The sequence below is a fragment of the Anastrepha obliqua genome, chromosome 2 (genome assembly GCF_027943255.1).
Source record: "Anastrepha obliqua isolate idAnaObli1 chromosome 2, idAnaObli1_1.0, whole genome shotgun sequence".
Lineage (NCBI taxonomy): Eukaryota > Metazoa > Arthropoda > Insecta > Diptera > Tephritidae > Anastrepha > Anastrepha obliqua.
In genome coordinates this window covers 49,599,764-49,888,121 of record NC_072893.1, presented here as the reverse complement: position 1 = coordinate 49,888,121, position 288,358 = coordinate 49,599,764, and the positions used below count along the sequence as shown (strand labels likewise).

General features: G+C 36.8%; 1 protein-coding gene across 2 annotated transcripts; it reads left to right on the top strand.

The window, feature by feature from the left end:
- Positions 1-84,909: 84,909 nt before the first annotated feature.
- On the top strand, positions 84,910-259,300 carry LOC129236893 (furin-like protease 2). 2 transcript variants are annotated; one of them, XM_054871182.1, is made up of 15 exons: positions 84,910-86,301; positions 119,098-119,202; positions 121,974-122,237; positions 134,724-134,858; positions 151,291-151,450; positions 153,058-153,361; positions 164,209-165,372; positions 165,455-165,642; positions 167,153-167,309; positions 200,506-200,780; positions 217,995-218,271; positions 224,589-224,788; positions 225,047-225,325; positions 225,484-225,737; positions 258,285-259,300. In XM_054871182.1, the coding sequence occupies exons 1-15, from the start codon at positions 85,246-85,248 to the stop codon at positions 259,077-259,079; spliced, it is 5,613 nt and encodes a 1,870-aa protein (XP_054727157.1). In that variant the 5' UTR covers positions 84,910-85,245; the 3' UTR covers positions 259,080-259,300. The 2 variants fall into 2 exon arrangements, with proteins under 2 accessions (XP_054727157.1, XP_054727156.1); XM_054871181.1 differs by having other exon boundaries at positions 121,974-122,246.
- Positions 259,301-288,358: the final 29,058 nt, after the last annotated feature.

The following is a 288,358-nucleotide window of genomic DNA, read 5'->3' as shown; positions in this document are numbered from 1 at the left end:
TTTCGATATACGAATAGGTGGGGCATTTCATCAGCTACTCTATGCTAAGCGCTGTAAGGTTGATAACAGAATTGTCCTGTATTAATGCTATCACTTTTTTATAACTTCTTTTTTGTTTTTTCTTGTATTTTTGTGCATTTTACCTTTTCTTCTTTCAATTTTTAATTGCCCAATATTTCAATGGTTTTTCTGAAATCCATTTCCTTAATAATTTGCATGCCCTAGGCTGACTGCGTTAGAATTAGCATACTCATAACTTACTTACCTTTTTGTTGTTAGATACTGTTAAAACCTTGTCTCCATTATTATAAAATAAACACGCACGCACACCTTTGCGTTATTATCTTTAGCGTTAGCGGTATTTTAATAGCATACCTTTAGCTGCAGTTGGCCATAAAACGCCTGAATCTCTATCTGGGCGCATTTTAAAGCATTTAAATCCGTACAAACGACTTTTAATTAAAATTTCTTCCCTTTTCTTCAGTGTTAATCTCAGTTGGGTAACACATTCTACTAATCACATACAAATCCGGTCAAGGATCAAGTAACACAAAATTACACCTAAAGGCATAGCAACTAGCCACTGTAAGGAAATTAGATTAACAAAACCACAGGCATCGTAATTTAATTACCATTTGTGTTTTAATTAAATCTTGGTACATGAAACTATGAGACTTTTTATGAACCTATTAAAAGGGTAATGTACTTAGCGCGCAGTCGCCTGTAAGTATGCCATGTTTTTTAAGCACACACATCCGTGCAAATATACCTAAGCGTACAGAACTTAAAGTATTACAGGAGGATTCTGCATAGTTTATGACAAAGTGACCTTAATATGAAATTGAAAGATGAGCGGGGTTACTGCGTAGATATTAGATCACAGCTCAAGTTTCTCACACTTGCAGGGGTCACAAAAAATAAATGGTGCGTGCTTGGTATATAAATATATATGCTATTTATAAAGAAATCTGTATAGAGCAATTGCCTTAGCTATTTTTTTGTAGTCACGAGTTTGCTTACGAGTATTACCCATACAGGGTCAGCGAAGTAAATCCGCAAAGAACTATAAAATAAAACTATTGGACATGCATTCCATTGGCAAGCATCTGAGCATATATCGACGTGCCATAGTTGAAATTTAAAGTCGCTTGTATGTGACTAACAATCGGTTGCCTTGAGCTCGAAGCCAATTGTGGGCATTAAATATCAAATCGCAAAAAGTTGTTTCTAATACCCATCGCCCCCAGTTGACTCAAGACTCTGAGTATCTTTTTTTTAATAAGTATCGACCATTTGGGGGTGGCAACAATAAAAGCTTGCCCTGCTTGAGACTTCCTACCTGGTCATCGGTATCTCGCTGATTGTTGTTAAACGGAAGTTGCACAACTTATTTCTCAGAATAGCGCAGACAAGATGGAGCTTCTTTCTTCGTGTGCTATTTCGAAAACCCTTTGGCCCTGATACAATATACGGAGGACTCAGAAAGTCTTGGGGACTCCACGATATTCAATTTCCAAACTCGTAGCTGTGTTCACGATCATTGGACAATCGGCACACACGCGGAAAAGCTAGGCTTATCATTTAACTCTTATTGCAGAAGCTGTGTTGACCTTTCAGAGAAGGAGACTGTTGAGCTTTTTCTCTCTAAATGTCCGCGCTTGGCAGCTAGGCGATTATAGTGACTGCGTCCTCTTTTCTTTGACACTTTGGGGCAGTGCGCCAACCTAAATCCCATCCATCTTCACCATTACATCAACAGCTCTGGCTGGCTGTCGACATCTGTCTCTTGGAGGTCTCATAAATATCTCAAAATGGCGCTTTAGTGCTACTTGAGGAGTGCCAGAGTGGTACTTTAACCATTTCACTTACCTATCTACCCACAACAATTAAGATGTACGCCACACATTGGTGGAGAAGCTCGGTCAGACACCAAACGTGGGATGTATGAGCTTAAGGCGCCTTCACATAAGAGCCAACTTGTCTCTGTTTATTATCTTAATCACTTCCACGATGGCGGTTTTCAGATCATATTTGCTATCAAGAAATTGTGTGCTCACTTTTGCTTCTTCTACACCCGCAACAAGGGTTTTCTGAAAGTTATTGACCATAAATTTGGGATAGTTGCTGTGGAGCTACAGTTAAGGCTTCGCGGCTTTGTGAGTAGGTACGAAAATCTGTTGAAACAAGTCTGCTCAACGGCCGGGGGTACATTTAGGGTTTATCAACTGCTTGTAGAATCTTTATGTGAATGTCCGCGGTAATCCAGAGATCCTGCTGGATGAAACAATAGGACTTTATATCACCATTTCTGCTCTGCTCAGTTAACATGCGGGAAATTGCGTGTAGATTTTCTGGAGTGCTCGGAAAATAACTTGAGTGAGTCAACTGGTCTTTTGTCACTTCGTTGGCTGGGTCATGTCTTCCGAATGGATACAGGCGCTCCGGCTCTGAAGTATTCGATGCGGTAACAGCTGGTGGTAGCAGAGGAAGAGGAAGACCTCCTCTGCATTGGAATATCAGGTGTTTTCAACTGGCGCTGGTTGGCAGGAGAAAGAAACGACTGGCGCGCTTAGTTAAACTCGGCCAAAATCGCGTGAGGGGTTATCGCGGCAGTTAAGAGTAAAAAGAAGTCACGCAATTATATACTCAGAGTATTTTCCGGCGTGAATCGATTTCAAAGACGCAGCTCGTCTATTCTACTCTCGACTAATCGTCTTGCGGTACACTACAAATGGGTCCGATTATCAGCAAATTTTGGCCTAGCAGCATTGCTACTGTGCCGGGCCCCTCATAAATGTGTTCCGGATTTAGCTCAACGGCTCTGTAATTGCACAAACATCAGTTTGTTTCTGAATTTGCTTCGCCCCCGCCTTAGCGACATCTATGTACACTTGTGTTCACAATAATAGCTGCGCAACATATTGCAAAGCTTGGAGTTATTTATTTATTTGTTTACTTAATTTTTTTTTTAGTTTTACGACTATTTATTTTTATTAATTTTTTTACAAATATGAATTTTTTTTATTGCTTTATTTTTTACGAAAATATTGTTTATGTTATAAAAAACTTTATTCATTTTTTTAATTAATTTTTTTTAGTTTTTTGACTATTCATCTATTTGTTTTTTTTTTAATGTTTTTATAAATTTGTATTTTTTTGTTTTATTTTTTACGAAAATATTGTTTGTTACAAAAAAACTTTATTTATTTTTTTATTTTTTATTTTTTGACTATATTTTTTTATTAATTTTTTTATAAATTTGTCTTTTGTTGTTTTAGTTTTTACATAAATATTGTTTATGTTATAAACAACTTCATTTATTTTTTACTTAATTTTTTTTTGTAGTTCTTTGACTATTTATATATTTTTTTTTATTCATTTTTTTATAAATTTGTATTTTATTGTTTTATTTTTTACGAAAATATTTTTTATGTTATAAAAAACTTTATTTATTTTTTTAATTAATTTTTTTTTTAGTTTTTGACTATTTATCTATTTGTTTTTTTTTTTTTTTAATTAATTTTTTTTAAATTTGTATTTTATTGTTTTATTTTTTACGAAAATATTCTTTATGTTACAAAAAACGTTATTTATTTTTTAAATTTTTTAGTGTTTTGACTATTTTTTTTTGTTATTAATTTTTTTTATAAATTTGTATTTTTTACGAAAATATTGTTTATGTTACAAAAACACTTAATGTATGTTTTTAGTTCATTTTTTTTTTAGTTTTTTGACTATCTATTTTTTTATTAATTTTTTTATAAATCTTTATTTTTTTATTGTTGTATATTTTACGAAAATATTGTTTATGTTAAAAAAAAGCTTTATTTATTTTTTTGTTTAATTTTTTTTTAGTTTTTTGACTATTTATTTACTTAAGTTTTTTTTCAAATTTTTTGATAAACTTTTATTTTTTTATTTGAAAATATTGTTTATGCTCCATGTAACTAAGAGTTTCAAACTTTGCACAACATTTAGTTAGAGTTTTTAAAAAAATGCTGGGTATGCAGTTTTATAGCCCGTTCAATTTTGAAATAATGAAGTGCAAGTTTAAAGTGACCCAAAATCGAAGTTAATTTTTGACACTATTTTTTTTTTAATTTTATTTATTTTTATTTTTTTTATTTCTTTTATTTTAGTTTTTATGGGAAGTAAAATGGCCAAATCCGTCAGAAAAAATGAAAAAAAAAATCCACGCTATTTCTTGTGTCACTTTAAATGTACACCTTATTATACCCGAATTAAATGGGCTATAAAACTGTTTACTGGAAATTTCCTGAAGATTCTTCAATTGGAATTTCTTTTTTTTTAATTTTTTCGTACAAATTATGTAAAAAGTTTGAAAATTGACGTTATGTGGTGCTTGTTGTAGTATTTTGAAACAATCTTTTTTTTTATAAAACTAAATAAATTATTTACGAGTAAAATCTTTGCAAAATGCCGCACTGCTATTATTGCGCACACAGATGCATATAAATATAACTGCGTGATTTGGGATCACTGTGAAAGCTTTTAAAAAATCACATATCTCGTATTTCCCAAATTATTTCTATGCACGACTGCATGCAGCATACCCTTCTGCTCTTTTGCGCTTCTACATTCGCACTACTTCTACTACTCCACTGCCTCTGTTTGCCGCTTGCTGGTAATAGAGCCAACATCGCAGCCAACGCGTGCATACGAAGCCAACATGATGTGCTCAATTTGAGTGCAGCTCTTGTTAATACTCTCCCCATCCACCTCGTCACTTGGCACAGTCACCACGGCCAGCTACCCCAGCGCACCACTCTACCATCACTTCCTCACTGTCTGCATTTGCTCGCTATTTTCTCGCTTTGCATCCCGTAGTCTGCCATGCACTTTTTTTGTTGCTGCTATTCCTTCTGCTACTGGTAGCTCGCATTTTTGTTCGACTCGCAACGAAAATTTTTCAACCTTCAACTTCCTCTTCAGTTCACTAGCACATTAATTTTTCGAAACTTTTTTTTTTTTTGTTTTTTTGTGCTTATTTTCGTTGTTTTTTTTTTTTGCTTTTTTCGTTTGTCTTTTTTTTTTTGTTTTTGCCTTCGCACTCATTTCCTTGGCTTAAAGCTTTTCATGCTTACTTTTGCTTGCCTTGGCTTTAGTTGTTGCCAATTTTTTTAAGTTATTTGCATAGCGTACGCTAAATTTAATTCGTTCTCGGAGTTTGCTGCAGCCTCTTCGCTACTTCTCGTTCCTTTGGCATACTCGCACTTAGTCGTTAAACGCTCTTTGCCTCTCTCTTTTCCACTCTCATGAATTTGTTTGCTTTCCTAGTTGTCGAACATAAATTTTTTCCAAATTCTCAGCCGCCAAGTCAGATTTCGCTTCGTTTTGGTTTTTTTTTCCTTATCTTTGTTGTTTTTATTTTTCATAGTTGTTGTTTGCTGTACGTGTTTTCAGTCGCCAAAATGTGTAGAAAAAAATGTGAAATATTCGCGCAATAAAGACTTTCACATGCCGTAAAGTACACAGGCAGTGAAATAATACAAACATGCATATGCACGCACACACACACAAATTATTGTTTGTATGCTGGGGAAAAGCAACACGCACGAGCCTTATCCCTGTTTTATACTTACACGCGCCTGATGTCATCCTTTCTTCTTGGCTTCTTTGCCACTATTGGGCTTCTTTATCTGCGCTTTCTCTCTCTCTCTGTCTGTGCACTCTCCGCTTCCCTCCTCGTCCTTGCAATGAAAATAAATTTCCACTTGGCACGCTTGCCTTGCCACTGATTTGAACGTGTTGTTTGCAAGATTCACCGCCATTACCGCCACCGTCACCGCTAGCTTGATGATATTCTTGCTTTTCCACCAAATCATCTTGTTGTTGTTGTTGTTGTTGCTGTTGTCGTCGTGCACGAAGGAGTTAAGTAGATGAGTTTGTGCTTGTATGTGCACACATTCATATGTTCAACGGTGATTGCTAGCAACTAACTGTACCCGTGCTTGTGCAAGCAATCGCATATCGTTTGTTATTTTCGCAAAATGAAGGCAATAATGTTTCTGCGCCTTCTTCCATACTTGAGCGCCTCTCATTCATGCACTCTTTGGCATCTACTGGCGGCAGCATTAGCTTGGCTGCACTTGCGCTACCCTTTCCCTTTACCATTTTTGCTTCTTCACTTCCAACCGAAATTTACCTTACTCCACCTTTTGCGTTTTTACTTGCTTCCACTCCAACTTACTTTTTCACACTTTTAAAATCGCATTTGATTCACTTTGTTTGGAAAATTGTGCCTTACTGTGACGCAAGGATCTTTCGTACCAAAAAAATAGAACAAAAACGAAAAAGATTAACTGATTTAAAGAAAATATAAAATTTGAAATACTGCAAATGCAAATGCATACTTAAAAATATCTCTGAGAGATAAGGAAATTTATTGCAAGCACCTCTTTTGCATATAATGAAGTGGTGCAAATGAAAGTTCCTAGCTGAAAATTTAATAAAGTGAACATAAATTCTGCGGTAAATTATTTGGCAAATATTTTTGCTATTTCTGTAGAAATGGAAAAGTGCTTAAGAAGATTTAAGCTAAACCTGAGATAAGAATGTCGCAGTGAGGGCTCATCAGCGAGCTGAATTGAATTAAAATTTTGAATTCGAACTTTAATGTACCTTTGGTGGAAAAGTGGTGAGAAAGGAAAAAGTGGTAGGCAAGTGCGAAATCAGCAAACGCTGCCTGGGTACGACATTGCTAATTCCCTGCATATTAAAAGTAGTTCGGGGAAAATTTAATTTGCGGGTGTAAAGATGATTTTATACAGTAGTAATGCTGACTCATATTTGTTTGAAGAACTTTGCACTTTTAAAATTATTTAGTTTTCACAAAATGGCTTTTAATACTTCTACTACCTCTATGATATTCCTATGAATATCAAACGAAAGAGGATATATTCAGCTACTAAACAACTGCTTCTTTACTTCTCGCTGGGAAAAAATAGTATATTAATGAGCTTCAAAAATGTGACCTTAAATATTCTTGAAATTTCCTAATGAATGGCAAACATATATTTATGTCTCACCAAACAACAACGATGGTCCGGTCTCGAACGCTGCAGAACTGCAAAGTGTTTTCGGAAAAGTCCGAACAGAAAATTTGCAAACTTTCTGCTAAAACTTGGAAGGAAAGACGTTCGGTTGATGGTCGGTATTATTACAGGACACAACCCACGGGATCAGCATATGACCACCATTGAAAACATTGAGGACCCGATGTGCCTGTCTTGTTTAGAGGAGGTGGATAGCACTGAGCACTTTATCTGTGAGTGTCCTGCCTTTGCTAAATCAAGGCTACGAATTTTGGGTTCCGATGCCATGAGAATGAGTATATTCGTTCCCTTAAACTGGAAGATATTTGCCAAAGAATCTGAAAAACTCTCACAGGACTAACTTCATTTATCTCTGTCTTTTGGGCTTGGGCTATTTGCTTTTTAGCCTGGGTGTTTTAGGAGCCACCAAATCTCTTGATGCTCCTTCACTTATTCAAATTTCAATTCCAAGCAACACCACACACAGATATCTCTTGAAATAAAAGAAACATGGAAACGAGGCAGACTCCCCGAGGACAAGAAAACACTTAACTCGCAAGAAAACTCTTAACTCAGCAAACTTGATGCAACCTCTGCCACTGGTTGCTCTCTATGGAAAGCAACAAAAATTTATAACAACCAGCTCTAGCACAACCGTCCATTAAAAAGGAAACTAAAAAATTGGCAGATCTCGAGAAGGCAAACACATTCGCTCGTCGCTTAAACGGAGTGTACTGTACCCACGAAATCAAACCCTCTTCAAGTATTGCTCAAAAAGTAAAAGATACCCTAGAATAAACGTGCCAAATAGACTCAAATACTCCAAGAATGAAGTCAAGGAAGTGATAAAAAAACTGGCAAAAAAGAAAGCTTCTGGATATGGCTTCATAACAGGAGAACTACTGAAATAACTCCCAGAAGAAGTACTCACTTTTCTTACGTAAACATCTATATATGTAATTCCATTATATTATCTGGGTTTGTTCCCTTTCAATGGTAGATAGCTCAAATAAAAATGATCCTCAAACCAGGGAAAAGAGTTGAATAAGTTGTGTCATATCGGCACATCAGCCTGTTGCCTATTGCCTCTAAAATAATGGAATTCCTTTTTCTCAAAAGAATGATGCCTACAATTGAAGACCGAAATATAATTCCAAATCACCGATTCGGTTCCAGTAAAAAACACAGTCAGAGAAGTCCATAGATTCATAAACCCCGCACACAAAGTACTTGAGCAAAAAAAATATTGCACAGTGGCTTTTCTAAATACATCTCAAGCCTTTGACCACGCTTGGCTCGTTGACTGACTTTATAAAATAAAATACGCTTATTACATATTTATTAAGTTCTACTTCGAAAATCGATATTTCTTTGTTCAAAAAAGGCCCTGGAACAGTCTAAACTATGTGAAAGGTCAGCTGGTGTACCCAAGGCAGTATTATAGCAAGCAGCAACAAGTCAGACTTGAGAGAGCGAAGGAGTTGCTTCGCTTTGCCGAAAGCGGCCAATTTCCGAACATTGTGTTTTCTGATGAGAAAAATTTTTAAATTGCGTAATTCATAAACTCCCAAAACGATAAGTCTTTATTTGACCGATTGTTCATACAATAATTTTAGTCCTCGATTGGCCAGAAGGAGGCAGCACCCGCCACAGGTAATGGTTTGGGCCGCTGTAACCGCAGATGGACGCTCTCCAATCGTTTTCATCGCGCCTGGCGTCAAGGTAAAGACGAAATATTATCGGAAAAGTATTCTGGAGGTTGCTTTGAAGCAGACAAACATTTCTGTGGCACACCATGGACGTTTCCACAGGACTCGGTACCATCTCACAAAATCCGAGTGAACCAAGAATGGCTAAAAAACAACGTTCCGAAACTCATAACGTCCACACAATGGCTCTCAAATTCATTAGACGCAAAACCAATGAATTATTCTCTTTAAGCCATTTTGGATAGCAAGGTCCGAGCTAAGAGAGTCACCAGTCTCGAGGCGCTGAAAAAAAATAGTCCGCAAGTGGGTTAAAATACCTAAAAGTCACATTCGGGCAGCTGGCGATTCGTTTCTGGAGCATCTCAAGGCCATAGACAAGGCAAAAGGTGGTCATTTCGAGCAAAAGTAAATTGATTCTTAATTTTGTATTATTTTCCCACATTTTTTACTTTGAATTGATTAAAAGTAATTTTCAAAACTAATGACCTTTTTAATTGGTAAACTTCGAGTGCCGCACCCTGTAATGTCACAAAATATCTCGGCGTGTATTTTGAAACCGATGTGGACAAATAACCTCCGACTTTGGGGCACTGAAGCTAACTCCAACATCGAAATACTTCAAACAATCCAAACGCCCCCTATTATATCACAAATGCAAAAATCCATCAGGATCTTAAAGTAACCAGAAGAAATGAAGAAATAAGAAAATATGCCACATCATACAATGCACGACTCCAATCGCACTTAAACCCTCATGTCACATAAATCCCATAACCTTCAATCAACTCAAGAGCAATTCTACTTTTTTGAAATAATGTATTTATATAACCCTCTCATTTTTTATGAATGTAGTAAAAAATACCTTGACTTCGTCCTTCTTGCTGTTTTATAAAAACGTAAAAAAAGGTTGTTTTTCTTCCTATGAAATAAAGTATACGCAATGGATATTCTAAAAAATCTATGTTTGTCTTAGCGAAAAGTCAAAAAAAATATTTTTTTTTAATAATCTTTCGTTTGATATCCATTTTAACAGCAAGCAGGGAATATAAATATTTAAAACCATTTTTTTATGTATTCCTTTAAACACTAAATCCTTTAGAAAATTACATTGATGTCAACATGAAAACCTGAGCCTGCAGTTTTACCACATGAAATCAATAGCTTCACGTACATACTATATAAAATTTTTCTTGGATAACAAATAGGTAAAACGGATTTTCGTCGACTTGGTGTAGTCGCTTCGTAGTAATGATAAAATCCGTCAGGCGGCTAATATCGATACCTACTATTTATGCAGGTGTACCTAAACAATGACAGCCTGAATCTTATTCTCTCGCGAAAGCAGGGTACCTCAGAACTAGTCGCTGAGATGATTCCACTTCACATTCTTTATTCTTCAGACAGGTTTCATAAATGGTATTCTAAGTAATGCCAAGTCTAACCGCCTGAATGCCTTGGAGAATGCGCACTTAGGGTACCCACTGCCATCGAATCTCTGTAATGGCAAAGGTATCAGGCACAATTTTTAGTATTTTACAAAAATTTTCCCGAAGTGGCGTCTGTATGTTCTTCCTCTTTTTTTTGTTGATTCATCTGTGCCAACTGCCTAAGTGACGCTAAGCACCGCGAATAAAAAATAGTACAATAAGTGAAGACAAATTTGTTTTAACTTGTCGTTAAAAAAGAATGTCCTCTTTCTCAGCCCATAAAATACATAATTTCAGTGCTGATACGTGCGTGTCTTATGTAAGAACCAATAGAGCGAAGTCTCGTGGCTCTGCATAATTTTTCCGTACTCTACGTGCCGCCGTAGCCGAATGTGTTGGGGCGTGACTATCATTCGAATGCGACAGGTTCGAAATCCCGGACACGAAACACCAACTGATTGAAAAAGTTGTTTCTAATAGCGGTCGCCCTCGGCAGACAATGGCAAGCCTCCGAGTGCATTCTGCCATGGAAAAGTTTCTCATGAAAACCATCTGCTGTTCGAAGCTATAGGAAAAAATCAACAAATGGTGTAAACATCAATATATAGGGTTTTCCAAACAGAGTTGATATTTTGATATTCAAAGAAAAATGCTATTTTGTAGTATAAATGATCGGATGTTCATTTCATTATAAAGAGGAAGGTATGCCGTTAATAGTGGAAAATACCATCAGGCAAATGACCACCACTACTACGCTTACAAGACAATATCCTTTTCATGAAATTTTCCATAACCGAATTGCAAAGTGGCTGCTCTATGTCCTCGATAGCCTCACGAATTCCATCTTTGAGGTTTTGAATTGACCCTGAGCTGTTGGCGTAGACCTTCTCTTTCACGTGGTCGCAAAGAAAAAAGTCACAAGGTGTTAAATGACAAGATCTTGGTGGCCAATTGTGAGCACCTCTTCGAGAGAAGACCCTTTTTGTATTCATATAGAGGTGTTCTTATTCGAGAACTACCAGTTTTTTTCGTCTGTCATCTGTCAACAATATTCAGTTCATTGTTTGTTACGTTTCATACAACAATGCATTTTTGTCGCTCTTAAAAATGTCGAATTTCGTACCTTCAAACTACGATTTGCGAACATCGTTGATTTTCTGTTATCAATTGAGGAAAAACGCTGCTCAAGCTCATCAAATGCTTATGGAAGCTTATGGTGGGCATGCTCTAAGTAGAGCACAGTGCTTCAGGTGGTTTGAAAAATTCCGAAGTGGTGATTTTAGCGTGGAGAACGAGAACCGTGACCGGCCACTGAAAAAGTTTGAGGACGCCGAATTGCAAGCATTGCTGAATGAAGATGATGGTCAAACGCAAGAAATAATGGCAGAGCCATTGTGAGTGACCCAAAAAACCATTTCCAAACGTTTGAAACACATGGGCAATGATTTTAAAGGTCGAAAGATGGGTGCCGCATGAACTGACAATGTGACAATGCACCGCCACATCGAACAAGAGCAACCCGGGAATTGGTGGAGTCGTACGATTGGGAACCGCTGGTGCATGCGGCTTACTCACCAGACTTGGCTCCTTCCGACTATCATTTTTTTGCATCGATGGACCACGCACTTTCCGAGCAGCGCTTCAATTCCCACGAAGAAGCCAAAAATGGCTCGATGATTGGTTTGCGGCCAAAGACGGCCAATTGTTTTGGCGCGGCATCCACAAATTGCCTGAGAGATGGAAAAAATATGTCGCTAGCGATGGCTATTATTTTGAAGATGAAATTTGTAACCATTTTTTTGTTAATAAACGCTTGAAATTGAAAAAAAATCTCATTTCATAGGTATGTGTTGTTAATATACAGTTTTTTATTTATAAAAAAAAAAACCCCCTTTAAAAACGTTGCCCTATAAAAGTACTAAGTGCAATCATTTTCGACAAATACGGTTTGATAAATATTATAAAAATTTAGTAGAAAATATAATTCAGTAGAAGATGATTGGCGATGGTTCTAAACTCATACTGGCTTCTTTAGCAAACTTTTAGGGTCATAGTATTAAAACTAATATCTACCTGATATATAGGGCGTTTTGTTACCGACCAGAGATACTTCATGGCGAAAGAAACCTAAAAACTGGAGCTCAACTCGAACGCCCTAGGAATGCAGGCATTTGTATTATGTGTCTTGCCCCACTGTGAAGGTGTGTCTAAAAGTTACTATATCTTGTTGTTGTAGTCTTATGCTCACGGAAAGCCAATAAGATTATCTGCTATTTGCATTCAAAATTAGTAAGATTATATTTTATTAACAACTAAAAACGAACGAGCAAAGTTAAAAAAAAATTAAAAAAAAAAAATTAAAAGTTTTTTTTAATTTGTTTTTCCAATTGCGCTGTTTATTGAAAAAAACTTAAGTCTTAGCCAAGAATTATGTTGACATATATTGGCAGTCGGTTATCTAGTCATAAGAATCACAATACATTTTTACTATTTCAAATGCGAACTATTGTCGTGGGAAACTCGTCACAGAATATGTAAAACTATTTTTTGAATAGATAAAAATTCAATTATTCTGTTGCATAAAACTTATTTGGAAAAATGCCATCACCAATTTCAGTTTATGTTGCATTTTTTATTTTCATTATATTTTTTTGCTAACAGTATTCCTCCTCAAACTTAATTCCTCATAATATTTCTATGTCGCTATTATCAGTAGCGTAGCTTTTTCAAGAATTAGCAACCCATTCAGAATATTTATCTCATTCAATTACTGCCTTGGCAGCCGCTATTCCGCATTATCTCCTTCGGCTTGCATTATCACAACCATTACCAGCTCGACATTATCGTTATTATTTGACGAGTGTGGAAAAATTCATATGAAACTCAAATGATTTTGCTCGTTTAAATGCTTATTTCGCTGACTCCACTCCATACGCTCATTCAAATTCATTCATATATGCACAAACCTATGTATACAAACATACGTACATATGTGCTTTGTTTATACGCGTATATGGGTATGTGGCGACACAAACACCCGCCTTTGCACACGCACACATATTAATGAATATTTGACGCATAAAGCGAAATAAAGTGCATCGTAAATATTTACGATAATTTTTACGATTTTCAAATTCTTTTGCCGAATGGAGTTTTTTTTTTGTTTTTCGCTCTTTGCTTAAAACAAAACTTTTTTGTGCTAACTTTGACCATACATAGTAGGTAAGTATGTGAATGTGTTGTATACCCCGCAGGTAATTGCACAATACCCAGCTGATGAGAGTCTAATGACCACGCAGAGGAATCCACTACTACCGAAATTGCGAACTTCTGGTGAATTTATTGCGTGAACTACGAAGAGAGGACCTTTGGCTGCTAAAGCTAGAAATTAAAATTTAAAATTTGCGATTTATATATTCTTTAAATAAATAATAATATCTCGAAATAACAATAAGAATTTCGAACGAATCGATGACTGCGCTAGAAAAATGAGATTAAGATAGGCCGTGGAGCATTGAGTTCAAGTACGTAAGCGCCTCTGATTTTCTTATTTTCGTAAGTTGTGTTGAGGATTAGGCCAAGGATTATCATTCCAGCTGTGTTTGCAAAACATTTGTGAATTGTTCTGAGCTTCTGAATACCTGTAGAATATTTCGTTAACTTTGACCAACTCTCAGTGAACGTAAAATAAGACCCTCAAAAACGATTATATCGCTGCTCATGGGAACACCGACGCTGCACCGGGCTCTTAGATATATGTTGCGGTTAGAAATAACCATCCAAAAATAATTCGATCCGTCCAATCGTCCAATTTGTGACTACTTTTCCACCACTACTTTCCGTATGGCAACAATGGGGGCTTGAATACTACAATAAATCGAGTATTAAGCGCGCTGTGTGGCAAGTTGCGCCGCTTTGTTGGAACCAAATGTCGACGATATTTAGCTGATTAATTTTTTGAAACGAAATTTCAGTCAGCATTGCTCGATAGCGTCATCCATTCACCGTAAGGGCAGTTTCTTCCTCATTTCGAAAGAAATACTGACCGAACCAAGTACTTTATGAATTTCGCGAACAGATTTATTTTATTTTACTTCAAAGTAAATTTCCAACATTTGGAAGCGTTGTTCTGGCGTTAAACGATTCATGAACTGAAATGTTAACACAGTTTGCCACTCTCAGCTGTCAAACCATATTTATCGATATACATAGTTTTCATGCGGCTTTAAAAACACCCGATACATTTTTTCTGTTGAAAATAAATTTCAGTGCAGAAATAAAAACCCAAACAACAAAAGTATTTCTATGACATAAACAAAAATAATTTAAATTCTTGTCTTTCAGTGAGTGTTTGAAAAATTCTCGTAGGTTAAACACCTTTGAAAATGTTGGTGAATTATTTTGTGAAACTTTGTACGAGTATAACGATTTTTGCAGGAACTGTAAAGACGAACAAGAGAAAATAGTTTTATACTTCCTATTCGCATGCCCTGCACTTCGATGAGTAGGCTTCAGATTTCTGGATAATTACTTCTTCGCGAACTTGAACAATTTAGGCTCCACCTCACTGTAAAGGCTGATTAGGATCGCCAAAAGAACAGGATAGTTTAAAAACATGTAGGAATAGCACAGGAAAAATCTTTCCTGGGAAACGTAATGTGCCTTTGTGGATATCGGGCTTTGTGGCTAACAGCAGGACCTCTAACCTAGGTTTGGTTAACTTAACTTAGCCCATGAATTATACCGGGTGGTGTGGTAAGTAGTGCCAATTGTTTTCCACTACATACCTTTTCGATAGTTCGGAACTAGTACTACATAAATTCAGCAATTTACTACTAGTCTATTCTCTGTGCTATTTTCGATAGTGCCGAACCAGTGTTAAATTCGACAAATTATATCAATAAGAAACTCGACTCTGGTGCAGTTTGCACTGCTGCCGTGGTCACAATGGTTGATAGCTTATTCCTCAGGGTATGCCAGGTTAGACTCTGAGGGCTGCCAAAACAATATATTTAATTCATATTGAACGGTCTTTCTGTTCGACTCGACGTAGGAATTTATTGCAACAGATATCACACGACGTCACTTTCACCCTGTAGCACTGCAGTGATAAGCCGAACTACTTAGCGAACGCTCTAGTGTACTGAACTGGTATTATATGGGTGAATTTGAACTAGTACTAAAATTACTATAATTGGACTAGTCCTAAACTGACTACAATTAGACTAGTCGAAAAATGGCTAGATTTGAAATGGTCGCAAAATGACCTTAACACTTAAACTCTCCTACAAAAATTAAAGTTTTTGCCTTTCGAGTCATGAAATGTTTATATTTCTTAACAGCACAAAAAATTTTAAATAAAACTTGAGAACTATTAATTTTGTTGGACAATTTTATAAATATAAAAGAAACAAAATACTGTTCATTTCTTATCAAAAAATAAGATTCTTAAAAAATTATTATTTTTATCGAAAAAATAACAGCTCACCAAAATAATCATTATTTCGGAGCAGAAAATACCACCCGAAAATTGAGTTTTATTTTTGATTAAGAAACCATAATTCGATATATGGTTGCATTTTCTGAGCGATTAACTAAAAATCGAAAGGTTATCCTTAATAATACTTTTTAAAGTTATCGTTACATGGAATTTTATTAAATACTGTGTTTTTTCTTTTTCAATGAGAATTTTTTTCTCAGTTTTTATTTGGCTGCGCTGTGAGCAAATAAAAATGTTGCTGACTGAGTAATAATTGAAAGTTTTACGTTCGCTTCCTGGTGAACAGATACTGTACTGTTTGTGATCAGAAGTTAGTTCGCCAATGACGATGAGAACTCAGCAATGGTTTCACCTTCTCTAGTGTTTCGCACTTATTTTAATTTAATTTTACTTTTTTTAATTTAATTTTATTTTTTTAATTTAATTTTATTTTTTTTGTTCAGTCACAAATGGCCCGAAGGGCAATTAATATGTATAGAAAGTTTCTGCTGAAAAAAATCTGCTAGTCAAAATCATCCACAAATCTTTTTAAAATATCATTGAAACTCATGCACTGGAAAAAAGTTTGGAAATTGTGTTTAAAACAAAGACTAAAAATTGTGGTCGCTTTGGTTAACAAAATGCCTCGAAGAGAGTTTGAGCATAAAAAATGACCACAGTGAGGCTTAAACGATTCTAAATATTGACGAACTCCTTCAGCTGCTCAGTGAATCGTAAAAAATGTGGTCTGTGTAAGCAAAATCAAAAGGCAAAATATCAAATTTTAATAAATAAATAAATAAATAGCGAATTTTAATAAATAAATAAATAAATAGCGAATTTTAATAAATAAATAAATGAATATCAAATTTTAATAAATAAATAAATAAATATCAAATTTTAATAAATAAATAAAAAAATATCAAATTTTAATAAATAAATAAATAAATATCAAATTTTAATAAATAAATATCAAATTTTAATACATAAATTAATAACTATCAAATTTAGCATTCAATTGAGTATCAGAATTTAAGCGTAAATTCCATAAAATGTGCAATTTTTAAAAGAAAAATCATAATATAAAATTTAAAGTTAAAAAATTGTAATAAAAAAGTTTTGAAATTTTCATTTAACAGTTTTCATTTATATAATTTCTCAAATAATCCCAAACTGGTGATTTTCGCCCCAAATTGGACCAGTACATTTCGTGCCTCTAATGAACTAGTTTAGTAACATACTATATATAATTCTGATGTATGCGCTACTAAGTTCCTTAACCGGCCTAATCCTGGTGCATCGTCATGTCATTGAAATACCAGTTGCTAGCATCGAAAAATTATTGCAAAAAAACTATTCAAATATTGCAAAGGAAATTGGCCGTTCAGAAATAGTAAGTTTACCTACAGGGATACAATATACATATATATGTGCATATCTATACACATGTGCGCGTGTCAGAGTATGGGTCAATGTGCTTACGTTGTCAGTACTTAACGGTCTAATATCGTTCCGGTCTGCTTGTCTTATGGTTGCCTGTGTCTTCAAAATCTCCTATTTAGTTTCATGAGCTGGTATTAAATTGCCGCGAGTGTGTGTGTGTGTGTGGCAGATTGAGTGGACAAACGAAAAGAGTATTAAAATTAATGACGTGAGGATATTTCGCCTCTTTAAATTTCAACAAAAGTTATTGGGTGCGCATTCTTGGAAAGTCATTGTCCATTTAATGCCGCTGTCTGTCACTCCATCGTATCATCACAAACAGGACATTATTATTTAAGTCATTTCTGATTAATTTGGTTATATGAGTTGGTATTTAAGACTTATACGATTTCGAGATATTCGATTTGGAAGATTTATTTTTTTTTTTATTTATTTATTTTTTTTAATTATTATTTTTTTTTTAATATTTTTTTGAAATATTTTTGTTTTTATTTGCTTAAATATTTGCATTTTGATATTTTTTAAAATATTTTTTTTTTTAATTTTTTAAAATTTTTTTTTCTAATTTATTTTTTTATTGCTTCTGCGCCCACTTTTGCCGCATGTTGGTTAAAGAGTCCGATTTTTTTCTGTTTTTAGTTTAAAGGCTGCCTGTTGACAGTTAAAAGCAGTGACAAAGTTTTGATTCAGTCCAATTTTTCACTAATTCCTACTTCATATTATCGAAAAACAAGTTTTTGTAAAGAAACTATGCTGCAAATTATAATAATTCAAAAATTAGTATGTCTCTTTAGCTATCCAAGAAGTAAAACTTGGAAATAAATTCAAATTTTAAAGTAAGCCAAAAGGGTAATAAAGCGGCGAGTGAAAAATGACACATTCCAACAATCTGTCAATCATTTGTTACGCCGCCTGTGAATGCCATTTACAATTTAATAATAAAGCAATGCGTCGAAAATTCTCATGCAGTGGCACCTGTTGGGCGCTATTGGCAGTTGTAAAGCTTTTGTAAACGTCAAGAAATACCAATAAAAATCCCCGGGATAAAAAACTAATACCGCACATTGACTGAGGATTTCAAAAATTATTTGAATGTCTTTATAAATACATAATACAGATTTTGGAGCAGAACTTGGTGATTTAGTGAAAAGAACTTTGTTAAATCAACCGTCCGCCTGCCATGCCTGCACATTTTTGCTGCTTGCCGAATTGTGGCTGTCTCATCTGTTCGTAACTTGATTGCCTTCACCGCTTTATATTTTTTGCTTAGTCTCTTTTTTTCGGAGCTCATTGGCTTGTTCTGTACTATTTATTTATTGTGTTTAGGCTTTATTTATCCCAAGCGGCTTAAATGCTTTTTTGCAGTCACTTGACGAAGGTTATTTTCGTTGAGCTGAAGATGGGTGAAAGGCTAAAGGAGAGTTTTTCAATGTGGGCGGGCTAATGGAGAAATGATTTAACATGAGTTGTGTGGGGGAAACTAAAGAAGTTGCGAGATACGTATGAAATCTGACATCGTTGAAATGTTCGCCACAACTTCGCATTCGACAGCGGTCCAAAAGGTTAAATTTTCAGTCGATCAGCTGCATAGATGCGGCTAAATTCGAGCTTAAGTTATATTGCCCCTGAGAGCATGCGGCATATGTGCATAGAGCTGCGACTTTGGAAGCAATCAAAAAAGGGCTAGAAGGGTCAAGCTACACAATGCAGTCTAGTGGGGTCAAACCCCACGACTTTGTTGGCTCATTCGCGTCTACTTCAGCAAAGATAACCAGAAACTCAAATCATTGTTGCTGAATTTGTCCACTGTGCACCTCGTTATGTGGCGTTTAGCGCTATCCAGATGGAATCTATAGATTATTCAGGTTTACACCTTTCGATCCAGCGCAAAAGAAATAAGTCATTGATATCGTACGGGCCAATGACGTCAGTGGCTCAAAACCCGTGTCAAACAGATTCATTTTGGTGAAGTCATTGTCACTGAACGAGCTGCGTTTGAGTTAAGGTCGTCCTATGCCCATAGTCATCCATATTTCTTTATCCTCAAAAGCGTCTAGTAGGTCAATTGAAGTCGTCTTTCAAATTCTCCGAAGTCCAATAAGCGAATAAATGATGTTTCTTATGGTCTCCACCATTGAGTTCGTGGCTCAATCGGCTCTTGTACTGCTTTCTAGTTTGTTGATCCCTTCCGAATAATATAATCCAAGTCTGTCCAAGTCTGAAAAATAGCCATTCGTTTCTGCAATCACCTCCACATTTCATCGAATTGGTGAACAAATAGTAGTCTAAAGAAGCCAAGGAAGCCAAGTCTGGAGAATAGGGGGGATGTGAAACGAGTTGTACCCATATTTCCATTAATTTGTTGTTGTAGCAGTAATACAAGCCCTGTCAGTGTAGTGTATATCACCGGTCGTCTTCGTTTAGCTCATCTAAAGGTAGGTCCAGGAAACAGGCCGTTTCGACAGGTTGGGTCTAAAGGGAGAAGCGTGCTAGATGAGTGGGTCCATTAAGTTTGTGACCTCAACTGCTGAGACTCGAGTTGGAAAGGAAAAATCACTCAACTTTCTCGATTCAAACGAATGCCAAATACAAAGCGAGAGACCGATTTGACTGAAACTTTCTGTGTGTTCTTCCAAGCGTTTCCACTAACTAAACATAATATCGATATGCGCCAGTAGTGCCATTATCTAGCCTTGAACGCACTTTTCAAAAAGCTCTCGTATCAAAATAAACTGACAATCAAGATTTCATACCCGAGCGAAATTGAATGTCGAAAAGAAGCTTGTCTGTCATCTCCCTGTATAACCCTAATTTCATATATTGGATAGTCGAAAAAGTCTTTTCGTATTTCTAATCAAACTTCAACTCATTTTTTTTATATTTATAATGAACTTTATTAAACCAAATATGTACCATTTTGGTCGACCACCTTTTGCCATTTTTGTGGTTTCTCGGCGAAAAACTGCGACAAGTAATTTTCACAGGCTTCTCTTGAAGCCAACTAACTTTACTCCATTAAGGGAGTTCTGCATTGACCGAAACAAATGATAGTCCGATGGGGGAAGGTCAGGGCTATATGGTGGATGCATTAAAACTTCCCAGCCAAGCTGTCCCAGTTTTTGCCGAGTCATCAAAGATGTGTGTGGCCTAGCGTTGTCCTGATGGAAGGCGACACCCTTTCTGCTGATCAGTTCTGGCCGTTTTTTCGATTGCTTGCTTCAATCTCATCAGTTGTTGACAGTAAAGTGTAGAACCAATCGTTCGAGCAGGATGGAGCAGCTCATAGTGGATGTTTCCTTTCCAATCCCACCAAACACACAGCATAACCTTCCGAGGCATCAATCCTGGCTTTGCGACCATTTGTTGAGTTTCACCACCCTTGCACCATGATCTTTTTCACACATTATTTTCCTATTTGATCCACTTTTCGTCTCCTGTTACCATTCGCTTCAGAAATGGTTCGATTTCATTTCGTTTCAGCAAAGAATCACAGATGTTAATTCGGTCCATTAAATTTTTCACAGCAATTCTTGTGGTACCCAAACATCGAGCTTCTTTTTGTAACCAGCCTTTTTTAAATGGTTCAAAACCGTTCGTGGTACCCAAACATCGAGCTTCTTTTTGTAACCAGCCTTTTTTAAATGGTTCAAAACCGTTTGATGATGAATGTTTAGAGCCTTGGCGATGTCACGGCAGCTTATGTGACGGTCCTGGTCAATCTTTTCCATAATTTCATCGACTTTTTCAACGATAGGTCGACCGGAGCGAGGTGCGTCTTTCACATCGAAATTTCCAGAACGGAAGCGAGCGAACCATTTTTGTGCTACACGAACTGATACAGCATCGTCTCCGTAAACTTCACAAATTTCATTGGTGGCTTGCGTGGCAAAAATTTAAAAATATAGCGAATTTCTTCATTATTTTCACTCATTTTTGAACAGCTATAACTTTTTTTTAACTTCACCTTTCTAACACCATATGATATGACACAATGTGATTGGTAGCACTGGAGATAGATGACTCCAACGACATCTATTGACAAAATACGAAAAGACTTTTTCGACTACCAATATTACCAGTTAGTTAGACTATTATAATATATTAAGTATTTTTGTATTATTTGGTGCAACTGGCGCGGATCATCATTCTCTTGGGGATGGACTGGGAGTAAAATTACGGCCCATATATAAAAAAAAAATGTTGTTCGAATACTCAATCACGCTCAAAATATCAGTGAAACCATATTAGAAATAAAGGGTTTTTTAATACAAGGTGTTATTTTGATATTCAAAGAAAAATGTTATATTTTATTACAAATGATTGGATGTGTATTTCATTATAAAGAGGAAGATATGCCGTTAATAGTGGAAAATAACATCAGGCAAATGACCACCTCGACCACGCTTACAGGACAATATCCTTTTCATGAAATTTTCCATAACCGAACTGCAAAGGGGCTGCCCTATGTCCTCGATAGCCTCACGAATTCCATCTTTGAGGTTTTGAATTGACCCTGGGCTGTTGGCGTAGACCTTCTGTTTCATGTGGCCCCAAAAAAAAAAGTCACAAGGTGTTAAATCACAAGACCTCGGTGGCCAATTGTGATCACCTCTTCGAGAATTAACACGGCCCGGAAACTTTTCCCGTAAAAGATCAATGGTTTCGTTTGCTTGTGTGGCACGTAGCGCCGTCTTGTTGAAAATAAACTTTGGCCAAATCAATACCATCCAATTCCGGCCATAAAAAGTCGTTAATCAAATCTCGATAGCGCAATCCATTCGGCTGTTATTGGAAAACCCTATATTTAATACCTTTTAACAAATCTAAAATACCCAATAAGTTTCTTTTTATTGATAAATTAATCTTTTACCGTAGAAAAAATCTCAAAAAAAAAAAATCGTATGCATAAAGAAAGTTTGCTACCCCGCCAATCAAAGTGAAAATATTACACAAGAAAAGTTTTTAAAATATTGATTACCGCCATGACAACATTTGTAAAAGTTCAAAAACGCGCTTCCACACACATACACACTTTTGTGGCAAAAAAAGCGCCAGCGCCGAGCAATAAATTCTGCCCTTTCGTTGTATCGCCAAATTGTTTAGAATTTCAGTCACAGATTCAACATTTATCTTCAATGCTTAACTCTTTCGCTAATACATGAAAAAAGAGCCCACAAACAACAACATGGGTACAAAAAATTTTAGACTCAGCCCAGGCAGGACTTCTCGCTCATACGCACAATTTCCGCTACTCAAACTAGAAGTCAGACACTCACACAGTGGCTCATTTTTCCCACATTTAGCCAGCCAGCTAAAGCTAGCATAAATTGCTGAAGTTTTCTGCAAAAAAAAAAAAACAACAACAATTGCAAAAAGTACAACTACATACAATATTTTAAATGCAAAAATTTAAAAAAGTTCAAAAAATGTAAAAAGCACGCAAATCAGTCGACAAGCGTGGCGGGTAATGTAAAAAAGTTAAAATGTTAAAAAATGTGCGACATAAAAAATGTGCTTGTGTGTGTGTTTGTGGCATTTGTTGGCGTAAAATAAATTTTCGAAATCATTATGTATGCAGAGAGCGCGAAGGCAATAAATTCATATAAAATGACAGCTGTATTAGAAAATGAAAGTAGCGGATGGAGTGAGGTAAGAGTAAGGAGGAAAGTGTGACACGATAAAAGAAGCATCTATGTGCATGTATGTGTATACCTTGTAGTCAAACCTTAAATTAGGCAGAAAAAATATTGCTTTTCCTAACTAAAATCGAACTAGTCTGAAAGGAACCAGATTTAGGACGATACAAAACGATTTATTGATGTCAATTTTATTTGACTTCGGAGTTTTAATGAACTTTTATTTGTGTAGGTTGCAAGTCAACAAGACGAGTACTTATTCAATTATATATTAATTAAGTTCTTCTGCTTCTTGATTGACGCGATAAGCGCTTACGCGATTTTGGCCGAGTTGAACAAAGCGCACGACGCGTTTCTTGCTCGCGCTAACCGGCGCCAGCTGCATACACCAAGTGAGGTCAAGTTCTTCTACACCTGATCTTACCAACGCAGAGCCGGTCTTTCTTTTTCGCTGGTACAGCAGCGAATACTTTGGGAGCCGGTGCATTTGTATTCATTCGCACGACATGACCCTACGAGCGTAGCCGCGGCCTCTTTATTCGCTGCACTATGTCTATGCCGTCGTATAGCTCATTCAAATCAATGTTGCATCACCAGCAATACTTGCCGCTGTCAATGTGCAAAAGTCCAAAAATCTGGCACAGAGTATTTTTCCGAAACACTCCAAGTGACGCCTCATCGGATATTGTCTTCCTCCAAGCTTCTGTGCCTTACGTTAGGACGGACATGATGAGAGCTTTGTAGAGTGTTAGTTTTGTTCGTTGAGAGGGGACTCGACTATTCAATTGCCTATTTAGTGCAAAGTAGCACATGTTGGCAAAAGAGATTCTGCGATAGATTTTAAGGCAGCCATTATTATCGGCGTTAATTCTGGTTCAGAAATAAACGAAGTCTCTTACAACTTCGAAATCATAACTGTGAACAGTGACGTGAGTGCAGCTGCGCGTGTGCGCCGACTGTTTGTTTGCTCGTCTCCTCGTTCCACACCAGACCCACTCCGCCGGACCATAAACCGCATCAAACAGTCACAGGTTGATGATAGAGAGGCTATTCAACAATAACTCTTGGATTTTCTGAGCCCAAGATCTGACAAGTTTGCTTGTTGACGAAGCCACCGAGGTGGAAATGGGCCTCATCACTCAAGATGATTTTTCGATGGAATTCCGGATCATTTTCATGCATTTTAACAAGCCAATCAGTAAAAACACGACTTTGTTGATGATCGGCCGGCTTGAGTTCTTGTGTTAACTGGACTTTATAAGCCTTAAGACACAAATCTGTATGCAAAATACGGTGTTATGACGTTTGTGGAATGCCTAATTCCGAACAACGACGAGGAATGGACAAACCTGGGTTTTCTTCAGCACTTTCGGCTACAACAGCAATATTTTCGGCTGTTCTTTATTATTTACGTTATATTTATACGTTATTGGAAAGCCCTTTACTTAAAAAAAGATTTTCTTGTGTATTTCTCAATGTATTTTATTTTTTAATTGCCCTTTTTAATTAGTGTGGTTTTTTTTGGTCCATAATAGGACTAGTATTTTTTTTTTGTCTATTTGGAACTAGTTTGAGACTGGTATATTTCTGATAGCAATCCGACAATTGAAGTTATTGAGCTTGCAATCTAACATATTGGCTTTCAGACACCAGAAAAGCACCCGACTTGATTCACTTTTTTGTCTTCAGAAACACTCGGCAAAAGTTCTTTCTTTTTCCGAATGTTTTGACCTGAACTCTGTCCACTCGCCGATCCTTTTAGAAATATCTGAAAATGCAGCACTAAATTAAACGCCTCCCTGAAATGGTAGACACCGACTGTATCTCAACCATTGATCGTCTTGATGATGCAGTGCTTCAATTTGCGCAAATAATTAAAAATGCAGCATGGAACAGTACGCCCCGGCAAGATTTCACAATAAAAAAGAAAAAATACCCCCCACATGTGAAGAAGCCCATAAATGACAAGCGAAAACTTGGACGTCGTTGGCAGCAAACCAGATATTCTGCGGACAAATTGAAACTCAATCAAACAAAAAAATAGCTGCAGGTTCAAATCTAGACCTTCAAAAATGAAAATTTCAAACAATTTCTAAATGGTCTTGCATTTGATAAGCCTACTGACTACTTACTTAAGAACGGCAGCAAAGTCATTGAATCTTACAATAAAGATTTAGTACTATCAAAGCAATCGATAAGATATGAAAAACCAATGAACAAAAACAAATTTATTCTCTGCAAATCTTCGCAAAACCTTCTTCATGACAACCTCATTTCACCAACTTATGCTTTTTTTTCAAATACGTTCCTGTGTACTGGAAGAGGGTGCAAGTAATTATGATTCTGAAGCCGGAAAATCGCCAAATGGCGACCGATCTATATAAATATCTCTGCTGCCGATGCTCTTCAAACAGTTCGAACGACTGCTGCTGACTCGAATGTTGACAACGATGTTCCAAAGCTCCATACTATTTGAGAAACCTCGACCTACTTACATCGTGATCTTGGTATGCTACTCGTAACTCAGGTGGCAAAAAAGAGTGCCATGGCTCACAGAATTCTTTTACGTACGCATATCAACACTGAAGCATTGGCTCCAGTCAAGTATTCGTCGTCGGCGGCTCAAGCGTAAAACAGTTCAGATCAGATGGGCATCCCGTAGAAGATATACCTCAAATATTTCTACATTCATTCTGAACTTACAAATATTGAGACATCTTAGGTTTCCATTCTTTTACTTGTTCCATGACAAAATGAAAATTCACATTTCTCTGGGCAACGCCATTTAAAAAAATACTAGTTGCTTGTATGGAAAAAAGACAGTTTCCTGACTAGTTGCGTCTGCGCCTTTTACTAGTTGTAAAGTAGTTTAGAACTAGTTCATTTCACTACAGGGTACTTGTACAATATATATCTATGTATGTATGTATATATGTATGTATGTATGTATATATGTATGTATATAAAAGTTCGTAGGTATGTATGCGTGTCTATAAATTTAACAAATATTTTATAGTAGGCCTGCATTATTGTGCTCGTAGTAGAGAAAAGGTGTTGCTGCCTAATAAGTAGGAGCAACTAACAAAGTACTCTTACACACTTCAATACTAATGCACTTATCTGCTAAAGTACCTACATATGTACATGTGCACTTAAACATCGTGCTTAAGTCGAAGTTTGAATTATTTCAAAATTTATATAAATTTCACACTATAGGAATGACCATTTCGATAACTTTAACCCATTACTGCCTAATGCGCATTTAAATATCCATAAAACAATGTTTGCGCTAAAGACCATACTTTGGAAATAGTAAATGGAATTCATCTAGTTTGTTATTGGGGTCTTTGAACAAAGCTAATGTAATTTACGTTTCTGAGAAGGTGAGACAGGACTTCGATTATTTGGGGTTCTTTATTAGGAACAGAGATCAGGGATTTTCAAAAACTGAAAAATGTTTATACATATAAAATTTGGTAGAACGGAAGAATTGTAACGGTCTGCCCTTTGTGCCGTCTGTTTATGCAGCGAAAAACAGATTATCGCATGCTTACCTTTAAGGCTTAACCTATATTCGCCCGCTACTGAGTGTTAACCGCATTTTTTCAATTTATTTAAAGCGTAGTTTGAGAACTCTCCATAAGAAAAAAATACAAAAAACTACTTATCCAAAGAGTCGTTTTCTTTATTTAAACTGATCGAAAAATCGGCCTTAGGCCAAACATCAACCTTTAGTAGACACACAGTGCGTTGTAGTCTCGATAATGTCCTCCTGGTTCTCACGAGAGAGAGTCTACTCATCCAGACCACTGATGCATAGGTGATAATAGGCCTAATCATAGCCGTGTAGATCCATAGGACCTTGCTAGGAGAAAGACTCAACGTTTTCTCAAAAACACCTTTGCACTGCCAGAAAGCTGTCAGTGTTTTGGATGTCTTTCTTTCAACGTGTGACTTCCGAACATGTCGACTATCGAGGATTACTCCAAGATATTTGATTTCTTTGCATTTCTGGATTGTGACTCCTTTTAGCTTAGGCAGAATCATCAAGCTTTCTTTCTCGCTTTCTTTTAGACGAAGCCATTTTTTTTTTCAAGTTATGCCTCAAAGAACTCAAAGAAGAATAGCCATTTAGCTGGTTTGAAAGTAACCCTTAACCCTTTCGCTAGAGGACTTAAAGCGTAGCTTTAAAAATAGGAATCTCAATCCCTATTCTATTTTTAAAAAAATTTACACAAATTTTTGTATTGGAAAGTATCCGGACGGATATGTATTTTTTATGTATGGTAAAGAAAAATATTTAAATTTTTATTTGTTTTATACTAAAATTTGTATTTGTTTCCATGGTTAAAATACAACAAAAATTAACCTTTTTCAATAAATAAGACGTAACTATATACGAAAAGTTATACACTTCAAATTCTTATATGCCCTACACGCCTAAATGTCTTTCGCTTAAATGCCTTACTTGCCTAAATGGCTTTCGCTTAAATGCCTTACTCGCCTAAATGGCTTTCGCTTAAATGCCTTACTCGCCTAAATGGCTTTCGCTTAACTAGCTTCTTCGCCTTAGTCTCTTTCGCTGAAATGCCTTACTCGCCTAAATGGCTTTCGCTTAAATGCCTTACTCGACTGAGTGTCTTTCGCTTAAATGCCTTACTCGCCTAAGTGTCTTTCGCTTAAATGCCTTACTCGACTGAGTGTCTTCGGTTAAATGCCTTACGCGCCTGAGTGTCTTTCGCTTAAATGGCTTATTCGCTTAAGTTTCTTTCGCTTAAATTCCTTACTCGCCTAAATGTCTTTCGCTTAAATGCCTTACTCGCCTGAGTGTCTTTCGCTTAAATGACTTATTCGCTTAAGTGTCCTTCGTTTAAATACCTTATTCACCTAAGTGTCTTTCGCTTAAATGCCTTACTCACCTAAATGTCTTTCGCTTAAATGCCTTACTCGCCTGAGTGTCTTTCGCTTAAATGGCTTATTCGCTTAAGTTTCTTTCGCTTAAATGCCTTACTTACCTAAATGTTTTTCGCTTAAATGCCTTACTCGCCTGAGTGTCTTTCGCTTAAATGGCTTATTCGCTTAAGTGTTTTTCGCTTAAATGGCTTATTCGCCTAAGTGTCTTTCGCTTAAATGCCTTACTCGCCTGAGTGTCTTTCGCTTAAATGGCTTATTCGCTTAAGTGTCTGTCGCTTAAATGCCTTACTCCCCTAAATGTCTTTCGCTTGAATGCCTTACTTGTTTAAGTACCATATTTTGATATCATTTTAATGCATTCCACTGAGTTTAAACTGACTAAAGGAACTTCGGTGATGAGCACTGAAAATAATACTAATAACAATTTTCAAAAGACCAATCTGTATAGTCAAACATTAATTGACGTAATTTGAAGTTCAATTCGTAGTAGACAAGCACAATTCATTATTACTTTTTCACACTCACATACACATGCACATTTGTAGGAACTTAGTATCCAATTTTGCATGCGCCGCATGCAGAAGCAAATGTCATGCGATTTTATTGCAACTTAAATTTTATTGACTCACTATTTGAGCAAATTGTCGACATATTTGCCAATTCAGAGAGACAAAAGTGTGAAAGAAAAGGAAATCAAAGATTGAAATTTACAAAAACCAAAAAAAAAAAAAAAACAAAACGAATATGAAACCATTCAAACAAGTTTTGCTTGAGCCAACGCCACGAAGCACAAACTCTAATGAGGAAGAAAGGGTAGAGAGCATGGCGCAAAAGATCTAAGTTGCTACCAATTCCAATATACCGTCGTCACACTGATTTCCGGCTACAACGCGGAGCCACAGAAGCGGTTCAAAGTGCGGAGAAAGGCTTGAAAACGCGTGCGCACGTTGGCAAATGCCATCATCAACGACGACATTGACGCTGCATTTCAAATTACCAAAGTACGTGTTGCGCCAGAGAATGGCTTCCAAGAAAAAAAAAACAACACGAAAAAAAAATTCAAAAATAAAAACAAACACCAAATGAGGATAAAAATCCAAAGAAAAGTCAATGCGGTAAAAGCGAAAAACTTTGCTGGAAAAGACAAATGCGGCTGCTGGTAGAGCCCAGTAGACTAAAAAACTCATTTGGCGCAGTGGAGCGCAACGACGACTTCAATGGCAGCACCGAGAAGAGAAAAACAAATCGACAGTCATACAAACCGGCAGTCAAGCAGACAAGCAATAGGACAAGCAGCAGCTAGACAAAATATGAAACAGACAATGTGTGAGACAAAAAATGGGATTTGAAGGCTGAGCCTGCCTATTCAACAACGGTGTGGATGCAATGAAGTGAAAAAGACACAGATTCTACTTTTATATCCACATTGTCATAAAGAGAGGAAAAAATGGAAAATTCACCACACAACCTAAAACAAAACGACCCTGAATAGGAAAAGGATTGCACATAAGAGGATATCGCAGAAATACAAAAGTGTCACTGATGAGTTGCGCTGCAGGACGTGCGAGACCTGCTAGATGTGATGCGAACTTGTGAAAAACTATAATTTTCTTTCGAAAAAACAAAAAATCACAAGCAAAACCAAGTGAAAAATACACACGAAGCAAATGAATATAAAAAGTATTGAGAGGATATAGAAAAAAGGTGTGAAGAAAATAGTTGTGCGAGCTGCATGCGAAATGTAAACGCGCGTGCTTGGAAGGAGGGCGTTGAAGGAAAATCGCATAAGAGGCGACAACGACAACGAAATCTTAACAGCATAATCTGCGGGATATGTCGACAGCTACGGTGCAACAGTTATGTCATTGAAGAGCGCGCACTGAAGGCCATTACGATACGGTTTGATACTCGCACTCCTGCGAATGCGCGTTCAATCTTAAAGCGATATTTCCCTATGTTGAAATTTTAATTAATTTAAAAGTGAGCGAATGTACAGTCTGTTACATAAGAGCGTGGCCACTGTTAAATATATAATAACAACAATTGATTTTTTGAAAATTCGCAAATTTGTTGATAATTTGGTCGTCAATACAAAATACACAATACAAATACCCCAGTAGCAAGTCCAATCTCCTGTATTGTCAATTATGGCCTGGCACCGTCGGGGCACACATTCCACTAGTTTTTCTGCATATTCTACCGGAGAACACCTCCAAATTTTCCGAATTTGTCGAGAAAGTTGATCTAAATTACATGGCTTGCGTCTGCGAAACTGCATTTTCATCAGAGCCCACACATTTTCTATGGGATTTGCATCCGATGACTGAGATGGCCCATCTAAAGTGACAACTGACAACTCCGTTTTGCGCCTTCCACTCGCTACACGCTCGACTCCGACGTTTCGAATCGTTGGCCTCTTGAAGCATTCAGCTTTCATTTTTCTTGATATGACATTGCTTAGCAGATGGTAACAAAGCCTTTTGATATATTTTATTAATTTTGTCGGCATTTAAATTCTGGGTAAATAAGAACAAAGTACCGAAACCTTTGTTTGAGAAGCACCCCTAAACATGGGCCATGACGGGGTGTTTAACAGTCCGTTGAAGCATACTATTGGTGGAAGTTGTCCAGACGTGTTTGATGCTCGGAAATGCCCAGAAGGAGGATTCCTCGGAAAAAATTATTTTGCTCCAATCGCGGTCCAAGTTTTCCTTCGCCCATTCCACTCGTTTTTCAACGTGTTTTACACTCAACATTGGTTTTTCCAAAGTACTGCGATATTTCAGTTTATTGGCAAACAAGTGCCTGCGAATCGTTCCGTAAGATATGTCAACAACACCTTTTGCTTTCAATTTCACAGCAGCTCCACGTAAAGCCAAAGTTTGATCTTTCGAAAACAATGCGAGAATCTTTTTTTCGTCTTTTTTTGAGACTTTGCTTGCACTTCCGCGATCAGGAACATCATCAAAGTTACCGACCTTTTTATAGCGATTTATCCACTTGCTAACGAACTGCTTCGACTTTCCCATATACTCGTATTTCGCAGCAGCAGTTTGCGTAAATTTGGGTCCTTTTTCATGCAAACATAGAAAAATTGCCTCCAAGCGAGATTCGTAAACAGCACTCATTTCGAAAAACCACTCAATTGAAGACTAAATTTGACAACAGCTGACTTTTTACAAAAAGCATGAAGCACTGAGGTGCCCTCTATGTCATAGAAAAAAAACAGGACGCTCTGATTTTTTATCCACGTGTAACAGTGACCACGCTCTTATATAACAGACTGTATGGAAGTATATTTAACAGCGAAATTTTCGCTATCTGCTGAGCTTAGAGAAAATTCGCAGTAGGAGAATTGAATTTTCAGCCTGAAGGGAAGCAGAAAAAAGTGAGTGGTATTAACATAATTCTTCAAGAATTCTACTCCCGTTTTTTTTTCAATATTTCAAGGGAACATCGGAGACATCCATTTACAGAAGCGTTCAAAATAATAGGAGCGCTTCATATTGCCAAGTTCTGATTTTTAATTTTTTTTATTAAATATTTTTTTATAAAATGTAGCCCATACTTTAATACTCAAAAAAAAAAAACATGCAACTCACAGTTGCGAGCCCTGTAAAAAATGGAAAATTTTCATCAAAATTACTAACTTGTTGAGTAAAAATACGAATATTTATGTCAAAAAAAAAAAAAAAAAAAATTCCTATAGAGTTTGAAGTGGCTCAAAAATCGCATTGATTTTTAACTTCTTTTTTGCTGATGGTGTTAGATGTTTTCGAGCGTTCGTGTACGGAGAAAATTATAAAAAAAAAATTACAAAAAAATGAACTTGATTTTTCAGCTACTTACAGCTTGTAATTGATTGTACAATCACTAAAATTCAACAAGCTGTAAATCTGCATACCACAAATTTTCTAAAAACTGTAATTCAAAACCATGGAATTTGGACGAAAAGTTGGTGGAATTTTTCTAATTTTTTTCGGGAGCTTAAAACTTGGATTTACATGGTTTTTGTAAGGTCATGAGCTTTAACTTTATAAAAAACAAGAAAATTAAAAAAAAAATATTAAAAAATAATGAAAATTCAAGGAAAAAAGTTAAAATTGGTGAAAATGTAGCTATGCCCCCATTCTGCCGCATGGTGTACACACTTCACATGCGTATATACACATACAGGCAGGCATAAGTAATCAGAGAAGCTCACAGAGTTTTTATGGAAAAATTTCGTTTCACCGACATGCGAATCCAATACTTTGAAAAAAAAGCTACACAGATTGCAAAAAAATTGCACACCATTTTCTATTTCTCTACATATTTTATAACCCACTCTTCTCCACTTACATATGCACAAACAGGCACACACATACATATACATAAACAAATGTACATTTGTAAGCAATTTTTCATAGCTATTCAATAGGAAACAATAGTAAAAACTCAAGTAACAAACAACAGCAGTAACCCTCAAGCGACAGAACAATTTCATAGTTCAAACAAAGCACATAAAATATTACCAACACCTACGCATACATCCTTGAATATACATCGATAAAGTTACGCGTGTGATGTTGTAAGTTTGTTGTGGCCAAAACTCGCGCGAAAAATTGCTTCACTACTAAAAACAAAGTAAAATAAAAAATAAAAAAAGATGCGGCTACATGAAGAATGGCTAGAATTAATGTTGCCACACAACTGGAAAATAGGACAAAAAGTAAAACACTCCAAAAAAAAAACAAAAAGAAAAAAAAACATCTAACCACCATGGGCACACACACGGAACAGTGCGAAAACTAAAAAACATGATTTATGATGATAACCGACGGAGCTGCCAACGCCACAGCCACGACTACCAGCACCAACACCAGCGCCAGCTCCGACGCTATCATCAGCAGTAGCACGCAAGTGTGCGAAACGTGCAATTTTCCATTTTCACACCAATTTTTCTGCGGCAATATTGCATGCGAAATGTGAATCCGTCGTTGCAGCTCAGCAACACATTGCGCCCATAACTCTACACACATTTGCTTATGCGATATGCAATGCTCAGTTCTCTATACGAAATTCTAGCCTTTGCACGACTGTGTGTGCGTGTGAATGCATACACTCGTATTTTGCGCACACATCTTTGCTGTGATGCAGCTGTCAGCGAAGTTAGGAAGTTGCGGCCTCACAACGTCGGGAAGCGCATAATCTTAGCTGATAAACCAATCGTGAAAGGGTTAAATTCACCTGAATCACTCTGCCGATGACTTATGTTGGCCACAAAGTGCAATTGTTCGCGCTTACCAGATGGAGTATGTGTGTGTGTGTTTGAGAGTGTACTCTTGGCAAAGTTTCTACTTCTTCACTTATGACCACAAATGCTTGCACTTTTTTGTCGTGCATTTAATAATATTTTTTATTTATATGCGTTTGATGACTTTGTTAGTGGAAATAATTTCGGGTAAATGGCCTCCATGGCTCCGCTGTAGGCGGAGCATCCTAGTGAACCACTTTTGAATGACTTCTTCGCCTAAATGAGACCCAATTTATTTTGAATTTGGATAAGGCAAGGAATTTTTATACCTTTAGACGAAAAATCATAACGAAAAGTGACTTTTTCGGGGTGTGGAGGCAGATAATGAATCTCACTCGCATTTTAAAAAGCCGACTAAAATCGATAATGAAAATAAAATAAACTGTTAATCGAATTAGAAAAACTATTAATTTGTGATAATTGAAAATTATCAAAAAATCGATACCATACATACTCACAGTTTCATTGATAAATAAATCGATACTTATCTATAAAAAAATCGATATTTTTCTTTAACAAAATCGATATATATCTACAAGTAAATCGATACTTAACTATTAATAAACCGATATTTATGTATAAATAAATCGATATTTATCGGTAAATAAACCGATATTTGTCGACAAAGAAATCGATTTTTATTTTTGAAGAAATCGGTATTTAGCTATAAGTATATCGGTAAATAAATCGATACTTAGCTATTAAAAGATAGATATTTAGCTATGAAGAAATCGATATATATATACATACCTTTAAGAAATTAATATTTATCTGTAAACCAGTATTTATCTATAAACTATTTATCGGCAAATAAATCGATATTTATCGGTAAATAAATTGATATTTATAGGTAAATAAATTTCATATTTATCAATAAATAAATCGACATTTGTTGATAAATAAGTCGATATTTATCTTTGAATAAATCGATATTTATCTTTGAATAAATCGATATTTATCTTTGAATAAATCGATATTTATCCATAAATAAATCTATAATGAATCGATATTTTTTATATAAAGAAATCGATATATTCCTATAAAAAATCAATATTTATCTGCAAAAAGCAGTATTCATCTATAGACTATTTATTGGTAAATAAATCGATATTTATAGGTAAATAAATAGATATTTGTTGATAAATAAATCAATATTTATCTATAAATAAATCTATAATAAATCGATATTTATCTATAGATAAATCGATATCTATCTATAAAAAATCAGTATTTATCTATATATAAAAACCGATATTTATCTATAAACAATTTATATTTATCTAAAAAAAATCAATATTTCTATGAACAAATCGATATTTATCTATAAATAAATCTATGCTATCAATAAATTCATCGATAAATCGATTAAAACTTGATGTAAAATTCGACATTCAAAATAATGTTTAATAAATGTGCATGGGGGTATAAAAATTATGAGTAATAAATCGACAAAATAAAAAATTATGAATAGAACCAACAAATGGCGAACCGATAAAATTTTATGACCGATTACAAATATATTTGAAAATAAACCGGCAAACATCAGTTTCAAGCATCATCTAAACTTTAAGCTTCCCATATTAAACAACCACGTTTTTCCGTTTTCATCGAAAGTTAAGTGGCTTGGAGTGATACTTGACTCCAAAATCCACGTTGAAAATCGGGTAGAAAAGGGCCGCATAACTTTCTACTTTCGCACATCCACAGGTCATGCTTTGGATATATAACGTAGTGGTTCTGCCAATTTTAACGTATGGATGCCAGGTTTGGTGGAAGCTCACTAAACTGGGGAAGGTGCAAAAGACTACTTGTATTGGCATCATCGGAGCATGTAGTTAGAACTTTCCCAAACGAAGTTAAAGGTGGTTGTCCTGTGAAGACAATTTCTCAAGAGGCATGGTAGCATATTTAGGCAATTAATATCGCATTTCTCTGAACTTCGATCCATCTATTCGCAAACTGCGGTTTGAGAGTTTTGCCAGCGCAATCTTTCCAAGTAGGCAATATTGGAGCTTGGGGGAAATCTACACCGAAGCTGATACCTCTGTCATCACTAACGGCTGCAAGATGGTATCGGGAGTCGCAGCAGGGATTTTCGCTAAATCAGCACATTATTCGATTTGCTTAAAATTGCCAAATACCGTTAGTGTTTTTCAAAATGCTTAGGGAACGTGGCAGCAAGAGAGATGTTAAAATTTTTTCCGATAGTCAAACCGCGATTAAGGCTCTGATGACGCCATGGTGCAGATCGAAACTAGTCAACTCCTGTAAGAGGCAGATCAAATCTCTTGGGTGTGCAGGTAAAATTTCTCTGATCTGGGTTTCAGAACACAGGAACATAAAAGAAAATGAAATTGCTGATGAACTTTCCAGGAAAGCGGCAACTGAGTTGTTCTCAGATACCTCCTATCGGTCATTGGCATCTCTCTGACTGTTGTTCAAGGTAAATTACAAAACTTATTTCTCAGGAAAGCGCACAAAAGATGGAGCTCCATTTCTTTATGAGCGATTTTGAAAATTTAAAATTAATAATCGGTACTAATTTTTTAATTATTTTTTTTTTTTAATTTTAATTAATTTTTTTTTTCAAAGCTAAACATATTTGTATTAAGTTTATAATAATCGTAAAACTGACTTACGCTTAGAAACTTAGATTTAGAAAATTTTTGGTGTTAGAAATACACCCGAAAACTTACATAGCGGCTTTTGAGATCATCGCTGTGGACATTTTTTTAAAGAATGGTCGAGTGTAGAAGCTACTAGGCTTAAATGCGCTATGATTTTTCTTTACTTTGCCTTAGAATTCATTCTCATTTTACATCGATAGGCGAGTTCCTATTGATGCTAATTTTTTCGCCTAACTACATTCCATGCATTCTGTGCCCTCCATATACGTATATCGGTATATATGTATGTGACCAGTTCAAATGTCAATTACGACATAGTAGTTTGTTTTTTGTTCGCTACACCATCTTCAGTTATTCTTTGTCCTTTGGCTCAGGGCCTTTAATGCAATTGAAAAAGTCCAGTTGCCATTGCTACTCTAAAAAATTGTCTACTTTCACACTTTAATATTTGTTTTTTCTCTTTCGACTGCATACTTTTATTTTCATTTTTTAATCCAATTCTTAATATTCTTCATTGCTCGTTCATTCACTGGCGCACTGTTACAGTTACATTCTTTAACGTAATTGCTTTTCAGCATAATTGCATTCTTTCAACTAGTCAACCGATCACTACCACCTCTGACCCCCTGACCCACTAAACTCTACTATCTCTAACCGACAGCAATGACCACGCGCTGGACCTTTTAACGCTGTACAAAGCTCAAGCTCAAGCTCGAGCTCAAGCTCATATTTCAAACTTCAGATGCCATTTTTTTTTTGCTTCTTTACATATTTTCATTTCTTTCCTCGTTTCTTCGTTTGCAACTATTTAAGTGAAAAATTGTCGGTAATAACTGCCGACGCAGCAACAAAAACAATATTGAATGAAACAATGTAGAAGGGTAACAATATGCGACAACAACAACTCCCGTTTCTTCATATTTGCCAGTACATTTTTATCCACTTATCCTTCCTGCTATCTCATTTTCTTCCTTTTTTACTCTTTCCCTTTAAATAGTATTCATACTCACAACATCCTTTTGCAATTAGTCAATAATTTTTAATTGCATGGAAAATTCTAGAATTAATAAAATTCAGTAGGGCACAATGGCTTGAGGAAGAGCAAAATGTGCCAAAGTAATAGGATAACTACATTTCTATAGTTGTGGACATACATACGCGCAGAGGTTTGGTGGAAGCAACTAAAATCTTCCAATTCTATGCTATGCCATGCAATGCAATGCTTCTTCTTTTTTACTAACATTTCATTATATTTTTTCAATCAATCTTTTTTACTACTTTTCTCACTTTGAATTTATCGAGTGTCGCCGACGTTAGTTTGCGCCCGTAAAAAGAAGAACGGGAAATTAATGGCATGGCGTCTGAAAGTAGGTGAATGACGTTTTTAGTTATTTTGTTTGTTTCTCGATGCACTTCCATTTATTTTTTGCCCTTACTTTTATTTCCAATTTGGTTTTTCTATGTTTTTTATTTTTTTGTCTACTTTCAATGTTTTATTTATTTGTATATGCATCTGTTTTTTATTTACTTTTCGCGTTTGTAATTAATTTAATTTCTTTCTTTCTTTTTATTTTGTATTTTTTCAGCAGCCACCAACTCCATTGTGTCGCCATCATTGTCACAGTCGTTGCCGACACTGTCGCCATTGTCACGCTGTGTGAAAAGTGTCCCTTCCAAATACACTTTTTCCTACATTTAGCGATTGCTTTGTTAGTTCGTTTACATCGAAAGGTACTTGGCCTCTCGCTCTTACTAAAAGGTGAGTTTGTTTTTGAAATTAAATTATTTTATTGGTGGTTGCATGCATTTGAAAATTTAAGAGTAGCAGTTAAGGGGTAAATATGGCTTTGAAAATAGAATATTTCTGCATTTGTTTTCAAATTCTTTGTGAATTTAATGTGTCTGTTCTGTCTATTTTATAGTATTCAGGGTATTAACGTTTGCATGAGTCTTTAGAAAAATTTCCGACTTGCAGTTTTATAGCCCATTGAATGTTGGTGTTATAAGGTGCAAGTCTCTTCCCTTAAAACTTGCCGAAATTCAATGTGCTCTGCAACTACAGACTCGAAATTTTTCTACAAATTTAGATTAAAAATTTCAAACCTGAATGAAAATTGATTTAATTTTTCTAAATCTTATTATATATATAAAAGAAAGTCATGTTAGTTACACCATTTATAACTCGAGAACGGCTGAACCGATTTGGCTAAAAATTGGTGGAGAGGTAGCTTAGAACCAGGAGACTGACATAGGATACTTTTTATCCCATTCGAACGCATTTCCATGAAGTCTCTATAAAATTTGGTATAACAAAAACGCATCTGATATGGAATAACAAAACGCAAATGACAGCTAAACGTAATTTTGTCTATGGTTAAGTAGAAAATTTGATATATAATATAAATTTTGTCAGAAATATATAATCACAGACATCTAGAGCATTCTTAAATTATGGAGAGAACACTTCTCGAACCTACTTATTAGTGATAGCCGCGCATGTCACAGAGAATGTGAAGATCCCGATACCCCAATCGTTGACGACGGAATTGTCGTTCCGTTACCCGATCATGACGAGCTGAGAATAGCGATAACGCGGCTAAAGAACAATAAAGCCGCGGGCGCTGACGGACTGCCAGCTGAGCTATTCAAACATGGTGGCAAGGAGCTGGTAAGGTGCATGCATCAGCTCCTATGCAAAATATGGTCGGATGAAAGCATGCCTGCCGACTGGAATTTAAGTGTGCTCTGCCCAATCCATAAGAAGGGCGATCCTGCAATTTGTGCCAATTACCGCGGGATTAGTCTACTAAATATCGCCTATAAGGTTCTAGCGAGCGTATTGTGTGAAAGGCTGAAGCCCACCGTCAACCAACTGATTGGACCTTATCAGTGTGGCTTTAGACCTGGAAATTCTACCATCGACCAAATATTCACAATACGCCAAATCTTGGAAAAAACCCATGAAAGGAGAATCGACACACACCATCTTTTCGTCGACTTCAAAGCTGCATTCGACAGGAGTTCCCTGTATGCAGCGATGTCTGAATTTGGTATCCCCGCAAAACTAATACGGCTATGCAAGATGACATTGCTCAACACCAGCAGCGCCATCAGAATTGGAAAGGACCTCTCCGAGCCTTTTGATATCAAACGAGGTTTCATACAGGGTGACTCGCTGTCGTGTGACTTCCTTAACCTGATGTTGGAGAGCATCGTACGAGCCGCAGAACTTAATCGCTCAGGCACAATTTTTTATAAGAGCGTACAATTGCTGGCGTATGCCGATGATATTGACATCATCGCCCTTAGCAACCGAGCTGTTAGTTCTGCCTTCTCCAAACTGGATAAGGAAGCAAAGCGAATGGGTCTGACCGTGAACGAGGACAACACGAAAAGCAAACCTCTTTTCATCAAACAAAAAGTCGGCGCACTCGCATATCGGCACCCACGCCACTGTTCACAGTTATGATTTCGAGGTTTAAGAGACTTCATTTATTTAGGAACCAACATTAACACCGATAAAAATGTTAATGTTAAGGGCGGAGACTGTTACTGGCAACGATCGTTATCCACTTTATCGGCGTCGATCACCCGATGATAACGGTCGAACTATCACAACAAAAGTGAAAAGAATGGATTTCGTTGTCGACAACAGTTGGATTGTCGCCACTTATTTCCAAAACGGTCAAGACACATTGCAACGTTGAGTATTGCAATTCAGTAAGGTCCATAAAATACATTTGCAAATATGTCACGAAAGGCAGCGATATGGTGCTTTTTGGCATCCAATCCTCCAATACCAACGATGAAATTGCGCGCTATCACGTTTCACGAACGTCATCCTACTGTTGTGCATTTGTGCCCCTAGGGCGGAACAAAGTTCGCCGGGTCAGCTAGTTTTGTATAAACGATCGTTGGATTCCATCATATGATCTCATCATGTGATATGTTCTAATGATGTGATATAATCATATGGCCTTATCACATCATCTAATCATATATCCGATATATTTTCTAATGAGTGAAATTTTGTGCAGAAAAAATTATTTCTGAGCGATTTACGATCATATCATTTCAATATTATCAAATATGTACATCACACGTATCAACCGCAGAGGTGGCTGAACGACCATAATGTGATAAATCACCAACCAGAGGCCGAGCAGCCTTAAATTTTTCATAACACTCGAATGATTGTGCCTTCGATTTTTTAGAAATTGTCGAGTTCCGGTAGGTTAAAGTTAATATTTTCGAGACCTCACCGTTATTTCAGCCACATGATGATTTATTTTAGAAAAACCACTATCTGACAAAATTACGACATAAGTAAATTCGATATTTACATAGAAAAAAATTTCGAATATATCTTTAGCTGCTACTTTTTGAAAGGAAGGTATGAGCAATTTGGAACTTATGAACATTCGGTACAAAAATTAGATTCACTGTGTTAACATACATACATATGTATGTGCATATGTAAAGCTTAAAATATTTGATGAATAAAAATGCAACATTCCGTTGACGCGCCGGTATGTGAAATCAAAAAAAAGTTCGCAAAGCTCGAGAATGTATGCGAGGTACGCAAACAAAGCTGCTTTCGTGCAAACTTGCATATGTCGGTATGTATGTAAGTATGCAGTAGCAGAATAATTTACTCTCAAATGTCTACATGCAGTAAAATAGAAGTGTAAAAAATTTAAGAAATGCGCATTGAAGCAGGGAAGAACTATTTTGTTGCATATACACTTGTGTGCACAATAACAGCAGCGTGGCGTATTCTAAAGTTTTGACTGTTTACAATTTTTTTTTTTTGTTTTGCAAAACATGGTTCATACAACATAACATATAACTGAAAATATTCAATTTTGTAAAAAATTAAAAAAAAAAATCGAAAAATTGTATCCAAATTTCCATTTTTTAGTCGAAATTTAAAAAAAATTCGGAATATGCAGTTTTGTAGCCCATTGAATTTTGGAGTATTATTATGTAAGTTTAAAGTGTCCCAAATCTTGCATTGATTTGTGATAATTTTTTTCAATGGCGGTGTTGCGCATTTTCCCCATAAGAAAAAAAATCGTGCATTCCTTATATGGTGAAAATGGGCAACATCGGTTGGGAAAATAATTGTCAGAAGTCAACGCGATTTTTAAGCCACTTCAGATATGTACCTTTGCACTATTCAGACTATAAAACTGCCTAGTCGAATTTTGTTAAAAAATTTTCAATTTTTTTAATTTTTCCTGCAAAGTTTGAAACTTTAGGTTATATGTCTTATATTGTAAAAATAAAAAACTAAAAAATAACTAAATACACAAAACCTTGCAATATGCTGCGCTGCTATTATTATGCACATAGGTGTACGTACGATGCATGAGCGTAGCTATCATTATGGCAATTCCGCTATAAATCATGAACTTAAACATAAGTATACTCGAAGTAAAAATCGTAAAAGTATGAAAATAAATGATTGAAATTTTTATTGTAAAATATTGCACAGCCAACAATATTTAATTCCAGGAGAAGTAAATGAAAAATGCAACCGTTGGTTGTAGTTGTGTGTAGGTATGAAAATCCATTGACTATGGAGTTGAGTCTTTTTCGTGAGTTCGTATGCAGTGTCATGCAGGTAGCTGGCGAATTTGACTTGCCGTTGGCATAAAGCTCAAGTAGTGCAAGTTGATATTCGATCATCCCCCACAACGAATTCTACAAGATGAAATATACAATTACTCTGCTTCCTATATTAATTAGAATTGGTCAGTGCTGGCTGGGCATAAAAAGTTGTATATCTTTGCGAGAGTAGCGAAGAACATTTCACTTGAAAAAACTTCTGAGATAAGTTGAAATACGTCGCCAGCTTCGTGGTAAGCCAATCGAAGCTCAATGTAAATTTGAGTACAGATCATGACCAGAAGGTGTAGGTAAAATTATTGAAAAGAAATTTGGCAACAAGGCATAACTGTGAGACATTCGGCAAAGAGGAAAACAGGAGAAAGCACATACAGTTGATGAGAACAAATTCAACGTTAACAAATTCTTAACCTACAAAGTCATTGGATTAGATTAGATTACTTCGAGATTTTCACTTCGACCTCATGGTCTCTTGTGCCCTCTACTCATCACAGCACCTCATCCGGACCCAGTTTCCTTATTGAACTAATGACACATTTAGCGTATATGCCTTTTTTCTTTGAGATGTCTCAACCTTCTCCGCGCTAGAACGCCACACTCAGGGAGAAGGTGTATTCTAATCCTTTGGGATTGGTCGCAGAAATGACAAATATCAGTGGACTATATCCCGATCATGGCTACGCAATCTGCAGTGACCTGTTAGAATGCCCGTTAGCATTCTCAGTTTATCCTTGGGGAGGATTATGAGTTTTTTAAACCTCCTTTGGCTGTACCCTCCCGTTAGAGAATTAGCCTGGGTCTCGCCCCACAGTTTGGTGCCAGTTAATCTCCCTTAGCTCTTAACTCCTAAGCTTGTTGTTGATGGTGTGTTATCCCATAGCATGGATAATGAATGAAGGGTCCCATTAATAGCGAGGCCGCAGTCTCTCTCGACAATGCGTCCGCTACTTGCTTCCCAATTATACCGCTGTGTCCTGGGACCCAAATTAGTTGGCACACTCAAGACGCAGTGAGGACTTAATCTCACAGGATAACAGAGTCCTGAGTTTCTCAGATTGGCAATTCACTCATTCCGGAAATTTCTGTCTAAGACTCAGTGTTTTCAAAACGCCACCGAAATTCGAAAAAGAGACAAATTATATCTGGTCTTAATAGAAAAAGGCCTGAAATTGATTGCCAATTATTGTATGAGTAGCTGATTTCATCAATAATTATTTGCGACCAACTTCTTTCCTTGATCTAATGAAACCTTTCGGACTATTGGCTTTCATGTTGCTGAGGTTAGGAACCGAATTTAATGAATCAAAAATCTGAACGAAATCAAAGTTCTTCATACTAAGTCAGTTAGTCCTGAAAGGAATATTAACAGTTGAGTGAAACCCAACGTACAAAATGTATCTTTGAACTGAGAGTAAAACTTGGTATAAAAAATATGTATTAGAATATGAATTTGCGTTTCAAAGAAAACGCAGTAAATAATGAAATTTCAATAATTTCTCTTAAAAAATAGGGTACGTGGGTGTTCTTGGTGCATACACAACGTTTCTACGAAGTAACTCAATAAGAACGACAGAAGACATCACATAAGCGTTGTCACGAGGCAAAGCAAAAAAAAAACACGTAAACTGTGCAAAATGCAGTGAAAACTGAGACTAAAAGACAAACAAGACATAAATTTCAGCCGTCTCGTCGGCCTACTTTGAAAAACCTAAAAATAGGCGGCACTGAAAATGCAGCGAAAAGCATGCAAATTACGAGTGGCTTTTCAGGTGCTCTAACAAAACAGCTACCCTAATGGTGCCACTTAAGCGTTGCAAGCCTACATTAAAAAAAATGAATATCGACAGAATGGCAGAGTAAGTCTGCCTGAATTTACATACATTTTTTTTATAGATGTGCATGTATGCGTGAAAGTGCAGTATGCCGCATATGTATGCAATTACATCCGCTGTGTGGCTTCAACAAAACGCCAACAACGCTGGATTACGTGTGCATAATGTATGCAACCAAACTACTCATCATGGCATCAAGCTCCAGCACATAGAATACAAAATGCAAGCTTTGAAGTGAAAAAATAAAATTCAAAAATACGCTGTTTGCTAGCCTAAAATTAGGCGCGTCGACGTGCGTGCCAAACATAATCTTACAAATATATATGCAAATAGATATGTATGCGTGTGTAAAATTAGGTGGTTTGTGCAAATAAAATAGCATAGAGTTTTTTCGCAGCACTTCAGCATAAAAGCCACATAAATTGTGGCAATTTGTGCACGCACACAAACATCACTCACACTTTTTTCGAGCCGCTTTACATAGGAAATATTTTTCAGAACCACATGAATGAGCGCAATTTATGTGCTACGGTAATTTTGTAGGAGCGTGACGTTAAATAATGATGCAACTTTTTAAATGCTCTAAAAAAAAACTGGTGTGGAATACGTATATGAGTGGATGGATATGGGTATGCAAGGGAATGTGAGTATTTATGTGAATATGAGTAAGTAAATGAGTATATGTACGAGTAGGACTATGATTTTTAATATTGAATTCGCATAGTAATATAATATGAGAATATTAATATGTATGTGAGTATGAGTATGAGTATGAGTATGAGTATGAGTATGAGTATGAGTATGAGTATGAGTATGGGTATGAGTATGAGTATGAGTTTGCGTATGAGTATAAATACGATTATGAATAAAAATTTGAATATGAGAAAGAAAATTAGTATGAGTATGAATATGAATATGATTATAAATAACATCATAAATTTGTATCCGAATATGAATATGAGTATGCGTATGAGAATGAGTGTGAATAAGAAAATAATGTAAATATGAATATAAGTTTCAATATTAATATAAATATAAATATGAATAACAGTATGGGTATGAATATGAGTATGAGTATAAATATGATTACGAATAAAATTTGAATATGAATATGAATATGAATATGAATATAAATATGAATATGAATATGAATATGAATATGAATATGAATATGAATATGAATATGAATATGAATATGAATAGGAATATGAATATGAATATGAATATGAATATGAATATGAATATGAATATGAATATGAATATGAATATGAATATGAATATGAATATGAATATGAATATGAATATGAATATGAATATGAATATGAATATGAATATGAGTGCGAATATGAATATGAGTATGAATATGAATATGAAAAATCAATTGCGCCATAGCTGTGTGCCCACTGTTGACGTGAAGCATCAAATGATAAAAACATTTTCTTTAAGTAAAGCGGTATCTCTTCGAAATGAAAGTGGCAAATAGAGTATTTCAGTTAACACCATCTTTTTCATACGAATCATCTGCCATTCAACGTAAAGTGTAGACTTAATGCTGCTCAACTGTAGTGGCATATTTTAAGGCGCTTCTCCGCTAATTTATACATCACTTCCCTGCTCCGGGTTTCCATTGAAAAATTTGAAAACAAATGCTAATTTTGCTGCTTTGCTTTGCAACGCCACTTCCGCTTACTTTCCACGCACTATTTGTGTCACAAATTGCGGTAAAATGGCACACTTTTGCCACTCGGAATGCATTTTCCCCACTTAACATACTTAGCTAACGCTTTTGATTTGCCTTTTGTGTTTGTGTGCGTGAGCTGCTATTTGTAAAACAAATCTGAAGCATTGCGCAATATTTTCGTTCAAACTTTCTCCTTTATACACACAAAGCCATCCTTGAGCAATTTTTTTCCAGACAAATTCGCATATTAATTTCACGTAATTACTAAATAAGAAACGCTTACGCACAAACCCACACGCAAATAATTTTAAAGGCAATTGAACAATGTTTTTTTTTGTTTTTTGCATACATTTTTGCGATTTTATACAACATTTACGATGTTTCGTTTGTTTCTTTGTTTTTCAAAGTATGGCTTAACTCGTGCCATTTCCAAATTGTTGTTGTTATTGAAACCAGTTTTGCATCTTTGGGAAATAAATATGTACTTACACCTATATATTTCTACTTGTAACTATGTGGCATGTGGCACGTGGTATGCGATACACGGCCATCATTATATGTGTCATTAGGTAGTGCAGCGCATTTTATGTCTTCATTTGGTATTCGTTGCAGTCTGCCGCTCTTTGCATTGCTTTCCAAATGTACAAATGCACTCACAGCGGGGTACACACCTATAATTGTTTGTTTGTTTGCTCACATTTTCGCACCGCTAAACGTTGGTAATTTTGGTGTCGGTATGACACTTGTTGACATTTAGTAATGCTGGCATTTTTTCCACTTGCCTCTACTTGATTGCACCTTTGCCTTTTGGTTCGTATCCGTTGTTGGTATTTGGCTCAAGTGTTGCATAATTTTCGCTCAAATCGAGAAAATATTTTGAATTTGAAAGTAAAATATTTGAATTAAAATTTCGTAATCAGCAGCTTATTAAAAATTTGCGGAAATATTGTGCGAATGAATTTAGATAAGTGTTGATCGTATATTATAATGTGAGTGTAAGGTATGTGTACTCATATATTTACAAGTATGTCTGCAGGTAGAGAATGTGCAAAAATGAAAAATTATATGACAATTTTCATATGCTTACCTCGTAAAAAAGCATTCTTTTTGAAATGATGCTCTCGAAGAGGTTACTTCTATAGGGCATAGAAGCATTTATACACTACTTGGAATTTAAGGCTGCACCTTCATGCTGGTTGCTCTATCCATACTCAAGAGCCCCGAGCCAATAAAAAATATGCATATAAATATTTATTAATAATTTTAAATTAAATTCTTGTATCGCCTTCAAAGCACTTTTCCCAGTGAACATCGAATTTTCATTAGAATTGGTGAAATCGTACAGAGAAAAAACTGTTGGCTGCTTTTTTAATAAACCCATTATGAATCAGTAGCAATATGACGTCCATAAGTTAAGTTTTTCTATACTTACTTAAAAAAAAAATACAAAAAAAAATCTGTTTTGGAAAAACTAAGTTTTTATGTACCTTTTTGATCTAATTTAAATATGCCGATATCTGGTCGAATTTTACTGATTTAAAAAGCATAACGACGCATAATTTATAAGCTATTTGATTTCTTAGAAGGTCCAGCAAAACCCTAAATATTTGATTTAAGAAAACAAAGATTAAGAAATTTACCAAAAAATGTAAGAAAACCCATTTACTTTTTTTGAGGCTATAAAAATTTGTTTTCTCCATGCAAGAAAGATCGAAAAAAATCTTTTCAATCGCCAATGCCGTTTTTTAAATTTTTAGGAGCAGCGAAATCAAACAGGATACGGCAAAAAGTGTATGATAATGTCTAGTGCCGCTATCAGCAAAGGGCATATGAAAAATGTAAACAAGTTCAGTATATGCAACAACTTCTTTTTTCAGCAAATCTGGCCCTTTTCGACGAATTCGATCCCTCAAGTGGCTCATATGTTCAGACAACTTGCACAAAGTTTCAAATGAGGATTCATATGATTTTTTTTAGACTGAACTGTACCTTTGTAAACAATTAATGAAAAAAGGTGTATTATGGGGAAAGCATCTTCCACCATTTGTTTCCACAGAACAATAATTGGCCGCCTGATATCAGATTCATAACTTGAATCCTTAAGGGGACCATATTTTTCCTGATTTTCATTAAAATTATTTAAAATGAAGAAGTCAATATATTTTTTTCAAAATTAGCATACAATTTATTTATCCATTAAAATAATATAAGCATTTTTTTTTATTTTAATCATTTAAAATGGCGAATGTACACTCAATTCTTTCAGGAAGGTCACAGTGGGGCTTCTCAATCGGCGGGCATTGTGGCATCGCCGTCAGTGACCTGAATGCAAAAAACCAAAAATCTTTTTTTTTATTAATGTCATAATTTTTATATGAATTAAAAAAAAAATGGGGAAAAAATTCGCGGAATAAAATGCTTCAAAAAGAATGAGTTTTGGGGCGAATTTTCCTACTATTTTTGCTTCGAAAAAATTATTTTTCGAAAAATTTTCGAAAACTTGTAAATTCACATAGAAAGTCATAAAAAATATGTGTGCAAAATTTCAGGGAGACCGGTCAATAACTTTTCGCGTTATCGTGTACGCCAATTCGGAAGAAAATATATATATAATTGGCGCGTACATCCTTTTTGGGTGTTTGGCCGAGCTCCTCTTCCTATTTGTGGCGTGAATCTTGATGTTGCTCCACAAATGGAGGGACCTACAGTTTCAAGCCGACTCCGAACGGCAGATATTTTTTATAAGGAGCTTTTTCATGGCAGAAATACACTCGGAGGTTTTCCATTGCCTGCTCAGGGGCGACCGCTTTTAGAAAAAAACTTTTTCTTAATTTTGGTGTTTCACCGAGATTCGAACCTATGTTCTCTCTGTGAATTCCGAGTGGTAGTCACGCACCAATCCATTCAGCTACGGCGGCCGCATTCGAAAAATATAGTTTTGAGCAAAACGCGTCTAAAGTTTGAATACAACGTAGCTATACCTCTCGTCACGGTTGACGATCTGTAATATAAGAAATACTTAAATTTACGTTGTAAAAATTTGTTGACATGTTCTTAAAAGATTATATTAACATTTTTTGGGAAAAGAAATTTTTTTTTACAAGTTTTTTTTAAAGTTTCTGTGCCTTTAACATATCTGTCCACTTTGAAACTCTTTGAAATCACTGCATTCGCTACCACCAAGTCAATTCCCTTGATATTTTCAGGATGCTTGTTAAAATTTTAAATAAGGTTGGTAGACGAACTCAGGTACTTTTGAGTGTTCCTGAGTATACAAGTGGTTATAGCCAGTTATGTAACCAGTGAGCGCATCCAATTTCATAGCAGAAAGATTGAAAGATTCGTTCACAGATTAGGCTGTGGGAAAACACCGGATTCGGGTAACCATATTTCCAGCGTTCGATATTCTTTTTAAGATTTTAACTGGTGTTGGTTAAAATATCAGCTTAGATAACCGATTTACTTAAATTTTATCAAAACATAGATGCTAAGTCTGGAAGAAAAGTTTTACCTTGTGAAGTCGTCTAGTTCCAAACTACTTATAAAAAAATAGAAACACGCACGTCCTCACAAAAAATTGCTGCAAATTCACTTGACTTGTGTAGCTTTACTTGCAATTTTGTCAAGGTGACAGTCACAACATAGGCTACAACTAAGAATGATAGAAAGAAGACTGCGCTCGGAGTCCGTGACGTCACGATTTTCCGAGTTGTGCAGTGTTGCCAACCATTTGCTCTTCACAATAAATTTAGTACTTTTTTATACCCAAAATGTGAAAATTTTGAAGTTTCTTGTTGGTTTAAAGCTACCGAAACTTTAAGTTAAAAAAAACTATATTATTAAACGAAAAAAGGTTAAAAAAGGTCACTCTGATTTGATAATTTGAAAGTGCAAATTCAATTTTTCGCTCCATTTAAGGTTATGCAAGAATATTAAATTTTCTTCTCTCAACTCTTCTTAAGATTGAAAACCTTTTTACACATTTTAAAAAGCGTTTGAACTTACCTTAATTAGAGGAGGCTAGAAAAATGTCATGAAGAAAGAACTAAAACTCCGAGACTAAATGACAAAACAAAGTGCTAAATCAAGTTACGCAAATGGTAATCTGGCCATACTGGAGCTAGAACCACGTAACTCATTGTAAAATTCGCTGAGCGCAAAGTACCACGATAGGCGCCATCTTATTATTCTTTCCATCATGGGTTACAACAACATTGAACAATCATTGAAAACAGCGTAGAACGGAGTCCTTTAAAAACATACCCACAATATCTGCATTATGACATTTCTGACAACCGAATATGTGAATGTCGTGTAAATTTTGCTATTAATTTGTGTTTAAAACAAAGCTTTGACATGTAATTAATATATTTTAATTAAATCGTAATAATTATGCAATTCGTTTGCAGCAGCTGCATTGACTAAACACAGGTGAAATTTACATACACCTGCATATACAAACTTGAGGGACGTAGTTACAAAGTCAAATGCAAAATTACATGTACATAATTACAGAGATAACGAAATTAGAGATATTTCTTTTTTTGTCTCTACATAAAACAACTGGACACGATTGAATTATTAAATAGGCTAATTAGGCCTCATGAATGTAAAGGTAGATTCTTTGGACATCTGTATACGCATATGAATTCATACACACACAGTCAGTGAAGATGTAATTTAAGAGAGTGAACAACTAATTGACTTCTAAGTGTACTACTATGAGGCGGATTAACTGCTTGTTTTAGTTTAGTAGAGTTTATTCTAAATTTTCTTGTTTTTGTATAATATTTTGCACAGACAGCCTATTACACTGCGATGGGTATAAATCTCTTATAATTACCGATAACTCGGTGGGGAATAAACCCATGGCGAAGTTAAATATTTCTTTATTCAAGCTGAGTACTACTACTAAATAGCAGAGGAATGAGTGATAAACTCTGCAGTTCCCTCCAATGGAAATGGTTGTTTCTCGTGAAATACTAGGAATTTATATATGGTTCAAGAGAAATTACCATATATTGCCTTTAGTGTCTATGATTCCCAGTACCGAAATTTCGGGGTTATTATTAAGTTGTTCCGCTATCAGGGTATTTACCTTTTAACTGGAATTTCTGAAAGCTTACCAAAAAGCCAACAAAAAAAAAAATATTGCCTGGAGTACAGAGATTTCCGGACTTATGTTTTAAATCAAATATCTAAAAACTTTGCCAAAAATTTAAAAAAAATTTTATTTTCTCATTTCTAAAATTTCTGAAACTTTTTCAGAACGCCCACAAAAACAAATTATTCCTATAGCACCAAAAACTCAGGATTTATCTCTAAACTCAAATCTCTAAAAGTTTGCCAAAAATGTCTAAAATAAAAATATAAAAATCTTTCAACTCAAGTTTGCAAAAAAGTCCAAATAAAAAAATTATTTCCTATAGTACCAAAAATTCGGGATTTGTCTCTTAGCTGAAATTCCTGAAAATTTAATGAAAAGTCAAGCAAAAAATTAGTTCCAATAGTACCGAAAGTTCGGGATTTATCTCTTAGCTGAAATTTCGGAAAAGAGGTCAAGAGTCAAACAACTCTACCTTTCAACACTATTTTTAAACTCAAAACTCTACAATTTTGCCAAAAATATACAAAACAAAATTATTTTCTATAGCACCGAAAATTCGTGATTTATTTTTAAACTGAAATCTATGAAAGTTTGCCAAAAATGTCGAAAATAAAAATATTTCGTCTGTTACCGAAATTTCGGTATTTATTTTTTAACTCAAATTTCTGACAGTTTGTCAAAAAGTAAAAAAAATAATTATTTTCTTAGTACCAAAAATTCAGGATTTATTTTTCAACTCAAATTTCTCAAAGTTAACCAAAAAGTAAAACAAAAAAATTTATTTCCTATAGGCCCGAAATTGCGGGATTTAGTTTTTAACCCAAAAAGTCAAACAAAAAATTACTTCCTGTAGTACCGAAAAATAATTATTTCCTATAGTGCTGAGAATTCGGGATTTATCTTTTACCTAAAATCTCTGAGACTGCCAAAAAAGTCCAAAAAAAAAAACAAATGGTTTGTTATAATACCAAAAATTCGATTATCTCTTAACTCAAATTTCTAAAACTTTGCCCAAAATGTTCACAAAACATAATTTTCTATAATACCGAAAATTCGAGATTTATTTTTTAACTCAAAACTCTAAAAGTTTGCCAAAAATGTCCACTAAAAAATAATTTTCTATACTACCGAAATTTCGAGATTTATCTCTCAGCTCAAATATCTAAAATTTTTTTTATGTCTAAATTCCTTAAAGCTCGCAAAAACTTCCACAAATAAAGTTTTATTTATAAGACCAAAAAAAAGTTAACATATCCTACTATGACAGAGGATCAGCCGGCATTCAAAAGTTTTTGAAGAGAAACTTCTTAGGCGTCGATGGACGAGCGAGAATGGAGAGTAAAATTTCAAGGCCATGCAACGTTTTGGGCATTTTCGTTCCACGAGAGAGAAAAAAGATATAACGTAGAAGAAAAGGAGAGGGGAGCTATACCTTATATATATCTTAGATACACTTTATGCTATTTTTCCTGAGTTTTTCCTTGTGGTTGCTAATTTCTAGTGAGAAATAACACTCGCTACTTTTTGGCGCTTATTTGTTGGTGCAAACTTGTAGGGAATATATTTTTGGTGCCTACTTTTTAACGTTATATTTCCTTGGTGCCTACTGTTTGGGGCGTTGTTTGGTCACAGTTTTTTTTACGTGTTTTGTTTTTGGTGCCTACCTTTTGGCGCTTATTTTCGTTTCCTGGCTAGTGCTTGTGCGTACTATAAAGTGCTATCCATTCCAGCGTCTGATTTATTGGTATTGCCTTGCGGTCATTTGTGCCGTTGCTGCGGTCCTGGAATCGATGCGTTTATGTGGGCGATAAACGCTTGGAGTAGTGCACGTTCTTGCCACGGTTTGTGTCTGGCGTTTACGTACACCGTTCGACCCTTCTCCGTTCTTTGTAAATTTTGTCTATTTGTATTCTCTGCAAATGTTGTGAGTTTATTTATATATGTGTTTTTTTCTCTCTCTCCCTCTCTCTTTCCCCTCTTATTCTCTCTCCATCTCTCCCTCTTTCTTTGTCTGCCTTGAAAGATTCACTGCACTTTTTTTTCTGTTCTTCCATTTTTGTATGAGAGTTTGATTCTTGCAGCTTACCTTTCTAGGGGCCAAGGTCTTTTCACGTTTGCTCCAATTCTAAACACACCTGTTCTCGCGATGTTTAACAGATCCGTTCGTTTCATGCAGCTCTTCAAAAGCTGTCTTACTTTAGTATTTAAGATGATTTAAAATGTACTTTCGTCTTCCAAGATCAAACAAGTACGATGGAAATTCTCTTTGCATTCGTCCATGAGAGCAATCCAGCGTAAATGCGATAGATTCGAGAGGTTACTATAAGATGAGATGACTCTTCAGGTTAATTCCATTTTCCATTTACTAAGTTGCTTGGGTTTGGTAAACTACTTCTGGAAAAGTGCTTTATACGTGGAAGAAATTGCTCAATATTGTGCGCAAGGAAATGGTCAAAAATCAATACGATTTTGAGTGATTTCGAAATTTTACATTATTGTAATAATTAAATGAGCTCTTAAACTGCACGCACAGAAGTTTGTTTGAAAATTCCGATTAAAAAGTTGAAAATTTTCATGGGACTTTTTTAAATTTTTTGAACTTTCAACAGAGTTTGGAACTCTGATTTATAAAGTTTCTGTTATATAATGACATATTTTTATAAAAAAATTAAAAAAATGTGCCTTACTTATGTGAGCACGAGTGTACGCACATTTCAAATTAAAAAGATAAGGCAAAGCATGTAAGCCATCACAAATGTAATCAAACAGTAATTATTGTGGCATATCTTGTAATGATAAAGAAGACAGGTAAATCACCTAATGTGTGCATGTAGTCATTATGTTGTACAGAAAACATGTCAGAAAGCAACAACAAAAACTAAAATGTATATTTAACATCAACCACAGCAATTTTGCCTATTTTCGTAAAATTTTAATTAGTTCCACTTAATTATATTACTTTTGTGTACCAACACGACTTATAAATCAGAATTACAGGCAGCGAAATTAATTTGAATTTACCCAAACATATGTACACTGCGTTGAATAACTGTAGTACTTGGACTTTTTGACAATTTTTTAATTTTAATACGTTTTTTATGAAAATACAGTTCATTCTCTCAGTTCAGTTCTCTCACATATAACTCCAAGTTTCAGACGTTGTGTTGGTTGGTTGGTTAGAGTGGTGATTCATCCAGAATCCAACTAGCGCTTCCGCACCATTTTGTTGCCACATCCTCGTTACCAAATTGTTTAACAGTTATTTGCAGCAGGAACCTTATTAGGTTGTTGACGTCTAAGCCAGACAGCTGCTCGAGACTCTCGAACAGCGGTTTGCCCAGGGTTGACATTCTGTCCTTCCATAGGGCAGGGCATTCACAGAGAAAATGGAAGATTGTTTCTTTTATCTCCGGTTGTTTACAACTATGACAGTATGTGTTGTGAGGGATGCCCATTTTGGCGGCTTGTTCTCCGATAGACCAGAAGCCAGTTATGACTGCCGTAGTCTACAGGTGTCCCGTCGTTTCATGTTTATTAATGTCGACGATTGCTTGAGGTTGTAGGTGGGCCATAACGTTCTGCTGATTTTGCATTTCGTCTGGACGTTGTGTAAATTGAAATAAAATTTAATAAATTTTCTTCAAAATTTAACATTTTTTAATAAGAATTTATTGAAAAATTTCGAGTACGCAGTTTTATAACCCTTTGAATTTCAATACAGTGATAGGCTTAAGTGTCTCAAAAATCGCATTCATTTTTAACAATTTTTTTGCAGATGGTGTTGAGTATTTCCCTCCATATAAAAAAATTTGCGAGCATTCGTCCCATGAAGAAAATGCACAAAATACACAAAAAAAAAATGTAAAAAAATCAACAGGTTTGTGTTGGCAATTCAATGTTCTACTTAATATCAAATTCCATAGGCAAATACGAGTACCAAATAGAAAAATTCAATTCTATAATATAAAAATAAGTCGGGTTTTCCTTCCTGACGCTATAACTCCAGAACGCACGAACCGATTTCCACGGTTTTGCATCCGTTGGAAAGGTCTCGGGCTCTTTGAGGCTTATAGCATATACTCTGCTCAGCTAATTTCATGTGACATTTATTACGCGCACGTTCTTTCAAACGCTAATTTAAAACCGGTATTGTGTTCACTGTGAAATTCTGAAATTGAGGTTAAAGTTATTCGTTTCCTAACAGTTCAATTGCAATATTTTCCGATCCAGCGGCACATAAGAAATCACTTGAAGCACTTAACTTCACACTGAAGGATCTTCGGCGAAATAACAACATCTTTGGCGGCTTGATTATATTGTTGGCAGGCGATTTAGGCAGACGTTGCCAGTAATTCCCCGGGGAGCGCCTGCAGTTAACTTGAACGCTTTCCTGAAGGCATCACCTTTGTGGAATAACGTAAAAATATTATCGCTAACCACTAATATGAAAGTTCAACTTCAAAATGATCACGGTGCTGCAAAATTTTCCAAACAATTGTTAGCTGTTGTATCATTGTAAACGCACTGAATTTCACCATTCAATCAAAAATCGATGGCGATTTGGTGACGCACAAATCCGTTGATTCCATAACAAATCCCGATGATGTAGTAAATTTTCCAACGTAGTTTTTCAACTCTCTGGAGTTACCAGAATTTCCACCACATAACGTGCAACTCGAAGTTGGTTCAGTTATTATAATATTGCGTAATTTGAATCCAGCGCGACTTTGCAACGGTACTCGACTTGCGGTGAAAGGAGTTATGCCGAATTTGATTAGGCAACCATTATTAACGGAAAGTACGCAGGTGAAAATGTATATATTCCTCGAATACCAATGATTCTGACTGATCACGATTGCAATATCCGGTTCGCCTTGCGTTTGCAATGAGAATGATCAAGTTGCAAGGCCAATAGCTTAGTGTTCGCGCGATAAATTTAGAAAATCATTGTTTTTCACATGGGCAGCTATACGTTGCGTGTTCACGAGTTGGAAAACCATCCGCTTTGTTTGTGTTAACGTCAGACCAAAGAACATAAAATGTGGTTTACCAAAGAGCTCTTCAATAAAACGGATAATTTGCGCATACAACGCTTCGATTCAGTATTTAATTTCATTTTTTACTTAGAGAAGTTGAACTAAATTACACTTCATTTTTGTAATCGAAATGAATTCATTACTATTGTGAAATGAAATAAAATGTTTCCTTTTCAAATATAAAACAAAAACATAATTTTTCTTCATCTTTTAATCCCCAAACAAAATGTTACAAAAAACGAAGCCATCTGGTGACGAAACGGAGTTCGCCGGGTTTGCTAGTAGGCTATAAAATTGCATATTCAAATTTTTTCCAAAAATTCTGATTAAAAAGTTCGAAAAGTTTGTATGAAAATTTGTTAAAGTTTTCAAAGTTTTTACAAAATTTCAAGCCTAAATTTACATGGTTTTAATAGGAGAATGAACTACATTTTTATAAACAATTATTAAAATGCAATAAAAAAGATAGAATATCAAAACTTGTATATAAATCCCACTGTTATAGTTAAAGGCCAGGAACTGGCCATGGAGGTGTTCTACAAAACTACTTTTAACCACTAAAAGGGTACATTATTCTCTAAGAAATGTACTGAATTTATAAATAACACAACCTTTTGAATTCAGGTTCTCTGCCTCGAATTGCAAAACGGCCTTATAAGCCTGCGAGCGCATTATGAGTGGATCATTTCTATAGAACAAAGTTCGGGCACAGCTCGTCCTAGTTTTTTTTATAAGAAATAATTTTATATTGACTGTACAGTGAAAGAAAAAAAATTTTTTTTTCCTTTTTCACTCCACTCTGGAGCATAGGGCCTCGACAAGATTCAGTATTACGTTGGTTTCGTTAATCTGTTTTTGAATTCTGACAGGGTAGGTGATTAGCCTGCCGCTACCAGTGGGAATGCCCACCTGTCGTTGCTTAGAAACAACGCTTTCTTACTGCTTGAAGCGCCATCTGTATGTCACATTTTTCTGACAGAAGGATCACACAGATGGTAGAGGACTTCGCTAAATTTGATGTATCTGCGCTATTACTGCGATTGCCCTCTTCCTCTTGCTGGCGCCATTGATGTGTAACTGTGTCTTTTTCTTTGTTTTTTGCTTGTTTTAGTAGCCATAATACTACATAGTAATGCGCTGACTTTTGTGCGGGAGTTAGGATTGGAAGGATAAGGTTGTTGGGTTGTTTTTTTTATTATTTATATTAGAGAAACTACGAAAGTAGGTAAGTTGGAAAAGTGCGAGGACCGTGTTTTACGTGGGATTCGAACCCACAACCTCTGGGATGGCAGGCTAGTGTACTTACGTTAGACTACCGAGGCCGCCGAAAGAAAATTACAATATTGTTTTTAGTTTTAGTGCAATATTGAGCCACAACCAGAAACAAACATCAACACTGATAAGCAAAATAAAAGAAGGGATGCCTACAGACTCACGACGCTGAGAACTGGTTTCTGGTCCATAGCAGAGCAAGCAGCCAAAATGGGTATCCCCCTACAATATATGTATGTATACTGCAAGAGTTGTAATCAACCTCTCTGAAGACTCTGCCCTATGGAAGGCGTGAATGCTAACGCTTGGCAAACTGCTTTTTTAAAAACTTCGAAGAACTGACTTCGTAAGGCTTCTTAATCGCACAAACTAGATATAATCGAGCAGAAATCACAGTATAACTTGTTGGCATTGAGAATGTGGCAATAAAATGGTGCGGAAGCACTAAACGGAATCTTGGAAAATCACCACTTTAACCAGCCAACCAACCATCAGCATTGAGCTAATTTGAGCGCAGGTATTTACATACAAGGTGAAGTCCAAAAGAAATAAGACTAGCGTCATAAAAATGTATTTGATGGCGCCATCTTGTTAATGAGATAGTGCGTTGGAAGTTATATCCCTAGCTGATTTCTAGTGAAAGCTTGGTGGCATTTGGTTATTGGAAGCGAAGCTATTCCGTCTCAAGTGCAGTATGTTTGTGTCATCAGTATAAAAATGAGTTTCGATCAAAGAGCTAATACCAAATTTTGTTTTAAAATCGGTAAAACGTTTACGGAAACATTTGAATTGATGAAAAAAGTTTAGGCGATGATTGTCGATGTCGTGCCAGAGTTCATGAGTGGTATACACGTTTCAGAGATGGTTGTCAGGACATAAATGACAGCGGAAATACGGGCCGCCCAAAATCAGTAATCACGGAAAACTCCATCGAAATTGTTTGTCAATTCACCAAACATGAACCGAAATCATCGTTGAAATTCATGGAATCGCAGTAAAATATCTACAAAACAATCTATTTATTAGGTCCCTCCATTTGTGGAACAACATCAAGACGCACACCACAAATAGGAGGAGGAGCTCGGCCAAACACCTAACAGAAGTGTATGCGCCAATTATTATAATTTTTTTTTTTAATCTATTTATTGCATTTTAGCTGATCATTTAGGCTTACGAAAGCTCTGTGCAAGTTTCATTCCGCACAAGTTAATTGAGAACCAAAAATTGGTCAGAATTCAAAATTCGAAAACCTCATTAAAAAGGCGAGAAAAGACGAGAACTTCCTGTACGACACTTCGGCTGGTGATGAGAGTAATGCTTCCAACATGAACCTGAAACTAAGCGTCAAAGTGCCGAATGGAAGGCCCCAGACGAGCCACCACCCAAAAAATCGCGTTTGGAGAAGTCAAAAATCAATTCGATGCTTTTACGAGGGTTGATTCCTAGGGAATTGTCCACAAGGAGTTTATGCCAATGGGTCAAACCGTCAATGCGATTTTCTATCTTGGCGTTTTGAAGCGTTTGTTGCATCGCATTCGTTGCATTCGCCCTGAATATCGCAAAGAAGAAAGCTGGTGCTTATTGCATGATAATGCACTATCTCATCGACCCACTCTTGTGACTGATTTTTGACTAGAAATTGCATTTTAATCATCAACCACTCACCGTTTGCGCCTGTTATGGCTCCCTGTGACTTCGACCTATTCGGAAAATTGCATTGGGCCATCAAAGGAAATCGTTTCGCGTCGTAGAGGAAGGAAATTTCGCTCAATGATCTGAAACACTCTTTCGAAACGCTTTTAGACCGCACAAAACAGTGTCTCGAGGCCAGAGAAGACTATTTTGAATAAGTAAACTCGTAGTTGTCAGAAGAAAGCTCCTGTCGTTACGGCTTTTGTGGCTTCAATAACCCCCACTTCAATTTTCTGACTTATATTTTCATAGAATATTTTAGACCACAAATATCCTGCTTAAAAGCACTTTTAGGCGCTTCTTTGAAAAAGCGACCCAATTTACCTGTAAGAAGGGAATCTAGGGCGTGAAAATATTATTACATAAAAATTATTTTCTTTAAATTTAGTAATATTTCTATCACAAACTGATTTATAACACTTTTTACACGCAATAGAAAGACTTCTAAAAATAGAAATTTTCGAACTACTTCATTGAGACGTGCTGGACTTTCCTCTACAAAAATAGTCTACTCAGTGTTATTAAAAAAGTTAAATGATTAAAAAAGTTTAAATATTCTGTACTATTCACTTTAACGCAATTTAATGTTGAAAGTTGATGCTGGACTTGAGTTTGAACTCACAGCAAAAATTTAAATAGTTGTTCAAAAAAGAAAATATATATCCGCATACACATTTTCATTAACTTAGCTCCATTAGTAAAATTTGTTTCACATTTCACTTCATAATTGCAATAGTTTGTGAAATTCCTGTGCTTTCATTTCCATCTTCCTTGTTGCTTTTTTTTCTGTTCCTTGCCGTTGGCTTCGTTCTGCCTTCATGCAAAAGTAGTTTCTAATTTCCTAACGCATCTATCATTTAACTTCTCGACCCAGCAGAACAAGAAAATAAGCAATGGCTCTCGAGCCATTCAACACACAGCCCAGTAAACAAGTGATGGAATAACAAAAAAAGCAGCAAAAAAGCAAGAAAAAAAGTACCATTCACAAACAAAAAATACAGCAAACAACAAATAATAATAGGACGACAACAACAAGGTTGCCAAACACACAATAGCCAACAAAATGATAGCCAAGAAAAAATGCTTTTGCCTTGTTGGCTGTCGCTCTATTCGTCCTGTTCATCGGCCTGTCACACCATTCATTCGTCAAATACAAAAGTTCATTTTGAAAAGAGAGAAACGTGTTTTAGAAAAAATAAATTGCATTGAATATGCGCTGGAATGGAAGTTTTAAGTGATTTTTGTGCGAGCTGTTTGTTGTAGGTAGTTGTGATTGCATGTACGAATATGTGTTGTTGAATGTTTAACGGTGCTTTATCAATTTGTATTCCTTAATCAGAAGTAGACGATTTCTAATTTAGTGAACGCTTTATCAAACTTTTAATTTTTTTATTTGCTTAGTTACAACTTAGCTTCGACGATTTTGAATTCCATTTACATCTTTCAACGATGTTTCGACGAAGTTTGCCCTTCCGTTTGTCTTGCAGTTTTTCTACAAATGGTGGGCCTTAGGTTTTTTAAAGATTGGATAGGGGACTTCTTTTGTTTGCAACTGCCCCACATATTAGTAAAAAACCAAATATTTCACGAAAATGATTTTTAAAATATTTTAATATTAGGTTCAGTCGGTTTGGGAATGTACTAAAAATAGTTCCCAGTTATTTCTTATACAAGGTCAAGTCCAAATAAACACGGCTGAGCTAAAGTAGTAGAAACGACATTAGCTTTGCTCTGATAACTTCGACTTTATTTATTTCAAATAGTCCCAGAGGCCTCAATACACTGATTTGCGCGATCTAAAAGCTTTTCGAAAGAGTGTTTCAGGTCATTGACCAAAATGTCTTTCAGGATGTCGGTGCAAGCCTTTTGGATGGCATCTACCGTCGCAAAACGTTTTCTTTTCATGGCCAAATGCAATTTTCCGAAGGTAGCAGTCACAGGGAGCCATAGCAGGCGAATACGGTGAGTGATTGATGGTTAAAATAAGATTTCTAGTCAAAAAATCAGTCACAAGAGCTGAGTTGGTGCATTATCATGCAATAGGCGTCAGCTTCCTCCTTCGCGGTATTCAGGGCGAATGCAACGAATGTGAGGCAACAAACGCTTCAAAACGCCAAGATAGAAAATTGCATTGACGGTTTGGCCCATTGGCATGAACTCCTTGTGGACAATTCCCTCGAAATCGTAAGAACAAATGAGCATCGACTTGATTTTTGACTTCTCCAAACGCGATTTTTTGGGTGATGGCTAGTCTGGGGCCATTCGGCACTTTGACGCTTACTTTCAGGTTCATGTTGGAAACACCACGTTTCATGACCAGCTACAATGTTGTAATGGAAATTCTCGTTTTTTCTCTCCTCTTTTATGAGGTCTTTCGAATGTTGAATTCTGGGCAATTTTGGGTCCTCGTTAGGCCATGGAATGAAACGTGCACAGATCTTTCGTAAGCCCAAATGTTCAGTTAAAATGCGAAAATCGATGTTTTAGAGATATTCAACTCTGATTCCATGAATTTCAACTATGATTTCGGTTCATGTTTTGGTAAATTTAAGAACAATTTCGATGTAGTGGTCGTTGATTACTGATTTTGAGTTGTCGTTGATTACTGATTTGGAGTTGTCGTTGATTACTGATCATTGTCATTTATGTCCTCACAACCATCTCTGAACTCTGGCACGAGATAGACAATCATCGGCATAAACTTTTTTCATCGATTCAAGTGTTTCGGTAAACGTTTTACCGATTTTAAAAGAAAATTTGATATTACCTCTTTGTTTGAAACTCATTTTACTCCCGATGACACAAGCTATCATTTCCCAGAGACTACAGTGTCTACAAGGTTGCCCATATTCAACGGACCCGACGGACTTCGATGACTCTTTGGACCCATTCCAATCGACGAGGTTTGTCCGCAGGCAACAATCTTTGCCCCAATTGAATCTTATACCGGAATAAATGCAATCAATGCGGATAATTCGTTGTAAAGTGGTCCGAGCAATGCCCAACTACTGAGAACGGCGATTTTGGGATGTACTTGGCGACGCCTTGGTCGGTTTTGATTTGGCCCCTTTGGATTAGAAAGAGCATCACCAGTCGAAAACCTTTCGTACACACGTTTAATGGTGTTCTTAGAAGGCGCACTTTTCACATTATTTAATTTTTTATGCGCACGTTGAGTTTTCACAATTGACTTCTTGTACTGTTCCATGGTAAAAATCTGCTTGGACTGACGCTTCCAACGCGGTATGTCATTAAGCGATCTGATGTCTCTGTCGAAAGATACAGGGTTGTCAGATAGCTCCCTCGAATATTGGCAACCCTGTAGAAATCAATGCAGATTGACACCGTGCCAGTCGAACACGATTGTGGTGATCTTCGAAATTCTTGGACACTTTTCAAGTTTGTCATTACCGGCATTATGACCTTCATCAAATCTTGATTATCTACAAGGGAGTTAGATTTTAAAGAGCGTGAGGCCCAATATGCTTACTAGCTTTACGGTCATAGATCTCGGCCGAAAAAATTATGCAATATTCTGCATGGGTGTAAGCTTTTATCAATAAAAATCACTGGAAAATGATATCCTATTTCACTGTCCAGTTTTGGACCATCCCATTATCGATTATAACGACAGCAGATTCTCAGTCACTTCTATTCAGGACTTTTAATGTCGAAAATGTGTCCAAATCGTTCGTCGTCATCTTTGTAATGGGAGGTTTTGCGTTTCATCTTTTCTGTTTAAGATATAGACAAATCTTGTGTGAAATTGCGGATGTTCGTATACCATCTCCAGCACTGCTCCACCAAAACGTTTGCAGTGGAAGGCGCCATATTCTGCGCTCTTAACAGTATTCGAGGGTCATATAGCCTAAAGGGTCACATGCGAATATTCAAATGAGTACTATGAATGACTATGAGACTATATAAGTGAAGCCACGCCCAATAAGAGCCATGTAAGACTCATTCGATGAATGAATTGAGGCCCTTTTAAGTGGGCTTTTTTAATAAAGGAAATACCTTCATTGCGCACTCTTAAACTTGCTTATTATCCGAGTTTTGACTTCGCAATGATTCCTTTATGATTCTAAGTAGTTATAAACTGGGTATGTATGTATGTATGTTTATTAGGCCGGGTCGATTTGTGGGGAGGCAAAAAAATCGCCCATTGCTCTGTGAAAATCATATTCTAGGGATCAAAATAAGAAACTTTGCCGAAGGAACCATACCTCTAAAACGAATTCTGATGTCCCCCAATTTGGGTCGAACTTTTTAGTTTCTTTTCTCATGTAAAGGCCAAAAATGGTGATATTTTGAAATTATTGTATGGGGAATCCCCCAGGGGAGTTCCAGGGGGTGTGCCACTGGCATGGGTGGATCGGCCGTCCAAAGTTAGTGGGGGTCGGTCATACATTCGTACTCGATTGGAGCACTCTAAATGGGTCAAAGTGAGATTTTTCATTCGACCCAAAATGGGGTGACATCAGAATTCGTTTTAGAGGTATGGTTCCTTCGGCAAAGTTTCTTATTTTGATCCCTAGAATACGATTTTCACAGAGCAATGAGCGATTTTTGAATCGACCCGCCCTAATGTTTATATGCATGTATGAGTCCAGTTATGTATGTATGTATGTATATATCTATGCATTTATGTATGTATAAATGCACAAGTTTTGTTCTACATTTTTGTTCCTTATTTTTGCAGAACATTTTTTCACTAAGCAAACACACATTGACAGTAACAACAAGTTTTACAACATGAAATGTAAAACAGCGAAAAACTATTTTGTTTAAAAATAAAAAAATATTAAAGGATTTAGTCAGAAAAATTCATTTTAAAATTGCTGTAATTTGTAGTTGTCTGCATATTTTTGGCAAAATAGACGTACATAATTTTTTTTGTGTTTTTTTTTTTTGTTTTGTTTTGCTATTTATATGTATATGTGTCCCAGTATGATGGCTGTGCACTGTGTAGCTGGCATGAAAAATGTTGAAAGTTGTTATATGGAATTTTAGTTTGTTTCTGACATTCTTCTTGTTTATATTTCATTGCTGCTGTTCAAATATGCAAGAACCTAATATGCACACATGCTTAACATATCTACAGTGGCTCACAGCTTATTTCATGCAGTTTCAGTTTATGAATTTAAATTATTGCAGAATGAAAAATTGTCGCAATTTAAAAAAAAAATTTAATGTAAATATTTAGTTAAATGATTTGCTAACACAATGAGTAGAGTAGAATTCGTGGAAATATGATCCCACTCACACTACGCGATGAAATGCATCCACAATGCGGTATCTTTGCTCACAGTTTATTTCATGCAAGCACTTGTTTATGTTGTGGCAGCGGCTAGTCGCTTGGTTAACGGTATTTTGAATTTCTAGTCTATGTAACTAGAGCACAGTTATTGTTTTCTGCAATTTTTAGTATGTTTGTGATCGCCAAGTGGACAAAATATACCTATAAAAAATGGGCCGACGTACTACGATTGAACAGCGAAAACTGGTCTTCAAGCATTTTCAAAGCGGAAAGTACAAAGTATCATTGAACACTTCGTTCATGAAAATCGGGCGTAAAATAAAGGCTGATTGGCCCAAATAAAATGTTTGACGAACGTGATGAGCGTTTAATTGTTCGAAAAATAAAAGAAAATCTAATGCTATCGGCTCCAAAAATGCAAAACGAAACTCAGCAGGAATTGGACAAATCATGTTGCGGCGAAACAGTGCGACGGGTACTAAGTGAAAAGGACTTTAATGACCGAGTAGCACGAAAGAAGCCATTCATAAATAAACAATTGAGCCGAGTTGCCTTCGCCAGAGAGCTCGAAATTGAAGATTATGATTTCTGGAAAACGGTAATATTTTCTGACGAGTCCAAATTCAACCTATTCGGTTGAGATGGAATGTCTTACATCTGGCGGAAACCCACTACAGAACTTCACAAAAGCAACATAAAACCGATTGTGAAACATGGTGGGGGCAGTGTAATGGTATGGGCATGTATGTCAGCAGCCGGAGCTGGAAATTTAGTGTTTGTCGAGGGTATTATGGACAAAACAATTTACCTCAATATTCTAAAAGATAATCTACTCCAAAGTGCTGCGAAACTTGGAATACCTCAAGCTTTCCGTTTCTACCACGACAATGACCCTAAACATAAGGCGGCAATCGTGCAGACATGGCTCATATGGCACTGTCCATATTTAATGCAACCACCGGCTAAATCACCTGAAATGAACGTCATCGAGAATTTATGGTCATTACTGGAAACAAAAATCCGTAATTTTGGAGAGTGAAACAAAATCGGACCGGAAGTAACAAAAATGCTACTGGAGTCAATTCCAGAAAGGTTAAAAGCTGTTAATAAAGCCAAAGGAAAGAAAAAATGAATACTGCATGAAATAAGCTGTGACATAAAATTTTGAACTGTTCTGTGTTTTTGTTTTTTATATTTTTTATTTAAAACTTAAAAAAATATATGAAGAACCTTTTTTATACTGCAATTGCGTATAAATTATTTTATATTTAAATTTTTTCAAAAAAAGTTTTAGCTTTCAAAATACAGCATTCGAAGCTTTGGTAGTTCGCCTGCATGAAATAAACTGTGAGCCACTTTATACGTATGTATGTAGGTAAATATGTATTTATGTAAATATCGGGTGGTCCAAGTATACAATTTTTTTATGAAGGCATCATTAGAAAACATATAAATTATTGTTACTTATGGTGAAGGATTTCAATTTTATCGCAGCCGCGCTTTTCTTCTATCAGGCGAATATTCTAAGGTATTTCAATGGTGTTTGGCTCTTTCTTATGAATAGCACGGTGCTACACGGAAAGTGAACTTCTTAAGCGACCTATTAAAGATTGTAAATTTAGTTGAGAATATTTATCTAACGTATCAGCGTAGAATTGCGTAAATGCTAAGGACAAATTATTATTTATATTTACTAGCGCACTGGCTGGGGGCACAAAGTGCCGAAACAAATAAATTACATTGTTACCTTCAAGCTTTCTTTGAGGCTATGTCAGCGAATCGTCAGCTATCGTGAATTCATCGTACAGGCTGCGTCTACAAAATCCTTTGGCTTAAACCTTGTGGATTCCACTCTAACTAACGGCTGATGTGAGTCCGAAATCTTCTGAGAAATCTTCTTGGTGTCCTAACAGGGCATTGTCTGATTGGCAGGCATGCCAGTAGACTGCGAGTACCCTGACTAATGACTATTACAGAAGCTGTAACGACATGAAGAAGAAGAAGAGACTATAGAACACTTTCTATGCGGGTGCATGGCTCTAGATAGAAGGAAGTTTAATATTTTAGGAGAAAGTTCCCTGAATAACTTGGCAGAAGTAGCCCATATAAAAATAACAAGCCTTGGAAGATATATTAAAGCCACAGGTTGGTTCAACGAGGACAATTGTAGAGTGAGGAGAGGGGACACCCCTGGTGTTATCACAATGCGCCTACAGCAGGCCTAGGTGTGTCAACTGACAATCACTATACCTACCTACCTATGACCAAACCATCTCTATTTACGCTCGCGAACCTCAGTTTCAACTAGCTTTTGCCTACCTCGGCTGAAGAGCTCAACGTTTGACACCCAGTTATTTTATACCCACCAATGCGCAGTTTGACTCTAAGGGAGCGATTTATGAAGGTCTGAAACGTTTTTGTTGTTGCAACGGGCACAGATCTGAAACATGGCGACCATATAGGAGCACTGATTTTACGTTGGAGTTAAAAATCTTTAACAATGTTTTCGTTGTTGGCTGTTTGGAATTCCATAAACTTTTGAGCGAGGGAAAAGTTGTTCTGGCTTTAATTATTCCGCTTTCAATATCAGCTGCAGTGCCACCGTCAGAGATTATTTGGCTACGCAAGTAGGTAACTTAACTTTCAATTGCTCATTTTGTTTTTGGCCTTTATTTTATTATTAAGATTAAGATAAAATAAATTATTTTATCTTCGATATTTCTGAACATTGGTTTATTAGTAGGCTTGAAGGAAATTGGAACAATTTTGAAATTAAAAATTAATTAAAATTAAAAAAAAATTTTTTTTTGGGTGGGGGAAAAATAATTTTTTGTTGAAAATTTTTTAAAACATAGTTGAAAATATTGCTAAGGAATATTGTTAAGAAAAAAAATCTGAATGAAGAGCGTATGTCTCAATATGATGTCCCCCAAAAAATTTTTTTGGAAAAAAACTAAATTAATAAAATTAAAAAAAAGATCTGAGGGACGATATTTTTCACATATGAAAAATGATTTTTTGCCCAAATTAAATTAAGGAAATTTTTTACAATAAAATTAAGTGAGTTTCTTAAATATAACTTAAAGTTTACAACTTAAGTTTAAGAGAAAAACAAAATTCATTTGTAAAAATTTTATGTAAATTATTCTTCGTAGTTGAAAGAAAAATTGCTTACAAAAAAATTAATATTTTTCCGAAAAAATGATTTAGAAAGCATAATTATTTGCCTTTCAAAAAAGAAAGAAAAAAATTTTAAGGCGTATATGTTTCAAAATGAAAAATAAAACTTTTTTCTCTTAAAATTTAAAAAAAAAATGAATATTTCTGTACAATTTTTTTTGGAAATTTTTGTTTTTGGAAAAATATCTATATTTGTGAAAATTTTTTTGCTAAAATTAAATTATTAAATCTCATTTTTAAGCAAAAAATTATTTTTAATCTTTTAACTTAACTTAACTTAACTTAACTTAACTTGCAAACAACATTTTTTTACAAACACTAAACAAAATGTTGAAAGAACCGAAAATATTTTTCTTAAAAAAACAAAAAAGATAAAAATCTGTAGGTGTATATGTCTCAAAATGAAAAATATTTTTTTTCTCTCAAACATTTTTTGGAAAAAAATGAATATTTTTACAAATTTTTTTTTCAAAAATTTTTTTTTTGGAAAAAATTCAATATTTGTGTAAAAAAATGTTGGTGGAATAAAATTATTATTTCTCATAGTTGGAACAAAACTTTATTTTTAATATATTTAATTTATTTTTAGTTAAAAAAAAAAAATAAAATGAGTTAAAAAATTAAAGTTAAACTAAAAACAAAAAATGTATGTAAATGTTCAAGAACCTCCTATTTGTGGTGTGCGTCTTGATGTTATTCCACAAAATGGAGGGACCTACAGTCTCAAGCCGACTCCGAACTGCAGACAGTTTTGTGAGGAGCTTTTTCATGGCTTGCCATTGCCTGCCGAGGGGCGACCGCCCACCGTTTTTCTTTTTCTTTCAATTTTGGTGTTTCACCGAGATTCGAACCTACGTTCTCTCTGTGAATTCCGAATGGTAGTCACGCACCAATCCATTCGGCGACGGCGCCAACCGAAAATTCTTCTCTTTAAAAATCTCTACCAAAATTATCAACATTGATTGAATTTATTATTTTTTTGAGTTTTCTCAAGCCTATGAATAAGTCAATTAAAAAAAAAACCTCTCTGACAACTTGAATCACTTGACGTTGAATCGCTTCTAAGATTTAAAGTATAAATATAATTTTTATTTCTTACTAGAGCGTTGAGTATTTGTAGCTATTTTAACTTTTCGAAATACCTGGCTGCCAGCGCCACATGGTGAACTAAGCTTTGCACAAGGATTTCTTCCGATTTAACTAATATGTTTTCTGAGTTTGAATCAAATCGGATCAGTAATCCACACATTTCACAAGAACTCCATTGACTCCATTGCAATTGTATGAACGCTTCATAAGTGCATACATTTATTTTTACATGTTTGATGAAAATAAAGTAGGTGAAAACTCTACTGAAAATATTTCTGGGATAAAGCATTTCTCCAGCCTTCGTTTCATATCCATATTCTAGTACCTTAGTCTCATTTTAGAGGAGAGCATTGGTGTAAGGCTTCCCTAGTTCACTCACTCGGAAATTGGCATATAGAAAAATTGTAGCTTTCCATCAGTGAAAGAAGTTTTAGATTGGTTCAATAGTTTCAGAAATTACCGCCTATGTTCTGAGAGATTTCTGCTAGACGTAGCCATGTCCCATGATATATACATTGCATCGAGTCATACTATAGGACATTGGACAAGTTATAAAAGATAAAGGATAAAGTTCTTAGACAAATTTGGTGAAGTCAGTTGTGTGTTGCAGTATTCCATAGCAAAGGTAGTAAAGGAAAAAGTGCGATACAATCATCAGTTTCACTACGACCTAGACGGCAATTCGTAGCAGGAAGCTAAAAAATGTGTGCTCTTTATAGCCCAAATACACTGAGAAACGCAACAGAAAAGTGGTATTCCCAATGATGCGTTGTTGTTGATCGAAGTTGATGAACGTTTTGTAGGACTAATTGTAGAAAATGTGAATAAAAATATGAAAATCGTGCAGTCGGACCAGTATATGGAGGCTTATCCCATCGCCTAGGAATTACTAAACAGACACTCACCGTAAAATTGTTGCACAGGAAGGAATTGTTATAAAGGATATTAAATTATTTGTATAAAGATGGTCTCTGATAGGGATTTGATTAAGTAAATATAGTAAATATATCTAAAGGAAAATTATCATCCCTTTTTACTTCTCCTGATAGCTTGGAAACCGACAGAGATGCTTGGTAGGAAAAGTGAAGCAGATCTTCTCAAATACGCTTTTTTATTTGTTAATGAAGTCTCCCCTATGTACGGCTACATTAAGATATGTTACATTTATTTTACTTTTACAATAATAAACAAAGAAATGTTTGCAACAAAAAGAAAATGGCACTCACGCACTCAGTCAGTCAGTCACCGAATGAATTGCTTGAAAGCTTTTTTATTTTCTTTTCTTATATACTCATGTAAACAGTTGGGGGGAAAATAATAGCAGCGCTTCATTTAACGAAGTTTTGACTATTTATGAGGGTTGCTTTAACATTTTCGGACTTATAAAAAAATATAATGAAAATATAACAAAATATAATAAAAATAAAAATAAAATATAATAAAAATATACAAATATATAACAAAAATATAAAAAAATATAAAAAATATAATAAAAATATAGTAAAAACATAAAAATATATTAAAAGTATAATAAAAATATGAAAAAAACATAATAAAAATATAAGTAAATAAAAAAACATATAATATAAAAAAATGTTCATAAAAACATAATAAAAAATTAATAAATAGTATAAGAATAATATAAAAAAAAAAAACAAATAAAAAAGTTTTAATAAAAATATAAAAAAAATTAATAACAGAAATACACTCATGCCAGAAATACACTCGGACGTTTGCCATTGCTTAACTTTTGCTTAATTTTGGTGTTTCACGGCTTGTGTTATATACTTTTTATTGCAGTAGGAACTATTTTTTATAAAAATAAAAAATTAAAAAATAAATAGTCAAAGTTTGTCAACATGTTACGCTGCTATTATTTTGCCCGCCACTGTGCATATATTCACTTACACTGCCTTTAGAGTTTATGAGTACGCCATATTTAGCTGCAGAAAATTAAAAGGATATGCATGTCGTCGGCATACTTCAATTGCATTCTTACGCAAAAAACAAAATGCTTTTGCTTTTTGCTTTTGTTGTGCAAAGTCGAAAAAGAAAAGAACTCAGGTTTACATTAAATCTTGAAATACCTGTGGCACTAGAAAGCATTTCGAAACACAATGAAATACTCTACAGCACAGGTTCATTTACACTTTTAAAATAATGCACGTAAATGAGTATATTGCGTGTGTATGTATTAGTAAATGCGTTGTGTGTGTGCTTCCGCATTGTTTTGAATAGTTTTCAATGACTGAGTAAGCGTGCATCCACCTTTTTTATCCTCCCCTGCAGCACATTTAAAAAGGTGCGTAATAAAAAAAAAAGTACTTTTACATCCAATTGTTCATTCCCTTCTCATTCATATGCGCGAAAACTTTTATCTGAGCGAGAAAATTTTAAAGTAAGCGCAACCTGAATGTCTGCACATATTTGATTTGGACAGCTGCATTCCAAACAATTGCCAAATAGTTATTAAATTCTTGCTTGCCTGCTTGCCAATTCGCTTTATTAGCACTTTGCCAAATTAACATCCAGTCAGCATGACTTGCCTCAGTGCATTCACCTTTCGCTGTGCCAATAGACACAATAGCAACAACAGAGCAGACATCGATGTTAGTGGTGTACTGTTATTTGCATACATACGTGTGTATGAGTTTGAGTGTGTGTGCTGGTGCTGGTGGGCGCAATTGTACCTGCCGCCATTGACGCATACAAATGTTCTTCGTGTCGACAGAAAGAAACAGCATCGAGGCTGATTGCGAATATTTGAAAAAAGTGAGAGAAAAAAAAGCGAATATTGATGCGAGAATAAGGTAGCATCTAGCGATTGAAAATATATTTGAATAACTCCATCATGACCTTTCACTAGCTCATTTGACCAGCAGCAACGGCAGCAGCAGCTGTGGCAGCACCTTAGAACAAACAAAATGCGACAGCAATGACGCTGTCACAATCAGTAATGCACAGCTGATGTGCGCTGAAGAGCTGATTGCCGCCAAACTCCTGCACATCAGTCAATGTCCCGCAATTGCTATCGCCGGTCACTACGCCTTTGTCCCTCATCATCGCCATCGTTTTCCTGCCATTGTGCCAATATTGCCGCTCGAATCAGCATAGTTGCAGCAAACCGACTTGGCAAAAGCAAATTTTCATCAACTTGGCATCGGCGCGAGCTTATGCTCGTTTAGACGAGTATGTAGAGGAGACCATAGCTGTTGAATGGTTGATGATGGGTGGTGGTAGATGGCTGAGGTGGCGGCTTAGGCAAGTGACGGCAGCATAAATCCAATTCAATTAGCTGTGTCCTGGCGAATATTCGTCGCTAGCCAAATGACATACTTGCGCATACGCACACACACACATACCCTTACATGTGCGAGTATATGCGCTGGTGTTTCTGTAGGTTGCGAGATTAGTGTTGGAGTAGAGTTGAAATTAGTAGGAGGCGCGGGACGATTTGTGCGAAGTGCACGAAATAATGACGCGCTGATTTCATGCAGGTTGACCGAAGTGCACTTCCGGTGTTTTTTTCTTTTTTGTTTTTTTTTTTTTTTTATACTACGAAATGAGTGTGGTAAAAGATGGGTGACTATGAGAGTGTAAGGTTTTACTGATGCATACGCTTTGAGAAGAAGTACAACTTGTTTAACAGTAACACAAAATTTTGCCTTCTTAACCCTCCGTTGAATTTTTTTTTATAAACTTCGGTTGGGCATTCGGATCTGCCCTTTTTCGTCTTGTTCAAGGATCCTTTTTAAGAAGTTATACCCATAAATCGATACAACGTTAAATTTTAGGGAATTACTTAAAAGCTGAAATCCTTAGATATAATAGAAATATGCCTCCAAAATCGAAAAAGCTATTCAGGTCAGATCCGGGTGCCCAATGGAGAGTTGAGGAGGTCAAATAAAAAATTTCAAAAATATTGTTAATATGATTTTTTGCTTAGAAGGTGCCCTAATAATTTAATAAAAGGATTAAAAATTACGCACTTAGAGAATTCAGGGGGATGAAATGCCTATATTTTAAATTGCATCTGAACCCGAATAAATGATAATAAAAAAATAGCGTTTTTCAGAACTTTTATTTATTTTATTGTTTCGCTAGAGAAAAAATTGCAAAATATGCCTCTTAAAATTTTCTTGCCAGAGTACGAAGGTAAAATATAAAAGTAACGTGAAATATATGTAAATTTTTCCATAAAAAATTCCTCAATTCCCAGTGTTTCTCATTTTTCCAAAATATATATAGTAATTTTCTTATGATTAATTAAAACATAGGCAAATTTCTCAGCCGAGCTCCAATGGATTTTGATTATTTATAGCTCGCCCAAAACAGTATTGAAATTAAGTTAAAAAAGTTTTCTTATAATAATAATATATTATAAAATATAATTTCTCTATAAAGTGGCGCAAAATTAATCATCCAATTTTGTTTTCGAAAACTTTTTTACTAAATAAAAATAAATTAACGCAATTTTTACTGATGAAAATCTTTATTTTGATCTTTACGCGGTCCATTGTTTGTCTGTTGATTATCACATGTGATTGACGTACGATACCATTTATAAAAATTATAAATCTGTATATAGGGGAAATATTTTGGGCTACCTTATGGTGCTTGCTACTCTTTTAATTTGTATTCCTAGCCCTTTGTATCTCATTGAATTTTAGGATGAAAATGTACAAGCTTAATTGACTACAAATTAACTTTGATTTTTGACGATTTTTTTTCGCTGGGGAGTTGCGTCTTTTTCAAAGTTTCTGAAAATTCCATCAAAACTTTCAACACTTAATCTGAATTTCTAGAATTTTTCTGAATACGCAGTTTTTTAGGTCATTGAATTTAAGTATACAAAAGTGCAAGTTTTGAATAACCGCAAAATACCGTTGATTTTACACGATTTTTTTCGCTGAGGAGTTCCGCTTTCAACTTTTCTAGAACTTTTCTGAGTATGCAGCTTAGTAGCCCATTGAATTTTAGGATGAAAAAGTACAAGTTTAATCGACCACAAATTAACTTTGATTTTTGACGATTTTTATCGCTGAGGAGCACATTTTTCAAAGTTTTTCAAAATTTCATCAAAACTTTCAAAACTGAACCAAAATTTCTAGAATTTTTCCAAGTATGCAGTTGTTTAGGCCATTGAATTTTAATATGACTAAGTGCAAGTCATAAATCACCACAAAATACCAGTGATTTTTAACGATTTTTTTTCCTGAGGAGTTCCGCTTTCAGCTTTTCTAGAATTACTCTGAGTGTGCAGATTAGTAGCCCATTGAATTGTAGTAAAACTACAAGCAATAAATCACCACAAAATACCGTTGATTTTTGACGATTTTTTTTTCGCTGAGGAGCTGCACATTTTTCAAAGTTTCTCAAAATTCCATCAAAACTTTCAACACTGAACCAAAATTTCTAGAATTTTTCCGAGTACACGATTTTTTGGGCCTTTGAATTTTAGTATTGAAAAGTGCAAGTTTTAAATAACCCTCAAATAGCGTTGATTTTTGACGATTTTTTTTTTCGCTTTAAAATATGGAAGAAAAAGCCTAGTTTCTATTACTCGTAAAAATGAGAGATTGTACAAAAATTTCAATTTTTCTAATATTCTTCCTTGTGCTCTGGCTTTTCTATACATTTGTGAAAGTTGAATTCCCGCTCTGAATGATATGAATAATTTTGCACCGAATAAATCAATATAAAGTTAGTGGCTAGTACATTTTTCATCTTATGAAAAAAATGCATTGTGACTTTGAGTCCCGAATTCGAGAGCCAATTTAAAAATCTGACTATCCTTTTTTTTCTTGAGTGTGTGTCTCAGCTTAATTGCTGTGTCACAGAAAATACATATTACTCTTAATAGTGTTATTGAAACCAAAAGAGTTTTTTGACAGGCCGACGTGGCATCCTATACCAGTAAAGCTTTTCATAGTAGACCTGTTAGTTTTGTTGGCTTCTGTGTTTAACTGCGCTTGGAAGAGCAAAGTCTCTCTTAGTAGTCTAGCTAAAGTAATGCATGAATTGAGTTATATAAATTTGCAGCAGCAGCAGGTATTTTTGCTGGCTTTTACGAGTATTAGCACTCATGCAAGGGCTTTGGTCGAGCTCCCACTAAAAACTATGCTCAGCGGCGCTCTTATTTTAGTACCGGCTCGTCTTTTTATTTTCGAAAAGCAACTATCTACCAATCCATTTCACAACAACATCTTCGTTGTCTTCGCCGCTAGTCATTTCACGCATTGCATTCTATGCTCACACTAGAAAGGCTCTCCCCACCAAAAACACCACTCGCTTCGTTTTAGTCATCGTCGCTGCTTGCATAGCTGCAATGAGAGCAGCTCAAGAAAAACGCAGTAAGCCGATCTAAGGTAGATATTTGTGCATAGCATACCCGCCGCCTCGTATTTTTTTCCATTTGATTTACCTTCCGCACTTATAGTTGAATTAAATAAAGTTAATATTAAATATAAATTGCATAGTTTTATTTTTACAAGCAAAGTAACGGAAAAGGGTCCGCTTGCTTCACCAGGCTACTCAAAATAAATGTACATAGAGATTAGCAGGTATGAATTCTAGACACACAGTATTTTCTGTATCTCAGAAATGCTATTTGCTCAATTCATTAATTTTTTTTTTTTCATTTCAATCTTTGAGCACGTCACTGCCCCTTTAATATATGTGAAAGTCTCATAGGTGTACGTTAGGTAAAGTCCCAATGTACTCATAAATAAATCGATTGGATATTTATGTAAGAAATAAATCAAATTTGAACAATTCCACAAAATAATATTTGCATATTAAACAAACACCAGCAGCTATCATAAGTAATACAAATTCAAACAACTTCCATTTGTATTAAAATTTATTGGCAAACACTTCGATTACACAGCCAAACAGAGAATGTTTACTTCCATAATCCTTGAACATGTAGATATTTTGTAAATTTGTATTCTATAACGCCATTTTTGTGTAGATATATTTTACTGCTAGTCCTTTGCGTGCAAATTTTACGATTAAAAAAAAATCTGTTCAACATTCCCCCCGCTACATGCATAAACCTATATAAATTACAGCACAAAGCTAAAAATACCTACAGTCATAAAAATGTCTGCCTGTGTTGTAGGTTTGTGGATTTTGGCTGGCTTTGAAATAACGTACAAATAAGCTGAAGCTGGACTCTAGGGATTTAAGCGTGTCATAAAACTTTGCTAAGACAGAACAATGAATGAGTGAGTGTGTGAGCGAGTGAGTAACTGAGTGGAAGAGTGACTGTGTGAGTGAGTGGGTGAGTAACTGAGTGTGGGAGGAAGTGAGTGTGCGTGTGAGTGAGTGAGCTTTATTGTTTATTGGGTGCGCGAATACTTTGTTTGGTTTAGCTTCCGCTAACTGTCTGTCTGGTTGTCTGTTATTTGAATGTCTCTTGAGGCGAACAGCTGATTTTGTTTACCTTTGAAATATTTTATGGATCGTCATAAAAGCCATTTAGTGGCGCCTTGGGCACTGTGAGAAATGACGTCACAACATTTAAAATCCTCTTAAAATACTATGACTTAGGTAATTTTAGAATTTTCGTATAAATAAAATTTTATTTATATTCTAGCTAAAAATCTTTTTATTTTAAAAGAAGTACTTATACAAAGATTACTCACAAATTGCGACTTCTGTACCTACTTGTACTACTTATTCTCTGAATGATATTTTTTTACTTAATCAAAAATGGAGTACCTTGCTGAGATTAGTTCTTCACGAGGCAGGGCGGAAGAAGATGTCATTTATTTATATTTAGATTTATTTTAGGTTTTGGTCGTTTGTGCCCTTTTTCAACTTTTTAGACTCTTCTCAAAGAACAACTACAATCCATAAGTGGGTTAGTGCATTTAAACAAGCGAGAGAAAATCGATTGAAAGCAATCAACGCTGCTCAAAGTGTCACAATTGCTGGCTATCGATAATGGCGTCGGATTCAGAAAAAATCTTATCAATCGATTAGAAAGAAAAAAACATTTCTATAGTCTGCGAGAATTTGCCTATACAAGGCTTTTTGGAAAAGCATAGGAACTGAGCCCCAGAATGACTGACTGGATATAAAGTACAGTTGTTGAACCTATAGTCAGTTACGCTTTTCTTGCGTTCGGGCCTAAAGTTAAGCAACGAGAGGCGATAAATGAACTCAACAATGGTACCGCTTCGTCTGTATCGGCACAACAGGCGCGATGAAAACAAGTCCAACAGACGCATTAGGTGTGTTCTTATGCACACCGTTGCTTCCTGTTTTTATTGAAAAAGAAGCTCGTTTGAGCGCTTTAACATAAAAAGGCATTTCTGAGCTAAAATTGGAGATATGAAAGGACATTTAAAGATTTTAGAAGGTTTCCGGTTGATACACTATCTCTCAAACCCATTCTCTTCAGGAACTTTCATGTTCTTATTAGAGAACGTACGGTCTGGAAAAGTAAACCTATCAGCTTCAAACCTGGATCCCAGATATGGTATACTGATGGGTCGAAATTAGAAGATGGTAGAACAGGGGTGGGAATCGATAGGTCTGATAGGCCTTTGTATCAACTATAAGCAACTCAAAAATGGCATATGACTACTTGAATTATTCTCAACTTGAACACATCATTTTTATTAAGTTGAGAGGGGCATGAGGGAAATGAAATAGCGGACCGTTTAGCTTAAAAACAGGCAAACATGCCCCTAATTGGCGAATAGCCTTTCTATAGACTTACAGAGGGCCACATTAATGAACTTCTCAGTAGGTGGGAGGAGAAGAAATTCGTTGAGCATTGGCGGAATTTTAACGTTCAGCGACAAGCGAAACAATTCCTAACACCGAACAGAGGAACTTCTGATAAGCAACTTTCACTCAGCAGAGTATACTTAAGAATTTAACTGGTAACTTTACAGTAAAGCCACTATAACCTGGCAAAAAATAGCCAGGCAAAAAATATTCCCGCGTTGGTGATATTCCCGTGCCTCCATATAAATTATGAGACAAGAGACTCCAGAATGTGCTTAAATTTTTAAGAAGCCTTAAATTAGCAAGAAAAAGAAGCAAGCTTTGCACAAGGATAGGTTAGGTAGTCGGTCGGTTATGGTGGTAGTCGGTCTGCACGAACAACTCACTTAGATCTACAGGTCCGTTGTGATACCACTGTGCTGCACGGGAACCTCATTTATCTTCCTTCGTGGAACCATTTCGTGGCTCTTATGAAACGTAGTATTGATGCCAACCCCACGCCAGACAGTTCTGTAAGAGAATTAAAAAAGTATTTACCTAGACAACCTACTCTGATTTTAGCTAGGGCTGGACAATTGGAAAGGAAGACCTCGACTGTTTCTTCCTCTTCCTCATCTCTGCAACTTCCTGCTTGGTGAAAATGGACCCCGCCTCGCGCGGTATGCGGCGGGAAGAGTGGCATGGGAGTAATAATAATGTGAGAATTCTCACCTAATTCAATTGAACCAGCGGTCAGGAGAGCTTTGTGTCAATGGCTGCCCTACATAAATGTAGCTGCGAAACATTTAACTCAACTATGCTCTCTATAGACCAGCTTTAGTCACTTCAGATTCGTATACACTTCTAATAATGCAAAGAGGGCTTTGATAAGAAAATGTCTGATGATGTAGGGAAGTCACCTACTTCTTTCTATTTTTAAGGTGCAGGGAAAAGAAAATTCCTAATATTTTTAAAGGGCTCACGTTACTTATAGGTATATTATGGTGGGTTAGTTTTACACCCGAACAGCACTTCCTCCGACAAATATGTAGGATATTGGATTTTTCGCATGATATAATCGCTCCAGATTCGAGCGACCATGCAGTAATGTCCTCAAGGATTTTGTTAAAGATGGTTCTAACAATGTGTATCCCGATGCGATCGAAAGCTTTTTCGAAGTCAAGGGAAAGTGCTGTAATATGTTTCTTATAAGACAAGGCACATGACGAAAAATGGTCCAAAGATATAAGTGCATCGAGTGTTCTATGCCCTTTTTTAAAGACAACCTGGCTGGGGTTTAAAAATGTATGCTTGGACGCAAACCACATTAGTCGGTTAGCAACTATTTTCTCTAAAATCTTGCTGGTGCATGGCAAAAAGGAAATCGGGCGAAAGTTGGACGGCTTATCTGCTGATTTGTTATGCTTAGGGATAGGTGATATACAAGCAAATTTCCAACTTTGTATATTTCATACCAAGAAAGTTCAATTTTTTTCTTTTACGTAGAAGTTCAACTATTTGAAGAACGAAGTGGAAAAAACGAGAAACAGAGTATGTGGCATTACTATTGTACATAAAATCTGAAGCTACACGTGCATATGCAATTTTTTCCGCATAAATTTTACTGTCGCACGGAGTTATAAATAAATTATTAGTACCAAAGGATCTAATAATTTTGCGGAAATTAAAAAAAAAATTATTTTTAATTTATTTAAAATTTTAATAGGACTATGAATAAGTTCGTGCGGTTTTTTTTCGAAATTTGAAACTTTATTGACGTAAAATGGTTACAAATTTAATATTCAAAGTATTGTCCATCGCTTACTACTACTTTTTCCCATCTTTCTGGCAATTCACGGATTCCCTTTGTGAAAAACTCGGTCGGTTTTGCCGCAATCCACGAATCGATCCATTTTTTGACTTCATCGTAATTACGGAAGTGCTGGTCAGCCAGGCCATGTTGCATCGATCGGAAGAGATAGTAATCGGATGGCGCAAGGTCTGGACTATACGGCGGGTGGGGTAGGACATCCCATTTGAGCGTTTCTAAGTATGTTTTGACCACTTGTGCAACATGTTGCCGAGCATTGTCATGTTGCAAAATAACTTTGTCGTGTCTATCGGCGTATTGCGGCCGTTTTTCTCGCAGTGCTCGGCTCAAGCGCATCAATTGTCGTCGGTAGACATCCCCCGTAATCGTTTCATTCGGTTTCAGTAGCTCATAATACACAACACCCAGCTGGTCCCACCAGATACACAGCATAACCTTCAGGCCATGAATATTCTGCGCCGACGTCGATGTTGAAGCATGGCCAGGGTATCCATACGTTGCCCGACGTTTTGGATTGTCGTAATGGACCCACTTTTCATCGCCAGTCACAATTCGATGCAAAAAACCCTTTCTTTTGTGCCGTTGAAGCAGTTGTTCGCATGCCATAAAACGGCGTTCAACGTCTCTTGGCTTCAATTCATACGGCACCCAATGGCCTACCTTTCGGATCATTCCCATGGCTTTTAAACGTTTGGAAATGGTTGATTGATCAACTCCCAAAGTTTTTGCAACCTCTTCTTGCGTTTGAGCCGGATCTTGATCGAGCAATTCCTCCAATTCGGTATCCATGAACTTTGGCGGCGCACCCTCGCGTTCTTCGTCTTCCAAGCCAAAATCACCACTTTTAAAGCGTGCAAACCACTTCTGGCACGTTTGCTCAGCTAGAGCATGCTCACCATAAACTTCCACCAAGATACGATGACTTTCGGCTGCTTTTTTCTTCATATTAAAATAATGAAGAAGAATTCCCCGCAAAAACACATTATTTGGCACGAAATTCGACATTTTCAAGTGTGGTAAAAATATTGTTGTTTACGCTTCAAATAAAAAACTTATACTGACGTTTGTGCCTTACGACAGTAGCTCTCCAATGAATGTTTGGAAATGTGGATCGATGGAATAATAATAAAGTTACGCCATCTGTTGTAAAACCGCACGAACTTATTCATAGTCCTATTATATTTTCATATTATTTCGTAAATTTGTATTCAACCTACAGCTGATATTACCAGCTGAGTTTGCTTTTTTTGTCAAATTAATGTCTTCTGCTCCGCTACTATCCATCTTGACTCGGTATGAGAACATAAATTAATGAGAGCACAAAAACAGTTTCATACAAAAGCGCACAAAACCACAGGACCACTTTTGAAAAAGAAATATGTATCCTAAACACGTCGCTCGCATTTAATCCCTACCGTCTATGGCATAACTTTTACAGTGGTACACCAGTGCGTATGAGTGACATTAATTTGAGTGTTGAAAGTAAAATTTAAATGCAAACATCAAAGCACTGTAGACTTGTTATAATCACTCAACGGTTAACGACTTCACATTTGTATGAAACTAAATGAGACATGTATACACACACACACGCGTGCACATATTTGTATATATAAACTTAAGTACACCAACACAAATGAGGCCGCTTTAGCTTAAATACTTTACACCACCCCGAAGGGTACGGCAACGTGATGAATAACTTGTCTCACAACAGCCTTTAAGCAGTCAAGAAAACACTTGAGCAGGTGGCTGATTAACTACTAGAACTACAGCGGCAATAACAACAACAAATACTAGTGGCACACAGCAGCGCGTTTCTAAAGAATAAAAGCAAACCAAGTAACTACTTACTAACCCACTTTGGCAGCTCAATCCCCTCAAGCAGGATGCATGGATAGAAAATTCCACCTAATACCGGTGCCTCCTTCGCACATACAACAACACTTTATTGCAAACACGCGCATAGTAATGCCTACTTAACTCCTAACAAAACCAAGTTTCTTCCCCTGTTACCACCCTCCCTCCACCGCAAAAAACATCTACTAAGTAACATACACCTGTTGTTTACTACTCCAACGCTACTTATTTGTGTATGCCGCTATTGTGGGCTGCTTCTTTATGTTCTCAATTTATTGTTGTGATTTGCTATTTGCCTCTTTCTTTTGCTTTTGCTTTCTCCTTTTCATTGTTATTATTATTGTTATATGTTCGAGTATGTAATATTTTTTTTGTGCGTGCGTGTATTGCACAATTTCGCCTTTGTCGCCTTATGTCCCGCCACTCCCTTACAAGCGAGCGTGCGATGCGTAGTATTTTATTGTATTGCATAATAGGAAACCATACACGAAAAATTGTTATTGCACACAATACTCATTTAGCAGCGCCATTCAGAGCTGCTCATTGTCGCCCTTATTGCGCCGTCACATGCAATTGTTCACAACCTACGCATGCACAGTACATGCATACGTGTGTGAGTACATGTTAAAAGCTATGCACCCACACACTAAGAAAGTGTATTTTCGCATAGAGGAAGCGCTTGCCGGGATTGGCATAGCCACGCAATATTTCGTACAGCATAACTCGCCAGCATAGAAAAATACTCGAAAATACTAAAAGCGAGCGCTACCTGTCCGATATGCATGGACCTAATGTACAGGGTCTTTAGAGTTGGTGTCTTTTCTTAGCAATTATTTGATTTGAGAGTGGGCACAGTGTGATGGCATTGCTTTCGACAGCTTTTAAGTAGAAAGTGAGGAAATGCCGAGACATATAAACTTATTTTTGGGTAGGAGATTACAGATCTGCATGTTTTCGAAAAATATTTCGGTTTTAAATTGGCTCTGCCGAGGCGCAAAACTTAATTTTGGGTGGTGTATTACGGGTTTGTGTTTAATTTTTCTGGATCAACTATTTTCAAAACAAAATTCGATTTTAAATTGGCACTACCGAGGCACGTAAACCCAATTTTGGAAAATGGGTTGCCGAATTGTGTTTAATTTTTTGTATCAGCAAATTCTAAAAAAAATATTTCGATTTTAAATTGGCATTGCCGAGACGCGTAAACTTAATTTGGGATGGTCAATTACGGAATTGTGTTTCATTCTTCTGGATCTGGAAATTTTCAAGAAATATTTCCATTTTAAACTGGATTATCGATTATTCGTCTAAGCACTTTTTTGTATAAAAAAAAGATAAAAAAACAACAATTAAATAGCAAAAAAAAGTTGAAACTGTGTTATCCGTTGCGCTCCCGATCTTTTCACACAAAAAATTAATAAATAATTGGCGCGTACACTTTGGTTAATTGTTTGGCCTCCTCTTGTTTGTGATGCGGATCTTGCTGTTTTCCATACATACAGTTTGTAAAGAATATCTTTGCATAGTGAACAAAAATTTTAAATTTTAGCTTTGGTCGAGAATTCCAACATCAAATAAAAAAGCAAACAAAAAATTTATGCACACATTCCATTACTGTACTTGTCTCCGACTATTAGGCGCCAACAGTTATTAAATAAACACACACATTACAAAAACAACAGCAAAAAAGATGTTTACTCTATTTAAAAAGTGTCAAAAAAATCTTTGCATAACTGATGAAAACAACATAAAATGCAGTTATTTTCCGCGAATTTCATTCATTTGGTTTTTTTTTTTTGCAAATGCTATGGAATGTGAAAGGGGTAAGAAATTATTTAGTTATAAAGTGATTGTCTTCAGTGCTACAAGTGATCTCAGATTTGAATAAAAGAAATGCCAGGAAAACGAGTTTCAAAAAATATTATTCAGTTAGTGTATTTTAATCACTACAAAGGCAAATCAGCCAGAGAAATCGCCGATATGTTTTCCCTCAAAATGAGAACTGTATATACGAGTAGTATAATAAACAGTGCTGCAAATGAAGAAAGACTCGAGTTGAAAGGATCTATAGGCAGACCAAAAAAAGTGACGCCCACAAAGCAATACAAGAGGAATAGCTCTTCAAGCGGAAAAAGACTACGGGTTAAGATTTTCTCATCAAACTGTTCGAAAAGTGTTGCAAAAACACAAATATTCTTTAAGAGTGGCTAGGAAAAAACCCCTGTTATCAGCACAAAACGTTGAGAAAAGATTACGGTTTGCCACTGAGCACATTTCCCTTCCCACAGAGTACTGGGGTGACGTTACTTTCTCAGATGAGACGAAAATGATGCTCTACTACCGTGATGGACCCCAAAGAATTTGGCGTAAGCCTCTCACAGCAGTACAAAAGAAAAATATTATCCTTACCGTAAAGTTTGGAAAACTGTCAGTAATGGTTTGGGGTTGTACATATATCAACAACGGGAGTGGGTGAAATCAAAATTTTGGACGAAATAATGACCAAAGAAGTATATCTTGATATTTAAAAGAGCGTATTGATTTCCAGTATTAGAAAATTCGGCTTTATTGACCCGGAAAACTCAAACAAATTTAAATATAATACAAATTCCATCAAGATAGTGATCCCAAGCATAAATGTTATTTATACAGGTCTTGGTTACTCTACAACTGCACCAAAGTTATTGATCCCCCGCCCAAAAGTCCAGACATTAAGGGGTTATATACCTTGTGAGCCCGAAAAAATGGACGATTGTCATACTATTTTTTTTTTTCAATTTTTTAGAACTATTATTCAAATGAAGCATATATCATACTGAAAGGTAATTCTCGAAGAATACATTTTGGTGTTATTATTTTAAAAAATTTTATTATTTATTGTTGATATCGCCCCTCCCACGAAACGCCGTTTTTTAGAAGAGGTTTGCGGTGATCACGGTAGCGCATGAGCAGCTCAACTGAAATAAAAAAAAATTAAATGATTATTATATAAAAATGTTTTTTAGTGAATCTGAACGGTTTATTTACCCAAAGAAAATTGTTCTCGATACGAAAACCGCTTTGCACCAAAAAAACGATTTTTGACGGGTTGAAAAATTAAAAAAAAAATTAATTCCAGCGAACTAGGCAAACATTTATAAAAAGTGCACCGTTCAGATTCACGAGGTTGTAACTTCGAATAATAAAAAAAAATTATGCAAGTCGGTCAAATAGTTCTTGATAAATAGTGATCACCGCGACGGTAATTTTCAAAAAACACGACTTCGCGTCTAAAGTTTTGCATGCACTTCATTTATGGATAAGGTCGCCCGCTTCCACGCTCTGTAACTTTCGTTCTGGTGCTCCGATCTTTATAAGTTTTTGAATTTGTATTTTTACGATGAATTACTTTTAGAAAATTTGTGGGTTCATTTAGAAAGAAAAGTAGGAAAAATATCGCCAATTAATAAAACTGAATTAATAAGATTTATCAGAGAAGAGTGCGAAAAAACACAATTTTAATGTGATATTCCGAAACTAATTAAATCAACGTGAGGTCGTCTTCAAGCGGTAATTGATGCCCAAGGAGGACCATACAAAGTATTATCCCCAAAAGACCAAAAATTCTACCAAACTTGATTTTCAACCAACTGTGACAGCAGAGAAATTGAACTGTTTTTATTATTATTATTATTATTAGAAGGCCATTACGCACTGCGACCAGAGCTAATCTATTGTGAAAGGCCTATTTTTGTAACCCTAGAGTTTTAGGCTTTTTTAAAATTTTAGCACAATTTTGGATTTGTTGTTCCAAAGATTGCATGGAGATACTACGATACCACCAAGGTGATGAAGTCTCTGTCTGCCGAACGCAGGACATTCACCAAGCACATGTTCTGAGCTTCCTATGTCCATTTCGCAAAAGCGGCAGACATTTGTCTCTGATAGACCAATATTATTTAGATGATACCTCAGGCTGCAGTGACCTGTGAAATATCCTGTTAAAAGACGCAGATCTACTTTGCTTAGTGAGGGTAGCTTGTCAGATATTTCTTTGTTGGGACTTAGAAATAGTTTGGCTTGACGCTGACCGGCACAATTTAGCCAGTGTGCGGCAAGTTTTCTTTCTTCCCATTTCCTAAGGAATTCGTTAATGTGGCCTTTTGTGAGTCCACAGAAAGGCTCAGGACCAGTAAGTTGCATATTTGCTCCTTGTTTTGCAAGGTCATCCGCCATTTCATTTCCCTCATGTCCTTCATGTCCCGGAATCCAGCCAAGTGTTACTATGTTGAGGTTCCCTAACGTGTTGAGAAGGTTTAGGCAATCAATTACCAATTTAGAGGTGATAGTTGTTGATAGAAGGGCTTTTAGAGCCGCTTGGCTATCTGAAAGTATGTAGATGTGAGTACCTCTCATTTTCCTGCTAAGGCATTCTCTCACACATATTTCAATGGCATGTATTTCTGCCTGGAATATTGTTGGGTAGAATCCCATCGGAATCGATTTTTTGAAGTTAGGTCCATTGATTCCTGCCCCTGTTCTACCATTTTCCAATTTGGACCCATCAGTAAAACATAGCTGGGAGCCAGGTTTGAAAGTGATAGATGTGCGTCTATTTTTATGTTTTAGTATATATAATATTAGCATATTATTATCGCCTTAGAATTTCTTTTTATTCAATATATTGGAAAGCATAGTTTTGTACAACATTGTTAAAAAAAAAAAAGTTGTTATTTCAATTAAAATCCAATGCATCTTTTGATTTTTTCTTTTTTTATTTTCATATGCAAAGATTTTTTTGACAATCTGTATGTAGAAGGACCAACTCCGAAGGGCAGATATTTTTTATAAGGAGCTTTTTCGTGGAGGAAATACATTCGTTGGTTTGCCATTGCCTGCCGAGTGGCGAAAGCTATTAGAAAAAAATCTTTTCTCCATTTTGGTGTTTCACAGCGATTCGAATCTACGCACTCCCGAATAGTAATCACGCACCAACCCATTCGGCTGCGGCGGCCCCGCCCATATGTGCATATATATATCTTAAAACACAATTTTACTTAAATAAGTTTCAATAGATTTGCAAATAATTATTTTTCCACAAGTTTTCGCAATTCCAAGTTAAGACAAAATTTTTCTTTTCATATTTTTCAGTTTCACGCATTCCTGTAAAATAGTGCGAAATTTATGTGCATGCAGTATAGCAGTCTTCATAAAGCATTAAAAACAACAACTACAGCCATTTCTTCGCGTATAATTGTTTTCCTTCGATACAACAACAAAACACCGCACGCATGTGGCAACAAAATTTGACGCAACATTTACCACCACAACTCCATAGCAATCGTATTTTAGAAACAACAACAACAACAACAACCCGAACGACAACATATTACAACAACCAGCGGAATTGATAAGTGCTAACACACGAGCCAGCACGCACGCACACACATACACCACCACATCCCTAGCGACGTTCGTGTCAAAGGCAACTATGCATTTGACACAACACAGCAACAACGATGATGAATGTGACAATTCAATATCATCAATAAGGGCGACAACATTAGCAACAGCTGGAACAGCAATCACTTGCCACACGCGTTGTACTCAACGAGAACAACAACAACAACAAAGTGCTAGCTGGAATCGACCAAATAAGCTCAATGGCAATTTTGGCCACAACTCAGTAGCGGAGCAAGACAAAAATACGCCACAATTACGAAAATGGTGTTGCGTTCGGCCACGAGTGCCACTCACATGCCAAAGGGCAACAACAACAGTGTCAGCGCCAGCGCCAGCAAAAACAAATAGAGCCAACACTAGCGGCAACACATGGGCCACCACATTTTTACATAGTAGCAACTTTTTTACGTATGCATTAGTTGTTATAATATTTTTAAGCAGCTGTAATGTAGTGACTGTACGTGCCAGCGGCGATGGTGACGGCCAAGCGCCAATTAGTCATCAAATTGTAAATACGAGTAGCAACAGCAACGATGCAACGAGTAGCAGTAATTATCGCAATACACTGAAGGAGCGCACAGCGGATGCCTATCAGTATGATGTTATTAACAAGAACAACAACAGCAACAACAACAATAATAATAAGAATAACCACCACAATGATACAGCTGTCAATATCATACTAAGCGATTATAGTGAAGCATTCGCCAGCCTGGTAGCTGCGGGGCCACTAAACGATGTCAGTGGCAGTGGCAGTGCCAGCGACAGCAGCAGCAACAGCGGTAGGGAAAGTGATGCTGTTGATATGCCCATTGGGAGTGGCAGTGACAGTAGCAGTAGTAGTGGTCGTAGTAATGGTGGTAGTGGTGATAAAATTACTAAACCCACAGTTTACGTGCAAACAAATTCGGCGGCGAGTGATGCGCCGTTCGACTTGCAGAATGAGCTATTGGATAGCCTGCGTGGCACGCACAGCCTGCCACAGCAACCAACGTATACGAATGATTTTGCGGTGCACATACCGGCCGGCAGACAAGTGGCCGACGTAATTGCCAGTAAATATGGATTCAACAATAAGGGCCAGGTGAGTAAATGAATTAGGCGGTGATGTGTTTGTGTGTGTTGGTGACTGATTCGTGAAATTTGACCAAATTGTGACATTTCTCATGAGTATCTATTTTTATCTGTCTATAAGTATATTCCATGTAACGGAAGTTTTTTAAGAAAATGAAAAATATTGTTTGGTAATACATACATACATACATATGTATAGGGTGCCTACTTTGGAGGCTTGGGTTTTGAATTATGAGCGACGCTTCTAGTGAAATTTTTTTTGATATATAGCTGGTGACTGGTGATTGATAATAGGTGACAGGTGACAGGCGGCAGGTCATTGGTAATAGGTGATAGGTGATAGCAGCACGATGACAAGTGATAGATGATAGCTGAAAGATGACAGGTGACAGATGATAGGTGACAGATGATAGCTGACACGTGATACGTGATACCAATGACAGCATGTGGTAATAGCGCTGGCAGCATTCAATAACGGCTCGCTGGACCTATAATCTAATACCGGACATTGCGAAACGGCTTGGTAGAAAACACGGAGAGGTAGAATTTTAAGTAACACAATTGCTGAGCAGCCATGGATGTTTCAAGGAATATTTGCACCGCTTTCATTTGGAAAGCGACCCCTTTTGTTTCGTTTGTCCTGACACACTAGAAAAAGCAAGACGCGTTCTATTTATTAGCCCACGTTTTGACAATGAAAGAATTGAGGTCTTCAAGACCTTCGGCGAATTCCCAACAGACAGCCTTTCAGCGAGCCTTTAGCGTAGCTGCAACGAATATAACAAAAATGATGCTTGAGGATGAACGAGCCCGAAAGGCGGACTTCAAACGATAACAGCGTGACAGGCAAGTAGCGCATGCAACGGAAAATTAACAACATTAACATATACAGACGATTTGAGGTAAAGTACTCGATAACGACCTCCAACGCATTGCTTAATTGCAAGGCTCCGGGAGGAGCAGCCTTGCGGATGAGAGAGGGTTTTAGTTAGGGTTAAAGTCCCACACCGATCGCCAAGTAAATTTTTGATGCTTTCATTCTACTGTAAAAAAAGATCATAGGTGATAGATCTCAGGTGGCAACTGGTAACTGATTTGCACTCAATATGTTTTACTACATATTTGCAATTAATTAACCTACTCCAGAGTAGTACCTCCAAATTGAGCAAATTTATTTCCTTCTCGGGTTAAAGGCGGCATCTGATCGAAAAAAAACTCATTCGCTACTAATTTACTACTAGAGGCCGTCTGGCTATCCGTAACCTGCCGATCCACACGATGGCTTAGAGCCCAGCTTAGCCGTGCGATGCCGAAGGAGCGTGGACCTCCGTGGTCAGAGTAGGTACCAGATACGAAGATAATTGACGCGTATACTTCCGTTAGGTCTTTGGTCAAGCTTCTCCTCCCATTTGTGGCGTGCGGCTTGATGCTGTTCTACAAATGGAGGTCCCTACAGTTGTAAGATGGCTCCGGACGGCAGATATTCTTTATGAGGAGCCTTTTCATGGCATAAATACACTCGGAGGTTTGCCATCGAAAGGCGACCGCTATTAGAAAAAACGTTTTCTATTATGTGATGTTCATGAACGGAGACCCGAACTTACGCACTCCTGAATGGTAGCCACGCACAAATCCATTTGGCTTGGAACTATTCGCTACGTGCATATATGGAGACTAGAAAGAAAAACTTCAATGAAGGATAGAGGATGCATTTCAAGGTAGAAGTAATTGCGATTGTGATATCATTCCAAGCCTGGACGAGATTCCAACCTTCGCAGGCGAGCAGTGGAACGAGATTTGGTATCTTCTGCCAGCGAGCTATTTTTGCAAGAAGCTTATACAAGTTACAGATGAAAGATAGATAAGGAAAGATAGAATATTTCAAAAATGACTAAGTTCTCCCCTTCAAAGGCAGAACTTTGTGTCTATTGCGTTCCGGGGCATAGCAAGAGAGGGTGCAAGTTTTACAGGGGATCACATTAGTCAGGTACTTAAACCCCTGCGCACAATTCAAAAAGAAATGGAGAAGCACATGGGAAAGGGAGACGAAATGCAGACGGATTAGTTTAACCAATTGCAAAGCTCCTAAACGCGCATACGATGATGATGATACGTACACTGAATTAGTTATAACGTTCGATAGTAGAAACTGTAGAACTTTAATTGGTGTAGCAACTCCTAGGGATGCTTGCTAGAAATGTAATAAGCCGGGTACAAAAGAAACTGATACAAAAGAACTGATATCTGGCTCTCTCGAAAGTTTGACTGTGCTACCTGAGTGCTTGAAAGACTAGAATGGACCCCTAAACTGAGCTTGCGAGACTCCTAAAACTCGCGAACAGTACGTTAATCTTGAGCGATACATATTTTCGCTGAAATAGGATCCTGATCTGGTATCGCTATGAAACAAAATTGTCTCTGCGTGGCTTCGGTCCGTCAATGTAACCTAACTTAACCTCACCATGAAAGATCCTTTAGACCTAAATGAATTGGTTTAGGGAATAAGTTCGTAGCGATTTTACCCAAGGCAATAATTATATCAATAAGTTAATCAATTATATATTCGCCGTTGCTATTTACAACCTCTCCCCACCTCCCGACCAATTTGTTGATACCGTTCCGCCTGATCTGGTGTCAAAGAAGTTCTTGAGCCAGTTTTTAAGGACCTCTTTGCTATCGAAGGAAACGTTCTTCATATGGGTCGACAGGGAGCGAAAAAGATGGTGCAAAGTCCGGAGAATACGGCGGATGCTAAAGGACCTCCTATTCGAGCTCTTGGAGAGCGGCTTTGATGAGTTGTGAATCATGGCGTTGTCGTGAAGGACTATGTAAGAACCATTTCTATCGGATCTTTTCAGTCGAATAGCCTCATTCACACGCTGTAGCTGAGCAATGTAGAGCTCCTTGTTGATCGTGGCATTCTTTCTGAGCATTTCTTAGTGCATTCCCTCCCTGTCCCACGAAACATATATTATGATCTTCTTTGGATGAAGAATTCGAATTCAGAAGGCTTTCCACTGCGGGACGTGTGATAGACGTCAAAGTCACCATTTTCGAACTTTGCAAACCATTTCGGTGTTGTAGACTCACCTATGACATCTTCTCCATACACGTCGCAAATATCCCGAGCTGCTTTGGTAGCTTTTTGACTTCGATGAAAAGCAAAGAAAAGTAGGGGTCGAAAATTTTGATTTTTGCTTCCTGGGTATTTCATTTCTAACCACAAAAGTTAAAAAAAAATTAAATAACTACGAAATACAATTCATATAGTTTAGTAGAGCAGAAAGGGTGCTATCGAATGAATACTTACCCTTTGCCGAACAGCTAACAGATCGTGGTGAAATAAAAGAAAATACGAACTTATTCCCCGCCTTGATATAAGATAAAAAGTATTTATGTTTTATAATCTCAAAGAAAGGTTAACTTAACAATCGAATTCTAAAAAAATTCACATTGCCATTTTCTTCACAATAAAAATAACCTGCGAAACTAACTTTTTTCGCATTCATCGTATGTGGCAATTATCATCGGTTTATTAACACATAGCGAACTTTGCAGCCTTGGAATATTTGCTATGAATTCATCGTCTACCGAGCAGACATAAAGTCTGACGTTGACACTATAATCCTTTCACTGTTTACTCAAAGCATTCGCTTTAAGAGCGCTCTACGTGGCTATCCTATCGGTGGTATTTTTGAATACCAGCTTCGAGTTTGTTTAGAATTAGTTCAATATCGCTAGTAAATAAAAGTAAAATAGTAACAGACTGGTTCATAAGTTAAGCTTTTGCTACAATGCGAGTATGAAATGCGGCTTTGAATGACTGGCAGATGGCGGATATGGAATGATTTTTTTCATATGGCAATTTTGCCATGACCTCTTTGTATGACCTCGCAAAGCAGAGAAGTTCTTCGTAGAATATAAATATAATTCGCTTACATATATAAATTATTTCCTATGCCATAAAGATTAGAAGATAACAAGCCAAAGCGTCAAATTAAGCATTATTTATTGTTATAATGGCCCCAGTAATTTTATGGTAGGTTCATTTAAGCGGAAAACTAGAAAGAATATTGAAAAACAAAAACCGACTAATTCGGTGATACTTTTAAATACACAAATTTGTATTTCTATGTATGTATAGGTATACATTTTTGAGATGTCAATCCCGAACTCCCAAACTTATATCAGGATTACGGGATCTGGTATCCCGTATTGTAATTGTATTTTTTATTTCAGATATACCACAAAATTTCGGAGTTAGTTTTTTATTTTGAATTTTTTCAAATTAAGGGGAGAGCCTGCGTTAGAGGCTTAAAAAATCGATTTTTTCGAGGATTTTTTTTGGGAAGGAAAGAAATATTCGATTGAAACGAAACTTTCAGGTTTTATTGTTATATATTTCAACAGTCTTCTCAAATTTTTTATTAAAATATATGTCATATTATGCCTGGTGCAAGCATTTTGTCGAGGGAAAAGTACAGGTCGCAATTTTCATCTGAAACCAAAAACCCAAAAAAAGTTTTATTTTATTATAGTATAGCTTCTATAACCAAGAAATTAAACAAAAAGTGAGAAATTCAACAATTTTTTGCTGATTAAGAAAAAATCATTTTTTTGGAAAAACAAATTCAATTTAGATTGTTTAAAAAGTGGGTTAATCATAACTTTCTTAAGGTTTTTTAGGTTCAACTAGAAGAGAATTTAGCTCCGAATACAATCAATGTTATCTCGTTTCGATAGGGCGTTAAACTTTTTCCCTATCTTTCCCGCCAATTAGAAAAAATCGTAAAAATAAAAAACCGAGAAATCGCATTTCGGGCGATCCGGCCGCTCGTATACTTGCTCGATGCTTGCTCACAATTTCTTCTGTAACTCCGAAACTATTTTGAATTTGCTTCTGAAATTTTGAGGACACATTCCTAGACAGTTTGAGAAGACATTTCTGTAAAAAAAAATCGATTTTTTCAAGCCTCTAAAGCAGGCTTCCCCCTTAAGATAATAGCAAGTATTTGAAAAAAAACCTCTTTTTGCTCTGAAAAAATCTATAAACCGCACCGTGATACACCGTTAAGTCTGAAGAGTGGGCAGGGAATCCTGAATATTTTTTTATTGTTTTTCATTTATTTTTTGTTTTTTTAATACAACATACATCATGCTTCGACTTGACTTTAGAAAAATTATAATAATTATTAAAAAAAAAAATTAATAATTGGAAAAGTTATTGGTGTTTGTGTGGAGCCCGTTTCTCCAATAGTCACTTGAGGTGATCATCACGAATCGGACAAGAGAAATTAGTTTTATTAATAGATAACCTTGTGCCTGATCGAAGCTTTTTTTCAAAATTAACAATATGGCGGCCTCAGGAAATATTTTTTAGATTTTCGAGAAAAAAACCGGCTGTTCATCTATATATATAAAAAGAAGTTACATTTCCTTGGTAATCTTATAACTCAAGAACGGTCTCACCTATCCAAACCAAATTTTTAGGCTTTGTTTGGACTATTCAGTAGATGGTTTGTGTTTTGAAATTTTAAAAATCGGATACCAGGGTCTCAAGATGTGTTTGTACAATATGGGTAGCAAATGGAAGCTGTTGATGATTGCTGTAGTATAGAGTATTTTTAATGCCCCTCCGTAACTAGGGTCTCGAGATATAGACCAAAACGTGGACCTGGATAGCCCTAGGATGTGTTTGAACCACATGAGTATCCATTGTAAGTTGTTGATAAATGCTAATGAAAAGAGGACTTTTCTTTTCGCTGGGTAACTAAGGATTCCAGATATAGACCAATTGGGAACTCGCCTTCAGGTTAAGAGATTGCATTCTTATGTACTACAACCAGTTAAAATGTTTTTAAAAATTCAGATCCGTTATCTACATATATTTCTCGAACTTTACAGATTCAAGGTCAAATATACCATAGAGCTGGGTTTTTGCTACCATTCCCAGATGGTGACCATCAATTTTTGCAAATATATTTTATTGGTGATGAGAACCGTGAATTAGATCAGCGCTGTGCAATTTCGACGAATACGAGAAGATCAATCGTGAATGAATTGCAAACAATGTTCCATCAACACAATGAATTGGTGAAATTGTTCAAAGTGGCAAAATATAATAAAAATTGAATGCTCCAGGAGGAACTGGAAAAACATTCTTAACTTTATTTATTTTAGCATAATTTATTTAGCGTAAAAAATTGAAATGGAAATTAAAGAATCAAAGTTTAATTACAAGTTTTTATCGGCTCTTTCACCTTACCTGTATATAGGTGACCACCACAATCAAATTTTAAAAAAGTACAGAAAAGGCTATTGTGACATCTTTAGAAAGTATGTTGAATGAAAAAAATCAACTAATTCAACTGTTTAAACATTTTACGAGTTCTATAAAGAAAACTTAATATGAAAAATTTCTTGCGATATAAAAAAACATTTTATGTATGGTGGTGCGAAGCCCACTGGGTAATGCTAGTTGTTTAAAAAAATCGAAAGTTTGAAAAAAAAATGTTTTCTGTTAGGCACGAGTTTTTGTGTTTATTAAAAGCAATATACATTTTTTTGAAATTTACCAAGTGGTTTTTAAGTTACATTGATCACCAGTTCAAAAAACATAGTTTTGAGAAAAACGCATTTAAAGTTTTGCTGTCGATTTATGTAGAGTTAGACGAATTATTTAATTACTTACACTGTGTCATCCATTCCTGGGCCATATAATAGTTTTTCAGCCGTCATAGCAGCTTCCAAAATATCGATTTGCTGTTGCCTACGTAGCACTCTAGCACTCTACATTCTCGAGTGTTATCGTTAGCGCGCTTATCTGTCACTTTTATCTGCAGCTGCTGCTATCTGCTTGCTCTGGAAGCTCCGGAGCGCCCGAGCGCCTCTTGTTAATTGTTGAATAACTCGAAAAGTATTTCTAGGAATCATTTTAAATTTTTACACAGTATTTTCAAGATATTATTCTTTAAGAAAATGCAAAAAAAAATTTAATTTTTTTGAAAATTCTGATTACCCCTAACCTATTAATTACCCCGTTCTAATACTCACCCATCAGATCTCAGTTCTTATGACCCTACTAAACCACCCTGATACCAGTACTAAAGCTCATCAAAATTAGGAAAGTTTTGCTGAGCAAGTATTTCGATGATTCCAGTAAAAATTTTTAAAAATAAAATTTTAATTGCCAAATGTAGAGGTCGCCTGTTTACATTTCTAACTTTTTTACATTTCTTCGGCATTTATAGTCGGATCCTGGCGTTTGACACAACGCTGTTTTTGCCTCAAGAAAACCTTGTTTTTTTTGTTCCAAAGTTTAATATATTGGTATCAAACACCCTGTTCTTGTACTTTTTAACTAGATCTCAGTTCCTGCTACTTTAATGAGCCACTGTAATGGCAATAAATGAACGCTCGCCAAAAATCATTAAACTTTTGTTAATTTTAGGCAAATTTTTTTTATTTTCGTGTATGTTCCGGTGATACATCTAGTATGCAGTATTGCCAATTTCAGAACATATTCAACGCTTACTTCGTATGGAGACATTTTATTTGTGATAAATTGCAATTTCACGGGTTTTTTAGATTTACACTTCTGGTTATTATAAAAATATAGAATTTTTAAGTTCTTAGGTTAGGTTAGGTTAGGTTTGACAGCCGCCTCGGTACAGCGATGCCACTTAGACCACGAAATGGGTCCATTGTGAGCCGCAGGGGATAGGCTGGGCTACATTTCCCCTTTCAGATTGAACCATCCTGAGCTTTGCACAAAACGTGAAAGGTTGTTGATACCTACAGTGTGTAGATTATTTACAATCATTAAAAATTAGGATCCTAAATATCGATTTCTGCTTCTAGCTAGAGCCGGGCATTTGCAAAAAAGTTGTTGAAATGTTTCCATTCCTGCAGCTATGACAGAAATCATGCACGTAAATGCCTAATATCCTGGCATGATTTCCCATGAGACAATGTCCTGTGAGGGCCCCTACTAAGCTACTAATTTGAAGTCTACTCAATTCTATAATATTCTTTGACAGACAAAGATTCAGCCGTGGCCATGTATGCCTAGCAAATTCACAGGTATTGGCACTAATCCATTTTTGATTTACAGAATTGTTTAGTGCGTCCATAACAAGAAGCTTGCAAGTCGCGGGAAGTACTTCCTTAAAATTATTTATATTTGGCATACAGGTACCATTGATTGCAAGTTGGTCAGTCCTACATTTCCCTTGTATATCTCGGTGGCATGGAACCCAGCATAAGATAATAAATTCTGTTCTCACTGAATTTAAAAAACTTGTGACGTAGGACGAGTCCCGGCATACCGGGACTGCATTAAAAATATGATGGTATTAACAATTACCGCTGGCAAATCTAATATACATACATATGTACATACATACACATATTCATATAAACTAATAAACTATGAATTTATGGGCGTTCGATGCGAATCAAATTAAATGAGTGAGCGAAGCAGTCTAAATAAATGCGTATGAAAATGCTTCAATGAACTGCTAAAATGGCCGTTAAGAGCGCAAATATATAGCTCAAATAAATAAGAGCACACTCATATATGATACATATATGTATGTGTGTATGTATATATGTAATAACAACAGCGCGCAATGAGTAAATGAAATAATATTAAAATATACGAAGCGGGTAGAGGAAGCTATTTGATGTGGCTTTCGAATAGCAGCTTTATGTATGTATATGTGTTGATACATACATACTTTACTTATATATACAAATGGGCGCACGCCTTTTAATGAGCAGCGCTTTTGTTTTTGCAAGTTTGCGTCTTATTTCTGCTCCACTCTAATAAGCGACGCGTTTAAGGAAGTGCGTAAACAAAGTATTTTGATTGTCAATAAAGTGATCGAAATTTAAGGGTGGAAGAAAATCAAATACCAACTTAATTTGTAACCAATTTTGCAGAAAATACTTTATCTATCAGGATATATAAGTACGTATAGTCACTCCCTCCCACATCTTGCATAAAGGTGTATTCGTCTCTGGGACACTTCAGAGTTTCTACATATAGCACCAACACGTTTTCCAGCACGTACTGTACAGAGCGCATTGTTCCCTCAACAAAATGTAGCGAATCTGGTCCTTCTAAGGTTATACAACCCCAAAGTATAACCCTTGGAAGCACGCAATCTTCAGAGCATCGTTCTCCGACTCTTCTGCGAACAAAACGTGCTGTGTTTGTGACCGCTTCCAATCGACATTCCGCGCTGAAGATGATCTGTAAAAAGAAAAACACAACCACAAAAAAGTGTGAATATTCTCAACTTCTTACTGCTATTTGACAAAGGAAAAAAATGTTTTTTTTAATTTCCTTTTTTCCAATATTCCGCGTCGAAGTCTCTGTGAAGTTGTGCCTAAAGTTTCTGCTGATTTCGCATACACGGTGTCAGTTTTGGCTTGTTTGCTTTTTAAAAAGTTCATTTTCATATAAGCGTCGTCGTAACGTTCTTTCCAAAATATTTACTCCAGATTCCTGGACCTCTTTTAAAATCATCCGACTTGAAGCATTTCTCATCCGGACAACTGTTTTTGGACGATTTTGGGATCCGCCTGGTTGAGGTGATGCGTTCTCGGCGACAATTTTGTTGAACGTTGTTGGTATTTTTCCACTTTTTGGCAACATTTACCGGAGACGCCTTGGATATTCCAACGGTTCTTGCTATGTCTGCATAGCTCAGCATTGGCTTTCAAAAGAACTGGAATTTGTTGCTTTTGTCCTGATGTCAAATCCGACTTTCGGCCCATTTTCTAAAAAAACAAACTGGTTAAATTGAAAAAAGGATAATCCACGTGACAAATTCAAAAGATATGTTTATTTTATACTTACTGTTGTTATATTGTAGGTATATGAATATTCACTGTTCAATTCTTTCACTTTCAGACGATCTGAATTAGTTTTTTTATGCTCTTCACACAAGATCGAATTAATTTGCACTTGCACTTGGACACTTAACTTTTCACTTATAAGCAAAAAAACTGATCATTTTCTAATCCTCGCAGGCCAATTGACCGGAAATTCTTAAAAACATCTGAGGACAGGTTAAAAACCCCTTAATACCTTTTTTTTATTTGGAAAAGCCCAAATTATATTGCAAATTTTACCTGATATTTGAAGTTTATAGAAAAAATACCATAGGTCATAATTCAATGGCCAGGTACTGTATTAGTCTTCAAAACCGACCGCAATTTTTCGATGACGTTCCAATCCGGTGATTGTGCAAGAGTTTCAACAATGTGGGATATTTATATATTATATTAACCTTGTTTTTGAAGTGAAACTTCTTAGGCGTCGATGGATGAGCGAGAATGGAGAGTAAAATTTGAAGGTCATGCAACGTTTTGGGCATTTTCTTTCCGCGGGAGAGAAAAAAGATATAACGTAGAGGAAAAGAAGAGAGAGAGCTATACCTTATATATATCTTAAACACACTTTAGGCTATTTTGCCTGAGTTTTTCCTTGTGGTTGCTAATTTCTAGTGAAAAATAACACTGCTTACTTTTTGGCGCTTGTTTGTTGGTGCAAACTTGTAGGAAATATATTTTTGGTGCCTACTTTTTGGAGTTATATTTCCTTGGTGCCTACTGTTTGCGGCGTTTTTTGGTCACAATTTTTTGGTGCCTACTTTTTGCCGCTTATTGGTGTTGCCTTGCGGTAATTTGTGCCGTTGCTGCGGTCCTGGAATCGCTGCGTTTATGTGGGTGATAAACGCTCGTAGTAGTGCGCGTTATTGCCACGGCTTGTGTCCAGGTCAACCCTTGCCTATTGTTTTGTAAGTCATCTTCAATATGGACTGCGCTTTGAACCACATTTTTTTGCAGAAGTTTTCAACAAACATATTTGTTCATTGTGTCTTCAATAAAATTCAACTTTCCAACTCCATTTGAGGACATGCATGCCCAAACCATAAAGTTTTCATAGCCGTGTTTTATAGAAGCTTGCAAAGTTTGTGGTTTGAGCTCCTTATCGGCCTCATGCCATGTAAAAGGTCTTCCATCTGATTCAAATTTGAATCTCGACTGCAAAAATCACGGTCCACCAAAATGCTGCGGCCTATTCTGCCATTCAAATTTGCTTCCCTCAGCACTCGAAAAATTAAATAATTAAAAAATAATTCAGTTTTATCACACAAAAAATTTGAATTACGATACTATGCAGTAAAAATTCAATCCATACGTACGAAACATATAACACAAAAATTCAAATAAAAATTAGGAAAAAAAAATCAATTTTACAACTAACACATGGGCTGAAAATTTCCGCGCCTAACAAGAAAAACACTTTTTTTGTTCAAAATTGTCTCAAAACAGCCCTCACATTTAGCGATAACCTCTTCATTCGAGCGAAATTTTTTACTAGCAATTTTTTGCTTTTTTAGTTCTGCGAACAGCCAGTAGTCGCTGAAAACCAAATACGGCGAATTCGGTGGATTTGAGAGCAATTCGAAGTTGAATTTATGTAGTTTTGGCATTGTTTTGATTGCCTTGTGTGACGGTGCGCTGTGCTGATGAAAGAAAACAGTGAGCTAATGCGGCACACACTTTGAACAGAGCTTTCCCATAGCCAAATGTTCATGCAATATAAAAACACCTCGTTATTTTGATATCCTTTCGATGTCAGCTAACTCACGCAACTTCACTTTTCGATCATTCAAAACAATTTTGTGGATTTTTTTTTATGCTCTCTGGTGTTACCGCCTCATTTGGACATCCACTGCGTTGTGCATCATCTCTCTACGTGCACGCTTGGAGTCAGCAAACCAACGTTTTATTATTATTTCTGATGAAGCGGAGTTCCCATAACACTTTTCAAGCCATTCCCTTGTTTGAACGATATGTTTTCCCATCGAGAACTAGTGTAACATTAAAATACAAAATTCTTGTTCGTCCATTGTTCTGAAAGTAACAAAAGTAGCGTCACTCTTAGCATAATAACTCACGAACTAATGAATAGAATATCTTGAAATTTTAACAGCTGTCCTTTTAAGGTTAGTACTAACAGAAAATTGGGTGAATGCAATAAAACTAGTGCCATCTAAGTATTAGGCTTTCCATTTGGTATCGCTAGAGACCAAAAGGTCTATGCGTGGCTTAATGCCAGCCGCGTTAAACAAACCTAACCTATGTGTTAGGCTCGGAACTTTTCAGCCCATGTGTTATATGTATTGAAGCAGCTGAATGCCAGAGAAAGATTTATGCAAGATGGAAACCTCTGCTCAAAATAATAGAAGTCCGAAAAATTACCCAGTTTGAAGTATTTCTTATTCTGTATTTAATTTTTTGTATAACAAAAACCTTACAACTCAAAGCGCCGAAATTCTGAATAAATTGATGGAAAATTGTATGCATTTTTTTTTAGGTTTTATTTATTTATTATTTTGAACGCAGTTGTGTGTATACATTTTTGTTTACCTCTTTTGTAATATTTGCTAAAATTTCTACGCGTACACAAGCATACACAGGAAGCATATGTGCAATACATATATATACACACACATATGTATGTGCGCAGTTGCATTCGCTTATAAATTCACATTGCCATTCGGCTCTCATAAATATTTGATATTCCGCAAGTAATGACTCCCCAGTGAGCTATGTGCTTTGCAGTAGCAGACGTACATAAATCAGTTTTGGATTTATCATTCAAAAGCAGAAAATACGTACACACACATATATATACATATGACTAGGTGTGTGTGATGCAAGCATATATAGAAAATACTTAAATGTAGGAAACGAATTTAAATAAATTTCTTCACATCGGGGTGCCTCAAAAAGCTTTAGCATTTACTAATTAAAAAACAAAAATATTTTATTTAAAAATAATTAAAAAACAAAAATATTTTATTTAAAAATAATTAAAAAACAAAAATATTTTATTTTCATTTAAATAATTTTTCATATTTGGTATAAAAAATATTATATATCATTATTTTCATACAATATATAGAAATATCCTATGTAACATTAACTTAACTTAAAAGTAAATTGAAAAAAAAAAAAAAAAAAAAATCGATTCGTAAAAAAACATGGTTAGGGTTTCCATATGAAAGTATGTACGAGGGTAGGTAGGTAGGTGAAATGGTTGAAGACCCAGTCTGGCACTCATCAAGCAGCACTGAAACGCCGTTTTGTTACCATTATGAGACCTCCAACAGGCAGATATCTACAGCCAGCCATAGCTGTTGATATAATGGAAAAGATTGATGAGATTTAGGTTGGCGCACTGCCCCCGGCTGTCGAAGAAAGGAGTGGAAACCAGTGATCTTAATCGTCTAGCTGCCAAACCCGGACATTCACAGAAAAAAAGCCCAACAGTTTCCTTCCCTGAAAGGTCCACACAGCTTCTGCAAATGGTAACCCTAGCTGGTCTAGCTGGCGATTAGTCTAAAGTACTTTCTACGGCTTGCACTTATGGTACTGGGGCCAAAGGATTTTGGAAAATAGCACATGAAGAAATGGAGCTCCATCTTTTCTGCGCTTTCCTGCGAAATAATTTGTGCAGCTCCTCTTTAACAACTGTAGGCGGGTAGTTTGGCGGGTTGAAAACCATCACGTAGACCTATTAGTCCTTAGTGGTTCCAGGAGCTTGACCCCTACGTTTCCTTTTTGTAGGCTTCTTGTAATAAACATGCGCCCTTTACAAATCTAAGCAAGCTCCGGAGCTCTAACCCCGCGAAACATTCTAACCTCTCATATTGTAGAGCTATTAAACATTACATTCGGGTTCTAGCTAACGCAGGGCCAGAGCATAGAAGGTGTTCTAGAGTTTCCCTCCCTTCTAGTTCATTCCAAAATCTGCAGCTATCATTGTTTGAAATTCCCATCTTTTATGCGTGTGCCGCTAACAAATTGTAGCCTGTCAGTGTACCTACGATATTTCTGCTTTCCTTTCCTGGGTAGTTGGAGAAGTCCGCGCAAAAATAAAAAAACCACTTTGTTGTTTGGGCTAAACCTTTTTTATTTTCGGCATAGTCTCCCATCAGGCTTATACACTGCGTGAAACGCTGTTCCAGTTTGTTCATCCCTTCCGAATAGGATTTGGCCAAGTCTAGGAAGGAGCCACTCGTTTCTGTTATTACCCCTACGTTTGAATAAAATCTTTTTCCCGCCAGTCATTTCTTCGCACTGGGAGAGAAATAGTAGACCAAGAAATCCGAAAAAGCCAAGCCTGGCGAATAAGGAGGAATGTGAAAAGAGTTGGAACTTTATTTTCATTAATTTTGCGATAGCAATAGCAAGGATGTGACATCGCGCGATGTCGAGATGGAAAAGGATTTTTTTTTAAATCTCTGTTGTTGTTGTTGTTGTTGTTGTTGTAGCAGCATACGTAACCCTATCAGCATAATGTAGATCAGCGGTCATCTTCGTGTAGCTCATCTAATGGTAGGACCAGGAAACTTGCTGTTTCGACAGGTTGGGTCCGAAGGGAAAGTGATTTTGATGGCGCATGTGAAAAGGTGGTTAGTGTCGTGCGGGGTGCCTTCACATGCTGAACACATATCAAGTGAGTCGGGATCAATTCTGGATAGGTGGAAGTTTAACCTGCCACAGTTTCCAGAACATAATTGTGCCAAGATTACGCGGATATCTCGGGGTAGCTGGAGCTGTTTATCTGCTATGGGTGCTAGTTGAACTTCGATTACGGCATTCGGGGGTCGGAAGCTTAAGAAGGTGGTAAGTGTTTACCGTTCAATGTTGTTAATTCTCTGTGTAAACACTGACGGTTCTGTAGTTTTCGATTCGTTTTGTCCTGGATCTCGTGGACGTAATTGAATAGGTGTATCCAGACGTGCTTAGGAGACGGTTTTGGTTCAGGCAGATGTCTACATGGAACGGTAGCACCCTAGCAGAAACAGTTTGTTGTGCTCCTTCACAGTAAGCACATGTGCCTCGTTATGTAGGTTTTGTAGTGGGGACATCAGAAGGCATCCCGTCGCTATTCGAATAGCAGTGTTTTGGGGAGAGAAGGAGAGCAAACTGTCGAAGGTGATACGAAAATTTTTATTTTGTTAGGAGTTCGGTATTGGTGTGTCATCGACATTTACCTTGACTTACAGTTTGACCTCCTTTGTCCAAGTGGTAAAGAGGGTCGCCATAGACTTAGTGGCGAAAAGTTGTAGATTCCTCGCAGTGAAAATGTGAGAAAGGCAGGTGGTGTAGTCATTTCTTTGGCACACATGTCATCAGTGTGATTACCCGACGCCATTATAGTACAGTCGTCAGCATAGAAGAACATAAAAACTCCTTCTGGTGGCTGGGAGAACTTCAATATGCAGAAGTTGAAAAGCAAGGGTGAAAGGACACTCATTCCTATGGCATCTGGTTCCACGTTACCATAATGACCCGGGGTTTTCCCGACCAAGGGCTGCCGCGCCAGTAAACTAGCCTTGCCTAGTGTTCCGTTCCTTGAAAATCATTCGACTTTCTCGATACAAACGAATGCCAAGCATAAAAAGATATACCGATATGGCTGGAACTTTGTGTGTTTTCTTCCAAGAGCTGCTACTAACTAAACATAATCTCGATGGCCAGTAGTGCCATTTCTTTGTGGCAATATGTTGGTACTCATATCTCTCACTCATGCCGGTGAGTTCGGCCCATTTGAATGTTCAGTTAATTGTTGATAGCTGCTTTGCTTGCAGGTGTTTCGGCTCGTCTTAGATTTTTACCTATTCAAAAAGATGAATCAAAGAACCTGTATCGAAATTTGTATGAAAAACGAAATTAAGTGCGCGGATACATTCAGAATGTTGACTGTGTCATACGGAGAAGCTACTTTGGACCAAAGCAACGCTCATCGGTGGTACAAAATGTTCTCAGAAGGCCGAGAAGATGTGGATGACGAAAAGCGTGCCGGACGCCCGAGCACTTCAACAACAGACGAAAAAATTGATGAAGTCCTGAGCAGTTAAAGAAGCTGATGAGGACCTAGACATAGCGATTGACTCGTGCTATTCGACTTTTTTTCAATGATTTGGGCATGAAACGGGTCGTCGCAAAATTCGTACCAAAACTGCTTAATTTCGACTAAAAGCAGCATCGCATGAACACTGCTAGTGAGATGTTGAACTCTGTCCGCGACGACCCAAATTACCTAAATTTGCTCCAGAGGGTCGTAACTGGTGACGAACCGTGGGTTTATGGTTATGACGTGGAAACCAAAGCTCAATCATTTCAATGGAAGCTGCCACACGAACTAAGACCGAAAAAAGCGAGCCAAGTTCGGTCGAATGTAAAAGTTTTGCTTAGCGTTTTCTTCGATTGCAGAGGCGTTATGTATCATGAGTTCTTGCCATAGGGTAAAATGGTCAATAAGGACTATTACCTGCCAATTATGCGCAATTTGCGCGGAGCAGTCCCCAAGAAACGCTCGGATTTGTGGAGGAACAAAAATTGGCTCTTGCATCTCGATAACGCCCCTGCTCACACATCGTTGCTTGTGCGCGACTTGTTGGCCAAAAACAACACATTAATGATGGCACGGCCACCGTATTCCCCAAACCTGGCCCCCTGTGACTTTTTCTAGTGCCCGAAACTGAAGAGGCACACGAAAGGTCGACGCTACGCTACGATTGACGAGATAAAGAGGGCATCGAAGGTGGAGCTGAACAAGAAAAAAAAGGAATGATTTTTTGAAGTGCTTCGAAGTTTGGAAAAAAATGTTGGCACAAGTGCATTATATCGCATGGGGACTAGTTTGAAGGGGACAAAATAGATATTAATGAATAAATAAATAATTTTTGAAAAAAGAAAAAACTTTTTGAAGACACCTCGTATGTATATGTAAGGCTATGTGGCCTAAAAAATTACTGAAGAATTTCCAATATTTGCGCGCAATTTTTTCTCTCTCTAGAAAATGCGCTATCTGCCCCATTCAGCAAACTAAGAATCCGCAGAAAACATAGCATCAAAACTGAGGAGAGGCTTATTTCCTCGAAATAATGTGAGCTTAGGATGCAGAGCCTAGCCTTGACAATGCGATGTTATGTAAGGTGCTAATCTATGCTTGCACTTCGAATGGTTCTCCGGGGAGAAATAGAAATCGACGGCTACGTAGGAATTCTTTTTAATAACTTTTGGCGGTCCTGCAGAAAATTGGCTTTCTATTCCAGCTAAAGGGCCAAAATATGATTTGCCTTATCGCATATTAAGAGGTGCACTCGACACCAATAGTTTTTCTCAGTTTAATACAGTTGAATTTTATAACATTGAGCTACACTTTTATAAAAAAAAATAGTGGAAACTCAAAAAAAAAAAACAAAAAAAAAAATCAAAAGGAAATGGATGAGTCTTCTATCGTTTTGCCGCCTGCTGTGTAGGCAAAAGTCTTTAACATAAGATGAAAACTAATTAGAAATGGATATTCTCCACACTTTGCGTCTTTTTTTAAATTAATTTCTATATTTTCTCTCAAAATTTTCAATTACTTTGCTGCACACAGCTTGAATATATTGCAAATTTGTGTAATGCAAATCCAAAGTTTCTAACGTACTCAACACTACAGACCCCCAGGCGTGCACACAGACACGTTACACACACAAGCAAGTCACAACAACAACAACTACTTGCACTGTAAATAACTACACAAATCTATAGACAGCAATAGACAGTTTCAAAGTCCTTACAGGCTTTGCTAAATCGGTTGCCACTTGGTGGCATGCAAAGTGTTGCCAATTCTATGGACTTTGGAAGTACCCTTACAGCCCTTCTCTCTTACGTACGCTTACATCTACTTATCTGTGCACCCTGTAGCCGGTTGTCAATGGCTCAATGGCCAATATAAAACTGTAAAATGAAAATATGTGCATGTTGGATATTTGTTGTTTTTGTTTTTGTGTTTTTTATTTCTATTTTATTCTGGTTATGCAACACGCGGCGAGTAGAATTCGTAAGTGATTGACAAGCAACAACAATTGTAGCGCTTTATTTTAAAGAAACATTGCCTGATTTTAGGCGCTCATGGCATGCATAGTGTTTTTGTTTTTTCAATTGCACTCCTGTTTATGGTTGTGAAAGTGCTTGGAATACTTGAAAATAATTAAGAAATATGTGAATATTATTTAGATTTAGGGCCAATTTTCACTTGCATCCCTTTATGTACGGAGTTTGACATAAGGGGTTAAGGGTAGGCAGCGGCCCGAAAAAAGATGATTTTTAATTTTTTTTTCTGCTAGTCAATTGCTTTATTTTACAAAAGTAAACACATAGCATGTTTCGACTTGACTTTACCAAAATTAAATAAAAAATAATAATAATTGAAAAAGTTATCGCAGCTTCTGTGGAACCCGTTTCTCCAGATGTCACTTGCGGTGATCATCACAAGTCCTTGGAGATTCATCTAAAATCGATCGGACAAGAGAAATTAGTTTTATTAATAGATAATCTTGTGCCTGATCGCGCTTTTTTTCAAAATTAACAATATGGCGGCCTCAGGAAATATTTTTCAGATTTTCGAGAACCGACAATTTATTGTTTAAAAAAAATCAAAAATTTGAAAGAAAAAATTCTTCGATTAGGCACGAGTTTTTTATGTTAATCAAAATCGGTATATATTTTATTGAAATTTACTAAGCGGATTTTAAGTTACAGAGATCACCAGTTCAAAAAGTATAGTTTTGTGAAGAACGCATTTAAATTTTTGCTATCCGCTTCGGAGCGCCATTTGTTAATTCTTGAGCAATTCGAAAATTATTTGTCGAATTCACTTCAAACTTTCACACAATATTTTCAAGGTATTATACTTTAAGAAAATGCAAAAAAATGATTTTTTTTTAATTCTGACTACCCCTAACCCCATAAATCAATTATCTGCCATAGTTTCTCACGTTGACATGGATCCAAGAATTTCATTTGCCAATGGCTCTACTGCATGGACCCAGCTGAATTCGATCAATTACCTAGTTGACGTTTTCTACGAAGGATGCTGTCAATCGGGCATGCGTTCGTTCTAGGAATAGCGTTCGTAAAAAAGTTTTGACATTTATCTAGGCTGTTCAATCTGGGTGACATGAAGGTTTTGCCTGCGAAAGCATCAAGTAAAATTTTACGAAGAATACATTTCGAGAGCATTTTAATCCGTCAACGACTTCCTGAAGGATGTTTATGAGAGGTTTGTTAAAGCAAGCGCAAAACGAACTATTTTGTATATTTTATGTGGAAGCTAAATTGTTCTACGAAAATACTACCGTGATAATTTTACGGCATCTTTTTTGCAATTCATTTCCCTTAGTCATATATTTGAACCATTTTTGCCACATTTCTCAAAAACATCTTAAGCCGGGATATGAAAATTTGAATAGGTTGTGAAAAGAAATCGAGCTAATTTGGCAAATCCATCGAGTGTTTTATTACTGGAAAACTATAACTTCAGATAACATTTGCTAAGGCTGTTACACAGTGATCTCACCATCGACTCACTGCTCAAAAAGTAAAAGATACTCTAGAACACACATACCAGATGGACCCACCTATAATGAAATTAAGGAAGAGATAGAAAATTTAAAAAAAGGAGATCCCTGGATATAACCTCATAGCAGGAGAAATACTAAAACAACTCCCAGAAGAAGGACTCACTGTTCTTACGTAAATTTGTAATTCCATTTTATTATGTGGTTTTGGTCCCCTTGAATGGAAACTAGCTCAAGTAAAAATTATCCTGAAACCAGGGAAAAGAGTTGCATAAGTCGCGTCATATCGGCACATCAGCCTATTGCCTAAAATAATGGAATTCCTTTCCCTCAAACAAATGATGCCTATAATTGAAGACCGAAATATAATTCCAAATTCCATATTTATTAAGTTCTACCTCGAAAATCGATATTTCTTTGTCCAAAAACAGCCTGGGATAGTTTGAATTATGTGAAAGTTCAGCTGGTGTACCCAAGCCAGTATTATGGACCTCATCCAATACTTGCGTTATACTTACCAGCTCCTAAAGAAACAATAGTATATTAGGAACGTTCGCGGATGACACTGCCGCACTCACATCTGACTTCCTCTCCCATATGGCTTCCCGAAAACTATAGAAAGAACTTGATAGAATAACTCATTGATTGCAAGAGTGGCGCATTAAGTCAAACGAGAAAAAATCCTAGAAAGTCACTAAATCGAAAAACTTGGCCAGCCACCAGCCAGCCAGCTCAGTGTATAATCATTTCCCAAAATAACGTCACAGAATATCTCGCCGTGCATTTTGAAACCGATATAGACAAATGACATTCAACTTTGAGGCACTGAAGCTAACACCAACAACGAAATACTTCAAACAATTCAGTCGAAACCCCTTAGATTGATCTCAAACGCCCCCCACAAATTCCCAAATCCATCGTGAACTTAAAGTAACCACAATAATTGAAGAAATAAGAAAATATGTAAGCCGTCGGTCCTGTCGCGATGCATCACACTTGCCAAAGAACTGAACATCATATCGACTCCGATCCTTATGAGAACACCAAGATACCCTCAATGGGTTTTCCTTAAATCCTGTTTCTATAAAAATTTATTCTGCCTTAAAAAAATTGAAACAGCATCGGTCGAATACATACAGAACTACAGCGTAGCTACTGAACCTTCCTTTTCGAGCAGAATGGGATTTTATATTCACTGACGGATTCAAATCGGACACCAGCACAATATTTGCTGTGACTAATAGCGACGATGCCACAATTTCTGGCGGTGCACTGCCTACATTCTGCTCAGCTTTCACAGCAGAAGCAGCTGCACTGCATGAAGCAGTAGCAAACATGTGATATGCAGCGACAGCAAATCCGTCATTGAAGCCTTGCACAATCCAAAAAACGATCTGTTACTCATCAATATGATAAGAAATATTATATATGAAAAAAAGAGGCAATAAAAATTCTGTGGGTTCCTGGTCATGCTGGAATCAAAGGCAACGAAGTCGCTGTTGAACGTGCAAGGAAAGCACGGATGCAGCCATTACATTTTTTTAATCATTTCTCTCCTAAAGACCTACGGATCTATGCGTCAAATTACGCCTGATTGAGCCACATATCATCACTACTACAAATTAAATAATCCCCGTGGAACTAAACCGATTTTCCCATCTGACTCTCCTTGCAAAGGTATCAGAACTTTTGTCCGTCTACGAATTGGATATTCAATTCCCACTCATAGTCATTTACTAAATGCAGCCGTGAAGCCACCATGCTCATACTGCAATATACCAGATTTATCAGTACATACAACATCTCCTGATCGAGCGTCCTGGCCTAGGTCAGATCCGAACAGTAAACCCTCTGACCATCTGAAATTAGCAAACTCAGATAATATTAACGATTTCCTTAAATTTCAAATCTAAGCTAACTTGAATATATAAAATTATTGTTAGTTTCATCTGACATAACACCAAGTTTTAGTTTTTAATACTTAATGTAAATTATCTCTAAATTATCTAAAATAGTCTTATAAGTATAAATCTCGAGCCGAAGGCCTTAGTAGCCAGAGTTCTTGCTAAATTTTAATGTATTGGTTATTTATAACTATTACCCTTACATATAAATAAATAAAGAAAATATGCCACATCATACAATGCGCGACTCCAAGTGCACTCAAACCCTCACGTCTCAGAAATAATTGCAAGTCCCAAAACCTTCACCAAACTCAAGAAAAAGTCGGGAAAATACTTTATATTAAATTAGTTAATTAGTAAAAATTATTATTTATCATAAAAGTAGTAAATGGTTACATCTCTGGCCGCCTTCCATAGGTTAGGTTAGCTTAGCCTAGTTGGCAATAAGCCACGCATAGACCTTTTAGTTCCCAGCGATACCAAATGGAGACCGACCTCTATGAATACTGAAAGAGGACATCATGTAGGATATCAGCGCTTTTGGCGAATCTACGCATTTCATAAATGTCCCTTAAATTAATTAAATAGATTAAGTAGGAATGTTGCTTAATGTTTAAAAAACAGATCGCAATAAAGAAATGGTTAAACAAAAATACAAAATGAAAAAAGAATATATATAAAAAAATCCTTTTAGCAAAATCCATTAACGCACATGCACGCACGTGAGCAGCACATTTCCAGATCACCTCGTTCCACTACTTGTTATGACGGTGTTGTATTTAATATACACGTCTTTAGAGAATGCGCCCGGCCTACTTACTGTCAGATTTCATGCCATCCAATCAGACGAAATTAAAATGACTCCTTTCACATAGTTGGTTTTCAAATATTTAGCACAACTTTTATTTATTATTTATTCTGTAGCCAAGCATAAAATTCGCTCTATGCAAAATTTTGGAAATAAGCAGCTTTCTGATCTGCTAATGTATGTGTGTGTGTGTGTGTGGATCGGAGCTTTTGTGTTATATCACATTGCAAGTTGTGTATGTGTGTTTGTTAATCAGCTTGCTTGGCTGCTTTTGCTTAATGCTCTTTGTATGCAAAATTATAATTATTACCCATTATGATTTTCCACACGTCATCTGTCATGCATGCAAGCTACTTTATAATCGACAGAAATAATTGCAAATCAGTATTATTGCAAATATTCTACTTTGAGTTGCATTTTCCTATATATCTAAGCCTTTGTATTTCACATTGTGAATCGCAGTTGCATTCTGAATTCTATTTTTTATTTCATTACGACAAAATTACTTGCCACGACATCAGCAGACAACATTTAGTAAATTTGTTCAAGTGTGAAATTGAATAGTTGAAATAGAATTTGACGGAAAATATTATCTATGCTTTTAAGGGGCGCACATCTCATATCTATAAGGTGTTTGAAAAAAAAAATTGCATACTGAATTGATTCAGTAAAGCATCTGATAAGGCTGGGATCGGTTAAATGGCTGCCCCTGCGAGAGGTCCAAGTGGTGCAAAATTTAAAATTTATGCGCTGTGATACCATACAAGGGGGGGGAGGGGAAAAGGAGAATGGGGAGGAACCAGACAGGTGGAACAAAGGAAGGAGGGTCTTCGAATCAGAGGACGATGACCGCCAGTGGCGATTTATGTTTGTTTTAACCATTTCAAACTGCTGATGAATTTCACCAGACGTGTGATATGTAAACCCGCAATATCCGTCGGTGTAGCGAAAAGGTGAGAGCCCAGATGTTTAAACCTTTGCCCGATAAGTGAAAGACAGCTGAGAAGAAGGTGCTGAGATTATTCCACCTCGTACTCCAGACAGTTTCTACACAAAGGGCTTGATGCAATCTCAAGTCTCACCGCATGGACACCTAAGGGACAATGTCCGGTAAGGATATCTAGCGAATTCGATAGCTTCGGCTTTTTTAGCCTTACAATTTCTCTAGAACGCCCCCGATCTACCCGTGCCCAGAGGGACGTCGCGACTTTGCTCGTTTGCGCACTTGCCCAGCGCTCGCTGAGTTGACGCGTGGCCCATCTTTCCAGCAGCAGACCACAGGTCCTCAAGGGAACTTTAATACTCCCATATTGTGAGAAAGCCGCCCCTAGGGTCTCCAGCTGTCTAGCCAGCTCCTCAGCGCAGCAGTTTTCCTCTATGCCGCTGTGACCGGGAACCCAAATGAGCCTAATATCGAAGTATTCCGATGCAATCGAGAGCGAAGTCAGGCATTCCTCGACTAATTTCGTATGCACAAACAACGAGCCCAAGGCCCTAATTGGCGATTGGCTGTCGGAGCAGATATTTACGTCCTAAAACGTTTTTCAATTGGCGCGGGTCGACATTGGCGCCCTGTAGTAGCCATTTTGTTTTGGTGACATCTGTCAAATCTTTTGTTTATTATTCAGTTGTTTATGCAAAATCATCATGGCAAGTTACACGATTGAACAGCACGGTCAAATGATAAAATTTTATTATCAAAATGAGTGTTCATTAACGCAAACGTTGCGCGGATTGCGCCCATTTTTCGGTAGACGTGGTGGCCCTTCCAATTTCTTATGGCCCATATTGAACCATATGGACCTAGACGACATGTGGTTCTAGCAGGACGGCACTACGTGCCACACAGCAAATGCCATTTTATTCCATTTCAACATCTACCCGCCCTCATTGAAAAACCATTTATTTACAGTAATTACAGAAGCTAGCAACCAACCCACTGCTTCCTTAATTACGGCTACTTCTGCTTAAGCGTCTGATAAAGTATGCTCAGCATTTCCTTTTCAAAAATTAGAATTAGTTTCCCCATCGATTTTTGCTGTATTATGGAATACAAGTAGGTATTTCGGAAAATTTTGCCTCCACTTTTGACAAATACTATTTTTGCTGTTTAAAAAAACTATTTCTCTTAGTTTAAAATATTCAAAAACTTCTACATAACATAGGTGAGGTAAGTCAAAGAATAAAAAAATTACTGAAATTCGTAAGACCAGCCCATTGGGAGTATAATGCGAATGAAGCCTACGGCTCTATATAGCCTATGGGTAGCCTTACATATAAATTATGTGTTATTTAACATCTTTATTGATCAGCCAATACAACTTGTAGTCAATTCCTTTTCTAACTCTCAACTGCCTTCTACGAAAAAATATTATTTTATTCTACTTAAATGCCATGCGCTCTGTGACTTGTGTATTAAGATGTAACCATTACACAGATTTCATTACTACTTTTATTATGCCTCCCTCTTACACGCACTCACACGTATACGCACACATACGCGCTTATAGCATTAGCTTGCGAATCTGCAACTGAATGCAGCTTTTAAACGAAATGAGGAGCACCTGAGCGAAAACTAGACGTAAAATGCAGTGAGTGCTGCGAAAAGTTGTACAACAACAAAAGAAAAAGAAACGATATTCCCACAGGCCAGTGGCAATGATGTGAAGATTGCATTGCAATAAAAAAGTAAACCAAATGATTAGATGTCAAAGTTGTACTAGTTTATAAAGGGTGGTTAAGTTTTACGGGCCGGTATTAATTTTGAATAAAATACAATTTTTTTAAGAAAATTATTATCATTTCTCTCTATTATGATAATATTGGTATGGCTCAATTACGTATGGAACAAAATATTGGCCAAATGGTCGCCGCGGCCTCGGCGGCACACCTCCATCCGATGATCCAAATTTTCGATGACGCTGAGGCATAATTGAGGTTCTATGCCGTTAATGTGCCGAATTATCTTATTCTTTAGCTCTGGAATTGTTGCTGGCTTTTCTTTCAAATAACCCCAAAGAAAGAAGTCCAACGGTGTCATTGACGTTTAGGTGTAGTTCACATTCAACATCGGCCCTTCAAATTTAACCACTCTTTATTAGCAATCACAGCAAGAATTGTAATCAAGTTTTCATAGCGTAAACATTGGAAGAATTGGTGGCTGGAATGTTGAAAACTGAGAGCGTTTGTGAGCTTCTGGGTACGAGGTTTTAATTGAAGAGTTAGTAGGGTTGCGTGGACTAAAGAAAAATACACGTTTTTGTTGTAATATAAAAAATTTAATTAAATATTTTTCAAATACCAGATACAAATATTTCAAATACCAGATACAAGTATTTGAAAAATATTTTGTGAAATTTTGAAAAATCAACTATTGACAAGTCATTGGTGAGTCCAAAGTCAATTCTGCTAAAATTTAGCTAGTGCTATAAAACTCCGGGAGCCAGGGGTCGATTTTGGACTGCATTTTTATACCGTTAAATTCTTGACTATACTTATGATTTAGCTTTCATGAATAACGAAAGTGAACGTCAGCTGACGCACCCACGGTGAGTGTGATTGTGGGAGGGTGCGAAACGTGTCGAAAAAAAATTTCTACCAACTCATTTTATACCGGCTGAAAGTTTTTTCATGTATTGTTGACATTTAGTAGAATAAAAAAAACTAGTCAGCTGAGCTGTAGAGGGGGGAAAATACGTCAGCTGACCAAGCGAACTTGTAAAATAAATTAAAAAGTAAAACTACTTTATGCCGATTGAAATTTTTTACATAATTTTGGACACATATGAAAATATAATAATGATGGCCAGCTGCGTTTATAGCGGTGGAAAGCAAGAATGTATCATTGCGGTCAACTGACGTATTTTCCCCCCTCTACGGCGAAGCTGACTATTTTGTTTTTTTTTTCTACTAAATGTCAACAATACACAAAAAAAATTCAGGCGGTATAAAATGAGTTGTTAAAAATTTTTTTCGACACGTTTCGCAGCATCCCACGCACGTACCCACCGCCACTGGACCAGCGGACGGTTAGTTTCGTCATCCATTGGATGGCGTCTGTCTTCAGTATTAAAATCAGTCGGCATGAAATGATCAAAATGGCCCCTGCCTCCAGGACTATAAGTCTCCACAAAGAAAATAGAAACATTCTCACTTTAGACTTCCCAGAATAACCACGTTCTCCCGCTTTCATCGGAAGCTTGGTATCTTGGGGTGATATTTGACTACAAATTCACATTGAACTAAAAAATGCCGAATAAAGAATTTGCCCCAGTACTGCCTAAAATGTCATTTTGCACCTACTTTCCATTGACTTTTAAGTTAATTTCATAGCTGAACAAACAGATTAAGTGAAGTTGGCCTTTGGAGGCAATCTCTTAAGGGACATGCCAGCATTTTTAGGCAGTTAACGCCGCATTTCTCTTAAGGGGTTAGGTGGGTTACAGAGGTTCAAAAAAAGGGTATTTTTACAATTTTTTTTTTTTTAATATATACAATCAAATATTTTATTTAAACAATTCAGCATATCAAAGATACATATTTAAACAGTATTTTGTGAAATTTTTATTTAAAAATTCCGAAAACTCAGCCGTTGGTACCTCATCTCCCTTAACGTCTCACAAAAAAATGCTCTTGCCGTGGACAGCATAACTCATTATTGGTTCATTTAAAATCAAAAAACCAAAAATATTTCGTTAGTACATGGATAAATCTCGTTACTGGACGAAGGAAAAAAAAATAAAATTTAATTTGAATTTTTGACAGACTTTGAACAAAAAAACACATTTTTTGGTCAAATTTTCGTCATGTGTTGGCTCGAAAAAATTAGTTGTAATAAAAATAAAAAAAAATCCTTCGTTCAATAACTTGATAATGTTATTCCAAAGATGTGTGCAAAATTTGAACAAAATCGCTTCATAACTTTTCGAGAAATCGTGTCCACCGACTTAAAAAATCGAGTTTTGAGATAAACGCGTATACCTGCGAAACGCTGCACTGACATGGCCTGATGGGCGGAACTTCTGAAGGGTCTATCTCGTAGAATTTTACTCGGATCAATTTGAAATTTTAGGAGAATATTTTAAACATATTATACTATTTAATAAGACAAAAAAAAAGAAATCGATTTTTTGAAATTTTCAAACCCACCTAACCCCTTAACCTCGCACAAATGGCTTTATCCGCAAACTGGTGTTTGAAGGTCGTCCCGGGGCAATTTTTCTATGTATGTAGGATTGGAACAAGAGGAAAGTCTGTATCTTTGTCTTCACTGACGGCTCCAAGATGAAATCGGGAGTCAGAGGAGAGGTTTTCTCTAAATCTATTCCCTTGAAACTGCCGAATACTGCCAATGCTTCATTTTGGTATTTTTTTTTTGGGGTTCGCTGGTGTAGTTTTTCACTAAATAAGTAAATTGTACAGAAACGGCGACACCTTTGCTAGAGATTGGATAGCCGAAAGAGTAAACTAAGTGGAAGACCAAAAAACTCTTGAGGTCTACTTTCATGTGACCAAAATGCGACATTGCTTTGGCTGGAGAGAAAGCAGACAACGATGAGAAAAAGTAGTAAATGTTTCAGCGTCTAAAGCCCAAAAAAGCTGAGGAATAATAAATAATTAAATGAGTATATTTACGTGTTTCAGTTCTCTCAAAGATCTAATACACAGAGTTAGGTTCGTAGATTTAGAAAATATGCTTAGTAAATATAATTTTCAGCTACTTAGCGGCACAGTCTTATTTTTCATTTATTTTCACCAAACTTGATGATGATCCACCACAATTTCCTTCTAAGCTATTTATTGAGAAAAGAAAAGTTTTTGCAAACTCTTTCGAACCAATTCACACTCCTTCCGCTTTCCATTTCGTTTCCCTAATCCTTGTCTTTCCCTGCTCACAAAAGCATTGTGCATTGCTTGAAAATACTTCGAATGCCGCAATCAAAAATGCGCGTACAAATATTTGGTGTCTATTGATGATGCTAACACAGTCATACACGGCATGCATATGTATGTGTGTGTGTGTGTGCAAAAATATAAGTACATACATACATAGGTTTATTTGCGCTTTGTCACTGCCAATTTACAGTTGCAACGCATGCATTTTCTTTGCGTTTGTGCAACGTGATGCAATTTTCAATAGCAAATAATTTGAGAATTCCCTGGCATGCGGGTATGGAACGTGAGCAAAAATTTAAGGCAAATAGAAGCATGTCTAAACTGTGTAAATATATATGTGTGTGTATGTATGTATGTGTATAATGAAGGCTTATTTATTTGAAGTATGTGTCGTGATTTATTTTCTTAACGTAAATGTGTGTCTGTGTGTTCGTGTCAACCGCATTCAAGATGCTTTAAATTGCTATAGGGAATGATTAATTTAATAATTTTGGATTTTTAGCCAGTGCAATGCGAACAAGTTTTCTGCCTTCCAGATTCGTATATATACATATATATATATATATATATATATATACATACATATATGGGATTATATATAATTGGCGCTTACACCCTTTTTAGGTGTTTGGCCGAGCTCCTCTTTCTATTTGTGGTGTGCGTCTTGATGTTGTTCCATAAATGGAGGGACTTACAGTTTCAGGCCGACTCCGAATGGCAGATATTGAAGTGAAACTTCTTAGGCGTCGATGAATGAGCGAGAATGGAGAGTAAAATTTCAAGGCCATGCAACGTTTTGGGCATTTTCGTTACTTGAGAGAGACAAAAAATATAACGTAGAGGAAAAGGAGAGAGAGAGAGCTATACCTTATATATTTTATAGTAATTTACCATCATAAATCCTTCCATTTTCGGTTGATTATTTGCTGTTGACCGTCTGATATTTGACAGTTTATGTTTTGTATTATTCCATTACGGGCATCACGGGCACAACGCTCTGTTTAAATATCGGCTTATTTAAGGTTTTTCGCAATGGTTAGTCTTTACGTGGGTTTTGCAGTTGCTGCAATGAATGAAAAGCATTAACCAAAAGATTTCAGATTGGTCAGACTTGAACACAGTGAAATATATTTCAACATACTTACAATTTCTTAACTGCTGATGGTAGAGCAATCTTTTTGGTTTTAATTATTTCGTCCAAGCTCAGATCCAAAGTCGTTGCGTACCGTATTTCTTTTTTTCCTCGATAATTGGTAAATTAAGAATTTTTTAACTAATTTACCTTCAAATATTACGAAAAAGAATAAAATTTGTCCCGGTGTACGTCTGTAAACAAAAGCCGATTGATGTTTAGTGCAAAGTTGGATGCGGTTGCTCTACTGTGAATACTCGTAGTATGTAAGCAGTGCTATTAGGTAAAAGCAACACACTTATGCTGAACAAATTTTATTTCAACGTCGCTGCTAGGTATTCACAAGGCAGATTCAATTTGAATAATGTTTAGGAATTAACGCAGTTAGGGCCTCCGCACACGGGTCGTATCGTCAATGGCTTGTCCGCACACAATGCAACTATCTATAGTAAAAGCACGAGTTGTCAATATGTGGAGCGATGAAGGTGAATTTATTTGTAAATTTTGTCTATTTGTATTCTCTGCAAATATTGTGAACTTATTTAAACATATATTCTTTTTCGTTCTCTCTCGGGTCTCTCTCTCTTTCTTTGTCTGCCTTGAAAGTTTCACTTCTGTTCTGTGTACTACGCTACACGCACTTTTTTTATGAGAAGCTTTTTCGTGGCAGAAGTACACTCTGAGGTTTGCCATTGCCTGCCGAGGGGCGTCCGCTATTAGAAAAACAATTTTTCTCCATTTTGGTCTTTCACCAAGATTTGAACATACATTCTCTCTGAGTTCCGAAGGGTAGTAACGCCCCAACCCAAGATCCGTATGCTCAATAAATTATGAGCTAACGAGCTTACGCCTCAATTAAATAGCGAAGAAAAATAAATGTATATTGATATAAGCTCGGAAATTTGCTACATTCATTGATTGTATAAATTCGTCTATTCGATGTACTAAACTATAGGTTTTCGAGTGAGTAATTCACTACTCAATATTTTTAAATAACTTTTACTTGGTTTTGAATAGTTTAGTGCTATTTTTCGTCCTTTCGACGAATGCTAAATTTAATAGCTTTTTTGCTTACATGTTCCTCCGCATATTATTATATCACTAGTTCATTATATCACTACTCAAGTGCAATTTTTCAAGTTTTTAATCGAAATATAATCAATAAATCAATGAATCTCAATTTTGCATCTATTCGGTGAATGCAGGTTTATAAAATTCATTGCTTACGTAGTGTTTACCTGGTTCTTAAATAGCTTTTAAACACTCTTGTGTGTCGAAATTCAGTTTTTCATCCATTCGACGAACAAGAAATTTAATAATTTTATTGCTTAAATACCGCTTTGCAAGCTCTTAGGTAATATATTTACCATATCACTGCTTATATGCAATTTTTCATCCATTAGACGAACATCGAGTTTGATGTTTTTATTACTCATTTATTTACACTTGCTTAAATAGGTTTTAAGCAGCATTGAAACTTGACATTAATTTTTTCATCTATTCGACGAACGACGAATTTAATAGTTTTATTGCTTGAATACTGTTTCGAAAGCTCTTAGGTAATATGTGTATCATGCCACTGCTTAAATGCAATTTTTCGTCGATTAGATGCACATCGGGTTTGATGTTTTATTACGTATTTCGTACTAAGCAAGTTCTTGAATACGTTTTGGGCAGCATTGAGTTTCGAAATTCAGTTTTTCATCTTTTCGACGAACGACCAATTTTATTACTTGAATAAGGTTTCGCAAGCACTTACGTAATATATTTATCATATCATTGCTTATAAGCAATTTTTCGTCCATTAGATGAACATCGAGTTTTATGTTTTTATTACGTTCATAGTATTTGCAAGTTTAAATAAACACAGAATCAATAATCTAATCTAATCAAATAATAAACGACAGCACTTTTAATATAACTCATATTATGCGACTAGAATAGCACTTAAATTACTTAGGGCTACTCCTCTTACTGAACAGCAAAAACCGAGCTGCAGCGCAAGTCTTTCGTGAAAGATGTACGTTAAGCTCTGAGACTCCAGTAATGTTTTCAGAAGGAGCTGAAGGAGTGAAAAGCAGCCAGTAACCTACTGTGAGTGCTCCATATACTGGAGAAGGGAATGGAAATTCATACAAGCAGAATGTTTTGAAGATCTGGGCGTAAGAGATAAGTTGATTCCATTTAATGACTTCGCCTGATGCGAGAAAAGATGTAATCCATATGATGAGTCTTCGCACACTTAGTTCTTGGTGTTCCTGTTGAGCCTACTGAGAGCTACTTGAAGCTAATTAACTCATATCAACCTGGTATTTAAAAAATTTCATTAAAAACGTCACTCCATAAAATATCATCTTGTCTTTAAATTTTATATACATGTCTACATATGTTTTTGAAAATTATAATTCCATTTCTTTTTTACTCCTGTTTTTATTTTTCAAATATATGTAGGATCTTATGCTTTACTTTACCCTCACTGCAAAATTTTTTTTTTATTTCTCACATCAATGAGTGGCCACTGAATGGCACAAATTTAGAATCCACTTTTATTTACACACAACTTTATTTTGCAGTGGAAAACTCCCTTACCCGATCATTCCCTTTGTCTACTTTCACCCCGAGTGTTTTTCCAATCAAAATGCTGTTTCAGGCAATAGCTGCCACATACTATTGGGAATTTCCTACTCATTCCAGATGCAATACAAATAAACTAGAGAAACTAGCTAGAAACAAAAACAAAAAAAAAAACAATAACAATAACAAAAACATGAGTAAACGTACACACTCAAGAGTGAAGCACAGCCATGCGCATATGGATGGGCATGATTGTGTGCTGTAAGTGCTCGGTAAGTATGGACTCAAGCGCACAAGCAAGTAAATTTCATAGTAAACCACTAACGGTAAGTAAAAGTGATAAACATCTTGTTGCTGGAAAGCATTTCTCAACGGTACGTTCAGATTTCGATTTTCTGATTTTTGATTTCTGATTCCTGATTTCTTCTTCGTTTATTCGAAAAGTTTTCATTATGCGCCCAAGGGTATGCAAGAGATTTTTATTTTATATTACAAGGCTATGCTATTGTATGTACATAGAAGTACGAGTGCAAGTAGTGTGTGCGTACATGGCGTATGAGTAACTAAAATCGACTGCCACTGCGAGGGATTTAAGAGTGTTGTGGAATTACTGTTGCTGAATGGTATGGAATGCGGCAAAGTGGTAATTTTTGTTAGAAATTTAATTTTTACAGTTCGTTTTTTTTTTTTTGTTTTTTGCAATATAAATGCACACCAATACATGCATAAATATATATATTTTTAGGTTTAATACATTTCTGCAGTGCAAACTGATTAATTTGATATGTTTCTCAAAGTCGCTGTTACTTTCTTTTGCCTATTTTTGAGCTAAGTTACAATAAAACTATAAAATTCCATTAAACCCATGCAATGTTAGAGGTAAAATACCCTTTCCCTTTATATATATTTAGCCTTTAATATTATATATACAGTGCTTATTTCCCTTTTATTAAATTATTTTATTATATTGTATTTGTTATAGTTAATTGTGATTATTTACTATTTATTATAAATTATACGAATTTCACTCTTTTCTCTTCCATTGCAGATTGGTGCCCTCGAAGACTATTATCTATTTCATCATCGTCATGTCGCCAAACGTTCATTGCGTGTCAGTGACGAGCACCATAACGCCTTAAACTCTGAACCGGAGGTGAGTACAGATAGAAGCAATTGATAAGCTATAAATAAATCTAAAAATATCTTGTCGGTACTTAAATTTCTAAAATTTTTTGGAAAATCAATATTATAAAATATTAGCAATATATTTTGAAAACTAAGAGCGAAGTGCAATAGATGCAACAATCCGGACACAAGCATATGCTTGAAGTCAAGTGGTGAACATACATTTATCTACATTTATATATAGTATCAATATATGCGATGTCGAGCATCCTCCTTACGACAGAATTCATACACACGAATCGTTTTTCTTTTACTTTTCGAGCGCTTGGTTGGCATTTATCTTTTCGAAGACCACATTGTGATCTTTTTGCTGGCAATGTGATCACATTTCCTTCGAAAATGGTGTAAAATCGCCGCTTTCCGATTTCAGCTTCCCAACTTAAGTCACAATTTCCTCTAATTGGTCGATTTTCTATATTCGTTTTTAGTACTCTCCAAATTTCATCAAGGGAAGAGCGCCCAATTTCTTAAATGTCTACCTACTAAGTTTTTGACATACTCTAGAGGTTATTTTAGCTAGCGAAGCTAAAAAGTCGATAGCCACCAGTTGGAGAATCCTGTACGAGTAATAAACTTTGAATTTCAATTAAACTGTTAGCTTATATTTTTTATAAAAAAAAGTTTTGAAGTTGCAGTGCTACTGCTATTATTTTTTGCCGAAACACTACGTTAAATAATTATACCACTAAGACTTAGTGAAAAGATTTGACAATTTCTTTGTTTCTACTCTAACCCTCTTTGAACACTTTTTTTTTAAGTTCGGTTGGGTACCCGGCCTAGCTTTTTCTCGTCCTGTTCGAGGATCCTTTTTAAAAGGTTATATCCATAAATCGATAGAAAATGCCATTTTAGAACGCTACCTGGAAGCTCAAGTCGTGCGCTATAACAGAAATATGTGAAGTTCACATCCTAAGTCAAAAAAGTCTGGCCAGACCCGGTTTCCCAATGGAGGGTCAATTTTAATAATCTTTTTATGTTCATTCTTTATTAAAACCCTTATAAATCAAAGTCTCATACTTGGCAACAAAAAAAAAATTCATAAAATTTTGATGAAAATTTCTTACTTCCGTACAAAATTTCGAGCAAGCAGATTTATTGCCTATTAAATTTTAGTCTAATAAAGTGCATGTTTCAATTGGCTCAAAAACCGTGTTGATTTTTGATATTCTTTTTTCGCTGACGGTGTTGGGTGTTCTTTTTTCTCTAAAAAAATTTCAAGCACAAGGCCGCCAGCAAAAAATCAAAAAATAAATTGTTAAAATTCAACGAAATTTTTAAGACACTTCGAATTGTCATTGTATTATATCAAAATCTAACGGGCTATAAAACTGCATACCTAAAATTGCACTAAAAATTTTTATAAAAGGTGTAAATTTTTACTGACAGACGCTTATTTTTGAGCTTTCCTATTAGTTCATAACCATCAATATTTCTGTGCCCGTAAACTTAGCAGAGGACAATATTTAGATGGTTTAATAGCGATAGGCACGCGGAAGCTCATTTAAAATCCTTGAATTACTATTTTTTTTTGTTTTTGGCGGGGCAGACTAGCAAGTACAGCACTTAGACAACATTAAGTCCATTCGGGTCCACTCGTCCTCTCTGGTTCCTTTTTTTTAAAACCTACCCGACCTCCGAAGAAATCTGAGTAGATCGCTGTCGGTGGTCGCTTCTTAACAAATCACTGCCAAAGACCTCAAGTCTGATTCGAGCGAAGGCGGGGCAGATGCACAGAAAGTAGTTGGTCGTCTCATCCTCCTCTCCACATGCCTGGCGGGGTGCATTGTCATGCCTACCTTTTCCATATAGAAAGTGGCCCGTCCAACCAGCTGCCTATGGTTCATTCTGCGAGATAAAAGAGAATTTGCGACAGTCGGTCGGTCATGACAGGTAACATCAGTTTTCGCTAGTTTTGATTTACTATAACTTTGAGTGCCAGCTGGCTTCTAACTCACATAGTGACAGTTTAACCCGTGGTAGATTTTGTAAGCCTCTTCTAACAGCTGGGTAGATTTTCTTCGATGAGTGCCGATTGAGAGATGTTGCATCAAATGTACTGCCTAACAACCACCCAACCCTAAGGAAATCATCTTCGACTCAGCGTCCTAGTCTGAGTTGTCGCCAAACGAGGTAATACCATTCGATTTCAGTTGTTAGGCCTCGCATGCTTTCTTAGTCCGAAACTGCATAGAAGTCCTAGTGCATATTTCAGAAACTGACTTAAGTTAATCCAATTTTTTGAGCCAAGACGCCTTCTCCTCTTAATCTAAGCAACTGCTTGCAGGCTTGTAGTTTTCTGATTACACTTTCGATATCATACTCAACTTATTTGCCTCATTTACGGCCTTAGTGGGTATCGAAATTCAAAATCCCGTATTTTTAAACTCTCTTTCCGTAGCTTAAGTACACCCATGGCGAGTGATTGGCATAGCAGCGCCTACTGACTCCGACAAATAAAAAGTCCCAAAGTGGCTGAATGATCGGTCAGCTGTCGGGAGAACAGAATATTTGAATATTTTATTAATTTTTCAAACATTTTTTGCAGTGACGCCACCAGATAATGAGCAAAAACATAAAAGTTGCTCTCATTCACATGCGTGCGCTCTTCTACCCTCTTCTACCCATTATAATGCTCTTGATCGTAATTAGTTATTTTATAAATATTATATTTATTGCTGATTATTGTGAAATAATTCGTTTAACTAATTAAGTGCTAATTTCGTTAACTTCTCGCTTCAGGTCCGATGGATGCAACAGCAACATGAAAAGTTGCGTAAGAAACGTGACGGTTCCTACACCACCTTACCGGGCTACAGTCCGTATGATGTGATAAGATCAGGCTCTGGTTTTGTTAGCGCACCTGGTCCCCGCCTTGCATATCAGCCAACAGCGTCAGCGCGCATCGGCTCGTCTTTACTCTCGCGCGCTCCTCGCATTCAATATCGTGCAGCGACGTCGCACAACATATTTCCTGATCCTTTATTCAAGGAACAGTGGTACTTGGTGAGTGAAGTATGTGAGAATTTTTATTTTCCTTTTTTCATTTGATTTTTATTTTTTACCTTATGGCGGTCCTTCTCGGGGGTGAAGTTTTTTCTTATTTTGGGTTTTTATTTGGTATTGTTTATAATTTATTTTGTTTATTTAGTTGGTATTTGAATTAGTATTGGCTTGTATTTATAATTTCTTCTTTTGCAATAGTTTTAGTTAGTATTTTTTTCATCATTTTTCATCACTTTATTCCTGTTAGTCTTTTTCATTAAAATTTAGTTCAGTTCATTTTTTGCTTTCATAAAGTTTTAGTGAAACTGTTTAGTGGAATTCGACCTAAAACTTGGCTCTAAAGCGTCATCAGAAATTAAAAAAGTAGATTCCTACCGATTTTAATAGACAGCATAGTAGAAAACCAAAAATTTTAAATATTTTAAAGCAACAAAAACTATCGTGAACTTCAATTATTTAAGAGCCGCACCTTCGGCATGCTTCTTCTTCATCTTAATAGCCACGATTTTAGCAGAATTTTTCTTTATCAAACTAACAGCGTCAATAAGAAACACCAGATCCTTCTATGTTTCATTCATATCATTTACTAGAAAAATAATTAAAAAAATATTTTTCGGATCTCCAACATCAAGGATTTCCAAGCGCAAATCAATCCTTTTATTATCGTTCAAAAGTTAGGCGCATAGTCATATTCCAATACGGCATCCGAGTTTAGCCTAAGCGAAAATAACTGACTTAAGTATAAGTTTTGTCATATTCAGTCTATTAATAAGCGGTGTTAACTAAAAACAACCTCAATAGTAGCAAACTCTCAGGCGATGCTCTTTCGGGGCAAACTATGGGAAAGTAAATTTAACTGATGGACATGCAGTGACGATCAAAATAAAGCAGCGCAACAGATTGTTAAGCCTTGACATTTTTTTTTTATTTAACTTTTTAAGGCGCCTTCGATTTTCCAACCCCAAAAAAAGTTGCTGACTTAAGGACAACAATAAAATTAAAATTAACTGGCCCCACATACAGAGAAGTTTTCACTATTTATTTATATTTATTTTTTAACTTCAATTATTGTTTAATTAATCCAAATTTGAAGTTTTGTACAAGACTTACAAAAGTTTTACAAATTTTCAACAAAATTTCGAAATTTTCGTTGAGAATTAAAAAACTAAAAATAAAACCATTTGGGTACGCCTTTTTAGAGCTTATTTAATTCTAGTACAACGAAGCTCAAATTTAAAGTGGCTCAAAATTAAAGTTAGTTTTTTAAAACTTTTTACCTCGCGATGTTATCCATTTTCGAATGCGAAACCATAATAAAACTCCAATTTCAAGTGATACAAATTCTCGTTAATTTGTTTAAACTTCTTCCCTAGCGATGTTGTCTACTTTCTCCACATAACGGATACAAAACAGTAATAAAGCTCCAAATTTAAGTGGGAAAAAACCTTCTTAGTTTTTGAAACTTTTTTTCCTTACTATGTTGTCTATTTTCGCCACATAACGAAACAATAATAAAGCTCCAATTTGAAGTGAAAAAAAATCTCGTTAATTTTTTGAAACTTCTTTCCCTCGCGATGTTGTCTATTTTCGCCACATAAAAAATGCAAAGCAATAATAAAGCTCCAATTTGAAATGAGAAAAATGTTCGTTCATTTTCTAACTTGTTTCCCTCGCGATGTTGTCTATTTTCGACACATAACAAATTCGAAACAACAATAAAGCTCCAATTTGAAGTGAGAAAAATTTTCTTAATTTTTCTAACACTTATTTCCATCGCGATGATGTCTACTTTTCCCACACAATGAATGGGAAATAATAATAAAGCTCCAATTTCAAGTGAGACAAATTTTCGTTAATTTTTTGAAACTTCTTTCCCTGGCGATGTTTTCTATATTACTTACGCCACATACAAAACAGTAATACAGCTGCATATTTAAGTGAGAAAAGGCCTTCTTAGTTTTTGAAACTTTTTTCCCTCACGATGTTGTCTATTTTCGCCACATAACGAAAGCGAAACAATAATAGATCTTGAATTTGTAGTGAGAAAAATGTTTGTTAATTTTTTAAAACTTTTTTCCCTCACGATGTTGTCTATTTTCGCCATACACCGAAAGCGAAACAATTTGAAGTGCGAAAAATTCTCGTTAATTTTTATTTTTTTAATTTCTCCACATAACAGATACTAAACAGTCATAAGACTCCAAATTGTAAGAAGAAAAGGTCTTATTAATTTTTAAAACCTGTTTCTTACGAGATGTTGTCTATTTTCGACACACAATGAATGGGAAATAATAATAAAGCTCCGATTTCAAGTGAAAAAAATTCTCGGTAATTTTTAACGCCCTCGGGGAAAAGAATTATCAAAAATTAGAGAGTATTTCGAAAAAATTGGAACTTAGAAATAAATAAGACATTAAACTGCATATTCAAATTGTTTTCCGGTAAATTGTTTGTGTGAAAAATTCTGATTAAAATCAGTGTACGATATCAGAATTCAGGCAAGAAGCAACGTCTAATCTTTTAGCATTATGAGGGCATTTAGCACTTGAAAGATCTATTGTGCCCTCTATACATCTGTAGGGTAACCAGATAGTAATGAAAGTAATAGAAATTAAAAAAAAAAAGATATCCGTTGCTTGAAATCAATCCCTTCTTTTTGTTTAAAACAAATAATGGGACGATTTAGTTTTTAGCACCTCCCACCTTTTTTTATGCATAAACGCGAATATACCAATTTTATTTAATTTTTTTCTTCAAATTCGATAAAATGAAAGAAGAGTTTGTAACATTTAGGGAAATTAAAATAAAAAATATATTTCTTAACAATACGTAGCAATGCACTTAGGCTGCTAGAAAAGTATACATTTGTAGGTATTTATTTTTATATGCAATACTAATTCTTTGGTCATCTTTTACCTTAAACTTTACTTATATTTTATTACCTTTAATCCTTTTTGGTTTTGAAACAAAAAATTGATTTAAACTTTGTTTATGGGGACCTGCACAATTTAATTTAATTTAATTTATAGTGAAATGCTTGTTTTAGTCCTAACTGGAGCGTTAACCTAATTGGGTAATGTATGGACAAATGGTAATTCCATTCGTAAGCTATTTAAAAGTTGGTATTATTATATTATTGTTGTATATTTATCCCTTAATACTAAGTATGACATTAATACCTCACTAGTTATTCTATGTAAGTATTTTAAAGAAATAATTATAAGTATGCATAAGTCTATAATTTCTATGCCTTGAAGAGTCATAGCATTCACACGCTTGAGTTTTCCGTTCTTCTAGCTGTCGCATGAATTTTGGCCAGTACTCAAACAACGTGAAACTGCCACTTTCTCAATCAAAGATTTGATTTCATATGTGAACATTAGATTTTGACGCCCTCTTAGTGGCTATATGGCCGTTAGATTTGGAGCCTCGTATAAGGACTTTTTCAGTAACTCTTGAGATAAGATGGGGGCATAGAATTCAAATCTCGGTGAAACACCGAAATGAAGAAAAAGTTTTTTCTAATAGCGATCGCCTCTCGACAGGCAATGGCAAGCCTCCGAGTGTATTTCTGCCATGAAAAAGCTCTTCATAAAAATATCTGCCGTTCGGAATCGGCTTGAAACTGTAGGCCCCTCCATTTGGGGAACAACATCAAGACGCACACCACCAATAGGAGCAAGAGTTCGGCGAAACACCCAAAAAGGGTGTCCGCGCCAATTATGTATGAATATTATTTCTTTCAAAATTATTTTCAATATATAGAGCTTAGCAATGAATATTCATAAAATTGAAAATTATAAAACTCGGAAATGTTATGAAATTTTTTTCCATTCAAAAACTGTTGTAATTACTTCGAGTTCAAGAGTTCCACGTTGCGGATTTTTTTTTTTTTTGCTAATTTGGGCTAATTTAGTTTAATTTTTGATCGAAGTTTCCACTGTGCAATTCGCCTTCCACCCCTTCAGTTTCAATCTAAAGAAAAAATTTCGAAGTAGATTTTTAGTGGCCTTTCAAGCACTCAATTATTCGTTGCACACTTAAAATATAATTTTTTTGTTATTGCCATGAATTTACCCGCCAAGTTGAGTTTTTCTTGAAGTTTTTGTAATTGCAATCTATTAAAAAAAAAACACGAATTTTAGTTATATTTTCCGATTATTCAATAGCGCCAATGATCACACATAAGTAACGCAAATACCCAGCTACAGCAGGGCATTACTCACTGCTACTTGCTACCCAGGGATAAATATTATTCTTCTTGAACACTTCCCCATTACCCACACCATCTTTGTTTACCCACTCAGCAACTTAAATCCAACAAAACCATTTGAAACTTTCTCGCATTCATCAGAATTATTGGATTTTCGATTTGACAATGCCACTGAACCAACAGCTAACCCAAGCAAAGCAAAGCCAAACCAAGCCAAGCCAAAACAAACTAACAACATTTCACTCACCCACTCACTCAAGCAAAGCGTAAAAAGGTGCAAAGAATAATAAAAATAAATCAAAAGCTCTAAGTAGTTTAGAAGAAAGGGGAAATAACGAAATGCATATAAATAAATAATGCAAGAAAATGCAATTTATCCAACAAGAACGATGATACGCGTGGCTAAGTTGTAGTTCTACACCAAAAAGGTAAACTTTACTTGACAATGTCCGCAATGCAGCAGCAACTACAATACCAAAAACATCAAAAGCAACAAGAAGCACAACTGAGTACTCGTATATGCTCAAGGAGCAAGCAAACAGGCAGCGGCAACCGACCGTCGAAGAAAGCTAACCAAAGCTGTTGAGCAAGCAACCGAAGAAGTCAGCCAAGCTGCCAGCGAACTGGCGGTGCAAGGACATCTGCTTTATACCAAGGATCTGTCGCATTATCCCTACTGCACAATGCGTTGACAAAGTTTTGGCGCAAAAATGTGAAAAATATGACAAAACCCTGCTTTCAGTTGTGCGGTTACCCACAGCAAATGACAAGCTCCCCCGGCGGCGGCACTTGCCTTTGCTATGATTTACGAGTAAAATATTCTTAAACAGCATAAATTCACAAAAACACAGTGCAGTAGAGGGTAGCCAAAAGTGGATTGAAAGCAAACAAAAATGAAACGAATGCGAAAAATAGTTTGTGTGTTAAAGGGAGAACGGTAAATTGTCCGAAAAACTGACTATGCCATCAAGGTAAATTTTACGCGGCTGTCACTTTTCATATTCAGGCAAGTAAACTAACATCTTTCAGAAAAGTAAAGACTGATGTGAGTGATTGAATGGTTACCGATTTAAAATGCGGTGGCAGGCGAAAATTTAAATAGAATTTTAGTATTAGTGCGCAAGCCTTTGCTTATTGAATGCGAGGCGTTGGAAGAGTGCATTCAAATTGAAGCTTAGTTAGATACAAACAAATTTCTCTTGCAAATATTGGTCATGCAGATAGATAGATGGTCTAGGTAGATTTCTAGCCATTTGATGGTTCTATGTATTTTCTATTTTGTATAAAAAACTTAAAACCAAGTGAATTTGAATTTCTTTTCCATGTCCGTAAAGGGCCCTGAAAGTGCAAGTTCGGGAAAAAGATGCTTCCCTTTTGAAATTTGAAAAAGGCGAGCCAAGAAGCACCGACTGTTTGGTAACACCTCAAACACTCAGGCTAAAAAGTTTATTGTAATATAATTTAACCTGAAGAAAGTAAAAGGGTTGATAGTCAAGAAGGACAGGAGAGAAGTTGCAGAAAATAAGAAAAAGAATATAAAATGGACAGAGACAGAGGCAGAGATAGCTTGTCTCTGTGCGAATTTTCTAGATTTTTAGGGAAATCTGAAAATATCCTCTAGTTTGAAAGCAGGATTTTTACGCGTTCTCATGCCATCGGAGCCCAAAATTCGTAGCCTTGCTCTAGCAAACGTAGGACACTCACAGAGAAAATGCACAGTACTATCCGCCTCTTCTAACCAACACAGGCACATCGGTTAATCAATGATTTCAGTGGTGGTCATGTGCTAACTCCATGAGTTGTGTCCTATAATAATACCAATCATCAACCGAGCGTCTGTTTTACAAAATTGTTTAAGAAAGCCTGGCACTCTTCTTTTCGGGCTTGTCACAAAACCCTTTGCAGTTCTGCAACATTCTACCGACCGGACCATCACTCTTTATGTAAATTGCATATATAATCGCTAGTACATACAAATCATGATTCCTGTAGAACTGATTCCGATTATCGGCTCTGGTATCTGTGGGAAAACCGCTGATCTGCAGGTGGCCAATTCAATTGCAATTTCATTTCGTTGAACCCCACGTCATTCTACAACTCCGCAAGTACAAGACATCTTATTTTATCTTGCAACAGAATTAAGCTTATTTCTATTTTCTTCCCTCACAAAGCAGTTCACAACCTCCAAGGTAGCCATCAAATGTCGCACATCTCTTAACGAAATGGCTGAGTCATTTCACCTGAACATGGATTCCTGGCCATCGCGACATTGAGGGTAACTGTAGACTCAGCAAGACTCGACACCAAATTGACCAATGAGTAGATAGAAAAATAACAAAGGGATATCCTTACAAATATGTAAGCTACTCATTCTTGAAGAAATTGTAAGGAAAGCAAACGAAAGACGGCGTAATGAAACCACCTACAGAATCGCCCGACCACTGTGGCCGACTCCCAATGCTAAACGCACAGAATTTCTTCTAAGCCAAAATAAGCATAGTTTTAACACACTGATTTCAGTCATAACGGGGCACTGCTTGATAGGTAGACACGCCCAAAGGATGGGTGTGCAAACACATGACTTCTGTAGCAGTTGTCTAGATGAGGAGGAGGAAAAGACAATCTCGCACCTACTGTGCCACTGTCTTGCTCTATCCAGATGTAGGTTTACTATTCTAGGTAAACAATTTTTTAATGAGTTCGAAGAGCTCAGTTCTGCAGAAATCAGAGATATTCTAAAACTTCTGAAAAGCACATACTGGTTTTAGGAGAGATAGGGACGAGCTCTCCAAGCGGCATCGCAATGGGCTATGAACCTGAGCCTGACCCACAGGACAACCGCTTCAATCTAACCTATATTCCTGAACAATCTTTGAGTTTGTTGTGCGTTCTCCAGGGCCTTCAGAGCAGCCTGACTGTCAATACAGACTGCTATCTATTTCCCGCTCCATCTCTGTTCTCAATTATCCATTTTGCTACTTTCAGAATGGCAGAAATTTCCATTTCGAAAACAATTGGCATTCCGCCGATTGCGTAATGATACTTTTTACTTATTACTATTTCATTCTTGGACCCATCCGTAAGGAAAATATCCGTCAAGCCTATTGGAATGCACTCTGGATTACCCCATTGTTCTCAGCCTTGATAGCCTCAGCTCTAATGTGAATAACATCTTTAAACATTGTGATTCAACTGTATTTCCTCCAGCAATACTTCTATAAAACATCTTCAATCTTCAGTATTGATCTCTTGCCTCTTCTTTAGACATCGATTCTACTGAAAACGCTGCACTGTACTTTATTTTATGGCTTGTACCTGGACCAGACCCCACGTAGAAAACCAAACCGAAAATCGTTTTAGATTCCATAAGTCTATTTATTTCACTAGAAATCGCTTTCACAAAAAGTCAAAAATTCCAACTATCGAAAAACTATTTCTTTCTGCTGTCCGCCCACTGTGCGCCGAATCGATTCCTTTTTTTTAAATCATTAGTAGTTTGCGATAAAAATTTATTACTTCCTATTTAGCAGCATTCGAATCGCTCTGAGCATTATTAGATGCCACCTTCCTCGATGAGAGGGTTGGGACTGTAAGAATCACTGATTCTTGGGACCATCCACGGATTTTAATTTCTCGATACAGATGATATCCTGTCTCTTTGTAATAAAGGAGTTGTTATTCCACGTGAGTTTAGATGCACATAAACGTAAATTGCGTTAAATAACTGTAGCACTGGGAATTGTTGAAAAGTTAGGAATAATTTTCTAATGAAAATATAGTTGAGCCTCTTGTAAAAGCCATATAAATCCAAGTTTCAAATTTTGCGGAAATAAAAATAAAGTTGAACAAATTTTCACAAAAATTCTGGGCATGTATATTAGTTTCAACACATTGAATTGTGATGTCATATTTATCCAGTTTAAAATGGTTGAAATCTTGCCTTAAATTCTCATAGTTTTCTCCGCTCGCGGTGTTACGCATTTTCTCCATGTAATAAAATTACGTGTATTTATTATATGTAAGCAAAAAAAATTGTTAAAAATCAACCTGATTTTTGAGCCACTTAAAACTTACACTTAGTTGAAGCAAAATTTAAAGGGTAATAAAACTGTGTACTTCAAATTTTTCTAAAGATTCGGATAAAAAAGTTTGAAATATTTGATTTGCATAAAGTTTGAGGCTTGTATTTATATGGTTTTAGAGTAGATAAGGTTAGGTTGACCAGGTTAGGTTGACCATCACCTATTGGTCCTTAGTATTACCAGATGAAGCTAAACCTTCTGAAATAGAAGGAAACATATTTTAGATTATTAAATTCAGATAAGGACCAATTTATTTATTTAGATAAAATTCCCTTATAACATAAATCTTACAAACTGTTTGTGTTAGGAGGTATAGCTAGGCCTAAAGATACTGCTACAACAACAACAACAACAACAACAACAACTGATAAATTCATAAATATTTCCATTTTGAAATCCAAATATAAGTTTTATTTTAGATGCTACAATAAGGATTGGTTATTTGAAGAAATTTAGTTATTAGGTATCATATATTCATTCAAGAAGATATGACTAAGAGGAGGGAAATTGAGTTTGTGTTAGTAAATATTTGTTCTGTACAGACGCCTTGCAGTGGGCAGTTCAGGAGAAGATGAGTAGATAAATGTAACTTTGAGTGTATGGGGTTTTTTGTTATTAATAGGTAAATTGCCCGTGAGTTATTTTCGTCTATCCTAACCGAAGACGTTCGAATTTTATAATGTTTAATCGTGTATGTGTTTTTTTAGTGAAAATTCATATGTTCATTCAAGAAGATATGACTAAGAGGAGGGAAATTGAGTTTGTGTTAGTAAATATTTGTTCTGTACAGACGCCTTGCAGTGGGCAGTTCAGGAGAAGATGAGTTATTGTAACTTTGAGTGCATTAGGTTTTTGTTATTCATAAATTGCCCGTGAGTTATTTTCGTCTATCTTAACCGAAGACGCTCGAATTTTATAACGTTTAATCATGTATGTGTTTTTTTAGTTCCTTGTATGAGATCTGTTATATGGACCTTTGTGCAGTTAATATTTTTATACAAGTCATTGGTTAGATTCCATTTGAGGTGTTGTTTGTGTGCTGTTTAATATGATTTTTAATATCAAGTAAGTTGCAGTTGTCTCTGCTAGTTATTGGACTTTGATGACCTTTTTTGGCGAATTGATCAGCGTAGGTGTTCCCATTAACATTATTGTGTCCAGGCGCCTATACTACAATCATTTTTGGGTAGTATTGCGTAATAAAATTTCTAATAATTTAACGTAGTCAATCAAGGTATTTAAAATTCATTTGTTAGCTACTGTAAATTCTACATTTAATCTTTAGAAGTGAAATAAATATGAAAATTCAACAGTCTGTAAATAAATGCAATGGAATATGAAATATATTTTACTTTAAGAAATATTGGTGCTGGTTCTTAGACAATATTTTAATTGGTATTTTAATAAACCCTTATACAGAGTCAAGAGCAATAACTGCTTAATTCGAAAATAATACTTTCGAAAAAAGAAAACACTTTTAATATTATATACATATATTTTCTTTCATACACCAAAAGCTTTAAAAAACTCAAGTATTCCTTGCAAATAAAGAGTTGTGTTAGTGGAATGCGGTATCGTCGTATACAGTGGCGGACACAATTGAGTGCACGATAAATTTGTTTGATATAAGTTCCATTTTTCCATTCTTTCGCAAATAATTTAAAACTATTTTATGGTCACTCCTTAGCTCCTGGGCGATGTAACGACTGCTAGTTGATACAGAGTCGGCACCACAAATTTCTTCTTAATTGGCGCGATAACCGCTTACGCGATTTTGCCGAGTTTTACAAAGTGCGAGTCGTTTCTTTCCCATGCTAATCGGCGCCAGTTGGAAACATCAAGTGAAGCTAAGTCCTTCTCTACCTGATCTTTCCAACACACAGCATGATTTCCTTTTCCTCTGCTACCACCAGCTGGTACCGCATCGAATACTTTCAGAGCCAGAGCGTGTGTGTCCATTCGGATGATATGACCCTACCAACGAAACCACTGGATCTTTATTTGCTATGCCAGGTCTATGCCACCGTAAGCTCAAATAGCTCATCGCTCCATGGTCTGCGATATTCGCCAACGCCCACGCGTAAAAATCCAAAAATCTTCCGCTCACTCTTTCCCTCAAACACTCTAAGTGACGCCTCATCGGATGTCATCGTCGAAGCTTCTGCACCACACATTAGAAAGGGCATGAGGGCATGACTTTCATGTCGTGGCGGGGGCAGTGTTCATGGAAGCTTTCCAGGTGCTCAGAAAAGGAATCTTCGGTCGCATCGTCCTTCTCTTCCATCCGAGCGTGGGCACAAATGAGCGAGGTGTTGAAAAATCTGCAACTACTTATATCAAAAATGGGCTACAGAACTGCATACTCAAAGTTTTCCTTGAGATTCGGATTAAAAAGTTGAAATGTGAAATGACAATTCTTTGAGTTTTGCTAAATGTCATGCACAGTCTAATAAAAGCTTGATTGATATAGCTTAGCAAGTCATCCTGAACAGATAGTAACAGTTTCTTACTTACTTAGATGGCATTACATCCGCATGTCGGTTTTGGCCGAATCTAAGTCACGGAACAATCTAGCTCGGTTTGCCGCTTGCTGGCGGCAGTTGATGATACCGAGTTATGCCTCACTTGGTCTCCTTAACTCGTTCTTTGGTCTTAGGTCTTCCTATTTCTCGTCGTCCAACAGTGGGTTCTCTCTTGAAGGACTGCCATGCCGTGGCACTTTCGTTCAACCTCGAGACATAGCCAAGCTGGTGCAGACACTGCATTATAACCACATCTCAGTATAGCTTGTACAGTTCACTGTATCGATTACGGCACTCATTCTCACCTACCCGAAGAGGGCCACAGATTTTTCGGAGAATTATTTTCTCGAACGCTTCCAGTGCTCTCTCATCAGTTGTCGTCATCGTTCAAGCTTCTGTGGGGAGCGGGTTCTACTCTTCAATTGCCTTCTGAGCCCAAAGTGACACCTGTTGGCAAGAGTTATACTTCGTTTAATCTCTAAGCTGACATCGTTCTGGCTCTTAACACTGGTACCTAGATAAACAAAGTCCTTCACCACTTCAAATTCGCGGTTGCCAACAGTGACGTGCTATCTAAGACGTATGTTGACAGCAGACACTTTGTCTTACTCTCGTTCACCGCAATACCTACTTTTTCTGCTTCCTTCCTTCCGGTTGTTCTGTCCGGCAACATTAATATCGTCAGCATACACCACTTTCATATTTCATAGTATCAAAACGGTTCAACTCAGCAGCACGAATAATATTTTCCAGCAAGGGATTGAAGAAATCACACGAAAGGAAACGCCTTGTTTGAAAGCTCGTTTGATATCGAACGGCTCGTCGACGTCCTTTCCGATCTTGACGGAGCTTATCGTACCGCTCAATGTGATTTTGCATAGCCGTATAAGTTTTGCGGGGATACCAAAGACGTAGGAGAAGAGCGGCTTATTTGCTGCCTTTTCTGTGTATTTGGTCTCCAAGCTGACAAATTTTGTTCAAAATACTCTAGGCACTCAATTTTTGTTTATGGATTTTGGTATTTGAGCGATTAACTGTAAACAAACAATTAACTTTGCGCTTGCTGGTTTTGCTCTAACGGTTGAAACTGCTTCAATGTGTCTTGGATTTTGTTAAGAGACAAAATTAAAATAAAATTAAATGAATTAAAAAAATTTACTTGGGAAACAAAGTAGATAAATGTAAGTAGATAAAAGAAATAAAACTCAGAAAAAAAACATCATATCATACAGTTCTGCCCGCCACTGTATATATCAATATTTTTTGAAGCAACTTTGTAATTTTTGCTCGTGATCAAAGCCACACTAAACAAATAGAAAATATTTCCAATTTCATCCTATGGTTGTATGGTTGTACATAGTTTGTTTATATATATTTATTATTTAAATTCTATTTTCTGCCACAAATTAAATATTTTAAGAAATATCCATAACATGAACTGTAAATATTTTATTGAAATTTAAAACTTTGTGTGAATATTTATTCTAATTTATTTCTTGTTTTCTCTTTCTCTCTTTTACATAATACCTCGACGTATTCACGTATGGCACGCACACATTCCCACATCGGCATAAACTGAAATAAATATTCAAAAACTTCAAACCAAATGAAATTGAAAATAAAATTATACTCACAATATCAAAAACAATCCCAACTCCACCCTCAATAGAATGGCGGCGCCAAAGATGGTCTTGATATGAATGTCGGCCCGGCCTGGCAAAAGGGCTACACCGGCAAAAGTGTTGTTGTTTCTATACTCGACGATGGCATACAAACGAATCATCCTGACCTTGCGCAAAACTATGTAAGTATACAAGCCTATGTAAATAAATATGTATGTATGTATGTGTGAGCTAAATTTTACTAATATGCAATAAATAAAGAACACAAGCAGGAGGGCACAGATTGAGCTTGAACTTAAATCCTTTAGATATCTCTACGTACAAATGTATCGTTTAAAGCAAAGTTCAAAACTTTTATGCTGTAATTGTAATTGAAGACAATAATTGAAAAAGTCAGACAACTTAAGTGTTGTTGCAAATCTAAATCAAAAACAGAGATTAGTCGCCGCTCGGCATGTGCTTCTAGGTATGTTTGTAAAATAGGGAGGACTCATTTATACGGAGCCAAAAATTGTCAAAGAAAGTGTATGGCATATTCGATTTCTGCGCTAAATGTCAAGTAAAAATGCTGATCATATTATATTCTAAAAATAATTTAAGTTAAAAAGAAAAAACAGTAGTATATATTTTTTCTCCGGTGTATATTAATTTAGGATTTACAAAATTTTATTTATAAATTTAAATTTAAGAAATATTTGCATATTTTGCGATTATCAAAAATTTCGTATACGGAAAATCCAAGAACATAACTGTTTTATCCATGCGAAAAAGCGCAAAGCAAATCTTTAGCTTTTTGCTCATTCGCTTGCCAAAAACACCAATTTTTCCCCTATTCACTTTTTAGCATAAAATATATTTAAGTAAAAATAACTGGGTTCCCTTGCGATGGGCCTACTTGTACGAATATTCAAAATTAGAACGTTGTCATACCATGAAGGATGAGGAGGGGAAGGAGAAGAAAAGAAGTCAGACGGGTAGAAAGAAGGGAGCGTGTCATTATTCTGTATTACAAAATTCTGGATGACAAAATTCTGTAAATTGCAAAAAAATTCAGCTTTTTAAAATTCTGCTCTTTTAAAATTCTGCTTTTTAAAATTCTGCTTTCTAAAATGCTGCTTTTTCAAAATTCTGCATGTTTAATGCGAAAAATTCTGCTTTATTCAAGTTTTGTGATTTTCGTCACACAAGAAGTAACAAAATAAACATTTATTCCATAAATATATATTACATATGTATATTTTTAAGCGATAACAATATTTAAGTTTAGCCAATTACATTTAGTGTGACTTAATTCATTTCTTTTCTTAATAATCCTTCGAAGCGGGTCGTTTTTTAGAAGAGTTCTACGCAAAAATACTGTGATTGCGTAGCCGGAATTGGACTGATGAGGGTTATTTTTTTGAAGCGCGGCCGAAGGCAGCCCACGCGAAAAGGAGTTCTACGCAAAAATACGGTGGATTGCGTAGCCGGCGTTGGACTGATGAGGGTTATTTTTTTGAAGCGCGGCCGAAGGCAGCCCACGCGAAAAGAAGTTCTACGCAAAAATACTGTGGATTCTATCGAAACTGAAGAAAAAATTATTATTATTATTATTATTATTATTATTATTATTATTATTTTTTATTTAATATCTCGAATAATAATAAAAAATAATAATAATAATAAATTAAATAATTACATTACCTCTTTAACATTGTTAACATTATATTTTAATACAGAATTTTGAAAGCAGAATTTTAGAAAGCAGAATTTTATTGTAAAAAAGCAGAATTTTAAAAAAGCAGAATTTTAAAAAGCAGAATTTTGTTTTTAGAATTTTGTACATACAGAATTTCGACACCAACCCAAAAAAAAAATAAGAAAGGGCTTTGGGTGACAGGATGGCGAAAATTATTAAAAAAATTAATTTTTTTTTCAGAAAACAATTGTCAGAAAATTTTCAGCAAACTATGTATATTCTTTTTTTTCAGAAAATAATTTTCAGAAAAAAAATTTTAGGAAAAAAAATTTGAGGAGGGAATGCTTTTTGAAAATGACAAAAAAATTGTTTTTCTTAAAAATTTGTAACAAGCAAAAAGTGTTTGTTTTTTTTTTTGAAAAAAATAATATTTTTTCTAAAAAAACAAAAAACAAAATGGTTTTCTAAAAACAAAAATTAGTTTTCTGAAAAAGAAAATATTTTTTCTGAAAATTATTTTCGAAAAAAAAAAATTTTTTTCTCCAAATTTTTGGCTCAAACAAAACTTTTTTTTTCTGAAAATTATTTTTTAATAAAAAAAATTTTTTTTGTTTTTATTTTTATTAAAAAAAATTTTTTTTGTTTTTATTTTTATTAAAAAATAATTTTTTTTTTTATTTCTATTAAAAAATAATTTTCAGAGCATTAGCAAGCAAAACGTGTTTTTTTTTCTGAAAATTGTTTTCTGAAAAAAAAAAACATTTTCAGAAAAAATATTTCTTTTTTCGGGAAATGTTGTTTTTACAAATTTTTTTTTCAGAAAAAATATATTTTTTACAATAGAAAAAACAAATTTTTTTATTAAAAAATAATTTTCAGAAAAAAAATTTTCATAAAATTTCAGTGTAGAATCCGAATTTGCCAAACACTTTCTTCCAACAAAAATTGCTCTACCTTAATGTACAACGTACATTGTACAATGTACATACATGTATCATATATTCTTATTCCCTGCAGCACGGGCGTATGATTAACTTTTGCAATTAAACAACGTTAAAAATCTTACCGCTTTTGTGCTTCACTTGCTTTTACTTAGTTGTATAGACACTTTTGGGATACTATTCGTTTTCCTACTTTTTTAAATTGTTTTATTCAATTTTTATATATATACATATTTTAAACTCTGTGTACTTGACCTATATGGGCTAATTTAACCGTAGGGTGCACTGCTAAATATTTAAGTAGGAAGTCGTGTTGCCATGAAAAGCTCCTCCTTAAGAACCATTTGCCATTTGGAGTTGGCTTAAAACTGTATGTCTCTCCATTTGTACAAAAACATCAACATCGGGCCTGTTGCGTAAACGCCACTCCTTCTTAGCATTAAAAGCCCATTTATTGGTCCACCCTTGCAACTCCTCAAGCGATTAGTTAGTCAGTTTATTTGTTAAACAATTGTATTTGCAATTATTTAAAAATTGTTGTCCATTCCTGTGGGTTAGAATTCAGCTGACTTCCGTTTGTAATTTCGGAATTTGCATATAAATGGGCAAACTTGCATCGCTTTAATGTGGCAGTCGGCCTATTATGAAAATAATTTATTTTTGCTTTTTTTGGCTCTGTTCTAAAGTCATTTGTTTCTCGTTGCACAAAATTAAAATTTTTTTCCAACAGTGTTTTAAGTCTACTCTTTGAGGAGCCTTCGCATAGTTTGTCTTGGTGTTTGTTTTTTTTTTTGTTTGGTTGTTAAATAATTTTGTGGTGGCAGTTTGAGTTATGGCGCAAATACGAATTTATGCAAATAATGGTAGTATAACCGTTTTAAAGCAATAAAATTATATTGTGAAATTGCAAGAAGTTTTCACAATATCAAACAATGCATTAACCTGGACAAGGAGAGCTCTACTATTAACTGAAATTAGCATTTGGAGTAGCTTATGGTAGTAATAAATTTTAAATATTTAAAAAATATACTAATAATAGCAGGTGAATGGATGGAAGTTCAGGCCTAGCAAATAAAAGGTAGGCACGATTTTTATTCTACAGATGGACGAACAGATGTGACTAAATCGATTCCTCTCATAATTCTGAGAAATGATCAAATTTATTTTTAAAAGATAATCCCTCTCAAATGTTGGCCGCAACTGCGTCATAAATCGGCCATCCGTAAACACCAATTTTGAACGACTCGCTGGAGGACTTCGATCGGTATCTCGTAAATAACTTTAGTAATGTTGACTTCCATTGCCTTAGTCGAAGCTGGTTTATTCACGAAGCATTTAGACTTTACACACCTCTATAAACAAAAGTCCAAAGGTGTGTTAGCACACGATCTCGGTGGTCAATCCACTGGTTCGAGACGAGAGATAAATTGCCCAATGACAACGTGGTAAGTCCGGTGAATCCATTGTTTCACGGACTGTATGGTAAGTCGCGCCGGCCCCGTCTTGTAGAAGTGTTGGAACCAAATGTTGTAGAGATCACGGGCTTGAATTTCCGGTATTGAAAAGTCATTGGTCGCTTATCATGGCGCGATAGCATTCGTCATTCACTGTTACATTGGCACCACACCCTCCCTCTTTGAAGAAATATGGGTCGATGATCCCTCCAGCTCATAAGCCGCACCAAGCGCTTGTTTTCAATGGATGTAATGGCTGTTATTGAATACTTTTGGATTGCACTTTAGCTGAAATAAAGCAAATTTGCTTAGCGACATAGCCATTAAGCCAAAAAGGGGTGTCATCGCTGAACACCATCAGTTGGCCTGAGCGCGCGATGAACACTTTTAACAGAGCGTTGATTTTCGTACCACAAACTAACGATTTGTAAACGTTGTTGAGGCGTAAGTCTTTCCATGATAAAATATCAAAGAATACTGAATACTACGGACTATAGTCATGCATGATTTGTCAAAGAAATCCTACTAAACAAAGTACCTCTAATCTGATCACATTTTACACTCGCTTTCATTCGAAAACGAACATGCAAAGAAAGAAGAAGAAGATTAGAAATTTAAATTTGAAATGTTTATAAAATGGAAATATTCAGAATTTTTATTTCTTTTTAATAAATTAACGTAATTTTTATTAAAGTTTCCATATAACAAATATCGAGCCTTCTTTCTATGGCAGAAATGCGCAAGACCGCTTTTAAAAAAAAAAAATTCAAAAATTAAAGCGATCTTTGAGCCACTTTGAATTACACTTTGTTATACCAAAATTCAATCAGCCAGAAAACTGCATACTCGAAATTGTTTAAGAGATTCTGATTAGAAAGTTTGAAATCATGTTGAAAATTCGTTGCATTTTTATTTAATTAGCACAAAGCTTGCTGCATGGATTCATATGTGTTTTGGTAGGAGAATGAAGAAAATTATTAAGATTAAATTAGCAAAAAATAAATTGTCCATAAATCTTTGAGTTCTAGTTAAGGGATGCTGTGATCCAGTGAATGACTTCATGAGTTGCCGTCTTAGCGAATTCTCTATTACAGCACAGTGACGTTTGGAATTGGTAGAAAAACTTTAATAATGGAAGTAATAAAAAATTTACAAATATTCGACGACAGGCTAATCGCAGTTTTAAATACAAATTTTCAAAAAAAAAAATTATCTAAATATCTCCTTACATAAGTACATATTTTATATTATATGTACTTGAAATTTTCTAATCTGCAACTCAGCAACACCTCACCAGCTTATCCTGTGCCACACATAAAAATATGCCCGGGCTAAGCTACCTTGCCGCAAAACATTTTTTTGACACTGCAAAAAAAAGAAGATTTCAAAATGAGCAAAAATGAAAAATATAATAAAAAAATAAACAGTCAAATCATCGTCATTATCTGCAATAGCAATCTTTTTTGTGTATCAATAACACCGGCAAAGCACTGCGAGAGTTACTATCTGTGTGTGTGTGTGTATTTGCGTGTATGGTTGTGTGGGGATGTCCTTACTCAAACGCCTCCTTGCCAGGTTTTGCTATCCTATTTTAAATTGAACACCGTTAACCGCAGTCATCATCGTTGCCGAGCTAGCAATATTCTCAAATGTCATTTGCAGTGTGGCTGAATTGCGGCCGGGCTAGTGTTACTTTCATGCCTGAAATTGTTTACTTTGCTCGCTTTTCGGCTCTCCTTCGTTACATCTAAGCAGTTTAAGAATATTATTTGTGCGCAAGATGTCCAAAGGATCAGCAAGAAAGTAGCCAGACGGCCTGCCACACAGCAACACGGCCAACAACGCATACAAATGCCTATTACTGGGCGTTAAGGCAAATGGCTGTAAGTGCCCATATACACACACTCACACACACACGTACACATATATATACATATGGTAGAAATGGCTGATTCTCGGATCATCTGCCTTGCATTAAAGTTTATTTTCATGCTGCTTTTCTGCCTTCTTAGCGTCTCCTTATCAATATTATCTGTGCCACACTACCCTCTGCTTTTTGTGCTGTGTAACTTTGTCTTTGTGTGCGCTTGTGTGTGTGTGTATGTGCTGATTTTTTTTCTACTTTACTTTCAATTTAAAAATGTAAATTTTTACAAACAAATCACGCGTTTTCCAGGCGGTTGGGCAGCTCATTTGATGATTTTGTACTATTCGTACAGCGGCTCGCGCGCGTTCTCTGCCACTCTTTGCCACCGCCATTGCATTGATTGGACGGTCAACTTAGCGAAAATATTTTCGGTAATATTGGATTACTTGAGCCGTTTATTTGCCAGTTTGCTCTGGTCGTTTGTTTAGTACTCGATTATGAGTAATAGCGTATAAGTAATAACATTTATCTACAAATCGGATGATGGCGTCACAAAAACAGGAAAATACGCAATAGCAAAGCGCGCACAAAAAAAGGCAGAAAGCGATTGAAAGATAATTCAATCGGAATTGAAGTATTGGAATAACCCCTCAAATGGCCGAATGATTTTTTATGCTACAATAAATATTTTCATGTTTTCATTTATTTCGACAAAAAAAAAAAAAAACAGCACGAATATAAAAATAAATATGTAAATAATAAAAAGTGAATGTGCGCCTCATTATCGTAGGACTGTTATTTGTATATTTGGAAAAGAAAATTGTGTTTCATAGTATTCTGACAACTATAAAATACGATAATAGAAGATGCTGGGGTATTGCAAAAACGTTCAAAATATAATTCCAAAATCACTTCCCAAATCCCGCATACCCAACTAACTTCAGCGACGCACATGAAAACTAAGTTGACCTTCGTAGCTGAATTTCTATCATTCGCAGCATCAGCGAGGCATATATTTCTTAAATCATATTAATCCAAATCTACAGGGTTTGATTGAAAAGTAATGAGCCTTCCCGCGCGGAGCGTCCGTCTGCCAAGCGATCAGCCGAATCGGCTGGTGGAGAAAAATGATTGTTGGACCTTCCCCTTCCACTAGAAACTGGTCCCAGTTCGCTGGCAACAGCGGTCCAGTCAACATCGCTCCGCGCGTTAAAGCTGTTTTAAAAGTGTGTTAGGATTTTGCAGTGGCGAAAATCCAAGGTCAAAACCATCCTGATCATCTTTTTCGACTCTCGAGGCATCGTCCACAAGGAGTTTGTACTTCCAGGAAGCACTGTAAACGCGGCATTTTACAAAGAAGTGGAGCACTGAAAAACCGCGTGGCCCGGGTTCGGCCCGACCTCGTCAACAATTGGACCCTTCATCACGACAATGCGCCGGCGCACACCGCCTTCCTCTGCACCTCTGCATTGGCCCAGATGGGGGTTGCGGGGCTTCCCTACCATCCCTACAGCCCAGATCTGTCCCCTCTGGACTTCTTGTTCCCACGCCTGAAAAGAAAGCTGAAAGGAAGGCGTTTCGACTCCATCGAGGCGGTCTAAAAAACTGTGACAGCCGACTTGAACGCGATTCCGGCGGATGAGTTTAAAAATGTTTCCTGCCGCTATCAGCGGTGTATTGACGCTGAAGGGTCCTATTTTGAAGAATATTAGTTGTATAAGCCAAAATAATAAAACTGCTTAAAAAAAACAAGGCTCATTACTTTTCAATCAAACCATGTAGCCAGAGATATTCAAATCAAATATGTTGAGACATGGCAAAGTCCCTCAGAGACATAGTCAGCTTTCAGTCTGTGTAGACAAACTATAACCTATGCGCAAATTTACGTTGTCTCTACACCAGCAGTTTAGTAAGTCAACTGAAGAGCTATCCAAGAAGTTTTATTTTATTATTCTTATTAACGCTCCCCTATACTTAGCCCATTTGAAGAACCATGTCTTTGCCAATAGTTCCCACCCTTCTTTCATATCTTCGCAATTGATAATTTTAGATCCTTTTCCAGGTTAGAGTGTTAACTCCAAAGCATCTCGAACTATCCGCCTATGCACCCCACTATTAGGCTCTCTCTGGCATATATTCCGTGCCGAAAGTTCCCACCTTTCTTTCAAATTTTCACAGCTGATAATTTTAGTGCGCCACCTGCCGGGTAAGAGTGTGAACTGCAAAGCTGGAAGAATTCCCTCCCAGTGTATCCTAGTACTCACCTCCCTTGGAACAGATGTCTGTCCTGGAAGTTCCTTCTTCTATTCGCGTCTAATAATTCCGCCATCTTCTGCTAGACGAGAGTGTCAACTGCAGTGCTTTAGAAAGTCCCTGCCAATGTGATTTCTTCCAAGCACCAAGTCTTTCTTGATAGTCCCAATAGATCCTTTTTGTATATTCTCACAGCTGATAATCCTAGTACACCCTCTGCCGGGTAAGAATGTCAACTGCAGAGCTTCAAGAACTCCCTCCTAATGTAAGTCAGTGTTTAGGTCACTGTGAGTACTATGTCTTTCAAAATCTTTCCCTTGATAACTCTAATAACTTCATTCGAGTAAAACTGTCAACTGCAAAGCTTTAAGAACTCCCTGCCATTGCATTACCAGTACTCAGTTTCATCTAAGTACGAAGTCTGTCCCGAAAGTCTCCATCCATCTTTCATATTTTCATACTTAATAATTTTAGCTCCCCCTTTCGGGTAAGAGTGTCAAATGCAAGGCTTCAGGAGCATCTTTCCAATGTACTTCAGTAATTAACTTGCTTTCGGTACAAGATCTGCCTCGTAAGTCCCGCCATTCTTTCATATTTTCGTATTCGGTAATTTTAACAACCTCTACCGGGTAATAGCGTAAACTGCGGAGCTTCAGGAACTCCCTAAGTAACCAAATTTTTGTCCGAACACCTTGGTTTAAGTACCTCTTGCGAGTTTTAGCCGTTCACCAGACTAAGAAAAACCGCTCAAACCGCTCAGGATGCCAATTCGATTGCGAAAAAATATAACATCCAACACTTAGTCGTAGGAACACTTCATATTTCTTACATAGGAGCATATTTCTTCATTCAAGGAGAAGGTGTGTTGGAGTCTCATGGGACTGGTCCCAGAAACGGCAAGAATTAGTGGACCATATCCCAATCATGTGGAGATGACTGCGCAGTCTGTAAGGGCCTGTGAGAGTTTTCAGTTTAGCATTGGGGAGGCTTAGGTGTATTTTAAACCTCTTTCGGTTGTACCCTTCCAGTAAGGATTTTGCCTGGCGTAGCGCCGTAATTTGGTATCAGCAAACCTTCCTTAGTGTTAGCTTTTCACTTCTAAACTTCTCCTTGATGATGTGTTGTCGCATAGCAAGGAAGGGCTCGAATCGTTTAATCGTCTTTCGCCAATGCGTTCGCTACTTCGTTCGCAATTATATCCCTGTGTCCTGGGATCCAAATTACCCGTATGCGATTGTGCGTTCCTAATAGATTCAGTTTCTTGATGCACTCAAGATCCAGTGAGGACTTAATCTCACAGGATGATAGAACCTACCTCTGAGAAAGTCACCAGACTCATGACGCAGCACAATACCAATGCACACTGTGACTTTTTATCGTTTTAGGATGCCAAAATTAAAAAAAAAAAGTTCTGCGAAAATGATTTTCTTTCGGTATGTTGTGTAAAAATTACCAAATTTTACGACAGTGTACTCAAAATTTATCAAAACAATAGTTTTAAGAAAGATAACCGTTTACAAACACAAGCCGGTGCGTCAATTGAATAATTTTTATTTATTATCCGAACATCGCTGTGAAGTTTGTCAAAATATATAATACGAATAAGTATCAATTTCATAAAATTGAGTATTTGCTGATTAAATTTCAACAATTTTGTACTTCAGGGGTAAGTAAGAGGATTATAAAGTTTTTACTATCGATACAAATCCGCTCAGTAAAATATCACTAAAACAGCCAAAGCTTAATATTATTTTTGATATTTTACTGAGAAAAACTTATATTGGTCCATCGAGTTCCGTTCATTCTTTAACAGCGAAACGACCTTTAGGATTCTGTGTTTCAGATACTGGAATAAAATTTTGCTACAATTTGCTACCACAGCTTTAAAAGAAGTTTTCATGGCGATTCCTCGGAAAGAACTTTTTGAAATTTCGCTGACGAGCTCAAAAGAAACGCGTCGTGATGCGGTGTTAGAGAAAATTTTTGCGGTGATCGGAAGAGACGTGGATACTAAAAAGCTAAGAGAGCGTATAAAAAAAACTGTTTTTCCAATTTTCTTCAAAGTGGGAGGGATCTTGCCGAGCTTAGGCCCGTGTTCTAGCCCGTAATTATAGTTGGTTTTCCAAGAGTGAAGACTTTGGAAAATACCGTCTTGATGTTGGGCCATCAACTTCATCCTCCATTAGATCCAATATAGGTAGACCACATGTGGCGTTTTCCGATTCTTCTCTTCGCACAAAGAAAAGAAAAGCAAATAGTCTTTTAGCAGTATCAAATAGCGAACAAGTGTTAATGGCGGCAGAAATGGGACTTAGATCAAACGGTAAGAGAAATTCCGCAATATTATTTAAAGAGCTGTGTTTGTCTTCACCGTCAAGAGGTACTGTGTTGAAAAAATATCGACTTTCGAAAGAGCGCAACAAAAGTTTATCGCCAGACCAAGCACTTGCGCTGATAATAGATGCAAATGATTCAACACATGACTATAATATGCATAGACAGCATACAGCAGAAATAAATCCCAAATTACCCAAATCCCATGTTACCCAGAAAAAATCACAGTAACCGAAACGTATGCCGAAATTGAGTTGCAAGCGCTAAAGTTAAGAAATCTAAACAATTTGTATTTAAATTGGCACTGGAAAATGCTTTTAAAGTAGAAAATATGATTATGTGAAATTTTACCTTATATGTGGGCAAGGGGAAAAAGTGGGCGTATCACGCCCATTTTTATTCTCAAATCAGATTTAGGTATCTGCAACCACACTGCGAAATTTGAAATGAATTGCTCCATTGGTTTGGCTGTTATTAATTTTGGCATCCTAAAAGTGAAAAAAGTCACACTGTGCAATGGTGAAATATGAACTTTTGTAACAGATCTCTTATACCACTTCTTTTCTTTAGGCCTTTATGAGTAGATGTACGAGTGAACGAATTGAGATCACAAAATGTTATCGGCCCCAAAAAGAATAGTGGCTGTCTGTTTATCGGCGGCCTAATACCATGCAATTCCGTATTTTGTACAGACGGCAAAAATATGAAATATTCCCTTACTACCACGCATATCAAAATCCGATTTGGCAGAGCACTAATAGTGGCTTGGTTGTCTAATAAGGAGATAATAACAGCGTAGGCCAGAGTTAGCCCTAAGTCTATCGTGATAGAAACTTTAGTACCAGGTTCACGTGCTTACACCTGCGCCTGTTCGTGCCCTATCTTCTTCGCCCATCTCATTAATCACGCCGATCAGTTACGAATTGCCAAAGTTATTCAATAATTCCAGACTATGGCCAGACTAAGATGACGCACATTTTAATGCTGGAATACAATTTTTCTGAAAAATAGAAAAAATAGTCTTCCACAAGCTGGCAAAGTTAAAACCCGATACGCAAAGTTGCTTCGTCTTTCACGAGCAACAAAGTACTACTATTATAAATACTACGAAAGTGGATGCAACTGCAATAAAAAGTAATAATTTGAAGTAGCAAAGTAGCAAAAAAGAAATATGATTAAGTACGGAATTGAAAACGGTAACAGCTGTGCACCTTTGCGCCATTTTGCCATTATACTAACGAAGTCCCAGCACTAAATTGTAGTTGCTGTTGTGCTTCGCTATTTTCCGCCAACATCCGGCACACCTCTCCTTGCAGCGATAATATAAATGACCTACTATTCAAGAGTTGATTGTTTTCAAAATTATTGCCAAACCGCCAGCGGCAATAAACGTTATAGTATAACAAAACACAAACACACACACACACCGACATATACATATTCATATTTTCTCACCTCCAAGCGCTTGCCTAACTTATATCGCCGCCGCCAAAAAACAGCATCGTTATGCCCATCCACGCTGAAAAGGTGGAAATGACAACGGAAATATGTAGCAAAAAAAAATTCAAAAAAAAAAATACATAGAAAATATTATGAAATAGGATACTACACAAATAGAAAGGTAACAATAAATAAATGCGCACACATCGCAATTGAAAACAACAAAAAAATGTATCTCGCTTCATTGAAAGTGGAAAGGAAACTCATTTCGTTGATTTCCCAAATGATTTCGCAAATAAATTTTAGCGCCAATGCTAAAAACAAACAAAAACATGTTCCAGCCGAGCTGAAATAATCAGGTGCAGAGTGGTTTCCATCACCCTCGCCTGAGCTATGCCCCCCTCATACTTTTTCTTTATTGCATTGAAAAAACATCGCCCATAGTTCAACATACGTTGAATGGAGTTGTGTGTCAATATTTATTTGTTTTGCGACTGCTTTGTTTTTATAGTCACTCATGCGTCTGGCTGTAGACTCAAGACAAAGTGGAGAATAAATAAATACTCCTGATATATTATTGTGTTTTTAATTTACCAAAATTAATATTCTTGTGGCGGGTGTCATAGGATAGGGGTGGGCAACCGCACGTGGCTTGTGGAATGTCAGTTTAGGCTATTAGGAGCTTGATTTCAAGTTATGGCGCATGAAGCGTCAAGAATGATTAAACAAAGTTTTGTAATACGACGGCGGCTCAGTGTGTGAAATGAAAAGTACTTATTTTTCTTCATTAAGGTCGAATTCATTTTTCAGATATTTCCTAGAAGTTAGTTAAATTATCAACAAAAATGCTTTGAACTTGAAAGTATGCCGACTTCAACAAAAGTAAAGCCTTCTCTTCTAAGCTAATTGGTAGCTCTTAAAAAACTGTATCGGCTGTTTTTTTAGCTGCATGAGAACTATCGATATCGATAACTACGATTTCACAGCTGAAAATGGCAAACTGTGTTGACACCAGAATAACGTCTTTAAATAAAATAAATAAATAAAATAAATCTGTGCGTGAATCCCATAGAGCGAAATGTTGAAGAAGGCGACGAAATGTCGCTTCGTTTGTTAGCATTTGTCCTTCGAGTGCGTGGAAAATTTTACGCAAGGATTTCAACTTACGTGCCTATAAAATGCAGCTCGTGCTTGAATTGGAGCCAAACGTTTGTTGTTGTTGAGGTGGTTGAATATGTCCACTGAATATTGACCAGCGCCGTTTTACTACCACTGTCTCGTGTGATGACGCCTTTTTTTTTGCTTTTTTTTTGTGTTTCCAAGTCAGATCCTTTTGGTCAGGTCCACGTATAACACCAAGTCCTTTATCTCGATGTCTGAGATCTCTTTTATTTGCTGTAGAAAAGGCTTACCGAAGGAGCGGAGTCGTGCTCAAGCTAGCCCCGGACATTCACATAAATAGTGGAAAAGACTTTCCTTCGCCCCTTCCACTTGACAGCTTCTGCAGATGGGATTGAAAGGGAGATTGAGTCCGGCTGCATGCTCCATTACTTTCCAATGACCTATAAGGGTTGCAGTGATGCGTGAGAGGTTTGGTCGAGAACATCCTAACAAGTGATTCGTCCTTAGGATTTTGTATAACGGCCATGTGTTTTTTGCTGTAATAAATGTCGTTAGTTGCTTCCATCTTCTTTCGGCTAAAGCATGATAGTGTGAAGCAATGGATGCTTTTAATGAGTTCAGTGGGGTGAATACATCACTGCCTCTGCCATTTCTAGTGTCGAACCTTTTCTTGCTAGCTCATCTGCTCTCTCATTACGGGGAACCCATATCGAAGAGATTTCAAGCCAATGACTAAGCAATGCCAGCTCCTCTCTTTACTGTAAGACTAGTTTGGATGAAATGGAGTTGGAGTGTAAGGCCTTTATAGCTGCTTGACTGTCTGAGAAGATAGTTACTCTTGCAGCAACTTCCTTATAGAGTTTTAGTGATTTGCATGCTTCTCTGATTGCTAAAAGTTCTGCCTGGAACACGCTGACATAATCAGGAAGACCAATTGACTGAGATAGGTTGAGTGGCTCCGAATGGAAGCCAGTGCCCACACCACAGTTCATCTTAGAACCATCGGTATAGATTCCGGTATCGTATCTTCCAATCACCTTCCCTTTGCTCCTTTCGGCTCTCGGTGGAAAACGTACAGTAAAGCCATTCTTGAAGTTAAGGGCGGGGACTGTGTAGTCTGACCTATAGGAGGATCTTACTGTAACCGTACGACCTTGTTGTCCTGCTTCCTATGTCTCTGAGTCTCACCGCGCTACATGTAGCGATTGTTTAAATGTGTAAATGTAATGGTAGCAGATGAGTTGGTACATTGAGCGCTTCAGTAGGACTGGTGCTGAGCGCTCCTGTAGTTAAGATACACGCTGTTCTTTTTATCTTGTTCAGCTTGATTTGGTTGTATTTCTTTTATTTTCAGGACTCATTAAGACTTATAACTCATATTTAGTGGAAAAAGTTGTCAAAAATTGAACCGATCGAATGCGCCACGTAACTCCTAGGCGGGGCAGACACGCAAGGTCAAGTTCATAATAAACCAGACTGAGCTAAAATAGAAACGACAGGAACTTTGTTCTGATAACTTCTAGTTTATTTATTCAAAATAGTCCCCTCTGGCCTCGATACACTGTTTTGGACGACCTAAAAGCTTTTCGAAAGAGTTTTGCAGGATCACTGACCAGAATGTCTTTTAGGATGTCAGTACAAGCCTTTTGGCACGAATTCTTTTTGGACGATTCCTTTGGAATCATAAAAACATTTCTCCAAACCCCAGTTTTTGGGTGGTGGCTCGTCTGGGGCCTTCCATTTGGCACTTTGACGTTTAGTTTCAGGTTTATTTTGGAAACACCACGTTTCATCATCAACTTCAATGTTTTTAAGGAAGTTCTCGTCTTTTCTCGCCTCTTTAATGAGGTCTTTCGAATGTTGAATTCTGAGCAATTTTTGGCCTTCAGTTAACTTGTGCGTAATGAAATGTACACAGACCTTTCGTAAGCCCAAGTGATCACTTAAAATACGATAAACTGATGTTTTGTAGATATTCAACTCCGATTCCATGAATTTAAAGGATAATTTCCGTGCATTTTTAATCAATTTACGATAAATTTCAGTGGAGTTTTCGGAGTTACTGATTTGGGGCGACCCGTATGTTCATTGTCATTTATGTCCTCACAACCATCTCTGAAACGTGTAAACCACGCACGAACTCTGGCCCGAGATAAATGATCAACGCCATAAGCTTTTTTCATCAATTCAAATGTTTCGGTAAACGTTTCCCATTTTTAAAACAAAATTTGATATTAGCCCTTTGTTCGAAACTCATTTTTGTACCGGTGACACAAACATACTGACACTTTAGTCGCAATAATTTCGCTTCCACTAAACCGAATGTCACCAAACTTTCACTGGAAGTCAGCTGAGGATGAAACTTCCAACGCACTTACTCATTAGAAAGTCTTCCAGCTGTTAAAAAAACACCAGGCACTAAGAAGGCGAATGAAGAAAATACCCTCTCAATACAACTTAAAGTCATTATTTTTCAAACCGATTGTGAGACCTTAACTTTCATAGCAGGTGCTTACCTTTTTTTATTTCCCTCCGTAAACTCTTGCCTCAATCTAGTTTAATGGAGATGAATCCAAGTTTCATGCCCAGTATTTATCTGATTCATAAATTCGTTGCCTTCAAAACAAGAAAGCTGATTGGAGTCTCTTTCAAATATTAACATCTGCCACTCTTAATCTGAGAAACTCACCGAAATCTGATGAGAAATAAATCGCAGCTGTTGAACACTTTAACACCTACATCCAACTAGCAACTGCGAAACCTATGCCCATTCTAAGCAAAAATGCATAAGAATCTCTTCTTTTGCAAAAGAAAAACTGACTGAAAAACGTCAGGCTAGATAAAATTAAAAAAATCGAAGGTAACGTCCTTCATATGATTTGACGGGGAGCGGAAAAGATGGTCATCGGTCGGTGCAAGGTCCGGAGAATGCTGAAGGAGCTCTTGGAGTGCGGCTTTAACAACTTGTGCAACTAGGACCTAGAGTTGTCGTGAAGGAGTATGGTTTGACCATGCCGATTAGGTTGTTTCAGTCGAATAGCCGCATTCTGATCACCACGTTCTGATCTCAGTGATTTGACCATGTCGATCAGGTCTTTTCAATCGAACAGCCGCATTCACGTGGTGTATTGTTCTGATCTCAGTAATGCTGAAGAATGTTTATCTGCTGGATTAAAAAACAAAAAATGTCACTATTTTACTCATGAAGCGCAGAGAAGCACACCATTTTTAAGTATCTCGTCTAGTGGCAGCTCCAATATTCCGAGGCCCCATATAGTTCATCCATCTATCTTTTGGGTGTGCACCCTTCTACTACACTACTACAGACCACCTATTTTCCAAAAGCTCAAGCCTTTCGAATTGCATAGTAGCCCAAATGAGAAATATTTCGACCACATTTTCAAGTTATTTAAAAAAATCTAGGCCAATTACCGCTATTGCGTTACTAATTTTAATTTATATAATAGAAATAAATCTACTAAAAAGTCAGAAAAAAATTTATAAACTTTCCTTAATTTCTTACAGGACCCCGACGCCTCTTTCGACATTAACGGCAACGATTCGGATCCAACGCCACAAGATAATGGTGATAACAAACACGGCACCCGGTGTGCAGGTGAAGTGGCTGCGGTCGCATTCAATAACTACTGCGGAGTTGGCGTAGCTTACAATGCGAGTATTGGTGGTAAGTAAATGCAATATTTGCTGCTATTTTGTAAAAACAAAACCTGCAAAGCAGAAGCATTCTTAATTCTGCTAACCCCGTAAGAAAAGCTTTACTGCAAAAATTGAATATTTAAGTACACAAGGACATAATGCGCTTCCTTAAATAAGTGGCAGAGCAGCTCGCTTTGCGCCTGGTATGGGTACCGAGATACTGTAAAAAACCGGGTAGGATAGGAAAGAATAGATGGCTGCCCACGCAAGGGGCCTGCTTGGACAAATTCGCTCATTCTGATACCTTACAGGGGGGAAACGCAGAGGAAAAACAACCAAACAGGTGAAAAAAGAAAGAAAGGGCATTGGATCAGAGAATAACGAGCAATTCTGGTTTATTACATTTGCGCTAACCGCTTTAAGCTACTGATAAAATTCGCCAGGTGTGCGATATTCAAATCTGCAATATGCGCAGGTGAAACAAAAAAGTGAGACCTCAGAGAAAAAGATGCTGAGATGATTCCATCTCGTCCTTCAGATACCTTCTGCAGAAAAACTTGAAGTAATCTCAAGTTTCACCGCATGAAAGCCTCACGGACAATGCCCGGTAAGGATACCCACCAAATTAGAGAGATGTCGCTTTGTTAATCTTAGAAGTTCCCTCGGGCGTCCCCGATCTACACCTGGTTGGATCTTGCGACTTTGTAGGCTTGCGCACTATGGTAGCCCTCGCTGAGTTCACGCGAGATTCATTTTTCCAGAAGTAGATCACAGGTTTTCAAGGGAACCCCAATTCTTTCATTTCGCAATGAAACCGTATGCAGGGTCCCCTGTCTAGCCAGCTTATCAGCCCAGCAGTTTCAATCAAATGAGCCTAATATCGAAGTATTCGAATGCATTCAAGAGAGATGTCAGGCATTCCGCAACTAATTTCGAACGCACAAACAAGATTAGCAAACCAGGTAACGAGAAGTTAACCGAGCTTGCCCAAAAATGGTACGCCGGTGCCACATTTGTAGAGCTGAAAGATGTTGGATATATCGCCTACTTACCCACTTACCCCGTCGTCTGCGTAAGGGAATGCTTCCTTAGTTCCTCTCACAATGAAGGAGAGACAGATATATTTTTATTCAAAGCGCTACTTATAGTCCTTATCAAAGCAGATCCGGAATATCTGGAAATCCCCCTGGAAGGGCTAACTGAACTGCTTCAAAGGAGTCGGATGGTTTGAAGCCATGTAGCGATAAGACTGGTGAACTTTTCTAAGCACCACAGTTGGTCTTTGCGACAACGCAGTGAACCCTTTCTTTCAACAGCAGCAAAACGTGACAGCAGTGAGCGAAATACATTTAAAAGCGGCTTATATCACAAGCGAGAATTTCTTTAATTATATCCTAAGCAATTCATATCAATTTAATGCTGCACTCTGTGTAACAACTATTCGCTTTCACATTCTGGCCACTGGCCGAATATTTTTTATTTTTCCGCTTACATTGCTCATTGTTCGTAAGCTTAGCTCATCCCCGTCTTCATCTCAATTTCCGCTTATACTCCTTTATAAACTTTATACAAATCAACCTGACTTACCTCAGATATTTTTTATTTTATTCCCTTTCTTGCATTTTCTCTTTGCAGGCGTCCGCATGTTGGACGGCAAAGTGAATGATGTTGTAGAGGCACAGGCATTGAGTTTAAATCCATCGCACATTGACATCTACAGTGCCTCTTGGGGTCCAGAGGACGATGGCTCGACCGTAGATGGTCCGGGACCATTGGCGCGGCGCGCTTTTATCTATGGCGTGACAAGCGGACGACAGGGCAAAGGCTCAATATTTGTATGGGCATCGGGCAATGGTGGACGCTACACGGACTCATGCAATTGTGATGGCTACACGAATTCAATTTTCACATTATCCATTTCGAGTGCAACACAAGGCGGGTAAGAAATTTATAGTCACATACACACATATGCATGCACCTACTTCATATATACATACATACATCAGTAGCTGATGTGTGTGAGTGAGTGAGAAGCGAGTGAGGTGGGAACAAATGCAAACATGCAAATCACACATACATATGCAAATGGAGATATTTATATGTAAACATATATGTACATACATAGGCGAGTGAAATGTATGCCGAAAATCACAGCGAAATTTATTTATTCGGAAAATCCGCGCGCAAATGCGATTATATATTTTGCGTGTGTAGAAAAATATGAATGCGCTGAGTTTTAATGCTGCAAATGAAAGGAAATTTGTATTTGTATTCCTTTTTATATTTTTAATAATATATCATTTAGAGGCAATTCACTTTAGAAATGTGTGATTATTCAAATATTATAAACATTTTTTTATTACATTTAAGCTTCTTGAATGGTGTGCTAACCGCCTATGCAATTTTGGCGGGGCTCAATAATGCGCATCAGTCTTTTTTCTCGTACAGCGAAGCCGCTGCATTTTAATTCACTGCACTTTTTGCCCATTGCTGTGAAGCTCTTGGTGCTTATCAACCTGTTTTCTTTCGGAGTATTTGCTGAAGCCCTTGTGAAAAGGTCCTTAAAACGTCCGCAGAATACTTTTACCTCGAACACTTCTAAGACTGCCATATTAGATGTTATTATAATCCTGCATTTTGTGCCCCACGTATAACTGATACAGATGAGAGGGGAATATACCTATATTTAACAGTGATGTGGACGTGCTGTTTGCTTGCCCGCTGTTAGAAATTTAAAAACCTGAATGCAAAAATTAAATGAAAATATATAAAAATTTTCTAAATGAAATCGAGCGCAAATTCCGTTATATATTTTCGACGTTTTCACTGGCTTTAAACCAAACCTCAACTGTAGTTTACTCTCAACTTCTGTTAAAAATAAAAATCGCATTTAATGGGAAGCCTAACAAAAAATTTTATGTTACCAGTTATAACACCGCGTTACACACATTCTGTCCTATGAACCAAATATACTTTTTCGGAAAGGGGATAAAAAATAAAAATACACGTGTATCGGCGATTTTCATGTGCACGTCACAATTTTTTTTTTGTATTTTATAACTTTAAAAGAGCAATTCTTGTATTTTATTAATTTTATTATATTAAAATTAAAAATTGTTACATTAAAAATCAGCCGCCACTATATTCCACTGCTTCCGATACTTCTGGTTCCCCGCATCTCGCATTCGATGCAAGAAATGTTGATAGCTTTGTTGGTGCTACTGTTGGTTCTCCATCCCTTAATTCGGGAACATCATCAAAAATCTCCATTGAAGCCGCTATACGTTCTACTGGTGAGTACAGAACCGCTAGAACAACCGATTCTACATTAGCGTAGCGAATTTTGTTGCGGCGAAAGTATTGGTACACTTCAGTTTGAGTAAAAGTTACGCAAAAGTAGCACAGTTCACTGCAGTGCTCCGTTGTTGGTACAGAGTACTTTATTGTTGACCTTCCATCAGTAAACTTGCATAAATTTCTATAGCAATAGTCGCACACGACTTCCGGAGTATACCACAAGTAAGGAACATAAGCAGTCTTGAATATTTTCTGAAACGAATTAACCACTGTTTTCGTAATATTTTTAAAATTTTTACTTGGTGCGAATAAGCCACAAACGTAACAAAAGTTATTTCGAGTCGGGCACTGCATTTTTCGTAAGCTATACACAAAGACGTTTTCGCGCAACAGAACTTAAAACAATTTCAAAGTATATGTACGTCTCCTAGTAGCGCAACTGTCAGATGATCGGAACTTCCGGAACTGTAACAAACACACAAACGGCACAGAGTGTGTTGTATGAAACAATAAATTAAAGGTTAATAAGTTGTTTAAAAATTTGGAGTCTCTTCAAGTTATGCCGAAAATTTAGAAAATATTAAAAAAAAACATCAAGAAAATCTGAGAATTGATAAAAAATTTTTTTTTTTTAATTTTACATAATAAAACATTTCCACGAGTCTGCCTGCAGAAATTCAGCGCGATAGGATCACGGAAAAAGGGTTAAAAATTGATCTAAAGTTTTTCACACAGGTGGACTACGAGCTCTATATTTTATACATAAAAAAAATATTCTGACGTGTACATCAAAATCGCCGATACACGTGTATTTTTATTTTTCTCCCCTTTCCGATAAAGTATATTTGGTTCATAGGACAGAAAAAAAGTTCGTTTTTGTTACGCAGTGTAATCAGATTAAGGGGTGACGGTGGTCTAGAGCTCGAAAATTTAGGATATTTGCAGGAATTTTTTTTACAATAAAAAATGAAACACGATATTTAATTTTTTAGGCTTTTTATTTAACTTCTTTTACATACAAAACTGAATCAATTTTTTTTTTTAATTTTAATAATTTTAAAAATAGCGCTGAAGTTGACCCTCCCGAAAAATTGAACCTGCACGGTGTTGTCTGTTTTGGCTCTTCTATTTATCTGAAAAAGAATAAAAAAAAATTAAAAAATGACTCGGTTTTGAATTTAACACTCTAAAAATCGGGTTTTTTTAAGTTTTTTAATAAAAAAAAATACGAAATAATTGAAATAATAAAATAATTCTTGTACAGGCGATAGTCATTGATGTTCTGAATGGCACATTAAAATTGTTGGTGGTTGAATAGTTTTTTTTTCTTTTTTGACAACACCAGGTCGAAAAAAGTCGTTTCGAGATAAATGAGTTTAAAGTTTGAGGTACAGGAGCGCGCGGACCGCTCTCTACCTAGTTAGTGGGCTGCAAGAGCTATAGTATTGGGAATTTCCGGATGAAAAATTCTCAGTATATTCTTAAGATACTATTTTCAAAGTATCGAAAAAACAAAAAATCGATTTTTTGAAATTTCTAGGCCACCAGGTCCCCGTCTCCTTCAAGCATTACAAGCATCATGTAAGCTTTCAGGCGCAGGGCATCATAGAAATAAAAGAAGGAAAATTAGTTGTAAATTTCCATTCTTTCTTCCTTTACTCTAAGTATCCACATTAGGGTGGTCCCCAAAAAGACAAGGGACGGGTTATTTATTATGGCATATCCTACTACGCCAATTCACAGAAACTTCACTTTAGTCCTCATTGAAAACAAGACAGGCATTCTTTTATTACGAAATGCAGTTAAATGCAGTCATTCCTTCCTTCAATATTCTCATTAACAGAACTTAGTTATATCACTCCAGATGCCTTTTATTGATTGTCTATTCTAAAATTCCCGAAGGGTAGCGTTGATTGGAACAATCGACTTGTAAGTAAGATTATTTCCACTTGTAGCCTGATACTAAGGTCAGCTAAAATGATTATATAACCCCGTTTTATTATGAATACTTACGTTAGCACAGCTTACTTTATTAGATAAATAAGAGAATTACGCTAAATCCCGTTTTCCGAGATTAGCTCAAGTACCGAAACCGAACCCCTTTGCTTTGCGTCTCTCGTTAAAAGATCGGGAGGCCTTTGATTCACATGCTACTTTTGCTCGATATGACCGCCTTTTGCCTTGACTATGGCGTTGAGACGGTCAAGAGGCGCAAGCTGCCCGAATGTGACTTTCAGGTATTTTGACCCACTCGCGGACAATGGCTTCTTTCAGCGCCTTCAGACTGGTGAATCTCCTAGTTCGGAGACTGCTCTCCAAAATGCCCCAAAGAGAATAATCCATCGGTTTCGCGTCTAATGAGTTTGAGAGCCATTGTGTGGACGTTATGAAGTTCGCAACGTTGTTTTTTAGCCATTCTTGGTTCACTAGAGCTTTGTGAGACGTCCTGTTGAAACGTCCATAGCCTGCCACTGAAATGTTTGTCTGCCCATGGCTTCAAAGCAACCTACATAATACTTTCCCGGTAATATTTCGCATTGGTCTTTACGGCACGCTCGATGAAAACGATTGGAGAGCGCCTGTCTGCGGTTACAGGGGCTCAAACTAACACCTGTGGCGCGTGCTGCCTCCTGATGTCCAATCGATAACTCAAATTGTCATATGAACTGTCGGTCAAATAAACCCTATCGTTTTGCCCAATTTGAAAAATTTTCTTGTCAGAAAACAAAATGTTCGTAAATTTGATGTTTTTGGCCAAGCGAAGCAACTCCTTCGCTCTCTCAAGTCTGGATTGTTGCTGCTTTAGTGTGAGATCATGCGCCCTGGATCTTGTAAGGCTTGATTTTGTGATCATTTTTCAGTATGCGGCGGATACTACGGTCAGATATTTTCAGTTCTTTCACCATTTGATTGGCACTTCATCGTGGATTTCCCTCAGGTCGTTTCTTCACTTTTTGCACCATTTCACGTCTTTTGATGACCACTTCCATGACGTTTCGCGATGCTACCAGAATCATTGTAACGAGTAATGGTGCGATAAACAAAAACTTTATTTACTTTAAGGTGCTCGAGCTCACGAACAATCGCTGGTTGGGATTTTCCAGCTAAATATAATGCAATCGCACTATTACGTTTGAAATCCATTACTGATTTTCTTTTTTCGCGTTTATTCTCGGCAAATGCTTCCGCGAGCATGTAAAAAATACTCTGGGCTGTCATTTAGCCAACTAACGGACAGCTAATGCCCGTATATCAGCAGCGCGAGTGGTCTGAAGTTGATTGCATTTCGAGTGCTCCGCCTAGTACAATTCGGACAACGCTCTTAATACTTTGGATGGAAAGCTTTATATTAAATCAATATTGCTACATATTCATAAATGCTATTTAAACATTTTAATAAAAGTATACTTTGAGTTTAAACCATAGAAATAAAGCTCTATATTTGCAATTATTATATAATAAGAAAATATTACAAATTAAAATCAACCATAAACTTTAATTACTCAAAATTACTCCACTCAATTTATATCGTTCACTTCACTATCCAAAACTGGCATGACTGATTGCAACCACCAACCACTAAAGTACAGTAATAATGTTGCTGTAGTTGTGGGCAATGTGTGGTGCTTCGACCACAGTTAATAATAAAATATTTACTACGCCACACTTTTCAATTAAACCATTTATTTATTTCCAAGCAGAAATATTTTAACATTTCTGTTAGTTTCATAGTTGCTGTTGCTATTCTGCAATCAACTATTGCAGAAAAGTCAATTATGGTCGAAATGAAAATTGCCATTTGTAGCGGTCAAACGAGTATTAGAAGCGTGTGACGAAAAAATTCAATAGTTTTTGCTGTTGGTATGGCCAAATACTTATTTAATTTCATTCGATTGCAAGTCATTTTGTTCTATCATAATGTGTTGGTGCTTTGCATTCGTACATTGTGCGCACACATTGAACGCTGCTACATACGTACGATTCAAATCAAATTTTAAAACTTCCATTCGATTGCAGTGTCGCATATTTTGAAATATTATTTATTTATTGTTTTTCTTTTTTTTTTTTTGTTTTTTAATAAAACTAATTTGAATATTTATTTATTATTTGCCTTGCCTTCATTTATTCACATTTAAAATCGCTCATACGAATGCTGAAGTGTTTGCTGCCCATGCACGTGGATAGCCTACTTTTAGGTGTGTATTGGTACAAGCAGAGTAGTAGTGGCGCTGTATTAGGTCTGCTATTAATTGGCACTTAATGAAGGCTTTCATGGCATTTTATGGTTAATGAAAAATTTAACAATCGTTTGTATGTGTTTATGCACTTGTTTATGTGAGTTGGTGTATGTGTGCGAGCATGAATATACCACTCATACCTATAAGCATGCAAATACAAGGTCTTTGAAGTTCGAGTTAATTTCTTGGCAAAGCTTATTTGACTCACCAGCTGGACTAGAGTTGTTTAGTGAAAATTAAGAGGTACTCTCAAAAGAATCAACCGATTTTGTGTGCTCACTGATTATGCCGCGCGTTTCTTTTGCTGGTCACAACCATCGTTTTTGCTCGAGTACGAATCTTTTTGGTATTAAAGATTATGCGGTAGCTTCCTTCAGTTGGCGCAATAAAATTGAGCCAAGTTCTCTAGTGGCGTCATTTAGCTCAACAACATATTCTGTTTCCAAATGTGATATGTTACGTCAACGTCATGTCTGCGCCATTAATATTAGCAACAATTATATGGCATATTTAATGAAAGACCCTCAAAAAAACCAAGTGTACCCAAACAAACTCCCAAAAACCCTCAACAATCTGATCAAAATCGATTTATGAAAATTTGCAATTTTTGCAAAATATTTAATATTTCTACGGTTTGCCATATCCCTCCAACAGAGGCCGTGCTAAGTGAGTTAAATGAAGAATCTTACTTGTTGTTGTAGCGGCATGTAATATTTTACATTTACCTGTATGTTTAAATGGTGCTGCTGTAGTAGGATGCCTTGGATGGATATGAATCCGTGTCGTTCTGGTAACATGAAACTGACTACTGTGGGGCGTTAAGATTTTAGTCCATTGCCTTGGTAAAATACACCAGTGGGCATTAGGGTGGTCCAAAAAAAAATTTGTATGCTGCCGCCCCCCAAAATAGTAAAGAATGAAAAATAAAAAGACCCGTATTTTTTTTTTTTTTAATCAGACCATATTTAATGGTGCCGCCGGGGCTTTGAAATATCCCATGTATTTTGCATGGGAAAAAAATACTTTTTCGTAGATTTCATGTAAAAACCTGGAAAATGAATATATTTTAACCGGATAACTCAGTTTCTCTTCATAATTGGTCAGGGAATAACAACCAATTATGAAATAATTAATTTTTTTTGTATTAACTATTTTCATAAAAGTAATATAAAATATTGTTTTTCGATTTTTTCTTAGATTTTCGTTTTATGGGGGCTTTTTGGGGTTCTATAAAAAATAGTTAATACAAAAAAATTAATTATTTCATAATTGGTTGTTATTCCCTGACCAATTATGAAGAGAAACTGAGGTATCCGGTTAAAATATATTCATTTTCCAGGTTTTTACATGAAATCTACGAAAAAGTATTTTTTTCCCATGCAAAATACATGGGATATTTCAAAGCCCCGGCGGCACCATTAAATATGGTCTGATTAAAAAAAAAAAAAATACGGGTCTTTTTATTTTTCATTCTTTACCATTATGGGGGGCGGCAGCATAAAAATTTTAATATAAATTTTTTCCCATGCATTTTTGGACCACCCTAGTGGGCATTCGTTCTCGACGTTGAACTGAAAATTTCGCTGCGAATTTTGAGTTACGTACGAAAAGTATTGTTGGCAGATTGGATATTGAAAATATGTGATTCAAACAGAATGTTGCCACATGCCACACAGCTAAAGCAACAATTAATTCGTTGTAAATGAAACTCCCGAAAAAAAACTTTTGCTTTGTTCTGCAGCACTTTTTCCGCCACGATGTTACGATTTAACGCCTTGTGACTATTTTTTAGAAGACCAGCTCAAAGCATGAGTTTATGTGAATTGCCTAAAGAAAATAACCTTGTCAGGGGAGTTGGTTGCTTTGAAAATCTGCTGACTACTTAAAACGTTAATATTAAAAAATGCGTGTGCTAGACAAAGGTAGAGATATACTCGTAGTGTTTTGTTCTATTTGCTGAGTAGCTAAATAACAACAGCATTTGTACATTGTGGAAGGGCAATATTTTTTGTAGAAACGAAAACACCACAGTATATTTTCTGATTGGGAAGCAAATCTGGGTGTAAATATAATTTTTTGAAAATATCTTGACTCCAGCTATCGGGAAAATGTTGATCTATGCTCAATAGAATTTCAATAGTTTTCGACTCGTAAAGAAGAGGAGGACAAAATTTGATATTCTACACAAAATTTCAAGTCATAACGAATAAAAAATAATTAAGAAAAAAGTTAATTAAAAAAAATAATAATTTAAGTATTTTGGATATTGGTGTAAATTTTCTTCAAAATTGGTTTATTGTAGACTTGAGCATAATAAAAAGTAAACTGGAAAAAATTATTTTTTTTTGGTTAAACTGTTTTCGAAAAAATTTTGGAATGTTTTTTTTGAGATTCACGAGATTTTTTTCAGTTTCATGTAATTTTGATAAAATATGTTTTTCGAAAAATTGTGGAAACCATTTTTTGTTTGTTTTTGAGATCACCAGATTTTTGAGATTCATGCAATGCCGTTTTTATTATTAAAAAAAAATTTCTTTTTTGATAAAACATGATTTTGAAAAAATTTTGGAAAGAATTTTTTTATTTTTTTTTTAGACTCACGAGATTTTTGAGATTCATGCAACGTTGCTTTTAACATTTAAAAAAAATTTTTTTTTGATAAAACATGCTTTTGGAAAAAATTTGGAAACAATTTTTTTTAGGTTGAATTAGTTTTAAAGGTGACACACAGATGGCGCTATTTATCACTTTATCGCGTTGGCAATACTGAATATATATTCATGACAAAGCCTCATCCCTAGGCTTTGTTTATCAGTATCTGTCATTTCGCTGAAGTATAAACAACGCAGTGTTTTCGTGCTCCGAGTATGTCAACTTTCGTGCCGTCGAAACGCAATTTGCGGGAAGCTTTGCTTTTCTGCTTCAATTTGAAAAAAAAATACAGCCCAAGCCCGTGAATTGCTGCAGGAGGCCTACCCAGACCATACTCCGTCGATTTCAACATGTGAGTACTGGTTTCGACGATTCAAAAGTGGTGATTTTCACACCGAAGACAAGGAGCGTCTTGGCCAGCCCAAAAAGTTCGAGGACGCGGAATTGGGGGAATTGGTAAACGAGGACTCGTGCCAAACCCAAGAAGAGCTTGCTGAATCATTGGGCGTTGATAAATCAACCGTTTGCAAGCGTCTAAAAGCGTTGGGAATGATCCAAAAGCAAGGACATTGGGTCCCGTACGAGTTGAGGCTGCGCGACGTCGAACGGCGATTTTTTACGTGCGAATTGCTGATCGAGCGACAAAATAGGAAGGGTTTTTTGCATCGGGTGGTGACTGGCGACGAAAAATGGATCCACTACGATAACCCAAAACGCAAAAAATCATGGGGTTTGCCCGGCCACGCATCAACGTCGACGGCCAAGCAGAATATTCACGGCAAGAAAATCATGCTCTGCATTTGGTGGGATCAGGTCGGCGTCGTATATTTTGAGTTGCTCCAACCGGGCGAAACAATCACGGGGGATCGTTACCGACTGCAATTGATGCATTTAAGCTGGGCATTGAAAGAAAAACGGCCGGAAACGGTAAAAAGGCACGACAAGGTTATTTTGCAACATGACAACGCTCGGCCGCATGTTGCTCAACCTGTCAAAAAATACCTTGGAACGCTTGGCTGGGAAGTGTTACCCCACCCGCCGTATAGTCCAGATTATCATTTGTTCCGGCATATGAGTCTCGATTTGGCGGACCAGCGGTTCTCCTCGTTCGAGGCTACCAAAATATGGGTTGAGTCATGGATAGCCAAGCAGCGGCCAGAATTTTGGAGAAACGGCATCCGGAAATTGCCCGAAAGATGGGCGAAAGTTGTAGCTAGCGATGGCCAATACTTCGAATAAAATATTTTGTACCGTTTTTTCACAATAAAGCCCCAAATCTTCGAAAAAAACCTTTAAAACTAATTCAACCTCCCTATTTATTAGACTGACGAGATTTTTGAGATTCGTGCAATGTTGTTTTTACCATTAAACGATTTGTTTTTTTAAATGTTTTTGAAAAAATTTTGGAAACAATTTTTTTTATTTTTTTTTTTTTAGACTCACGAGATTTTTGAGATTCATGCAACGTTGTTTTTAACATTTACACTTTTTTTTTTTGATAAAATATGCTTTTAAAAAAAATTTCAGAAACAATTTTTTTTAGACTCACGAGATTTTAGAGTTTCATGCAATGTTGTTTTTAACATTAAATAATTTTTTTTTTGATAAAACATGATTTCAAAAAAATTTTGGAAACAATTTTTTTAATTTCCTTTTAGACTCACGAGATTTTTGTGATTCATGCAATGTTGTTTTTAACATTTAAAAATTTTTTTTTGATAAAACATGCTTTTGAAAAAAATTTTGGAAACAATTTTTTTTTTTTTTTCTAGACTCGCGAGATTTTCGAGATTCATGCAATGTTGTTTTTAACATTTAAATTTTTTTTTTTGATAAAACATGATTTTTAAAAAAATTTTGGAAACACTTTTTTAATTTTTTTTAAACTCCCGAGTTGTTTGAAATTCATGCAATGTTGTTTTTAACATTTAAAAATTTTTTTTTTATAAAACATGCTTTTGAAAAAATATTGGAAACAATTTTTTTTTTGTCTTGTAGTTTTTGAATATTGTTTTTTACTGGTCCGCTGTACGTATTTGCATATAATGCGAAAAGTTTTGAGAATGCCTACGTGAAACTTTCAAGCAACTGAGCAAAGTTCCACCTATTAACGAAAAAAAAAATAAGAAAAAAATCTGAAATCGAATATTTAATATTTTCTTACTTGTTTCAAGTAAAAAGCAATGTGACACAAAATCGAAAAAATCACACCGTCAGGGTATAAAAAACATCGGTAGTTAAAAAAGCAAGCGCTGCCAGGGCAACCCTGTATTTTATAAATATTTTGTTAGTGCTGTGTATTTCTCTGTGTGCAGCTGTATGCATTTTTTAAATGGTTGTGGTTACATGTGTGCGTGAACCAAGTGTGAAAAACATTTTTCATAGCATTGCTGCCAATATTAATTGTCAATTAAGAGCTTAACGATATTTTTACCTTCAATATAATTGAGAGCATAACTCGCGCTATACTCATAAATTAAATTAATTGCAAATTTGTTTTGCAATACATTTCATACCAGAAATATATTTTTCTACCTCAGCTCCTAATTCCAAATGTTGTCTCTTTTCTTTTCCCGTGGCGCTTTCTCTCTTTCTCCAGCTTCAAGCCTTGGTATCTAGAGGAATGCTCCTCCACACTGGCAACCACCTACAGCTCTGGCACGCCCGGCCACGATAAAAGCGTCGCTACAGTCGACATGGACGGTCGCCTACGTCCCGACCACATTTGCACTGTCGAACACACCGGCACGTCCGCTTCAGCGCCTCTCGCTGCCGGCATCTGCGCACTTGCACTCGAAGCGAATCCCAATCTGACTTGGCGTGACATGCAATACCTCGTCGTTTATACATCGCGCCCGAGTCCATTGGAGAAGGAGAGTGGCTGGATATTGAATGGTGTCAAGCGAAAGTACAGTCACAAGTTCGGTTATGGTCTTATGGATGCCGGCGCCATGGTAAGTTTAGCCGAACAGTGGACCACTGTACCGCCGCAGCATATTTGCAAGTCACGCGAAAACAATGAGGATCGCAAAATCGAAGGCACCTATGGCTATACGCTGGCCACACATATGGATGTGAATGGTTGTGCAGGCACGATCAATGAAGTGCGCTATCTGGAGCATGTACAGTGTCGCATAACGTTGCGTTTCTTTCCACGCGGCAATCTACGCATCTTACTCACCTCCCCCATGGGTACGACTAGCACCCTACTATTCGAGCGTCCACGCGATATTGTCAAATCTAACTTTGACGATTGGCCCTTCCTGAGCGTGCACTTCTGGGGTGAGAAAGCAGAGGGACGCTGGACGTTGCAAGTGATCAATGGCGGTCGACGTCGTGTCAATCAACCGGGTATACTCTCGAAGTGGCAATTGATCTTCTACGGCACCGCAGTACAACCAATGCGTCTGAAGAGCGACTTGATGCAGCAACAGATGCGCGTTTCAGCAGGCGTCAACCCGTACACTTATCCAACGGAATCGGATCTGGGTCAGCCGACGAATGACGGTGGTTACTATAATGCCGATCAATTTGCTGGCTATCTGAACTATCAGAATCTCTTCACTGGCGCCGGTTCGAATCCAGAACAAGCCGTGGCTACTGTAGATGGTCATAATATACCGACACCGCAACGCCAAAATGTGATGGCCGATTCGAATAACAAACTTGTGTTGCACGATTGTGACCCCGAATGTGATTCGCAGGGTTGCTATGGGCGTGGCCCAACGCAATGTGTAGCCTGCAAACACTACCGACTGGACAAGTGAGTAGATAAGAAAAGAAAAAGAAAAAAACATTTCGAATTGCTTAAAAATAACTTAATTTTTCTTATGCTTCTTTTTCAGCACCTGCGTTAGTCGCTGTCCTCCGCGCTCCTTCCCCAATCAGGGCGGTGTGTGCTGGCCATGTCATGAGTCCTGTGAAACTTGTGCTGGTGCTGGCCAAGACAGTTGTCTGACTTGTGCGCCAGCTCATTTGCATGTCGTGGACTTGGCTGTGTGTCTGCAAGTATGTCCGGATGGATACTATGAAAGTAAGTAAAATCTTGGCGTAATAGAAAACTAAATAAGGCATCACTGCTTCTGCTGAACGGAAGACTTGAGTCTAAAAGTTATGTTGAACTGGTAGACCTACAGTCACGCCTGGAACAGTTCGGTGCATAGCGACACATGGTGCTGGTTTCTATTGCGAATAGCCCAAAAGTTAAATCAATAACAAACATTTCCGTGATTTTTTAGCCTACTTCAGTCCTGAAAGCAGGAAAAACTTATTTGGGTATACGTATCCAGACAATATTTATTCCTTATAAACTTATCTAAAGGGTGTTTTTTTTAGAGGTTAGGTTTTCAAGTTGGCACTACTTTTTTCGTGGATGGTCTTTTTGACAGCTGTCACTTGATTTATGCTCAGTTTGGTTTGCCATTTCCTAATGAATAGACTTACACCTGAACAACGTTTGCAAATCGTGCAAATTTATTACGAAAATAATGGTTCGATTCGCGCGACGCATCGAAGAAAATTTTGTTCAGCGATGAAGCTCACTTTTGGTTGAATGGGTATGTCAATAAGCAAAATTGTCGCATTTGGAGTGAACATAATCCACAAGCCATTGCTGAGACGCCGTTACATCCTCAAAAGGGCAGAGGGCAGAGGGAATCATTGGCCCATATTTCTTTAAAAATGAAGCCGGCCATAATGTTACAGTCAATGGAGAGCGCTATAGAGCCATGATTAATGACTTTTTCGTGCCTGAATTGGACGATGTTGATGTGGACGACCTTTGGTTCCAACAAGACGGCGCTACATCCCATACAGCCAACGCAACAATCGATTTATTGAAGGAAACTTTTGGTGAGCGCATTATCTTGCGCCGTGGACCTGTGGCGTGCCCTCAAGATCGTGCGATATAACACCGCTGGACTATTTCTTGCGGGGCTATGTGAAGTCGCTTGTCTACGCAGATAAGCCCGAGACGATTGACGTCTTGGAAGAGAATATTCGGCGCGTTATTGCTGACATACGGCCCCAATTGCTGCAAAAAGTGGTCGAAAATTGGGCCTCTCGGCTGGAATTTATTCGAGCCAGCCGCGGCGGCCACTTGCCCGAAATCATTTTTAAAACATAATGGCAAACCCTTATCTTTATAATAAAACTAAATTCTTGGCCATAACATTAAATTATATACGTTTTATTTCATCTTGAAAACCTAACCTCTAAAAAAAACACATACATAGTTTTTATTATTTAGATTATTCGTATAACTTACATTAAAGTATTGAAAAATTATATAAAATAATTGAAAAGAAAATGTAGTATAATATATTAAAATATGTGAATGAAAATATGCTCGCGGCCGCTGTAGCCCGATGGGTTGATGTGTATATGCATAAATAATTATATTTGATAAAGAGTAGCTGTGCGCTATTTCATTTTGCAGCGCATTTTCACTTGTTAAAATAAACTAACAGTTTTTTATATTTTCTCATTTTTTTACTTGTTAAAATGAACTTACGATTTTTCTATTTTTTCCTTTAATATCATAGATTATGATAACAAAACCTGTGTGCCCTGTGAGGCCAATTGCGCTTCGTGTCAGGATCGTCCCGACTACTGTACCAGTTGCGAACACCACTTAGTCATGCACGAGCACAAATGCTACTCCGCCTGTCCTCTGCACACCTATGAAACGGAAGACTACAAGTAAGTGGGGACTACTACTTTTAAATACAAAATGTAAAAAATAGTTTTACTAACAAAAACTACTGCTTTTAAGTTAAGAATAATAGTTATAAACCTCTAAGCCTTTAACGCCTTAACTAAAATCTAATTTGTACTCAAAAAACTGGGTACAAGTGGATTCAGACATAAATTCAGGATAGTATACTCGTATTGCTTAGTTAGCAGTCACTTTTATTTTTTTAGAATCTTATTTTTCTTATTTTAGAAAATTGAAATTGAAAAAGAATTGGAAAAGTAAGAAAAAAAGAAAATATCAGTTGGAAGATATAAATTATTTACGTAAGGTTTGAAGGCAAAAATATGCATAAGTACTTCCTTTAAACTCTCTGGGATTTATGGAATTTTCATTTGTAAATTTTAAGTGGTCAGCCCTTTTATGTGAGGTCTCAAAAGAAAGTTGATTGGTGCTTGGTGCAGAGCACGTTTTTTTTTTCAATGTGACCATTTTCGGGACGAGCGTCAGACGCTGGAGGTGCTTTATGGTCAGCTGTTCAAGTGAAAAATCTGATACCGGTCAGATGTGCATCAAACTATAACTGGAAGGCAGTACCTCCGATAAGCCGTTTGGTGGCTGAAGAGTAAGAGCTCTTGAGTAAGGAGCACTAACTGTTTGACTGACGAACGACACTCACGAACGCCTGAGGTAACGTTCACGACGATATAAGACGAGAACTAGTCGATACTAACAAATTTGATATTGCTTTTTTCCGTTGTTCCTTTCGCTCCAAAAAGCGGAGCAATGGAGACTAACGATAACATGAAACCTCCGTAGTCAAAAGGAAAGTATCTTAGACGCAGGAACAAATTGTGGTCAATAGACACAAGCACGGCACAGATACAGACATAAGAAGACGAGCCTATGGCTACAAATATGGTTGACACAGACGTGTGTGAATAAAACTGGTCCACTTCACAAACGCCGTTCTTGGCCCTCCCGTAGTAATGCAGAAAGTAGCTACGGGAAGAGAGTGCCACCAGAAGAGGAGGAGCGAATATTTTAGTGTCCCCATCCCTCAACGCAGTAGACGACGGTCGCTGTAAGCGCGAAGGCATTTTGAACCCTACCTCACGCATCAAAAATAAAAAAAGCCATGCACTAGACGAAAAAATAAGGGACCCAATTGTGAGCAAATTATTAATTAGCTTTATCTCATTTAAAACGGATCGCACCAGCAGTGTGCAGTTTTAGGGTCTTTAGTTTAGTTTGAGTTATTGAAGTGAAACTTCTTAGGCGTCGATGGACGAGCGAGAATGGAGAGTAAAATTTCAAGGTCATGCAACGTTTTGGGCATTTTCGTTCCGCGAGAGAGAAAAAAGATATAACGCAGAGGAAAAGGAAAGAGGGAGCTATACCTTATATATATCTTAGATACACTTTAGGCCATTTTCCTTAGTTTTTCTTTGTGGTTGCTAATTTCTTGTGAGAAATAACGCTGCCTACTTTTTTTCGCTTGTTTGTTGGTGCAAACTCATAGGAAATATATTTTTGGTGCCTACTTTTTGGCGTTATATTTCCTTGGTGCTTACTGTTTGGGGCGTTTTCTGGTCCCAATTTTTTGGCGCTTATTTCCGTTGCCTGGCTAGTGCTTGTGCGTACTATAAAGTGCTCTCCATTCCGTCGTCGGATTTATTGGTATTGCCTTGCGGTAATTTGTGCCGTTGCTGCGGTCCTGGAATCGCTGCGTTTGTGCGGGTGATAAACGCTCGTAGTAGTGCGCGTTGTTGCTTCGGTTTGTGTCCGACGTTTACCTACACCGGTCGACCCTTCTCCGTTTTTTGTAAATTTTGTCTATTTGTATTCTCTGCAAATGTTGTGAATTTATTTAGGTATATATTCTTTTTTTATTTTTTTTTTATATATTCTTTCTCTCTCTCTCTCTCATTCTTTCTCGGGTCTCTCCCTCTTTCTCTGTCTGCCTTGCACTTTTTTCCACAAAACAGATTTTCATACAATCCGAAGAAGTAGCGTGATAAAAAATTTCAATATTTTTCCTATATTTTTCTTTTTTGAATCTATGGATGAGGAGTTCAACGAAGTCACGGGATAACTTATTTGACCATCTTTAGATTTTAATATTTTTAATTTTTTTGTGTAGCTCATATGACCATTCTTTTGTTCCATTCGATTGAAGTCGAGCAATAAACATAGGATCTGGGGTTGTCTTTTAATCTTCTCTATTCTACAGGGGCAATTTTGTTTCATATTAGGGTTTTAAGGCCATAAATATTATGAAAAATGGTGAAACCTAGAAAGGAAAGAATGAAATAGAGAATATAAAATTGACATTGAAATTTTTGGCAGAATTGGTTTAAAAAGGTACTATTTTTGCTATAATTTACGATTCGTTCGGTACGATGCACTAAACGGGGCTAGTTTACTGGAGCGGCAGACCTTGGTTGAGTAAAACCCGAGTCATTCCGGTACGTAGCAGCGGCTGTCATGGGAATATGCACTTCGTAGCTGAATGAGTTGGTGTATGACTTACATCCGGCAGAGTGCGTATTTGAAACCCCGGGCATAAAACATGAAACGAAAGAAAAGCTTTCTAATAGCGGTCATCCCTCGGCAGATAATTACAAGCCCCCCAGTGCTTTTCTGTCATGCAAAAAGTTACTCATAAAAAATCATTTCCCATTCGAAGGCGACATAAAACTGCAGGTCCCTCCATTTATCGAAAAACACCGCAAATAGGAAGTGTAGCTCAAGCAAACACCCAAAACGGAGTGCAGGCGCCAATTTTTGATACTTGTGATAAGAGATATCCTTCTTTTAATCTTGCCTCGAAGAAATGGGGAAAATTCCAACAAGATCTGTTAATTTGGTTATATTGATTTATTTATTTTTTGAGGCATAACATTAACCGACTTTTAAAATACAGTTTAGCAAAAACGCGATTTGAAGCACTCATCATCCTAAGTTCTCTCCCTACCAAAGAGCAAAAAAAAAAATGCGACTCTATCATCGAAAATGTACTACAATTCACTGAAGACTTTGGGCGAATATCTGGAGACATTTATTTGTGATCAGATATTAAGGGGTTCGGGGTAGTCAGAGGCCCGAAAAAGTGATGATTTTCAATCATTTTATTTAGCTAGTCAATTGCTTTATTTTACAAAAAAAAAATATAGCATTAATACATCATATTTCGACTGGACATTAGCAAAATCAAAAAAGAAAAAAATTAATAACTGTAAAAGTTATCGCTGCTTGTGTGGAGCCTGTTTTCTAGAAGTCCCTTGCGGTGATCATAACAAGCCCTTGGAGATTCATTTAAAATCAATCGGACAAGAGAAATTAGTTTTATTAATAGATAATCTTGAACTGATCGAAGGTTTGTTTTGTTTTCAAAATTAACAATGTGGTGGCCTAAAGAAATATTTTTCAGATTTTGGAGAAAAAATTGTTTAAAAAAATCGAAATTTTAAAAAAAAAAATTCTTCGATTAAGCACGAGTTTTTTTTATGTTTATCAAAAGCAGTATAAATTTTATTGAAATCTACCAAGCGGTTTTTAAGTTATAGTGACCACCGGTTCAAAAAACATAGCTTTGAGAAACACACATTTAAAATTTTACTATCTGCCCTAGAGAGCAAAAATTGTTTGCCGGATTCATTTCAAATTTTCACACAATATTTTAAAGATATTAGACCTTAAGAAAATGCAAAACAAAATTAAATTTTTTGGAAAATTCTGATTACCCCTAACCCCTTAAAGAAATCAATTTTTTATGCCGCAATTCTCAAAACTTTAACATTAACTTGAAAATTCCTACCATTAATGTGACGAACACACAAACAACTTCATAGCCTCTTACACACACATGCACTACGTGTAACCTAAACCCATGCACCTTACATTGTTGTCAGTATAATAAATGTTTTACACTGATTTGGGAGTAGCTATGCTCTGAAGTCATTAATGTGACATTTTCTTGCACATTGCCGTGTGCCACATGACACGTTTTGTGCAGTAAAGGACTTGAAAACTTACTTGCATACGTGAATATGCGTAGAGGTCATGCACGTGTGCATATGTGTGAGTAAGTGTAGAATAATCTGCTAAAGCAGCGATGCATATCTTTGCTTAACAGTTGTTACGAGCGCACGGCATTAACGTTTATCAAATGCATGTTATTGCACATGTGCATGTGTGTGTATGTGTGTGTGTTTGCTAAGGTGTCTTTGCCAAACTGCAGGACCATATTAACTGATACCCTTTGATATATCTAAATGACACTAGCGCATATAATACCGGGAATCAGCATCCCGAACTTCAAGATTACCCCGTTTTTTTTCGCTTACTCAAGCGAAACTCGCAAAAAATGCAGGTGACTATAAAAATTTGTTTTTTCTTCAGCATTCAAATTACTTTTTACATACATATGTACATATATTTTCAAAAATATTTTTCTTTAAATACAAAAATGTTTCAATCAAATAACTTGTAGCGGACTTGGGTAGCGGAACGACAGTTCTGTTGTCAACGATTGGAGTATCGAGATCTTCACATTCTCTGTGAAATGCGTGGCTGTCACTATTCAAAAGGTTCGAGAAGTGTTCCCTCCATAATTTAGGTAGGATCTGGATGTCAGTTACCAGATTGCTGTCTTTGTTCTTGCAAGCTTTAGAACCTTCTATAATCCGCCAAACTCTGGTAGATTTTTCGGGCGTTGTTCTTATTGGCCAGCACTTCAAGCTCCTCGCACTCACATGTTTCAGCCTCTCGCTTTTTTTCTTTCTGATAATACGTCTCTCTTCCCTTCTGAGCTCCCGGTAGCGATCTTATATTGCTCGCGTTGCGTCCGATCGCAGCGTGGCTCTATAGGCACCATCCTTTCTTTCTGCGGCAGCACAACATTCTTCGTCGTACCAACGGTTTTTTCGGGCTCGCCGAAATCCGATTTCTTCTTCGATGGCGGTACGTAGAGAACGAGAAATGTTGCTCCATTTAGCTTTTTTAAGCTTACATTATGAGTGAGTACTTTAGTGTTTTATTGCTCGTTGCGAATGACCACCCTTTAGGGAGATGCAACAGCACCCTGTATTATGTGCTAGCATGGAGAAAGTGCAGGAATATCTATTAAAAAACTTAAGATTGCTTGCATGTAAATAATATCTTCAACTGATATAAAATGAATGAGTCGTCCCGAATCGTCCCGAAAATTTTCAGGATCCCGAAATACCGTTATCTCCCAAAGTGATTCAGAATCGAATGCCTAAGTTCGCTCATAAATATACAGATGCATAACATTACCTAAACACCACGTTGCAAGCAATTATGGCATGTTGCAGTGGCCATCACTCAGTTAATGTTGTTATTCTGAAACTGCCTTTTGCTCGGTGCACGCACAAGCATAGAAATGGATGTATGTATATACTTCATGACATGCTTGCGGCTTCATTAAAATATTCTATTTCAGTGCAGATAGCAGATCGCTACTAAGTTGTGCATGTAACTTTTACAGAAATGCCGTAGCCATAAATGTTTACCTGCACATCGAGCCCAAACCACAAAAAGGTCGTAAGCGCGAAATGTAAATTTTTCAGTAGACATGTTTTTGTTTTTTTTTGCAATTAAACTCTTACTAAAATTGACTTTTGTAATACTAAACTACAGCCATTTACCGAGAAAATAATGGATTTTTTTTTTCTCCAAACTAATATTCAGGCACTTTTCTCTTTCAATTTACTCTAGCATCTTTAGCTCTCCTTACGCTCAGTCGCTATTTGGCTATGTATGCTAATTTTCGTCCTTGAGCTAATGGTCTCAAGCACATTTTGTACACGAAGAGGTTTAACGAAGTAGTCCAAAGTTAGCAAGAGAAATGGTACACCACTGCTTGTGCTGGAAAGTACACTTGCAGACAAAATCGGCCGAATCATCAGACAATAAAATGAGTGCGCCACCGAAGATCTGTCTGTTTCCTCTCAAATCTCGCAGTGTGCGATCAAGCCCTTCCAATGCTTTCTAGTGAGACATTGTACATTCGCCCCATATGATAATTTGACACGTTTGAAGTACTTTTCTCATTCCGGAGTTTTTGCTGACGTTGCATGCTGGTGCCTCAGTGTTTTGCAAATTCAACGGCAGTTTCAATGCCGAATGCGCTGTTCGTCCACCGTCCAAAAGAGTTTCCGCAATTCCAGATGATGCAATAGCCAGTGCAATACAATTTCGTGATCGTATGGTTGCCAAAATTAGTGAAAGAAGAAAAGTCTTGCTTGTACCACCGGGCGCATCTATGAAAAACAGCCCACCGCTTTGTTCTTATGCGTGCAATTCTGTCAAACTCAATGGGTTGTTCTGGAATCAACTGTGGAAGATTTGTTGTAACGAATGTCCCGAGTTCATCAGAATCATAGTGTGTTTCTCGTTGTAAATCCCGATCGAAAAGATTGTTTACAGGTCGGTTTGAAGCAGGCATTCCAAACATATGTCTTCAATATGCCGTGTCCCAAGGTGCATCATTCTCAAGAAGATTTAGTTCCTGGCAAGCTTGGCGATAAGTGGCGCAAAGCTGACCGTTTGGATTGGATGGGAAGCAAGTTGTCGATGTTATTGCAAATAGCGTGCGTATTTGCTGTGGTCGAGCAGTATTCGATGTCATATTCGTTTCCTCTGTGTTGAAATATATGGTCATACTAATTTGTATGACAATCGGTTGAACAGGGCAGAAGTTGCTACTCTGCAGCGCCACCTCGTTACGAGTGGCATCAATGAGCATATTCTAAAAACCTTCTCCGTGGAAAAATACATAGTACACCAATTTTTATAATAATCGGTCCAGTAGTTTGTGAGTTCATTGATGACATACAGACACACATGCATTTTTATATATAGGGTTTTTCAGTAAGAGCGCTTCAACTTTTGAACTTTTTTGAATAAAACACAAACGGTTTGACTTTTTTAACTAATTTTTTTTTTATTGTCGAGTTTGAACATATACATTTAAGTATGAAATTCGATTTCTTTTGCATGGCCACCGCGTGCACGTTTTACGAAGTCCAATCGTTGAACACAATTTTCGACCACTCTTTTGCATAAATCGGCCGAAATTCCAGCAATTTCGCGTTCAATATTGGCTCTGAGCTCACAAATCGTCGCCGGCTTGTTACTGTAGACCAATGACACGTAGAAAATGGCCGTAATGCTCTTAAAGTAGCAGCAACAGAACGATTATTTTCATAAAAAATTTGCACGATTTGCAATCGTTGCTCAAGTGTGTAGCATTCCATGATGAAATGTATACTAATGAAGTTTACAAATGACAAGCGAAGAGTAAAAAATATTGCGTCGTTCGCCCTCCCTATCGGAAAAAAGTTGAAGCGCCCCTATTGAATAACCCTATATAAGAAGACTAGAAAAATTGCACTTTTTCCAACTTTTCATTCCAGTTCCACGATTTTTAATTTGAATTTCGAGAGAAATATTTTGTACGCAATTTTGTAGCTTATTTTATTTTAGTATTAAAAATGCAAGTCTGTAGTTGCTAAAAAATTTCGTTGCTTTTTTTACAAATTTTTTCTTGGCGGTGTTGTGCATTTTCCCCATATAATAACTGCATGAAATTATTTTTACTATCATTTGACGCCGGCTGCATGCAAACTTTAAGAAATCCTTACCTAAAAACGGCAATAGTTTCTCAAACTATCGACTTTTTAGTATTTATGTTTGTATGTATGATACGACCACATTTGTACGCATCGTCTATTAATTAAAACTTTTGAATACTCGCATACCAAATAACAAAACTACAACAACTATAGCTGCAGAGTAATTTGCGGAAGTACCAAATTTGAACAAATCCTATTGTTTCGATTCATACGACTAAATGTGTGAATAAAAGTTTTTAGCCATACAAAAATATGCTCATGGTAATAATATATGTATGCATGTATGTATTGACGTAGATATCTGCGATAGTTTCAAGTATTAAACCCATTCATATTTAAAAAAAAAAATAAAAATATCTGCAAAATATTTGCCAACAATTCATAAATCAAAAATATATACGCCACATTTTATTTATTGCGCACAAGTGTTAGTGTAATTAGTTTTCAATTAAATTTACATTGCGCCATACGCCGTTATGTGCTACATGTGTATGTTTGTGTATGTGTGTACGTATAAACAGATACAAAATACAAAGGTAATTACACAGCCACATCAATTTTTTGTCTATTGTCTGACGAATTCTGAGTTTTTCTGCCGCCGCCGTTTATTTGCCACTGTTGCAACGAATTGTGGTAATTGATACGCTGGCTGATTGCTTTTGATGTTTTTATGGCTCGCAGCTGCATGACATTTCAGAGTTTTTGTTGCAGTGCGAAATATGCGTTAATTACACTTCTCATCAATATATGGGTCCATGTATGTGTGAATGTGCGTACTTGTACGGTTTATTGCGGCACAATGTAACAGTAAAATATGAATGAGACAATTATTGGTATTATTTTTTTGTTTGAATATTTTAAAATCGTACAAATTATTATTTTATTTTTTTTTTACATATTTCATATCCAAGGATTAAGTATCAAGATTATAATAAACTTCTATAAATGTATTTGTGGGTTTTGTTGTTGTATCAGCTTACTGAACCATTTCTGTGCGATGTAGTCCTCTGCCGTCTTCGTCTAACTAATCTAACGGTAGGTCCAGGAAGCGCTGTATTTCGTCAGATAGGGTTCAGAGGGAAAGCGGTGTTAGATGAGTGGGTTTAATAGGGCATGTGAAGAGATAATTAGTGTCATGCGGGGTGTCTTCACATGCTTGACATGCTGGGTCGATTCTGGATAAGTAGGAGTTAAACCTGCTAAAATAGCCAGAACGCAATGGGCTGAAGCTCTTCGTCTGCAATAGGTGATTGCACTCCGGTAACGACATTCGGGGATCGCGAGTTTAGGAAGGTGGTAAGAGTCTCCCGATGTATGTCGTGTAGGGTCGATCTATATACTGTCCGGTCCAGTAGTTGTAACTGTATTTTGTCCTAGATCTCATAAATAGAGAGATGTCTCCTGACGTGCCTGGTAGGTCACTCAGGTTCAAGTAAATGTGTGCAGAGGTGACACCTGCGGTAGAACCCTAGCAGAAAAATCTTGTTGGGCATTTTGTTGTGCTCCTTAATGGGAAGGATTGATGCCTCAGTGTGTAGGTGTTGTGAAGGGGGCATCAGGAGACATCCCGTGGCTGTCCTGATAGCAGTATTTTGACAAGTTTGTACTTTTATCCACTGCGAATCATTAGTTTAAGGCGGCCAGATAGGCACAGCGTAATTTATAACAGGCCGGCCATTTGCTTTAAATGCCCCCAGCAAGATTTCTTTGTCTTTGCCCCAAGTATTGACGGCAAACCATTTTGCGATTTCAGATCTTCGTAGCAATTGCGGTGGTATGCGTAGAAAGGTGACCCCCAACATTTTTACGTATTATTGTACTGGTGTGTCATCGACTTTTACCGTTAGCTGTAGTTTGGCGTCCTTCGTCCAGGAAGCAAAGAGGGTTGCCGTGAATTTAGTGGAGGAATGTTGGAGAGCCCTCGCAGTGAAAAAGCGAGAAAGTCTGGTGAGATAATCATTCACTTTGGAACACAACCCATCGATGTCATTTCACAGCGCCATTATCGAGACCGGCATAAGAGACCAGGGAAACCCTCGTTGGTGATTGGAGAGCTTCGATACATAGGAGTTAAAAAGCAAGGCTCTGTTTTAGGTTTTGACCGCGAAAGATGGTTGACGAATACCGACCACTCAAATAGCTCGCGCACCACCTTTTCAGTCCCAACAGGAGGGTTGGCTGTATAATATCGTCTAGCAGCCTTGAGTGGATGACAGTGTCGAAGGCCTTCTACAAGTCTAACGCTACTAGAACAGTCCTGTCGCAGGAGCTGTTTAGGTTAAGCCCACGGTTTATCTGAGTGTTGATGGCGGTGATAGTTATCGGACGATAAGACTCCCCTTGGCTGGCGGTTTCCTCAGTTTTCAAAAATGGAACCACTCTCCTTGCTTTCCACTTATCAGGAATTATAGGAGTGGCTATGGACCAGTTGAATGCCCCTGTGAGATATCCTACACCCAGTGCACCTGGGTTTTTTATCATCCATCTGGATCAATGGCTTTAGAAAGCTTTTGCTTTCTGGTCACCTGAACCTCATCGCTGGAGAAAGTAAGTGGCGCACTGTTGTTCGGCAGTTTGTGCAGTCTTCTGTCGACCGGAGAGTGCATTATGAATTGCCGACTAAATTATCTCGCATATCTCTTGGGGTCCGACGAAGTGCAGCCACTAAAAATGATTGCCACCTTATCGTTGTCCTTCATCGGGATCGACAGGAACTTTACGATTTACCAGAGCTTACTCACACCAGTGATGCATTTTCAGGTCTTCAAGTGCTCTTTCCATTTGATCCGCTAGTGTTGGGTGACCAGTTGCCGAGTCTCCAAATTGCCTCCAGAAGCCTTATTCGGGCATCCCTTTAGCAATTGTTATGTCAGACGAGCTGTCGCAATTGCCTACTCAAGCGTAGCATACCAAACGATCATAGGGCACGTTAAAGTCATCTACTACCAATCAGTTTTCACCTCTGATGAGCGCACCAATTTCCGTGCGATATCCAGCCGGGCAGCAGGTGATAGGGAAATATATAGGTATTAAATATTTTGAGGGTATTTCAGCCTAAACTGTAGGTCCCTTCATTTATGGACGCATACCACCAATATGGGGAGAAGCTCGACCAAACACCCAAAAAGGGTGTAGACGTCATTTATATTTCGAGCTCGGCACCGCCTAACCGGCTGGCTACTGACAGTTTGACATTTTAAAGTGCTGTCCATGCGGTCGATGCCTTCATCGATAAGGCGATACTGCACAATGTGGTGGACTTTAAACGCTAGACCACCTGTCTCGCTCGCGGTCATGAGCTAGCGTACAGTTTAGTTTCTTAGACCACAGCTATTGGAAGTACGTACCGGCTTATAAAGTCGACTCTTTCATCAATCTCACCCGTAAGCCCGTTGCAGTTAAATTGGAGGAGTGTAAAGCTGCTCTAAATGACGGTCCCTATTCGGCGCATGAGGGACACGTGGGTTGCCTACGTTGGTTCTGCTGTACATGCCGCTGTTGTCGTTGCGGCCTGATGGTGATAGTCGGCCGCACCGCATTGGGCGGTCGCCGGTGCAGAGCTTCACAGGAGAGGGCAACAACAATTTTTGACAATTTGGCGTTCACAAATCGACTGTTTGGTGTATTTTATCTGTAGACCTGCTCATGGTGGGCATTTAAATTATGCACATAATTGTTAAGAGCGATATTTTGAATACAAATTATGAAATCCGAAAGGTTCAAATTTGCACATATTTTATTTTAAAGCAACATCTGGGTGCATCTTTTGAAAGGCCCTTTTTACATATGTAGCAAATTCGTGCAAGCATCAATTTCACATTCGAGCTGTGTAAGTCTTAAGTTGTCGGTAAGCAAAATCTCGGTTGAATGCAGTCAATGCAGATAACTTGTAGAACACATACATACATATATACCGTACATACATATACACATATTTAGTTCGTATTCACATTAATTTCGCGTTAATAAGTGCAAGTGTATGTAAACATTCATAATCCTTCAACATGGCCACATTGCCTGTCGGCTGGGTTATCTAGATGTATACATGCATACATACATACACGCATGCATGCATACATTTATACATACAAGCATACATACATACATACATACCTATAAGGACATGTTCGTGGCTTGAGTAAACATTTTAGTTGAAAATGATGCTCGACTACTCAAACAGTTTTGGCAGCACTGCAGGGGCAATTAAACTCAAATGTTTCACTTGACCCTTTGCCAGTGGTTGGTATGCTTTAATCGAAAATGCAATGAAATTTTGTATGCATGTATGTATGAACCAGTCTATGCATACATATAAGCACAGCATGTAACTGAAGACAATTCAATTAGCTACATAGGGGTCAGCTGCTGATGTGCGCAAATTCAAAATGATTTTTCCCCATACGTTAAATGCCTGTGGGTTATACATTTTTAAATTTTTTTTTACATATTTCTTTAATTCTTAGACACACAAAAAAAAAAACAAAAAACAATTAATTGCATTTATGTGTCTATATACTTATTTAAAGTAAACCTTTTTATCTCTTACTAAGCGTATTTTGCGTTTTTACTTCCATGTTTGCCAAAAACAAAACCCAGACTGATTGATATCTTCTTTTGAACCTAACACAGCAATCATTGAGGCCAATCAACGCAATCACTTCACATAACTCACACTAACACATTCTAAGAATTTTGTATTATACGTGATTTTGTGCAAGAAGAATTCTGCAAACACTGCTCGCATGTGTGAATTGCTTAACCTTTTTAAAGGAACTTGGCCTCTGAGATATGATGGACTTATCAGAAAAACCAGTAAAGAAACACAAAAAAGTTAGATTTTTAAATTGTTGAAAACTATTGGATACAAAAAATTATTATTGATTTTCTCTTATATAAGACATATATAAAATCGTGCAAGTTTTAAGCGGCTAAATATTCCCACGGATTTTTAAGAATTTTTTTTTTTAATGGTGTTACGCATTTTCTACCACACAAAGAAAATTTGGAACATTCATTATGCGGGAGGAAATTATTACACCGTGAATAAAAAAAATTGAACAAAAATCAGCGCTTGTTTCAAAAGCCAATGTAAACTTGCACTTTGTTATACTTAAATGTAATGGATTTGTACGAGTAGCTGGTCGCTCTCTGCAGGTACAATGTAGTCGTTCTCCCATTTTTAACAGAGGGACGCCTGGTTTGGTGGGAAGGGCTATATTATCACTAAATTCGAGTGAGTGCAGAGGACTGGCATTACCGGAAATTACCAAAATCATAAAATATTATAAATTTTCTTGGGTTGAAAAAGTACCCAGAATTTGTCCACAAACCAAAATGTATTCCACTCAAAATAAATCTCCATGGTAACCAATGCACTCAATACATCTTTCAATATTTTTTCAATCAATGAAGCATCACAGTGCAATTTTTTAATAGCCTTCAGCTGCTGGTGTGAATTCTTCTATATCACCTTAATCGTCTTATAAAAAAAACAGTTTCCGCGACGTAGTAACTTGAGACGTGACAGCTGTAAAAGATGACACGATGACATACCAGGTGAATAGGTATTAACATTCTTTTATAGCCATAAGAGGTGACCTGCTTGCGTTGGTAAATTGCAATGATTTTGTCTCCATAATTCCTACCTCTTAGGAGGTACTTTCTATCTCAAACGCTGCAGGATGCTCATAGTATACTTCTTATTCATTGGCCACAGCACGCGAATTACAAGGAATGACCAATATTAATCGAGAACGCAATTTTTTGGTGTTCGAATTAGTTTGAGAAGCCAAATTCAATGTCTATTGCTTCAATTTAGGTTCTCAAGCTCTTAAAAAAGCAGCACTCGCTCAGAGCGGCTAATGCATATTTTCCAAACTTTGTGGTCTATCTACTTTCCCGTAACTACTATAGCTATGTCATCGGCATATGCCACTAGTTTTGGTGCCCCTCCTTCAAATGTGCCTCTGCATGCATATTTGGTGACGGTCGCATTGTTCCACTCCGCTCTTATCTTTCTGCTAGCTAATAGCTGCCTTATCCATAGATAAACCGCGGGTTGCACATTAAGTGACTCTATGCTATTTAAAATAGCATCTTTTGTCACGTTGTTAAAGGCCCCTGATATATCTAGAAATACTCCTAGAACATAGCATACTTAGAGAGCCTTATCGCTCGTATAGCTCCCGCTTGTTATTAATTGGATTAAAGTCGATTGAATGAAGACGGTCAAGAAAGTCAAGGAAGTTTAATTTAATTCGTGGTGACATTGCGTTTCTTTTGCAACGCCTTAACTTTCTTATTCCGGCACGAACTTTACGAAGCTCTTACGTTTATAAATTAAATATTGTAAATAAAAATTAAATAAATAAATAAACACTAACGGTTACTTTTCTGTTAGTGTTTGAGTTCTCTAAAGGTTTTATAGAAAAAAATCTTTGTATGTAATTTTCCTTAGATTAAATGGCGCTTTATTTCAATCTTTTTTCATATTGCACCGATCATGTGGTGAAAAAATATTTTATAAAGGTTGTCAAAAAAGTCTTGCGGTATTTCCGCAAGCTTGTCTTTGCAAGCGCGTAGTTCTAGTTGTATTCGTCGCAACGGCTCACGCTAGAGCTTTTTGGAAAGATCTTTTCACGTGCCTACACGTGTTTGATTAATTGTTGTTTGCTTTTAGTCGTTCGTGAGTTATAGCGTCGCAAACATGGAGCAAAATAAAGAGAAAATACGGCATATTTTACAGTACTACTACGATAAAGGCAAAAATGCATCTCATGCTGCCAATAAAATTTGTGCAGTTTATGGACCCGATACAATTTCCATTTCCACCGCACAACGATGGTTTCAACGTTTTCGTTCTGGTGCAGAGGTGATCGAAGATGCGCCACGGTCCGGAAGGCCTTTCGTCGAAAATTGCGATAAAATCGCTGAATTGATCGAAAGAGACCGGCATAGTAGCAGCCGTAGCATCGGCCAATAGCTGGGCATGAGTCATCAAACCGTTATAAACCATTTGAAGAAGCTTGGATTCAAAAAGAAGCTCGATGTATGGGTGCCACACGACTTGACGCAAAAAAACATTTTTGCCCGTATGGATGCATGCGAATCGCTTCTGAATCGCAACAAAATCGACCCGTTTTTGAAGCGGATGGTGACTGGCGATGAAAAGTGGGTCACTTACGACAACGTGAAGGGCAAACGTCGTGGTCGAAAAGCGGTGAAGCTGCCCAGACGGTGGCCAAGCCTGAATTGACGGCCAGGAAGGTTCTTCTGTGTGTTTGGTGGGATTGGCAGGGAATCATCCACTATGAGCTGCTCCCCTATGGCCAAACGCTCAATTCGGACCTGTACTGCCAACAACTGGACCACTTAAATGCAGCACTCATGCAGAAGAGGCCATCTTTGATCAACAGAGGCCGAATTGTCTTCCATCAGGACAACGCCAGGCCACACACATCTTTGGTGACGCGCCAGAAGCTCCGGGAGCTCGGATGGGAGGTTCTTTTGCATCCACCGTATAGTCCGGATCTCGCACCAAGTGATTACCACCTATTTCTGTCCATGGCGAACGAGCTTGGTAGTCGGAAGTTGTCCCCAAGAGAGTACTGTGAAAATTGGCTCTCCGAGTTTTTTGACAATAGGGAAGCGAGCTTCTATAAGAGGGGCATTATGAAGTAGGCATCTCGTTGGGAACTTGTCATCGAACAAAACGGCGCATATTTGACTTAAATCGCATTATTATAACCAATTTTATTAACAATTGAAAATTCAATAAAAATACCGCAAGACTTTTTTGACAACCTATATTTGTATTTTATATTTTTTCACATGTTCTCAATAATGGTAAAATCTTAGTCATCGTGTGAACTACGATCTTTAAACAAACAAAAATTGACAAAATGACGGACGTTCAAAGATGAAAATCCCTTTTGTGGCACTTTTTTTGAATTTAAAGGTCCGATAAAAAAAACTAAAATTTTATTTTTTCGAATGATCATAGTTCACATGATAATGACACCAATTTTTCGTCATTTAAATTTTATTTTTTCAAAATCGGTTCAGTCGAACCGGCTACATCTGTGTCCTTTGTATATATGAAGATATTTTTTTCAAGGCTGAAAACTTTTTAATAGAACCTCGTATGAGCAAAAAAATTTTTTATTTTTAACAATGAATCAAGAAATAAAGTAGTGAAACCAAAAAGAAAAAAAAACTTTTTTCGTTTTCGTTTTACACGCTTTTAAAGAGACACCCAAAAAGCACCATTTCAAATGAGGAGTGAATCGTGTGGAATCAAAAAGTGGAGTGAATCGATTTGTGCCCTGAATGGCTCGTATAATTATGAATACAAAAAATTAATTTAAAAATTTATTCACCTGACTTATTGCGGTATTTACTGATAGAAAAAAGTATATTTTCCAGCAAACCTTTGAAGTCCAAAAATATGATCGAAATTTTCAAGCGTAACTTTGTATGTGAAATCTCACATTTCCAGTACAAATCATAACTACAGCGACGCATTTCCGTTTTTATGGTTGTATGTATGAATTTAGAGGCATAAAATGTTTTCGTTTTCAATAACTCATCGATTAATAACGCAACTGCATTTTATTGGAAATTGCAATTTATGATAACGCAACCGGCCACTATGCGACACTAATAACTTGAAAATGAAAAAGTAAGAAAAAACACCAAAAATTTTGCAAATATTTCATCGTGAAAAACAGCATTTTAAATTAACCACCAATAGGTAGCAAGAAATAGGTTGTTGCTAAAAAAAGATCCGATGTAGCCAAAAAATAAAGCGCTTAATTGCCATGACTGATGAGCTTGGGCAGATCAGAGAGCAGTAATGGCTGATGCGCAAATTTAAACAAAAAGAGAAGCCTCTACGTATAAATATGGAAATAACTGCCAGCTAGAATTTTCACGGAAGGAAAATTGAAAAAAAAAATATCCAAACAGACTTTGCGCTGCAGTTCAAAAATACTTTTATACATTTTTAAATCATTTTTTTTTTACTTTCTTACTTGCGGGCTAGTTTTCAATTTTTTGCGTGCTTTTACACACCGCAAGAGCAGAGCTATAAAAAAGCAACAACAAAAACATATGAAATTAAATTCAGCTATAATTTACTGCTACTGTAATAATGAAATAATGAAAAACAGGGGGGGACATTTTTTAGGCGCACACTAAAGCTGTCACAATTTTATATTGAGCGGAAGTTGCACAACAAAATATAAAGATTTTTTTTTTCTTTGTAAAATATTGTGTATATGGTAGATGATTATAGGTATGTATGTATGTACATGTTCCAATTACTTTTGACCCCATCAAAACACATACACAAATTACGTGGAAGGGCTTTGTCTGCATGATTCTTCATTTTTTTTGCCATTTTCCCTTTGCAGCAACATTGCAACCGTCGTTAGTCATACGTATTAAGCAACTAACAGCAACTTATTGGAGTTGGAATTGAAAAAGATTCGTAAGCGATCCAGCTGTATGCAGGTTCAACGAGCAGCAGGCCAAAGTTCACAAAGATCTGTAGTGCCAAAGATGACGATGATAAATAGCAAATTATTTGGCTGCCTCCCATTGGCTTTATACTTCTGTAGTTAGGCCAATCTTAATGTATGTAATACTTGTATGGTGGCCATCAGCTCAAAAGGCGAGTTACGCTAAAATCAGGAGTAAGGTCCACAGAACAGCTTTTCTATGCATCTCTGGCGCTTTAAGGACTACCCCAAACAAAGGAAGTGCTAATCAATTTATCTGCACTAAATGTGGTAGGGTACCATCTGGTGGTAGCAGAGGAAAAGGAAGACCTCCTCTGCGTTGGAAAGATCAGGTGGAGAAGGACTTGGCGCCGGTTAGCACGAGAAAGAAACGACTGGCGCGCTTTGTTAAACTCGACCAAAATCGCATAAGCGGTTATCGCGCCAATTAAAAAGAAGAAGAAATGTGGCAGGGTAAACCGTGGCCGCCGCTTCGGCACTCAGACTCAAAAGTATGGCGCTATGGAAAGACCGGTGGTTTGGCTACGCTTCTATTTTGCACTCTCTGAATAGTCACAAACAAGAAATGGACTACTCTATTCCTAGAATCATCTACGAAAGGCTCTTCAAGGCGAGTGTACCGTCAAGAAGGGAGTGGCAGACACAAAGGCCATGGAGAAGGGGGGAAATACAATTTTAATACAGATGGTTCCAAGCTAGACGATAAGGTGGGCTATGAAGTATTTTTGAAGGAATTAGGACTGGAACTATCCGTTCGACTACCAGACTACTGCAGCGTCTATCAGGCAGAGGTACTAGCCATAAAATAAGTGGCTACATATCTAAATACGAATGCCATAACAAAAATTACTATAAATATATTCTCGAATAGCCAGGCGGCTATCAAATCAATGAATGCGGCTATACTCAGATCGAAGCTTGCACAGGAATGCAGGGCAGCCCTAAATGATATTAGTGTCGTATTGAAGGTCATCCTTATTTGGGATCCGGGGCATAGAAATATCGAGGGAAACTGTAAAGCTGATGAGCTGGCCAGAAAAGGTACTGCTATTCAACTGCTCTGTGATAAAAGTACCATTGGACACGAGTAAACTAATAATAAAAAACAATATTATCCAAGAGGCCAATAGGTCATGGAGAAATGAAGATATGTGTCTAACAGCTAGGCTACTATGGCCGCAAATAAACAAGAAAAGAACAAAGGAATTGTTTAGTCTCTCAAGAGATGATATCTCGAAGGTCGTGGCTTGTTTAACCGGTCACTGGCTATTTGGCAGACATTCCTCGAGACTAGGAGTTTTCCCCCATGAATATTACAGAAGTTACAGAGATGAGGAAGAAACAGTTGAGCACTTCCTTTGCAATTGTCCAGTCTTAGCTAAAACCAGAGCAGGTTGTCTAGGTAAACACTTTTTTTCAATTCTCTTACCGAGCTGTCTGGCGTGGGGTTGGGATCGATTCTACGTTTTATAAGCGCCACAAAATGGTTCCACGTAGGAAGGTACATGGGGTTCCCGTACAGCACAGTGGTATCACAACCGACCTATAAGTCTAAGTGAGTTGGTCGTGCAGGCCGACTAGCAGCATAACCTAACCTAACCTACTGATAAATTCAATATTTTTGTATATTTTTATTTTGTATCTATTTTTTGGTTTTTATTTTCGGTTTTTGTTCGGGACTCCTCCCTAGCCAGTTTGGTTCGCGGATGGCACCCTGATTCTATGCCAACTTTGAGTCATCACACGAGTGTTAAACCCACCCCAACAGGGACGGCCACTCGTGTGATGTCAAGGCTTCCCTATCCACCACCTGGGACGCGCCCGATGCGAGATCAGGCAACTCCGCACGGGGAGTAAAAACCTTGGAATTGCTCAGGAAAAGTTTGCGGATTTTTTTTTTATATAAACAATTTTAATATTGGATTTATATTGTTTTTTTTTTACAAAAGTTATGTAGGCACTAACCTAAAAGGTATCAAATGCGAGTAGCGCGCCACCTACCAGCCACCGCATGGTATTTTCGCGGAGCGTGGAATGAAGTAATTAAGGCTTTTAGCAACGGCAATTCCAGATAAGTTTTGCTTCGTATTGCCACTAAAGTTGAATTGCGCGTAGCAGCAAAGTGCGAATTTGCTTAACTCCCCTGCACTTTGCATTTTTAGTACTCGTTAAAATATTGAATTGTTTTTAATCTACCTTCCACGCATATTTTTCTTTCAATTTGCTACAAAATTTTTGTCACATTTTATGTTCAAGCAATTTTCCAGTTCACGCTAAACGAAAAAAATAATGAACCAATGTCACTTACATTTGTCTGTCTGCCTTTCTGTCTGCTCACTCCCTTTTTGTTGTTTGTTGTTTTGTTGTAATCTCATATTATTTTGTGCCACGTCAAGCTCAAATAGACACATGTAATTGTAGTTCATGCATACATATGTGTGTGTGGATATAAATGGAAGGCACTTTCTTCTGCACACTTTTGTTTGCTGCTCTTTTTTCTTTCCTACCAATCCTTGCTCTTCCTTTTTTACTCCATATGTTCAGTTCTTTTTTATTTGCTACTTTTGTTTTTGTTGTGCTTATATGTAGCATTTTCAGCGTCAGTGATTCAGTGCTTCAGTGCCTCAATGCCACCATACTACCGTTCATTGCACGCTTATTGCCTCCGAACACGAATCGCATTCAACGTAAATTGAATTGAATAAAAAGCATTCAATCTATTTCCAATTCAAAATTGAATATCAGATATCCTACCGCATCACATGCATACTCGTACATACCTATTTGTATATTTATGTATATAAATATTTAAAAATTCCCATTGTTCGAATTTTCAGTGCAATAGTTGCCCATTAGGAATAAAGTGGACACTCGATTTTGGCGAGCGAGTGCACTTAGCGTTGAATTCCACTCTCTTATTTACGCATCACCATAGCGCTAGGCATTTTCTGGGCTCCTTCACTACTACATTCATATCAGCATAAGCTGTTGTGAAGTAATTAAATTAGCTCCAAATTGCTTTTTATCTGAAAAATTGTCCTTTTGTGCATTACAACTCGCTCGTGCGTCTTACAACTTTCTTTTTTTAGATTAACTTTTGATCCAAAGAAGTTGCTTAGCAAACAAAAGAGGAGAAAGAAATTCACTATTAGCTTCAAGAGCCCGAAAAACTATGTTGACTTTTATTAAACTCTGCTACAAATTTCAGAAACACTAATGATTTCAGAACTACAAAGAATTAAATCGGGTTTGAAAGCTGCAAAAATCTAAGCTATTTATGAGACCCAAAAAGAAGCTGTCCATTTAGTTCATGTGATGAGGGTATTCAGAAACGAGTTTTGAAAAATTAATCAATTTGTGAAGGTTCATTAAATATTTTCAATTTCTCAATTAAAATTTACTTCTTCGGTATCAAGAAATGAATTTTCATTAAAAAAATTTCATTACATTGAAAATTTTGCGAATTCGAATCTAAAAGAATCGAATTCCTATGAGGGGTTTTTTTGCATCAAAAGGTTCTAAAAAATTCATAAATGGGGTCTTATTATAAAATTAAAGTTTTGCTAAAGCCAATATAAAACATTAAAGCGCTTTGAAAAATTTCTGTTTTTCACATATTTTTCTGGTTTCAGGGACGTATAAAATTTTGTGGATAAAATTTGTAGAATTCAGAAAAAATATATTAAAAATATTTAAACTTCTTGTAAAACAGTCATAGATATCAAACGAAAGAGGAGAGCATCTGTAGATGGAACCAGTTCTTACTTTAAATTTTTGTAGCAGATAAAAGGACTCAAAGGGCAAAAGTAAATATCATTCCTGGTTAACCTTTGAGAAAAGGGCAAAATGTATTTCCTACAAAATTTACGTGTACCCTCTGAGTGAAAAAGATGTCATGAAGTTTAAAGAATTAGGTTAGGTAGCGCTGACTGTTCTGTAAAAAGATCTCACAAAGACCTCTAGGGTCCGTTGCGTTATCTACTATACTATAATTGGCGCGTACACTTCTGTTAGGTGTTTGGCCGAGCTCCTCCTCCTATTTGTGGTGTGCGTCTTGATGTTGTTCCACAAATGGAGGGACCTACAGTTTCAAACCGACTCCGAACGGCAGATATTTTTATGAGGAGCTTTTTCATGGCAGAAATACACTCGGAGATTTGCTATTGCCTGCCGAGGGACGACCGCTATTAGAGAAATGTTTTTATTAATTTTGCTTTCACCGAGATTCGAACCAACGACCTCTCAGTGAATTCCGAATGGTAATCACGCACCAACCCATTCGGCTAGGGCGGCCGCCGTTATCACTGCTATGCATTTGGGGTCGAAGAAATTATTTCAGGTAGTTCTTAATGCACGTCTTCACGAGTTCAGCCTTTTGTTAGCAATATTCTTCAAGGAGGAAAAATGTGCTGATCTTAGGCTCTACAAAAAAGCTGAGTGTTGCCTTATCGACTGTATTTCCACAGCTATTTTCTCATTTAGTTCTGTTTTCGGAAAGGAGAGTGATGGGTATATGTCTGACGTGCTCTATCTCAAGAAACGAATACCTGCCTTAGCGAGCTCATTGGCTCTCGCATTTCTTTGTATTCATTTGTGTCTCGGTATACAGTAAATAGTGACCTGCTTACTCCCGTTGAGTTCATCTTTTTTGAATCGGCATTCTGGAACACATTCCGAGTTAGTCCAAGGAGCCATATTTGCTTTATTAGCCGCTTGACTATCAATGAAAATGTTAGCCCGAGTATTAAGCGGGGTTACTTCCAGAGCCAATTCACCTGCTTTTGTTGCGGCACAGATTTCCGCTTGAAATATATGAAAAACTTTTGGTGATCAAATTGTGAATAAAAGATAGCCGCCCCTACTCCTTCTGCCATTTTTGATCTATCTGTAAAGAAATTGTATGAATGGCATGCGGATTCTATACCTTGACGCCATCCATTTTGTTCTATAACGACGCTAGGCTTTTTGCCAAATTTACCTTCAGTAATTACGTAGTCTGACCTTCCGTTTGAATCCAGAATGTTGCCGTGACCAGAAAGTATTGTCCTGACAATCAAAGAGTTTAAAAGGTTCACCGATACTAGGTAAATTTCCCCAAAGCACCCATGCTTACATTTTTTAATCGGTGTTTACAAAAACTGCGCATAACTGCTTTACAAAAAAAATCTTGTTTTCATAATTTTTTTTCTTTTATGTGCTTTCAATTATGGCGCACAGGATTTGAAAAATATTAATTTTCCGTGTATTGATTATAAGTAGAGTATGACTGAATATCGATTTCTAGGGCCGAACATAACCGAAACCGAATCGAACATTTACAAAGGCGCAATGGGACATATGGACACTTTTGCCTTGCTAGCGGCACCTTCTGTCGGCATAGAACTGACCTGTACTGAACATTTACTGAATTATGTATTACTTAGCAGTTTCACTCCATGAAAGAGCCGAAGAGTTTTTCTTCAACAAAAATGAGTGATTCGATACCAGTAATCAAAAATTTTCACAAATAAAGTAACACAAAAATCTAAAATATTGCAAATAACAATAAATCAATAAAATTTTTATACATTTAAAAAAAAATGGTTCGAACAAAGTTCAGCTTTTTCTTTTTCTTTGCCGAAGGCGAAGCCGGCGCTTACGCCAAAGCCGAAGTTTAGTCACTCTTTAGTTTATAATAAATTATTCCAGTTTTTTCTAGTTCTTAGCAAAAAAACAAATGCCACTAGCCACTTCTTTAGCGCAGCAGTTTTCGTATCTCTGCATAGACAAAACTTACACAGTGAGTCACAGACGTCTGCAGTTAGAGAAAATATGCAACTTTGCCACAAGTTTTGTTGCAATTTTTTTTTTTTTGTGTTATGTTCGTAAGCATTTCTTCACTTTTGACTCAATTTTTTGGGACATTCCACAAATATCCCTTGGTAGTTTGCAAGTGAAAAAAAACGTGTTTTCATAATTTTTTTCCTATGTGCTTTCAATTATGATGCACTAGATTTGCACTGTTTATTGAACAAAATTAGAGTATGACCGAATATCGATTTCTAGGGCCGACCATAACCGAAGTCAAAGCGAACATTTTCAAAGCTTTACATTTATCATTCAGGCCACTAGTTAAACACTTTTTGTGTGCCTCAATTAGCAGCAGAAGTGCTTGATATTTTACCCTTGAAATTTAAGATTATGCTTATTAGAGGATCGTAAAACTGAATATCTGATAACTAAAGTGAGTTTGAAATATCGGTCACGCTTTTTAAAAGCGATATTTTTTAATAGCATAGAAATCAAATTATTGATTTAGATTTCGAAACCATAAGGCAGAATGTCAGCTTCTCAGCATTTCGGCCTTCAGATTACTTTGATTGATTTATCCTTGGTTTTTGTGTGATAAAGATTTTAATTTTGATGGCGACGCTACTTCTGCAGAAAAGTGCTGATATTTCTCACAAAACGCTGTTTCTCTCTCAATCCATAACGGCAATTTGTCGTAAGTGAGTTGCTATTCCTACTTTTACCGTATGAGCGCAAGATTGGATGCCACTAAATATATCAGTGTTGGAGTACCATTGAAACAGCGGAGTAAGTCAATTAGGCGGCCGCCGTAGCCGAATGGGTTAGTGTGAAACTACCATTCGGAATTCAGAGAGAACGTAGGATCGAATCTCCTCATAAAAAATATCTTCCCAGACATTTTACTGCTGGTAATGTTGTGATGCTGTGATTGCCAACTTGTATAGTTGCCACTTCTACAATACTCTTTTCCGGCTCGATATGAGAACGGACTCTGTTTTTTACTCGGCGAGTTGAAGGCCGTTTTGCACCAGCCATGAACGTACGCTATTGACTGATTAACTTTTTCGCATATGTCGCCTAGTCTCTTAGCCGTAATAACTACTACAAACTGCAAACCCGATAACCCGATAGCACCATTGGGTATATTGAGGCGCATAAGACTATCGTACATGATGTTCTAGAGTAGTGGTCCAAGCACAGTGCCTTATTCTTTCCAGTACTTCACCTGCCGTGTCGAGTAGGCAAAGCGGTCTGAAGCTAGACGGTTCCATGGGAGGTTTGCCGGGTTTGGCAAGTAGAACCAGTCTTTGTCGCTTTCATATCGATGGGAACGTTCCCTCCACGAGATATGTATAAAATAAGTGTACGAAGTTCGATGTTGGGTAGGCAAAGGCCAGTTTAGGTACCTGGTTAGACAACCCGTCTGGACCAGCAGACTTATTATTTTCGAGTCTATTCACAGCTTGAAGAACTTCGTCTGCTGAGATTCTTGGAAACTGGTGTAGGGTTGGTCTCGAGGTTAAAAAACCATCTTCCTTTGTTTGAAAAAAAAGTGTGTTTACCACTTCATTCAAGAAGATCGGGCATGTTGGTATGGATTTCTTAACGGACTTCAGCTTCTTGGTCACCACCTTGTAGGCTGACCCCCAAGAATTCTTTTCAGCATTATCGCAAAGCTTATGCAAGCTTTTACCTTGCTTTATTGCTGTCTTGAGTTGATATCGCGCAGCTTTGCACGTTTATCTGGCTTCTAGCTTGTGTGACTACGTCAATTCATGTGCAAGTCGTTTCATAAATTTGAATCTACTGTCAGATGTTTGGGTTTGATTGTGTAAACTTGGCACGAAAGGTCATCGTAGGCTTTAAAGTGATCTGATTTTTTTCGAACCAATTTCGATGTCTCGTTTACAGTTATGATCATTGTAATCTCGAGGAAGCATCACTTTTTTTACCCTTAGGGTGTCTAACGTCAGTTTGTATGAAAGTGACAAACGTATTCAGTTATCAGGCCCGTAGTACCCAGAACATAACTGATCGTTTTTAATATCAGATTTCACAACATCGCAATTCTCTTCCAAGATAACTTCTTATACGACAGTTTCTCCTCAAAGCATTTGAAAAACTTTTCATCGCTTTTATTAATTGTAAAAAAAATTTAAAAAAAATTAATAAAATTATTCAAGTAAACTTTGACATTTCCAGTGAAAAAAAAAAACATATTTTCTTTTAATATTTTTGGAGGAAGAGAAAGAAGCAAACTAATTGTGGTTGGCTTTAAAATGCAAACTTTATATACATCGAGACAATACAAGATTTTCTCAGAATATTCCTTCTAAGTCTTTAAAGTAAGGTTTCAAGATTTATCTGGGTGCCGGATGAGCCAGACCTGTGAGGTGATGTCACCCCAATATAAGAGAACTGGCATCCCCTTGATTGCCTGTGGTCTTCTACTGGGAAGGTTAGCCTCACGTCCATTCACCAAACGCGGGGCAAATACACAGAGTTGTTATGGCGCGAACTCCTTCTGGCCATGTGTGAATCGAAAGCGCTCATGGGAGCTTTAAAGTTAGGAAAGACTGAACTCTCGAATTTTGCGGGTTCTCTTACCAGACATTGGCCGCGAGATATGTATGCTGTGAGATTCGCCATTAGCTGCCATTCCTTCTATCGTGTGGCTGCAATTTACGCTTCTTAGCTTTCACTCATTTCTTCAATTTACACTTCTTAGCTTTCACTCATTTGTTATGTCCTGCAGTCCTAGATATGAACCACCTGATGAATTTTTTCAGCAGCTTGAAGCGAACTCTAATATCGTTCTGGCTTCAGCCTTCCCTCAGCTTAGATTACACTACACTATGAAATGAATGGCAAATCTAAAGCTAACATTCGGCGCTTATTTTTAGATTCACCAGTAAATCAACCAAATTCCTATGATTTTCCATTTTCCATTTCAACCGAAGTAATTTATATTTATTAAAAGTTAAAAGCTTCCTTTATAAGAAAATTATAAGTAATAGAAAAGTAATTGAAAAGTTTTAAAAAAAAGTATTTCCATTACAGCCAGTCACACTTTCATTTTCCATATTCTCGTTATAATTTCTCAACGGGGTTCAACCGAATTTTTTTCAAACACATTCATTCATGTATGCTTTGCATATTCTTCATTTTTAATGTCGCCCAAACGATATTGTTGCTACTGAAATGTGTGTAGCATTAGCAATTACATGTAAAAGCTTTCTGTGTGTGCGTGTGTTTTTTTTTTTGTAGGTATGTAAATATCCCAGCTGGCATTTGAAAAAGGATATGCTCTTCCTGCCAAAATCCTTCAGACTGCTTACCTTCCCATAGATGGCCTATAAACATGTCGCCCTTTATGGTGCTTCTTACTAAAATTCCTGAGAAGCTCAATTCGAAGTTCTTTGTTGCCACAGCTCACATTTTTTTCTTATGGCTTCCGCTCTTTTTTATTTCGCTATAAAATTTTTGTAAAGAGATATTTAAGTAAGCTTTGATATTCAATCAGAAACACTTAACATTTCACGAGAATCTGTCGGAATTTATTTAATAACTTTTCTTTACAAATTCGAAAAAATTGTATATATTTTCGCAAAAAATAGCAGATTATGGGTAAAACTTAGTTCATTTGGCCAGATTTTTCTTAGAATATTTCCTTTTTTTATTGACCCCATTATTTCCTGCTGCTGTTAATTAACATTTACAATATTTGAAAACTTATTTTGAAACAATAATGATTTAATCTTAATATTTACAAAAATATATATGTACATATATAAACTCCCAGAAATATTTTATGATTAACTCGTGCGGATGCATCCAGTGAGGCGAACGCCAACAAATATAAAAGCTCAATAGACTATTTCGAGTGGGGTTTTCCTTTTAAGCCTCTTATGATGACCGACTTCTCTCATTGGAAAAGATGCCAAAGTATTTAGGTGGCAGAATCTTTTTTATGGCAGATTACTGAGTTTTTTATTTCAACTTTAACCGGCGGTATTTTGAGATCACTGTATGGATTTGGGCATTTTCTTTATTTATTTTTTTAGCGGTGAGGTTGGATTAAAAATGCTGACGCACCATATAGTACCCATCGCTACTACGTGTGTGGCGATTCCACTAAAATTATCCCTCCTCTGCTCTGGGATTTTTCCCTCCACCCCGGGACTGCTTCCGCATTGCTTCAAGGTAGAGGGTCAAGACGGCGTCCTAAGAAGGACACTTACTTACTCACCCTGCGTCCAGGGTCACCTGTTTTGAGAAACATATGCTCAATACTCTTCAGCATAACTTTTCATTTCACGCTTCTTTTTTCGGATAATATCCTCCACGAAATTTGCGACGGCATTCCATTTTTCGTCGTCTATCATCATTTTCTCGATAATTTCTTCAGTTGTAAATACACCAAGAGCTCGTTGCAGAGTTGTTCTCTCTTTGTTCTACCTCTCGCATTTAAAGAAGGTCAGCTTTGTATTATCATACTCAGTATCTCCATATATGCAGTTTGGTAGGCTCACTTTTCCGTTCCATTCGTCACAAATACTTGCAAAAAGACCCATGCCCGGACAAAAACTGTGTGAGATAATAATTAACCTCAGCGTGCTTTCTTTCTACCCACTTTTTTAGATCGCGTATTAGTCTCGCTGTCCATCTACCATACCGTTCAGAGTTCCATCTTGCCTGCCAAAGTGTGAGCGTTAGAGCTCTAATATCGGAGAAGCGTGGTACTGGGATTCCTGTGTTTTTTGCCTCCCATCTCCGTTTGCGCTCTTGTGCTAGAATATCTATAGGAATGGTTCCGCTGATAACTAAAACCGCCTCTCTGCACAGATTGCAGAGTTTTCCGCCGGATTTGTTCCCTTAGCGAATCTGCCCATATTTCGCATCCGTATAAGAGAATCGAGTTCTGCGTTGGACCTCCAATGTTTTCCATGAGCTTACTTAACATGCCGCTTACTTTGGCAACTCTTGTGGCATCATGGTTTATGTGCGCCCAGTAAGTTAATCTTGAGTCAAGTTACACTCCTAGGTATTAGACCACTCTTTTTGGCGATAAAGTGGCATAGAGTACTTGCATATCTACTTCTAATGGGATCGTTTGTTGGCTAGAAGGTCCTCTGAGCCTGTACTTGGATCATCACCTGATTTAACTTTCTTTTGGCTTCGTTGGTGTTTCGGGCGATTATTACAGCTGCAATGTCATCTGCGTATCCCACTAAATGCACATCCTCAGGCATCTCTATTCGAAGGATTTCATCGTAGCTTATATTCCAGAGTTCAGGTCCAAGTATTGGTCCTTGGCCCGCACCTGCTGTTATTTGTTTAGTCTTACACCCTTCTCGTGTTTCGTTTAAGAGCACGCGATTGCTGAGATAGCTACGAATAATCTTCAATAGATTATTCGGGATCTTGAATTTTATCTTTAAGGCTTGAATTACGTCGTCCCAACTTAAACTGTTGAACGCATTTCTAATATCCAGTGTGGCTAGTAATGCTAAGCGTTTGGAGTATCGATTACCTGCCTGGGCTTGTTCTACGCTAGCTACTACATCTTGGATGGCTCCTAAGGTAGATCTGCCACTTCTAAAACCATGCTGTATGTCACTGTTCTCTACGGCTTCACTAAGCCTATGATTTATCAGTTTCTCAAAGAGTATTCCTGCGCTATCCAGCATACATAACGGTCTATAAGCGGACGTCTCCCTTTCCCTTACTGATTAGTACTAGTTTTTGTTTTTTCCATATTTTTGAAAAAATTCCTTCTTTTAGGCATTCATTGTACATGCTTAGCAGCAAAAGAGGAGCAATGGTTAGCCCAAACAATGGAGACAATCCATCAGCAATTTACTATTATCCTGAGCACTTTAGACTAAAATCTTTGTGTTATTTCGATATCTGAGTTGGCTGCAGCACCCCATAGTTGGATACTGAATGCTCAAATGGGCTTGAGAACCTTATACAAGAAAAATTTTGTATGTAGCAACAATTGGTATTTTCTGTTCAGTAACCAGTAGAGAGAAGTAAGTTTTAAACTCAAAGTTTTTCTTTTGGTGAAGATGTGAGTTTCCCAAGCGAGTTTTGAGCCCATACGAATGCCTAAATTCTTAGTTTCGTTGGATTGTGGGATCTCGATGCCATTGAGTTTTACAGGAATATGACAAGTTGTAAATTTTACGTGAGCCGATTTACTGTCATTCGCTTTAATTCGCGATCGAGACATATTTGCAATTTTAGAGATGCTTTCTGCGCGTATTTATTTGTAGCTAAGGCAGCTGTATCATCGGCAAATGTTCCGATTAGGGCACTTAATGAGTGAATAAGTGGTATAATATGGGGTCTCGGACCGGTCCTGGAAGCACACCATAACTTATTTTGTGGAAATTGGTTTCTTCATCGCCTTGTTTGATGGAAAAGTGTCTATAGGCAAGATACGAATTTATTAGATTATTGAAATTTATTGGAAAAGATTTTTTTACTTTGTAAGGTAGGCCACTGCGCCATAACCTGTCAAAAGCTTGAGAGATGTTGAGAGAAGCTGCTGTGCAAAATTTTTTACGCTCGAACCCGTTTTTTATGTGTTCGACGAGGTGATGCACTTACTCAATGGTGCTGTGCTACTTACGGAAACCAAATTTATGGTTGGGAATCAACTGACTTTTCGCAATTACGGGGAATAGTGTGTGAAGAAATATGATTTCCATTAGTTAGGATGTAATTGGGAGTAAACTAATCGGGTGCTTTGATTTGGCATTATTTGAGTTCTTCTCTGGTTTTAAAATTATTATTTTTTGAAAGTTGCGTGTGAAATATTATAGCTTCTTTTGGTAATTCTGTTAAGGGTTTTGCTGTTATTACGTTGCAATTTTTTAGGTTTTAAGTGGGGTATAGTAGTTTTTATTTGTTTTTTTTGGGTACTTCCTTACAGGCAAATCGCTTTGGTGATTGAAAAAACTGAGAGTAAAGAAACTTGTAGTTAATTAGGGAGCCTGCTTTAAAGGCTGAAAAAAATCGATTTTTTCGTAGTTTTTTTTTTTTTTTGGAAGGAAAGAAATATTCGATTGAAACAAAACTTTCAAGTTTTATTGTTATATATTTCAACAGTCTTCTCAATTTTTTTCATTAAAATATATGTCATGTTGTGCCTGGTACAAGCATTTTGCCGAGGCGCCTCGAGTGTGCATGTGTCGTGCGGTGGGAAAGATGCAGGTCGCAATTTTCTTCTAAAGCCAAAAACCCAAAAAAAATTTTATTTTAGTATAGTATAACTTCTAGCTAAACCAAGAAAATTAAACAAAAAGTGAGAAATTCAACAATTTTTCGCTAATTAAAAAAAATCATTTTTTTGGAAAAACAAATTCACTTTAAAAAACCGAGAAATCGCACTTTGAGCGATATGGCCGCTCGTATACCTGCTCGACGCTTGCTCACAATTTCTTCTGTAACTCTGAAAATATTTTGAATTTTCTTCTGAAATTTTGAGGACACATTCTTGGATAGTTTGGGAAGACATTTATGTAAAAAAACTGTATTTTTGAAGCCTCTAAAGCAGGCTCCCCTCTTAAATATTTGGGGGTGTTAGGAAGAAAAACTTGAGCGAGATTTTCAGCAAATCAGTTCGCTTTCGCCCATAATCCATCTGCATTGCTGATGGAAGGCTTTTATTCTTACTCAAAATGAATAAAAAGCCAATATATATAATAAATTACTCAAGACGCAGTTCTAGAATTGTTCTTAGGAAAGAGTGTCAGGAATATAAAGGTGTGCTGAAGGCCTTCAAATAAAACAGAAAACAAGCTTGAGGGTTGTGGTAGATCAAAGTAAGGTCTAAACTAAATCCATTAGTGATATGAAAGATCATGACGAGACACTTAATTTCATCAGAACCCATTATAGGTTTGCAATCCAGCACAACAGACCACATCGGAGGTCGCAGTACATTATGGCCCAATAATAATAATATGAATAAGTACTCCTAGAAGAAGTTTCCACTGCTGCTATTGCCAACTGAGATATTCTCAACATTTTGCTATACATTTTTGTGTGTATCAGTGCAAGTATGGCAGTGTTTTCTGTGTATGGAGAAGTAAATATCATTTATACCAACGCCTGGAAATATTCGTGCACCATGCGAGGCATTGCCTGAAATTCACTCCACTCAGCTCCATTCCATGCATGCATACACACACACCTGCAGGAATGGCGTTTGTAAAAAAGAATGGAAATAAAAATGCCAAAACTGAGCTGTGTGAGAAAAATGTACACACACACAATGAAAAAATGCATCTCGCTTCTAGGTGTGCGAGTATTTTTGGTAAAGGCCTTTGAAAACTGCACACGCAAAAAAAGAGGGAGGAAAAATAAAATATATGCAAAAAATAGTAGCGTAGGAATTCAGATATAAAATGCCTATATTTATGTATTTGTATAAAAATATAAAGGGTGGTTAAGTTTTAAGGGCCGGTGTTGATTTTGAATTAAATACCTTTTTTTTTTAAGAAATTATTCCCATTTCTCTTTATTATGATAATATTGTCAATTACGTACGAAACAAAATATGGGCCAAATAGCCGCCGCGGCTTCGGCAGCACACCGCCATCCGATTGTCCAAATTTTCGATGACGCTGAGGCATAATTAAGGTTCTATGCCATTAATGTGCCGAATTATCTCATCTTTTAGCTCTTGAATTGTTGCTGGCTTATAGACGTACACCTTTTCTTCCAAATAACCCCAAAGAAAGAAGTCCAACGGTGTCAAATCACATGATCTTGGCGGCCAATTGACATCGCCGCGACGTGAGATTATTCGGCCATCAAATTTTTCGCGCAAAAGAGCCATTGTTTCGTTAGCTGTGTGACAAGTGGCACCGTCAAATCATTGAAACCACATATCGTCCACATCCATGTCTTCCAATTCGGGCCATAAAAAGTTCGTTATCATCACTCATCACATCATCAACACTATTCACAATAACTGCCTGACCGGCCTCATTTTGGAAAAAATACGGCCCAATGATGCCGCCGGCCCATAAACCGCACCAAACAGTCACTCTTTGTGGGTGCATTGGTTTTTCGGCAATAACTCTTGGATTATCATTCGCCCAAATGCGGCAATTCTGCTTATTGACGAATCCACTGAGGTGAAAATGTGCCTCATCACTGAAGATGAAGTGCGCGATATGCATTTTGATTTCAACGCCCGTTTCCATAATAAGCCTAAATAACTTTAACGCGTTGGTCGATTATGTATCTTTCCACAGTTCAAATTGAGTTAGTCTGAAATTGAAAAATGGCAAATGGAATGCAGAAAAGAACTTGACGTTTAGGTGTGGTTCACATTCAATATCGGCCCTTGAATATTAACCACCCTTTATATGTATAAATATAAATTTGCGCATACGAAAAACCAGCTGCTGCGACAGGTTTGTGGTACAAATGAAGTAGTTAACTTTAAAGCGCAGCAAAAAATGAAAAAATTAAAACTAAAACTTGCAAACACACATAAATCGGCCGCTATTGTATGTATAAATGTATAGAAGTGTGCGCATCTCTATATGTGTGTGTGTGAAAAAATAACTGAGTAACAGTTTCATTCGACAGAGACCAGATAGCAACTCTATTCAATCACACAATCACCACCAGTGCAGTGAGTGGAATTTGTTACAATAAAAATTTGCATACTTTTGGGTGCCTTCACCTGAAGCACCAGCTCCCATCAGCGTGGCATTGTTCGAAGGCTTTACAATATTCAAAAATATTAAATTTCACACTTCGGCAACTGATGCGCAGCACCGCTTTGCATGGAAAGGAATGAGCAATTTTTGGATTATTTTTCTGAATTTCATTACTCTGTGCTCTTCAGTCAACATTGTTTTTTTGTTTTTTCAATAACAGTTATGGAATTTTTGTGCGGAGCTTTCACAACTTTGTAAATATGGTATATAAATATCGAAAGGTATTTTCTTGGCGACACCTACGTAGTGCATAAGTAAACAGAGCAAAAGCAACATTTTTATTATTATTCCTATGTATGTGTATGTATACGACGTATGTATATGTGTGTATGGTTATTGATTGAAAAATATAAAAAATCGCTGTATATTCCCCAGCAAACTTCCAATGTATCGCTTGTGATTTTTTCCGTTAAAAATATATATTCTTTCGATATGCATTTTCTTACCTTTATCTAAGTGTCTCTTTGTTTGTTCATCTCTTTCCAGTTGCGCGTCATGTCATTCATCTTGTGCCACTTGCAATGGTTCCGCCGAATCGCAATGCATCACCTGTCGTTCTGGTCGCTTTGCTCTCGATGGCAAATGCTTAAATAATTGCCCGGACGGTTACTATGCGGACAAGAAGCGTCAGGAATGTGTTGCCTGCCCGACTGGTTGTGCAACATGTAGCAGCAATGGCTTTTGTTTAACGTGCCATGAGAATTGGACGCGCAACAAGAAGGGCAAATGCATTATATCTGGCAGTGAGAATTGTGACGAATGTGAGTATAAAATCGACAAAGAGTTAATAAATCTGTAGGTACAAATACATACTCATATAAATATGTTGAAGTATGTGTGTATATGAATATAAGGCATTGCATTGCAGTCTCTGAAAAGTTGAGTTTCGTATATTCATTTATTTCAAGCCCAAAGCATTGATATAGTTTTCACAAACCGTTTAGAGCTACTATGAGCTTAAACTACTACAGATAGTTAAGTAAATAAATTAAAAAAGAGAGTTCAGAATGTGATAAAAATCATTCTTTCACACCGAAAAGTCAAGTCTGAGAGCGCAGGCAATATGAGCATTACGCGCATAATTCATGCGAAGAAATTTAAGTTGAAATGGGTAAGTTCTAGTAGGGATATGAAAGTGAATGCTCCGTAATAGGCATGAAAAATGGATTTCTCCTTTAATTACACTAAAAACAAAAGACATTAAGAGAGTAAAGATCTGCTACTCTCTAGAGGCTTTAAATTATTCAAAAAAAGCGAGAGTTACAGGAAGGTGTAGGTAGGTGAGGTAGGTAAAAGGGTTGAAGTGCCAGTCTGGTGCTCATCAAGTAGCACTAAAGCGTCGTTATGATACCATTATGAGACCTCCAACAGGCAGATATCTACAGCCAGCAGTCTCCTTCTCTGAAAGGTCCCCACAGCTTCTGCAATAGAAGTTAAATAGTAACCCTATCTTTTCTGCGTGTGTGCTGATGGTCCAGTGACCGGCAAACACAGCTACGAGTTTGGAAATTTAATGGCGAGGAGTCCAAAGAACTTTCTGAGTCCTTGGTATATCGTATTGGGGCCAAAAGGTTTTCGAAATAGCACATGAAGAAGTGGAGCTCGATTTTTTCTGCGCTTTCCTGAGAAATTATTTGTGCAGTTTCCCTTTTACAATTGTCAGGGGGATGCTGAAGACCGGGTAGGAGATCCCTGAGGCCAATTCAGTCCCCGTCCTGGCAAGCCCATCAGCAATTTCATTTCCCTCTATGTTTCTATGTGCTCTATGTCCTGGAACCCAGATCAGTGAAATGTTACCTGCAACACCCAAAAGATTTGATCTCCTTCATACTGGAGCTTATTAATTTCGTTCTGCAACATGGCGTCGACAGAGCCTTAATCGCGGCTTGTCTATCGCAGAAAATGTTAATAACTCTCTCGCTCCCGCGTTACCTAAGCAGTTTTCATGCCTACAGGATCGCAAAGACTTCTGGTTGAAAAACACTAGGAGTATTCGGTAGTTTAAAGGAGATAGATAAATTGGTTGATTTAGAGAAACCCTACTCCGACCCCCGATTCCATCTTGGAACCGTGAGTGAAGACAGAGGTGCAAGCTTCGGTGCAGATTTTCCACTCGATCAAATCCTGCCTATTTGGAAAGACTGCTCTAGCACGACCCTCAAACTCTAGTTTGCGGAAAGAGAGATATGTTCAAAGTTCGAAAAAATACGGTATGAACTGCCCGAAAATGCTACCATGTCCCTTGAGAGATCGCCTCCAGAGGCCAATCTACTTTAACCTGATTGCACTTTGAGCTGCGATGGAAATAACGGAAAAGTCGTTGGGAAGTAAGTGCAAAACGACAATCAGGGCAGCTTTGGGGTGAGTTTTACATGCTTCGATGTTGCCAAATTAGGGCGAAAAGACGCCACCAAGGTATAGAATTTGAAAATTTCAACGACCTGAGAACATATTTGAGGAACACCATCTGTGCACGTTCAATTCCCCCAATTGCAAATTGGTGGCACGGCCTCCAGAAAAATGCTACATGCTCTAATCCAGAGTGAATAAAGGAAGTAAAAAGTACCTTAAGAGTGGTAGGGTGCGAGAACTTCGAGCTATTACGCCATATAAAACCAAAGATTGAGTAAGAAGTGGATACAACAAAGTTAATGTGAAGGTGAGAGTCAAAGATCACAGCTAGAACAGATTGAAGTAAAGTATTAGCAAAACTAATATAAGAAAATTGAAGAACATTCGGAGTTTTGGCCAAAGTAACATGAAAACATTTCTTAGTAGTTTAATTAGAGTGATCCCAGAATAACTGCATGAGTGAAAAAACACATTAATCTGCGATTGTCTCATAGGAACATCCTGGCAGAAAATATTTTCACAGAAAATTTCACCGAACATATTTTCAAATCATCAGCAGAGAGAAGAAAATTGGCAAATAAAAAACAGGTACTAATATCAATAATAAATATAATGAAGAGAAGAGGCCTTAAATAGTGCCTTGTGACACCCCTGAAGATGCAATGAAGTTTGTCAGGCAAAACTCTAACAGGGTTCAAATTTTGGGGTCTTATGTCCACTTTTAATTTAAAATTGCCACACTTTCAACTGCAAGTGGCGGCTCTAATCTCGATTAAAATAAATAAAAAAAAACAAGCGATTGAAATTCGTAACCCAACGATTTCTGGGGCTTTTGTATGCAAACTGCTTTCAGATTTTCATAATTCAAAATAGTGAATCTAATTTCCAATACTTCTGAAATTTTTTGAAATTAGCATAAATTAAGTTCTTCGGGAGTTTTTGGGGTCAACCGATACAAAATCGGGTATTTTATGTTAAAGATTCATAATAATGACCACAAAAACAAACGAGTAACAAATTTTTTCTTAATTTTCGTTCACCGATCAAAAGGTGCAGGTGTTAAAACTCGCGCAATCTTTTAAATTGTCCGTGGCTTTCGTTTTTGAAAAAGTTCGTCCGAAAGGGCATAGCATTTATTTTCAACATATTGTGTAGAAGAGATCCTCTAGAACGTAGAACACCGCGCTAGGAAACAAGGAAACAATTTCGACCACACAAAATTCGATATACTTGCAAAACTATTTGCCAATTATAGTAAAGGTCTTTATGCACTGCGACCCGATTGATCTATTGTGCGCCACTAACTGCTTAATTTTAATTACTTGGTATTGCGAGAAATCATACCAACTCCTCGTACTTGTAAGTCTTTTTCCTCTAGTAGGTGCGAGCCTGGGACTCTCTGTCTCCTGTGACCTGAGGCTTCACAATTGGTGATTAAGTGCTCCATGGACTCCTCTTCAGCACTGCAGAACTTGCATAAACTAGTGCGTGATAGTCCTATTATTACATAGGTCAGTCCATAAGTTCGTGCGTTTTTTAGAGGTGGTTTTAAAATTAATACAAAAGATGTTTAAAGTATATATGGTATTAATCAATAATATATTTTCCTTCATTATTTACAGTGTTTTCCCAACGTTTAGGCCAATTTTTAATTGCCTGCTCAATAAATTGTTTGTCCTTGGAGCCAAAATACGTTCTTGTTACTTATATGGGATTGAAGTCCACGGAAAAGGTGATAATCACAAGGTGCAATATCCGGAGAGTATCGTGGATGCGGCATTAGCTCCCATCTGAGCTCGTTTAGCTTGCCTAATGCTTGCCTTGCGGTATGAGGTCTTGCGTTGTTGTGGTGAAACAAAACTCTGCGTCTATTCACTAAAGACGGTCGTTTTTTTTAAGAGCCCCATTTAGGTTTCATAGCTGATGGGAATAATAATCAGCAGTTATCGTCTGGTTTGGTTCATAATGAACAATACCGGCCATATCTCACCAAATAGACAGGGGGCCATCTCTAAGGGTCAGTATTGGTGTTTCTTTTATCTTTATCTAACCATTGGCGTTTGCGAACAGGATTATTGTAACGGATCCATTTTCCATCAGCAGTAACAATACGATTCAAAAAACTTTAATTTTCAAGCATTCACACATTCACTCTCTGCTGAAGTTTGGCGAAGGAAAGTCTATGGGGAACCCATTTTTCCAGCTTTGAAACCTTTCCCAACTGAACCAGGTGCCTGTGAACTGTTTCATGCGATGAATTTAACCTCTGAGCTATCATATCGAGAGCCAAATTTGGCTCAGCTTCCACTAGTTCGAGCAAGGTGTCGGATTCTATCCGCGATTAGAATCAGTTGTTGAATGCATAATATATCAAAGAAAATATAAATGGTTCCGTTATATTCCGCGAATAATTTTTTATATGCAAAAATCGTACAAAAGTGAAATTATGGGTAAAATACGCACGAACTTATGGACTGACCTGATATATAGAACTCTTTATTGCATTCAAAGTGACCTGCAAGTGCTTCATATAGTAGTTTGTGGCCCTTCTCGTCTAGGGCTAGAGCAGATTTTTCCTCTGTGGGTATTAAAATGCACAATCTTTTTGGAGTGATTAAGACCGTTTGCGCAGTTTCGATATTCCCTGGTTTTTATCTGGATTATTTGTTGACACGCCCCTTTTTTTTGCTGTTTTTTATTCTTTCAGTTTTTTTTTTTATTTATTTTTTATTTATTCTTTTTATTTTTTTACAATTTATTTTTTTTTTTAATTTTTTGTTTTCTGAAAATCACAAACTTTGAATGCAACTGGAGCAGCCCCTTGATTGCGTATACGCCGTGCTGTCCAAAAAGTACAGACAGATGAAGAAAACTAAAAAGCGTGCCAAGAGTAGTCAATCAATTCAAACCACTAACGCATATTAAATAGCAATAATCGCGTTTGAATTAATAGCAAATGTTGTGTAAAAGAGCAGCTGTGAAATTTTTTTTAAATGTTCAAAACCGACGCACTTTCTTTTATTTAAAAAATGATTGAATTTTTTCACCTAAAATTTTTATTCAGCCTGCAATATTAACTCAAAAGCACTGGATGTCATTTGATCATCGCAAGAAATGTTTAATTTGCTGCTCTGTGAAATTCAAGCACCAGCAAATGTTGGCCGAGGCAATTTCAATACACAAACAGTTAGCAATTAAAATAATTACCCGAGTATGCAGGCCAGCAGCTAAAGAACTTAAAGTGTTAAACGAAACCTCGAAGTGTATTTTTGCAACTGTACAAAAATATTGCTTGAGCCGTGGATGCCTATAATTTCATACCAAAAGCAATTCTCCAACCTTTCGACGCCATTAATAACTTGCCAAGTGAGAAAATTGTGTGGCATGCGAGGAATGTGACACCACCCAACTCAGAGCGCGCACACTTTGCAACCAGATAAGGGCAAAGGAGTAATAAAAGCAACACCATTTAAAAATGCAAGTAAAACTTTAATATAAAATGAACAACAGTTACTCGCCCCCCCCCCCCCCCCCCCCCCCAGCACAACACATCAGCAGCGCAAACAAGCCAATTTGTGCGAGGTTGCGTATACGCCATACACCAACCAACACAAAACATCACCAACGACGATAGCTGGCATGTGCTGTTTTTTGCAACCTTATACGATGCGCTAGCCTCAGCTGATGCGTAACTGTTGGTGACAACATTTCTGATGAGTTTCTCAACGACATCAAAGCTATGGCGTGGACAACAGCGAAGAGTGACAATGGAAACGCCTACACATAAGATGTGAAAGCGTGAGCGTAAAGTGGGAAATTGTAGATGCATCACAAGAGCGGCAGTGGGAAATGTTGAAGCAAAAAAGTGATCGCATCAAAAGTATGCCTTCAAACATGCTTGAACGGCGGCAGTTTTAAAGTTAAAATTTAGCCCTGCTCTCAACCCTTAGGCATAGCAATTTCGCAATTGCATCGAAATCTGTTGCCGCTGCCGCTGCCCTTTCAGGCACCTGATGGCGGGTGTTGAATGCGTAGTGATGCAGCTTTTACCATCGTTTCTCTCGTCGGCATAATGCGAGTGACAGCTTCATTTGCATGCCAAACGAACACACAAGCACGGCTGGCAAACAGGCATAACGTCAGTCAAGCAGCCAGCCAGTTGAGCAGCTGATAAATAGGCCAGAAAGAGCACAGAACGTGGACCAGACTGAATCTGGTACATTGAAGGCAGTTTTTAAATTTGGGCCAGTTGGGAAGTGTGGGCTGTACGGTTTAATGGCCAGCGTTGGGACATAAAGCAAAGTAAAAAGGTCATTTGTACAGCCATTTGGCTGGCTGATTGCGATGTTCTTGCATTCGCAACACGTTGCACAGCATAGTGTGTGGCATAGCCATCTTAGCTTAATGACACGTGGACAGGTAGGACAATGGCAGATGACTGAAAAAGGTAGCAATGCTGAGTCGAGCGATCAGCAGGAGTGGCTGCGAGGAATGTTGGAAAGCATAGAATTGAGCGGGGCATTTTTTTTTTTTTGTTTTTGGGTGACTCAAAGGGATTTGAGCCTTTATTTTATACTTTCGAACAAATTTAGTTAAAAAATGTATGCAGATTCTTTATAGAAAAATATTATATTTTCCTAATAGGACTATGAATAAGTTCGTGCGGTTTTTTTTCGAAATTTGAAACTTTATTGACGTAAAATGGTTACAAATTTAATATTCAAAGTATTGTCCATCGCTTACTACTACTTTTTCCCATCTTTCTGGCAATTCACGGATTCCCTTTGTGAAAAATTCGGTCGGTTTTGCCGCAATCCACGAATCGATCCATTTTTTGACTTCATCGTAAATACGGAAGTGCTGGTCAGCCAGGCCGTGTTGCATCGATCGGAAGAGATAGTAATCGGATGGCGCAAGGTCTGGACTATACGGCGGGTGGGGTAGGACATCCCATTTGAGCGTTTCTAAGTATGTTTTGACCACTTGTGCAACATGTGGCCGAGCATTGTCATGTTGCAAAATAACTTTGTCGTGTCTATCGGCGTATTGCGGCCGTTTTTCTCGCAGTGCTCGGCTCAAACGCATCAATTGTCGTCGGTAGACATCCCCCGTAATCGTTTCATTCGGTTTCAGTAGCTCATAATACACAACACCCAGCTGGTCCCACCAGATACACAGCATAACCTTCAGGCCATGAATATTCTGCGCCGACGTCGATGTTGAAGCATGGCCAGGGTATCCATACGTTGCCCGACGTTTTGGATTGTCGTAATGGACCCACTTTTCATCGCCAGTCACAATTCAATGCAAAAAACCCTTTCTTTTGTGCTGTTGAAGCAGTTGTTCGCATGCCATAAAACGGCGTTCAACGTCTCTTGGCTTCAATTCATACGGCACCCAATGGCCTACCTTTCGGATCATTCCCATGGCTTTTAAACGTTTGGAAATGGTTGATTGATCAACTCCCAAAGTTTTTGCAACCTCTTCTTGCGTTTGAGCCGGATCTTGATCGAGCAATTCCTCCAATTCGGTATCCATGAACTTTGGCGGCGCACCCTCGCGTTCTTCGTCTTCCAAGCCAAAATCACCACTTTTAAAGCGTGCAAACCACTTCTGGCACGTTCGCTCAGCTAGAGCATGCTCACCATAAACTTCCACCAAGATACGATGACTTTCGGCTGCTTTTTTCTTCATATTAAAATAATGAAGAAGAATTCCCCGCAAAAACACATTATTTGGCACGAAATTCGACATTTTCAAGTGTGGTAAAAATATTGTTGTTTACGCTTCAAATAAAAAACTTATACTGACGTTTGTGCCTTACGACAGTAGCTCTCCAATGAATGTTTGGAAATGTGGATCGATGGAATAATAATCAAGTTACGCCATCTGTTGTAAAACCGCACGAACTTATTCATAGTCCTTCTATCTTTAGTCAAAAATTCTTCACTTAAAGGGTGGCATTTTTTGTTAGAGTTACGTAAATATATAATATAAATAAATAAATAAAGAAACTGAAACGGATGAAAACAAGCTGTGAGGGGATAAGTAGTGGTAATGAACTTATTTTATTTTTTGAATGTCCCATGCGTGCCCTCACAGTGCATTTAATAACTATAGCGCAGGGGTTTACTGCCACGTTTTCACAATTTTTGTTCCTTATTTAATTTTAATAATTTTTTTTATTGAAAATATAGTTAATTTACCTCAACCCAAGTTTCCAAATTAAGAAAAAATTTAAAGAAAGATTACAAAATTTTCATCAAAGTTTTACACTTTTTTAGCAGAATCTTTAGAAAATTTTCGAATGTCGAATTTTGAATTTTGATGCAATAAAATACAAAATCACTCTGATTTTGACAATTTTTTTGCTGACAATGTTAGGTTGTTTTTTCTATACAAAAAACATTTCGAGCATCCATTGGAGAAAAATTACGAGACAGTCAGCAATAAAATTTACTTCAAATTAACGCATTTAACACCACTTCAAACTTGGACTTTATGACACTAAAATACATTGGCGGCCGCGGTAGCTGAATGGACTGGTGCGCGACTACCATTCGGAATCAAGAGAGAACATAGTTTCGAGTCTTGGTAAAATACCAAAATTAAGACACATTTTTTCTAACAGCGGCAGGCAATGGCAAACCTCCGAGTATATTTCTGACATGAAAAAGCTTCTCATAAAAAAATATCTGCCGTTCAAAGTCGGTTTGAAACTATAGGTCCATCCATTTATGGAACAATATCAAGACCCACGCCACAAAGAGGAGCAAGAGCTCGGCCAAACATTCAAAATGGATGTAAATATATAACCGTTTGTAGTCAACATTTTATCTCAAAACTCTGATTCGAAAGTTTAATATTTTCATGAAAATTTAAAATGGTTTTGTTTTTTAATTAGCACAAAGTTTGAAACTAATATACTTGTATACTTTTTATAGAGAATTGTATTGTTGTGCAGTATTTTCAATAAAAAAAAGTACTAAAATAAGAGGGTCACTTGAAATGTGCTTGCAAAAAAACAACGACTTAATTGCATGGGGTAAACCTTTTTTTATTTTTCGACGCAGGCTTTTTTCAGGCTTATACACTTCGTCCAACGTTCTTCTAGTTTGTTGATTCTTTCCGAATAGGATTTGTCCAAGTCTGAAAAATAGCCAATCAATCAACCTCAATCAATGCAATCACCTCCTCGTTTGAATAAAATATTTTTTCAGCCAGCCATTTCTGCAAATTGGGAAAGAAATAGAAGTCCGAGAGATACGAGGGAACCAATTCTAAAGAATGGCTGAATATGAAACGAGTTGTAGTCCTACTTCCATTAATTTTGCGATCACAATAGCTGAGGAGTAGCCTGTTGCGCTGTTGTAATAGAAAGAGACCTTTTGGAAAATCACTCGAGGTCCTCAATTCAAATAAATACCAAAAACAAAGAAATGGGCCGATTGAACTAAAACTTGGTATGTATTTTTTCTACTAACAAAACATAACTTCAATATGCGCCAGTAATTTCATTTCGCTGTCGTTGCATGGACTCTTCAGACGACCCTCGTAAAATGAGAAACAAACAAAAATGTTCAAAACTTGTCAATAAGTCCTTGTGCTGAAGTTTTTAAACACTCACGTATGAATAAAGTTCAACCCCATTCTAATGCCCTTGCTTTAAAGGTTCTTCATATTCTGCTGAATAGATCCACCTTAATTTAAACAATGGCCCGGGAAAATGTTCATTTTCAAGCTTTCAACCAATTACAGGTCTTTAACAAAAACCATCGAAACCTTACAAGAAAGTCTAACGCAATCGTATGATTTTATGGTCGACTCAAGTCACTTGCTTGAGAGAAACTTAACCTCAAATCGTTCATAAAAAAAGCTGTGTCATTTGCATTGCTTTGTCATTGCATGCTGCTCACTCATATATTACTGATTTGGCACAAGTTAATGAATAATAAGCAATAAATCAATAAATCAATAAATTCTACAGACACCACCAAAACCGCACGGTCCCCACAGTCCACCCCTCTTTGAAAAATTCCTAAATTTGACACAGAGAAACTTAGCTGATAAGTGCATGGACAACCTTTTTATTTGATGTGATTAAAAGTAGCCTCAATTGAGCTCGCTATAAATTGAATACACGACATATTGCGTTGTGGAATGATCTGTGCAATGGGTCCTTCAAGTGATCACAACTGATACTATTATCACTACTGTGAACTTTGGTGGTTAGCCAACTACTTAAAAAACAGGCTAGAGTAGTGGTGATTGTATTCGCTCTTACGCAGATTTAATCTCAGTCATAGTGAGCAGCCATAGAAACGGGTCAGTTCTAATAATTATTATTACATTATTATTTTCTATCGCGCCAGCTGTGGGCGCAAAGTGCCGATACAAATAAATTCCATAGCGGTCGATTTGCAGCTTTTGACTTTATCTGCGATTTCGTTCGCGTATTTCAATCTCAACCTGACTTTGTTCTCTTCGAGCACGGAAGTCGTCATTAGAAATCCAGTTGTGTGGCCACCATAAGCGGAGTGTAGCTTCTAAAGAGCGGCTTATAAAAGTTTGGAGCTTTTTTGTTGTTGAAAGCGCTACGTCACATATTTTGCAGCCATACTGTACCTGTAGTACAGACTCCATATTAGAGTTGAAAATCATTAGCTTTATTCTGGTGATTAGCTCTCTCGAGTACCATATGCTTTTAAGCATAGCGAAGGAGGATCTGGTTTTTTTTATTCTGTACTCAATGTCCGTATTAGTCGATCGGCTATCATTCTGTTGCATACATTGCATTAAGGAGTTCTTTCTAGGGACAATGAGACACCCGATTCACTGACATCCGGCTGAGTGTGATCCTTGAGGAGTCACTAGAAAAACTAGAAAAATTAAGGTGCCAGCAGTAATAAGTCTAAGCTAGGCAGATTTAGCTAGTAAGGCACAAATAGCTATAGGTATGTACTGCAAATTATACTTCTATATTAAGGAGACTCGCTAGAAGAACCTCAGCTAAATTTTATAGGTTTAAAAAGATGTGAGGCCTATCGCCGCAGCTCGTTCACCTGTTAGGCCAACACTCTTACACAGCACACTGACATGCTTGAAGCCAACAGAAATCCCTCACGTTCATCTACATTTGATATGAATTTAGATTTCTCTACCTGCAGCGCAGAAACATTCTGCCACTTTGCGCTGAAGCCTCTCATGCTGGCATGCATTAAAAGACCCATAACTCAACAATAAATAACCGAATAATAGCCACGCATCACCAATGTACTCAACCATAAATAAATTGTGATTCCTTAAAAAAAAGTCTTTACAAATTGCGATTCTAAAGGGAATGACCCACGCCTGCACAAGCATGTTGTGGGGTCATTAAAGCGTCTTGCCAACACAAAAAAAGAGAAAACAAATGCAGCCAACTACCATTTACACGACAACAATTTGCATCTGCATCCATATTCTTTGCACTGCATATAAAGCGAAATTAAAAACACGTTAAATTTGCGATGAGTCCTGTGATTTAAATGAGTTGCGTTGATGCTTTTGAATCCAAGTGGTGCGACCGACCAGCCAAGCAGCCAGCCATGCGAGTCTTGGCTGCTACGGTAATTTGCCACAACCTCCACCCACCAACTCGATTCATTTGACTTCGGTTACGCCTTTATGATTGCCATAAAATTGCGTGAAGCAGCAAACAAACGAGGCCATAAACAACAATGAGTTTATACTCAGGCATGCGACCAACTCCTTGCCATGCACTCTCGTTGTTGTATTGCCGTTATTTTTCTTGTAGTGCCTGCTGCCAATTCATTTCATTCGTCAAATTACACTTTCCATTCTCATTTGCAATTTTACTTGACCATTTCATTTGCATTATCAGTTTCATAGTATAACTTTTTTTTTTTGTTTTTCGTTCTTTATTTTGCTTTTCTGATTTAACACACGATTGCGCTGGTGTGTGCACACGTTGCATACAGTTATGTTCTGTTTATTGGCCTCTTTTGCCTAACAGCTCAGCTGGTTGTTTCCCTGCTGCTACTTCATTTCACTTCACTTTACGTAATTGTAATTTCATCTCATTTTCCAATGATATTACTCGCTTTCACCCTTTGCGTTGTGCCGGCTGAGAAAACTGTAGTCACTGCGTAGTGTTATGTGAATGTATTAATTAAATATAATATCTGCAAAAGTTACATGTAAATGCAGAATACTTTCAAGTCCACACACACACTTTTTCGCATAAGAAAATTAATGAAGTTAAGTGTAATGGCGTCATAGTTGCACAATTTTAGATGAAGTAAAAAGTTCTCAACGCTCAGGTGGTTTACGACCACAAAATTAACAAAAATACGGAAATAATTAAAAAAGAATTTCTGACTAATCTTCAATCCATTTTTAACAAATCTTCAATACATGGGCCAGAGCATAAGTGCTCACATGCCACACGCTGGTCCCAGTCCACTTTCACGATTTTCTCAATATTTTCGACAATTGGCTAACCAAAGAGTGTTTCTTCCTCAATACTAGAGCGAGATCTTTAGAATCACCGCCTTGCTTGCGTATTTACAGTCTGTGTCAGAAAAAAGTAACCGCGATTATTCATGTAGTATTAAAGATATATATTTACAATTTTTTTACATGAAAGTATATACTAAACTTCGAGTCGCAATTACTTAATAAACCGTGTAGTCTTCATCGTTGTCGAGTATAGCATGGCATCCTCTTCATGCTTTGAACGAGCTTTTCTGCGTAGCTCGTCGACAAACAGGACTAGATTTTGCGAGCATGACGCACGAGTTGCTTTAAATCATGGACTGGCTTTCCGGCAAGATGCATTTTCATAATTCCTCACACATTTCCAATGGGGTGGCGTCTGGGGATCGGGAAGGCCAGTCCAATGGTTGGTTGGTCGGTTAAAGTGGTGATTCTTCCAGAATTCAACTGGCACTTCCGCACCATTTTATTGCCACATTCTCGTCACAAACTTGTTTAACGGTTATTTACAGCATGACTATATCCAGTCTGTGCGGTTTAAGAACCTTATTAGGTTGTTGACGTCTAAACCAGATTGTTGTTCGAGATTCTCGAGCAGTAGTTGGCCCCGAGGTAACATTCTGTCGCTCCATAGGGTAGGGCATTTAAAGAGAATATGGAAGATTGTTTCCATTTTGTCCGGTTGTTTACAACTGTGACAGTATGTATTGTGAGGGATACCCATTTTGGCTGCTTGTTCTCCGATAGACCAAAAGCCAGTTATGACTGCCGTTAGTCTCCAGACCTTCCATCGTTTCATGTTTGTCAATGTTGATAATTGCTTGGGGTTGTAGGTAGGTCATTACGATCTGTTTATTTTGCATTTCGTCTGGTCTCTCCACCTACAATCCGCGATTGAGAGACATCTTAGGGAAATTGTACTCTTTACTGCACCTACTGGTGGAAATACCTATTCTGCAAAAGCTTTACTCATGGCAGATCCCCCTCTTGCCAGTTCATCTACTTTTTCGTTACCTTCAATGTTCCGATGGCCCGGGACCAAGATTAATGTAACCAGTCCAATACTGTGACGCCATTTTTTTGTTTTGTTGCTTTTCAATGTGTTTTTCTGAGAGCAGTGGTTGTGATGATGTTGGACGGTAGGATATGTTCGCCTCCTTCAGTCGACGTTCGATGGTGTTGATGCTCACATCTATTCCCTTTTTAGCAAGAACTGATCGTGCTTCGCGTAGTCACAAAAGAAGGGGCCCGCTTAAAAAGTTGGACGATCACTTTATCCTACTGTTTTATCGTCACTCGATTCAAGCCGCGCTCGGAAAAGTCATCCACATTTTTGTACACTTTATACGACTGATTCCACATCACAACAACTTTTTTGATTTTTAATCACTTTTGCAGCCGTGGCGTAAGATAATTTTGGCCCTTTGAATGCAAAAACTATCGCTTCGAAATGCTTCCCGTACTTCTCACTCATTTCTGTTTGGTTGCGCTTACGGGAAAGTTTCGAATGAACCTGAGTTAGGACTGGCGTCGTAGACCTAGGGCGGGACGATTACACAGAACGCCGTAACATATACATGGATTCACCCAAGGCGAAGCTGTCATAGTCCTGAAGAGTAATATCGCCATTTGTAAAGAAACATGACGACTTCCACAAGAAATAGGAGAATGATCTCAGTCAAACACCCAATAGAGGGTGTAAGTGCCATTTATGTAAACTAAGTTGCTCAATAAGTTTTGCGGTTCGATGAGAAAAACACAATTTGATGGTTTTGAATGCACTTTATTATTCAGTATAATCTATCTGAATATTAATTAACTTGTTTCAACGTGATTCCAATTTATAAGTATAAATTCCATCCCTGAATTGGGAATCTGGAAGGGCTAGGTAGCTACATACCTTAGTTAGTTAGCAAGAGTACCAAAAGAATACTTCAAGTAGCACTTACGTGCACTTACGTTTTTTGATATCATAATGTAGATCACGACCTGCGAAAAAATTTAGGGAAGAAAAAGTCACCTACAGCCATTCAGTGCTGTTCATGTAGTGGAGGAGAGGAAATGGGTCTAGGCTGGAGAGCTTCCTCAAGCCATCCCCAAAGGGCACACTAAGGAATCTCAAGCGCCTAGCTGACAGAGTCGGACATTTGCAAAGAAAGTGCTCAACAGTCTCTTTCTCTGCAGGATGCCCACAGCTTCTGCAATAGGGGTTAGAAGGGCTGCAAAATAAGCTTCCACCGCTGTTGTGACCTCATCATTTGTTGAAAACGCTTCCATGCATGCATTTTTTTAGATCTGGAAACAGATGAAAGTGGCTAGGGGCCAAATCTGGGGGATGCTCCAACGAATTCGAACTTTAATTCCAATTGGATTTGAGCGTTTGTCAAAATGCTCTTGTAGCTCGGTGCATTGTTCTGATGGGAAGATTTTTTTCTGAGCAAACTGGGTATTATTTCACGAATTTTTTCTGCCAGCTGGTCTAAAAGACAATAATATTCAGAATTTATTTTTAATAATATTTTATCAGTTTGCAAGTAATCCACAAACAAAATTCCTTTCGCATCCCCAAAAACTAATGCTAACACCGTCTTGGTCGATTTCTGGATACGAACTCGTTACGGAGCCGAAAAATCAGATTCAAACCACACTTTAGCCTCTTGTTTTGTTTTGATATTAAGGTGATAGACCCAAGTCTTATTCACTGTAAGGAATCGGCGCAAAAAATCCACTTTATCCTTTCGAAAACGCTCTAAATGTTGCTGAGAAAGTCGCATTCAACGTTTATGTGTTTGCTCCATTGTTAGTGAATGCGGCAGCCTTTTCTGAAGCCCAATACTACAGTCAAAATATTGCTTACACTGCCGAATGAGATGCCTAGGGCTTCTACTAAATCTCTCGCAGTCACTTGAGGATTATCCTCTATTTTTTTTACAATTTCTGGTGTTTTTGCTGTTTTTAGAGGTCCTTGAGGTGGATCGACTTCAAGGCTTGTCAACTACCCATCTTTCTCATGTCCTAATTGATGGCAAAAATCTTTATTTATTTTCAACATTCGGTCATAAATTTCCTTTGCTTCTAAACCTTCCAAAAATAAAAATTCAATCACTGGATACTTCATTTTTTCCATTGTAGAAAATACAAAAAAAAAAAAAAACAAAGAATGAATTGACAAATTGAAATGAAAGTTCATCTGCGTCGAGGTAGCAACGCCCTCTCTTATCGAATCGCAACTTATTGAACATCTTAGTACTTGCGATAGATAATCATAATAAAATACTATTGTATATCTAACAGTAGTATAAACTTTGTTGGAGAATTCTACTTTAACAGATAAAGTTTTTTAATGCCTTTCAAAAGTTAACCATCAGAAATTTTTAGAACAGCCTCTTGGTTGCTGAGAATCTATTCAGTATGGGAATAAGTTTCCGTCCTTTCTTGGCCAAAGTTGCGAATTATTTAAACAATTAAATATTACATGAAATTATGTGAAATAAGTGCCATGGGAAGCTACAACTTTACTCCATCTTTCAGGCAGCATACGGATTTCTCTGACGATGAATTCGAGTTCTTTTGACTTCATCCATTCATTGAGCCACTTGTGATTCTCTCATAAGAAGTGAACCGCTTTCCGATATGGGCTGACTGCATTGATCAGAACAGATAGTAATCCGAAGGTACAATGTCTGGGGGATACGGCTGGTGGGGCCAGATTTCTCAATTCAGTCCCTCTAACCGACTTAGTGACGTGGACTCTGGACCGATTTAGTGACGTGTGGCCTGGCATTGTCATGCAGCAAAGTCAGTTTGTCATGTCTACCGTCCCATTACGGCCGCTTTTCTTTGAGAGCTCAATTCAAATGCATTAGCTGCGATTTCAGATGGCTTAAGGAGTTCATAATATATGACACCCTTCTGATCCTACCAGATGCACAACATAACCTTTGAAGCATGTATATTTTTTTCACTGTCGATGGACCTGGTACACCTGGCAGGCTCCAACATTTTCGACGTTTAGGGTATTTCGCAAGAGATCCATTTTCCATCCCCAGTGACGATGTGATGCAGAAAACCTCTTCTTTTCTGCCGTTCAAGAAGCATCTCACAAGTAACCAAACGTCTCTTGATATCCCTCTCCTTCAATTGATAAGGCACCCAGTTGTCTGCTTTCTGGACCATTACCATCGCGTGCAAACGTTTACCGATATCTGATCTGCTAACTCTTTAGACATATCATCAAGGGTTCGGCATGCGTCTTCATCCAATAATTTTTGTAGTTAAGTATATTTGACTTTTTTCGGTGCCTCTTCGCTCGTTCCATCGTTATCACTCACGTCAAAATTGCCACTTTAGAAGCTTTGAAACCACTCTTTACAAGTTGCATTTGATGGAGCGTGGTTATCGTAAATATTGATCCGTATCGACACGTTTCAGCTGCATTTTTCTTTAAAAGGTAATAATAAAGCATGACTTCCCGCAAGTGCTGTTTTTTCGCGACGAACGTGGACACTTTTGGCGTCAGATAAAAAATGATCTTTACGCTTCAAATGAATGTCAACTACTGCGATCGAGACTTCACATATACACTTTCAAATCACCAGTATATTACTACAGCGAACAAAAAAATAGTATCAGCAGCGACACCTCTTTTAAGAGGACGGAAACTTATTTGCATATCCAATATGAAGGCTAGGAGACACTATGCTTTTAATTTTACTATATTTTAACATTTATTTTTATTTTTTAAACATTAACAATTTTAGTTTTGTTTATGAATAAATCGAATTATTCTTCAGTTTTAAAGATACCTTGTTCCTTCTTTACAAGATAAATATTTTATATGAAAAATTCTAATCAATATTTTAACTTTTTTTGATTTTCTCGCAAATTTGCTTATTACTGCATTGAACACTATTTATTATTATTTCTAACCAAAACCAATGACATATATTTAAATATCAATATTTATTTATATAATTATGTATATATTTAAAAAATATATTTCAAAAAAATTACAACAATCGCCTGCAATATTTTGTAAATTTTTACCACCGAAGATAACTAATTAACAACTCATTCACTCAACTCTGTTTTTATTTTTCTCTACTCTTTTTCTTCATCACTTGCAGCTGAGTACTACGACAACAATCACTGCCACACCTGTCACTCCACCTGCGAAACCTGTGATGGACCCACCGAATCGAATTGCCTCTCGTGCCCGCAAAGTTTACTCCTACAATCGCATCGCTGCGTCAGTAGCTGTGATGATGGCTTCTACATGGAGGCGGGCATTTGCGCGAAATGCCTGCACACTTGCACCCAGTGCGTGTCACGAATGAATTGCACCGCCTGCGCCAAAGGATTACAACTGCAAAGCGGCGAATGTCGCACTACCTGCGCTGATGGGTAATTAATGGGAGTTGTTGTCGTTTATTAAAGAGCGCATTAATTTACGTTCGAAAAGGCAGGAGGGAAGGACGTAAGGGGTGGGATAGTATTGTGGAGGGAAGAACGAGGGTGGTGTAAGGGAGCATGAAATGAGCTCTTGAGAGTACATACATAGTTAGCGTTTGACGTTGATATTGTAAAAGTGACAAAGTGTCTGAAAGTTGTTGCACTTAATGGCTGTTTGCGACATTTTATTTTATTACAAAAACTAAAACTCTGAGTATTAAACTTTTTGGTTTTGTGTCACTATTCAATTTGGTGCTAAGTCACTAGGTATGAAAATTCAATTAACTGTATGTATGTTTTTTGCCTGCTCTGCCTTTTTAAAGCAATTTGAGGGTTAATTAAAAAAAAAACAAATTTTTTTCATTGCAGTATTTAATCTTCTAAATTTATTTTAAAATTCTAATTTTAAATCGAGTTTTTTACTGATTTTTACTAATTGATTTTATAATTTGTAATGTTTGAATGTTTGAATTTTTTAACTTATTTTTATTTGCTTGCCTTAATTCTCGTTGCTCTCCGCGATTCAGAAATTTTTCAAAATATATTATATACCTCTACATACGTATTTACATATATGACGGTCTTTTATTTTATTTCTTATCTCTTTAACTACTTCATTTTTTTCATTTTTTGTTTTTCAAAGTAGTCTTATTTAAAATTTTGTTTTTTTTTTCATTTTACTAAACGTATATGAATTGGTCTCATCAGTGTTAGTGTTATGAATTCCTTTTAATTTGATTTTTTTCTTTGTCGTGAATTTTCAAAGACTAGAAATTTTGAAGAATAATTTAAAATTTTTTTACAAATTAGCTTTTTTATGAAAATAGGATCTTCAAACAAATCTTATCAAATATTTTATAGCAACGTCTTATATTTCAGCGTCTTCCTTCTTTATTTTTCTTTTAACATTCAGCTTTTTTTGCGGCCGAATGTCTTCGTAGAGAAAATTGTGTTTGAAAAATTTCATTAAATAAAATTTATTTAAAAAATAATAATTAACAAAAAACAATTTATAAAAAAATTGCTGCATGCCATTCTCACTTTTGTCGGCAGAAATTGTTAACGATGTTTTTTGGTTTAAATAAAGGCCACATTTTTCAAACAAAATTATGCGAAAAATGTTGCTAAATAATTATTTTTTAAATATTTGGATTATTGATTTGGTTCTTTTCATTTTCGTAGCTTTTCCTTCCTTTCAAATAACTTAAAAATATTAAGAGCTTTTCTCTTTATCAGCCGGCGCCACTTTTCTCAACCAATACTTTAAACAGAATCCTAATTTGAATATATCAAATATCTGACCATGGAAAGTTGCATCGATAAGTAAAAGCAATTTAAAACACTTTTAAAAATATTTAAATTTTACTTTATCGAAATATTTTTGAATTTTGTTTGCCATTATTTTGTGAGCAGCCTCTGCCGATCGAAAATTTAAGGGAAGCAAAAAAAAAACAATTTAGCTATTCGATATGGATATCTAAATATTTTTTTAAAGATCTGTATTGTTTTTTTTTTCCTAAGTCCACGGGCCGAGGCTGCTTTCAAAATAATTGCAAACAAATTCAAAAATATTTCTATGATTTTCAATAAATTTCAAATAGTTATTTTTAAAGATGTTTCAAATTTTTTTTTTTGTGTCTTCTTATTGTCGGGACAACTAGCAAGTGCAGCACTCTGACATTGATTGTCCATTGTACTACACTTGGATTCCCTTTTAATTTTCTTTAAATCTACCCGATCTCCGAAGAAATCTGAGTAGATCTTGTGGTGTCAAGGAGTCAAGATGGTCGCTTCTTAGCATAGCAGTGCTAAAGACCTCTAACCTAATTCGAGCGAAGGCGGGACAGACGTACAGAAAGTACGTCATATATTGGGCAGAGTGCACTGTCGAAGATGCCCACCTTTTCCATGTGCTTTGCCAATAGAAAGTGGACCGTCATCAGTCCAATCAGCTGCCTGCAGTCCTTTCTGCTTAGTGTCAGGAGGAACTGCGACAGTCGGTGGCTCATGACAGGTAATATCAGCCTCTCTCAGCCTGCTAAGCTCGCTTGTGGGTTGTAGTAACCCATTTTTTAACCGTGGCTTTGATAGCCGCAGGCAATGTTTTAAATTACTTTTCCTTATCGTCGCAACTTTCTACTGTCAGGAATTTTTACATAAATTTTATTATAAAAAAACTACGAGCGGTTTTTAACAGTTTCGAGCTACTTATTTTGATTTTAGTGGACAGGATATTTTTTCCAAAGTATTCCTAAATAACTTCACGTTCTTTTTTAAAATATTAGGTTTATTTTTTGGCATTATTTTTTGTATAATTTAAAAAAAAAATTTAAAAATGCTTAAATACTTACATAAAAAATATTAATAACAATAAATAATAATTAATATTTTTACAAACAAAATATTAAATATTTTTATAGAAAAAAATTTTAAATATTTTTATAAAAAAATGTAATTATTTTTATAAAAAAAAATTAAAAAAAAAAACCAAACAAAAATTTTCTTTTTAAAAAAAATTTTAAATAAAAAAAATCTTTTTATAGAAAAAATTGTAAATAAAAGAAAAAAATTTCAAACAAAAGAAAGAAAGTGTATATGTTTATAAAAAACATAAAAATATTAAAAAAGAATTAAATATTTTTATAAAAAAAAATTTTAAATAAAAACAAATTTAAATACAAGAAAGAAAAAAAATAAAGTTCATCAAAAAATTTAAATATTTTTATAAAAAAGTTAAAAGTATTTTTTAAAACTTTGAGATGCTTCTTATATTGTTTACTAAAGCAATGTTAAAAATCACGTTCAAATAGTTTTAAAGCCGTCTTCAGTTTTTTCTATCCTCTTTGCATTTAACAGCGAGAAATTTTTGCACAAAAGTCATATTTAATAAAAACTAGCATATATTTACAAGAACTTTGATGACGCGCTCTGATTAGCTCTGGCAAAAAATGTCAATTTGACTCAACATCAAAAGTTAAATTCCAACAGGAAAACATTAAAAAGTGAGAAAAGTTTGTGTACTTGTAAAAAACAAATCACAGCAGATTGAAAAATAAAAAAAATAAAATAAGTTGGCTGTGCTGCACCTTTTTCACACAAAATGAAGTGATTTTATTATCAAATTGCCGCAAGAAACTGACGCGTGTTAAGTCTCTCTTGGACTCATTATCGAAGCTTTTCTTAGAAAATTTTTTAGAAATGCAACAATGTGAAGAAAGTATTAAATCAATTTTAAATAACTTTTCATAGCTTTTTAAAATGTTTCGCATGTTGTTGTTATAGCAGCATAGACATTCCCATCGTCGCCATTGCATAAATCCTTTTATATAGTTTTTTTAGCTTTTTCCCATCATCGTCGTGGAAATTCAGCAAACAAAAATTATGCTAAAACAGCCAAACATATCTATTTTTCTTTTTGTAATTTGTTTCTTGCTGCTTCAGAGCCACTGTTTACAAAAATAGTTGCGAATTATTGAATAATGAGAGAATTAAGGTATTTTTTTAAAGTGTTTAAAGTTCATTGCTCACATCGTCACATATTCAGTTATATTTAAAATAAATTGGTTTATAAAAATATTTCAAATATTTTTCAAGTTTTGAGTTGTTCGTTTTCATTATCGGAGCTTTTCATAGCCAAAAATTCTGCACTAAAATAGCATTTAAGAAACAAAGATGACAAAAATTTTCTATTACTTTCATATAGTCAATTTATGTGGGCCAACATTTTCGTTTTCTTTTGCGCTATTTGTAGCATTTTTATTACTGTGGGTATAAGTTGCTTAACAAAGAAGAAAAAAAATATAAAAATTTTGTAAATAATTTTTTAAAGTAAGATAATTTCATTTTTGTTATTTTTTATAGTAACCATGAAATATTATAAGAAATAACCAAATATTAGTTTTTTTGTGCAAATTTGGAGCTACTTATTTCAGTTACTCTGTTTCGAGAAGTCAATAATTTTTACAAAAAAAAATTTTGTTTTAGTTTTCTGGATTGAATACTCAAAAATTTTTCCAAAAATTTTTTTTTTTAATTTTCTGCTTCGATTACTCACCAATTTTTAAAACATTTTTTTAATGCCCACAATCACTTCTAAATATTTTTAAAAGCGTCGTCTTTACGTCATAAGAGTTCCTGCGGATAATAGGATATTTTTCGAAGCTATACATTTGAGTTGTATCTATTTTTTTTAAGGGGACATATACCTGTGAACGGCCATATTTTCCCTGATTTGCATTAATATTATTTAAAATGAAAAGTCAATATATTTCTTTCAAAATTGGCATACTGTTTATTTATACATTAAAATAATATAATTTTTTTTTTATTTTAATCATTTAAAATGACGGATGTACACTCAATTCTTCCAAATTCGCGGAATAAAATGCTTCAAAAAAACAATGAATTTTGGGGCGAAGTTTCCTACTATTTTTGCTTCGAAAAAATTACGTTTTCGAAAAATTTTTGAAAACTTGTATTTATATAATATAATAGAATAAAAGTACTATCATAGAAAAGGTGTGTGCAAAATTTCAGGGAGATCGGTCAATAGCTATTCGAGTTATCGTGTGCACCAATTCGAAAAATATAGTTTTGAGAAAGACGCGTCTAAAGTTTGAATACATGAAAATTCCTCTCCCAGCGCTTGAACGCAAAGAATAGAGTCGTCACGGTTGACTATCTATAATATAAGAAATACTTAAATTTACGTTCTAAAAATTTTTTTTGACATATTCTTGAAGGCTTATATTAACATTTTATGAAAAAAAAAAATTTTTTTTCGAAATTTTACAGGTATCTGTCCCCTTAAGTTAAATTGTTTTTCGTTTTGATTTTATTTAATTTTTTCAACCAGTCGAAATTCTAATTGTAGTTCGTTTTTTACTTAGTTTTTTACTGAGTTGTATTTCTATCCTTGCCTCCTTATCTTTATCTGTTAGCTCTATCTTTTCCCCTATTTGCATTCTATTTTTTATCTTTACCTTTATCGCTTTTTCTGTATTTTTATGCTACCCCGTCTTATCTTCGTATTCACCTTCACCTTTGTGCCTATACTAAATATTTAAATTTAACTTCCCTTTTGTATCTTTATTTTTATCATTGCCTTTGTCCTTTTCTTCAGCAAAATTTTCGCCTCTACCTTATTCCTTGCTGTAATTTTAATCTGAATCTTTTCTTTATTTATTTAGATTAATTACAGTTAAAATTATAATTAATGAAGCACTAGCTGCCAGGGCTATCGGCTAATCTACACCTTTTTCTTTGTTCGCTGCAAAACACATTTCTTAGCTTCAGTAGCAATATTAAAGCATACATTTAGGAGGCATGTACTCATAATATCATCTGTGAATTGATTTTTCGCTTTGCATTAAACTAATTTCAAATTTTACTAATTTTCCTCCGTTCGCAAATATTTTTTGTTCTTTTTTGTATATTGTAAATTTAATAAAATTTTATAAGCTGAAATATTGCATATATAAAAATTTTTTAAAACTTTTTTGTTTTAGAAAAAATCCCATGATATTGTTAAAACCTTAATTTTTTGTTGTGTAACATATGTACATTTTTGTAATGGAGATTTTTATTTGGCAAAAAAAACATTTCAGAATTTCGATTTATTTTAGTTTTACTTCATACAAATTCATTAGAAATTTATCTTTTAAGAGACATAAAAAACTTTCGAGCGTTCCAGCAACTCTTTTTCCTTTCAATTTATTTGATTTTGAACTTTGTTTTCAGTTTCTCTTTATTACCTCATACATTTCTTTTTTATTTGTCCATTTTATTTATGCTTATCATATTGAAGTGCTCACGATTAAGCTTCCGTCACTTTTTAACCTGTTCAAATATTTAAAATAACAACTATCTGCATGAACTCATAACACAAGCAGCATAAAGATTGCGTCACCATTAAAAGTTTTAAAGTTGCAGAGGTGTGTCCGCTCGCTCCGCCGGTGCACAGAACTTTTTCGCTAACAAGCAGCTGCTGTAAAAACAACAGCACGAACAGCATCATCCCAACTACTATGGCACTAAAGTAGAAAGAAAATTTATCAACAACTTTTTCACACTTTCAGCTGCTCACCCTGACCACCACCGCTCGCTCGCCGAACTACTGCGCGCATCGTCACTTTTCTGTGTTGCCAGTAATGACTAGCATAAAAAATTTACACTTAAGGATTATTTTTGTATTTTTTCTTTGCTTTCAATAAACTCTATTGCTAAAACTTTATTTTCTTCAACAATCTACATTTCTTCTCCCCTTGCAGCTATTACAGCGACCGTGGCACCTGCGCTAAGTGTTACCTCAGCTGTCACACCTGCAGCGGACCGCGTCGTGACCAGTGCGTTCAGTGTCCGACAGGTTGGCAGTTGGCTGGCGGCGAATGTCATCCCGAGTGCCCGGAGGGTTTCTACAAGTCTGAGTTTGGCTGTCAGAAGTGTCATCATTATTGCAAAACTTGCAACGGTAAGTTGTGTGTGCCTTCTGCCAATGTTGCAAAGCTGTTTAACAGCGACTGGCAACACGTGCCGCTGAGTGTGTGGATTTGTTAAATTTCAATTTTCACAAATCTGATGCTTTGCAGCAACGCTAGATTTGCCAACCAACGTTCCATGAATATATAACTCATTTGCTTTATTTTCTATACTCTATTTTCTTCTTCTTCTTCTACTTTTACATCTATTCACTTACGCCAACTATTACCGCGCGCTACAATTGCCACAGGTGCCGGTCCACTGGCCTGCACATCCTGTCCGCTGCATTTCATGCTAGACGGTGGCCTCTGTATGGAGTGCCTGGGCTCACAATACTACGACTCACCCACGCAAACATGTAAAACGTGTCATGACTCGTGTCGTTCCTGCTCCGGGCCTGGCCAATATTCGTGCAAAACGTGCGCTTTCCCCTTACATTTGGATCGTTTGAATAATCAATGTGTGCCCTGTTGTCCCACCGATGCGGCACCGGAGGATCAGTCATGCTGTCATTGTGATAAGGATACTGGTAAGTGAATGACAGTGGATATTCGTCAGCTGGTGAGGCACATACAATACATTTTATATGTACGTGTGTGTGTGTGTATGTGTGCATATTCATTAATGTGCGCTCAATTCGAAACTCTTTCATGGATTTCAACATGTCACTTGTGTTTGTTTTTGCAGGCGGTTGCATCAATGCATCACCGGCGGGCAAGCGTCGCATTGCGGCGGCCGCTGAGCAACAACAATTCGGTAGTGCATATAGTGGCGGCTTGTATGGCGGTCTGTTGGACGAGGATGCTGTAGGTGGAAATGGTGGCGCCTTCGGTGGCTTCTTTTCGCGTGTGGGTTCACCGCTGACGACAATTACTGCCATTGCGGTGGCCGCATGTCTGTTGGTCATCACTGTGTTTGCGCTCATATTTGCTGTGCTGCAGGTAAGTTCGGTTTTTATAGACAACTACAAAAGGATTCAATGAGATTAAAAAAAATTTGCTTTGTTGTATTGCATTTGAAACACTTCAAATAAGTACGGGTTGTAGTAATTTAAGCGAGTCACTGCATGTACTCCTGCTTAGCAAACGTTTGTATGTACATTAGGGTGCATCACTCTTTGCACATGAACAAAATCGGTACTCTTTTTCCATTGGAATTATAGAATCTATTATATTTGAAGTCTTGAGCCAAAACAAAATTAAAAATTTATTTAAAAAAATACTAATTTTAAAATATTAAAATTTACGAGAGCTGATCCGAATTATCTCTAATAATTGAATACTTTTTTTTCTCTTCGGTACTTTTTTTCTATTGGAATTATAAAATTTATTACATTTTAAGAACTAAGACAGAAAAGTATTAAAAATTAATTTGAAAAAAACATTAATTTTAAAGCACAGTGAAACCTCGATACAACGAATCTGAAGGGAGCCTGAAAATTTTTCGTTTTATCTATTTATTCGCTATAAGTACTTTTTGGCAAAACCTAGGTAAAACGAAATTTAAAGAAATCTGAAAGAAAATTCTTTATACTACTGTGGGCAAAAAGTAAGGTGAATTTGGTTGTAAAATGAAAAATCTTATTTGTAAATCAATTTCATCGCCTTCAAAATAATCCCCTCTCGATGAAATACACTTATGCCAACGATTTTTCCAATCCCCGAAACATGCCAAATAGTCCATTTCCGGTATAGCCATCAGCACCTTCTTCGATTCAGCTTTTATCTCCTCAATCGACTCGAAACGCGTTCCCCGGAGTGGTCTCTTGAGTTTTGGGAATAGCCAGAAGTCACACGGAGCCAAATCAGGCGAATACGGTGGTTGCGGAACGATATGCGTGGAATTTTTGGCGAAATGGTCACGAAGAACGAGTGCAGTGTGAGACGGTGCATTATCGGGACGCAAAAACCAAGAGTTGTTGGCCCATAATTCTGGTCTTTTTAGACGAATTGCTTCACGTAAACGACGCATAACGCTCAAATAATATTCATTATTAACAGTTTGGCCAGGTGGAAGGAATTCATAGTGCACCACACCACGAAAATCGAAAAAAACTGTCATCATGACCTTTATTTTTGAACGACTTTGTCGTGCTCTTTTCGGTCTGGCCTCGCCTTTCGCACGATATTCGCTTGATTGGTCGGTTGTTTCAGGGTCGTAAGCATAAATCCAAGTCTCATCTCACGTAATGATGCATTTGAGCTTGTCCTGATAGTCTGAAAGCATTGTTTCACACACATCAACGCGACACCTTTTTTCCAAGAAATTGAGAGTTTTCGGTACCAAACGAGGTTTTACTTTTCGTAGGCCCAAATGGTCTTTCAAAATGGTTTTCACAGATCCTTCTGATATTCCGATCATATCAGTAAGGTCTTTAACAGTCAACCGACGATTTTTGAGCACTAACTCCTTCACTTTATTGACGTGTTGCTCATCTGTTGACGTCGATGGTCGACATGCTAAACGTTTCCGCAGCCGAAATTTCATTCCGCAAACAAAATTTGATGGCACTTCTCTGCTCAATCAAATCAGACGTTGTAAAAATCGAAAAATGCACTCTGGGTTGTTTGGTAAACACAAGCATAAATATATTACTGATAATTACATTCACATGAAAGTTGGCCCAGATGTTATTAACAGTGATGCCAACTCATGAAAAAAATAACTAGAGCGAAATTTTAATCCCGCGAAGTTTGACAAATAAATTCACCTTACTTTTTGCCCACAGTAGTAAATACTGGTTTTACCTGTTTACATCAAAATAATGATAAAACTGCACTGAAGTGGGTGGATATAAAAAATAAAAAGTTAAAAATTTTTTCAATTAGATTTTATTAATTTTATTAATTGGTTATTTTTGTTTGTTTGCGCAAGTTTCGAATGCAGCCATCAACACTTCGCTCAACAGATGCTAAGCTATCGAATGCACTTTTTGGTATAGCTTCCTGTGCCTCAAGAAAAGTTTGGAGCTTTTCAACCATTTGTTCAGCTTCTTTGGCAGTGATAACGTTCTCGACCTCTTCATCCTCCTCAACAATGTCGACTGTATTTCTGCTCAAAACACTATCAACAATGTCATCATCAGTAATAAGACCCGTAGTGCTGACGCTGTCATCGAAAGTATTATAACAAAATCATCAAATCGTTCATTCAAATTGAAATGGTTTTTAACGACAAGCCATTCTCGCTGTCTTGAACACAATCATTTGTGGTCAAAACATTTGGACTGTCGACAAAGCCACATGTCGCAAAACAGTTGACAATCGTTTGTTGTTTTACGTTTTTCCATGCTTTATGGGCCATTCTCATGCCTTGTAGAACGTTGATATTACTCTTGCGCCCCTCTTTCATATCATGGAGTAAAATTTTTACCACCTCTTTGCGATAAAATTGCTAGAAATTTTTAATTATTCCCAGATCTAGAGGTTGCAGTTTCGATGTTGCGTTTGGCGGCAGAAATTATAATTTAATAGATTTCAGTGGTGTAGGGCTTTTGTGTGCCATGCAGTTATCAACGAGCAATAACACTTTGCGATTAGCCTTAGTCATTTCGTTGTCAAATTTTTCTAAGTAATCCAACCATATTTCAGTAGTCATCCAAGCTTTTTTTGCTCGCAAAGAAGTCCACTGGTAAGCTTTGAATATTTTTAAAGCAACTTGGATTAGCCGATTTTCCAATTACCAGCAATTGACTCTTCTCAGTGCCAGAACTATTTACCGTAAATAAAATTCAGAGTCTTTCCTTGCTATGTTTTCCGCCGTGGCATTTTTCAGATTCAAGTGCCATTCTTCGATCTGGTGCGCATTTAAAAATAGCCCAGTTTCGTCTGCATTAAAAATATTGTGAGGCTGATATTCTGCCAACAGACATGGTATACATGTTTTCCAATCAGAACAAACTTGGCCACTTACACTGGCACTTTCCCCACTCACTTTTCGAAATCCGATATCATAGCGTTTTTTTTTCAATTTTCAAGCCATCCGCTGCTAGCCTTAAATTGCTTGTGCCCCATACGTACAGCGAATTCTTCAGCTTTAATCCCCTCCCGACACAATGCACTTATGCCAACGTTTTTTCCAATTTTCGAAACACTGGTTGTAGTCACTTTCCGGGATGGCCTTCAGTTCCGTCTTCGTTGCGGCTTGAATCTCCTCTATCGTGTCAAAACGGTGTCCCCGGAGCGGTCTTTTGAGCCTGCTGAACAGCCAGAAGTCGCACGGTGCCAGATCAGGTGAATACGGTGGTTGCGGAACGATATGGGTTGAGTTTTTGATGAAATGATCACGAATTACGAGTCCAAAAAATTCAATGTTTTCGGTACCAGTCGAGATTTGACGCGCTTGAGGCCCAAAACATCCTTCAAAATGGTATTGGCTGAGCCTTTCGATATGCCAACATCATCAGCAAGGTCTCTAATCGTTAATCGACGGTTTTTCAACACCAAATCTTTGATTTGTTGGACGTGAGCTTCGTCAGTTGAGGTTGATGGTCGCCCAGGACGCTCTTCGTCTTCGACACGTTCACGACCGGCTTGGAACTCACTATACCACTTGTAAACATTTTTTTTAGACATAGCCTCATCACCAAAGGCTTTCTGCACCATCCTCAACGTATCCGAAAATTGATTCCGCAAACAAAATTTAATGCAAATTCTTTGCTCAACAAATTTCGACATTGCAAAAAACGAGAAACTCACTTTTAGCAGCTCACAAAACGACGCGTATCTCAAACAGTAAATGAATATTTCACATGAAATTTGACATAGATGTCACTCACAGTACTACCAACCTAAAAAAAAAAAGAATTCTCCTAATCCTTCAAAGCGCGCAATTTAAAATCAAATGTCACCTTATTTTTTGGACACAGTTGTATGTGTATCGCCTCCAATGGTGATCACTTTAACTCTTTCCGTCACGCTCTTTACTGCGACATAAAAAATTTATTTTTTGTTGTTAATTGGTTAATATGGAATACAAGTAACACACGAATGCAAAAAAAAAATATTTACCGTTAGGTTTTTGAGAAACAAGGTGGTCACCACCAGTAACCACCATGACTGAAGGGTACAAAAATTTATTAAAACTAATGCACTCAATTACTTCACTTTTTTATTTATTTTTAGAAAAAAGACAATACAAAATTTGGTAATAGATTTACTAATAATTATTTCTTGTGAAAATCTGAAAAACATGTCTTTCCTTTTCGGAGGCAAAGTGGGACGTGGCATGTTCTGCATTGCCATACTGTGCGGACAGGGACGCTTTTGGTACTGCAAAAGGCGCATCTTCTAGGTGTGCCTCTAAGCGGTTGGTGTCGATTACTCTCTGACTTACAAAGTTTTGATAATGGTATGTCATCCTCGTCGTCGAATAGCTCTTCATGGATATTTTGTACATCTGCCCCACACACATCCAATATCGATTTTGACACTGGCCACTCAGGCGTGAAATAATTGCCTAAAATATTGTAAATACCAAAGAAAGTCCCACTCATAGTGACCGTATAAAAAAGCAAGTTCTAGGAATACTTACGTCACGGTGGTTATTGTTGCTAACCACCACTGATTATAAAAAATATTCGTAAAATAATCGAAATTTCAGCAAGAAAGCAACCACTGTGTATCAAACACACCACAAGAACTAAATTTGCACAAAAATCAAACCATAAATTGCGTTATTGAATTTATTATGAATTTTTACTTCTAGCTTTCACAAAAACGCGCGGCTACGGATTTTTACTTTAAATTTTCTCAACACGTGGTGGGTGTATTTCTAACTATTAGCGCCCTTTTCACTTAAAAGAAAGCAATAATCAATATTCGTGCAAAATTAAAAATATAGATGTCGGCAACTGTCGTAAAAAAAATAAAAAATAGGTGGTTAGCAACGCTAACCACCGAGACGGAAAGAGTTAAAGGAGATAAAATAAAAATTGAACAATAATTAGCCGTTTGTGTTTTATTAAATCAGTCTCGTTCATATTTGAGCAGAAGGTATAGAGGCTTTCAGACTCAGAAAATCTTCGTTATAACTATACAGTAGAGCATTTTTGTATGAAAAACTTCATAAAAGCGAGGTTTTTTCAGGGGCTTTAAGAAAAATTCGTTATGTTGAGTTTTTCGTTATAACGAAGTTCGTTATATCGAGGTTTCACTGTATTAAGGGGGGAAGCTGGTCTAGAGCGCAAAAAATGGGCATATTTTATGAATTTATTTTGACTCAACAAAGGAATCAATCGAAAATCTGTGAAATAGGTTTAATAATATAGCTTTCATGGTACAAATACAAAATTTTTCGTCTGAATTAATTTCAAAATGGCCGCTGTCCAGCAGTTCTCCTAAGGCGCCTTTTTTTCTAGTGGGTCCATTGCCGAAGACGTAAACTCCTTAATTTTTGTCCTGGATCAAAAAATAAAATTTTTTTAGTTTCTATATAACAACAGAAAGAGACGTACGTAGGATTTTTTCGATATTTTGTTTTTTCGCGAAATGGTGCACGTTTGAACAAAAAGTTACAATTTTCACTATAAAGAACGACATAAAATTGTTGATTAAAAAAAAAACTATGTAATATAAATAAAAAATCCTACATACGTCTCCGGAGAAAGGTATTTCGAATGTATTGTCAAAATTTCGTAAGAATCGGTAAAGATTTGTTCGAGTTATGTCTTCGGCCAGTTTAAAAAAAGTGATTTCGAGAAAAACGCGTTTAAAGTTGTAAATAGCGTTCGGGGCATACCTGCGAGGCACTGCCGTCGAATGAAAAATTTGGGCATTTAGACATTTTTGCTGGCATCCCTCATTTGGTATATTATTTCTAAGACCCTAAAGCACCTTTTAAGACAAAAAAAAATTTTTCGATTTTTTCAAAATTCTAGACCAGCTTCCCCCCTTAAGATTTACGACGTCTGGATCGATTTGAAGTTATCTTTAACAATTGACTAGTTTTTTTTAATGCTCATTTCATTTTCTTACAAAAACCAATCCAAATTTTAAACTTTATATAAAAATTATAAAAATCGAAAAAAATTATCACAAGAATTGTAATTAATTTATTTATAGTTTTTAGAAAAATTTTGGGTGCGCTGTTTTACAGTCCATTAAATTTTGCTATAAAAAAGTACAAGTTTCGAATTTCTCAAAAATCGCATCGAATTATTGGCAATTTTTTTTGGCGAATGCTCGACTTTCCTTTTATATGAAGAAAATGCGTGAAATTTGTACGATAATTTGATGAATTTTTTCAAATTTTACACCACGTTTGGTTCCTTGATTTATACGATTTTTTAGTGTAATAAAATGTGAGTTTGAATTAGCTCGAATTTCTCTTTAATTTTTGATAGTTTTTCGCCTGACGGTGCTGCGCATCTTCTCCATATAACGAATGTAGAATTTTTTTTTTTGGTAGAATTAACTTTGAATTTATAAAAAATTTATGAAAATTAAAATAACCAACGAAATGTAGTCACAACTGTTGAAAATATTCTATTCTATATTGTTTTCGCAGGCTGCATGAATTAATCAGCATCAAAACTTAATTGATTACTTTAATGGAATGTAATTTACTGTAAAAAGTTACTAGCCTGCTGGCATCACTGCACCAAATGCAGCCAAACAAAACTAATATTTACAATAAAAACACATTTTTTGTTTTAAGTTTGCCAGAGCAAATAAATTTAACATAAATAAGTTGGAAAACGCCTACCAGTAATGAAAATATTCTATTTCCTGGCCATCCACCTGAATTATGACGAGAAAAAGCATTGGGAATTCAAATATTATATTTAGAATTTAATTCAGAATTTCAATTTAATAATACATTCAAATTTATATGCGAAATATATGAAAACGAACATTTATTTATGTAAATTCTTTCGCATGCCAGCAATAACCGAGGGTATTAGAGGAGGGAATGCGTGAAAATTAATATGCGAAAATAAACTCAATTTTCAACAGCTGCTCTAATCTGTGCATATTTTCATTTCCTTTCCAATGAAATTGCTTTACTTTTTTTTTTTACTTTTATTCCTTGAATGTCTGTATGCGCACACATACATACACGAGTACATGCGCTTGTGAATAAATAAGAAACAGAAAGTATAGAATTTGAATATTAAACAATAGTTTTCATAAATCTATAGGCTGCTTTAAATAACTATGGCCATATGACTTTTTGGCCAGTTTGGCAATTTATATGTCTCTCATTCAATTTTGATAATCTTTTATGAAAACATCTTCTTTTCTTGCACTAAAACCAATTCAATTCAAAGTTTAAAAATTTTATGCACATCGAGAAAACACTCAATCGATTCTCATAAAAATTGCACACTTTTAGAATGATTTTGGGCACGCATTTTCAAAGACCATTAAATTTTTATAGGATAAAAAGCAAGTTTCAAGTGCCTCGCAAATTTGGCGAATCCTCGACTTTCTTTTTATATAGAGAAAATGAGTGAAATTTTTATAATTACTCGTTGAATTTTTTCACATTTGCACAAAGTTAATAAATGAAACACACAATTTAATCGCTTTCTCAGTAGTCTAAACGCTACAGCAAATTCTGAGTATTGGCTCTGGAAGGCTGCTAGAAATATAAAAAGACCTATGTCCCAGATACCTGCCCTTCGAATGGAAAATAATGAATGGGCTAAAAGCGACTCTGAAAGAGCAGCGGCCTTTGCCCGGCACTTAAAAAGAGTATTTACCCCACATTCAATGGTCTCTTCACCCGGTACCCTAGAGGACATAAATTCTATACTAACACAAACCTATCAAATGGACCCACCCAAACGTAAATTCTCAAAATTTGACGTGAAATCTGCCATTAAAAATCAGAACACTAATAAATCTCCCGGCTACGATCTTACTACAGCCAAAGTACTCAAAGAGCTCCTAGAAATAGGAGTTATTTTATTAACGTATTTTTTTAATGCAGTTATACTAACGGGAAATTTTCCTGCCCAATGGAAAGTGGCTCAGATTAAAATGGTCCTCAAACCTGGCAAAAAACCAGATTCAGTTGAATCGTATCGTCCAATAAGCCTTCTACCAATCACTTCCAAACTTTTGCAATGTTTTATTCTTCAAAGATTGTTTCCAATTATCGAAGAACGAAAAATAATACTCAAATTATCAGTTCGGTTTTCGAAAAGAACTCAGACTATACAACAAGTTCATCGATTTTTTGAATACATTCACAGTGCATTCGAACAAAAAAAAAATACTGCACAGGAGCGTTACCCGACCTTCATTGGCTTTTAAATCGTCATTCCCAAGTTTCTGTCGAAAGCAAATTGCTCTTATACTGAGCAGTTCTAAAACCCGTGTGGACATATGGCATTCAACTTTGGGGCACTGCGGCAAATATCGAATATCGAAGTTTTACAACAATTTCAGTCAAAAACATTAAGAATGATCACCAACTCACCCTACTAATATATATTACAAACTTACAAATACACCGTGACCTCCAAATATCCACTGTTACGCAAGAAATAGAGAAATATGCAACATCTCACAATCTCAGGCTCTTAGCTCACTCTAACTCCTTAATAACCGAAATGATAGCAAATCCCATTGCTTTCACCCGACTCAAAAGAAAATCCACCACAGATCTCCTCTTTTAGTGGGAAAAAATGAAATGGCTTGTACCACTGGGTGCATCCCATAAACGACTGAAATTCTCTAGCTGCTAGTTTAAGTTATTCTACAAATATTGCTTAATGTATGTGTATAACTTGCAATAAAAGTGTGCTTAAAAAAAAAATGCACAAAGTTTCAAACTTAGATTTATATGATTTTTGTAAGAGAATAAACCATATTTTCACAGGAAATGATTGAAATTATATGAGAAGCAAATGAGTTGTCAAAACTTGCCAATATTTTCCTGTGCTATCCTGAGCTTATAAATGTGAGTGGATTTTTTCCATGCGCCGAAGAAAAGAGATTTTAGTGAGTGGTTTCGAGCATATGTCGGAATGTTAGACAGCCATTTAGGCCAGCTAACTGGCGCTAAAATTGAGGTATTTATAGAAATCGCATTCATAATTGGATTTGCTTGATACTTGCAATATGGCATTAATATTGCGCACAACTGCTCACAAATAAATGTTTTCTGGAAAATATCTGTGAATCCATAAACTGGTGCTTTCAAGGAGATATTCTGGAAAATGCCTAGTTATATTTGGTTTATACTCGGAATATACTTACTATATACTTTATCTCTCAAAAAATCAATGTATTGGGTTGTTTTTTTGTTGACTCCTATTCTGTTTATTAACATTTACATTTTATTTGAACATTTATTTTGTTGGGAAATAACCTTCGATATATGACTTGGTTGGTGCATAATTACCATTCGAGAGTGCGTAGGTTCGAATCTCCGTTCTTGAAAGAGTCGAGGTCGCCCCTCGGCTGGCGCAAACCTCGCATTGTACGGAAAAAGCTCTTCTTTAAAAACCAATAGCCGTTCGGAGGAAGAGCTCGGTCAAATACCCAAAAAGAGTGTAAGTGCCATAGGAATATAGCAGGGAACTGCAAGGCGGATGAACTCGCTCGAACCGGTACCACACTCGATCTCCAACCGGATAAGACGCTGATACCCGTACCTATAGCTACTTGTAAAATACTTATAGATAGGGAAACCATCAAAAAGGTAAATATAATACAAGCTGGCAAAACCTCACAACATGCGAACTATGCAGGCAGACATAGCCCAATTGGAATAGCGGTCGATCGAAAATCTTGTTCAGATTTAACAGAGAAGCTATAAGAAAAATAACAAGGGTATTAACTGGTCATTGTTTAATAGACAGCCACGCTAGAAGGTTGGGACTCGCGTACTTCAATTTCTGTAGAAGCTGTCTTAATACAGAAGAAGAAGAAACAGTCAGAAACCTTTTATGTGAGTGCGAAAGCTTGATTTTGAGGAGGCTGCGCACTCTTGATACGGCATTTTTAGTACATTGGACATATCGCATCTTAAACTAACGAAGGTCTGCACGTTTATTATATATATATGTATATAGATATATATATATATATTCCGGAATTCATATCAACTAATTCCGAAATTTCCAATCTTACCCCATATATTTTAACCTGAGAAATAACAATGAATTATTCCGGGACTCAATCACCTATTCCCGAAATTTTCGGTACTTAAAAGTACTCAATAAGCCGAGTCGAGTATAGTTTGGCATCTTCTCGGCATACTTAGATCAGCTTTTTTGCGTAGCTCATCGACAAAGAGGACCAGATTATGCCAACTTGACGCACGAGTTGCTTTAAATCGGTGCGTCTGAAGACTGAGAAAGCCAGACCATTACTGTGACACCATTTTCTTGTTTCTAGGCCTTACAAAGTCGACTTTGGTGTTTTGGGTCATTATGCTCTTGCAAACCAAATCATTGTTTCTTCTTGGATACATCTTTTTCACCGACTTCAAAAATCCTCGTTTGTGAATTTCGACCATTTTTTCGGCGTTCAAATTTTGGGTGAAGAGTGCCAAACATACGCGCTCGGGAATCACTTTCACCGGGTTTTTAGCAGTGCGCTAAAGGATTTTAGTATCGCTTGTGGACCAAGCTCGCTTAAGTGGAACTCAACCCCATAAAGTTGCTTCATTCGAGAAAACAAGCTTACTCCAATCGCGTTCCATGTTTTCGGTAGCCCAAGCCTTGCGTTTTTCATTGTGTTTTTCTGAGAGTGGTTTTGAGGATGTGGTACGGTAGGGTATGTTCACCTCCTTCAGTCGTCATTCGATGCTGTTGATACTCACTTCTGTTCTCTTTCTAGCAAGAATTGTGCGTGCTTGGCGTAGTCGCAAAGAAGGGTCTCACTTAAAAAGTTGGACGATCACTTTATCTTACTTTTTTGTCGTCACTCGCTTCAAGCCGCGCTCGGAAAAGTCATCAAAATTTTTGTGCATTTTAAACGGCTGATTCCACATCATCGAATGTGCGCATAAAAATACCGCTTCGAAATGCTTCGCGTACTTCTCACTCATTTCTGTTTGGCTGCGCTTACGGAAAAGTTTCGAACGAACCTGTATTAGCACTGGTGCCGCAGCTTTGAGTGAGACTATTACGCAGCAAAAAGCAGAACGAAATATATCTTGAAGTTACAAGAAAAACCCCGGTTCTTCTCTTTCTTTTTTTTGTATAGCATAAATTTGGTAAGAGGAAAAGCAACCGTGACAGGTTAAAGCAAATATCTCTTGTCATTTATGGTGGGTTGCTTTGTTTGCAATATTCACAGGCACGAAAACAAATAATCGACCAATTCTGAGTAAAGTTGTTATAATCAAACCTAGTAATTAGTACTTTACCACCAGTTTGCACCTGAAGTAGTTCGCCTTCTATTTTTCTTCAATACCAGCAGCTAATATCAATTGTGCGCCGCTGTACCAGCATCACACCAGTTAAGGAGATACCATAGCATATGTCAGTGTTACACCAGTTGATGAATTAGTTTATAATGAACCAAAAAGAGCAGGTGATTGACTCCATCGCATCTTTGCCGTTTGAAATATACTTTTTTATAGTTGGCGACTTTGCAACTGGTGCAATTCTAATCAGTCTGAAACTAATTCTTCGGCTTTAATGTCTGTCAAATAGTTTGCCAAAGTTTCCATGCGATGATTGATGAGATTCCGAGATTCCAAGAAGTGGCTAGCAGATGAAGAGCGAAATTTACAGCAAAATTATGAATTCATAAGCATTTCGTGGAATTAACAGAGCAACAAAAGAAGACATACGGACGTGGAAACTTAAATAGGCACGTGCCAATTTAGATGAAAATCCGAGCTGGAGCAAAAATTTACGGTATCTAAATTGTTTCGCTTACAATCAAAACATTTTTACCTTCGCTTTGACTACTGCATTCGCAATGGTGAGATAAATTTATGCGTATTTATGTCTGCTGGCGAGTATCCCTTAAAATCAGTACCAAAACCAAATTTCTATGAAGCGCGTAATCTGGCGATAGAATGGAAATATGTGGCACTGGTCGGGGCAGTATTTCGGTAAGAATATCAAATTAAATATGAACAGCGTGACAGTAACCTGAAAGTATGAAGCAAACGCAGCAGCATGGAATGCGCAATGAATAAAATGAAAACGTGCCCACCAAAGTGATACGCCGATGGCTGTTGGGTCTCCTGCTAATGGCCGCAAAATCAAATTCGAAATCAAAATGATAAGAAACCAAAAATGAAAGCGTATAAACGAAATAAATAACAAGCGTAATAAATTTATCAAACGCAAACGAATGAACGCGTGTTTTCTTGTTTTCACAATTTGTGATTTCCTCCTTGCAGCCAACAACATGCCACGTAATTGCTATGTAGTACGCAGTGGTGTGGGCGTGAGTTTGAGGCAATGCGAGTACACTTCGGTTCAGCATAATTGGCGGACTGTACGTTGCCTGAAGCGCTCCAATAAAAAAAAGTCAAGTAATAACATCAACTGATACCTACCAGGGGTAGTAACGCAGTGATAGAAACCAGGGTCGTAACTGCACTGAATGACAAGGTTGCGGACACCCAACACGATGGGGCGCACAACTGTAACTTTTGTGGCTCTTCTGACAATAAGAAAGACTTGATTCAGGGGGCGAAATTAATGTAATCACTTTAAATTAAGCGTAGAAAGTTTTGTGGGGGCAAGAGAGACTCAGCCTTTCAGTTAATATTATTAAACGAAAATCGAAGAGCACAAAGAAAAATGGAAGAATCAAGCAAAATACATTTTAACTTCAAATTATGTTATCAGGTCTCTGTAGCGGCTGAAAATAGGCATACTTTAGAAACATCTCTCAGTGTGACAATAAAATATATCAATATTGTGCAGAAAGTGCTTTGCAAATTGTAGAGAAAAGTTTATTTAAGCAGCACAAAGAAAGCGACTTCTCTTACTATTGGAATTTTTTAAATTACGTACTTAAAAGTAGGCCGACTTGCAAAATATGGGCGCATAATTATAACCAAAAACTAACAAGGCTGGGTTGACTACCAGCAGCGCCGCCAGAATTGGGCAGGACCTCTCCGAACCATTTCATACTAAACGAGGTTTCTAAAAGGGCGGCCCTCTGTCGTGTCACTTCTTAAAACAGATGCTGGAGAGGATCGTGCTGCGGGAGAACTAAATTGTTCAGGCACAATTTTTTATAAGATTGTTGGTGTTTGTCAATGATGTTGACATTGACATCATCGGGCTTAACAACCGCGCTGTTAGTTCTGCCTTCGAAGCATTTCTGGACAAAGAAGCAAAGCGAATGGGTCTGATAGTGAGCGAGAACAAAACGAAGCACCTCGTGTCGTCAAACAAACAGTCGGCGCACTAGCGTATCGGCACCCACGCTACTGTTGACAGTTATGAGTTTGAAGAAGAAGAGACTTCGTTTATTTGAGAAGCAGCACTAACACCTATAATAAAGCAGCCTTGATACAATGGAGAATCTCTCTTGCCCACAAGTTGTACTTTGAACCAAAAAGGCAATCGAGTAGTAAAGTCATCTCTCGAGGAACAAAACGAATAGTCTACAAAAGTGTCATCATGCCCGTCCTGTCGTATGGCGCAGAAGCTTGGACGAAGACAACATCCAATGACGCTTCCCTTGGAGCGTTTGCGAGAGAGTTTCTGTGGAAGATTTTATGATCTTTGAACGTTCCCTGTCCTACACAAGGCTGAAGAGTAGACGCTTTATAGGAGATACTCTACCATTTTTCCATGCTGGTGAGTTACAACTGCGCCAGTATCTAACTTTTGGTACTGAGAAAATATATTTCCACAATGTGGCCTGAGAAATTAGTACACTCATGCCTAGACGTTTCTTGAAGGTATTTCAATTTTAATATCTCCAAAAATTCTCCGAACCTGTACAATGTGGCCTGAGAAATTAGTACACTCATGCCTAGACGTTTCTTGAAGGTATTTCAATTTTAATATCTCCGAAAATTCTCCGAACCTGTACAACTTAACGGAATTATAATTCTTTAAAAAATTCGTTAAGCGCAAACAGCATCCCCACATTATATTTTAGCACTGCGCCCTACGAACACCAGCAGCTCCAGCCCTGGACAGCATTAAAAGCGTAAAGCACAAGTATCGATTTCAGTTGCTTCTTCGTCAATAATATGCGCTACATCCACTTTTTATGCATGGTATTGGTATGCTTGGCTATCGACAGCGTTCATCAACATTGCGTACACCAGCGCCTGCAGCATATTGTCTTGCTTACCTTTTACGAGCAAATTATTCCCCTGCTGCTGCTCGCCACTTTCGATTGACACGTCGCATGGCACATAAATGCTTCAACGCTAACATTTAACGCTGATTATGTAAAAGTCGTAAATTTCCAAACGTTTCCATAACAGAGCCAGGCACTGCTTTTCATGTTAGTCGCTAGCCTGCAAGAGCTGGAGAGCAAAGGCAAGACACGAGTTCACTTTATTTTATGGAAATTGATGATTACTTGTGATTGTAAGCAGCAAAGGTCAAGGTCGATGGCTAAAATATTCAACAGCAAATTTAATGGCAAGTCAAAGATGAACTGTTATGAGTAAATCAATTGGAGTGTAGTGGAATGGGGGCGTTGAGTAATGAGAAGATTTGATTGGGTAATAAAATCCTGTGCTTGTGTTCAAGTGGTCGTTTGAGGTGTTGTTAATAACCGGAAATGTGACATTTTGGGAAATAGCGAAAGCTATTCCCTTACATTTGAGTTGTTAAGTTTTAATAACTTTTGGAAGTTTTGATGCCACGTCACGATAAGATTCGGAAAATTTAATGGAATAATCTAAAGAATTATTTGTACAAAAATAGTATGCGCACTTCTGTGTACATAATTCAGTCACTTTATATTTTTATAATAGTACATTTTTCACCCTAACGTATTTTTCGTAATTTTTTTTTTAATAAATTAAATTAAGGTTTGAAAAGTTGTGCGAAATTCATAAACCTTTAAGATATGCTAAGAGGTTGTTCACAAAATGTTCAACTTTGTATAAAGAATATTTAGAAATTTCAAAAGACAGTTCACAAGATTTTCAAGTTATTAAAAAGAAGCTTTACAAAACTTTTTAGTACGCAGTTTTATATGTATCTCTTTAAACTTTAGTATTACAAAGTACAAATTTGAACTCGCTTAAGGATTTCGTTGATATTTGTTTTTTCATGACGATGTTTCGCATTTTCTCTGATAAAAAGCATTTTATGCATTCGAAAAAAATTATAAAGGCAAAAATTATAAAAAATCAATATATTTTTTCAGCAACTTTCAAATTGCTCTTCATATATTTCATTTTGGTTTTGAGACAATTGAAGTCATAAAAGAGAATTCGAAGAACACACTCGAGCTTGACTTGTTTACAGTAGCACAGAAAACAAACTATGTAACATATCACGCTGAAATTTGCCATGTAAGCTTATAACAGTCCTACCAAAAAACAAAAAATTTATTTTTGCCATATGTCATCCGCGGACCGTTTTATTGATAACGTCTCGTTCATATTTGAGTAGAAGGTATATATATAGGGGTTTTCAGTAAGAGCGCTTCAACTTTTGAACTTTTTTGAATAAAACACAAACGGTTTGACTTTTTTAACTAATTTTTTTTTTTATTATCGAGTTTCAACATATACATTTAAGTATGTAATTCGATTTCTTTTGCATGACCACCGCGTGCACGTTTTACGAAGTCCAATCGTTGAACCCAATTTTCGACCACTCTTTTGCATAAATCGGCCGAAATTCCAGCAATTTCGCGTTCAATATTGGCTCTGAGCTCACAAATCGTCGCCGACTTGTTACTGTAGACCAATGACTTCACATAACCCCAAAACGGGACGGCTTGTTAAATGGACCGTAAAATGGCCGTAATGCTCTTAAAGTAAAATTTGCACGATCAAGTGTGTAGCGTTCCATGATGAAATGTATACTAATGAAGTTTACAAATAACAAGCGAAAAATAAAAAATATTGCGTCGTTCGCCCTCCCTATCGGAAAAAAGTTGAAGCGCACCTATTAAAAAACCCTATATATATAATTGGTGCGTACACCCTTTTTGGGTGTTTGGCCGAGCTCCTCCTCTTATTTGTGGTGTGCGTCTTGATGTTGTTCCGCAAATGGAGGGACCTACAGTTTCAAGCCGACTCCGAACGGCAAATATTTTTTTTTATTTGAAAAAAACTTTTTTTTCATTTTGATCTTTCACCGAGATTCGAACCGACGTTCTCTCTCTGAATTCCGAATGGTAGTCACGCCCCAATCCATTCGGCTACGGCGGCCGCCACGACGAGTAACGGAAGAAAAATATAAAGATGTTATGTGTTTACTACTATAGATCCCTCCTGTTTTTCAGGAACATTTTAAGAATCTGACAAACTCGAAATGATCAAAATGGATTACTTTTTTAAAATACTTTATAAATGTACATGAATTATTTCTTTAAAGCCATTGTTTCAAATAAAACTCATAGTTCCTAATTAATTTTACTCATTTAACGTCCATTGTTTTCATTTATGTGGCATTAAATGAGTTAATTTGGCAAATTGTCTAAGTCAATTCGAACTTTAGAAACAACATTTTCGTAGAAAATTCCCAAAAAATTTCATATTCATAATAAATTTGGATTAATCGAGTCCAATAAAATTCTAAATAAAAAGGACGCATACTCCAAAAATATTTTTCAATTTATTCAAATTAAATTCATTAAATATCTCGAGCTTCTCCTCCTATTTTTGCTAAGCGCCTTGACGTGGTTCCGCAAATCGACTGTTTTTACTTTTACGCCGGCTCCAAACCGCGCATGATTTTTTATGAGGAGCTTTTTCACGACTGAAATATATTCCGTGGATTGGCATTGCCTGCCCCTGGGGTAACCGCTGTTAGAAATAACTTTCTGTAAGTGTGTATATCATTTGGTATTTCATGTTGGAAGATTCGGGATCGCAGGTACTTCTGAATGGTAGTCGCACATCAACTCATTCGACTACGGCGGCCGCACTTTTTATATTAAAATTTAAAAGGCTTTAAAACTGCATATCGAAAATGTTTCTAGAAATGCTATTGTAATTACAAGCAAAGGAAATGGAATGGTTGTGGAATTTTTTTAATTTTTACACTAAATTTTAAAATTGGATTGATGTGGTTTTTGTTGAGCCACGGGTTATACATTAGACAACAATAATGAGTATTCAAAACAAAAAAAAAAATGTGGACGTGCTATTAATTTGTTGCGATGTGTCCCTATAGAATATAGCTAAGCTTTAGAGTTAAGTGTTTTTATGATATGCTGACCGACCTGAAGGTTAAACTCTTTAATAATACTTATATCCCATGCTATAAGCATGCAGGGTTCGGAAAGCACTTACGCACTAAAACAACTCCCACCACTCATTCCTGTCAGTTCCTCGCAGCACTACCATTGAGGGCATTACGTAGCAGGGCCGGTAAATTAACTTTTTGTCACCTCATTGGTTCGTGCATCTTAATCATCCTGCCTTCTTTTTACCATTACGATTTTATGTAGTTACTTCCAGTTTCGCACTTTTCAGGTGAAGGCAACATTTCGAACGAATTCAAATGCGCTGAGTCTGTAGTTCAGTTCTCGTTCGACTAGTCTCCGCATTTTTGTGAATCGCACGCATTCTGACTCTGCGTGCTCAGATCCTGCAACTTTATCGACGCAGAATTGGCAGTGTGGATCGCTGACATAATTAAGTCGTTGCAAAAATTGTCGACAAACACCCATGACCAGAAAGCAACTGGGTTACATAGAAATTCAGTTTCCCATGTTTCCGTTCCCTTCAGGTTCGCAAGTCTAGATTGTGTCCATCTTCCGCTGCTTTAATTTCGAGTGCAGCGGCTGCTTCGTCTCTTCGATGATTGTCTTAGATTGGCTAACCTGTATGCACCTTTCAGCGCCTGCCCAAATTGCCGCATAATTCTGGAAAGTCACTTACACACCTTTGCAGCTGTGAGTGCAGATTGCTTGAAGTGTTCTTTGAAGCATAGCTTGTGGTTTATCAAGACGCCAAGGGTCCTTAGGTGCGTATTTTACTCTATAGTGTGTACTGGACTCTATATAGAATTAGGTGCTCCTTCTCCTTGATTGACGCGATAACCGCTTAGGCGATTTTGGTCGAGTTTCCAAAGCGCTCCAATAGACTACTTCTCGTTCTACCCGGCGCCAATTGGACACTGCAAATGAAGCCAATTCTTCTCCACCTGATCTTTCCAACGAAGAGGAGATCTTCCTTTTCCTCTGCTGCCACCAACTGGTACCGCATCGATACCGCATTTCTATTAAGACGACATGACTCAGCGCACGTAACCACTAGATCTTTATTCACTACACTAGGTCTATGTCGTCATAAAACTCATACAGCTCACGTTTCTATCGCCTACGATCCTTCCACAGAATCTATCTCTCAAATACTTCAAGTGACGCCTCATCAGATATTGCCAACGCCAAAGCTTCTGCGCCATATATTAGGACAGGTGTGATGAGAGCCCTATGAGCGTTAGTTTTGCTCGTCGAGAGAGGGCTTTACTACTCAATTGGTTTCTTGGTTCAAAGTAGAACTTGTTGGCAAGAGAAATTTCGCTGGAGTTCAAGACTGCAATTATCATCGGTGTTAATGAAGGTTCTCAAATGAACGAAGTCTCTTACAACTTCAAAACCATAACTGCGAACAGTGGCGTAGGCAATTATCTTCGACAAACTGGGTAAACTATGAAGACACCTTTCAATGGTGTCTGCTCTTACAGCGCTTACTTTGCCAAGTAATTCCAGAAAAATGCACTTGAATTAGTTATTCACTTGGGAAACTCTGAAGTTGTAGAGGCGCCATTATTACTCTAAATAAGTGTAGCTATGCCCACTTCTTCACCGAGTATTTGCAGACCATAGGAAGCCCTTGACTATCCCATCTACTGGTGTGTTGGGGTATCATAAAAATAAAAGGCTTTACAACTAATTTAGATTGAATGCTCACAAAATTTCCATTTCAATTCTTTACCACTTAAACGTTTACGACAAGTTTCCGATTCCGATGTCACTCATGCGATAATTCTACATTTCTACGCACACATACATGCAAGGAAGAGTACATGAATTCTCATGTAGTTATAAATAACTAAACACTCAGTCAAAAGTAAATTGCTTGAAAAATGTTTTCCAATTTAAAGATGAACGATGAACGTTGGTGTTTGTGACGTTGCGGCGCCATCAATCCGTCATCGTTGTGGCTAAATAAACAGAACCATCGGTATGTATGGGCCATCTAAACAGCAGGCATATCCTCTCTAAGTATGTAGCGTAGACAAAAAATGGTCGCGGTTAAACGGAAGGCATGCGGGAAAATGAGTGAGAGAAGCAATAAAATGGAAGCGGCTATAAAGCGGCAAGAGCTAAATGGTAGGGAAAAAGCAAGCGATGTGGTTAGACAGAAAGGAATTACAGCGCTGGAGTTTTTGCGCGCACATTTGTATGTATGTGGGAATTTATGTATATGAGTATATGTGCGTGTGTTTGTACACTACCGTATGCCTCTGCTCGTATGAGGCGCATATGGGCTCGTACGTACAAAAAGCGCTGCCATGCGGGCCACGTATTTAGCGAAATGACACGCTTTAGCATCTTAGCATTGTAAAGTTCAAAACAAATAAATGGTTTTTAGCTACGCTCCTGTAACGACACGCTTACGTAATACGCTTAACCCTTTTTTCGGGCGAATCATCAATATATGTACGTACACACTCACACATACATGAGCACACATACACCACTTTTATGTGCACACATACATACCTACGCGCGCATAACTAAACGATGTATCATGAAGTACTTTTGAAGAGCCTACGCGTTTTACGCGACCATAAGCTCTGCATGTGCATGGCAATGTGCGAGTGTATAACTTTTTGTGAGCTCATCTCTGCTGCGTACGAGTAAGTGGTGGGAAAGCACTTTGGCTTAGGCACGACAAATGCTTCGCTTATTATGCGCTTGGCCCTCTATTAACCGCCTCGTCACTTGTATGGCTATTTTAGGTACATACATACATACACCCTTATTTACTTAGAAATACATACATGTACGTGCAAATATATGCAAATCTACACGCGTACATACATTTAAATCTACATAAATATAATATGTCAGTGTGCGCTTGGGTGCTTGGGCGCCCAGTACGCGCGCAGATATTTGGTTTATTGCCATTTTATCGGTATGGTTGAGCGCACAACACGAGAAAGTTAAACAACAAAATAAAGAGACAGGATTACAAGTAACATAAATACACATACTTATGTGTGTGTGTGTGTACCACAAACAAAACCATAGCATTGACTTAAAAACATAAAACACACAGTCATATAAGTAACTATGTGAATAATGAAACAGTTTTACGCAGACGTATATATAAATTTGTATATGTATAATATATATATAAGTATGTATGTAGTCCGGTACAAAATTATAGAACCATCGCGTGTTGTCTATTTATAAGTAGACTTTATTAGTATTTACTATTTTTTTCAATTTAAATAATTTTTTTTTACAAACATATTTTTTGCTTTTTTATTCCTTTATTATTGTTTTCCACTGGGGAACATAGGGATTCAACAAAACATTTATATCTAATTCAATTAACAGCTGTTCCCTTAGCGACATCCCGCATTCGGTTAACTGCTTCTCAATCACGAAAGTTAGAATGCCTCCAGGGATTTCGTAGTCGACCGGGTCGTTTGTTTCCTTGTTTGTCTACTTTTCTGAATTGGCTGTAATCGTCCAAAAGCTCGCCGCACTTTGCGCAGACAATTTCGTGTGTCTTCTTCCGCTCCTCCGCTAGTCAATGCTATGCCCATACCAAGATAGCAGAAACTTTGAACATACAGCACGATTACAATATTTTTGAGATTTGTATTAGGTGCGCAATTAGGTTCTCGCTGTTTTTTTGATGAAAATACAACTTTATTCTGAAAAAATGGTTACAAGTGAATCATTGAAAGTATTGCCCATCGCTGGCTATTACTTCTTCCCATCTTTATCTTCGTATACCGTCTCAGTAAAACTGTTCATCTTTTGAGGATATCCAAGGATCAAGCCATTTTTTGATGTGTTCATACGAATGGAACTGCTGATCAGCTAACCCATGTGCCATCGATCGAAACAGGTGATAATCGGGCGGCGCAATATCTGGACAATATAGCGGGTGGGGTAGGATTTTCCTTTTCAGTGTTTCCAGGTACATTTTAACGGGTTTGGCAACGTGAGGCTGAGCGTTGTCATGATGTAGAATCACTTTTTCATGCCTCTCCGCGTATTGCGGCCACTTCTCGTGCAGTGCTCGACTCAATCGCATCAATTGAAGTCGATACCGATCCCGAGTGATGGTTTCGCTTGATTTTAACAGTTCATAATAAATAACACCAACTTGGTCCCACCAAATACATAGCATAACCTTAGCAGCGTGAATATTCGGGCGAAGTGACGACGTAGAAGCATTACCGGGCAGTACCCATGACTTTCTTTTCTTTGGATTACTGTAATGAATTCATTTTTCATCACCCGTCACGACGCGATGAAGAAACCCCTTCCTTTTTTGCCGCTGGAACAGTTGTTCACAGGCGAAAAAACGACGTTCAACATCCCTTGGTTTTAACACATAAGGAACCCAAGTCCCCTGTTTCTGAATCATTCCCAAAGCATGCAATCGCTTGGAAATGGATTGGCGTGTAACTCCTAATACTGAAGCAAGCTCTTCTTGCGTTTGACATGAATCTTCATTGAGCAATGCCTCCAGCGTCTTCGAAAGTTTTTCGCCTTGCTTCACGCGGACGGTCGTCAGCATTAAAATCATCTTTGAAGCAACGGGACCATTGTTTCACTTAAAGCAGCATCTCCATAAACTTTTTGTAGCTCTCGATGCGCTTCAGGCGCCGTTTTTATTCGTTTGATAGAGGAAAATCAACTCTTCCCGCAAATGCCGATCATTCAGCACAAAATCAGACATTTTCACAAAACCAAAAGTATGTGATACCAATACAAAATCACTAATGTGTCGAATCAGTTTCTTCACCATATGTCTAAGCTTGGTTTATGACGTTTAGGTTATGTTAGAATCGACTAGCACACACTGCTGGCGGCATCTATTGACAAACAGCGGGAACTTAGTTGCACACCTAATATTATATTATATTATTGAGTCGCATTGCTACTGTTTGTTTTTTGTTGTTTATTCCAGAGCAATGTTTCGTGCAGCAATGACTGGAAGATCGATGTTGGCCACCTGCATGTCGTAACGTCTGTGTGAAAGCAGGCAAATATCGTCCGGGTAGTCCAGGTCATGTAGTTGGCGGGATAACTTCCGAGTGATGCCATGGCTCCTTTTTTCCACTTTCTGCATTACTTCATCAAATGTAACCTTAACAGAAGCAGCGACAGCGAGCGGAACGGTTTATTGCCGGACCTTGTTCTTAATGAAGTGCTTCTGGTGCCGGTGTGAAGAACTGTTAGCTCCGCATTATGATAGAGCGCCTTGATGATGTGCTCAGTTTTTCTAGGAACTCCTTTTTTCCCCCAGAGAAGATCATTTTTAAACCAAGTTTAGACTATTTTCAGACCATTTACTTATATCTCTTTTAGCGTACCATAATTTGTTTATAAAAATATAGGGCATTCTACTATATAAACGATATAAATGCAAACTTCAAACTTTGTGCTTTGTATAAGTGTTGGCTCTATAACTTTGCAACGTGGTATAAATGCTCGTACACATATAAACCCAACACATATAAACCCAACACATACATATACATATAGATGATTTTATACGCTCCTTGCATGTAGAGTATAGCATATTTAGTGAAAAGCAATTTTCCGCCAATAGCCATTGAGGAATGGCTTGTCGTTTAGCATCTGGTATTCCTGTCATTGCTCTGCTGCTGCACTTATTGGTATACATACGAGTACATAGCTACTATCTTATTGGTTTTGTTGTTTTTTTTTTTTCTTTTTATTTTTCTGTTGTTGTCGTATTGAAGTATTCACCATAGCTATTCTGTTTTGTTGGTTGACCACCGTTGACTGCTTTTATGTTATTTGGCTATGGCGAGAGAAAAGCACAACTATTTTTAATAGCCTACATTTAGGAGTTTCAATTATCATACATTGGAGTTACTCAGAGCCAAGTGTATGCACAAACCTACTTAAATATGTTATTGAGTTGAGAATAATGAGCGCAATTTACGTGATTAAATGTGCGGAGTATCCGAGTAGAAAAAAACAACAAAAATTCCACAAAAATATGGAAGCAATGGCCTGCACAAGGTTGTAGTGCTAATGATGATGATGATAGAAAAATCCCAGCGATTATTTTTTTAAACTAATTATTACTTTTCGAAAAACTATTTATTAGACTGACTCACACTTTAATCATACGTTATGCTGAGATTACCATGTTGCAGCACTATTCTGTGAAAAAGTACCGGAAATTCAACGCTTAAAGCGCACGTTGAAAGGAAAAAAAGTATCAAAAATAATAAAAATAAAAAAAATGCTGTGATCGTATGTCGAAAAAATGTTAGCAAATTAATTGAGAAATTAAATTTGTTCAAAATGGCAAGATTTGTGGTAAAAAATACTGAACTTTACACCGCAATAACGCATCGTCTTACACGCCGATCATTATGAATGAATTTTTGGAGAAAAACTAAGCAAATATCATTGCACAGCCACGTTTTTACTTAATATGTGGTTGTTGTTGAAGTGGTTGAGTATTTCCACTGAAATAATCCTAATTAGTGACTAGCGCCGTTTTACTACCACTGCCCTCGTGTAACGATGTTTTTTGTTCTAAGTCAGATCCATTTAGTGAGGTCGAAGTATAGCAGCAAATTCTTTATCTCGATGTCTGAGATCTCATTAATTTGCTGCAAAAAAGGCTTACCAAAGGAGCGGAGTCGTGCCCTAGCTAGCCCTGAACATTCACACAAGTAGAGGAAAAGACTTTCCTTCGCCTCTTCCGCTTGACAGCTTCTGCAGATAGGATTGAAGGGCAGGTTGAGTCTAGCTGCATGATCCTCTACTTTCTAATGGGCTGTAAGGGTTGCAGTGATGCGTGAGATGTTTGGCCGAGAACATCCTAACAGGTGATTCGTCCTTTGGATAGCGCGAAGCAATGGATGCTTTGATTGTGTTGAGTGGGGTGAACACTGCTACTGCTAAGTCTAGTGTCGAGCCTTTTCTTGCTAGCTCATCTGCTCTCTCATTACCCCGTATGTTCCTATGACCGGTAACCCATATCAGAGTAATTTCAAGCCGATGACTAAGTAATTCTAGTTCCTCTCTACACTGTAAGACTAGTTTGGATGAAATGGAGTTGTAGTCTAAGACCTTTATAGCTGCTTGACTGTCTGAGAAGATAGCTACTCTTGCACCAACTTTCTTATAGAGCTTTAGTGATTTGCATGCTTCTCTGATCGCTAAAATTTCTGCCTGGAACAAGCTGGCATAGTCAGAAATCACTTGATATGACTCCAGCTGGCTTTATCTGTCTCTCCAGAACTCAGACTATCACTTTGAGGTCCCCGTGTGCGGTCGAATGAAAATATTATTCACGCCATAAACTTAAAACGGCTCTGGAAAATGAAGACTATTTTAACAAATTTTATTGTATTTGTTATTTTTGTATTTTTCGGCAGGGGCCTACATAGAAGACAATATTTAGAATTTGAATGAGTGATAAATATAGCTTGCTTCATTGACCATTTCCCGCCACTTTTTTGATGGACTTTTTATTTATATCGGCTGTATTTTTAGCAGCATTAGAACTATCGATATCGATAACTATGGTGAATTTTGTGGCAAAATAAACACCACAACAGCTGCAATGCCAGTACAGCAAAACTCCCGCACAACAACCAGTAACAGCAGACAAATCTAGGCCGCTGGAAAAGAGAACACCAAACAGCAGCAGCAAAGGTTTATTATGCGCGGGGAGCCGATCTGCGTTTCCTTGTTAGTGAGCTGCCCGCAATTGCCGACCGAACACGTTTTGCTATTCTTGCAGTAGATGATAGTCACGAGATTCTGTTTTGTGAGAAAATTATTTAAATTAAAAATTATTAGGGGCTCGACTTAATGGCAATTCGCTTAGTTTCAGTGTTACCAACTTTTTCAACGTACTTTTGTATCACGAACTATGTTTAACACGACTCCAATAACACTGATAACACACCAGACCTTTGTGGTCTATGTGAGATCAATTCAGATCAGCCAGATATATCTAACCTATCATTCCCCTTTCATACTATTTTCCCGCCCCATAACACATTTTATTTCATACTAATTCTGTATTGCACTGAAAGAGGAGAATAAAAGTGTGTAATATCCCGAAAAAGTAGCTGAATTTATTTGGCACACGCATAACAAAAAAAAATTATTCCCAACACAGCTAATTAGCATGATTTTTAAATGAATTAAATCAGTTACTCCAATTGTATGCGCAATTTAGTAGCTTCAAAAATCACTCACGAACATAAACGCTAATAACAACCCGTAACGTATTGCGAATAGCGCCTGTAATGAGCCATGCTTTGGAGATTACGCTGTTCGGATAAACTAAAGTTAAATGGCATTATTCTAGTCAGCAGGCTCACCACATAGGAACAGTGCAGTGTAAAGTACACTATGCTAATTTACGATAACAATGCGGTCAAAATAAAATATTCATTCACATAAATACCGCATGTACACAAGAGTAAGCATACTAATAGGCGCATATGCAGTGAATGTTCTTGCTGAACAGCAGCTGAACGCGCTAGCCAAAATACAGATTTCACGAATAATGCCATGCTGCGGCCGAGGAAGGAAGTCAAACTATCGAAAATGTACGCTGCATTTCGCATTTATCGGTTTCGGTTTTAATTTTAATTTTTGTAATATTATTTTTTTTCTTTTCTGCTATCTGTAGAACATAAATTGCACACCAATTTTCACGCTCGTATTTGAAAATTAGGCAGCCAACCTGTATTTAGCCACTCATGAGCGCTATTTTATGTATTTTAAAATTTATGTGGTTTATTAGCGCTGCTAAGATGCATACACTAACACACGCACACACACACACACACGTAGGCAAAAATAAAATCGACCAGTGGCTGTTGTAGGCTGATCGCGTTAAACGAGTGGTGATGTAGAAGCAGTTGTATGTGTATGGACAAACGGGAAATGGGGGGGCAATATGCAATTCTGAATAGCAAAATTTGTACGAGTGTAGTTTGCATGTGCGCTTGACTTTTTGGCCGTTGTTATGGTTCATTGGCTTCGTCGGTCAGTTGGTTTGTTGCTCCATTGAATGTTACGCCTATTTGGCTTGATTGGTTGAGCGGTGTGATGTGATGTGGTGCGGTGCGGTGCGGCCAATTGGTTTGACTATTCGACTGGTTCATACAGCTTAGATCAATTCGGTTTGTGCAGTTATTTGTGCCATACAGTGCCGTGCATTCACATCATGCGGTCGTGGGGTAGTTAGGCGTTTAGAGGAAATAGGCTCATTCAAAAGCGAATATGTACCATAATGCCATAAAGTTAAACAATTTATGGTTGCCTACCAAATAATTTGCAACACATATGCGTTTCGCGTTTATATTTAGCTAATACGCCGCTAGAGGGCACGAAAAATATGCGCGTATCTACATATGAATGTTAGTGCACGCATCAGGCCTTTGGTGTGCGCTATGTTGCAGTAAATACATAAATATATATGTCGATACTCGATAGTAGATGTGCGTGTGTGTGCACACAAAAAATGTCGGTGGTTAGCTACCACAAACTGCACGATTAGTTCCCGGCATTGTAATTCAACTAATGTGCGTTGTGGCGTATACGTAACATTTAATACTGGAAGTATGCGCGATGATGCCGGCCTACAGTGTGACGTCCCCATATAAGCGGCAGCCAGAAATAGAAACATGTAATATGTAATAGGTTAGTAATATTTTTTATATGATCTATTTTCACTTAGAGTAGAAGAAATATGAAATATTTTTAGTATTGGCCTACTGTCACGCCTCCCACCCTTGTGTGTGGAAGTGTTAAAAGTTATTCGATACTGATTAAATTTGGTTGTCGTATTCATTTTCTCAATAGAAGCATAAATATGAAATATAGTCAAGATTAGTCTTAAGGCAAGCCGACTAGCCACAAAAAAAAATGTGATTTGCAGCAAATTGGGACCACTTTTTCATAAAATCCCTTGTTACATCCTCAATCCCATAGCTTAGAATGAGTGTCAATTCGAGTTTGTAATCCTTTTCCCAATCGTTAGCGTTTAGAGTCTTATTAAATTGAGCTTCTATCATATTTTTAAGTGCTTTTAAATTACTTCTTTTTGCTTCCTGGTACCAAACCTCAAACAATTCAAAAATTTCTTGCTTTATAAATTAATTAATTCGCATTATAAAAATTATTTGGAAACAAAGATTATCACATCTTGGGCACTAAAAAGTACTGTATATACTTTATGATACATGCTGCCTTCTAACAAATAGCAATATTTTATCAGCGGACGTATGTGGGGTTCTTTTTTTGTTTTAAACTTTTTGTTAGTCTTTTTTTGTATTTTGCACTTAATGCCCTTTCTTATAAATTGAAAACGTGTAAAGAATTCGCACGTATTCACTTAGAAAGCTAAATATATACAGTGTTAAAAAAAATAAATATAATAATTGGCGCGCACACTTCTGTCAGATATTTTGCCGATCCCCTCCTCCAATTTGTGGCATGCGTCTTTAGGTTGTTTCACAAATGGAGGGACACACAGTTTTATGCCGACCCCAAATGGCAAATGCTTTTTTATAAGGAGCTTTTTTATGCGCAAAAAATTGCTCCATACAAAAGCCTAACAAAATAAGTAAAGTAATTTATTGAAGCAAACAAATTTAAATATTGTTAAAACTTTAGAAGCGTGAATTTTATATGAAAAAGAGGAAATTGCCAAAACTCCTTCAGCACCCTTTTAAATAGAATATTTATGATCGGTTCTCAGCAAAATATTAGCACTTTCATTCTTACTATTTTTGGCTATAAGCGTTACACTGTGTGACCGCCTCATACAATACCCGCTCTAAAATCGATTAATAAAAACTGGTTTTATTTAAAAAGGAAATATCCATTGTGGTTAGAATTGTATTATATATATATATATAATTGGCGCGTACACCCTTTTTGGGTATTTGGCCGAGCTTCTCTTCCTATTTGTGGTGTGCGCCTTGATGTTGTTCCACAAATGGAGGGACCTACAGTTTCAAGCCGACTCCGAACGGCAGATGTTTTTGTGAAGAGCTTTTTCATGACAGAAATACACTCGGAGGTTTGCCATTGCCTGCCGAGGGACGACCGCTATTAGAAAATGTTTTTCTTAATTTTGGTGTTTCACCGAGATTCGAACCTACGTTCCCTCTGTGAATTCCGTTTGAATTGTATTAAATAAGAAAAAAAGGATTGAATAGGGTGATCCATTTATATATTAACAACATAAGGTACGCTGATGACACAACTTTAATAACGGACAGCATGGAAGGACTCCAACGATTGGTCGATAGTGTAGCAAGACAAAGCCAAATATATGATTTGAAAATCAATGTCAATAAGACAAAATTTATGTCAATCAGTCGTAAGAATGTCTACAATAATCTCACTCTGACAAGTAATAACATGCCGATTGAACGGGTTAATAAATTTAAGTACAATACCTTGGCCGATATATTAATGATACATGTGATGATTCAATGGAAATTAAATGCCGCATAGAAATGGCTAAAACTGCCTTTTATAAATACAGCAGCGTTCTAAAAAACCATAATTTTAATTTAAATTTTTAGATGTTATGTTCTGTCAGTTTTGTTGTATGGCATGGAAACTTGGACGATGAAAGTTTCTGATATGAATCGCATAGAAGCATTCGAAATGTGGATACTAAGAAGAATACTTAAAATTCCGTGGACCGACCGTGTCTCAAACTCTGAAGTGCTTCGAAGAGTAAATAGCGAAAACGAGCTTCTACGGTGCATTAAACGCAGAAAAACAGCCTACCTGGGTCATATACATATGCCGAAATCATAAGTATAATCTTCTGCAACTTATAGTGCAAGGAAAAATTGAAGGAAGACGAGGCATCGGCAGAAGAAATTATCCTGGTTGCGAAATATACGCCAATGGATCGGAGTTGAAAATATTGTTCATCTTTTGGAATTAGCCCGAAATAGAGACGCTTTTTCAAATATTAAAAAAAAATTAATATATAAAAATGTTTTTATTTCTGTGAGCATATTTGTTAAGCTTTATTGTATTCATTTAATTTTGTATGCATAGAATTTTATAGTTACATTATATTTTATACATGATCGCTTACATTCGGTAACGAATTGCAAATAATGAAGAAGAAGATCTATTTAGTCTAGCTTGGAATTTGATTTGATTCGGCTATAAATTTTATAAGAACGGCATGCTCACTTCTTTATGAAATGTTGCTTTATTGAAAATAGTAAAAAATCATTAAATACAAAACCCAATTCCATTGACCATTGACCACCCCAGCTAAATTTCTTTTCACTCAAATCAATAAATTTTTTTTTGAGACTTTCGGCATCCATCTCACCCATGAAAATTAGGATTTTAGGTTTGGTGTTTTCTCTCCGTAGCTAATAATGGCGCACTTATTCTGCTCTCACTCGGCACAGTCAGTTTATTTTTCATCTTCTCAGCATATGCAAAGCTGGCAGCTGCCAAAAGTGCCGCATTTTCTGTCCACTACATCTTCCAGCTGATTTTAGTACCAGAATTTATCATTCAAATAGTTGTGTAAAAACTTTATTTCAATAAAAATTTAAGTAAATCATTATATTTTACCATCTAAAGTATATAATTTCCGAAAGTGTTAATTTTTTTTCTTCTATTCTCATATGAAATACTCCACATTCTCGCCATGCTGTCATATTTAACCTCACCGCTTTTAAGCCTTGTGGTCGATTTAAATTTGCCGTACTGGTCGGAATTAATTTCCATTGAAAATGTAAGATTCTAGAGGATGAACAACACGTATTAGTTCTGTGAATAAATGCAATATAAAATAATGTACTATGATTCATTGCTGTAGTGGTTGAGAGTAGGCATACGAGTGGAATGGTAAAAATGACTTTGGTGGCTGAGAGTAGACATACGACAGCAAAGGACTGATTCGTGCCCCTACTATTTCTTCTCAGATACAACCCGCTGCAAAATTATAAACCCACCTGATATTTTTTTTTTTTTTTTCAAAATAGTTTGCACTACAACAAAAATCATAACGCAAAGTTACAAACTTGGTAAAAAATGTTTAAAAATTTTATCAAAACTTTCCAGCTTTTAACCAGAATTTTTAGAAATCTGTGTATGCAGTTTTATAGTCCATTAAATTTTATTACAAAATAACTGAAAAAAATACTTTTGATTTTTGATCATTTTTTTCCTCTTGCGTACTTTCTCTGTATGAAAAAAAATGAATTCATTCATTATCGCCGCAACAACACTTCCGATTTAGATGATGAAATATTAGGATTATTTAATCTCATGCAACAGGCAGCCCAGAGTAGTACTTCGGAAAATAAGGTTGTCACAACAGGTCATAAATATGCCAAAGATATTAAAGATATATCAAAAACTGATGGAAAAGCTTTTAGCCAAACGTCTCGACATAATTATTAAGCAAAAGAAATATAATACCAGTACATCAATTTGGTTTTAGCACAAAACACTCTACCATTGATGTAGTGCACAGAATTACTGGCATCATTGAAAACGCCTTTGAGGAAAAAAAGGTGTGCTCTGCTGTCTTTCTGGACGTGTGTAAAGCCCTTGACAAAGTTTGCACGGTGGGCTCCTCAACAAAATAAATGCGCTTCTACCAAAACAATATTTTAATATTCTAAAATCGTACTTATCCGATCGTTTTTTTCGAATAAAATACGAAGACACATATTCCAAACTTAAGAAAATTAAAGCTGGCGTTCCACAGGGCAGCGTGCTCGGGCCCAATCTTTATATTATTTTTACTTGTGATTTACCTAATGACATAAATTGCTCCACAGCAACTTTTGCTGACGAGACAGCCATTTTATCGGTAGGAGAAACTCAGATTGGCTCAATAAAAAACCTTCAAATTTATTTAAATAAAATCTCCGAGTGGACCATTAAATGGCGCATAGAACTAAACGAAACAAAATCGGTTCATTTAGATTTCACACAGAAGAAAATCCAATATCTGCCACTATACATAAACGGCGTGCAAATCCCGTATCACAACACAGCCCAATACTTAGGTATGACACTAGATACCAAGCTCAGATGGAATGATCAGGTTAAAAAGAAAAAAGAAGATTTGGAAATATGTATTGGCTTATGGGCAGCCAATCAGCCTTATCCCTACACAATAAAATTCTCTTAGGTGCTTAAACCAATTTGGACCTATGGGATCCAGCTATGGGGCTGCTCAAGCTCAACCAATATAAAATCCATACAAAGATTCCAAAATAAGGTACTACGATGCGCTGTTATAGAGCTTTGGTACGTCCGCAACACCGATATCGAACGCGACCTTGGCATCGAATCAGTTGCCACATCGATCAACATAAACGCAAAGTGTCATATGGAAAGACTACGCGAAGCCTCAGCCCTAATTGACCCCGGTAAATGGAAAGAAAGGCTGAAACGAAAAAAACCACACTAACTCACGCAGTAGACCAATTCCCTGGAAGTCTTGTGAAAAGCATATTCATATTGTACAAAATTAAATCCAAATTGTTCGTTAGTTTATAATTTATTAACTAATTACAATGTAAGTAATAATAAAAAAAAAAAAAAAATTTATCGCTGCAAAAGGAAAAAATTGTCCAAAGTCAAAGACAATATGAAGCTAATTCAAATTTGGGGTCACTTATACTAAAATAATTTTTTTTTATTCTGATTAACTCATTAATTTTGTCTTGATTAATTAAATAGTTTAATTTTTATTAATTAAAAGAATTAAATAAATTAAATAAAATATACGGCCTATTTGTATTTTTATAGAGCATTAAATAATAGCTTAGGTGGCTCAGTATTTTCTTTAATTTTTCGAAATTTTTTCGCTTCGTTTAATTAATCAGAATTTAGAAAATAATTCAAATTAGAAATGAAACCAATAAGTAGTCAAAACTTGTTAATACATAATGCTTTTGAAATTCTACAACGAGGAATATATTGAAGGATGTAGGCTTACAAAAAGCAGACTCATACCCAAATACTCTGAGATTACTAATATATTTTAGTAAATTTTTACGTATCTGTCATATCAACAAAAGAAAAATAATATAAACATATACTTACATACTTCAAGAAAACCCGCTCGATTTGTTTAAGAATTCCTGCTTAATCACTTCCTCATTCTTTTTTTTCTCTCGTCCACAGCGCACCAGCAATCGCTCCGTACGCGATACCGCACGCTACAACAAAATTCCAAGTAAATCGCGAAACTCAAGAGGAGGCAATGGAGGTGGACGACGTAATGCAGCAGCAGCCAAACTATTAAAAACAGATGCCGAATCAAATTTACCAGACAGCGCAGCCTACGATGAGGATGAGGATGACGAGGACGATGATATTTATGATTACCGCGATAATTGCGATGAGGTGAGCACGGCAACGCCGTTGGATGAAGAGGAGTATGGCAATGAACCGGATGTGCCCACAGTAGACTACAGGAAAATAGCAAATGCAGCAACAAGCAGCAATGCAGCAGGAAGAGCAAAAACAATAAGACCCACAGCAGCGACAGTAACTGCAACAAAAACAATACCAGCGGCGAGGACAGAAACGAACACCTCAGCAATGACGGCAATGCTGGGTGATATCGATGACATCGAATACTATTGTCGCGGCACGAAAGCCGCACTGCAACAACAACAACAGCAACAGCAACAGTCATCATTAACAATAGCAGCCAAAGCAACATCAACTACAGCGCAAGGCAATGATGTTGAGGAGATGAATGAGCTGCATCAAATTGTGCGTCAGGCACGCAAATCGGTCAGCAACAATACGACGAGCATCGCCAGTAGAAGTGTGCCACCGCGGCTGCCATTTCTGAAACGCATAGAAACGCAACAACAACAGCAACACCAACAACAACAGCGAGCGGCACCAATTAATGGATTGAATACGGCGACGGACAAGCAAATGCTGAACGCCAGCGAAAGGACATAGAAGGACATCTGCACAGCTGATGCCAGGTGATGAGAACAAGCAAGTAAAACATTGCGTTTGTGATTGTGTATAAAGCGAAAGAAAAACAAAAGAATTGTAAAAAATGTTAGTAGCTAAAAGCTTTTTATTAGTAAAATGATTTATAACTCAACTAAAAATGAAAATGAAAATGAGCAGATAAGAATGTAGGAAATTATTAAAAAAAGAAAACAAAAACAGAACCAAGCAAATTTTGTATGATTGTGCGCCACGGCATGCAATTGTTGAAAGCTAAAATATATGTGAAGACTAAGGCGTTAATTATAAAAAACGAGATGTCCTAGGAGAAGCAGTTAAAGAGGAATGAAAATTAAAACAAATAAAAAACAAAAATTCTACAAACATCACTCAAAAGGAAAGTAAAAACAAATTCCAACTCGAGCGCTGAAAATGGCTGAGCAGTGTTTGATGATGAATAAAATTGGTTTTACAATGGTTGTTGTTGTTGCAACAGCATAAAATATGCTCCTCCATGTACGTGTGAACACTTTGAAAAGTGCTGCTGGACATGTTTTGAGTGGTTGTTGAAGCAGGCCTTCCCAGATACATAGGAAAAATTGGCATGGAAGGCCCGGGTTTGTATGCAAGGCTATAAATACAACAACAAAATATATTTATAGATGTTAAAAGCAATTGAACTTTTGTGGACAAAAGTATAAACGCAACAACAAAACACATTTGGGAAGCAAAAAATAAATTTGAAAAAATGTTTGCTGTTCTCATATCCTTCGCCCATTTGTAGCCAAAAAAAAACTTCGCAGTGGAGATACGAAAATGCCTTTATTACTTGCTAAGCATTAATTTTTACAAAAGTAAAATTCTAAAAAAACTTAATTTATTTAATTTCATTAGAAAAACAAATACGCTCCACAACTGCGGACAATGGCTTCATACAGTTTGAAAATTTTCAAAACACTCGCCGATACATGGCATAATTACTTTTCATACTTCTCAATATTTTCATCCATTTCACACAAGAAAGAGAAGCCACTTTGTGGATGAAGTAGGTTGGAAAAAATTCTTTTTGGCGATCCTTTGTCTGTAAAACTGCTTCAAAACACAATAATAAAATATTTCTTAAAATTTTCGGTTTTTATAGTCTACAGATATCCCACTTAACCTTAGTTGAAATAAAAATGAGCAAAATAACATTTTCAGTACTTCTAAAAAGTATGCTCGTTTCGACACGGCGGTTGTATATGGGTTAAACAAGAGCAAGGCGGAACTGTTCAGCACAGCAAACAACATTTCCAGCGATTCAATAAAATATTTGGCGACTTTTCTTATAGAGTCACTTCAGTTCAGTTGAAATTAATTAGTAACATTTTCAGCGCCCGCAAGGAATATTTTTACTTTATCTACAGTATGAACACGATAAACGCAACTAATAGAAGTCATGGCAAAAAAATTTGTAAAGCCCTTTGCAATGGAAAAGTTAAGTGGGAAAATTATCAGAACTACTCTGTCAAATAGAAAACACGTTTTTTTATTAAAACATATTTTGAATTTTTCTTAAAATAACTAAAAATATTTGGAATTTTTTCTTCCCAAAAAGTTTTTAAATCCAGTGCCACGTAGTTTCGCAATACTTGTAGTTTGCATTATTTCATTGTGTATGACAAGATGGGAAAAATTTTTTATGTCAAAACATTTTTCGTAAAAAACGACTTTTATGCCAACACATATTTTATGGCAATATGAATTTTATTGCAAACCATCATTTATGGCGAAACATTTTTATGGCAAAGCAATTTTATGTCGGAACATTTTTACGTCAATTTATTTTTTTTATGGCAAAATATCTTTTATGACGAAACATTTTTTATGGGAAAGCATTTTCGTGGCAAAGCATTTTGATTCTGAAATACGTATATATCAATACATATTTTATGGCAAAACATCTTTTATGGCAAAACATTTTGTATGGCAAAGCAATTTTATGTCGGAACATTTTTACGTCAATTAATTTTTTATGGCAAAACATGTTTTATAGCAAAGCATTTTTTATGGCAAAACATATTTTATAGCGAAGCATTTTGATTCTGAAACACTTACCATATATTATATGTCAATACATATTTTATGGCAAGACATCTCTTATAGCGAAGCATTTTTTATGGCAATGCAATTTTATGTCGAAACATGTTTACGTCAACTTATTTCTTATGGCCAAACATTTTTTATGGCGAAACATTTTTTATGGCAAAGCATTTTGATTCTGAAACACGTCTTGTCAATACATATTTTATGGCAAAACACTCGTTTTTGTTTTAGCAGAAAAACATTGCTGCAAAATATTTCGTCCTTACCGCAATTTCGCTTTGACGCCCGACTAAAATTCTAAAATGCCAATACATTTTGTGTCAAATTTGTCGTCCCAAAAACATATGATATGGCAAACGATTTTTTTATGGGAAAGCATTTTCATGTCGAAACATTTTTACGTCAACTTATTTTTTATGGGAAAACATTTTTATGCCAACACATTTTTTATGGCAAACCATTTTCATAACAAAGCATTTTGATTCTGAAACACTTTTATGTCAATACATATTTTATAAAAAACCATTTTTATGGCATAACACTCTTTATGGCAGACCATTTTTTGTGGCCGAACATTTTTTATGGTCGAACAATTTTTACGGCAAGCTATTTTATATCGCCAACCATTTTTTTATCGCAAGCCATTTTTTATTTTTTCTGAAAAAGCATTATAAAATATTTGGCCCTAACAGTGTTTTTCGCTTTAATGCCCCACCATTATTTAAAATGCCAATACATTTCACGTCGAAATTTGCCGCCAAAAAAAGGCATAATGCAAGTCTCTTGCAACCATCGTAGAATTGGAAATATTGCAAGGGTTACGTTTATCGCGTGCATACTGTAGTTGTCAAACGAGGGCATTTATCTGACATCAAGCATTGAGTTCACTTTCTCGAAAAATGTATATGAGTGTGTAAATTTCACACTTTTCTTCAAATAACTTTTTTTGCACCCCACACCTATGTATGTATCAGTAAGTACACCCGTGAGCAAAGAGAAAACAAATGCTATCAACTCTCCATGTATAACTACTATATCTCTTTATAAGTGAAAATATATTATAGAAATAAATTTAGTGCAGAAATCTGCTTGTACGTAAATAAACGCCAACAGCGAATCGTCAAAGTGCGCCTAACTCATCTTGCTCATCTCGTTTTGTCTTGAATTTTTTAAGACACAAAATTTCAACAACAACAACAACAAAAATTATATAAAAATATTGCAATGAAAGCGTATCTAAAAATTGTAAAAATTAGGCAACCACTCACTGCTTTAAAACCTTTTGATTTTATTTAAAATGCATATTTTAGTTAGATTTCTATTATAAATAAATATTTTTAATTAATTATATTTTTAATTAAGTGTACCCAACAGCTGTTTACATACAAATGTCTGAATTTTTTGTTTATTATCTTTTTTTGGTCCATTTTATTAGCACCCGCTTATATTTAAGACAGATGTCTGTATCCTCAATATTTTATATACATAAATGCTCTATATGCATTATTACTTATATACGTATTACTCTTTACTTATTTACTTGCATACATATGTACACATATTTTATAAAAGTTTAAGAAATGTATTTTTTTGAAATTCCTTTACAATTACAATTGTTAATTTTTTTTTTAATGTAGGATTGCAATATAAGTAGAGTAAATTTTACTTGTATGGAATATATTTTTGTGAGTATACTGTATATATAAAAAAATTATTAAAAAACAAAGTAAAAAATTTCGATTTATGTTAATATACAAATAATGGACAAGACTCAGATATTCACATGAAATATTTTCACAGTGCAATTGAAATGTTGGAATGAAAATACATTTAAGAGGATTCCTAGATAGGTTTTGAGCAGTAAAACTAATTATTTGTCACTATTTTACCGTGGGTGCCGATATGCGTGGGCGCCCACTGGCGAGTACCTCGCTTTATCCACATTCACCATTAGATCGTATTGCTTCTGTATCCAGCTTAGAAAAGACTGAGCCAATGCCAACAAATTTACCCTTGATTTAATTGATCAACTGTTGCTCGTTTCGTGCCTCCCAGCCTTTTTTTGCTCCATCCGCTTGAGAACTGCCCATAAATCTTCGATTGGATGTGCCTGTGTCACGTTTGGAAAATTGTCCTTTTTTGGCTCAAACGGTATTTTTTGCTCAGTTGTCAGTGTAAAAACTGTCGTTGCCACTCAATTCATGATGAGAAAATGTGAAGTACGATTCATCATCCAAAATTATGAATTTGTCATTCGCAAAGTCACGACGAAGTTCACGGCAGCAAATTGGTATTTTTACGAACTGTTTCGCTGTACATTTTGGTGCTTGCTTACGTTTACGATAAATTGCATTCAAAATCTTCTGAACGCCAGACTTTGAAATGATTGACCAACCTTGTTTATGGCACTTCACAGCAGTTTTTTCGTTGTTGCGGCACTTACTTTTGGTGGGTTTCTTTCCATTCCAGCAATCTTTCAAAACACGAAAAATAGTCGCACGGTAGATTGGTTTATCTTCAAACACCTTCAGAATTTCATTTGTACTGAGTCGCCCAAACGATTGCCGACAGATTTACACAATCCAGCTTGTACGGCATTTTGAAAAGGAACTTTCGCGTAATATGAGCTTGGCAGTTAAGTATTTATAAGCACACTTGGGCATGACGAGTGAATGGAGCTACATCTGTGTGTTTCTTTATGTACTCAAATATATGTCTAAAGTTAGTCTCAATGCTTAGTGTTGCTCGGCGCGATGTCGCCAATCTGCTCCCTTAGAGCATTTTTTTCCGCGAGCCATCTGTTTCAACTAAAAAACGTGTGTTCAGCGTAACCGCTCAGCGCTCCGCAGTATATGCACTTGGAATCGGCTACCTTGCACATGCTGTATAGGTATCTCCGGAAATATCCGTGGCCCGAGACTAACTGAGTTAAGAAGTAGTTCACTACCCCGATGTGCCTTTGAACGCATTTTTCAATTGATGAAATAAGTTTCGCCGTCCATCTGCCACTCGGTTTAGTGTCACATCGACTTTGTCACCGCAGCATGATTTGGCATCTCCGTTCTGAGAAGCTAATGATGACGTGTTTCTTTTTGGAGTCCCACGCATCTTTTCGTTCCCGGACCATGAGGTCAACGGGTATCTGCCAGCTTATCACAAAAATTGCTGCGCCTGAGACAATGCGGTCGACTTTGCAGTTTAGTACAATTCCCCATACTTCGCTGCCGTACAGGAGAATTGAGCTTGTGGCCGCCATAATTAGCTTTCTTTTGCTCTGTGTTGGCCCACCGATGTTTGTCATTAATCTACTTAGCATACCCGTGACCCTTGCTGCTTTGGTAGCCGCATGCCGTCTCTGACCCCAGATGGATAGTAGAAAGTAAGCGCGCAGTCAAGTTGAATACCTAAGTATTTCACTAATTTTTGGGTTACTAAGTGACCTCGGGCGGCCGCCGTAGCCGAATGGGTTGGTGCGTGATTACCATTCGGAATTCACAGAGACGTCGTTGGTTCGAATCACGGTGAAAGAAAAATTTATAAAAACATTTTTCTAATAGCGGTCGCCCCTCGGGAGGCAATGGCAAACCTCCGAGTGTATTTCTGCCATGAAAAAGCTCCTCATAAAAATATCTGCCGTTCGGAGTCGGCTTTAAACTGTAGGTCCCTCCATTTGTGGAACAACACCAAGACGCACACCACAAATAGGAGGAGGAGCTCGGCCAAACACCTAACAGAAGTGTACGCGCCAATTATTTATTTTGTTTTTAAGTGACCTCGAGTGGCATTTGACCTCGTGTCATAAGGATGACTTCGGTTTTATGTTTGGCTAGTTCCAGGCCGGGGTTCTCAAGCCATAGTTGCGTCCTTGTCATGACTTGGTTCAGCTTCTTCCTAGTGCCCTCAATGCCACGAGCTGGTATGACCGCCGCTATATCGTCCACGTATTCCACTAGATATGTATCTTCCGGCATTTCTAGCGCTCAATATCTCATCGTAGCTCAGATTCCAGAGATCGGGGCCGAGAATATACCCTTGAGCTGCATTAGACGTTATCGCTTGTGGTTTTTTTGGCCATCTGGTATTTCGTTCAGCAGTCCACGCTCACTCAGGCAGCTCTGGAGAGTCCTTAGCAGGTATGCAGGTATTCGAAACCTTTCTCGTAGTGCCTTTATAATGTCTGTCCATCGTAGACTGTTAAAGGCGTTTCGTAGATCAAGCGTTGCCAGGACGGTGATGCGCCTCGGGTAGTGGCGTCTGCGTTGAGCGCTGCTTACATTGATCGGCTCTGATAATCAGGAATACGCCACGGATGTTTTTATTTTCCCTTTTCAATCTCCGGCCTTTTTATTTTTATATTTGGACCAAATTTCGATGTTATCCAACTGCAGAGGATTTTGATTAAAATTCAATCGACATGAAATCCTATAATTGTGCATGTAATCGAATTATCATGTTTTTGTTGTTATTTTATATGAGTACGAATTATTATGATTTGTGTAGATAATTAGCAAAGATAAACGCAAAAAACCATACAAAAGCGACATGCAAATGTTATGTAAATTATGTAAAAAAAAATAGAGTAGAATGCAAGTTACAAAAAACAAAAGCAAAAAAAACAAAAAATCATGAAAATTAAAATTAAAATAATAAACTATTGTAAAACCACGAAAAACTTATAAATACGAATATAAAAACAAAAACAAAAACAAAAAACTATATTTATAGAAACAAAAAGTTTGCAAAACAAAAGCAAAAAAAAATATTTAAATACTAAGCGAAAACGTAATTGCCGTAGTTAGCGTAAAACTAAATAAATTGTCAACTAATTAAATAACTAAAATTTTACGTAACACACACACATAGACATAAATTTGAATAAATATAAACAATTATGTACGCATATTCATAAATGTTGTAAATTAAATGTAAATAAATGGTAATTGTTAAAGCAAATAAAATTACTCGTAAAAAACAGAAAACAGAAAAAAACACTATTCAAAATCGTATGACAGCGGAAATCGTAAATGTGAATTTATTGTGTGAATTAATTGTGTGAAGAATTTATTGTCTTAATTAGTTTGCAAGGACGTGCGCGTGCGATTTATTTATTTCAGCAGCCTGTTTATTTTTATGATGCGCGTATTTTGGCTTCGCTATATTTAGTTAGTGCTAAATTTTACACACACACACACGCACACACGCCAACCCCAAACGTACATGTGTTATAAAGGGTGGTTAAGTTTCAAGGGCCGGTGTTGATTTGGAATAAAGTACAATTTTTTTTAAGAAATTATTGCCATTTCTCTTTATTATGATAACATTGGTACAGCTCAATTACGTATGGAACCAAATATCGACCAAATGGCCGCCCCAGCCTCGGCGGCACATCTCCATCCGATGGTCCAAATTTTCGATGACGCTGAGGCATAATTGAGGTTCTATGCCGTTAATGTGCCGAATTATCTCATCCTTCAACTCTTGATTGATACTGGCTTATCGCCGTACACCTTCTCTTTCAAATAACCTCAAAGAAAGAAGTCCAACGGTGTCAAATCACATGATCTTGGCGGCCAATTGACATCGTCGCGACGTGAGATTATTCGGCCATCAAATTTTTTGCACAAAAGAGCCATTGTTTCGTTAGCTGTGTGACAAGTGGCACCGTCCTGTTGAAACCAAATATTGTCCACATCCATATCTTTCAATTCGGGGCATAAAAAGTTCGTTATTATCTGACGATAGGGAACACTATTCACAGTAACTGCCTGACCGGCCTGTTGTTGTTGTTGTTAACAGCATAGGTAGCCCTGTCAGTGTAGGCATATCATCGTTCGTCTTCGTCTAGCTCATCTAGGGGTAGGCCCAGGAAACATGCTGTTTCGACAGGTTGGGTCCAGAGGGAGAGGGGGGTTAGATGAGTCGGTTTGAGGGGGCATGTGAAGAGGTGGTTAGTGTCGTGCGAGGTACCTTCACATGCCGGACATGTGTTTGGTATGTCGGGGTCGATTCTGGATATGTAGGAGTTTAACCTGCTACAATATCCAGAGCGTAGTTGTGCCAGTGTTACACGGGTCTCACGGGGAAGCTGGAGCTCTTCATCTGCAATAGGTGGTGGTTGGACTCCAATTACGGCATTCACAGGACGGGAGTTCAAGAAGGTGGTAACGGTCTCCCGGTGAATGTCGTTTGTAGACTGTCTAAATACTGTCCGGTCCAGTAGGTTACGGTCGGTCTTGTCCTGGATATCGCCAGCGTAGTCAAAGAGGTGTCTCCTGACGTGCCTGGGAGGCGGCTCAGGCTCAAGCAGGTGTCTGCAGGGATGAGACCTGCGGTAACATCCGAGCAGGAACTGCCTCACCGACCTTTGTTAAAAATACGGCCCAATGATGCCGCCGGCCCATAAACCGCACCAAACAGTCACTTTTTGTGAGTGCATTGGTTTTTCGGCAATCACGCTTGGATTATCATTCGCCCAAATGCGGCAATTCTGCTTATTGACGAATCAGCTGAGGTGAAAATGTGCCTCATCATTGAAGATGATTTTCTTCGAAAATTGGTCATTCACTGTTGCCATTTCCTGCCACCATTCTGACCATTGACGACGCTTGAAATGGTCAAGAGGCTTTAGTTCTTGAGTCAATTACACCTTGTAAATGCAAACCTTTATGCATAATATTCATCAACGACGAACGTGAGAGGTGCAATTGTTGGGCACGACGAGTTGAGGTGGACGGCTCTTCCACCACACTATCGCGAACAGCAGGAATATTTTCTGCAGTACGAACTGTACGAGCATGCACTGGTGTTTTCACATCTCCTACAGACCCGGTTCTCTCAAACTTTTCCACAATTTTTCCGATTGTACGCATATTTGGACGGTTAAATTGGCCGAGGAAATCACAAAGTGCGCGATATGCATTTTGATTTGAACGCCCGTTTTCATAATAAGCCTGAGCAGCTTTAACACGTGACTTGATTGTGTATCTTTCCATAAATCAAATTGAGTTAGTCTGGAATTGAAAAGTGTCAAATAAAATGCAGAAAAACTTGAAGTTTAGGTGTGGTTTGCATTCAACATAGGCCCTTGAAATTTAACCACCCTTTATTTGAAAAATAATCCCACTGTGCATACAATTAGCAGAACCGCAATCCAAACAAAATGTTAATTAATAACCACGCACAGCTTTTTTCCGAAAACTCCACAGTTGCCATGAATTGCGAAAAAAGTGAAATTCAAACAAAAACAGGAAACCATAGAAACATTCACTATCTACGCGCAATACTCGCAGCTGATTTGCATAAATTCATAATTTCATATTTTTTATGTTAACTACACAATTAACGAGCAAAATCACACTATCCCACATGCAAGTGTTTTTTTTTTTGTTTTTGTTTTTTTTTTTTTGTTGAGGTGGCACAAAGCATTGAAAGCTGAAAAGTGTGGGACTTGCCTTTCGACTCACCCACTAAAAACCCACCTCGGCTCCGTTTCCCTCCCACCGCGGCACAACCGTTAGGCATGACTTCGGAGGGGGAGCGGCCTATTGCCAATTCTTGAAAATTTGCGACATGCAAGTGCGGGTGGGTATGCGAATGCGACAAATGTAATTGACCAATTTTGACATCATAGTTTTTTCAGTTTGCTCGAAGCAAAGAGAAGTAAAATAGTATTATTTTTTGTGCAAGCGGCCTATTTTTCTTGCCTCTGAGAGGTTGAAAAACTCGCCAAACACTGAGCATTTATGTTTCAACTCTTTTATATGCAACGAGAGTCTTTTCAATAGTTCCTGCAAAAATAAAAAAACTACTTAGTTGTTTGAGCTAAACTTTTTTTTATTTTTCGACATAGACTCCTTTCAGGCTTATGCACTTCGCGCAACGCCGTTCCAGTTTGGTGATCTCTACCGCATAATAGGATTTGTCCAACTCTGAAAAATAGCCATTAGTTGCTGCAATCACCTACTCGTTTGAATGAAATCTTTTTTCCGCCAGGCATTTCTTCAAATTGGCGAACAAATAGTAGACCAAGGGATCTAAGAGAGCCAAATCTGAAGATAGAAGAAATATGAAACGAATTGAAACCCCACTTCAATTGATTTTAGGGCCACAACTGCTGAGCCCTGAGCTGGTGCGTTCTCGTGATGGGAAACCACTTTTTTGAAAATCACTCGACTTCCTCGATTCAAGCGAATGCCAAACACAAAGAAACTCGGTGCGAGTTCTTCTAAGTGTTGCTACTAACTAAACATAACCTCCATACCACCAAACGTGGCATGTTCTTGACTTTGTACTAACTTTTCAAACGACACATGCATAAGAATTAAAACAAAGAGGTTGTCTGTAAAGTCGGTTTACTGACGATAGTTTAACGTGACAGCGTCATAAGAAAATATTGATGGAATGGTTGCAATTTACAAAACAAAATTTTAATTTTATTTGTTTGATAGATATTTTGTATGGATGTAGAGAAGGAGGTAAATGGAGTCGCATTTGAATTGATCAAGTTACATTTACATAAACGTGAAGAATGACGAAACATTTATCAAATTCATGAGAGATATGTTCAATTTTGATTGTGTATCAGACTTTAATAAGTCAACAACACTAAGATGCACCATCATCGATTTTTCAAGACACTTTACACTCGAAACACTCCCTTTCATTTCCTACTTTTTCTATCATCGTCCTATTCTCAACAGAGAAATGGTTCATTACCATGCACACAGGAAGAAGGCATATGAAAATACAAATATGTGAATTTATATACAAATGCGCATATACATACATATACACACATATATATGCTCACTCAAGTAGGAGAGAGCCAGATGTCGAACGTTGCCGAACGCGGGGCCGATTGTGCTCTTTGTCGTTCGATCCGCGCTCTCACTTGCAGTTCAAGGAAGGTAACGACCATTGAACAAGATAATGACACATTTAATTCATTATCTTATCAAATCAATATTTTTGGTTTTTTGCGATTACAGAGGAGAAAATTTTTTTCGAAAAGCTTCGCAATAACTATCATACAATCAGGCGGCTGCCATAGCTGAATGGATTGGTGCGTGACTATCATTGGGTCTGCTTCAAAGACCGGACATGAAATCACCAAATAATAGAAAAAGCTTTTTCTAATACGAGTAGCGGTCGCCCCTCAACAGACAGTGGCAAGCCTACGAATGTATTTTTGCTACTCATAAAAAAACCCATCTGCCTTTCGAACGCAGATAAAACTGTAGGTAGGAAAAAAATGAAGACACATACCACAAATAGGAGCTTAAGCTCGGCCAAGCACCTAATAAAGGATGTAAGCGCCAATTGTTTATTTGTTTTATTTTAAATCGAATCGGAGATTTCTTCTTCTTGATTGACGTGATACCCGCCGAGTTTAACAAAGCATGCCAATCGTTTCTTTCTCGTGCTAATCGTCATCCGTTGGTAACCCCAAGTGAAGCCAAGTCTTTCTTCATCTCATCTTTGCAACGCAAAGGAGGCCTTCTTTTTCCACAACTGCCAGCTGGTACGGCATCAAATACTTTGATAGCCGGAGCGTTTGAATCCATCCGGATGATATGACCCTACCAACGAGGCCACTGTCTATGACGGTGCAAAGTTCATGCAGCTCAACTTTCCATCGGCTCTGACACTTGCCGTCACCAATGTGCAAAGGTCCAAAAATCTTGCGCATAATCTCTCTCTCAAATATTCCAAAAGACGACTCGTCGGATGTTGTAATCGTCCACGCTTCTGCGCCATACGTTAGGACGGGCATGATGAAAGTCTTGTAGAGTGTTAGTTTTGTTCGTCGAGAGAGTACTTTACTATTCAATTGCCTACTTAGTCCAAAGTAGCACTTGTTGGCAAGAGAGATTCTATAATGGATTTCAAGGCTGACATTACTGTCGGTGTTAATGCTGGTTCCTAGATAAACGAAGTCCCTTACTACATCGAAATCATAACTGTAACAATGACATGGGTGACAATAACTTGTTTTTTTTCTGATGACAGTCCAATTCGTTTTGCTTCTTTATCCAGTTTGGAAAAGGCAAAGGTAAATCATTGCAATCAACATAAAATAAACAATAAAAAAAGTTTGCAAAATATGAGAAAGAGAGAGATAATAACACTATACGTAAAATGAACTGGTATGAGTGTGTCCATCACTTCCGAATGTGGTAAGTAAGGAAGAACTATTTTTAGTATGACTACGAAACAATGCAAGAAGAAAGCGCAAAGAAGACAAAATAAAACTAACAAGAACAAGATTGTTGAATTTCTCAAACAAATACGTTGTGTCTAATAATTCTAGTTCAGGGACTTAGTAACAACTTTTGACAACCTTTTTGTGCCTAATTTAATTTTAGTAATTTTATAGTTTTAAATATAATTCACGCTCACGATTCATTAATAAAAGGTTTGGTCAGTAAGCAGCTTTCTCGTTCCCTCTTGACAAGTCGGCTCCCTTAGCAAGACACTGGGTTGCTAACTACAGAAGTTTTGAGTAAATGTGGAGGAAAAGCAATATTAGTAGGAAAATCATTTTGTTTTGAAAAAGGTAGGCATATGAGCGAGAACTTGCTCGGTATGTCGAGCACCGAAACGATGTGGAATACATCCCGACATACCGCTTAAGGCAGTATATTTTAAAGCATTATTTTGGGGCAATGCGCATGAAAGACGGGCATTTTGACAATCTGAGCCCGATGCCTTTTAAATATAGGTTGCGCAAGTACTTACCACGTCGCTTTAAAAATACATTAGACAAGACTTCATTTAACAATGCGTAATTACTTACACCCTCCAAATGGCAAGAGGATTGCCATGCCGATTCGCGACTTTGCGATCGTTTTAAAATTTAAAAATTAGTGCATAAATATAAGTTTTGAATTAAGTTAACCATTTTTGTTTTTTTAATGCCATTGTTGCCAAAAAGGTATTTAATTTTTCCACCTCCCTCCCCTTATTAAATGCAACTTTTTGTAAGGGAGGGTCAGAATTCTAATATCACAAGTAAAGAAACCTTTAATAATTGAATCATGATTCACGCCACTACAAAAACCACATAATCCAGGTTTCAAAGTTTGTGTAAATTCAACAAAAAAGTCAACAAATTTTCATCAAAACTTAAAACTTTTCAATCATAACACTACACAACAGCATGCCTTAGCATCTTAGTCCAATTTTGTATGACGATTTCAAAAAAATATGACACACAAGTAATTTTATCAAAAAACACTAATATTTAAAGACAATCATATTTTATTTAGTTTTTAAGTTGAAAAAAAACTTTCTTTTGTTTGATTTTCCTTATGAAGCTGAAGGCAGAGAGCTCTTCTGAATGCTCCAACAGTAGTCAACCATTATGTTTGCGTTCCAGTAGCCTTGATAGCGTTCCTCCATCGTACGAAGGTCCTGGTGGAACCACTCTCCTTGTTCTTCACTTAGATCCCCAGCATTTGCAGGGCAATAGTCGAAGTGGTTGTGAAGAAAGTGTAACTTGATGCTCATGTTACATCCAAGACTTTCAAAGTCACTCATTATTTTTTCGACATGTTGGGAATAATCGAAACAATTTTTATTCCCCAAAGAAATGTTAAATAAGCCAAACAAACTCATTTCGTGCGTTTTTCTCGATCTCTGTCATAACTTTCGTAAAATTTAAGTATTTTATTAAAGATCTTCTCTGTGGACCATCAAAAACTCCCGCTTTTATCTTCTCTGCACTTAGTTTTCGAAAGTTGTTTGATAGAAAAAGACAAGACTTATTACAAGCCCTAGTTTTATGTGTAACAGGGGTAAAATTATACGATCCCTTGATACTAGAGGTGGACTTATCACGTTCTGTTGCCCGGGAACTAGTCTTTCCTGAGTAGGCCAGCCATTTTTAATTCAATGTTGCTTTTAGCTCTACTGTAACCTCTTGTGTAACCACTTTGTTTACCTAGAAGAAAGTTTACCATTTTTAAATCGACACATTTGAGCCAGTTGTGTTCTACATATTTAATTTTATCTAAAACCAGGGCAACAGTTGCATATTCTTCTTTTTTTTTGGGGGAAATATGCAATTTGCAACGACTCATTGTGCAAGAGAATGCATTTTAGACTCCGTTTTGATGAGTCTATGAATAAACGCCACTCATTAGAAACGTAATTTTATAGTCCCATTGCAGCCATTAAACCAGGTATATCTTTACAAAATACTAAGTCATCTTCCTCAACAAAATATTTCAGAAGATTTTGTTCTCTTGTGCGGTAATAAGAAATTTTAGTTTCCTTGGATACTAAGCTTCTTAGCTAAAAGCCAAAAGTTCAGAAGCATAGACCCAAATATCTGATAAGCTCGTTTAAATCATATTAGTTGAATGGTCTTGACGTTTTCACGTCACTATACCTACAGTCAGTATTCGCCTTTAAATGCACAGGCTCCTCCTGTGATCGACCAGCTTGTGCTTCAAGCGATATTTTAGGGCTTAAAACACGTCTGTATGCCGACCGTATGCAAGTATATTCCCATTTGGCTCGATTTTTCCGTTTAATGTCAGTTATGTTAACCAAACAAAAATAACAGCCATCGTAGTGGTTCACGGATTCCTTCTAGACCATGACAGTTTCGTAAATGAATTAAATATTCCTTCTCTTATTTGTCCACAAACGTAGGAACTCAGCGCATATTTTGCATGCCTTGTTTAGAGGTTTTGACAATCTAGGACTCGTAAGCAAAAACAAACTACACTGTAATTTTTTTTTAATTTTTTTTTTTTTGTTTTTGTTTCCTCTAGTGCTACTACCTTTTCAATTTGCTTTGATTACTACTCAAAATATTTGCGCTGTGTGACAAAAGAAAAATTATTTAATATACTTTTTCATAGGTTTTTACGTTTGCAGGTTCAGTCAAATAGAAAAAACTGCATACTCGGAACTCGGAATTGATTCTCAAAATCTGGACTTACCAAAGGAAAAACCAATTTTGTATAAGTGTAAGGAAATACATACTTACGCACAACTCTATATTTATTTAATTGGAGAAAAAATTGCTCAAAGAATGCAATAGTTTGTAGGTGGAACATAAGAATTTTTTTTTAATTTTCTACTTTTTTTTATCAGCTCAAATTCCAGCTTTTCCCTTTTGCGCTGTGAAATGTATGGTAAGTTTTCTTAAGGGGTTATATACCTTGTGAGTCCGCAAAAATGGACGATTGTCATAATTTTTTTTAAATATGTTTTAGAACTTTTATTCCAATGAGGCATATATCATACTGAAGGGTAATTCTCGAAGAATACATTTTGGTGTTATTATTTTAAAAAATTTTATTATTTATTGTTGATATCGCCCCTCCCTCGAAACGCCGTATTTTAGAAAAGGCTTGCGGTGATCACGGTAACGCATGAGCAGCTCAACTGAAATCAAAAAAATTAAATGATCATTCTAGAAAAATATTTTTTAGTGAATCTGAACGATTTATTTACCCAAAGAAAATTTTTCTCGAAATGAAAACCGCTTTGCACCAAAAAAAACGATTTTTGACGGGTTGAAAAATTAAAAAAAAAATTAATTCCAGCGAACTATGGAAATATTTATAAAAAGTAAACCGTTCAGATTCACGAGGTTGTAACTCCGAATAATTAAAAAAAACTAATTTTCAAAAAACACGACTTCGAGATAATCGCGTCTAAAGTTTTGCGTGCACTTCTCGTCCCAAGAAAGGCAGCGCGCTTCCACGGTCTGTAACTTTCGTTCTAGTGCTTCGATCTTTATGATTTTTTGAATTTATATTTTTTAGATGATGTACTTTAAGAATATGCCATAAGAAGATTTACGATTTTTTAGTCCAACACAAGGTATATAATCCCTTAAGACGATTAATGAAGTCATTTCTTCTCAAACAAATACAAGGATTTTGCACTTCTTATTAGTGACTTTTATGTTTTATGAATTTAGCTCATATCCAAAATTGTACAATGTTGCAAGAAATCACCAACCTTTTTCATTAAACTATTATTACTATTTTGTTTTAATATTTTTATTATTTTGTCATATTGCTAATTAATTTAAATATGATTTTTATTTCTAGAGTTCGTAATGCGCTAGCAGCCCAAAAAATATTTTTATTTCATTAGCTAACAACTCCCTTTTATTATATTATATTTGCATTATTTTCGGAGGCCTAAAAAACTGGCGAATGTGTTGGCTGATAAGCAAAAAAAAATATATATATTTTGTCCTTTTTTCCTTAAATCTTTAGCAGCAATTATATATTTATTTATGCCTAGCACGTCGACGTATTTGTGTGCCTGTGAAAAAATCAAGTGATTGAAAACCAATTACATAAAAAAATAATGTCTAAATATGGAAACATATGTTTGTATGTATACCGAAAAAACAGATATGAAACAGAAAATTATGAAGAACACAAAAAATGAGTGTAAAATAAAATACTGAAAAAAGAAAATTTTTAAATGGTTAATAATGAAATGTTTAGGTGCATATGAATAAGTAAATTAAAATTAATGCAAATTGTATTGTACTGAATTCGTAACGAGAAATTGTTTTACTCACAAAACCGAAACAAAAAGAAAAAAGAAAAAAAAAAACAAAACTATATGACAGCAACAAATAGCAGAGTTAAGGAAAAAATATATTACTAAGCATACATATATACACAAACAACATCTATACATATATACAACTACATATAGGACATAGAGTAATAGAACTACCATAAGAGAGACCCAGTTGAAATAAAGTGCATACACTAAATATGATAAGGTTGACATGAAATGATATGAAAATTCAAAGTACTAAACAGAAAACGAAAGAACTTAAATGTAAAGCAACCAACCAACACATAAAAAATTGGCATGCGCGAAATGTGAGAATTAAATAAATAAAAATCGAATATTATAAAATTTGAAAGTGTTTTATTATTACATTTACTGAACTAAACTGATGAAGGCCGCTTAATTGGGGTCATTAAAAGCGCAGATTTGGAAAGTGTAGTGGTAAAAAAGATCATAAAACAACAGAAACAGATAATAAAATACTTTTACTACTTTAATTTGAAATCCTCCTACATAGTCCACGTATGCAGCCTGTCTAATGGAAGCGCGAAGGCCATAGCTTAGAAACTACTATCCTTTAAAGACATCCTCCTAAAATAAGCCGTAGTTAAAATAATGTGACAAAAAGAATTCGTTGAGAAATGCTGTTGATTTACATATTAAATAAAAGTAATAATATGCTTAGTTTTCATAATACAGCGCACGCTTGATAACGTGAACTAATTCAAACCAAGGCAGTTCACGCTAACAAAAGTTTTCACGTTTTGGAATGCCCAAAAAGACTAAGTAAATATATTTTTTCACATTTAAACGCACATTTAATGAATGCCCAAAAAGACTAAGTAAATGTATTTTTTCACATTGAAACGCACATTTTATTCTTGTTTTCCTTACATATTAATTGAAAATTAAGTCATACGATGGTTTTATTTAAAAAAATCAGTCATCTTTTTTTGTATCTTCTGTTTTTCTAAAACTTGAATCAAAGCTTCCTCCCTTAGCCTCTTAGCACACTCATATCATTTTGATCGACGTCTTCATGACCAGCCCATATTAACGTCTTGTTGAAAATTTCAACTGCTTCAGTCGGCTTAATTTTCTCCAGTTGCTCTGATACGCTGTCAATCATCGGATTCTTGTTGATCGTCATCTGCATTGCCCTCCTCGATATCGTCGTTCCATTCGTGAATGGCTGGTAACGTGAATTTAATCTGAAATTTTTAATAAAAAAAGGTTTTCCAATGGCCCACATACATATCTTTGAGCATATCTGCGAACACAAACTAACCTCAGGATTTAAACTACTAAGGAGATCGACGGTGTTGCTCATCAAGGTGCGAAGTTCAGCTTCCCATTTTTCTTTTAAAACCGCCAACGGAACATTATCTTCGGGATCATCATTGTTTACCGCAAAATTTAAAATACTGTTCCAGCGCTTAGCTAATGTTGCTTCACCAACACGAAACCAAGCCGCATCCAAAAGATTTATAGCTGATTTTAAGCTAATTTTTTTCAACGATACGAGCAAATCAGACTTTGTCGCTGCTATTGAAGCTAAAAGGCTGTTTCTGTAACGCAACTTAGTGATTTTTATTGCATTCTGATCTTTCGGTTGAATGAGGGGAGTAACATTTGGTGGCATAAACCTTGCCGTAATTTGTTCATTCTCCGTTGTCAGTTCAGCTTCATCTGGGTGAGAAGAAGCGTTGTCGATTAGGAGGAGAGCTTCAATCGGTAAGGCTTTCTCCTTTAAAACGATGTAATATTAAAAAACAACCGGCTAACCTTAAAAATCGGACCAAACTTAAAAGGAATATTCACCTATGGAACAAATGACTCATGAAACCATTGCTTGAAAATAGCCGACGTCATCCAGGCGGATTTCGAGCTCTTATAGTTGGTGGGACACTGAAAGTTTTTAAAGCAGCGTGGATTCTTCGCCTTTCCAATTACCAAAAGCTTAAGCTTGTGGGATCCAGTGGTGTTTAAGCAGCATAAAAACGTGATTCGCTGCTTCTCGGACTTTACTCCTGGAGCTCTCTTCTCCAAACGTGACGCGTACGTTTTCTCTGGCAAAAGTCTCCAGATTCGGCCATTTTAGCTTTAAGTTTTTCTTTAAACGGATCCATTAGCTGAGGTTGCGAAGACAGTTTTTCGCCTGATATTTTAAGAACCAAATTTCAATTGAGCAGTTTTGGTACGAATTTTGCGGAGACCCGTTTCATGCCCAAATCTTCGAAAAAAATCGAATGACACGAACCAATCGATATGTCTAGGTTCTCAGCAACTTCTCTAACGGCGATTCGATGATTGGCCAAAACCATTTTCCTCACTTCATCAATTTTTTCGTCAATTTTCAATTTCCATTTTCGGGCGTCCGGCACGCTATTCGTCTTTCACATCTTCTTGGCCTTCTGAGAACATTTTGTACTACTGATAAACGTTGTTTTGGTCCAAAGTAGCTTCTCCGTATGACACAGTCAACGTTCGGAATGCATCCGCGCACTTAATCTCGTTTTTCACACAAAATTGGATAAAGGTTCTTTGATTCATCTTTTGGAAAAAATCGAAATTGGAATATACGTAAACACACCACGATTTTTTGCCAGAAGGTAAAATACTTAACAGAAACTATTATTTGGGCGTTACAAGACCTTGACGTGAAGCAATTCGTCAAAAAAGTAAGGATTTGTAGAAAACCACTCTTGAATTTTGCTTCACGATAACGAAACGTCCCACAGTGTTTCTCATTACCCGTGAATTTTTGCCCAGAAACGAAAAATTACCATCCAACAGCCATCGAATTCACCTGATATTGAATTTATTTCAAGGAAGTATTTTGGGGGCGGTAATACTTTTTTCCAGGAGTAACCTTGTATTTTGAATTTTCCGAGTATATTTCGGGTACTTTTTCACCAAGGTGGTATAGATAAGTTGCGTGCAAAAAATTGTTATTTGTCAACTTCCGCGTTTACTTCCATGTATAAACCGCGGCCCCGGAGCTGAATGGGTTAGTGCGTGACTACTATTCGGAATTCACAGAGAGAACGTAGGTTCAGATCTCGGTAAAGCACCAAACTTAAGAAAAATTTTTTTCTAATAGCGGTCGCCCCTCGGCAGGCAATCGAAAACCTCCGAGTGTATTTCTGCCATGAAAAAGCTCCTCATAAAAATTATCTGCCATTCGGAATCGGCTTAAAGCTGTAGGTCTCTCCATTTGTGAAACAACATCAAGACGCACACCACAAATAGGAGGAGGAGCTCGGCCAAACACCAAAAAAGAGTGTATATATATATATAGGCCACTTTCCTATTCAAGCGCCTGATATTTTTGTGCGAGGTCGCCATTAGTAATTGGGTATACGGATAGTTTCTCGTCCTAATTGAATGTTGTATGGCTCACATGCGCAACCTTCAATACAGCCAATAATTTTTTCACCACAGCAATCAAATTAAGTGCTATTCGTACGCTGCTTGACGCTTTTCAAGTGCAATTGAAGCGTGTAATCAAATCTGTCAATTCTCGCTAACGCCCACTCCCCCACCCACACTCGATGAAATTAGCATTTTTTTTCTTCTTGTGCGTGGCAAATGGTTTGAGGTATTCAGGCGTGCCACCCTCTGCTGAAATTGCATTGCCTTGCCGTAGTTTTGTTTTTGTAGTCACTCTTCGATTTGTTGTTGAGCAACGTTTGATTGTTTACATCAATGTCTACATGTTTGGCTGACGCTCTGTCTGTTTGCCTATCTGTCTTTCTGTCTCTCTGTCAATATGTAGCCACAGGCTGATATTGTCCCAACAAACCACCCACTGTGGCACGTATGCACCTCGACAGAGTACCATTGTAGCTGAATGCCTGTCCAAATGATTGTCTCCGCCTCTGTCTCTGCCTCTGCCTTTCCTCGATTGCTGTCTGTCCTCTCGTCTGTCGTTCGCTTGTCCATTTTTCCATTAAAATGCCACGTTACGCCTACTTACTATGCAAATTGATTGTCATGCCACATAAAAATGTCATTTCAATGTCAATTGTATTTGCGATTGCGATTGCGCGCAGAAAGGGCCGAACAAACGCGTGCCTATGAAAATCCAGCTCATGTGCGTAAGCACACACATACACGCACACCCGTATGCATGTGTAATATGTATATATATGAGGGTGTGCAAATGCGGAAGGGCGGGAAAATTGCTATGCAGGCAGACCTGCAATTGCAATTGTTGCTGTTTTACCATTTCCATGTAACTCCGACTGGCGTGTTTTTATTTTCCTTCTTTTCTGCCAATCCAGTTTGCTCTACTTCAGTTTATTACGCTGTTCAATTTGCATTGATGACATTCAACATCGGTGCCATTACATTGTTTTCCCCGCACTTACTTAAATGCGAAATACCCATACATACAATTACAAATCCCATTATTTGTGGCACACACACATCTTCGCCATGCCTCTGATTTGCAGGTTCATCCATAGGTAATATTTCAAACCGAAGTTAAACCTGTGCACGTGTGTTAGTCTCTACATACATATATTATGTATATGTGCTTATGCAAATACCACGTCCAGTTATCCTCTTTAATCTTGTAAATTTTTCGAAGTACATTAACTTTTTGCCTGTCCCAACTTGATGAATGGATTGATGGAATCGCATTGTATTTACCACTTATTTTTCTATAAATTTAAAAAAATAATTTTGTAACATTTCTTCCTACTTGAAGTGGAAAAATTGTTAAATTGATGCAAAAATTTGGCATCTGTTAGCCCGTTTAGCAATTGATGATCCTTAGAAATCAAACAGTAATCAAAGAAACTACAGCCATGTGCTGGAAAACATTGAGACACATGCCTCTCGCCACGCAATGCTTAACTAGGAAAGATTTGTACAGGGTTGCCCATATTCGGCGGACCCATGTGTTTTTTGGGTCCATTCCAATCGACGAGGCTTGTCCGCAGGCAACAATCTTTGCTTCAATTGAATCTTATACGGGAATAAATGCAAATCAATGCGGATAATTCGTTGTAGGTAAAGTGGTCCGAGCAATGCCCAACTGCTGAGATCGCCGATTTTGGGATGTCCTTGGCGACGTCTCAACACCGGCCCGTACAAGAGCAATATTCTCATCCGATCGCCTTGGTCGGTTTTGATTTGGCCTCTTTGGATTAGAAAGAGCATCACCAGTCGAAATCCTTTCGTTCAAACGTTTGATGGTGTTCCTAAAAGGCACACTTTTCACATTACTTAATTTTTTATACAAACGTTGAGTTTCCACAATTGACTTCTTTTGTGAATGTAAATTTTGGAAGCGCTCACGAGGCGTGTACTGTTCCATGGTAAAAATTTGCTTGAACTGACGCTTCCAACGCGGTATGTCATTAAGCGATCTGACGTCTCTGTCAAAAGATACAGGGTTGCCAGATGGGTCCGTCGAATATAGACATCCCTGTATATGCAAAACCACTTTTCTTGGCTTCTACCGGGGTTCCTCAGGGACGTATAGGGTGATCAGATTGAAGATACTTTTCCAGTAAAATTTTTGCACAGATCTCGCGAGACAACTGGCAAACTACAATAAATATATAATTTTTTTCAGTATTCATTGACATTTCGTCATGAAAAGACTTACGCCTCAACAACGTTTACGCGCCTACATCCTTTTTGGATGATTCGCCGAGCTCTTCCTCCAATTTGTGGCGTGCGTCTTGATGTTGTGCCACAAATGGAGGGACCTACAGTTTCAAGCCGATTTCGAAGGGCAGATATTTTTAAAGAGGATGGGGCAGAGAATAAAGGCAGATATATTTGAAGAGGAGAGGGAATTTATGATGGCACAAATACACTCGGAGGTTTGCCATTGCTTGCCGAGGGGCGACCACTATTAGAAAAAAACTTTTTCTTAATTTTGGTGTTTCACCGAGATTCAAACCTTCGTTCTCTCTGAATTCCGAATGGTAGACGCACCAACCCATACCGCTACGGCGGCCTAATCGTACAATTGTGTTATGATAATCGGCGCTCTGTGAAAAGTGTTCATCGTGCGCTCAGGCCAACTTATTGTGCTCAGCGATGAGGCCCATTTTGGGCTTAATGGCTATGTCAATAAACAAAATTGCCATATTTGGGCTGAAGCCCGAAGCCATTCAAAAACAGCCATTACATCTATTGAAAACAACCGTTTGGTGTGGCCTATGGGCAGAAGGAATCATCGGCCCACATTTCATCAAAGACGAGGCTGGTGCAAATGCAGCAGTGAATGGCGAACGCTATGGCGACCAAAGACTTTTCGATACCGCAAACTGAAGCCTGTGATCTCCACAACATTTGGTTCAGCATTCCAAAAAAACGCCCTGTGAAGCAATGGATTTACTGCATCGTCGTGGCGGTGAGCAATTTATCTCTCGTCTCGGACCTTTGGACTTTTATTAGTGGAGGCATGTAAAGTCTAAATGCTTAGTGGATAAACCAGCTTGGATTGAAGTTAACATTACTAAAGTTATTCCCGAGATACCGACCGAAGTCCTCCAGCGAATCATTCAAAATTGGTGTTTACGGATGGCCGAATTACGGCGCAGTTGCGGCCAACGTCTTTAAAAAGTAAATGTCATAAATGGTTCTGCACAAATATCAGGGCAGTCCATAAGTTCGTGTGTTTTTTAAAGGTGGTTTTAAAATTAATAAAAAAGATGTTTCAAGTATTTATTAATCAATAATATATTTCCCTTCATTATTTACAATGTTTTCCCAACGTTTAAGCAAATTTTTAGTTCCCTGCTCAAAAAATTGTTTGTCCTTGGAGCCAAAATACGCTTCGATATCCCTTTTTATAGCTGCTCTTGAGGAGTTCTTGTTACTCATATGGGATTGAAGTCCACGGAAAAGGTGATAATCACAAGGTGCAATATCCGGAGAGTATGGTGGATGCGGCATTAGCTCCCATCCGAGCTCGTTCAGCTTGCCTAATGTTTGCCTTGCGGAATGAGGTCTTGCGTTGTCGTGGTGAAACAAAACTTTGCGTCTATTCACTAAAGACGGTCGATTTTTGTTAAGCGCATCATTCAGGGTTGATAGCTGATGGGAATAATAATCAGCAGTTATCGTCTGGTTTGATTCCAGAAGATCATAATAAACAATACCGGCCATATCCCGCCCAATAGACAGAAAAATCTTTTTGGGGTGAAGGCCATCTTAGAGGTCAATTCTGGTGTTTCATCTTTATCCAACCATTGACCTTTGCGAACAGGACCCATTTTTCATCACCAGTAACGATACGGTTCAAAAAACGTTCAATTTCTAGCCGTTGCAGCAGCTGAGAACACAAGTTCACTCTCTGCTGAAGGTTGGCGACGGAAAGTCTATGCAGAACCCATTTTCACAGCTTTAAAACCTTTCCCAGCTCCCTCTTTCTGAACTAATATAATAAAGCTGATATAATAAAGAATGCGGAATCAATTTGAATTTTCGTTGCCTAGTAAAAGTGAACTTTGCGTGAAAAATAATTCCTAAGTCCGAAATTTCAGTTACCGGCAGCTAAACGATATTTCAATTGATAATTAGAGATAAAATAAGATGTCTTCAAAGGAGAAAACCACTTGACAAAAGTAATTGAGATAGCATTGCGAAATATTTAAAAACAATTCATTACTATTACACCAAGAAAGAACTTTATCGAGGTCACTTGGAAGCATTTGTAAATCGAATATTGTCGGAATTAATCAGGGCGAATCTATTAAAGATTTTGTTGGTAAATCAACTGTTTTGTTTTTTTTTTTTCTTTCGCCGTGTCCATGTGGCTGTCAGCTCAGAATGAAACAAAGCGAATTCATTGTTTGTTTTCTAGTTTCCCAATATTTTGCTTTGACAATCAAACGTACAGAATATTGTTGTTGGTCTAGTGTATCCACCTTTAACGAATGCGCCTTGAAATTAATTGGTATTTTATCAAACAATTTGTATATGATTTCTTTGTTCTAAGTTTTTAAAGGCCGAAACTTGACAAGTGTTAATATTAAATCGATAGTAGTTACGGCAAAAACAATAACACTGCCATACATGTGAGGTATCACCTTACTCACCTTTTGCTATTTCTTAATTCAAGCAACATATCCGAATCATCTTTTGAACCTTCCCTTAATCCAGCACACTGAGGTTAAAGTTGGCTAGTCAAGCCTCACCACAAATCACGAACTAGTCAGAGCTCGATATTCTCTAAAGGCATCAATTCGCATGCAGTAGATTTCACAAACATCTCACAGTTACTTGTTTGCTCCAGAATAACTTCAGCCAACCTCCATCATTGATGACTCGTAATTGCTTTTTGCTATCAAAAAAACAAAATGAGAACTTTAGTATTAGTTTGAATAGGAGTTGCATTGTTTGTTCGGCCACTAATTGTTGTTTCGCTTATTGCTGTTGTTGGGTGAGTAAGTTAGTTTGCAAATTGTTTATCGGCCCTTCGCTACACACACACGCACATACACATGAACACATGGTAAGTGCTATTTGCTCTTTTGTCACTTTTCATGGCAGACAGTAATGGCTAAGTGAATGGTTGTTTGTTCGTTTGATCTAACATTACTTTATGAGTGTCTGTATATATGTGCTTAAGAGCATATGTGTTTGTGAAAGAGGAAAATTTCTGTTTCTTTGCATTGGATTACGCACTAATTTGGGTTTTTACATTTTCATTCATTACATTGTTGATTATCAGCGCTTTTTCTTTTGTTCGCATAAGTATAATTTTTGTAATTCGCAATGAAAGTTATATTTAACGAATAGTTAGTCGAAAGTAATATAAGTACGTGTAAGAATACTATACACATTCGAATGACTTTTTACGTTTTGATACACTGTATTAAGATAATTAGGTGTAAGGGCTGATGCGTTGCAAAAACTCCACAATTTCTTATTCATGAACGTACCTACATCAGTCTACAGTTACGCTCAACTCAGCAACGGAAGCTAAGTATGTGATTAACTGTAACTAGACAGGGTAAAGTTTAACAAATATTACTGTACAAGAAAACTCAAAACTTTTCAAAATTCCGTTAATGCATTTGTAAAGGGTGGTTAAATTTTAAGGGCCGATTTTGAATATGAACCACACCTAAACGTCAAGCATTTTTTTGCACTTCATTTGACATTTTTCAATTTCAGACTAATTCAATTTGAACCATGGAAAAATACACAATCGAGCAATGCGTTAAAGTTATTCAGGCTTATTATGAAAACGGGGGTTCAAATCAAAATGCATATCGCGGACTTCATCTTCAGCACATTTTCACCTCAGTGCATTCGTTAATAAGCAGAGTTGCCACATTTGGGCGAATGATAATCCAAGAGTGATTGCCGAAAAACCAATGCACCTACAAAGAGTGACTGTTTGGTGCGGTTTATGGGCCGGCGGCATCATTGGGCCGTATTTTTTCCAAAATGAGGCCGGGCAGGCAGTTACTGTGAATAGAGTTCGCTATCGTGAGATAATAACGAACTTTTTATGGCCCGAATTGGAAGATATGGATGTGGACGATGTGAGGTTTCAACAGGACGGTGCCACTTGTCACACAGCACCGAAACAATGGCTCTTTTGCTCGAAAAATTTGATGGCCGAATAATCTCACGTTGCGGCGATGTCAATTGGCCGCCATGATCATGTGATTTGACACCGTGGGACTTCTTTCTTTAAGGTTATTTGAAAGAAAAGGTGTACGTCGATAAGCCAGTAACAATTCAAGAGCTAAAGGATGAGATAATTCGGCATATTAACGGCATATAACCTCAATTATGCCTCAGCGTCATCGAAACTTTGGACCATCGGATGGAGGTGTGCCGCCGAGGCCGCGGCGGCCATTTGGTCAATATTTTGTTTCACACGTAATTGAGCCATACCAGTATTATCATAATAAAACGAAATGCCAATAATTTCTTAAAAAAATTGTATTTTATTCAAAATCAATGCCGGCTCTTAAAACTTAACCACCCTTTATTAAGGGAACCATGAGTTAATACAAGGTGAAGTCCAAAATAAAAAAGACTGCTGTCATAAAAATGTGAAGGCACCATCTTTTTAATGAGATACGTTGGAAGTTACATCCTGACTATAGCTGACTTCCAGTAAAAGCTTGGTGACATTCGGTTCAGTGGAAGCGAAGGCTTTGCGTCTAAAGTTGCAGAATATTTGTGTCATCGGTACAAAAATGAGTTTCAAACGAAGATCTAATATCAAATTTTGTTTTAAAATCGGTAAATCGGTTACCGAAACATTTGAATTGATGAAAAAAGTTTATGGTGATGATTGTCTCTCTCGAGACAGAGTTCATAGATGGTTGTGAGAACATAAATGACAATGAACATATGAGCCGCCCCAATCAGTAATCATCGAAAACTCCATCGAAATTGTTCGTAAATTTATCAAAAATGAACCGAAATCATCGTTGAAATTCATGAAATTGCAGTAAAATATCTACAAAACGCATTCTAACTGATCATTTGGGCTTACGAAAGGTCTGTGCACGTTTCATTCCACACCAGTTAACTGAGGACCAAAAATTGCTCAGAATTCAACATTCGAAAGACCCCATTAAAGAGGTGAGAAAAGAAGAAAAGACGAGAACTTCCTTTAAAACATTGAAGCTGATAATGAAACGTGGTGTTTCCAACAATGAAAATGCACCATCTCATCGATCTACTCTTGTGACTGATTGTTTGACTATAAATCGCATTTCAACCATCAATCACTCACCGTATATATTCGCCTGGTATGGTTCCCTGCGACTGCTGTCTATTCGGAAAATTGTATTTGGCCATGACAGGTGAACGTTTTGCGTCCGTAGAGGTCATCTTAAAGGCTCGTACAGGCATCCTCAAAGACATTCCGCTCAATGACCTGAAACACTCTATAGAGAAGCTTTTAGATCGCGCAAAACTGTGTATCCAGGCCAGAGGAGACTATTTTGAATAACTAAACTCGAAATTATCAGAGCAAAGCTCCTGCCATTTCTATTTGAGCTTAGTCTTGTTTATTTTAGATTTCACTGTGAATATAAATCTTCTTCTTGATTGGCGCGATAACCGCTTAAGCGATGTTGGCCATTTTTAACTCGTTTCTTCCTTGTGCTAACCTTCGCCAGTTGGACACACCAAGTGAAAGTGTTTATCCATCTGATCTTTACAAGGCAGATGAGGCCTTCCTCTGGGTCTTTATTCGCTTCGCTATGCGCCTTCTCGTGGGCGCTTGCCCGGATTTTTCACCTAAGTTGTAGTGGTACTAAACAATTTTTCTTTTTTTAACTTTTTTTGCACAAACTGACTTCACTGGAGAAGAAATGATCTACAAAGATTTTTTGAACCGTAAATCCGCATACGACATAAATGCACCCAACGCAGCAAGTGCAATATATATTTAAATACAATTTTTGCATATAATTATTTTGATAAAATTTTCAATAAAAATGTAATTGATTCTTCAACAAAGTCCGGGATCCGTAAAAAGTTCTTTTACAAACGTCGTATGAGTAAAACTCCAAACTTTGCACGAAATTCCGAAAAATTTAAAAGGTTCAATCAAAATTTAGGACTTTTTAATCCGAATTTCTAGAAGACTTTTGGGTATGCAGTTTTATAGTTCATTAAATTTTAGAAGAAGGCGCATTCATTTTTAGAAGCTTTTTCTTTTCTTTTTCTCTTACGGTGTTGAATTTCATATCTTTTATATGCAAGAAAATGATATATGCCACACCATCAATGAACTTTTTTTTTTGAAGCAACTCAAACCTTCAACCGGCCAATTCTTTTTTAGGTCAACATACAACAGTCAGTATATGATCTAAAAAATCGTTTAAATAAAACTATGCTTTTTAATTGAAGATGAATTTACTTCGTTTGTGTAGAAGCGTCAACCAAAGAATGGGTCGTCTCGGGCTTTTTCCAGCAATGAAATATTTCGATAGGCAGCGAAAAATCATCACCAGACAACTTCGTTGTCTTTCGATCTGGCCGAATTTCATAAAGTGCCGCACGATTTTACCCAATCTTTCACTTTTCTTCTGCCTTTTAGGAGATGAACCAATTAAATAGCCTTTTTTGCTCTCGTTTTGTGGCACAACAAAAATAGTAAGTGGCTGCTGTTTTAGCAAAACCTTTCATTTCTATGCTTTTGAGTAGTTTTTCTTTTGAATTTGCTGTAAAATAAATAGTAGATTTTCCACGAGAACATCACGAATTTGTTAAGTAGCTCAAGATGGCCGACACAGGGAAAAAATTAGACATCTTACATCACCTTTAATGATTGCTTCATGGGCTTGCACATAGAAAGAAGCAAGAAGATTTTTTTTGATTTTTTTTTTTAATTGAGTAAGAGTTATTTAATTTTGAAAATTTTGGTTTGGAATTCTTTAAAATCAAATATCATGGGTTCTTTTTAACTTTTCTTTAATTTTTCGTTTTTTTTTTTTCTTTTTTTGAAGAACTCCGTTTTAGAAAAGTTTTTTTGTGAACTCCTTTCCGCAAACAAAAATAAATTTCTTTGTTCAAGATTTTCTGTCATTTGTCACATCTGAAGATGGTGTTTTCCAAGTATCACAAACAAACAATTTCACAAAAATGTTGAGCACAAAACTTAAAACGTTTAAAAAGTAAATATAATTAAA

Bases quoted from the DNA above. Each gene is read 5' to 3' on its own strand.
- LOC129236893 (XM_054871181.1), top strand. From the start codon at position 85,246: ATGCATTTGACACAACACAGCAACAACGATGATGAATGTGACAATTCA. The intron at 165,373-165,454 runs GTGAGTAGATAA...CTTCTTTTTCAG, and splicing joins AAACACTACCGACTGGACAA to CACCTGCGTTAGTCGCTGTC. The intron at 167,310-200,505 runs GTAAGTGGGGAC...ATCTCTTTCCAG, and splicing joins TATGAAACGGAAGACTACAA to TTGCGCGTCATGTCATTCAT.